At 39.9% G+C, this 246,998-nt stretch overlaps 10 protein-coding genes and 2 long non-coding RNA genes across 34 annotated transcripts; 6 read left to right on the plus strand and 6 right to left on the minus strand.

Annotated features, from left to right (window-relative positions):
* Positions 1-10,481: 10,481 nt before the first annotated feature.
* Clec2m (C-type lectin domain family 2, member m) lies at positions 10,482-20,124 on the minus strand. 4 transcript variants are annotated; one of them, XM_006506353.4, is made up of 5 exons: positions 19,812-20,124; positions 19,265-19,351; positions 14,973-15,160; positions 13,925-14,034; positions 10,482-11,602 (listed from the first exon to the last, which is right to left on the minus strand). In XM_006506353.4, the coding sequence occupies exons 1-5, from the start codon at positions 19,879-19,881 to the stop codon at positions 11,524-11,526; spliced, it is 534 nt and encodes a 177-aa protein (XP_006506416.1). In that variant the 5' UTR covers positions 19,882-20,124; the 3' UTR covers positions 10,482-11,523. The 4 variants fall into 4 exon arrangements, with proteins under 4 accessions (XP_006506416.1, XP_006506417.1, XP_006506418.1 ...); XM_006506354.4 differs by having other exon boundaries at positions 10,482-11,375; positions 13,941-14,034; positions 19,812-20,123; XM_006506355.4 differs by having other exon boundaries at positions 13,941-14,034; positions 19,812-20,123.
* A 17,975-nt stretch (positions 20,125-38,099) lies between these two features.
* On the plus strand, positions 38,100-53,620 carry Clec12a (C-type lectin domain family 12, member a). 2 transcript variants are annotated; one of them, XM_011241323.3, is made up of 7 exons: positions 38,100-38,175; positions 38,704-38,828; positions 41,669-41,767; positions 41,964-42,152; positions 42,794-42,945; positions 47,725-47,828; positions 52,211-52,733. In XM_011241323.3, exons 2-7 carry the CDS (start codon positions 38,738-38,740, stop codon positions 52,377-52,379), a joined length of 804 nt encoding a protein of 267 aa, XP_011239625.1. In that variant the 5' UTR covers positions 38,100-38,175; positions 38,704-38,737; the 3' UTR covers positions 52,380-52,733. The 2 variants fall into 2 exon arrangements, with proteins under 2 accessions (XP_011239625.1, NP_808354.1); NM_177686.4 differs by lacking the exon at positions 38,100-38,175 and having other exon boundaries at positions 38,561-38,828; positions 52,211-53,620.
* A 10,209-nt stretch (positions 53,621-63,829) lies between these two features.
* On the minus strand, positions 63,830-115,951 carry Clec12b (C-type lectin domain family 12, member B). Of its 4 annotated transcripts, none has more exons than XM_011241466.1 (8): positions 115,865-115,951; positions 103,772-103,911; positions 73,717-73,808; positions 70,697-70,795; positions 68,805-69,020; positions 68,230-68,384; positions 67,840-67,955; positions 64,240-64,662 (listed from the first exon to the last, which is right to left on the minus strand). In XM_011241466.1, the coding sequence occupies exons 2-8, from the start codon at positions 103,777-103,779 to the stop codon at positions 64,512-64,514; spliced, it is 837 nt and encodes a 278-aa protein (XP_011239768.1). In that variant the 5' UTR covers positions 103,780-103,911; positions 115,865-115,951; the 3' UTR covers positions 64,240-64,511. The 4 variants fall into 4 exon arrangements, with proteins under 4 accessions (NP_001191152.1, NP_081985.1, XP_011239768.1 ...); XM_006506612.2 differs by lacking the exons at positions 103,772-103,911; positions 115,865-115,951 and adding exons at positions 100,365-100,392; positions 103,450-103,553; NM_001204223.1 differs by lacking the exons at positions 103,772-103,911; positions 115,865-115,951 and adding an exon at positions 74,094-74,191 and having other exon boundaries at positions 63,830-64,662.
* On the plus strand, positions 85,614-93,730 carry Clec1b (C-type lectin domain family 1, member b). Of its 3 annotated transcripts, NM_019985.3 has the most exons (6): positions 85,614-85,995; positions 88,377-88,472; positions 89,789-89,914; positions 90,059-90,210; positions 91,878-91,984; positions 93,424-93,730. In NM_019985.3, exons 1-6 carry the CDS (start codon positions 85,932-85,934, stop codon positions 93,566-93,568), a joined length of 690 nt encoding a protein of 229 aa, NP_064369.1. In that variant the 5' UTR covers positions 85,614-85,931; the 3' UTR covers positions 93,569-93,730. The 3 variants fall into 3 exon arrangements, with proteins under 3 accessions (NP_064369.1, NP_001191168.1, NP_001191182.1); NM_001204239.1 differs by lacking the exon at positions 88,377-88,472; NM_001204253.1 differs by lacking the exons at positions 88,377-88,472; positions 90,059-90,210.
* On the plus strand, positions 97,179-113,081 carry Clec9a (C-type lectin domain family 9, member a). Of its 4 annotated transcripts, NM_001205363.1 has the most exons (7): positions 97,179-97,362; positions 98,592-98,672; positions 103,538-103,678; positions 104,645-104,722; positions 107,799-107,950; positions 109,361-109,479; positions 110,543-113,081. In NM_001205363.1, the coding sequence occupies exons 1-7, from the start codon at positions 97,272-97,274 to the stop codon at positions 110,673-110,675; spliced, it is 795 nt and encodes a 264-aa protein (NP_001192292.1). In that variant the 5' UTR covers positions 97,179-97,271; the 3' UTR covers positions 110,676-113,081. The 4 variants fall into 4 exon arrangements, with proteins under 4 accessions (NP_001192292.1, NP_766320.2, NP_001192293.1 ...); NM_172732.3 differs by lacking the exon at positions 104,645-104,722; NM_001205364.1 differs by lacking the exon at positions 98,592-98,672.
* Positions 115,001-140,317, minus strand: Clec1a (C-type lectin domain family 1, member a). 2 transcript variants are annotated; one of them, NM_001347475.1, is made up of 6 exons: positions 139,921-140,317; positions 125,231-125,329; positions 123,434-123,610; positions 120,439-120,590; positions 118,209-118,275; positions 115,001-117,324 (listed from the first exon to the last, which is right to left on the minus strand). In NM_001347475.1, the coding sequence occupies exons 1-6, from the start codon at positions 140,030-140,032 to the stop codon at positions 117,311-117,313; spliced, it is 621 nt and encodes a 206-aa protein (NP_001334404.1). In that variant the 5' UTR covers positions 140,033-140,317; the 3' UTR covers positions 115,001-117,310. The 2 variants fall into 2 exon arrangements, with proteins under 2 accessions (NP_001334404.1, NP_780735.2); NM_175526.3 differs by having other exon boundaries at positions 118,209-118,327.
* A 7,787-nt stretch (positions 140,318-148,104) lies between these two features.
* Gm45969 lies at positions 148,105-190,018 on the plus strand. 3 transcript variants are annotated; one of them, XR_001785379.2, is made up of 4 exons: positions 148,105-148,450; positions 149,380-149,545; positions 165,609-165,711; positions 189,548-190,018. It is a non-coding gene; the product is annotated as a predicted gene, 45969 (long non-coding RNA). The 3 variants fall into 3 exon arrangements; XR_001785380.1 differs by lacking the exons at positions 148,105-148,450; positions 189,548-190,018 and adding an exon at positions 171,063-171,102 and having other exon boundaries at positions 148,669-149,545; XR_001785378.2 differs by lacking the exon at positions 148,105-148,450 and having other exon boundaries at positions 148,671-149,545.
* On the minus strand, positions 149,908-161,102 carry Clec7a (C-type lectin domain family 7, member a). 2 transcript variants are annotated; one of them, NR_132130.1, is made up of 6 exons: positions 160,900-161,096; positions 159,216-159,314; positions 157,186-157,320; positions 155,834-155,985; positions 153,772-153,890; positions 149,908-151,484 (listed from the first exon to the last, which is right to left on the minus strand). NR_132130.1 is itself a non-coding variant. In NM_001309637.2 (5 exons), the coding sequence occupies exons 1-5, from the start codon at positions 161,000-161,002 to the stop codon at positions 151,358-151,360; spliced, it is 600 nt and encodes a 199-aa protein (NP_001296566.1). In that variant the 5' UTR covers positions 161,003-161,102; the 3' UTR covers positions 149,908-151,357. The 2 variants fall into 2 exon arrangements, 1 of the variants encoding a protein (NP_001296566.1); NM_001309637.2 differs by lacking the exon at positions 157,186-157,320 and having other exon boundaries at positions 160,900-161,102.
* Positions 167,467-195,667, minus strand: Olr1 (oxidized low density lipoprotein (lectin-like) receptor 1). 6 transcript variants are annotated; one of them, XR_001785081.2, is made up of 9 exons: positions 195,352-195,666; positions 190,396-190,497; positions 188,197-188,442; positions 185,129-185,266; positions 181,823-181,960; positions 177,149-177,285; positions 176,401-176,516; positions 175,129-176,124; positions 167,467-167,698 (listed from the first exon to the last, which is right to left on the minus strand). XR_001785081.2 is itself a non-coding variant. In NM_138648.2 (8 exons), the coding sequence occupies exons 1-8, from the start codon at positions 195,422-195,424 to the stop codon at positions 175,983-175,985; spliced, it is 1,092 nt and encodes a 363-aa protein (NP_619589.2). In that variant the 5' UTR covers positions 195,425-195,482; the 3' UTR covers positions 173,564-175,982. The 6 variants fall into 6 exon arrangements, 5 of the variants coding, with proteins under 5 accessions (XP_017176788.1, XP_017176789.1, NP_619589.2 ...); NM_138648.2 differs by lacking the exon at positions 167,467-167,698 and having other exon boundaries at positions 173,564-176,124; positions 195,352-195,482; XM_017321299.2 differs by lacking the exons at positions 167,467-167,698; positions 185,129-185,266 and having other exon boundaries at positions 173,559-176,124; positions 195,352-195,667.
* A 5,198-nt stretch (positions 195,668-200,865) lies between these two features.
* Positions 200,866-207,544, plus strand: Tmem52b (transmembrane protein 52B). 2 transcript variants are annotated; one of them, XM_006506325.4, is made up of 5 exons: positions 200,866-201,385; positions 202,531-202,574; positions 204,361-204,399; positions 204,892-205,058; positions 205,468-207,013. In XM_006506325.4, exons 1-5 carry the CDS (start codon positions 201,356-201,358, stop codon positions 205,710-205,712), a joined length of 525 nt encoding a protein of 174 aa, XP_006506388.1. In that variant the 5' UTR covers positions 200,866-201,355; the 3' UTR covers positions 205,713-207,013. The 2 variants fall into 2 exon arrangements, with proteins under 2 accessions (XP_006506388.1, NP_001074655.1); NM_001081186.1 differs by having other exon boundaries at positions 200,874-201,421; positions 205,468-207,544.
* Positions 207,545-220,263: 12,719 nt separating this feature from the next.
* On the minus strand, positions 220,264-221,601 carry 1700101I11Rik (RIKEN cDNA 1700101I11 gene). Its single transcript, NR_045270.2, has 2 exons — positions 221,555-221,601; positions 220,264-221,259 (listed from the first exon to the last, which is right to left on the minus strand). It is a non-coding gene; the product is annotated as an RIKEN cDNA 1700101I11 gene (long non-coding RNA).
* Positions 221,509-230,648, plus strand: Gabarapl1 (gamma-aminobutyric acid (GABA) A receptor-associated protein-like 1). Its single transcript, NM_020590.4, has 4 exons — positions 221,509-221,853; positions 225,808-225,886; positions 226,887-227,005; positions 229,419-230,648. The coding sequence occupies exons 1-4, from the start codon at positions 221,764-221,766 to the stop codon at positions 229,482-229,484; spliced, it is 354 nt and encodes a 117-aa protein (NP_065615.1). The 5' UTR covers positions 221,509-221,763; the 3' UTR covers positions 229,485-230,648.
* The last annotated feature ends 16,350 nt before the right edge of the window (positions 230,649-246,998 follow it).

A 246,998-nucleotide genomic window follows, 5' to 3' on the forward strand; every position in this document is an offset into this window, starting at 1 on the left:
CTACATGATAACCGCCAGTTGTGCCAGCACCATTTGTTGAAAATGCTGTCTTTTTTCCACTGGATGGTTTTAGCTCCCTTGTCAAAGATCAAGTGACCATAGGTGTGTGGGTTCATCTCTGGGTCTTCAATTCTGTTCCATTGGTCTACTTGTCTGTCACTATACCAGTACCATGCAGCTTTGATCACAATTGCTCTGTAGTACAGTTTTAGGTCCGGCATGGTGATTCCACCAGAGGTTCTTTTATCCTTGAGAAGAGTTTTTGCTATCCTAGGTTTTTTGTTATTCCAGATGAATTTGCAAATTGCTCCTTCTAATTCGTTGAAGAATTGTGTTGGAATTTTGATGGGGATTGCATTGAATCTGTAGATTGCTTTTGGCAAGATAGCCATTTTTACAATGTTGATCCTGCCAATCCATGAGCATGGGAGATCTTTCCATCTTCTGAGATCTTCTTTAATTTCTTTCTTTAGAGACTTGAAGTTCTTATCATACAGATCTTTCACTTCCTTAGTTAGAGTCACGCCAAGGTATTATATATTATTTGTGACTATTGAGAAGGGTATTGTTTCCCTAATTTCTTTCTCAGCCTGTTTATCCTTTGTGTACAAAAAGGCCATTGACTTGTTTGAGTTAATTTTATATCCAGCTACTTCATTGAAGCTGTTTATCAGGCTTAGGAGTTCTCTGGTGGAATTTTTAGGGTCATTTATATATACTATCATATTATCTGCAAAAAGTGATATTAAGGCTATTCACTCTCGCCCTACCTATTCAACATTGTACTTGAAGTCCTAGCCAGAGCAATTAGACAACAAAAGGAGATCAAGGGGATACAAGTTGGAAAGGAAGAAGTCAAAATATCACAGGAAGCTTTGAGAGCTGCACTTAAGCCATATCCAGCCACAGCATCACTTAAGGAAGCTACAGTGTCCAACAGCTGGCACTGTTTTTGACAGATGTCCCTAGGGGTAAAGGCTGTTTGTACCGCAGCTCAGATGAGTAAAGTCATACCCTACAGGTGGGAATTTCTAGGGGGATTCCAAACAGTCCAAATGAACATATTCTCAGAATAGTCTTTTGAAGTCTTACCTCCTTCTGTCCCCTTATATGCCCACTAGGCTGCTATTTTCCACAAGCACTCTAGTTGTAAGATGTTTTGTTTTTGAAGCTAGAGTGAAGCTGAGGTGAGGCGGGATGGGAACGAGTCACAGTCTCACTAAGCCCATTGTAAAATCCTGCTGTGGGTCAAGTTCCTCAGGAAAATGACTCTGACTTAGAAGTTTGTGCACAGGAGGTAATTTAGGAAGGAGTCTCAATTCAGCAGCAGTGGGTGAGAAAGACAGGGCTGGGGATGGTGATGGTGATGGAGTGTGGCTTAGATTTTGATGGGAAAAAGTGATTCTATAGGACAAACAGAGAAGAATTTACCTTTATCTCAGCACGGCATTATGTAAAAAGTAATATTTAAGCCAAGAAGTAGGCAATTGATAAAACTCTGTTGCATGAATATGTCATGAAAACATTAAAATTTTAAGCTACACTTATTCATTTTAAAGACTTATTAATTTTTGTATTTTATGTATATGAGTGCTCTGTCTTTACGCATACCAGAAAAAGGCAGCATGTTTCATTATAGAAGACTGTGAGCCACCATATAGTTTCTAGGAATTGAACTCAGAGCCATTGGAAAAGCAGTCAAGTGCCTTTAACCATTAAGCCATCTCTCCAGCCCTCATTTTAAATTTGATTTTGTGTTGAGGCTGTGCCAGAAGACAATTTCCAAAGAATCTGTCCCCTCCTGCTATCATATGGGTACTGGGGATTAAACTCAGGTTGTATGTTTTGGCAGCAGGCTCCTTTACCCACTGAGTCATCTTGTGGCCTAGCAATAAAAAAACAAACCGAAACAGTACAAGTCTCAGAAATAATAAAAATAAATTGTTCATTGGAGGAACTGGAAGAAGTTTCATAGAGTGGGATTACATCTGAGGAATGAGACAGGAGACAGAAACATAACAAAGCCTTTTTTTTTTTTAACAGCCATTCAAAATAAGGCAAGAAAATAGTTCCAGTGTTGCAAAACTAGTGGTTAACTGTGATCAGAATCTTAGTTTTGGAAGCATCATCCAGGCTGATTGACATAGGATATCTAAAGCAATTTGTCCTCTTTCTCAGTTGAAACAGGGATTCCTGACTTGGTTACAGAAAAGAATTTTAAAGGAACAACTATGAAGCTGAGCTAAAATTTATTAGAATAAAATCTTAAGATTGATTAAAGCACAGACATTAATAGAGAGGTGCCCAGAGAAAGGATAAGATGCACTCAAGTGTCAATGTGAACATTCTCAGGGCTTACTACCCTTAGGTACCATAGCAGCAGACTCACATATGCTTTTGGTGGCTCAAGGTGTATCTCAAAAATGTGTTAAGTAACTTTTTCCACTGGTAAATGAGAGTGTAGGCTGGCTCTGGAGGTGCATTGGATAGGATCACACTAAGATAAAACTAAAGGTCACAAAGTCTCTTAAAGGACTGCTATACAACTGAAGTTTCAGATCTGGGAAAGGGATTAGGCTGTATTTGATAGTCATACTCAACTAAGTGTTGAGCCTAACTCATTACCATTTTGACATTATTTGAAACGCCCGTGTATAAGAAGGATACTGTCTATATGATATGAAAAAAACCTTCACAGAGAATGTTAACTGTGCTGGAAATTCTTGACCCTGCAAACAATTCCGCAGCTGCTCAGAGCCTTCAACCAGATTCTTGCAAGGGGCCCCTTTCCCTTCCCACATCTCCTTCATTTTCCTTGCCTTTCTATCCTGTCTCAAAATGCTTGGTACATATGGAATTCTGGAAGACAAGATGTTTATGTTTTATAGAGATAAGTTGAATGATACTCACCGTCTCATCCTCCAATGGTGTTAAGTAGCAAGTAGAGATGTTGGACATCTCTATTTGCCTGCAACTGTCTCTCTCGGCCTTGCGTGTTGGTATTAGGAACCCATTTTAAATTGTCATCCTGTATCAAATCTCCACATGTGACTTTTTTTTTTTTTTTCTGGAGAACTTGACCTGCAGTGAGGAGAAATATTGAGGAACAGCCTAACAAACAGTGAGCTGTTACCTGTGAAAGGCTCATTTTTGCATGATGATGTCATCTTTACTCCCTGATAGCAATTACCAAAGGCTGCCACAGAGGAGTGCTGAACTTTCCTCAACCTAAAAACCTCAATAACAGTTACTTCTTCCATCCTGTGAACCTAGAACTTGGAGATAATTGCCCTAAATGTTTTCATTCTTCAACATACAAATGATAGTGAACATTTTCTGTGAATCCTATCACATTTATAGAAATCACCAATGTCTCAGGCAAACGAAAAACAAGAAATGCTATTTAACATGATGAGCACACATGGATTTTAATTTATCTCATCAGCAACATCACCTGTCTATTTTAAGGTAAAAAACCTTGAACTGAGGAAGGGCATGATCTCATCGGCAGCCTCTACTGGCTCTAATGTATGCATCATAATTTTTGTCTTAAAGAGAAATAGCAAAAAAGATACTAAAAGGGGAAATTTTCTTAATCTGACTATGATAGCTAAAGTGGTGTGTGTGTGTTTATTGACTTGACTGATGGTTGTACTGAGCAGAGTGTGTGATTCAGTGATTGAATAAGTGAGCATTTCACACCCAAGACTACAATAGAGTGTACTAATATTAAATTAATGCCAACATAGGAACTTTTTTGTTTGTCTGGGTTAAATATAAAAAATCATTATTGTCTTATGTTTCACAAAAAATATTTAAGAGCCAACTCTGAGAGATGAGCCTCCCACAGTGTGTGCCTGCTATGTGTTCCTGTAGACTGATTTTTAAATACAAACATCTCATATACCTTATCCTATCTACAAAGTTCTTGCAAAATGATGGAACTATACAAGGCTATATTAAGGTTGTAGGCATTAACTTAGCAAATAACAAAGTTTGCTAAGCCATTATATAATAAACCATATTTTAACTAATATATGTAAAATCTTTGAAAATTGGAATAACTTTTTTTTCTATGCTGGCTTTAGGAAAATTCACCTTTTACTTTTCATTAAGATTTCAGAACTCATTTATGGTTGAATGAGGATGTAAGCCCTGCCCTATGTGGCTGTTTCCTCTTCAGTCTCTTTTCATTTCACCACAAACGCTATGTCATTTATCAGAAGTTCAGTTAAGTTCTTTTCTTAGAAACAAGAAGTCACAAAACTGAAGGGTACTTTTGGAGGTCTTATGCATTTACATTAAAAAAATTCATTAAAAATTTAAACATATCTGAAGGAGACTATATGTAAGTCTAACCAGATAATACCCTAATACAAAATATATACAAATTCAGCCAATAATTGAATTAATTTAAGACAGTGTTGTGTTTTATAAAAAAGAAAGAAAGAGTCAGGATATGTTTAGTAGAAATGTGGTGAGGTGGAAGGGGAGGGAGGAGAGGGGGAGAGAGAGGGGGGAGGGAGAGGGAGAAGGAAAGGGAGAGGGGGAAGGAGAGGGAGAGGGAAAGGGAGAGGGAGAGGGAGGAAGGAAGGAGGAGGAAGAGGAAGAAGAAGAGGGAGAGAGAGAGAAGGAGGGGGAAGGGGAGGGAGAGGGAGGTTGTCCAGGAACATGTGGAGAGAGGGGGAAGGAGATGAGAGAGGGAGAAAGGGCAGGAAGAGAAGGAGCAGAGAGTAAGAGAATAAGAGTAGTAAGAGGGTAAGAGAGTGAGGAGGGGGCAAACAGCCCCTTTCATAGTAAGCCAGACATACTTGGCTGTTACAATTTTCAAACTGTGGGGTGGAGCCTAGAAGGAATGCTGACAGAATGAGAAAGTTTACAAGGAGTATAGTACAGGTATTAGCGACTGCTGACTGTAATCCTAGGATTACAGATGGGTTATGTAGTTCCAAACCATCTTTGACTGTATAATGAAACTCTGTTTCAACAGAAAACAAACCAAAACCAAAACCAAGTCACAAATGGTATGAGGATGGTTGGGCTTCAGAGATGGCTCAGTTACTAAAAGAACTTAACTTCCCAACACCCATGTTGCTTAGCTCATAATTACCTGCAGCTCCAGCTCCAGGGGGATTTGATGCCTTTGTCCTCTGTGGGCGCCCACACCTGTATGTGCATACTCACAAATGGTCTATATACATATACATAATCTAAAATAATAAAAATAAATCTTAGAAAATAGATTTATTCTATGTGTACCTTTCCTCTTCATGCAGGAATGTTGAATGTCGCCAAAATATTTATTGTGGTGTAAAAATGTGGCCAATGGTTTAATTTCTAACAGAATCTTCATTTCCACCTAGAACCTCCTCATAGTCACAGTTATTCCCATTTCCTTCATCATTCTTGTCTTGTGAGGACTCAAATAAGCAATTATTAGGCTCTGCTTTGCTGCACTGTGAGTTTTCTCCACCAAATTATTCCAGACTTCTGCCAATTGGCTCAAAAATTTGATCCATATTGTCAGGTATAATCATAGCAACCACTCCACTTCAAAGGAAGCTCAAGTTACATAACAGACATTGTGTGGAAAGAAGGAAGAAAAAAAGAAAATAGATGATAAAAGATAGAAAAGTAGATACATAGATAGCTGATAGATAGATAGATAGATAGATAGACAGACAGACAGACAGACAGATACATATGAAAAAACATGTAGAGGTTATCTAGCATTTTAAATAAATGCCTCAACAGACTTTGGAGGGAATGCATAATTTTGGGGATGTAGATAAGTGGTAGATCACGTGTGTAGCGTCTTCCAGATCCTGGATTCAGTCCCCAGTGCTATACCCAAAATGGGGATAAAACAATCCAGCTTCTTGGATACTTCTTTCTGAAGACTGAGAGCTCAGTCAAAGCTACAGAGAAACTAAGAATTACAGATGTAGTTATACTTTGAGTGACAATTTAGCAACTGTTTCACAAGGCAAAGGTTGTTGAGCAAAAATCGCCAGCAGTAACCATAACTGCTTTGTTTAGATGTTGACCTTGAAGGAGGCTTCCTTTAGGAATTCACAGGAAAGAAAGAAAACATCGTGCAGAGGAGGTTCCAGGTAGAGCTTAGCAGCACTTAATTGGGCAAAGTACTTAATGGTCATTATTCAGAGGCTGGCCAAGACACATGGTTTTAATCCCAGCACTAGTGAGGCAGAGTCAGGCAAGTTTTTGTGAGTTCAAGACCAACCTGATCTATACAATGAATTCCAGTGCTACAGAGTGAGACCCTGTCTCAAAGAAGCCAATAAAACTAAATACACCTAAGGACAATTAGCTTTGATACCACAAGGTTAGTATGTAACTCATTTTCTGGTCATAAATTTGATATATTTGTTTGCCTAACAGCATTTACTAATAAGGAAAAACAAATTTAAAATTTTTAGATATTTAAAATTCGCGTGTGCGAGTGTGTGTGTATGTAGACTAGAAGACAGCTTGCAGGAGTTGGCTCTTTGCTTCTACTATGTGGGTCCTAAGGACTCCTCTGGTAAGGCTTGGAGGTGAGCACCTTTAGCAGTAGAGCTAGCTCAATGGCCTCCTCAAATCTAAAATGTCTTAGTAATTTTTGGAATGGAAGATACTCTGCCAACATTTAAAAGATGAAACTTTTTGTTTCAGAGACTTTTAGTAGTTAGTAAGTGGCAATCCTGAGGTGATGACTAGATCAATGATAATTCCTAATCAATATGATAGAAATAGACATGAGTCCATAATTTTCTTTATACTTCAAGGAAACAATTAGCCTAATTACTAAAACCCTCAAGTCAAGTGAGTTAGGAACCACCACTTGTTATTGTTGTGTTCCAGGCAGTTCTACAATCCAGGTGAGGGGTTTGTAGAATTGAAGGCTTTCTGGCCTGCTGGTGCCTCCTGCTGGTTGTGTAAAGCCTGAAAGAGGGCTCTTACTTGATCCCAGATGAACATCCTGTGGGGAATGGTGAACAGGAGTCCTGCAGCACGCCCTGACACCCTTCTCATTTCCCATCAGGACACATGCATGGAATTCTATCTTCCAGCCATTGTTAACCAAGTGTATGGGAGCTGAGGAATGCCAAGAAGATGAGAACAAGACTTACAACCTGCTATTCCATACTTCATAATCTATTTTGCTACACGCATAAAAGAGATTTACTAAAATCAAACTCTGTAACATCCATTTCTTACAGTTATGTTGCTTTTAGCCATAACTTCCAATGTGTAAAAACTTTAGGTGATAACTGGGTAGATCAATACATGAATGTGTATATAGTAGTGGATCTCTCAGGAAATATGGTCTGCAGTGGTCCAATATCAGCAAGAGTGAAGCTGACCTTCTCTATCTACTCAGTGCTGATGACCATGAGAATGGTTTATATCACAGAGTGGAGGAGAGATCTCTATGATTTAGTTGTGAAAGTTACCCCACTTAGTCAGATGTGGTACCGTATGCCTAGAATCCTAGCATTTGGCAGGCTGAAGCAAGAGATTTTGTATGAGTGTTGGGGCAGCCACAGTAGGCGACCCTGTCTCAACAAAACAAAACAAAACAAAACAAACAAACAAAACAAAACAGGGCCATATATCTATATCTAACTATATATGTATTATATCTATACTTGTGATATGAATTCTTTCACAAACTATTATACATTGCACTTTAAAAAATTATACGTTACTCATACACACATAAAATACAATGTCCTTTAGTTCATAAGCCCTGTTTGCATAGAGCGCAAACAACTTAGTTAAGAGAAATTTAGTTTACTTTTCTTTATATGTGTGCATGTGCACCTGTGTGCCAGTGGGTCTCAAAGGTCAGAAAGCATCAGATCCCCTGGAGGTGGAGTTAGAGATAGCAATGGGCCACCGAATGTGAGTTCTGGGAACTAAACTCAAGTGATTTTATAGCTGAGATAACTCTCCAGCCCCCAAAGGACTTAATCTAACCAGGTATTTACATGATTTATACAGCTTTTACGTCTACAGCATTTGAACAAAGCTGGCTATTCTCCACAGAATGCAGTCTCATTTGAGGAGTTGAAGTCGGCAACAGGAAAAGTACTGAAGGAAGGCAGGTTGTGTCCTTAGGCTGTTAGTTTTGAGCCGCAGCATGATTCCTTTCAGTTTGAGAAAAGTTCAGGCAGCAGACAACAGGCCAATTATGATTTTGCCATTTTAATGTCTCTGGTTAATACTCCATGGAAAATTGTAAGATGGTAAATAATTCTGAGCTAGCTAGCAGGGTGATCTGATATGCACTTAAGAGGTCTACTCTGTGTGTTGGACTAAGCTGGGAGCGGGTGAAAATCACCCTGAAGAGAAGCATGATTTTCATCATGAAGTTCACCCCCTTCTCCCTTCTTTGCTCTGTCCCTTCATAATCTTTCCTAGCCATCATAGGCCAGTCTGATTCTTTCTAATAAGTATTTTTCTGCTTCACTGCATTTTGGTGGCAAGTTCATCACACACTGACATAAGGCATTGCTCTTGCAGTGAGTTCCAGAAAGCTCCAGTGTACAAGAAATTTGAGTATTTGAGTCCCATTGAGTCTGAAACCTTAGAGTATGCATCATTCTTGTACAGCATGTAATTTATACTCTAACAAGACCTTTATTTACCATGTTCACACATTTTATGCATCACTACACTCTACTGTCTACAGTGAATGAAAACGTGCTGGTAAAATGTGCTTTTTGTAATGAGAACAAGATTTCCATTTCTCTATTGATTGAACTTCTATACAGTGCATTAGAAGGAACATGATTTAAACTGTGGCTCTACCACTTAATGTAATGTCCGGAAAATAATGTAAACTTTAATCTGCTCAAAGAGTTAGCTAAAATACTAAGGGGTATAATAATAATTTAGTTTGTGGAAAATGTTAATATTCAAAAGAGAACTCTTTATTAGGGAACACAAACATAAAGCTAAGGTAAATATTAAACAATTGAATTTCATTTTATTTTGGCCATATCTTTGTGTGTGTGTGTGTGTGTGTGTGTGTGTGTGTGTGTGCACAAATGAATACGAACATGTCTTCATGCCTTGTAGGCCAGCAAAGGATGTCAGATACACTGGAGCTGGAGTTACAGGTAGACATGGGTCCTTGAGAAAGAGTTCTAGGAACAGAACTGTGGTCCTGTGCAAGAACACTAAGTACACTGATTTATCTCCCCTGTCCCAAGCCTTACCATTTGAGAGAATCTCTCACTGGAACAGGACCTTACTCTTTCAAGACTGGCTAGCATGCGAGTCCCAGGAACTCTGTCTCTGACTTTCCAGGGCTGGGACTATGGACTGGGGTTGCTAGGCTTGGTTTTGGTTTTGGTTTTGGTTTTTTGGTTTTTGGTTTTGGTTTTTTTTGAGACAGGGTTTCTCTGTGTAGTCCTGACTGTCCTGGAACTCCCTTTGATCAGGCTGGCCTCGAACTCAGAAATTCGCCTGCCTCTGCCTCCCAAGTGCTGGGATTAAAGGCGTGCGCCACCACGCCCAGCAGGCTTGGGGTTTTGATGTGGGTGATGGAGAATTAAACTCAGGTTCCTGTGTTTGCACGGCAAGCACTAAACTGACAGAACTATCTCTCCAGAACCTTAGTTTGGGTTTTACATAGGATTCTACTATCTAGGCTGACCTGGACCTCACCGTTTTTTTCTGCCTTAGACTCTGAAGTGTTGGGAATACAGGCATGTAACATCACTCCTTGAGATGCTTTAATTTTAAAACATAATGGGTTTATCACATTTTTCACACATGCTTCATTCTTTTACTTGAAGTAAACAATCAGTTATGCTCTGTGCATTCTAATTAGTATCTACTGGACACCGAATAATTAATGGGCACATATTTTTGGTGTTAAGATGACTTTGGAGATGATAATAGCTAACACGAAGCACCATATTTGAAGCCCTGAGCTAAGGCTGCTGTAAGCATACATCTATTAATACAGCCACCAACCCTCCCATTATAATTATTAATAGATGATAGCACACTAGGATTAAGGAAATTGAGCAACTGTCACAGAGGAATTCCTGACTGAGAATGAATGGAGGAGACAAGAATCCCCAGAGGAAACTGCTCTAGTAGAGTTTCCCACCTTGACCTCAACCAGCTTCTGTGTTTCCCAGGTTTGTTTCTATTTCAACTTCCACAATACAAACCCAGGGCATCACAACTCTTTAAGCCACTAAGTTGTCTAAATGCTGCGAGATCCTTCCCTCCCTTTGAAGATGAACAGTAGCAAGTTATCTTGGAATACCTAGAGCAACATAGGTTTTAGGGTCTCCTGGTTTTAAGTCACATGGAGTCTATTACGTTTTCTTCTTCCTTCAGAACTCTTCATCTCCTCTCCCCATAGCCCACTTTCTTGTTTACAGCCTGTACCCCTCCATGCTTGCACACACATATAAAATGTAAATGCTAAGATCACATAAGACAAAAGACCTGTGGTAGTTGAAGAGATTTTTATTTTAATGATGACCAGCGTTAATGTCTATACCTCCCTTTCTTCAAGATCATTTTGGTGTTATCCAGAATCTGAGTGAAACAGCTTTTGGAATTTAGGCTAACCTCCATGGATTCTTCAAGGTCACAAAGCTTCTTTTCTTCATGTTCCTCTCTACTTCCGGGTGCTCACGTTCTGTTCATACCGACTCATCACGAAATTTGTGTCCTTTACTCTTTCAGCAACTATGGCAACAGCAAATCCAGGTTACCTCAAGTCTTTCAGTTTGGCAGAGACCTGTGGCGAGTTGCCTGGCCCTCACTGGTGACACTGGGACTTCAGTCACAATAGTTTCTCCCCTTTTGCCTTCCTTCACAGTTCAACGTGAATCATGTATTATTTGAGGGCAAACAAAGCATTTTTTGTGCTCACCCTGTCCTGCAGCTCTTGTTTTTCTTCTGGAAGATGTCACTGAATTTTGGACAAGCAGAGGGATTTTCCTCTTTATTCTTTATGCCCTCTCGTGTGCTCCACTGAGATGGATCACTTCTGAGCAAGGCCCTTCATGGCCATAGCTTCAAATGCACCAACCTCGATGATGCAGCAGTACCACGCCAAGCTTGGTTTAATTGTTAGGCTTTGTAGTCACTATTTCAATGAAGATAACATTCATGTACATGTTTGTCAGTCAAATTAGACTTAAAGTGATGTCGATGGAAAGGAATACACATCACAGACAAAACGAGACACTGCTCTTCGTGTTCCTTTGGATGGAAGAAATCTTCAAGGGCACTGGCCTTCTCTGGTACAAATAAATTCTTTTTGATCCTCACAACTGGTACTGTCTATGCCCTTTTGATGCACGAAGGCACACTGACCATGATCTTGGATCTCATGCCTGGAAGAAAACAAAGGGATGACTTTTATGAGACCCAGCGCAGCCTTGTATAGTGAATGAATCTAAACTTTGGTGATCACGATTCAAATGTGCTCTGTGGAGAGGAACCCATGCAAACTCTTGCTGTTCTTTTGCTAGCCATCAACATTTAACCTCCAGACACAGATAGGGAGGTGCTGTGTGACTCCACTCCTCTAAAAAGCAGCATGGCCTGGGACTCTATGCTCCTAGAAAGGAAGAAAGAAAACACCATAACCATTCACAGAGGGATGAAATTCCTCTGTGTATGTTGGTAATGAAAATCAGTAAGTCAATGATTAAAACATTTAGAGGAGGTACAGGGGAGAGTATAACTGGCGTTTCCTGGAACATATTTTCATGCTTTTCAATACAGGTCTGTCATAACTTTCACGTATGAATTCAGTTGGTCACTCTGTAACCAACTCTAGTGTGAGATAGGTTTTATTTCCTTGGCAGAGTGTCAGGGTGTACACAAAGCACTATGCAGAGTTGACAGCAAAAATTTTCTAAGTTCCTACCATAGGTCACATATACAAACATGGAATGCTGCGAGTCTTGGTGAAGTTCTGAGTATAGTGTTATCAAAATGCCTTCAGTCCCTTACTTGTGGGGGCAGGGAGGGGAGGAAGGTTACCACTGGTGTACCCTTTGCTGATTTCTAAGAGACCCTCAAATTTTAGTCTTATTCTTTCCTAAAATATGCGTGTATAGTCAACTCTTCAGTGTCCTTAAGGAAGTAGTTGGAGGGACTACCAGCCACAGATACTCAGGTACACAGAAAGCAAGGCAGTGCTTGCATAGCTCCTGTCACACACTTCAGATTATCTCTTAAGTAGTTTATGTAGAATCATGTCCATGTTAGATAAATAGCAGTGATGCCGTATTGTCAGGCTACAATAAAAAGAACATAAGCCAGACATGTTCAATAGAGGCACAATCAGTTTACTCTCTGAAAGGCTTTCACTTGGGCATGGTTGAGTCCACACGTGGAACATGTAGATGGAGAGGTGTTGCACTTCTATGCCAACACATGCCCAGTGTGCCTGTGTTTCCACTAACTGCTATAGGAGTTCCATATGAGGAAGCCCTACTCCTTGATGGTGCAGAAAGTAATTGGATTTAAAAATAAAGTTTTAGAAGGACCTACTAAATAAGATGACTTTTTAAAAAAATTTTAATGCTTTGAATTTAGATTTCCTATCTGGCTTAAAATAATGTCGATTGGGTGAACACTAATCTCATATAATCTGACTGCTTTTCCTTTGCCATGTTGGGAGTAAAGCCAGGGCCCTTTGTATCCCTAGGTAAGGCCCTCACCCCAGGAACCATTGATGCTCTTTTAAGAAGAAACAACTGAGGCACTAGTATGTACACAGGCTGAGCCATAGGAAGTTGAAGTGAGATGGCAGGAACCTACATGACAAGGAGAGAGGTCAGAGGAAATAGACCCCAATGTCACCTTGGCTATGGACTTTCAGACACCCGATCTGTTGTTTATGCTGCTTGGTCTGTGTCATTTATTGGGGTGACCCTAGCAAACTAACATAGCAACTTTCACCAGGTCATAGCTTTACCTTCCAGTTTTTCTTCTTCTTCTTCTTTCCTAGTGGGATGCATAACATCTTAAGCTGTCAATATTTTCTTTCAAGAGACACCATAGGTATTATGTTTTGTATTCAAAGTTTATCTTGTGTCATATATTTTCAAAGTGGAATACTACAATTATTGGTAATATTGGGTAAGGAATATATATGTATATATGTATATGTATATATATTCCTTACCCAAAAGTGGACTAGCAATATGGGTGAGAATAAATTGGGAAGAGAGAGGTTTGATTTCTTTTTACTTAAAATTTCAGAACTTCTCTGCTTTCCCAAGCGTAAAGAATTAATTGTATCCTTAGATGTTCTGGAAATATTTAAAATCCATGCCCCCAACTTCAGAGTGATTTGAAGACTTAGGAGATTGTGTTTTTCACAGAGGAACCACAAACTTCCACATACTGAATGTCTTCTCTGTGGCAGGTGCTCACTCCATGGTATTAATATATCATACCTCTGCAGAAGAAGTTTCTCAACTGAAAGGAGATTCCATGATTATTGTATTTACATCAAATTTAGGTTGAAAAAACACAATGACTTGCAAGATATATATCTTCAGATCCTCACTCCTTACCAATAAGAAATGAAAGGAAACACACACACACACACACACACACATACACACACACACCATGTACACAGACAGTTTTACTCAGGCAAGAGCTAAACAGTAAACTGCCTAGACTTAGATCAAGTCTAGAATAAAAGGAAGACAGTGTGCAACCCACTTAAACACATAGAAACAAACACTGGAGCTCGAGGGCATACTGTCTCTAGACACCAGTTTGTCAGTATCTTCTTTTCAGCTTCTGTTGGAGGGTCTATTTAAGAAATGTACTTAAAGAAACAATAGATATATCTGTTTATAGAGGTAGAATTTTGACCACAATTTATGACTAACATTAAATAAATATGAAGGCTTACAAATTGTTGTATTTACTTCCATTTGTCCAAACCCAGATTCCTAATAAATTTTGTCTGTGCAGTCCAATCCAATATGTTTTCATCTCCTGTATTTGATTCATCAAAATTTCCTGTGACAAAACAGAATGCTATTAGGGACATCACCTGGTGGTCTTATTCTCAGTCCATGAAAAGTGACTGCCCTTGTCTGACTCTATCATGCTCTTACCACAGTTCCTATAGGGTGGGCTGAGTACCCAACTCCCTGTCTTTATATTTGCTACAGCAAAGAAAATGATTTTGTAAAAACTCAGAGAAAGAGCAGAGGGTGTCTCTGGCTACATTGCCTGACTTTGGGACCCTTTCTTTCCTTCTACTGGGCTGCCCTTGTTTAGCCTCAAGAGGAGAAGATGCTTCTAGTCTTACTGCAACTTGTTATGGCAAGGCTGGTTGATACCCATTGGCGGCCTCCCCTTTTTGGAGAAGAAAGGGAGGAAGATAGGAGAGGAAATGGGGAGGTGAGAAGAAGGAACTGGGAGGAGAAGAGAGGAGGGGAAGCTGCAATCAGGATAGTAAATAATTTCTTTTTAAAACTGACTGATGTTAGAACATAGCACTTTTGTCCTTAATGCTGAAACAGCTCCCTCTTCTGCCTGAAGCAGAAAACTCAGGTTTCTGTAATGGCTTGCCAGACCCTTGTGGTTACACTCTTTCTCACTTCTCAGCTTTAAGCAGAGTGATTGGCTATATTTTTGGTTCCTTGACTGTTCCAAGAATTTACCCACCCTAAACCTCTTTTCTAGCTGATTTATTTCCCCAAAACTCTTCATCCCTTAGGTGTTCCCTAGACTGCCTGCCTTACCTGCTTTATTTCTTTGCTCAAATGCCATCATTTCAGGGACATGTGAGCTTGTCTCCAATCTACCTTGGAGAAGTGAGAAAATGCTATGATTTGTATGAATTTTCTATCACTACTTCTACATTTCTGTCTTCCCCTCTGAGCTCCAAGTTCGCCAAAGGCAAAAGACTTGAGCTTTAACTATTCAGCATGCTAAGTAGGAAATCTAACCACTTCAGTTTTGTCGATGAACACAGCCAGAGTTGCATCATGGAGTTCGCAGGTGTCGTTGGCAGTAAGCCACGAGTTTTTATGTTGGATACGAGAGAAGCAGTTCTGACGTAGTTTGTTCCAGTCTTTAGGGCACAGCTTTACCTCGTCGTCACATGTCTTGTTTCTGGCTGTTCTTGTAACTGTAACTAAAATAAACATAAAGCATGAAGACACTGCGAGAGAAACGAGTCTGACTTTTACTGTGAAAGATTCCTCTGTATGTCACACTGATAAAAATGCATTTTACATTCACATCACGTTTCAGTCATTGGACTTTAGCCATCAAGTCCATGATGAAAGGCCAACGAATGTGGACAGCAAGAGTGAAAGAAGCACTGGAGAATTAAGATCTATGTGGAATTTAAAACTGTAGTGACCAATTTCTAGAAACATAACACTCTCTGACTATTTCTCTCATACTGTTAGAATAGTGGAATTTATTTCCTTATTCTTTTACTTCTCTTATAATTGTATATGCCACTTGAGACGTTTTCCTCCAAATGAATCCTCTATAGCTGTAATATCAAAAAATTGCTCTCTCCCAGTGACCTAACCAATATTCAATTGTTTCTCAGAAACAGCATTTCCTCAAAAGTTGAAGCTATTTCTTTGTCCTTTGTTAAAAAAGGGGAAAGCACTAAAATTTTAACATTTCCTATTAAGCTCACAGCCCTAGATAGATGAAGTTATTTATGAATAACCCCAAAAGAAACAGTGTTTAAGGCACTTTCTCCCATTCCTGGAAAAACAAATAGACAGACATATAGACAGACTTACAAGGTCTTGCTCCTGCTTAAGCTTATGAAGGGGAGACTGTTCAATTGGAAGCATTAACTAGCAATAAGGTTCTATATACCCCCCAAATATTCATGTCACTGAAATTGCTTGACAAATACCATGTCCCTAATTACCCCAAATATTAGGTTCAAATAAACGACTATCAAAGTCAAATAGTTGGTCAAAATCCAGGCTATCAGAAATCCAATTTTATCATTCATCTACTAGTTTATTTCTTCTTTCATTTATACATCCAACCACTCCCAAGTTAACCAATTACCCTGTGGCAGAGATTTGTGCTTTGGTAGCTCTTGAGATAGAAAAATAAATATAATGTGGAAAGACTTGCTTTTATGAAAGTTGCATGCCTGAAACTATACAGTTTCTCAAGAAGTGCACTCAGGTCAAGGGATAGGATGACTGCTGGATAGCAGGACAACATTCAGGGTAAAGTTAGACAAAGGCGATGCCTCGTAAAGACTTGAAGAAAGGCAGACTACGGAGGTACGTCTGCCTCCAAGGTAAGAATTTTTTTTTCCTGCCAAACAGATGATGCAGAGGCCTTGATTGCTCACCAGACAATGAAGATGCACATGTTCTACACACCAAGTGAAGGACCGAGTGGCACAGGTCATCAGAAGTCCAGGGTGACTGGGTGCAATAAGGACAGGCTAACTATTCATTACATATTGCTCTAGGTGAGTACAAAACTATATGACATTTCCATCAGATCTGATAATTCTTCTGACTTGTTAAAAATAAACTCTGTCCATACATAAAGGTGCCATTAGCCATATGTGATGATTGAACCTTGAAATGTGGCCAATTCAAATTCAATTCACTTTTATTATGTAGAAATAATGCAAAACTCTCATTAATAAAACCACTGGCGACTGCTTTAAGAGATCAAGGGTAGAAGAGAGACATCAGAGAATAAAAGGTGATCCAGTCCTGTTAACTGGAGGGAGAATGGAAAGAGTTCACATCTGCCTCAGGGCAAGAATGGGCATAATTTACTAATTATATTTGGAAAGTCAAAAGGAGGTAAAAGAAAGTAAGTTTTTGACTTTGAAGTTGGAAGAATATACTCACTGTTCCCTGAGACAAGGAAGATCCCGGATGAAGGATGTGAGAGAAGAGAGACCATTGAGCAGTTCAGACACTGAGGCTGCAGCTCAGTTAATACACTATTTGCAATTAAAGTGTGGCAACCTAAGCTAAATCTCTAGAATTCACAGAAAAAGTTGGATATGGTGAAACTCTCTTATAATTCCAGCAGTGGAAACGCAGGTCCCTGGCAGGCACTGGAACACAGGAACTACTGAGGGTCCTTTTCTCAAAAAATAAAACAAAAAACAAGGTGGATGAGTCCTGACTCCTGAAGAAGAAAGACATCCAAGGTTGACTTCTGGATTCTACTGTGATACATTCTCTCTCTCTCTCTCTCTCTCTCTCTCTCTCTCTCTCTCTCTCTCTCTCTCTCTCTATAACACACACACACACACACACACACACACACACACACACACACACACACAGATTTCACAGAATGACCATGATTTAGTTTGAAATATTTATTAGTTAATAAAAGTGGCTAGATTGGTTTAAAATGATTAAATTCAAGGAAGTGTCCAAGATTGGAGACATATTTATGTGATAAAGGTCCAAGACTAGTTCAGAAGACTGAGTGTCCAACAATGCTTCAAAGATTGGATACATGAAGAGACATGTTCAAACACTGAGGCCAGCAAGAGTGGAGGGAAAAGAAGAAATGAACAAAGGAAATAAAGCCAGTGGTGATGTAGGCAGGAGACAAACAGTTGGAGTGTATGGGCTTGAAGGCCAAAATGGAATTACTTTTCAGGAGGAGGTATAAAATGAGATTGAAGATCTGCAGTTGCAGGGAGTTGATGTAGCCACCTGTTCTACTGAGGTCACCAGCTCACAGCTCTCTTTCTCATGCATCAGGGTCACATAGTTTCTACTCTTCCTTGATGTTCTCTGAATTTGGATGGGGAAGGATAGTACAGATGACTCATTCAAAGCTGAGGGCTCACAGTTATTTATACTTGCTAGATTGGCCAGTGATCTGTGGCTAGATCCACCACTACCTGCCTTGAAGAGACTTTTATCAATAGCAAACCAGTAGAAATTTCAGCATGAATGGGGAGGCCCTCCCTTGCAAGCCCCATCCTTGTTGGACTGACAGCAGATCCTTGCAGAGGGAGGAAATGACTCTCCTTTGTAGACATGGTTACAAATGCTAGAGGGTTAACAACAGCAGAATGAAGGGTGAGAACTTGGGAGGGAGCCATTGCGGATGGTACAGGGGAGATGGAAACGATCTAAATATATTGTATAATAGTATGAGATTTTTAAAGAGAAAAATATTTTTTTAAAAAATGAATGTGGTTCATCAAATAAGATGAAGGGAGTGATGGCAACGCTGGAGAATTTGCTAAATTTGACTACAGGTTTCATGAGAAAAGCTGAAGCAGAAACCTGATCAGAGTGGATTCAATATTAGAGAGGCCAGGTCCTGGGGTGTTGCTTCAAGGTAGAGCTTAGCATACACAAGGCCCTGGGTCCAGCTCCAAACACCAATTGTCCTCATGGAAAACTAAACCAAACCCAATAAAAACCAAGTACTTTGAGCTGGAGATGTAATCTAATGGCAGGCCATATGCTTAGACTACATGACAGCCCAGAAAGAAAAGGAAGGATGGATGGAGAGGAGGAAGGCAGACTGGCAGGGAGGGGAGAGAGAAGATAAGCAAAGAACACATTTCAAGGTTTCTGAATTAAGCAGTAACCATAAACACTATGCAAAGGAAGAGTAGGGGCTAATGAACTAAGTTATGATCTACTGTGCTGCTGATGAAGATGCTGCAGTGGAGTGTGAACAGCAATGGCCTATGAGAGAGGAGAGCCTGATGACAGAGTAAGAGGATATAGGATCTTCAGTAGAACCTGAACACTTCACTGTCTGGAGAGTCCGTGTGGTGGTAACGGTGGGTGGGCTCGTCTCCCACCCATTGCTTCTATTAGAGTAAAGCTGGAATCAGGGTTCCATGCACCTGTGGCCCTGAGTTAACAAATGCAGCTTAGCATACCCCACTTTGCTTGCCCCTCCCCACCACCACTATAGCTGACACAATTTTGACACAAATATGGTGCCTTACAAGATCTTACCGTTGACCACATACACCCAGCTCTTCATAAAGCTTTATTTGATCACCCTGACTCAGAACCCTCCTTCCTCCTGCTTCAAATAGAATGAATTTATGCATAGCAAGTCCTCTAGAAACAAATCTAATCTATTTTTTTTTTCAGGAAAATATCCCAGCTGGTACTCTGTTTAAATGTAATACATATTTATCAATAGACTAATCTAGGAGGTAAAGCAGGTGGAGGGGTCAGGCTGAATAGCCAATACCACTATCAAGTGTTTTTAGTAGAAATTGATCACTTACATTTTCTAGGAAAACTGAAAAACCCCCAAAGAAGAACAGCAACAGCACCTCCTAGCAGGGTCCAAAGGGTCAGCACTTTCTTCGCATCTGTACATAAAGCAAGCAGACAGGTCACTACCAGAGAAAAATAACAAGCAAACAAAACCTCCATTAAAAAAGCCATAATCTCTGTATCCTATACACAACTCAGCCATTGATCTATTAGGAAAAGGGAAAAGGCACTCAGGTGTGACTTTGGCTTTTGTCTGTACAGTACTTTGTCACTTCCAAGAGCTGGGCAAAACACTCTCCAGCAAAGCTTGAAGAACAAAAACACAGTCCCCCACCTTTTGTGGCTTTGGGGGGGGGGCGCGGGTGGGTGGGTTTGGTTTGGTTTGGTTTTAATAAAATGTCTTCTGTTGTGAGGAGGGTGGAGCGGGAGTGTATCATCTTCACTTTTAGTCTTGAGCCTTTGTTGATGATGGCCACTTTTTCTTAAAGTTCACCTCTGCCTCACAGGCAGAGGCTACCAGTCTTAGCTTTCAATGAAACCCAGTCATCTCCTTACCGAACATTAACCTGTGATGCCTGCGTTCATGGCTTGTCTGAGGTAGTCTGGGTGAAGTGTCGGTCTGCATAGAAATGGTGCTCCAGTGACTACAGAGATTGAGAAAATTCTTAAGCGGAAAGGAGAACTGATAGTTGTATCCGTTGTCTTCAAAGCTCTAGACTCGGAGGGCTGAGTTTCTTTGGAATCAAGACTAGAGCAAGATTGATAGATGGGAGAGATAGCACCACTCCAGCGTGATGGTTCTGCATGATGGGCCACAAGACATCTCACTGGCCCTGTCCTCTAACGGTAGCACGCTCCAACGGGTGTCTCGCTAGCTGCCCTGATTGGCTGCTGGTCGCCATGGGGAAGCCTGATTAGCATCCTCTCCCTTCAGCTATCCAGTCAAGACTTCCCCTTCCCTGGTCTTTGTATAGTGTCTCCCGTGTAAACTATCTGATAAAGCCCGTGTAACTTTAGAGTTGTTTGAACTAACTGTAAATCACACTTATCCTTTCTTGATCTTTGAGCCCCACATCCAGTTTTACTTTGCTTTTAATCGCTTTCTCTTTACTTCCAACGGTCCGGTGAATTGTATTGTGAAACTTGGCAAAGTAAACTCATGGTAAATTAAGGTTTGTTTCCTACACAGGTACTATCCTCTTTGCAGAAGCTCAGAATGATGTATTCCTACAGAAGCTGGAATCATGCCTACAGATTCCCGTAATTGAAGAAGGAATTATACTTTTTTGTTATCTTTAATTTCCCCCAAACACTGAAACCATTCTTCATCTTGTATTGGGGAATTGAAAGATCGGATTAAGGAATATTTAAATTCCATTGTAATTCAAACATAAGAAACATCAGCATGCCCATATTTTATATGTGGTGCCACACATCTGTAAAATCTGATATAAGAAGATTGTTAACTGTCTAAGTTTGCTTTTCTGTTGCTGTGATAAAACCTTCTCACCAAAAGCTACTCAGGGGAGAAAGGGAGAAACCCATCAGAGTGGCTGCTTCTGCTCTGTTTCCAGCAGGGAACTGAGCCAAAGGCAGGGTTTATGCAGTGTTTCTTGTGGAGCAGAGTTTTTTCCAAGGTCAAGATTTTGGTGGGATTTCAAGTCCTGAGATTGGGGAGTGGGGTGGAGGGAGCAGGGATTGATTTTTTTTTTTTATTATCACCAATTGGTGAGTTTCTGTGGCAAGCTGAGAATTGGTGGGATTCTGTGTTTTTTGCCTTGGTCTTGGGGTCTGGTCAGGATCAGGGTCTTTCTTTAGCCCCTTTACCACACAGAGATGGTTGCTGGAAAACCCTCAGAAGCACAAGGGTAAGCAGAAGGGCCCCTGCACAGTGCAGGTACATGCCTTTGGTGAAATGCTCACCTCTGAAACATGAGGGCCAGAGTTTGATCCTCAGAACCCAAGTAAATAAAGCTAGGTGTGGTATCATGATGCTTTCATAATGTCAATACTAGGGAGGTGCAGGTCTTTGGGGGTAAGCGTTTCTACTCGGATGGGAGGGTATCCTGGGACTCAGAAGCCCAGGAACCAATAAAGCTCTAAAGGGAGAAGGTGTCCCAGTGAAAGGGCATCGGGAGTCATGAGGGCTCAGGAATGACAAAGGTCTGAGGTGGGACAGTGTCCTAATGGAAGGGCATCTTGAGTCAAGGGAACTCAAGAACCTGACAGCTCAGGGTCCTTCATGCTGTGGCTGGCCTATCCAGGGCTTGTAATGCCAAGTCCTTTGTGAGCACGACTGAGAGTTACTGCTAGTGAGTCTTCCTTCACCGCAATCTCACAACTGTCATTTTCTGTTGGAAAAGTGAAAATAGGAGAGAATTAAAAATATATATTAACCTTATAAATAACTTTCAAAAGTAAAATGATGTCTTCTAAACGGTTTTGCTCTTTTATCTAATAAGGAAATGTTCCATGATTACTCTAAACATATTATTTTAAGTCTTTATGTCACTCATCTTTTGTGCCATACTCCTTTCATCTGGCTCGTGTTTTCCTACAGTCAGATTTTGAAATGAATTATTTCAGAATGAATATTTCAATGTTTTACACACCAATTAGAGACAGCTTGTTTTTGATAGTTAAGAGTGTGTGATATTTAGATTCCAGTTCCTTGGAGGTGAATTAATTAAAAGTACATGATGTTATATAATGCTTGAACAGGGTCTGCAATGGCTTGTGGCAATATTGGAACTTGGTCTGGAGTAAAGTCTGTTGCCTGGCAACGTCCCCTTTACTGTCCTGGCATCAGAGGCAATTTCACAGTTGGTGCATTTTTCCCCATCACATCTCTAGGGGCTTCGGGGGCGTTGGCGTGGGGCAGAGACGATTACAGCTGGACCGAGTGTTCTGTTGTATAAAGGATGCACGTGCTTTTCCTTTGCTCTGAGGTTTCTTTTAATAGCAATCGTACTTGGCAGAAACATGGCTACTGGGGTTGTTACTTCCTTCAACACTGTGGTTTAGACCTCAAACGCCTGTGTTGACGCCTCAGGTCCACATGGTGGCACTCGTGGGAGGCAGTGGAATACATCAGAGGCAGAGGAAGGAGCTGGTGGTGTCCTTGGACTACAGACTTCTGTCTTTTCCTCTTTCCCTTTTCTGCTTGGCCTTTGCAGTGGGTGACTCTGCTTTACCGTAACACTATTGTGAATAAAGCAGTGCCTAATCCTCACATCCGAACTATGCTGCTGCCATCCAGCCATGATCTGAAACCCCCAACGCCCACGAGGGCCCGCCTCGAGCAAAAAGAAATGCTTTTTCTTTTGTTCTGGATCAGGTCCCTTTGTTCATGCTGAATCAAGAGGGGTCAAGAAACAGCTTCTCCTGTGTTGCTCATTCTGGGATTCTAGGTATCAAAGGTTTGCAGGCTGGACTGATGGACTCAGAGGCTTAGGTAGCTCCAAGCCCTGTGAAGATGCTCCAGGGCTTAGGATCCAGAGGCATGCAGTCTTATTGTCTGGCACATCTGTTGTCCATAGTTGGGCACTCAACAGCTAGTGAACTCTTTGACTCTAAGCAGCAGTAGGTGATGGCTACAGGTGGCAGCATGTAGCAGCTGCTAGTTTCATAGCTCAGGCCACAGGTGTTGAGCCCTTCCATAGCTAGTGTTATAGTTTCTGGACCTAAGGTATCAGGGCCTTTGACCTGTAAGGAGTGGCAGCATTGGCAGTGATTGAAGAGAGGTTGGAGTGTTGCAGGTCCAGAGGCAAATCATCTTGGAATATGTTAGCCCCTTAAATAGCCACTTATTATACACTACTGCATATACCCTGACATCACATGACTATCACATAAAGCCTTTGGGAGTGTACTAAATGATCACTAACTTGTATTGACTCCAAACTGAGAAAGTCTTTAGCCATCATCTGAGGTCTTTAGAGAGTTCTCTGCCTTGCTGCAACCCATCTACCTAATATTCCCACCAATGTATTAGAAAAGTTTGTTGTTGTTGTTCTGTTACTTATAAAAAATTCACGAGATCATTGCAACATTGAAATACAGAATTTGAGAGCAAGCACAGAAAATAGAGTTTAGGTCCATTTTCAATAGTAAAGGTCCCTCCAACTCTGCTAGGAGAAACTGCACTGTATGGCAGATTCATGTTTTGGAAATTTGCCTTTGCTGAGGACCTGCCTGAGACTTGCTAGAGACCAGGTTAAGCTCCAAGTCTCCTTACTTCTTTAAGATGTAGACCTACCACCTTATTCTGGAGAAAGTCAAACCTTTGAAAACACAGATCTGAGATTATTGATTACTGGATACCATGAATGAAAAAAAAATTAAATCAACAGTCTACCTCACAAGTGGTAGGTCTAAATGAAAGCTAAAGAACTCTGGTGTTAAAAATTGGTCTTTAAGCACTCGGGAGGCAGAGGCAGGCGGATTTCTGAGTTTGAGGCCAGCCTGGTCTACAGAGTGAGTTCCAGAACAGCCAGGGCTACACAGAGAAACCCTATCTCAAAAAACCAAAACTATATATATATATATATATATATATGTATATGTGTGTGTGTGTATATATATATATATATATATATATATATATATATATATATATATATATATATAGACTTTATGCATGTCTATGTCATACAAAGAGCATGTATGTGCTGTCAGTACTTATGCTTCTTGTGATTGGCTTGGCATGACACTGGCTTGCAGGTGAGTGCTAACATGAACTGAGTTGTTCCATTAGTCCACATTCGTTTAGTTCATAGTAAAACTAGAATTTTAAAAGAATAATAGAAGCAGAAGGAGAGAAAACAAAATGGCTCAAACAGCCCCAAACAGTTAGACTTGGCTACCCATATGAGAACATCAAATGAAAGAGTAGATAGAGTAGTGGTACGGGACAGTAAGAGGGTTTTTGATCAATACTGATATGCTGGTGAGTAAACAGAAGCATCTGAGAAGTTTTGGGGAGGGCAGAGTGGATCCTGGAAGAGTTAGGGGCAAGAGCAGGTGGTGAATAAGACCAAAATACATTGTGTGCATGTATGAAACTCTCAAAGAGTTGATAAAAATATTACAATAAAAAGGAACCACCAAGGAAGAGTGAGATCTAAAAGTTAGAATATAAATGTAATTTTGCTAAAGAAGGCTGGAGGAAGAAGAAATATTCGTAAATGAGAAAGAATTTCATACAACAAATCGATTTTTTTTGGTTTGTTTTGGTTTTTTTTCGAGACAGGGTTTTTCTGTGTAGCCCTGGCTGTCCTGGAACCCACTTGTAGATCATGCTGGCCTCGAACTCAGAAATACCCCTGCCTCTGCCTCCCGAGTGCTGGGATTAAAGGCGTGCACCACCACGCCTGGCTTAATAAATTGAATTCTTTATTCAACACTAAAGATTGTTTCAACCCCTCATGCCTCTGCACCTGCCACAAGTGGGAGAGCTGGTCCTGGGGTCATGAGCATGGGAGAACTGGTCCTGCCCCTCATCTGCTGCAGCACTTGGGAGAGCAGGGTCCTGACTCTTATCTGGATAGCACAGTAGAGCTGTCCTTGGTTGTTGGGGTTGCAGGTGAGCTGACCACGAGGGTGTGAGTGCAGGACAGCTGGTTCTGCCACTTGTCTGCTGAGCAGTAGCATGGGTAAGGGCAAGATGCCCCTCCTGGTTTTGCCCCTTATCACCTGAAGCAGTGGGAAGATCTGGCCCTGAGGTTATGAGAACAGGAGGGTTGGTCCTGCCTCTCATAGGCTACTCAGGAGAGCGGGACCTTTACCTGACCTGGGCAGCACAATAGAGCTGAGCCTGCTGGAATGGGAGCAGATAAGCTGGCCCAGAGAGCATAAGAGCAGGATACCTGACTCTGGATCTTGCAGGCTGCAGCATTGGAAGAGCTAGCCAAGGCAGTGCTGGAGAGCTTGCCCTAGTGGTGTGGGTGCAGCAGAGCTGGTGGGCTGATCAAATCAGGTACCACCCAGGCCCAGACCCAGGGCTTTGAGTTTGCCCATCCCAACATCTACCCCACTGATGAACTGCTGGAGTTCACGAAGGGGCTAGTCCTGCAGATTCGAAACTGCAGGACCTCCATGACACAAGGAAACAACGTGATATCAGAGAGGAGTCCTGGTGAGGAGCCAGTATTGATAGTGTAGCAGAAGCCAGGGGCCTCGAACCAGACCAATGACTCATTGCAATGAACATATGCAAGCAAAGAAATGTGGACAAAAGGTATACGTGGCACTCACTGTGACACACTGCAGCTTCCACAAGATATTTTTTCTTTTTGAGGTGATGTTGCAAGGGTAGAGGGTGGGTACAAAGGGACAGGGAGATGAATGGGGTTGGGGTGCATGGTGTGAACGTCACAAAGCAATAAAACGTTAAACTAAAAAAAAGATTGTTTAAAAATATAGACAAAGGGGAACAAAATTAAAAGGTTAAAATATATTGTAAAAGGTTATGAGAATTAAAACTTACAGAAAGATAATATGGATATAACTAAATTAATAATAATTAGAGATCATTAAAATTATTATGGTCAAAATCCAACATCCTGAAATAAAATTGGTGCTATCTCTGTTTATATTATGGAAGTTCTGAATTGTTGCTCTGGTCTTAAAAGTGTTTACCAAAAACTTGGCTTAGAGAAATGAGGGCTTATCTTTTATCCTTTTAATGAACAGAACATTGAAGCCTGTGGCTAGATTTTTATCCAAATGCTATTTTTTTAAACGTTTTCCCACTGGTTAGAACCTTTATTTGGACCGTTGGTAAATAGGCACGAGGCCTGTCTATTGAAGAATGATGCATATTATTACAACAAACATAAATATGATAACTTAAAATTTGAAATATTTTATACTTACTGCAGTCAACACTTGAGAAATACAGAATGCTAGTTGATTTTTTTCAATTTTAAAGGAACACCACAGCCAGAACACCCTTCAATCTAGGGGTGAGAACTCTTGAGTAATCGACCTAGGGGTGAGGACTCTTGAGTAATTCTAAACAGCTCTTGTGCTGCAAACCCTTAGGTTTCCTCTTAGGTTCACAGGCCCACCTTAAACTTGTGCAAACTTGGGAGATGCTGGCAGGGGCTCACCATCAACTGCATCAGCAAATTGAGTACTTCAAGAAGATCAGCATTTTTAAATTGATTTAGATGCTTTAAAAGTGTCCAAGATATTTGGAATTTTGTTTGGTAAATTCCCAAATGATGAAAACAATACTAATTTTAATTTTAGTAAAGCTACAGATGAGGATCATTTATCACATCTTGTCTTGGCTATTTACTTTCTACCTTACTAGAACTAAAATTTCATGTTTAAGAAGGTTCAAATAAGCCGGGCAGTGGTGGCGTGTGCCTTTAATCCCAGCACTTGGGAGGCAGAGGCAGGTGGATTTCTGAGTTCAAGGCCAGCCTGGTCTACAAAGTGAGTTCCAGAAGAGCCAGGGCCAAACAGAGAAACCCTGTCTCGAAAAAACAAAAACAAAAACAACAACAACAACAAAAACAGAAGGTTCAGATATTTTTCACTATCTTGTAATTTTTCCTGTTATAATTTTGTGATTATTGAATATAATTTGAGTTAAAAGTCTAGCTTTTAAATTTGCAAAACTTATTGTAAATTAAAAAAAATACATTTTAGGGGTACTTACGTTCGAAATCCGTACTTATAGAGTTTAAATCAAACATTTCAGTGCTAAGGAAAAGAAAATAATATTAACTGCTTCAACTAATAGAATTGTTACATTTCTACTGATTTTTAAAATATTGAGATGTAGCAAATTAAAAACTCTTAAGTCCCCTCTAACATAGTGGGATTTCTAGTTACCTTAAAGTAACTTTTCATTCCATTTACTCTTGTTAAAAATACTCCAAGGTCTGGGTTAGCCATTCTCATCCAAATTATATGAAAGAAGTTTCTAACAGTAAAAACATTAATGGTGGTTTGGAAACAATGTTTCTTGGTTAAATGGATGCTTCAGGATGCACAGTTAGCTGGGATTAAGTTAATTAAACAATATTTATATTTTGTTAGTAGGGCAGGAAAGGATCATATTTTAATGATTTTTACTTCAGTCCCATTTTCTTTTCTGAATATAAAAACTTAATTTGAAGAATCAGTCTGGAAGGCTGGAGAGATGGTTTAGTAGTTAATAACACTTGTTGCTCTTCCAGAGGACCCAGGTTCAATTCCCAGCATCTACATGGCAGCTCACAACTGTCTGTAACTCTTGTACCAGGGGATACTACACACTCATATAGACATACATGCAGGAAAATAAATTTGTGTAACTCCTTTGTAAATATATAATATTTGGCCCATCTTTTATGATTTCTATGATATATATGGTGGTGGATTTAATGTCTGTTTACATTTTCCAGTTTGCTATAGATATTTTCACTGTATTTTGTTTTGCTGCAGTCGAATTTGTTCATCTTTAATGACTTTTTTTTTCCATTTTTTTATTAGGTATTTCGCTCATTTACATTTGCAATGCTATACCAAAAGTCCCCCATAGCCACCCACCCCCTCTCCCCTACCCACCCACTCCCCTTTTATGGCCCTGGCGTTCCCCTGTACTGGGGCATATAAAGTTTGCGTGTCCAATGGACCTCTCTTTCGAGTGATGGCCGACTAGGCCATCTTTTGATGCATATGCAGCTAGAGTCAAGAGCTCCGGGGTACTGGTTAGTTCATAATGTTGTTCCACCTATAGGGTTGCAGATCCCTTTAGCTTCTTTGGTACTTTCTCTAGCTCCTTCATTGGGGGCCATGTGATCCATCCAATAGCCGACTGTGAGCATCCACTTCTATGTTTGCTAGGCCCAGGCATACTCTGACAAGAGACAGCTATATCAGGGTCCTTTCAGCATAATCTTGCTAGTGTATGCAATGGTGTCAGCATTTGGAAGCTGATTATGGGATGAATCCCCGGATATGCTAGTGTCTACATGGTCCATCCTTTTATCTCAGCTCCAAACTTTGTCTCTGTAACTCCTTCCAAGGGTGTTTTGTTCCCACTTCTAAGGAGGGGCATAGTGTTCACACTTCAGTCTTCATTTTTCTTGAGTTTCATGTGTTTAGGAAATTGTATCTTATATCTTGGGTATCTTAGGTTTTGGGCTAATATCCACTTATCAGTGAGTACATATTGTGTGAGTTCCTTTGTGAATGTGTTACCTCACTCAGGATGATGCCCTCCAGGTCCATCCATTTGGCTAGGAATTTCATAAATTCATTCTTTTTAATAGCTGAGTAGTACTCCATTGTGTAGATGTACCACATTTTCTGTATCCATTCCTCTGTTGAGGGGCATCTGGGTTCCTTCCAGCTTCTGGCTATTATAAATAAGGCTGCTATGAACATAGTGGAGCATGTGTCCTTCTTACCAGTTGGGGCATCTTCTGGATATATGCCCAGGAGAGGTATTGCTGGATCCTCCGGTAGTACTATATCCAGTTTTCTGAGGAACCGCCAGACTGATTTCCAGAGTGGTTGTACAAGCCTGCAATCCCACCAACAATGGAGGAGTGTTCCTCTTTCTCCACATCCACGCCAGCATCTGCTGTCACCTGAATTTTTGATCTTAGCCATTCTGACTGGTGTGAGGTGGAATCTCAGGGTTGTTTTGATTTGCATTTCCCTGATGATTAAGGATGTTGAGCATTTTTTCAGGTGCTTCTCTGCCATTCGGTATTCCTCAGGTGAGAATTCTTTGTTCAGTTCTGAGCCCCATTTTTTAATGGGGTTATTTGATTTTCTGAAGTCCACCTTCTTGAGTTCTTTATATATGTTGGATATTAGTCCCCTATCTGATTTAGGATAGGTAAAGATCCTTTCCCAATCTGTTGGTGGTCTTTTTGTCTTATTGACGGTGTCTTTAATGACTTTTATATTTGTCTGAGAAAACTTTCTTTAATCAGAGATTATGAGTCCACACTCATGAATTCTACTGTAAAGGGGATGCTTCTATTCTTTCTATAGAAATACTTGATCCTCTCCAGGAAGAAGGAAAGGCTAACATTTTCCCCTCATGAGAGGATACGTGCCTGAATAAAGCAGCTGGGCTCTGCTCACATCTCAGCTCTTCATCTGCCATGACATCTGCATGACATTGATTGAGGACTTATCCGGTTGTAACTCACTTACAGGCCTATAAATCAATGTGATAATAAGAACACCTGCCTTTAAGGCTTGTATACAGGAAACCAGCACTTACAAAGTAGTTAGAAGGAAATAAACCATAAATATTTAACACTTTTGGTATGTGTGTGCATACATTCATGTATGTGGAGATAATTGTGCACTTTCATATACACACATACAGGGGTGTGTGTAAACATGCAACTGGAATTACCTTGTTTTACGAGACAGCATCTCTTACTGTGATCTGGTGCTTGGTGGTCACTAAGCTGGCTGAACAATGAGGCCCAGGGATCCTTTCACCTTTCTTTCCCCAATTTTATGATTGCATGTTTGACTTCCATGCCTTGTTTCTGATGTGGGTGAAGGGGATTTAACTCAGGTCCTCATGCTTACACAACAAACATTTTGTGTATGAGCCATTTCCTTGGGTACTGGGTCCTTTAAATTTTGCTTGTGACCTTTTTATGTTTATATTTCATACAGATTTTGATAGTCCTTTTAGCATTTTTTTTAAAATTTAAAGCTAGTCATTGTACATCCTTGTGGGGTGCATTGTGATGCTTCAGTCCAGTACCGCAAGGGTGAGCTCAAGATATTAGGCTACTCCTGATGGCAAACATGTTATTTCTTTGTGATGGTAATATTCAAAATCTTTCCCTGTAATTATTTTGAATTATAGTTTATAATAGTCTTTTTTTAAGCACCAAGAAAGTATCCATTATTGTTTTAATCCAACTAATATTTATTAAAACTCTTACAAGTGATTTTATACTGTTAATACTTCTAATGTTAAAACATGTTTTTTCCAATTTTTTAATTATTATTAATTTACTTTACATCCTGATTGCTGCAGCGTCCTCTTCCTCCTCTCCTCCTAGTCCCTTCCTCTCACCTCATTTCCATCCTTCCCTCCTCCCTTTCACCTCAGAAGAGAGGAGGTCTCCCATGGATATCAAAAAGCCTTGACATATCAAGGTGCAATGAGACTAGGAGCATCTTCTCCTATTAGGGCTAGACAAGGCAGCTCAGTTAGGGGAAAGGGATCCAAAGGTAGGCAACTGAGTCAGAGACGGCCCTTGATCCCACTGTTAGGAGTCCCACCTGAAGACAAAGTTGCACAACTGTTACAGAGGGCCTAGGTTTGTCCCCTTCATGCTCCCTGGTTGGCAGTTCAGTCTCTGTGAGTCCTGATAGGCCCAGGATAGTTGATTCTGTAGATTTTCTTGCTGTGTCCTTGGACCCTCTGGCTCCTTCAGTCCTTCCTCCACCTCTTGTTTGTCTTTCTGGATCTGTGCTAAGTCACTCAGAACAAATTATCTTTTTAGATCCACGTGCCTACAATTCCCTGTGTGACCTCTGGGGTTTGGGTGCTGTACTGGCTAGTTTTGTGTCAACTTGACACAGCTGGAGTTATCACAGAGAAAGGAGCTTCAGTTGAGGAAATGCCTCCATGAGATCCAACTGTAAGGCATTTTCTCAATTAGTGATCAAGGGGGGAGGTCCCCTTGTGGGTGGGGCCATCGCTGGGCTGGTAGTCTTCGGTTCTATAAGAGAGCAGGCTGAGCAAGCCAGGGTAGGCAAGCCAGTAAGCAACATCCCTCCATGGCCTCTGCGTCAGCTCCTGCTTTCTGACCTGCTTGAGGTTCCAGTCCTGACTTCCTTTGGTGATGAACAGCAGTATGGAAGTGTAAGCTGAATAAACCCTTTCCTCCCCCAACTGCTTCTTGGTCATGATGTTTGTGCAGGAATAGAAACCCTGACTAAGACAGGTGCTAATGTTGCTCTGGAGTTCCTGTGGCATGACCTGGAGTCCCTGGTGCTCTTATGGACTCTGGGAAAGCAGGCAGAGTTGTGAACTGGAAAATGGAGTCCAGGGGACGGGGGTGCAGTTTACAGCCACTGTGTGTGCTTTAAGGGGAGTTGTCAGGCATAGGGATTAAGGCAGGGTCTCTAGTGTCATCAGGCCTCTAAGAAATCAGGCAGAGTTGTGGATCAGAAAATGGAGCCCAGAGGATTGGGTGCAGCTTATAAATCTCCATTTTCTAGTCTTCAACTTGGTTTATATCTTCAATTAGTTGATATCTAATTAATTTGTACTTGGAACTCTTGTTTACTCTCTTTCTTACGTACTTTTTAGTAGGGGTTTTAGAAAGACCCTCTTCTATTTGCTGTTTTTTAGAATTAAAATATAATGACATCATCCCCTTCCTAGTCTTTCCCTCCCTCCAACCTCTTCCATGCTGTCCGTTACTTCCTTTCAAATTCATGGCCTCCTTTTCTGTGATGATGATGATGATGACGACTATGATGATGATGATTGTTACCCATACATAAACCCAGAAATAAGTACATCCAACTCACTGAGTCTATTGAGTGTTGCTTGTCTGAACATTATTTTGTCCTACTAGTTTTTATTGAATTAAAAACATTCTCTTCTATAGTTTTCTCTAAACAATGCCAACCTTGTTAACATTATTTATATGTGTCAGAGTGTCAGTAAGAATTTCAAAAAGATATTAGGAGAAGATATTTACAAAGTAGCACTGCACACTGAAGAGACACCCAGGCTTAAAGTCATAGTCCCCAAACCATGGAAACACCTAGTTTCTCTGAACAACAAACAACTATTCATGAACCCGGTGTACTGAACCACACTGTGAGTGTGCATGCTTAGAGCAGTAACTTGTGTTTGAGAGCTCCATTTATAGCTCTGCAGGCCAGGTTTCCCAAAACCAGCCTTGTCTTTTTGCACAAAGCCTCGATCCACATGAGGTGCTTCAATAAGCCAACAAAAAAGGCAAGGAAGCTAATACCAGCATGATCCAGGTTATGTCTTACATCTTTGACACTCTCATTTATTTATCAGTTACACACCTGGTGGTGGTAATGTCTCATGTTTTATTCATTTACTTACTTATTTACTTGGGGGCATGAATTGAGATGATGATTTTCTACGTAGTTTTAGCTGTCCTGGAACTCACTATGTACATGATGCTAGCCTGGAACTCACAGACATCCACTTGCTTATGCTTCTCTGGTGCTGGGATCCACTTGCTTCTGATGGGAGCAAAGCTCTTGTTAATCCACCCAGAACCTTTGCAGCAGAAAGAAAGCATGGTCTTTCATTTCACACTCTTTGTGTGTCTTCCCTGTGAATGTTCAGTCCTAAGTCAGTCTTTCCATGAGGACCTTGACCATTCTGTGCTCAAGGTACCTGTGGCAGTCCACTATGGTGTGTAGCTGTCCAGAGGCCATGGAGAACTGAGTTAACCTAAAAGGGGGGGCCAGAAATGAACAAGGATGACAGGGTGTGAGAAAAGGATAAAGCCAAGACAAAGGTTCTGATCAAGGCTCAAAGTTTAATTCGGCAGCTCCTGCTTATAAAGGAAAGACCACAAAACCCATCGTTTGTTTCAGCTGGATTATGTTGCAAAGCAAGCTGAGCAGGCAGTTGTTAAACCCACTGTGGCAAGCACTCAAGGTCTGTTTAGCCTGCTCAAGACTGGGGGAAGGGCACAATTTCCCCTTTTTTGTTTTTAAAAAATGAGCAGTATTAGTAGCTGGATGGGGGACAGGAGGAGGCACAATATTTGCTTGTTTTGCATAATTCCATCTAGGTTATAGAGTGGCCAGGTGACCGACTGTGCTTGTCTTAGGTTGATGTCTATATTGTTCCTTCTTACCTACATCAGGGAAAACAAACATAGCATTGATGTATGTCTCTGTCTTAGGTCGACAGGAGCTCAAGAACACTCTCACCCATCCCTGACTACCTGTCTCCTATAGCACACTCTTTCCCATGTAGACCAAAGCCATTTCTTCATAGTGATGGATAACTGCCATGGTGAATAGCAGAGCTTGCTGAAAGTGATCTTGTGTGAAGGCAACCAATCTGTTTAAAATACAAGTTCCAAAAGTTAAAAGGAACAAAATTATAATTAATGGTCCAAGCAGTGTAGAAATTAAAGTTGTAAGCCATGGGAAAGCAGAAAATCAGGATTCAAACCATCCCTGATTCTGTTCTTTTTCTCTTTTCCTTCTGGCTAGTCCTTCTCAATCTTTAGCCATAGACTTAATAATTTTGTGGTGTATGGGGATATAATTTCCCCCTTTTGTTTTTTGTGAAGATATTGTTTTAAAGTTCCATGGGCCTTTAAATACCATGGTGCACAATACCTTGTCCTTTAGGATAATAAGAAAATATGGGTAACATCCCTTTGCCATAATTGTTTAGGTATGAGTCCTCAAGGACTAAAACCATTATGTGGTACATGAAGACATTGAGGACACTGACAACAATTCTTTACAATTTGATGTGCATATTTTCTAGAAATACCAAATTGTTGTCTCAAACTGTTATTATTTTGATGATGTGAATAATGAGATTGTTTGGTTAATTGTTCCTGTAAGGCCTATAATCTGCCTGGTATACAATCAGCTGTGGCATTGCCCAGGGGTCCAAGCAATCCAGCATGAGCCCTTAAATGTCCTATAAAGAAAGGAATAATACATGTTTCTTAAATTAAGTTGTATTTGTATAAACAACTGTAAAATTTGAGAATTAGCAGTATTTGAAAAAGGAACAATTTCAAACAATTGTAAACCATGAGCTATATATTGGCTATCAGTATACAAATTAAAATCTTGATTGTTTTCAACATTTTAAAAACAGTGGCTACAGCACATAATTCAATTATTTGTGAAGCAGGGGAAAGTTGAGAGAATAAAGATATGATCCAATCACATGTTTCTCTCCCATTAGATGAACTGTTTATAAATACAGCAAATGCAGTCTTTATTGACTGCATGCATAAATTTATAGGGAATACAGAAGTATTTATAGAGGCAAATCCTAACAACTTGTCTTTTGGATAATGATTATCAAATTTTCCTAAAATGTTTGCCATGAAATAGGTCAAATATAAGTATTCTGAAATAACCAATTAATTGCTGTAAGGAATAAATATTTCATCAGGTTATAAAACATTCTTTCCAAAATACTTTCATGATTCTATTCTACAATTCTGTATTAATACAGCAACAGCTTCATAATAGGGCATTAAAACGTATTGGAGATAAAGAAAGGTGAATCCATATTAATGGTCCTTTTTGCCACCAAAGAACTGCTGTGGATGTATGAATAGCAATAATGCAAACAACCAACAATTGGTCATAGTCTATATAATGTATCTGTTGTTGACTAATAGCTTCTTCTACTTTCTGCAAAGCTATTTGTTCCTCATCAGTTAATTGTCCGGGGAATTGGGATTTTCATCCCCCCTGGGAATATCAAACAGAGGTTTAGGTTCTCCTGTGGTAAGCTTAAGGTGAAGTCTTAGCCAATTAATATTTCCTAACAACTTTTGAAAATAATTTGAAGTAAGTAAATTATCTTTTCTTACTTGAATTTTCTGTTCTACAATTTTTTAGGATATAACTGAGGCTCCAAATATTGAAATTTATATTGCCTTTGAATATTTTCTGGAGCAACAACTACTCCAAACTTTTAAAACTCATTGTACAAGAGCAAAAGCTTGTAGTAAAACTCCATCCAAGAATCAGTTAATAAAATACCATCCATATAATGAGTAATATACACTGAAAGATTCAAAGTCCTAATCTCTTGTATTGAAGCAGAAACATTTTTTTTTAAGTAGCCTTAATAATATAAGGCTATTAGCCATTCCTGGAGGCAAAACTTTCCAATGATATCACTTCATGGCCTCTTCAAAATTGCAAGCAATCTCACTAAATGTAAACCTCCCAGTCACCAGGATGCAAAGGGAAAAGTATAAAAACAATCCTATAAATCCATAATAATTCTATGTGCATTTCCTGGAATGGCAGCTAAAGTAGGCAAGCCGGGCTATAATGCCCCCATAAGTTTCATATTCCATAGCCTCAGCAACCCTTTGCAAACCCTGCAACAATCTCCACCTGCTTGATTTTTTTGTCTTAATTACAAATATGTGTGAGTTAGAATCCTGAGCCTGTAATCAAACTGCAAACTGCAGCCAATGGAACACTGGCAATTTAATTATAATTTTTATTTATTTTTTACAATATTAGAGCACAATCATAATTTTGGAAAGCAAAACCCAATTGTTAACAGTGTAAACAATCCATTCTCTTTAAAAATCAATACCAAGAGCATTACTTTCCCGTTTCAAAGTTTGGCTGCCAGTTCTTATATGTGAATGCTTGACTGTACAACTTTTAATAACTCATTAAAAAGACATTGTTTTAAATCCTATCCTTTATCAGTCTAGTTTCAAGGATAAGAATTACATAAAATATTATCCCAATTTAGAAGTATCTTTAGAGACCTTTTTTACTGGGTTTGCTCATGCCACGTGTTGTTGTTTAGAATGACTCCAACCCTGAGTTACCAGTTTTAAGCTAACTTTCTGTTACCAATGTTACAAATATCTAATCATACCCAATAACTTACAAGCCAATACTCTATAACCAATACATGCAGGATATATTTATACCTTTAAAGCCAGTTGAAAACAAAAATGAAGTGGCTACACACATCTTATATATTTAGACTGTAAGGTAGAAAATTTAAGTTTGACCCCCTAGACCAAGTTGGAGCCAAGAAAGAAAAATAGTTGGTCCCTAAAGCAGCCTGTTCCAAGAACTGTCTGACCACAGAACAGGTAATTACACAAGCCGGTTCAGTGACCTCGTTCCAGGACCTGTCTGACCACATGATTAAATTCTTGAGAACAATCTTGAGAAGCAGGGAGTTTCCACTTGTGATTTTTAGTACCCCCCTTGTGATTTTTTCCACTGGTATTCTCGGTATTTTCCAATAATGCCCTCCCTACCCCTTGGGTTGTGTCTTTTTTCTTTAAGTACACCCTTTTCCAGCTACTGGGTGTCGAACTCCTCTACCCCTGTGTGGGATATGAGCTGAACTCAGCGTGCTGGTTCCTGTCAATAAACCTCCTGTGATTTGCAGCTGAAAGAAAGAAAATTAAATTCAAGACTTCAAAGCCCTAGCCAGAAAGTTTATTCAAGGTCCATGACTCATGCAGCTTGCTAGTTAGGAGGGCTTTTTGGGCTTAGAGCAAAGAACAAAGGCTGTAAAGTCATCCCAGGAACCAACTAGCCATAAAGAGAGGGAAGACATACAAGAATGTCTGGACTGGCCCAGCGCCTCCCTATCTCCCGCCCTTCTGATCTAAGTTAAATGTTAACCAGATGCTCTGCTGTTACCTCGATCTGCATGTACAGTCTGCTGATGTTTAAATGAGCCAATCATGTGAAACCACGCCAATTCCTCCCCCAGTCCCAGACCCTTTTCTATAAAAACCTCTAGCTTTTAAGCCTCGTGGTCGAATCCACTGTCTCCTGTGTGAGATGACCCGGAGCTCCACCATTAAACTACCTTGTGCATTTACATCAAGTCGGTCTTTTCGTGATTCTTTGGGTGCACGCCAAATTGGGAATTGAGTGGGGGGTTCCTCACTAGGTTCTTTCACAGCAAGGACGGTCTCTCATGAGTTCTTGGGGGGTCTCGTCATCCTGAGACTTGAATGAGAGTCTCCCCTCTTCGGGAGTCTTTCAAAACCAAACAAAATTTTCGTATCCTTTCTAGCTATAATTTCAAGAGAAAAAGCACCTTATTACTTGCTGAACCCAATAATCACAATCAGAGATTTTTCTAGGAGGAACAACTGTCAGCTTCTTTACCATAGAACTTGAGAAGCTGCTGGGCCCTTTAAAAGCAGCATGGCAGGTAATCAGCCCCTAGCAGGGCTTCTCCAGCTGTGATTGACTCCTAACTATAGGTGCAGGGCTCCAAAGGACAATTAAGACTGCCTTTAAACAAGCTAAATTAAATCAGGGGGTGGGCAGCCAGCACATAAAGTTTTAGCCATTTTTTTCTTTTCAACACTAAACACGAACAACAATCATTCAAACAACGAAACAAAAACAGGTGTAAATTGACACACATGGACAGATTGGTGCACCAAGGACAGACAATAGACAGAGAGGGAAGAGAACTTGATGTCCTAAAGGGACCTAGAACCAGGACTAAGGATATCTCCAGTAGGAGCCAGAGAGGAAGCAGGATGTCTTCTGATTTCCTCCTGTCCCAAGGAGAGCTCTGAAATAGCTTATCTCTTTTGCTAACATGTCCTGGACAGGGGATACCTGCTTTTCTGAAACCTATTCTCTCTCTCTCTCTCTCTCTCTCTCTCTCTCTCTTTCTCATGTCATTTGAATACCATTTCTACTTCTGGGCACCATGGACAGCATAAATCTACTTGTGCTAAGAATTTTTCTAACATCTGTTTTTAAACCCTGCTCCTCTCACCTGATGCAACTCTTGGCTGTGGAGAAATGGCTATATAGAATTCCCCTGTCCCGTTGAGCTGTTACCCCTAGGTGAAGTTGGCTTCGGGTCAACACCTCTTCAGCCCAGCTGTATGCCCTTAATACACCTCCTGCAACAACAGCCTCCCTAAAATAAACTAACTAGTGTTAGCATTAATGTTGTTCATTACTGGGCAGGATACCATTACTTCTTCTGTTTTCTGTGGAGCTCCACTCAAGCCAGTGTTTCTCAGTGCTTCCTCCCACTTCCCCATTTTCAGGCCTCAAGCTATGCACCACCTGTAGCCATCCAGTAGCCACTGAGAACTGGGTTAACCTGAAAGGGGGGCTGGGAATGAAAAGGACTATGGGCTGCAAGAAAAGGATGAAGCCAAGATCAAGGCAAAGTTTAATTCTGCAGCTCCAGGTAAAAAGGGAAGACCACAAAACCCAACCTTTGTTTAGGCTGTATTATGTTGCAAAGCAAGCTCAGTGAGCTTATTTCAGGAACTTGCAGGTGCAGCAAGGCGATAACTCCACTTGAGCCTGCTCAAGGTTGGGGGAAGGGCATGGTGGTGCACCAGGGAGCATTTGAGATTTGAATCACTCCGATTATTTCCCTGTTTCAGAGTTTAATCATATGCTGTTTCTGCACTGTGTGGTAGGAGCAAATTGCGCAACTCGTATGAAGCTAATATTATCCAAGCACAGTTTAAAAAATTACCTTATGTAAAGAAAAAGGAAGAAATATGAGGAAGAAAAGTGTTCCTCTTTCAATCTTATTTATTCTTGTCTGAGGCAATAAACTGACTGTGGCTCATAGACACATATTTGAGAGTCTGGCATAGTGGTTTTTCAAAAGGAAATTTGAGCTTGTGAGGTTAGCCACAGTTTACAGAGGGTTGAAAGTCTAGGTAGGCTTACTTAACTGTCAGCCCTCTCACCTTTTTCGAAGGACATTTTCTGGAGCCTTCTTTGAATATTCATCAATGTCTGAAGAAATTGTTTATGCAAATCTCAAAATCCAGGACCCTGATAAAAAAGAAGAAACCCAGAAGTCTGACAAATGTGGGGGAAAAGGTAAGATTTTGAGCCATGGATGAGATGGCAGTGACCACAGATTCATGCAATGTGAATTTTTAATTTTTATTTCTTTAAATTTTAATATGCCATATGAATTTTTGTTCAGCCTTTCATTTAAACCCCAAATAACAAAGTGATTAAAAATAATTTTTTTCTTTAAAGCATAAGGTATTTCTTTAAGCCATTGTAATACAACATTGTATTTTACATTTTTAATATTAAATTAAATTGAGGTATGTGGAAAGAGATTGTATTTTCAAATGACAGTGTTTTATTGTGAAGGTTTTGTTTTGTTTTGGTGTGTGTGTGTGTGTGTGTGTGTGTGTGTGTGTGTGTGTGTGTGTGTGAAGCCATGGAATTAGGACTATACCTTATTCAGGAAAGTCATGGGCTTATATGTTCTTGCTAGATTTTTGAACGCAAACTGCTTGAAGTGTAGGAGAAAGACAAAGAAGGGGAGAACATTTTTTATTTTTAAATCTGGCTTCTCTCCTCATTGTTCATGGAGCTTGCTCTGATCCAGATCTTCAGGAGTTTCCATATTTTATCCTAGCATTCAAATCTCTACTCTTTGTCTTAAATTTAGGTTAAATTTAATCTGTGTATGTGTGTGCATATGTGTATGAACATGTATGAGTGTGTGTGTGTGTGTGTGTGTGTGTGTGTGTGTGTGCACGCGCATATGTGTACGTGTGTGTATATGTGTGCTTGTGCCACAGTGCTTGTGTGGCAGCCTGAGGACAGTTTGAGGAGACAGTCCTCTCCTTGCATCATGTGAACCACCAGGAATTTCCCTTAGGTTATAAGGCTTGCAAAGCAAGTACAGTTAGGCCCTGAGCTACTTCTGAGTCATGTCTCTACCTCATTGCTGTGCCTTTCTGCTGTTTTTATATTGCTGAGCATTCCATTTTAAGATTGCTCTTTTGGTAGATCTAAGGGAGTGGTTCTCTAATCTCAGATATCCAGTAAGATTGGAAGTTCAAGGCCTACTTGGGCTATGAGAGAGTTCAGAGTCAACCTGTGCAGTCAGTTAAGTGAGATCCTGTCTCAAAATAAGAGGTAAGAAGAGAGCTGAGGATACAGCTGAGTGCTAAAGCACTCATTTAGCATATTCAAGGCTCTACTCTCAATACAATATAACACAACATGACATACTCAGCACAACACCCAAAACATATCAAAACCTACAGGAAATTCCTTCACACTGTGCATTCTCTGTGACACATCCCCCTGGTTTTCACTATCCCTGTGGCTGAGCTGGTTTTGTTCTTCTGCTTGTCCTGGCTTGATTGTGTTCTTTGATGGAGCACTGGAGGGCTCTTCCTAGGTCTCTTGCTCTAGTGTCACTCTACATGCATTTCTAAGTTATCTCGTGGCTTTCACTCTCAAGTTCCTATCTATCTATCTATCTATCTATCTATCTATCTATCTATCTATCTATCTATCTATCATCTACCTATCTCTATCATCTCTATATATCTATTACCTATGTATCTATCATTTCTCTATTAATCAGTCATTTTGCACTTTGTTTCCTGTCCTTTAAAATGCGTCTAGATGACAACAAAAACACACACACCTTACTACTCTGTTTTATTAGTAGCCACAGTAGTGTCTAGTACCTAAATGGCACAGATCTGATAACTTTTAAATAACTGAATATATATATATATATATATATATATATATATATATATATATGTTATATATAAATGAGAAAATAATTATAACAAAAGATAGACTATGAGTTTGTATTTCAAACCTCAGATAATGACTGGAACATTTATAGTATTTTCACTAACAATAATTTTCCAAAATATTAAGAAATTAAATTTTATATTTTATATGTCACTTTGTGAGACTTCACAACATTGTTATGCTATCATCTGTTGATATAAACCACATTTCAGGAGCAGAGTAAGAGCATTAGGTTAGTCTTGAGTTACTTTCTTGAAACAATCTTTTTATGTATTCGTACACGGGGATAATTTAAATCATGTAATTTCTTAACACTAATTCATAATGTAAGTTTTTTTTAACTTTTTAGGGAAATGATATAGTTTGTGATTCGTCATCTATAAAATAATAAAAGCAATTCTATGAGAATGGTTTTCTTAAAAAAATGGCAAATATTGGAAAAATTTTAATGAGAAATTCAGGTCCAGACTAGGGGTAGCACAGAGCTGGGGGGGGGGGGCGGGTGACAGTGGGATACAGACAGTGACAACCTGCTTTGCTGAACTGCAGTCGCATTCTTAGCTTTAGAGGGGAGCACCCAAACAAGTGGAATTGCTTCCTCTGTTAAACACAACCTCCACATTCCAAAAGACCCCTCAGAAAGCTTCCTTCAGTCTCCTGAAACACACTTTCCACAAACATATCCGAGGACACATTCTACCAGTACCCCCATTTTCCCTTCTCTCTATTTTATGAGGTTTTCTTTACTTTTTTTGTGTGTCTTTTGTCAATCTAAGGGTTAATGTCTTTGCCTATGAGACTCATTTCTCATTCAGAAGAACTTAGTGAATATTTCTTCTTCTTTTTTTTAAAGTTATTGCCTTGATCTTATTGGTAAGATATTTGAGACATTTCATAAACAAAAAAATTCTGTGGGGTAAGACATAGCATAGTCAAAAAACTGAAGCGAATCCTGATGTCTTAGGATTTCCTATCTGATTACTCTTGAAAAAAGTCTGTGAATTTCTAGCAAAATACATAGATGAAATAATTGAGGGGAGGATGGATGGATGGATGGATGGATGGATGGATGGATGGATGGATGGATCAAGTTAAGGTATGATCTGCTTCTAGAATGCTGTGCTTTTTTATTTTCACAGTATCCGCCGATGCTTCCCATTCACAGCAAAAAACAGTCTTGATTCTGATTCTTCTATGCCTTCTGCTGTTCATTGGAATGGGGGTCTTAGGAGGCATCTGTATGTATTACCCATTCTTTAAAAAGAAATTTTACATTTAATTAAAGTATAGTTGCATCATCCCCACTTCCCAATAATCCCTCTCATTCTCCTGCCTTCTCCCTCTCAAATTATGTTACTGAGAATTTATAAGTCTTAAAATCATCTACTCTTTTCTTTTTTTCTTTTGTCTTTAAAAAAAAAAAAAAACCTGGAGTTTATACAACTTTGGCAACAGAAATGATAAAATCGAATCAATTGCAAAGGGCCAAGGAAGAACTTCAGGAAAATGTTTCCCTACAGCTGAAGCACAATCTCAACAGCTCCAAGAAAATCAAGAACCTTTCTGCCATGCTGCAAAGCACAGCCACCCAGCTGTGCCGAGAGCTGTATAGCAAAGAACCAGGTAGCCCTCAAACTCCATCTCTCAAAACTGTTTCCTGGGCAGCAAAAAACAAACAAACAAACAAAAAAAAAAAAACAAAAAACGAAAACCAACATGTAAACCTTAGAGTCCTTTAAGAACCACTTTCTTACAGAGTCAATATTAAATGTGAAACTAAATGAGTTTGGTAAATTAGTCATTGAAATTTCCCTAGTTAGAGACAAACAAGGAAAGCAGTTAAAACAACAAGCTGCCAACTTACAAGGTTCTGACAGCTCCATAATGAAGCACCACTTAGTATACACAGTTTTCCTAATCTGCAGTTTATTACCATTGCCCTGAGCACAGATCTCAAGAGATGATGGCATGGGAGGGAAGCCTCTTTGTACTCGATGGCATATTTGCTGCCATTCATTTTTAGAGTCATTAGTGAGTTCCCCAGTGATGGGCAATATTTTTGAATCGGGCCTGGTCCTAGAACATTTTTTGTTTGTCCAAGTTTTGTATCAGGTTTCTAGGGTGATAGATAGCGATGTGGAGGATTTGTTTTCTTTCTTGACTTAAAGAGAGGGAACACAGTAAATCAGGTCACTGTTACCCAGACAGGAAAGGATTAATTGTCAAGCGTGTTGAAACCAACCTGTAAAACTCTATCCTTCTAGAGCACAAATGTAAACCATGTCCAAAGGGTTCAGAATGGTACAAGGACAGCTGTTATTCTCAACTCAATCAGTATGGAACATGGCAAGAGAGTGTCATGGCCTGCTCTGCTCGGAATGCCAGCCTCCTGAAGGTTAAGAACAAGGATGTGCTGGTAAGGTTTTGTGTCTCTGTTCCCTCCAAAAAGGAATCAGCTTCATATCATGAAATAGGGAGTAAAGAGGGATACATTGGGAAGACATGTGGTGTCTTGACTCAGGATTGTTTTCCTGGCAAGCCCATTGGACTTGGTCTTGTACTTCATTGGACTGGGTCTTGTACTTTTGTCTTAGGGAAATCACAGTCAAGCTGAAACACACCAAATTTTAGCTTAAGTAGAATTTTAGAACCTTCAAGATAGATGAATAGATCAGGGACCCCCAGGATGCTCAGGTCTGTGTATTTCCAAGTTGGATGTGTAGAAGCAGGTTTCTGTGTATGTCTTCTGAATAGTTTTCCAAAGACAGAGTGGATGTTGATCATGGCGCAGGCTCACCACTTCCATAAAAACCACATGGTGCGTATTCTCTATTGTCATTATATTAGATCTTTTGTTATATCTTTTGTTGAGTAGGCAAAAAAAAAAAAATGCCAGCTTAACCCAGATAGGTTGATATATATGTAGATAAGCAGACTGCGTTGATGGAGAAGAAACAAATGCTAAACATATATTTCACAGAACTATTAGGATCAATGAAAAGTGAGTTCTCCTGCTAATTTATTTGTTGATGTTTAAGTGAGTGGTTCTCAACCTTCCTAATGTTGTAACCCTTTAATACAGTTTCTCAAGTTGTGGTGACTCTCAACCATAAAATTATTTTTGTTGCTACTTTATAACTGTAATTTTGCTATTGTTATGAATTATAAATATCTAATATTTCTGATGGTCTCAGGCAAGGCCTGTGAAGGGTTCACTCAACCCCCAGTGGAGTAGTGACCCACAGGATGAGAACCACTGGTCTAAATAATGTCTTTGTATTTCACGTATTAGTCAGTAGTTCTGATCTTTCACGTAGTAATCCTTTATTATTTTTCTTTGAGATGAGTCTCACTCAGTATCCCCAGCTAAACTCCAATTCACAGCAATCCTCCTGCCTCAGCCTTCCAAGGGCTAGAATTATCAGTGTGATCTGCTGATCCTAGACTGTAGCCATTTATTGTGGAGTAAAAATATCACCTTAATGGCTCGTCTTCTCTACCATGAGAAACATGTCATCTTTTATAGGAGAAAGGAATTCTCCTATAAAATAGATTATTCTGTCTCACTGACTTTTCTCAAGTGATTATTCACAATTATTTACTTAAAAAAATAACTGACTTAACCTCCCCTACCCCTATGTTACTTTGGCCAAAAATTCTGGGTGGTCTCTGGGCTCTGTAGTCACTATTTTTCTCTGACACTATGGCACTGTGTTCATCTTTTTCTGTTAAGTCTGGTTTGCAACCACTAACCACTTCCTTTGCCCCAGAGTGAATATTCAGTTGCCAAATATTTAAACCAGAAAATTAAGTTTTCACTGACTCTATACTAATGTTATTCAATGAATCAGTAAATTCTCTTCGTCATCAGCGGTGAAGGCTGAAGAGATCTCAGAGACTTCAACCCATTGTTGCAAAGTTCTTTGCAAAGAATTCAGACACAGAATGCAAAAAGTTGAAAGATTTTATTAGAAAGCAAAAGTAGAGCTGGAGAGATCACTAAGAAGTTAAGAACAATGGCTGCTCTTCCAGAAGTCCCGAGTTCAATTCTCAGCAACTACATGGTGGCTCACGATCATCCACACTGAGACCCAATTCCTTTTTCTGGTGTGTGTGTGTGAAGACAGAGTACTTATATATATTAAAATAAATAATTGCCTTGTGAGAATTTTACTGAAAAAAGATTCTGGAATGAACTAGGATTTGACCAGGATCTACCCTTTCTGTTTGTTCTGACCCAGACAGGTTGGGTGTGTTATGGTGTCAGATGCAAGGAAGAACTGTAGTTTTTGCAAGGCTGATCAGAACATAACAATGAAATAAATGACTATTTGAAATGACCAGGGTCAGCCATGGTTCTGACCAGCTCAGGTGGTGGTTTTTATTGCTTGAACTGTTACAGGATATCCTGCTGTAACACAGCTCTTTGATTGCATTAGCCTCTGGGCACTGAAGCTTCTGTATCATTCTTCCTGCCTCTACACAGCAGGCCCTTCTTTCTTTCTGCTAGGCAGGGAAATATGCTGTGAAACACTGTGGAACATCTTTTTATTATTAACTTGTTCTCTCATATGTTACACCCCCACCCTAATTTTCTCTCCTCTCCACTCAGCCCATCCCTCTAACCCTCCTCTGTTACCCTTCACAATAAGGCATGGCTCCCAGGGATATAAACCTAACACGCAATATGAAGTTGCCATAAAACTAGACCCCTCTCCTCATACTAAGGCTGGTTGAGGCAACCGGTAGGAGGAAAAGTAGGAGTAGGAGGAAAAGAGTCCCCAGAGCAGGCAACAGAGTCAGAGACAGCCCCACTTCTTATTAGGAATCCTACAAAACCACAAAACTACACAATTATAACATAGGCAGAGGACCGAGGTTAAACCCATGCAGGCTCTTTGATTGTTGATCCAGTCTCAGTGAGCCTCTGTGAGTCCAGGTTTGTTGATTCTGTGGGTTTCCTTGTGGTGTCCTTGATACCTCTGGCTCTTACAATCCTTTCTCCCTTCTTACTCAGGATTCCCTGAATTACACCTAGTGTTTGACTGTAGCTCTCTGCATCTCCTTTCTTCAGTTACTTGGATAGAGCCTCTCTAACGTTGATTATACCAGAAGCCAGGCTCCTATCTATGAGTATAGGAGAGCATCATTAGGGATAGTTTTACTTTTTTTTTTCTTCTGTGCATGTTTGGTTCTATCCTAAGTCTCTGAGCCATCTGTCCTCTGGTTTATGGTCCTACAGACTGTGACAGGGGTAGGCTTCCTGTCGGGGTATGGGTCTCAAGCTGGACCAGTCATTGGATGGACACTCCCATAATTTCTGGGCTACCTTTACCCCCAACACATCATGCTGGCAGGATTAATTGTAGGTCAAAGGTTTTGTGGCTGGGTTGGTGTCCCAATCCATCCACTAGAAGTCAAGCCTGGTTAAAGGAGATTGCCATTTCAGGCTTTGTATCTCTGTTTCATAAAAGTCTTAGCTGGAGTCATCCTAATAGATTCCTGGGAGTTTCCACTACACTAGGTGTCTACCTTGCCCCCAAATTGCCTCCCTAACCCCAAGCTACACTTGTCTCTTCTAATACCCTTTCTTTTCATCCTCTACCAACCTGATTCCTCCTGTGAGCGTCCACATCTGCCCCTAGGACACACACAATATCTATTCTATTTCCACTTCTTAGGGAGATTCATGCATCCCCCTTAATCCTTTCTTGTAACATAGCCTGCTTGGGTCTGTGGATTGCAGAATAATTACCCTTTACTTTATAGTTAATATCCACTTACTAGTTAGTACATACCATATTTGTCTTTCTAGTTCTGAGTTACCTCACTCAAGATGATCTTTTTTCCTAGTTGCATCCATTTGCCTGCAAATTCCATGTTATTTTTTTTAACAGCTGATTAATACTCCATTGTGTAAATGTACCACATTTTCTTTACCCAGTGTTTGGTTGAGTCACATCTAAGTCGTTTCTAGTTTTTGGCTATTATGAATAAAGCGGCTATGGACATAGTTGAACAAGTATCTTTGTGGTATGGTGGAACATCCTGAGAGTATTTGTCTAACAGTGGGTGGTATACCTGGGTCTTGGCAAATCTATTCCCAGTTTTCTGAGAAACTACCACATTGATTCCCAAAGTAGCTGTACCAGTTTGTGTTCCCATCAGCAATGGAGTAGTCTGATTCTGTTTCATATCTTACCAGCATGAGCCGTCACACATGCTTACGTTTTTTTACCTTAGTCATTCTGCCAGGTGTAAGATGGAATCTCAGAGTCATTTTGATTTGCATTTCTCTGGTGGCTAAAGATGTTGAACATCTCTTCAAGTGTTTCTCAGCCATTTGGGATTCATCTGTTGAGAATTCTCTATTTAGATCTGTACCCCATTTTTAATTGGATTATTTGGTTAGTTGACATCTAGTTTCTTGAGTTCTTTATATATTTTAAGACTAAGTCCTAAGTCAGAAGCAGAGTTTCTGAAAATCATTTCCCATTCTGTAGACTGCCATTTTGTCCTATTGATGGTGATCTTTGTCTTACAGAAGTTTTCAATTTCACAAGGCCTCTTTTATTAATTGTTAATTGTAGTGCCTGAGCCATTGGTGTTCTGTTCACGAAGTTGTCTCCTGGAACACTGATATCTTAAGAAACACTATCTATCTGTCTATCTGTCTATCTGTCTATCTGTCTGTCTATCTATCTATCTATCTATCTATCTATCTATCTATCTATCTATCATCTATCAATCAACCATGATCTATATATCATATCTATTATCTATTTATCTATCCCTTTTATTTTGAATATATGTATATATATGTATATATATCATATATCATCCTGTATATATATATATATATATATATATATATATATATATATATATATATATCATCCTGAGTGCAGCTTCCCCTCCCTTTCCTCTCCCCAGTCTCTCCCTCTACATCTCCCCTTTCCCCCAGAGCCACCTCATCTCCACCTCCCCTCAGAGAAGAGCAGGACTCTCAGAGTCACTAACCAAATACAGAATAAGAAGCTATAATCTATAAATCCAGGCACATAGTCTCACATCAAGGCTGGACAGGGCAACCCTTCTAAATGACATTGAAAAGTGGTAATGCTACTCCAAAGCTCTCATATAGTGTACAGATGTAAGAGACAACTTGTTAAAAAGGCTATTTCTGTTTCTGTAGGAATTTATAAAGTACAAGAAGCTACGCTATTTTTGGCTTGCATTGTTGCCCAGAAAAGATCGCACACAATATCCACTAAGTGAGAAGATGTTCCTCTCTGAAGAGTAAGTCTTTGGTCTTGTTGAATTTTTATGGTTAATCTTGAATGGAGACAATTTCTTCAGGAGCTTGGTAGATTGCCATTAACAGCAGCTTCAGTAGACACCACTTTTTTAAAGGCAACTGCCCCATCAGACTTCTGGGAAACCTACATTTGATTATGTAGAGAGTTGCCACACAAACCCTGCCATTATTTTGGCAAATCTCCAACAACCTACAGTAACCAAATTACAGGAACTTTTTTTTTTTTTTTTAATTACTGCTTACGGTTAAGAAGAGTGGAGCAAAAACCATTCACTAGATACCTTTAAGTACTTAATATTGCACGATATTCTGGAATTCAAAAGTGAATAAAAGATTGACAACTTTAAATTAGTCATCTTTGAGCTATATGTATAAGTTTGTGTTGAGAGTGCATGCATGTATGTTTGTGTGTGTGTAGTACATGTATGAATGGTGCACTTATATGTGATGCACATGTGGTATGTGGGTATGCGTATGTTATGATCTATCTATCTATCTATCTATCTATCTATCTATCTATCATCTATCTATATCTATCTATCATCTATCTATATCTATCTATCTATCTATCTATCTATCTATCTATCTATCATCTATCATCTATCATCTATCTATCTATCTATCTATCTATCTATCTATCTATCTCTAGTGCTTCTGGTGGAAATCAGAGGACAAATTCTGGTGTTATTTTTTAGATGTTCTCTACTCTCTCTTTCTTGAGGCAGAATCTGTCACTTGCCTGGAACTCTCCAACAGTGTAGGTTTCAGGGAGCGCCGGTGATCTGCGTGTCTGTGTCTTCCTAACACTAGGATTATCAGTGTGTGTTACCAAGATCAGATTTTATTCATGGGTTCTGGGGATTGAACTCAAGTCCTGTGCTTGCTAGGGAAGGACTTGGCTGATTGAACCATCTCCACAGTCCTGAAGTGGAGACTGTTGAGTCTAGTGATCGAAGACTCAATGGACAGACATTATAGCATCAAGAATTATATGAACTTAGTACACATAGGCTGCACCCATGGCTATATATGATTTTATAAGCATATTTAAGAAGGTATTTATAAATATACTGCTACAACTGGAATTGCACATTGTATTTGTTCAGCTTTCTTTTTTAAAGATTTCTTTCTTTAGTTATTTATTTATTTTATGTATGTGAGTACACTGTAGCTGTACAGATGGTTGTGAGCCTTCATGTTGTTGTTGGGAATTGAATTTTTAGGACCTCTGCTCACTTCCGTCAACTCCACTCACTCAGTCCCTGCTCGCTCCTGCCCAAAGATTTATTTATTATTATACATAAGTACACTGTAGCTGACTTCAGACACACCAAAAGAGAGCGTCAGATCTCATTACGGGTGGTTGTGAGCCACCATGTGGTTGCTGGGATTTGAACTCAGGACCTTCAAAAGAGCAGTCAGTGCCCTTACCCACTGAGCCATCTTGCCAGCTCTGTTAAGCTTTTTAAATGAGAATAAATGACGGTTTTATTTGCAGATAAAATCCCACTATATTTATTTTCTTTGAAATTTGGGAAACCCAATATGAGACTGGAAAAAGAAATTCTCAGTCTGCCAGATATTGATTCAGGCCCCACTTTTGTCATGAGGTGCAGAAGAGTCAGTGCTCACAGAAGCTGTAACAGGGTGTCTGAGACCTTGCACAGGACTTGTAGGTAGTTATGGGCTGTGAGCTAGGAACTAAACTTGACTTCTGTGCAAGAGCAGTGTGCACTTTAACCACTGAGTCATCTCCCTAGATCTTATATTGGCTAGGCAAGAACACTACTATCATGTTGCATTTCAAGCTTGTTAGTTCTGTTAGATCAGGATGCATCAAATAGGAAGTCATCCAAGGCCACCCTGCTGAAATTCTACCATGCGGAGGCTAAGCACAGTGACTTCTGCATGCTCACCACTGTAGGTCATGCCACAAACACTAGCTTCTGTTTCATGTTGTTCTTCCACTCAGCTAGAAATAAGTGTAGGAGTGTGGGTCAGAAAGGCAATGCAATGACAGGAATGGGGATAATTCCACATCGAGGAGAGATGGATGGAAGTCTCAAAGGTCCCATTTGCAGGGAAGCAGTACAGCCAGCATCAAGATGTGAATTAGGAGGGAAGACTAGGGGAGTCTTAATCTTTATAAAGAAGAATAAACATACATTAGAAATCACAACAAAAGAGAAGATAAGGCATTAAGAGCAGTAGATGTTTGACATTGTCAAACAATCCTTAAATAATAAGTGTAAGATCGTCATTCATGTGACACATGGGTGTGTGTGTGTGGGGTTGCATGTGTGTGTGTTTATGTGTATGTGTGGGGTGGTTTGTTTTGCGTGTGTGTGGGAGGGGGTGTATGTGTGATGCATGTGATGTGTGGTGTTATGTGTGTGTATGTGATTGATATGTGTGGTATGTGGTATTTTGTGTGTGTGATATGCCTGTGATGTGTGGGTTTTGTGTATATATATATATATACACACACACACACACACATATATATGGTATGGTGTGTGTTTTTTTGTGTGTGTATGTGTGAATGGTATGTTGTATAGTGCTCTGTGTGTATATAATTTTGTTGTTATTATTAGTGTTATTTGGTTTTTTCTGGAAGAGGGTGATGTTTACTTTGACATAATGGAAAAATCTCATTTTTTTCAACATTTACTTTAATTCTAATTATGTGTCTGTGTGTATGTTTCTTTATATGAGTATTCACACATGATTTTAGGTATCTATGGAGGCCAGAAGCATTGTATAGCCTAGAGCTGGATTTATAAGTGATTGTGAGCCACCTAATATAAACTAGGAGCTAAACTCAGATCCTCTGGAATTTCCATCTTAACCATAGAGCCATTTCTCCAGCTCCCTGGAAATCTCATTTTTGAAAATTTAGCTTGGTACACTCTTGCACAGTCTTAGGGGTAGACCTGACTAGGATTGCAAGAGAAGGAAGAAAAGATAAGCACCTAGATAGATAGAAAGTCTAGGCTGTCAGATGGAAAAGCTGAGGCCCCTCAGAAATTCACTCTGTTTATTATATACTGTTGGATGAGGTGGTGGGGTGTTTCAGGTAGATAAACAAGGAGCCAGGGATTATTGTATGCAGCTAAACAAGGAGGCAGTTTCAGTAGGAGCAGCCTCTGAAGGGGAGTGATCTTCAGGCCACAAATATCCAGGGGGAGGATGTCATGGTGAAAATTTTCTGCATATGTCATCAACATCAGCACACAGACCAGAGGAAGGCTTTGTCTGAGGGTCTGAGGCAGTGGTCCTTAACATGGCCAGCTCATGGCAACAACATACCCACTCAAACCTTCCCACACTCCAGGCTTCTTCTGCTCCTCATATGAACTGATGAACTTATTTGATGACTTTTATCAGTCTAAGAGTCAATGTCATGTTTATCAGAACGACAATATGTTCAACTTATAGATATGCATTTATCATCACTTACCCCATATTTCAGGCTACTAGTTAGTAGGGCTGCCTGAGATATTGCTATTGGGAACTATCACATGAGAGACAGTGCAGACTTGAGGTTTTCTTTCTTCTTCTTCTTTTTTTTTTCACACACATGCACACACACACACACACACACACGACTTAGGTTAGAGAGAAACATTTAAAATGTAAATAAAATAAAAACGAAAAAGATAAACACACAGAGAAAGAAAAGAAAAGCTAAGGTATGACTTTTATGAGGAAAGAAACTTTTAAAGATGCCATTAAGTTCACTTCTGTTGATCATCTACTGATGGGCATGCAGCCTACCCTTCAAAGAATAGATTCCCCAGTGAGACTTCCTTAGGAAAAAACTGTAATTTTCATTTGCAAGTGATCATCAATTGGAGATAGCTTCTGAGTCAGGGATGGTGGCATGTGTCCACTTCTCTTTTTAGTTCACTCATTGGTAAGTGGATATTTGCCCAGAAACTTAGAATACCCAATTTGCAAAACACATGCAACTCAAGAAGAAGGAAGACCAAAGTGTGGAAACTTTGCCCCTTCTTAGAATGGGGAACAAAATACCCATGGAAGGAGTTACAGAGACAAAGTTCAGAGCTGAGACAGAAGGAAGGACCATCCAGAGAGTTGAAGTTTTCTAAACTGGGTTTATGACATTATTCTAATTCCTATCAGCCACAGGAAGAGAGGCTACGTCTGGAATCAAATGACAGAAAATATTCCAGAGGTGGGAAATCAAAAAAATAGTTTTTCCCATCACATATTCTTACCCATCATCAACTGAAATTTAACTTAGACAGTAGATCACACAACCAATGTTATTTTGAAAATTCTCTTCTGTGGGTATAATCAAAATACAACTTTCCAAGTGTACTTATTTTTTCTCTTATAGGTCTGAAAGAAGCACAGATGACATAGATAAGAAGTACTGCGGATATATAGACAGGGTCAATGTTTATTATACATACTGCACTGATGAGAACAATATCATATGTGAAGAGACAGCCAGCAAGGTGCAGTTGGAAAGTGTGTTGAATGGCCTCCCAGAGGATAGCAGGTAGCTACTCTGAGTTGCTTGTCCCTAGCTGCTCTCCTGCTGTGATGGTTTGAATGAGAATGGCCCCCAAGGGCTCATTTGAATACTTGGTCCTCTGCTGGTGGAACTGTTTCAGAGACACCAGAAGGTGTGACCTTGTTAGAGGAGGTTGTGTCATTGAGAGTGGGCTTTGCGTTTTCAAAAGCCCATGCCATTCCCAGTTAGTTCTCTATCTTGTGCTTGTGGATTGAGCTGTGAGCTCACAGCTACTGCTTAGGACCTTGTCTGCCTGCATGCTGCTATCCTCCTCACCACAATGGTCATGGACTCTAACCCTCCCAAACCAGGAGCCAAATTAAATGCTTCTTTTTATAAGTAACCTTGGTCAAGGTGTTTTTGTCACAGCAATTGAAAGGTTGCTAAGACATCTGTCACTCAGAAGAACTGTAGGCAGTGTGCGTCTCCTCTCACACAAACACAGTAGCAGCAGTACAACTACAGTCCTGCCTCTCTGTAGTGTTTATGTCTAGATTTCTTTGTCTCATTTGCTGACTGCCACGATACTAAGTCATAGCTTTTCACCATGTATTTTCAGCATACAATGCGCTGAACACAAGACCATGCAGCCTATTTCTTCTCTTTTTTTTTTCCCCAAAGATAAACCAGGCAAATTTCAACCTCAAAGAAAATAAAGTCTGGAAAAATATAGAAAGCATAGTACGATAAGAACAATTTGTATTAAAGATGTATAAATACTTTAAAAAGATGTGAGGGAAAATAAACTTTGCAATTGACATAGCGAAGCATTTGATGAGTACTTTATACCCTGTCGTAATAAAGCTTAATAAACTAGGAGTAGATTTCCCAAATACAATCAAGCTTTGACATGAAATAAACAGCAAGCAAATGAACAAAACTCTGAAGTTTGAATTAACATCATAGTTCTAGCAAGAGAAAACATATTCCTAGTTTTAGAATAAGATAAGAATGAACGTTATTAAATCACTTCATTCGTCATTATTAATACGAAGAGCAGAACACCAATGGATGTTAAAAAATGAAGCTGGGCAAAGATCAGAATTAGACCAAAGCTGGGAGGACAATAGATGGGAGTATCTATTGCTAACCCACCCTGGTTAGTGAGGCCAAGTGGACTGAAGAAAATACCAGAGATCCATGTGGGGACACCAGGGGATGCCACACATTTGGGTTCAGGAGTAGAGCGATCAAAGCACTTCTCATTTGTATTATTAAAGCAATCAAGACACAAGGTGGCTTTTCGTCTCCAATTTGTGAGGGGGACCTGAAGGTTAGAGGTCAGTCTTCTTGGAAGTACCTGGTGTTGAGTAGGTTTTACAATCACAGCAAAAGAATATACTTGGTGTTATGTCTTATCATCTTTGGTCATGTGAAAAGAGACAAGAATATTCTTCCTAGGCCTTTGCCTTTCCCACAGAAATGATTTGGACACACCATCCATGGTGTTGCCTTCATGTCCTTCCTTCCAAGTGCATCCACTTACCAGTTCCTGCAATTTGGTCCAGACCGCAAACATATGGAAAAAACATTGTGTACTCTGTACCATCCACAGGTCATGGTAAGTTCATAGCTTTCTTCCACAGGCTCCCTCAATCTTTCATCTTTTCTTAATGACCTTCAACATCATGATCCGCAGAATGTTCTGAGTTTCCAAAGAATTCAGAAGAGAATTATTCCCTTATACTACTAGATAAGATGCTCTTTGCTGAAATCTATGAGACTATTGACACTTGGTTCCAGGTGAAAATAATGTATAAACATTTGTCACTGTGTATAGTGTTAATGCATTGAAACTGAATCTTAACACTTTCAAATCTAGACTTTTGAATTTGTTCGCTAAAACAATTGTTAGTGCTAGCTGCTGCACAATTATGGTAGTAATAAATAGTTTGGTAGAAGATCTGTAGTGAAATAGACTCCGGACACACAGAATACTGACCAAGAAAAGCTTCAAGAGGCTAAGAGGAACCAGTTTTTTCCCTGGAAGCATACTGCCCTCTAGTGGTGGCACAGAAGAACTTTCCCCTGGCGTCTTAATAAAGGGAGCCTTTAGTTGAAATAAAACCACCACAGGTCTAACTCTGATGGAAATAGACCTGGTCTCCACCGGCAGCGCCCCTGCACCGTGTCCATCCAATCCTATTTACTGTGGAAGGCATTGAAAGATACTCAACCAAGCGGGGTAGTGCACAACTGTAATCTTAGAACTCAGGAGGAGGCTGAGTGCAGGGGAACAGCTGGGTTCTGGGCCAGCCTCAGCTACACAATGATTTACTATTACACCCCAGTTGGTTTCACAGACATCTACACGGTCTTTCTTGTTGAATTTAGTAACTCTGGAGAGATTTACAACCCACACACTTTTGGGTCATAATTAATCAGTTGTATGGATTTGACTTACTTCTTTAAATGAAACTACCTTTGGGTATGCAAAGAGAAAACATATTTTAAGCACAGCAGCATCTCTTTCCCAGGCCATAGTGTTTGGTCACCGTGTTTATCACAGCAACAGAGAATAAACTAGGACAGCCTGTGGTCCCAGAATTATGGAAGTGGAGGCATGAAGGTCAGAGTTCAAGGTGATCTTCAGCCCAGTGACTTCAAGTCCAGCCTGAGATCAGCCTGTGTCAAAAAAAAAAAAAAAAAAAAAAACCAACCAAAAAACAAGCAAACAAACAAACAAACCAAAAACAACAACAACAAAAAAAAACCCAAAAGCAAACTAAAAAGAAAAGTGTAGAACTTCACTATTTAAATGACCTTCCACTCAAATAAAAGTCTCAATATGCTTTGTGGTCTTTGAACAACATAAATCGTAGAAAAGTAAAAGTTTCAAATGAATACAATCCAATGGACACCATGTCTATTTAAAGGCTATGGGCATTTCTGAGGCAGGATCAGGATTTAATAAGAGAAAATCCCAAAGACTCTCAGAATATTAAATATGGAGATAGAGAATTACAAAGTGAAATATCAAAACTCCCTTCATTTATCTTTCTTTAAATTTTGTGTATTGTTCATGAGGAGAGCAGAAGAAGACATCTGAGCTCCACGCATTTTCAGCACACTTGTGCAGGAGGCCTGCCTTGATAATTGCGTGCTGGAATCTCTTTGTGGTCCTCGATATTCTACAGGAAGCTCTCTTAATCTTTAGTCATTTTTCCATACCTGTCTTTGATCTCATTAATGAAGCTTTAATGGCAGAACCTTATGTATGAGGATTTAATAAACTGATAGAAATATTTAATTTACTAAATTAAAACCCTGATGCTGCCTCATCCAAACCTCGCTGAAAGCAAGGGAAGCGACCTAAGTGTTGTAGCTGATGCTCAACAATCAGTTGATCTCGGAGCAAAATCCCAAATAAAATAAGATCAGACCCAAAGCTTGTTTAATAACATATATCATGATGAAGAGCGACATTCCTAATGACCTTTAACTGAATATCTTATGAGTGGAAAAGCAGTTGGGAATATGTTAGAGGGCCTGTCATCCTGGAATTTTCTGAAATGCAAATTATGCATTGAAGGAAAAAAAATGGAACTTCACAGAGTCTACTACTGATGGAAAATATACTGGATGCATCAATGAAAGAAAAAGTTGAGCAGAGGAAGAGAAAGGAACTGAGTGTTGGTAGAAAAACTAAAAGCCCCACTGCTTAAGAGAACAATGAAGTAAATTCTCTATCTGTGAAAGAAAGAAGTTGCTGCTCATTATGGAGAGTTCTTTCTAACATTTACCATCTACTAATTTTAGATGATACCCTCCCCACAGTGGACAGGCAGTGCTCTGTTTCTCCATCTCCAGAGAGCACCACATCCAATGAGCCTGGCTAGGTAGGATTAGCTGTCTTCTAAAACTCCTTTCTGGCAGAAATGAGAAACAAGCTGTTTATTTCCAGGGTGATCTGATTTCATTTCTGCTGTCCACCATTGTTTTTGTCTTAAGAACCCAGTTCATACCACAGTGAGGCTGGCTGTGTTCTTAAAAACCTTCACAGGGAGGGAGGGACCTGGGTGAGAAAGGGGAGGGGAATGGAGGGGAAAATGGGGCAGGGTAAGGTGGGTGGGCATCGTAGGAGAGAAGCCCAGAGTGCCAAGAAAATGAATGGAAATATGTGGCTGCCAGGGATTGGGGGAAGGATTAGAATGTCCCAGAGACTTGGGATGTGAGAGACTCCCAGGACTGATTGGGAGTGACCTTAGTTGAAGTATCCAACAGTGGGAAGATGGAACATGAAGAGACCTTCTCCAGTAGTTAGACAGGGACCCCAGTGGAGAGATAGGGACACCACCCCACCTTCCAAATTTTTCACCCAGAATTATTCCTGTCTGAAAGAAATGAGGGGACAAAAACAGCAGAGATTGAAGGAAAGGCCATCCAGTGACTGGCTGGCCCAACTTGGGATTCATGAAAGAGTTAGGGGAAGGACTGAAGGAGCTAAAAGGGATGGCAACCCCACAGGAAGACCAACCGTGTCAACTAACTCGGACCTCTGGAAGTTCCCAGAGACTAAGCCACCAACCAGAGAGTATACTCGGGCTGGGATGTTCTCTGAGGCCTGTCGCACATATGTAGCAAAGGACTGCCTTGTCTGGCTTGAATATAAGGTGGTGGGGTTGGGATGGGGAAAGCACCCTTTCAGAGGCAAAGAGGATGGGGTAAGGAACTCTGGGAGGAGAGACCAGGTCGAGGGCAACATTTGGGATGTAAATAAATAAATAAATAATAAATAAATAAATAATAAATAAATAAATAAATAAATAATAATAAATAAATTAATTAAAAAGACTTTTACGTTGTATCAGACTTTTTTCTTGTATGATACAATGATATATCCTAGTAAAACCTGTTATTTGTTTTCAGACAGGATTTTGCCATATAATTCAGGTGAGGCTCAGTCTTGTGTTTGTTCCCATTCATTGGCTTGAACTCATGGTCCTCGTGGGTTTTTTGCTTATTTGTTTGTTTGTTTTTTAAGCCTAAAATAAAGCTTTTCCTGAAGACAAGTTACTATCAAATCATCACAGCAAAGACATGCCTAAGAGCAGGAGACAAAGACAAGATGAAGAGGCACAGAGTGATTTTCGATTTTCTGAAGAAATTCTCTCCTCTCTCTCTCTCTCTCTCTCTCTCTCTCTCTCTCTCTCTCTCTCTCTCTTACACACACACACACACACACACACACACACACGCACACACACACACACACATTATCTCTCTCCCTACCCCCCAGCCCCCATTTTTAGAAATAAATAAGCAGACAGAAATATTACATCAAACCTAAGAGGTAGAGGATTCCCACAGGAGTTTACTCATGGGGGTAATGTTCTCAGAAACACAGTTGCTTAATTGGAAATAATGGCCTTTTTTAAATCAGTTCCTCCCGAGTTTGTTTTGTTTCTGCAGAGCTTTCAATTCCAACTGATAAAGAATGAGAAACATGAACAGGCATGGATGCTATCTTTGTCTGCCTCATTTCTGGGCAACATCTCACAGGGGACACAGGAAAAATAAAAATAACCCACATACAGCAGCCCCAGATCTGGGAATTCCCTGGGCTGCCCTCCACCTGCCGCTGACCCCTTAGCCCCTGCTCCCTCATCCTGGATACCTGGTGCATGGCTGCATGAAGAATGTCTTTGTCCACACTCTGATGATTTTCCTAGAATAAGCGGGAGATAGAGAAGAAAAGATTTGTCCCAATTTGCTCCCTATTTCTGGAATAAATTAGATGCTATGACCAAAAGGTCATGGTTTATTTCCCTTATAGATTACAAAACCCAAAACAGGAACTTGAAAGTAAGAGCTGAAGCAGAGCCATGGAGAGTGCAGCTAACTTGATTTCATTCCCAGGCTTGCTCAGCTTGTTTTTAATACAACCCAAGAGCAGGAGCAGCACCTCCCCGGTGAGATGGGCTCTTCCACATCAACCGCACACAAGAAAACACCTCACAGACTTTCCTATACAGGCCAATCTTACGAAGGCATTTTCTCAGCTAAGGTTTCCTTCCCAGACGACACAGACTTGTGCCCAGGTGACAAAGAAAACAAACCAAACCTAACCAAACAGAACAAAACAAAACAAAACAAAACAAGTACAGTGTTGAACATCTCCTTGCAAGAAAAGCATCAGTGGTGAGAACCACTCAGAGCACTCTGTGGGTCGGGGCACAGACTAGAAGGACTGAGGGGTTCTATCGTTCAAGGACCCACAGGGAATGGTCCTAGAAATAACAGCTATATTTATATTTAATTGGTATTCACTCGACACCTCCTTTGTATATCTCATTTGTTTCTTACACACTCACACACACAAAATGCTGGGGAAAAGAGGATCTTTAAAATCATATATGTATATATACATATATATGATATATATGTATTAAGTATATATTATATATAGTGTTTTATTTACTATTTTTATAGATTTATTTATATACTATATAAATGTATGGTATTATTTACATGTACATGTATATATAAACATATATATGCATATGAACATATAGATACTTTTTGCTGTTGACTCAAAGGCTGCGGGGCTGCACACATCTGTGGGGGACAGTGTGACATTTCTGTTTAATGACCTGACAAACAGTTGTCACATTCATCACTTCATATCTATCACTGATTTATGTTAAGAACATCCAAAATCTCTACTAGATTTTTGTTTTGTTTTGTTTTGTTTTCGGTTTTTCAAGACAGGCTTTCTCTGTGTAGACCCGGCTCTCCTGGAACTCACTTTGTAGACCAGGCTGGCCTCAAACTCAGAAATCCACCTGCCTCTGCCTCCCGAGTGCTGGGATTAAAGGAGTGCACCACCACACCCGGCTCTACTAGATGTTTTAATTATAGAATTCGTTGCCAACCATAGTTATGTCATGTGCTATTGAGTATTAGCAGTTATGTTTTCCACTAAACTGCACTAAGTACCTAAGTTCATCTCTATTCTTCTACTGCCATCCCAGGCTCTGGAAATCAGTTCTCTTCTCTCTACTTATATCAGATGATGTTTTAGCTTTCACATGTAAATGAGAACACATGGCACTTGTGACATCTATACCTGATTAATTTAACATAACAAATTTCATTTAACATGATACTCTGGTTTCATTCATGTTAACATAATACTCATGTTTCACTCATTACAAATGTCAAAATTCCATTCATTTTTATGGTTGAATAATATTTCATTCTGTGTATATATTTTCTCATTTATTCATTTATTAGTTGTAAGATAGGGCTTCACTATGTTGCTAAGAATTGCTTTAGATTTTCTATATAGCCCAGGCTAGGCTGGTCTCAAACTCTTAGTGACCCTCCTATCCCAGTCTTCTCTTTTTTAAACATGATATTTTCATTAATTTTTTGTCTAACACTATTTGAACATATTCACCCCTGCCACAACTCTTCTCATAGCCCACTTCTTCACTCTCTTTTCCCTTCCCACACAGCTTTGAATTCTCTTCATTCCTCACCCTCATATCACATTTTCTTCATCTATTTACATCTGAGATGATTATTATAATCAAATTATTGGCTTTATTTTGTTATTGAGTTGTTTGAGTTCTTTGTATACTCTTGGTCATACAGATGAGTGGTTTGTGGGTTTCCCCATCCTAAAGGCTTTCTCTTCATTCAGTGGGCCGTTTCCCCTGACAATCAGTCTTAAAACTCAACAGCATTCCACCTGTCCATTTAGCCCTTCTTAGCTGTGCTTTTGGAAATAGATTCAAAGATCCTTTGCCATAGACAGTGTCCTGAGCCATTTCTGCTATGTTTTATTTCATTAATTTTAGTTCCTTAGTCTTGTATTTGTTTGCTTAATTCACTTGTAGTTAGTTTGACCTAAGGAAGAGAGAGAGAGAGAGAGAGAGAGAGAGAGAGAGAGAGAGAGAGAGAGAGAGAGAGAGAGTTCAGCTTTACCATCTGCAGATAGAGACCTGGTTTTCCTATCATTCCGTAAAAGAGAACAAAATCTCTTACTGGAACTAAACTGTCCATATACTTGCACATTTCCTCCAGGTTCTCCATCCTGGGTGATTGCTTTATGTGACTGTTTTATGTGTCATGCTCTTTTTATTATAGTGGCAGATTTCCCGAAGTTACCATTATTTCTGTCTCTCTTATAACCTTCCATGATCTTGCTTGGATGTACAATTATTTTTAGGAAAACTCAGTGTATGAGAACTAACTGGTAAAGGTGAGAGATGCCAAGAAACTGAAAAAGTATATCTGGGCTTGCACAGAGCAGAACAACACATCAGGGCACAAGGATAGAAGCATGCTTTTGGCAGCAGCAGCGTGGAGGATCCCCACATCCAAGGAGAGAAGAAGGGATTGATATGTTAAGCTACAGAAAGATGGGTCTGGGCCAAGTAGCTTGTGCCTGGGCTTCCTGTTAAAAAGGTCAGCAATCTGCTGTTGCCAGGGAACAACAGTCTGTGCATCAATGGTCATCAAAAAATAGTTGGCTGTTTTAATGACTATTGTTATTTTATAGTGCTTATCAAACAGGCCTGGGTATCCTGGTTGCTCCTTTAACACAATAATTATTTTTTTTAAAAAAATACCAATATAACTTACTATTATTTATATATTCTTTTAGACAACAGTATTATTTATTATTGGCTTCATGGTATTTTTTTTATATCTATTACTTGACTTCAATAATTCAAGTTAACTACTCAGCCAAATTTCATGTCATTCTTTCTGTCTTTGCCTTAAAGTCTTAATAAGCATAAACTTTATTTGCTCTATTTTTCATAACAGCATAAAAATAATTAGGGAAAACAAAAACTATCACAAAGAAAAGAGCTCCAAGGGAATGCACAAGAATCAAAGACACACTCAAGTGTGCACACACTCAGGAGTTCCATAAAAAGACTGAACTGAAAACTGTAATGTGTCCGCAGAGGACCCGGTGCGGACTCACGTAGCTCAAGTCCCATGTTGGCCGCTTCGGTCTCTGTGAGTTCATACGAGCTTTGTTCAGCTGATTTAGAGGGCTGTGTTCTGGTGTCCTTCACCCTATCTGGCTCCCACACTCCTTCTGCCTCCTCTTGCTCAGGGTTCCCTGAACAAGAAGTATTTTTGCTACTACTGCAGAGAGAGCTATCTACTCTGACACTGGCATCAGCATTTTTGTCTGTGTTGAGATCAGGATGAGGCTGTTCCCCATAAACTCAAGCATTTGAACATTTGTCCCCGAGGTAGTGACATTCCTTGGGGGAAGTTTATGAGGTGTCACCTTGCTGGAGAAAGTATGTCAGTGGGGGGTTGGCTTTGCAAGCACAGAGCCTCACTGTAGTCCAGTTCATTCTGCCTTGTGGTACTTTCAGATAAAGATACAATCTCTCAGCTTTCTGCACTGGCACTATGCCTTCTGTTGCTGTCCACATCACTCTGGAGCCACAAGCCCAAGCAGACCCTTCCTTCTACAAGTTACCTTGATCATGGAGTTTTAATCCTAGCGACAGAAAAGTAATGTGTACTACCAGCCTGCTCAGGAAATTTGTACTGAGGTCATTTATTCAGGGTGAGATCCTATAAAACATTACAAAGCTTATCACATTTAAAATTTTCCAGTTCTACCTCCCCAAGGACCATATCTGATCCTGTAGATCTGAGATATAGTCCCCAAAGATCTATCCATCACTCATTCACCTATCTATCATACATCTGTCTTTCTATCATCTGTCAGGGGCAGAGAAAAGAGAAATTCCTGGGAGGGATTCCCACCTCAGAGGCCAGCTATCAGAATGCTGTAAAGGATAATGGTGCACTCTGATACACAAAGGGCAGCCAGTCTCCAGGAATAGATACATCTGAATCTCCTCTGCAGAGGCTAGTGAGGATAGTGTGGTGACAGCAAGATGCAGGGAGGAAGGGACAGATGATCTGACCTTATCAGAATCCAGAGCCTCTGGGAAACTAAACAAAGTTTCTTTTCAAACAGGCATAAAAGTCAGAGTGACCATGAGCTAGGCAGGAGAAGATACAAGATGCCAGGCAAAAACTATAATAACTCCTTTATGGGAGCAAAATAACCAGCAAAGACAATCAGGGTCTACAAAGCAGATTCTTTGGTTAGAGATAGAGGGAAAGCAGGAGCAATCAGCTTTTCCAAGGGAAGAAAGAGATACCGAAAGCTGTGGGAGATAAGTGCAGACTTTTGACGTTTAATGAGTAGTTCCACTCTGTGAGAGAACCTACAGATGAGAAATGGAGGAGTAGAGCTGCAGTTTAGATCCACGTGTGGGCGGTAGATGCTGTGCACTGACACTGTGTTGAAAGTAATGAAAGTATTTTAATGTGTACTTAACATTTCAGTGTTAAGTCTTATTAAATATTAACTCTGAACCTTACTCTCTACTTCTAGAATTTTCTTGGATATCTATATCTATCTATCTATCTATCTATCTATCTATCTATCTATCTATCTATCTATCTATCCCTGTATATAATATATATAAAAATACTTTTAAATTTAAAATATATTATATATGTACATATAATATATATTGTATATAATATATAGTAATACATAAAATATATGTGTATATAATATATAATACAACCAATTATAAGAAATAATATGTATGTATATATATATTATACTATTATATAATGTATATATTATAATGATGTCGTAATTTTAACATTTTAAAGACAATAAGATATTGGGTAGTATTGTGAAGTTGTTTCAAAGAACTGTTACAATGTTCAGAATGCAGTCCATTTTCCAGAGAAATTTGGGCTACTGTTCAAAATTGGTACCACAAGTTAATTTAACATCCTTTTTAGATGATACCTATACAGTTAGTTCATAACTAAATAATGAGGAATTAAATACATTTCATTCATGAATTTCCTGAAATCAGTATTTTGTATCAGAAAGATTTCTGAAGCCTAGAGTCACAGCATTTAGCTCCTATCAGGATCTGTTTCAGGAAACAGAGACTATTCCAGTAAAGCTTAAAAAAATTGTTCTGAGAGCATGTCTTCAAATAATATTTTAGTATTTCTCAGAAGAAAATAAAATATGTAGTAACAGAGAGCTGACTCAGCATTTCTGAACACTTGCAGAGCAAACATTTGGACAGGAGTTCAGATATCAACTCTGCTGTAAAAGCCAGGTGTGGTCAGGCACCTGCCTGTAACTCCACACCCAGTGAGCAGAAACAGGAAGATGACTGGCGATTGCTGGCTTCCGGTCTAACAGAAGAAAAAAAATTCACAAGATCCTCTTTCAGGGAGAGAATCTGTACTCAAAGAGATGCAGTGGGGAGTGTTGGAGGACAGCATTCAGTGCTCTCCTCTAGCCTCTTCATGTATGCACAGGTACAGGTATCTACACATGTGCACATACACACAGATAAATACATGATGTTGCTATGTATGTATACACAAAATAAAGTTATATAACATTAATAGTAATAGAATAAAAATCTTTATTATTCTGATAATACCCAGATTGCCAAATCAATAACCTGGATGTTATTAGTTTAAATAAATGATAAAATATGAAGACCAGTGTTCATTCTATTGTATGTAGGCTATAAGTTATAAGAGTTTATAGTACATAGTTTCATAGGTAGACAGAGAAAATTTACTCTGTACATGGAGGCTGATACCTAGGGGTTTAGACAGATGATCTCTAAAACACTAAAATATTTTCAATTCAACAACACAGCACTGTTGTTTTACCTTGGGCTCCCTCAGACCTGTACATGATTGAGCAGGTTTTATAGCAGGGGTCTCCTAGAACTTGCTCCCAAACTGTGGCCTGTGTTGGTCTCGTGGTAAATATTTAAATATCACCCAGTATCCATGTAGACATGTAAGAATAAAGCAAGAAACAATGTTTATTGACAGACAGACTGAGAAGACACGTACTTTCCTGGGCACTTGACATCATTTTAAGATCTAAGTAATCAGAACAGGTCAGAGGGAATCAGACGTGAAGAGGAGAACGTTCTGAGAAGCAGGTTTGTCCGTGCAATAGTTTTAAGTACACAGTCAATTTTTAGTTGACTCAAATATTGTAGCTTTCTTCTTTCTTGCATGGGTTTGCAATAGGTCTTTACTTCTGGATAGATCTGGAAGAGTCAGATTAATCCAAATCTTCAATCTTCACCAGGGAGGCTCTCTTCTCACAAATCCAAGGGATTTCAGCACGACAGCGAGAAGTGTAAATATTCCCTCTTTCAAAATAAGCACACTCTCTGGATCCATTGAAACTCGCAAGCTCCTTGTCACTAAGCCTGAAAAGTAATCGATTTAAAATTAGTTAAAACTATTATATATGAAATTTAACTAGGATCTAGTCTTCTCAGTCACCTTTAGAGGGAAAAATCCGACTCTCATGCATCCTCTACAAAGCAGCAGGAGCCGTAGTGCCAGCACCTGTGTTCTTTGTCTCAGGCTAAAACATTCCCTTAAGAAGAGTTCATTTAACCCTGCATGACATGCTGATGCAATAGTGGCACAGAAGTTGTGGGAGTAACCAACCACTATTTGAATGGATTTACAGCTGACTCCATGAGAGGGAGCCTAGGCCTGACACAGCTCACATTTTTTTATTGGCCTGTTTGCATTCTAAAGAGAGAGAAAGAAAGGATAGAATTGGATGGTTGGGGGGGGATCTGGTAGGAGATGGGGGATTGGAAGCTATGATAAGATAAATCCAATTAAATAAAAAGAATATTTAAGTTATGTCTTGGGAATTATTATTCCCACCAGTAATATGGAATTCAATTTACCCAGTGCAAATTACATTAGAACTTATAGATTATTTTTATATTTCCTATTTTAATAAAACAAGAAAAATAAAGTCAAACTATGTAAAAAAGTTGTGGAATTTTACTATGTAATGTGTAATTATGCTTGCTTTCATACATTCTTGAGACAAGATAAGTGTCTGAGACAGGAAATGAATGATTTACTGATGTGATCAGGTAGTTGGGAAATTGTGTCCAGGTTTTTGGCTCAACTTTAATGATCCTTAAATGATGTCTTTGAAAATTATGCAAGCTCAGTTTAAATCTTTGTTACAAGTACAGCTTTTTTTCAAGTGATGCACATGGTGATGCCATGTTACTTTATTCACCAGAGATGAGCCTATTAAACATCACTATTTGAATATATCTTGGAAATAGAGACCTTATTCAGGACCCACAGAAGTGGCTGCATAAACCTGATGTAGTCTCTCTAAGCTGAGTATAGAGAGCTGGGTTATGTGAAAGCTGCGTGATGACCTAGGGTCATTTTCCACAGGTGCTGCATCCCCACTATAGGTCATTTCCTTCACATGTTCATGGGAGCCAGTAGATGAGTCAAGAATGAACAGTATTCATATCGGAGAGGAGAAATGTATGTTCTAACCCAAGAACTGTGCTGTTTTTACATGGTGCTGTGGTCCCACTCCTGGAAGGTCTCTGTCTAATGGCCTCCTCTCCTCCAGTCAATTGTGAGTACTACCCAGCCAGTTATTCTGCTTTTAAAAGAACAACTCTCCTTTACATCCATATTGTTTTGAGTGAGGCTTCTGCCATTATTACTAGTGTGAAACTAGACTAAACACTAACCAAACATGTGAAGCAATGGTGATAAGAGCCTGGGAGATACATATTTGAACAGGAAAAGTCTCAGAAAAATCTCTGGGAAATGGATTTTTAGGGAGAAAAGAATAGACATATCATTATTTGGTACACCAAAGCTGAATACCAGCAGCTTTGAGCAGACATAAAGTGATTATAGTTTAATTTAGATAATGTTGACAACTAACATTAAAGAGTAAAACAGAGTTGGATGGCTTGAACACTTGGAGGAGAGGGGAAGAAGAGGAGGAGGAGGAGGAGGAGCAGGAAGAAGAGGAGGAGGGAGAGGAGAGATACCAGTGGTACCAATTCTCATTTAGTTTAAATGTTAATAACTTTAAAAACTATAAATACACTTATTCTGTTTCACTAAAGTTCTGATGTGGAATGTTTGTTTAAAAATCTTTCAAAGAATTTTTGAACTATGTCTTCTTTTAAACTTTTATTTTTAAAAGGATTAACTTTATTTTTATATATGTGTATGTCTGTATGTCTGTACATACATGTGTGCGTGTGTCCACAGAAGTCAGCCGAGGGGGCTAAATCTCCTGGACCTGGAGCTATAAGTGGTTGTAAGTCACTTGTGGTGATGGGATCTGAAATCAGGTCCTCTTGTTAGCTAGTGCTCTTAACCACTGAGCAATCTTTCCAGTCTTTAGTTTTATAATAAAACAAAAATGCTCCTGATATGATTCAGTAGGTAAGGTTTTTTGCAGCCAAGCCTGGTGACCTGAGTTCAGTTCTCTGAACCCTCATGCTGAAGGTAGAGAACTTATTCCTGCAGGTTGTTCTCTGACTTCCCCATGTGTGCTTTGGCACCATATAACCCTGACCTCATCCCAACAAATAAACAAATAAAAAAATTTAAACATGACAGTTAAAACAAATCTTGTTCTTGAGAAAATAAGGACTTAGACCATGGTACCATCTTGTAGATGAAATAAACACTAGTTTTCAACTCCCAACCCACACCACATATCCACTGGCTTCCTCTTTGAGCCCAGCCTGACTCCGAGAGGCACTGGGGCTTCTGGTTCCCAGTGAGTCTGGACCTCTCCCTAAGGAGTCTTTTGAAAAGTGCAGAAGATGGGATGGGGGAAGGCTTTGAAAGACACATTTTTTTTTGTGTTGATTTCTATTTTGTTAAAAACTTTAAGTAGCTGCAAAGCTTTGACTTCCCAAATCATACAGATTTCAACACTGTTATCAAGACTCTGCAGCAGTAGATTTGCTTATGGTATTTACCATGTAATGTAATTGGTGGGTCTGCATCATGAAGCTAATCTGTAATCTAATTAGGCAGCTCAGCCTTACGTTCTGTGGGAAAACAGTCAACATTACTTAATATGAGTAAATATGTCGACATCTGAATGTATGTTCTTATGACATCCTTGAAGGTTGGAAAGGCTGGAAAATGAAATGGCAGAGTGTCTGAATAAGTGACCTAAAGTGTTCAGTCTTGATTTGATTACATTTGAGCTGGACAATCTTAGACAAGTCACTGAAGCTCTCTGATAATATTTTTATTATGTAGTGGGGATAGAAAAGTACATCCTTCAAGGATTTATATTTACGAAGTACTTTGAACATACTGTTACAGGTACATGCTTAATAAGAAAAACAACCAAGAGACACATGAGGTTTAGTGCATTGCTCTGCATTTGACAATATAGATGGAATTAGTCACCAGCCCTCAATGTATTCCTTACGGAAACTCTCTCTTTTGTTATACAATATGGTTCTTTTGTTCGTATCTAGGTTTATAATGATTTCAATTTTCATCAATTTTCTCAGAATTCTATGGGAATCCTGATCTTCCACGCCCAACAGTTAGATACTCACAGGGTTGGAGGGGGGAATGAACCATCCTCCCACAGCCAGTTTCTGCCAGATGAGTTCCAGGACAATCCCAGCCAAAAGAAAGAAAATGTGAGGGACAGCTGTGACTGAAGGAGATCCTGGGGATGGGAGAAAGCACAAGTGAGAGGCCCATCTTCCAGGTTACAGTGGGGAGATTAACTCATTAAGTTCATTTGATGGCTGGTGATTTAGCTCAGTGGTAGAACACTTTCTTAACATGTGCTGGGTCCTGAGGTCCACGCCCAGTGCTGCAAATCCCTTATTAGTTATCACTCAAAATCCACTAATGTCCTATTACAAACAGGAACACCTCACATTCGTTTCTCATTGTATGGGCAATTTCTATAGCTGGGGGAGGAGAATCAACCATACCCTTTCTTCGGTGCTGTCAATCTTCACCAGAGTGGCATTCTTGTCTATACAGTCCTTTCTGCTATCACTCCAGGATTTCTCTTCATTGATTGAGAAATAGTAGCAACTGTTTCCATACCATTGCCATGTCTTGGGACAAGGGTTGCATTTATGGTCTGAAAAGGACATTATACTCGAAAGTACAAGCTCTGTGGCGTGATTGCAGAAGCCTTTGGAAACTAAGTCATGCACATACATGGACAACAGATCTGAGCATAAGCACCCTGAAACATACCATGCCTGGACGCAATAGAAGCAGAGTAACCTTGGTTGGGAGTTGGACAATTTGGGGGATTCTTTTTGCAGGGGCAGATTTTGAATGTTATGGTAATCAGAGCGCCGAGAAGTAACTGATAAGTTGAGAGGTTAAAGTTTCCAGGCGAGTAGCATTTGGAAATGACTATTACGTTTTCTAAAATACTAAAGGAATACCTATAATTCTTTGCCCATTGTACATTTAGGTTGCCATTCATGTGGGGACTTTGCTCAGGGTGATGGGTTTGACCTGGCCCTTTTGCAGATCTAAGTCAAATTACCAGAAGCGTGGATGAGGAATTCCTTGCAGAGTTTGGTAGCCATCTGCTCCTGCCTCTCCAGTAGGGCAGAGATCTGGGACTGGAGAGACTCCTCCGTCAGACTCTTTCTGGAGCTGTTCAGTGATTCAGACAGATTGTCCTGCTGTGGATGGATGCTTTTCTGAAGCTGACTCAACTTCTCTGAATCAGAGTTAATGTCATTAGACACCTGCAAAACTGCAAGACACAATGAGGCAAGCATATGGGAGCCGCTGCTCTTACAAGGCTGCCAGGCTGACTCAAGAGTGTAGTCCCCCGGCCACCAGGGATTCTCCTCCTCCCCTTCCCCCTCCTCCCCCTCCCCCTCCCCTCCCCCTCCTCCTCCTCTATTTTCTTCTCCTACCTCCACTCTCTCCCTCCTTTCTTTCCTCTCCACTTACTTCTTTCTTTTTCTCATTCTTCCTTCTACCCTCCCTTTCTCTTTCCCTCCTCCCCTTTTCTCTCTCTCTCTTGTTGACTTCATGTTGCTTTCCTACTCACACTTCTGCCTCATTTCTTTCATCCTTGATAATAATCCCAGACTTGTCTTGGACCATTCTAACCATTCCTAGTTCTGGATCCATGCATCTATTTTAAAAAACTCTAATTTTTATTAAGCTTTCCAATGTCCAAATCATAGCTAACAATATATCAATATATCAATCATAGCTTTTATATAAGAAATAAATGAATAGAGCAGAGAAGACATTAGTGTCTGTGATGATTGATCATGTTGATGAGTATTGCTCACCTAGCCGAAAAACCTCTGGATGTGCCTGTGTGGGCATTTCCAGAGAGGTTTCTCTGAAATATGAAGACCCACCCTGAGTGTGGGCAGCACCATCCCCTAGGCTATGGACCTAGGCTGAGTATAAAGGAGGAAGCAAGCAGATCATTGCATTCATTTCTCTTTGCTATCTGACTTCTGATGCAATATGATCAACCGCTCTACAAGTCTGTCTTCATGACTTCCCATCATGAGGGACTATATTCCTTCTTAATTAAACCATGGACCAAAATAAAACCTTCCTACTTTAATCTCTGCTTTGGGTTTTTTGTTTTGATTTTTTTCTTTTTTGCTGTTGTTTGTTTTTTGTTTGGTTTAGTCACATCAACAAGAAATGCTGATTCATACAGTGTCTTCTAATATTTTAATAAATTTTTATTACAAGTCTCCAGAGAGTGAGTACTGATCAAATTAATACTCTATTTCACATACTTAACATTTTATAACATACATATCCTTAGGCTTTCCACTACCATAATATAAAATGCCCTACCCAGAATGAAGAGAATATTCTCTTAGGGTCTTCTAGGGAGTGGCTTCCACTGTAAGACACGTGAATAGTTTCACTCTGTCAGCCAGGTGTGACATAACTCCCACCTCTTCTTTTTCTTATCTATGTGACTTTCCTCATTCACAAAAGTCAGGTTGTTGCTGCCACTCAAATATTTTCTTTACCCTAGCAAGGTCATTGGTGAACAGATTGAGTTAATCTTCTACTAAGTTTCAAGATAAACAAATTGCCATGCCTCTCTGCAAATCCATCTCCCCCTTGTTCTCATGTTTTTCACTAAGAATAACAAATATGTTTGTGGTCAGAAGAGAGCCTGTTCATTCCAACCAATAACTAACACAAGAAGAATTCTCATAGTATGATAAGTTTCATCAAAAAGGAAGAATGGCTGTGGGGTAGAATTCACATAGCAGTGAAATAGGCCCATGGTTAGTTTGCTTTGAAAGTGTGCTGTAGAATGATCTGGAGTAGCAGAAGTGATTTGAGGATTCTGTGTGTTGGTACCTTATCCTTCCTGAATTAGCACACTAAGTGTTTTCTAAATGACGTTCTTTTGTCTAATACACATATACTTACACATAGTTGCCAAGGTCACCAGTCCTGTTACCAGCACCAAACAGAGGGTCATCAAACTCAAGGCAGCGCCTCGCCAAAGTGAGGATTGAGCTGGGTGTCCTGGCAACCAACAGGGCAGAAACACAGCATGCTGTTACTTTGGGGCTTGTTTCTCCCACCCAGAAAGCTTCTAGCTATTAAACTTTCCCCTTGGTTTGTTAATGTCACTGTTAAACATTTCTAATATGAAGTGTGATAAGGTCCCTCCCTCAGCTCTCAATTTCATCACCTTACTTTTAAGAGTGAATGTCCCTTAATTTGTTTTTTGTTTGTTTGTTTTACATTTATCCCCATCTTTTTCTTTCTTCTTCAAGTCCTCCGATCTCATGAATGATATGTGGAGGTAAGTTCTCTGGACTGATGCTGAGAACAGAAGAGACCCTGAGTTTTAAAGCACAAATCTCCAAAAGGATTATACTTTTAAAATTATTGTTAACCAGATAAAATAATTTTATGTCATTTCTTGTCATGTTTTCTATGCCATAAAGAATAAATCAATCCTGGATGAAAATGTATAGTCTAACCTGCAGACTAGCCCATAGAATCAGCAGGCAACTCTTGGACCATGGCTGTCATGAAAATATCTGCCAGCTTAATCTTCCCCAATTTACACAATGTTTTTGTTAGGTGAGTATACTAGCACTCATATGAAAGCCACAGGACCCCTTTGCACAAAGGTTAGGTTTGAATGAGAATTAGAAGACAGAAAAAGTACACATAATCACCTCACCTTTAGTAAACACTGCTAACTATGCTCATTGTTGTATTGTGTATCTTCCCCCAACACCACACACACACACACACACACACACACACACACACACACAAAGCAAATCCGTGGAGCAGAAGAAAGCAGTGTATATGATTCAGGATAACAACTTGTACTGTAACACAACTTTTGGAAGTGAAGGAGAGAATCTTATACATGGAACTGGCCCTAGACACTTGACATTTCTGCCAGGTGCGCATAAAGGAATGGGCTGTCATTGGAAGACTAGCTCTACCACACACCTGCATAAAAGTGGAGAAACTACCTAGCTTCCTTGAGTCTTAGTGTTCTCATTCATAACTGCAAAAATAGTGATATTATTTACTTTAAAGTACACTTCAATAAAGATATGTATAGATAGATTTTATTATTATTAAATACTCTGAATTATACTTAGGGTTCTGGTACAGCTATATCTAATGGGAGCAGCAAAAGTCATAAAGCCAGCACAGCTGCTTGGCAAAGATCCAGGAACGCCGAGTCACATGATGTGTCTGCTGTCCTGCTGTCTTCCACTTATGGTCTTGATCTCCAGGTGTTGCATGCTTGGGGGTATTGGATTGATGGGAAATTTCTTATGAATCATTTATGCCTTCTCCCAGCTGTACTGCTTCTAAGCTTCTCCAGGAAATTCCTGAGCATATTACCCCTTCTCGCTTTTAGGGAGATAGCCTTATCCAGCCTTACTTGAAGGTCTACCTTGTTTCCTGAAGGATGTAACTCAAATAAAGATGCCAGAGATCGCTTTATGAGGCTCCAGCTCCGACTAACTCCTGGAACATCTGCCCCTGTACTTACTCAGGAAAAAGATAATCACAGCAAAGTAAACCGGATAACTTAAACAAGATTCAGTGGGCAAGAGAAGTTGTCAGAAGAACAGATTAAAAGCCTCTTCTTACTTAATACTCGGGCAATTACATGGCACGTAAGATTGGGGGCCACATATAGTATGCCTCTTCAAGAAAAGATATGGCAACCAAGTTAGATAGGTTAGAGTTATCTTTACCCTATGCAAGGACTTATAGACAAAGAATGGTGTGGGAAAATGATAAAAGAGTGAAGTATTAAGATCCCCCTTTCTTAGAAAGTTAACTGGTGTAAGGCCACTGCAGTGTGGTATGACCAAGGAACAAAAGAATTCCAAGATTAGACATCTAAATGAAAAATTTCACAAGTATATAAAATATAAACACTGTATTATGCCAGAAGTTGAATAATAAATGCAGCAGCTTTGGCCTCAAAATTCTTTTGGGGGCTAATGATAATTAACACTCTGACTATGAAAAGGTTATAATACACTTCTTGGGACGTGGCAATGTGCCCAGGCTGGCGTGGAGATTTCCTTTCTGTCTCTTACCCTTGGAACTGCAAGAGCTACCAGCCTGAGAACAGACAATTGCGCTTTGGTAAAATGTGCCTCTTGATTCTTAAAAGTTGGGCTATGGAGTTGATGAGGGGAAATGATTGTAAAAGATAAATCTGTTCTGTCCCAGTTTATCAGTGATGATTAAACTATGACCAACAGGCAGTTAAAACACATGTCCAGCGATGAAAAATGATATGATCGATGTTTTGGAAAAACATGAATCTATCCTTGCCTATTGAGTTCTGTATGAAGATAGAAACACCCTGACTGCTAGTCAGTCAGACTGCAAGGTTGACCCAGTGGCTGTGCCTGACTTACTTCTTCACCAACTCCTTATCCTTATCCCTCAATAGGACCTGGCCATTGCCACAGCTGGCCCCCGCAGGGTTCTAGCAACAGTAAGTTAAAAAACAGCCTAAGAGCAAAAGCTAGCTCATGATCATTTCTGATTTAACTCTACTCAACTCCTTCCCTTCATTTAGTTATGCCACACACCAGCAAGGTTTCCTTTTACATAGTTTCGAATCATTTTTGGCTTCTAGAAGAACATCTCCCTGGCATTGCTAATGAGGCGTAAGAATCTAAGGACAGTTATAAATAGAAATCTTCACTGCCAGACCCAAACTCTGACATACCCATTAACTTTTCCCCTACCATGATTCCATTCAATTCACACAGTCTTGAAAGCCCCATCAATTCTCTTAAGGAGATTCACTCTGCTAGTTTGTCTCTATTTTGGGAACGATGTCACATATTCCTCCCTGCCCCTAAGGTCAAAGCCTACATCTCCAAGCACTTAACACCTGCCATTTCCAAGGTCACGGTATGCTTTCTCTAAGCTCTTACCTTCTTTTCTTAGGTTATTTCCATCCCGATTCCCCCTCACTCTTGCAGAGTCCTGAAGCATCAGTGTCGCATAGGTCACTTCATCAGACATCCTAGGAGAAAGTGATTTTGTAAATTAATGTTGCAATCTCTTCAGGCCCAGTTCAGGCCATTCCTTTTCAAGGACAGGCGCTTTTACACAGACACAAGACACTCCCTATTGTTCCTTTGTGAGGACAGAATGAAAGTCAATTTCTCTCTAGTGAAAGTGAGAGAAAGCAGAAACTCTCCTTAGGAATTAGAACGTTGACAGCTTTCATCTGTACTGCACTGTTCTTTACTGTGCTTGTAGGCAAGCAAACATTAAGGCTTCATGTTGGAATCCCCATGATCGTTACTGAACTCTGAATGATTGAAGAATGAACAGAAAATCCAGTTTTCTTCTTTGCTGGTGTGTAAAGCTACTTAATCCTGTATTGGATCTAGTGTGTCCTCAATCATACCAGATACCAAGCAGAGAGAGGATAGGAAGGGCTGTGTCACATATGCATGGGTAGTTCGATAAGAAAAGTGTGTGCGTGTGTGTGTGTGTGTGTGTGTGTGTGTGTGTGTGTGTGATGGAAAGAGACATAGAGAGACAGAGAAAGACATAGAACTAGTAATGGGGAGTTGTTGAGGCATGGGAAAGAAGTTGCAGGATGCTTAAATTGAGTAAGGGAAAGAGTCCCCTCCCTGTTGGTGTGGCTCTGTGAAAAATCCAGCACAAACTCTTTAAACAATGCCTTGCTGTATTGAGAGAGTGATAAAAAAGCAGGCAGAATGAGGCAAAGACACACTGATATCTTTAATTCATTTGTGTTTTTTTCCCCCGAGATTAAGGGCAGCTCACAGTCATTGTCCCACAGGACAGCCAGAACTCTTATAGAAAATGCACTATCTTTTTGGTATGAAAAATCAGAGGGTGAAGTCTGGGTTGTCTACAGCCATAAACAGTACAGAAATAATCAGGTGTTTGCATGGACACTGGTTACAAGGATGTCTAAATAGTCCCAGGAAAGGAAGCAAAGATAGGATTAATTTATATTTCTTTTAAAAAGCTTGATAACATAAATTATCTACTTTCCCTAGCTTAGACATATAATAACTGGATTTTATTTTCAACAAATTTGGCATAGAGCCACTGTATATTTAAATTGCAGCAGTAAATATTTTGACAAGGGAACATGGATCCAGTGGTATAGATGGTATTTTAGCAATTGTGTGGAATTAAAAAAATAGCATACGGACACACACACACACACACACACACACACACACACACACACACACACACACAGAGTCATTTATTTACAACAGCCATCATTATAGTCTGCTTTCTATTTCCATAATAAAACACTGAGACTAAAAGGGACTTGGGGAGGAAATGGTTATTTCAACTGAAGGCTTGTTGTCTATTATGATGGCATGAAGTGAAGTGAGGCCAGGAACTCAGTCAGAAACTGGGAATTAGAAACTGAAGCAGAGGTCATGGAGGAGTGTGGCTTACTGACTTGCTCCCCATCACTTTCTTAGTCTGCTTTCTTATATACATCAGGACCAGCAGCCTAGGGATGGTACTTTCCATAGGGTCCTGGGCTCTCCTACACCAATCATTGATCAAGGAAATGCCTCATAGACTTCTCTACAGGCACTCTGATGGAGGCATTATCTCAAATGAGGTTCCCTCTTTCCAGATGAACTAAATAGCTTAGCCATAGAACTCACAGGGTTCTTAAAAGCTGTGTCCATTTCTAATTATTGCATACTTTTAAAAATGTAAAACATACTACACTATATAAGGGATTAAATTGTTATTAGGAATTTGTGGTGGGTAGAATATCATGTAAGGATATCCTTCTGAATGTGACAATTTACAAGGAAAGTGAAGGAAGTTATGTTGGGTTACCTAAATCTATTCAATGAAGTCACAGATACTTAAGGATCTCAAACACATAAGAACTTCTAGTGGATGATCGGTGAGTTTTGTGACTATTAAATAAGGCAAAAGAGGCGAGCAATCAGAACCCAATGAACATGTGCCAGAAGGAAGATATAAAAGCAGATTTTCCTCAGAGATTTTCAAAAGAAGTACACTTCTACCAATCTCCAACTTCCTAGTAATTCCTTCCAGAAAGACAATGGATCCTGCCTCCTTCATGTGCTCTATTTTCATGATCTTGTAAGCCCATATAATTTGTTTTTAGTTTGTCATTTTATTAATTTAGAAGTTACATACTTTCCTATCCCACAAATTTCCACCATCTGTATTGATATCTTTAGAGGCTGCATTTTCAAAACATGTGCAGTTATTTATCAAGTGCTAGAATAACCTTCCTTACTCCTTTGTTAATTAGTGTGATTATTTATTTTGAGGTTTTGTAACCCAGGGCCTTGAGCATTATCGGGGAGCAACTATTCCACTGAACTACAGTATCTACTGCCCTCCCTATTACCTTATCAGATGCCCTAAATCTCCAGTTGGCTTCTCCTGCTCTACTGATACTCAGTCATTTCAATATATACAGAGTTGATAAGTCAACATCCTGGGTCTTATCTCTAGTAACGTTATCCATAACCACAAATCAGCTGCCCACCAAAAAGTTATCCTTTAAATCTGTGTGAGCCGATGTTGTCTGGCCCCCAAACTCTCCAGCCCACCCCAGTAGCAGTTTTATGGCCATAGAATTTGATGTCTGTTGGGATATGAAGTTCAAGCTCCTACTACATTTTTATTGTTGTCAGAGTTTATTCTCACTTTCTACTAAGCTTTGCTTAGACCGTGTACCAGGATTGACAACAGTAACCATTTTCTCACAACAGCCACAACTTTCTTGCTTATTTCCTCCATCATCAGCACTCAGACATACGACATGGCTTCAATGTCCTCTCCTTGTGCTCCTCTTGCTTAATGGTGGCTGAACGTGACTACATTAACTGCTGACTTTAGAATTATAATTGGCCAGTGTTATAGTTGCTAAGAAGATCATTCACTACTTCTGCTTCTCAATTACCAAACCTGCTTTATTTCCCCTTAAATTTCGCTGATATTCTACTTCAATATTATCTTAGAAATACAAAAAAGACAGTTTCTCTGCTGTGTCAAATACACCAAAACACTACTCCTTCCTGTACAGAGAAGCCGGGTTCTCTCCAACAGAGGTTAAGTCATACCAGCTCTTAGCTATGCCAGCTCTCCATCTGTATTTTAAATTCTATCTCATCTACAAAGCTACTCAAGGATTTTGAATGTGTGATTCTTTTCTTTAAGTCATCATTAATATTTCTAAGTTTTATTTTAAGTCATACCTACTTGTTCATGCACCCTATTCTATACACACGACATACCTTTCATCTCCCAAACAACAACAAATCTTATCCATACCTTCCACATACGAACACATCATTTCTCTAATGCTGTTAACCACAGAAGGGCTCAAGAAGCTGTCTCTGCCTTCCTTCTCTTCTCAGGGCTCCTGAATTTCTTATAACATATAAATCAAAAACTCTGACATGAATATATTTTCTTTAAACTTAACATAAATATGTTCAGGGAGTATTTCCTGGGACAAATCTTTCTGGTTACATAGGTAGCATGTGGAATAATTATTTTCTTTATTTAAGTCTTCTTTAAACATATTATTGCCCAGACACCATTCTCTTGATTTTCTTCTTATGTCATCCACTCCCAACATCCCCCATTGATTTAACCAGTTCTTCCTATTGTGGTTTCAAAGTAAAATGTCCTCCACAGGCTCATTTATCTGAACATTTAGTTCCCAGCGGATGGCAATGTTTGGAAGGATTATGGAAGGATTTTTTTCAATCAATTAATCAATATCCTAAATGCTGCCCCCTCCTGGTTACTCCTTACAGAGTCCCTCCCACAACCACCTCCCCTTCACCTCTGGCCTAACAAGTCTCTACAGGATTAGGCTCATCTTCTTCCACTTAGGTAGGACCAGGCAACCCTCTGCTACACGTGAGCTAGGGCCCTTGGTCTAAGTCCCTGTATCCTCTTTGGTTGGTGGCTGAGTCTTGGAAAGCTCCCAGGGATCCAGGTTAGTTGACACTGTTGGTCTTCCTGTGTAGTTTCTATTCCCTTCAGGGCCTTCAATCTTTCCCCTAACTCTTCCATAAGGGTCCCAGACTTAAAGCCAATGTTTGGCTGTGGTATCTGTGTCTGTTTCAGTCAACTGCTGGGTAGAGACTCTCAGAGGACAATTATTCTAGGCTCCTGTCTGTAAACATAATGGAATATCATTAATAGTGTCAGGAATTGGTGCTTGTCCATGGGATGGGTCTCAAGTTTGGCTGGTTATTGGTTGGCCATTCCTTCAGTCTCTGCTCCCTCTTTGTCCCTGCATTTGTTTTAGACCAGACAAATTTTTAGTCAAAAGTTTTGTGGGTGGGTTGGTGTTCTTATCCCTCCACTCAGGGTTCTGCCTGGCTACAGGAGGTAGACTCTTAAGGTCACCTGCATTGACTTTTGGGAGCTGCCCCCATCCCAGGTCCCAGGGACTGCCTAGAGATTCCTCCCACTTCTAACCTTGTCCCACATTACTTTTCTGGTCCACTAGGCCTCTCTCCTCCCTCTTTGCACATCTGATCCTGCTCTACTACCCCCTTCCCTTCTCCTACCAAGGTCTCTCCTTCCCCCTGCCACCCATGACTATTTTGTTCCCCCTTCTAAGTGATATTCAAGGAATCTCACTTGGGGTTTCCTTCTTATATAAGTTCTTTGGGTCTGTGAGGTATATCGTGGACATTCTGTACTTTATGGCTAACATCTACTAAACAGTGAGTACATACCATGCATGTCCTTTTGGGTCTGGGTTACCTCACTCAGGATGATATTTTCTAGTTCCATCTATTTGCCTGCAACATTCCTGATGTCTTTGTTTTTAATAGCTGAATAGTATTCCATTGTGTAAATGAACCACATTTTCTTTATCCATTCTTCAGTTGAGGGACATTTAGGTTGTTTCCAGTTCCTGGCTATTATGAATAAGGCTGCTGTAAACATAGTGGAGCAGGTGTCCTTGTGGTATAATAAAGCATCTTTTGGGTACATTCCCAGAAGAAGCATCACTGTGTCTTCAGGTAGAACTATTTCCAACTATCTGGGAAAACACCAGATTGATTTCCAGAGTGATTGTATAAGTTTGCAATCCCACCAGCAGTTAAGGCGTGTTTCCCTTGATCTACATCTATTGCTGGAAGTTTTAAGAGGTAGAGTTTTGCTGGAGGAAGCACGCTACTGCTGGAGGGCTTTGAGCTGTAAACTCAGCCCCCACTTTCTGTTTGTTCTTTGTTTCCTTCATACAAATGAAACGTGCCCAGCCTGATTTCTCCTCCTCTTGCGGGATCTTCATTGCATTTCCTATGCCTTCCCTGCCATAAATGATTCTTACCCTCTGGAATTGTAATCCAAAATGAAGCTTTTATGATTTAAGTTTCTTTTCTTCAGACTATTTTATCACAGCAACAAGAAATGAAACTAAGAAAAGCCCTTGGTTGAGTTTGATATGGGCCAGCATTCAGCTCCTGGCCCTCTTTGTCTCTCACACTCAGCCTTAGATGAGCTAGGTCTTCCAAACCAATGATAAGGGGTGGAACATACAGTCATTGACCGTGTCTTGGTTTCTATCTACACCCAACTAGCCACTGACCATATCTTGATGCCTATTTACAAGTTGGTTAGCTATGAGTTCAAACTTAAAATCTCAAAAATGAATGATGCTCCCCAGTGTCTTTCTTCATCTCATTAAACAAAAACTCTATGTTTACAAATCTTCAGCAAAAATTCCCACGGTCATATGCTGGTCCTGGTTGAAATAAGTGGGTCCTGGGCATATATCCAGAAGATGTTCCAACCGGTAAGAAGGACACATGCTCCACTATGTTCATAACAGCCTTATTTATAATAGCCAGAAGCTGGAAAGAACCCAGATGCCCCTCAACAGAGGAATGGATACAGAAAATGTGGTACATTTACACGATGGAGCTATTAAAAAGAATGAATTTATGAAATTCCTAAGCAAATGGATGGACCTGGAGGGCATCATCCTGAGTGAGGTAACCCAATCACAAAAGAACTCACACAATATGTACTCACTGATAAGTAGATATTAGCCCAGAAACTTAAAATACCCAAGATATAAGATACAATTTGCTAAACACAGGAAACTCAAGAAGAACAAAGACCAAAGTGTGGACACTTTGCCCCTTCTTAGAATTGGGAACAAAACACCCATGGAAGGAGTTACAGAGACACAGTTTGGAGCTGAGAGGAAAGGATGGACCATCTAGAGACTGCCATATCTGGGGCTCCATCCCATAATCAGCTTCCAAACGCTGACACCATTGCATACACTAGCAAGATTTTGCTGAAAGGACCCAGATATAGCTATCTCTTGTGAGACTATGATGGGTCCTAGCAAACACAGAAGTGGATGCTCACAGTCAGCTATTCGATGGATCACTGGGCACCCCAATGGAGGAGCTAGAGAAAGTAACCAAGGAGCTAAAGGGATCTGCAACCCTATAGGTGGAACAACAATATGAACTAACCAGTACTCCCCAGAGCTCGTGTGTCTAGCTGCATATGTATCAGAAGATGGCCTAGTCGGCCGTCAGTGGAAAGAGAGGCCCATTGGTCGTGCAAACTTTATCTGCCTCAGTACAGGAGAACGCCAGGGCCAAGAAGTTGGAGTGGGTGGGTGGGGGAGTGTGTGGGGGACTTTTGGTATAGCATTGGAAATGTAAATGAAATAAATACCTAATTTAAAAAAGAAATTAAAAAAAAATAAGTGGGTCATGAAGTGAAGCAAAGAGACATGAATTTGGGAAGGGTCATCTGTAAGGGGGATTTCGAAGTTGACAGGCATGAGAAAGAGATAATAAAATGTAAGAGTTTGGGTGATTAGAATATATTATGTATGTATATTAAATGTCAAGGCAGTGGTGGCACACACCTTTAATCCCTGTACTCAGGAGGCAGAGGCAGGCAGTTCTCTGTGAGTTTGAGGCCAGCCTGCTCTTTAGAGCAGGTTACAGATTAGCTAGGGCTACACAAAGAAACCTTGTCTCAAAAACAAACAAACGAATGAATAAATACTTATATAATTAATTAATTGGTCATAGAACAAATTTAATTAAAAATAGTTCTGTCACAGGGCCAGAAAAGAGTGCTCAGTGGTTAAGAGCACTTGCTGCTCTTTCAGAGGACCTGAGTTTGGTTCCCAAAATCCATATTGTGTGGCTCACAACTACCTGTAATTTCAGTCCTAGGAGATCTGACACCCTCTTATAGACTCCATAGATACCTGAACACACACACACACACACACACACACACACACACACACACACACACACACACACAGAGAGAGAGAGAGAGAGAGAGAGAGAGAGAGAGAGAGAGAAAGAGAGAGAGAGAGAGAAACACATTAAAACTGCCACAAACCCTCAAACAAACAACTTGGAATTACCTTAGACTGTCTTGCGTGCACACACACACACACACACACACACACACACACACGTATTAAAATTTAATCAATCATAAAGTGCTACTCAATGTATGAAACAGCATAACTTAGTGTAACTGTAGAAGTTTATTTGCATTAAAAAAATAAATGCTGAGCTTATGTGATAAGAAGTGAACCCTTGTGTTCTTCAGAACTCTCTGTGTACTTCAGCAATCATTCTGCCCCCACAGACTGAGTTTGCAGTAGAGAACACTGCGGGGCAACAGACTAAACTAGCTAGAATCCACTCCACAATAATTCAGATTTATATAAGAAAAACTAAAGATCAAAGACAGAGGTACCAAAGACCCAAAAGAAAGCACAGACAAAATAAAATCAGAAAGAATTAAAAATGGCCACAAGGAGGAGACAGAGGATAAATAGAGGATGGCATTTAGTTAGAAACCTGATTCTGTCTTTTTTTAAAATAAAGAATTGTCGAGGTATACTCATGAATCCTGACTCAAAGCTACTAATGCTGTAATCTTTTGTGTGAAAATTAACCTTTCAACTCTGTGCATGTTTTGTTTTGTTTTGAACAAGATCTCAGTATGAAGTCCAGATAGCCCTCACACTCCTTACACTCTTCCTCCTGTCTCAGTCTCCACAGCAATAACATCACAGGCATTTACTACTAAGCCTGCCTAATTTTCTCATTAGTAAAAACTGCATACATAGAAAATAATTAGAATAAATTCAGCAACTTTTAAATAAAACACATTTCTTAAAAACTCACATGTTTAAGATTCCTGAAAGTGAAGGAATGAACATTAATTATGCTTTGTTTCCCACACAGGAAATCCTGTCATTTTCCAAAGATAATCAACATTTCATGTGCGTGCACACGAGGTTAAAAAAGCCAAAGGTAAACCAACAATTTTAGTGCTGGAAGCTGAGAGGTAAGGATTAGGGATGAGGGCTAGGGTGAGAGGAAGGGCCGGGCTGGGTGAGGGGCAAGGGGCAGGACAAGAGTGGGGATGGGGTGAGGAGTATGTGGTTGGGGCTGTGGTGGTGTGAGGGGTAAGGGTAAGGGATGGGGTGAAGGGTAGAGAGTGGGTGGGGGTGGGGATGGACTGAGTGAGGGGTAGGCGGTGGGGTAGGGGAGGTGGGGGTGAGGGGCAGAGAGTGGAGCGATGGTGGGGGTGGTGAACCGGAACTATTGGTAAAAGGACATTGACTTTGGAGTGAAACTACTGATCATCAGCTACAAAACACTCATTTCGTTTTCGTTTGTAGACAATGTAGCAAGGTCCACAGTGGCCCATGCCTCCTAATGAATGTCTTTTTCTTTCCCACAGTCTCATGCTGCTATGTATCTTGGTGAATCTTATCCACAAGGTTCTGGACTACCTTCCTTTCTAGTCCTTGTCACTCAGATCTGGGGATCTGTTACCCATTCTTTTTCCATAAGTACAGGTGATGCTTCTGGACAACGCCGAAACTTGAAAGACATCTTAATGAGCCAAAAGAATTTGAAACCTATAGAAATGTTGCCACTTTTTAAATGAAATGTGACCATAGTCTTAAATCCCCAGTCTTAAAGAGGTTTCCATGTGTACAATCATCTACTTAGTCAACACATATTGAGTGAGTGGTAACTGTATGTCAATCGCTAGAACGCATCATTCTGGGGGTAAGCAGGAACGATTTAAATATGTGATCAGGACGGGTGGTACAGTGGTTAGAGTGCTGGTCTGACACTCACGAGGCTCTGGAGTTGAATCCCAAACACCAAAACAAGGGAAAATAAATTAAATTAAAAATATATAACTATGCATGAATAAGGTACAAGAGTGTGAACTGTTGTGTAGTAGGTTTGGGGACAACATAATCAATGTCAAAAATCAAGATTATCTAGTCAAATTGCAAGTTTGTGCTCCCTAGGTCCAGTGCCACATTGTCTCCATGAATACTAAGCACTGATGTCAGTGTCTTATAGATAATCAGTATATGACTGAAAAGACATAAACACAATTCACACGACAGTGTTTCTTAAATTCTGAATATAGACTTTCAACAGGAAATATTGAAGGAAGAATTTTGACTTGCTTTACTTTTGTTACAATTTTTTTTTGAATGAAGAAGAGATAGATATTTAAGTAGGAATAAGAAATGTCAAGGTGGGTTTTGTTTTGGATAAGAAATATCTAACCAGACTCTGAACTATGTAAAAGAAAGAAGAAAAGCATGGCTTATCTTTTCTTCTTTGCATTTCTTGGTTTTATTTTTTTTATTACATAACTTAGCTTACATTCATAGTATATGTAAATAGAGTGAATACTATTGGAGGCTTTCTGACCCTGCAGTTCTCCCGTATCTGTGTGTATGATCATAACACTAAATGCTGTGCTTGGAGAATAGGATGCACATAAAGGCAGATAAATATTTAGTGGACTAGAGATCTAGGGAGAAGAAGATTGTGGTTAGAGTAACTGAGGAACCAAACAGTAGTGACAAATTACAATGAGAAAGAAGAAAAGAATCAGCAGAAACAGCTTAACCATGGTTGTAGGAAGGAGTATCATTCCTTTGCTCTGAGGCTCCAGTTTATCCATCTTAGATGTATCTTCTTTTGGTGCTAAAAGGACAGTTCCATGAACTAATAGACCTGTAAAGTAAAGTAAGCCCGGTCCCCTTGTGGTTCTCAAGAATAAACAGGACTCCTTAATAATTAACCCTGTTTTGCAAGCCTCAGAAAATCTGGAAACTTAAAAGCAAAGTAACTATTATATTTAATTACTTCTTAAGGTTTACATAAATTAAAAAGAAAATGTGTACCATAATTCCCCATGTCCTTGGAGCTCAGAGTTACATATTTAATTTAGTTTACTGATTACATTTTTAATGGGATTAATTTCATTTCTAAGAGAATGGAGTGAAACTTTCCTGGAAAAGATGTCTTTAGAATTATAAGCTCGATACCCCCTTTCTCTTCATTAAGCTGAAATTACTCATTCAATTTCATTGTATTATTCTGTACATAATTAAGGAAAGACATTGAAATAAGACAGTAGGGGAAGAAAGCATGTTTGAACTCAGCTTGTGAGTAAAGGAAGCAAGGAAGGAAGAGGTCATCCCAGACTTTGCTGGAAGGCTGTTAGTTAGCATATCCCCCCTCTGCCAGGAAGATGGAGAATCTTTGGCTGAAGTGGAAGCTATGCAAATAGTAGCAGCAATTGGTGAATAGTCTGTTGGCTTCCTGAAATCATTGGAGGTGTGAGTGAAAGGCATTTCAAAATGCAGAATCCTTGTAGTGAGTTGACAAAATTCTGAGAGTGAAGTAAAGAGCACGGAGGAAAAGAAAGAAAGCCATGTAGAAGATACCAAAAAGAGCCGGGCAGTGGTGGCGAATGTGTTTAATCTCAGCACTTGGGAGGCAGAGGCAATCGGATTTCTGAGTTCGAGGCCAGCCTGGTCTACAGAGTGAGTTCCAGGACAGCCAGGGTTACACAGAGAAACCCTGTCTCAAAAAACCAAAAGAACAAGGGCAAGTAAACTCCTGGCAATAGGTCCTGGATGGTCTTCATGGTGAAATATGGAGACTGGATTCTCTTAACAAGGCAGAAGGGCTCTAGCCATAGAGATTTAGCAGAATTACATACTACAAAATTAAATAAATTCTAGGCTAATGACAAGACAGGCAGCAGTCAATATTCCTGCAATAACCACCCTGGCAAGCTCCATATGGTGCTCCTGTAGCTGCTGTCACGGTAAGCCAGTGTAATTATTTAAAGCCCATTTCTATAGAGCTAAATGATGGAGTATTTATGACACTGTGATTAAAAGGAAACCAGCATCCCCCCTCCTGCAAACAGTTCTGTCACTGCGCAAAACTGCACTCAAACTTAAAAGGTGCCGTTGCAATCTAGTTTTATTTAATCCAAGAACTCATTTTAAATATTATCTAAGAAACATATATTGTGATGAGTTTTGTATTTACTTGACTCTTTTTTCCTTCAGTGTCTAGGACTAAGCAATCTGAGGTCTGCTTCACTTGCAGCTCAATTTTTTTTTCTTCTTCTTCTTCTTCTTTTTTTTTTTTTTTTAAATAAAATGACTTATATTGGATGCAAGAATTTAAGTGAACTTTAGGTCATAAAAAGGAGAAGTGCGTTCTATTGTAGGGTTGTAGATGTGTAATTTCACACCGGATAATATAAATGATAAGATTAGACATTATTATATCGTTCTTTTCAAATGATATTAGATTTGAAGTCACAGTAGATGCTGTATTCCTACTGGTACCTTTATCCATGAGTTTTTTTTATAAGGCATCAGTTCAATTACGTGATGTATTTTGAGCTTTCCTAGGGTTAAGATGAAGCGTGAACTTTGTCATTTGACAGGATACTCCCTCAGGACGGAACATCCCTTCACTCAGAGCTGAAGATAAGAGAGCAGGAAACGAGCCCCGCATCTACTCTTTCACCACAAGTTATTATTATTTTTGTTTTTAGGTTCAAGCCCACGTATCTCTGAACATCCAAGAAAGGGCTTCCTGGAAAACAAGACAAAGCAAAACAAACCCCAAGTGTCCTGGTGCATATGGCCCCACACCACCGGGAGAGAAGGAGCCCACACTGGCAGGCACTGAGACTCTAAGGGTGGACATTGGGTGAGTTCTGCAGAGTCACTGAGCTCTGAGCTCTTTGCTGTTCAAGGGGAGCCATGCAGGATGAAGATGGGTATATCACTTTAAACATCAAGCCCCGGAAACAAGCTCTCAGCTCAGGTAAGAAGGCTCATTCAGCAATTTGGGCATTAGTGAAATAGGTCACTCCTATTCTCTGTCTCTCTCCCAGTGACAGGGTGCTTAAACTTATTTGTGTTTTCCTGAATGATATTCTTTTTCTGAAGCATGCAAGTGGGGCCTACAGAAGCTGCTGCAGACATAGTTAGAATACAGGCAGAAAATACAGAAGAGGGAACATTGTACTAAGGCTATTAGAATGCAATACTGGGGTGCTTAGAAGCTGGTAGAACAAAGCGAAGGACAGTTTGAAAACTCAAATGTCTTCACATTTTAAAGGAATACATTTGTTGCATGACTTAATTAGAAAACATGAGAGTTTTTTCTTTTAATGTTCTGGAGGGAAGCGTTTTATAATCTGAAGTCTTTCCTTTCTTTTCTGTTTAAAATGATATAAAGTCTTTGGTTCATAGTGTTGTTCAATATGTAAACATTTCATAAGTTAACATTTATGTAACATAAAAATAATTTTTTTGTCCTTTTAAAAACAACATCAAATTTCTGAACACCAGAAGACCCAGTTCTCCACCAGTTGCCTATGAAAGTAATTGTGGAGGAGAACAGGGGTGCTGAGGGCCATGTAAGAGGAATGACAAATGGCTTTAGAAGTCTTGGAATGTGGTCCAGCAGTTAGCACAGCCTCAATGGGTATGACCCAGAGAGGACTCCATGTCCTGAGGACTTCATGCTGTTATGGAGTTCTGCTCTGCTTGTTGCCCTTCACATCCCTATAAAAACTCTAAGGAGTCCAGCCCCTCACTGGACAGTATCTCTGGCTCTTATAAAATATGCTTGATCTCTTTCAGGTATTTCTGCTCCAGCAGATTAATGATTCAAACACCACCCTAGAAAAGAACTTAAGAGATGTAGATTATCAGCAATGACCACCATCCTTAGAAAACATTTGGAAAAATAAAATTGTTAGTGAATCTAGGTTAAGATGTTTCTGCTACTGCTTCTGATGTAAGAAACCTAAGGGAACAATTTGATGTTCAGAAAAGCACACTTTCATTAGCTAAGCTAAGGGCTTTTTAAGGTCAGGGAACAAGAACAATGGTAGCACTGAGTCTTACTAGTAATAATTGATTTCTTACACCCATTTTTGCCCTCAGCTTCCTAAGATGATTTTATTAAGTAGGTATGTATTCTGAGGGTTTAAAGTAGATATGACTGATTTTTTATATAAAAGTTTAATTTGTGATTCTTTTAAGATTCTTATAAGATTACTTGTAAAGATAAACAATAAAATAAAATAATTAATCTTATTTTTGTAACTGCAAACTGCTGCCTGCTAGTGAGAGAAACTACCTTGCTTGCTCACACTTTGTTAATCTATAACAAGTTGCTTGGTTACAAATGTACATGGGTTCTTGGGAACAATTTGTTTTCTTTGCCTATAATTAGCTACATAATGTTATTTCTTGTAAAGGTACAGGAGAACATATGTTTTTTCATAGTCATTCTCCAGAAGAAAACTAGAATGTCTGTCTGTCTGTCTGTCTGTCTTTGCATGTATGAAGTTACTGAAGTCTGTTTTTTATTTCATCCTCTCAGTGTACATGTATGTGTACATGTATGTATGCTTTTTCTTTCTTTTCCTTTCTTTCTCTCTGGCCCCAGGGATTAAAAGAGTTTAGAGTTTTTTGCTGGCCATGGGGAGAGCCAACCCCTTCTCTCTGTTCCCTCAGAGAGAAGTCTGCTGAGGAATTTCTCTAATCACTGGATGCCTTATATAGAAGTCTCTATCACTATCTGGACTGATCCCTGTCAGCAGCTTCCTGCCTCAGTTTACTCACCCATAGATGCCAAAGCTACTAATTGGCACAGGGATGCAAAAACAAAAACAAAACAAAACAAATCAAAAAACCCAAAACCAAAAAACCAAAACCAACAACAAAACAAAAAAACAGATACACGTGGCCTTGGTAGCCAGTTATATGTTAGAATGGACAGAGAATAAGTCATAGAGAGTGGCAATGGATGGGTGGTATAAATTAAGCCATTCTTATTGAGGATGGTCACTAATGGAATGCAGGTAAGATCAGAGTAGGTTCTTTCCTTCCACCCTGTATTCCAGGACTCAAATCCAGTTTATCAGGCTTATGTAGTTAGTGCTTTACCTGCTAAGCCATCTTAATAGCCAAAGTCTTACTGAGTTTTGATACAGTAACTCATAGAGCCTAGACTGGTACTGATTTTGCTACGTTGCCAAGGCTGCCCTTGAACTCTTGATTTTTCTGCCTCCATGTCCCAAGCTTTCTCACACATAGCTTACAATGCTGTTTATGATAGACTTAGGCAATCCTGAGAAGCCCAGGGTAGCCTGAAAGTCTTCTGTTTGCATCTTTTCTGTGCTCCCACAGCGGAACCTGCCTCTTCTTGGTGGCGTGTGATGGCTTTAGTTCTGCTGATCTCATCCATGGGGCTGGTTGTTGGACTCGTGGCTCTGGGGATCATGTGTAAGTACTGGCTCCTTGCCAGGGTTTTGACCTGAGGGAAGCAACAGCCACGAGGCGTATTATACTAAGCTTCCTAACTGTCTTTGCTCCTCTCTTTGTCACCTACTCTGATTGTCCTGAATACTGCTGCGGATATAACCTCATCAGAGGAAGAAAACTCAGAAGGGAGAGACCCCCTCCTCTTCTGATTCAAATCACTTTTAATTTTTTCCATAGTTAAAATTACTTTCAGAATGTGTTTCTGACATTTAAGATCCTCCTCGCTGTGAATCCGAGCTATCTTTCTTTCTGCCTCTCTGCCTTGCTTAATCTGAGGCCTGAGCAATCTAGAACTTTTCCAGCTTCAGAAATAAAGCCCGTGCCTTCCTATGTGAAATCTTGCTTACTCTAGTCTCTATACAGAAAAGCTACCCCACCCCATTTTATTTACTGACACGTCAGTTTTCTGTTCATGACGATCTAATAATAAGACTTTATAAGGTCATGTCATAATTTGTGCTGCTAGTTTGTTTATTTTCCTGCTCTTAATATATTTTAGAATCCTTTATTCCTTATATTGTTTACATGGATATAAAGGCATTTTAAACACCATAAAATATAATATGCATTCTCTTTTCATGTGTTAGTCAATATATTATTATTCTTAATTTAAAATGTTTCATAAAGATATTGAAAATAAGAAACAGTGTAGCAAAATTAACCAGACTGAAAAGTCTATGTATTTCCCTGAATTTCTATACAGGTGGTTCTCAGCCTTCCTAGTGTTGGGATCCTTTAACACAGTTCCTTGTGTTATGGTAACCCTCATAATAAAATTATGCTCATTGCTACGTCCCAACTCTAATTTTGCTAGTTATGAATGATACTGTAAATGTCTGATATGCAGTATAGCCCCTGTAAAAGGGATGTTTGGCTCAACAGGTCATGACCTACAGGTTAAGAACTGCTTTTCTATATGGTTAGAACAGCCATCTGAACATACATTTTTAGAAGGATTAATTCAATATTATATGTAGAACAGAATACAAAACCCAAGGCTTCTCATCTCTATAAAGCCCGCTTAGAAACCTGTCCAGGAAATATCGGAACAGCTGCCTTAGTCACGTGTTTTTATCTCGGGACTCTCTCATAGTCGATTCACACGCTCTTTTACGCAGTCCTTTATATTTCGCTTTTCAGTGTTGATTGGCTTTTGTGTACCTGGTGAACTCTTTAGCTACCGGCAGGTTTATATAAATGAAAGTTCACTCAAGAGTCGTGCCATCATCTTTCTGACCTTGAGACCCAGATGTAATTTATCTCATTTCTACATCTAGCGGTCACACAGCAAAAGTATCTACTGGCGGAGAAGGAAAATCTCTCAGCGACTCTGCAACAATTGGCCAAGAAATTCTGCCAAGAGTTGATTAGACAATCAGAAATTAAGACAAAGAGCACTTTTGGTAAGTCTGACTTAGAAACCTCATTTCTCCAAGCAATGCACATCTGTCGTGGTAACTGGAGAGAGGTCCACCCAAGCAGGAATGCTGCGGGTGGGAAAAGCTTTGGCTAGGTTTTGTCAGCCCCATACTCGGTCTCACCTTCAGAGCACAAGTGCAGCCCCTGCGCCACGAAGTGGAGATACCATGGAGATAGTTGCTACGGGTTCTTCAGGCGTAACCTAACATGGGAAGAGAGCAAGCAGTATTGCACTGAGCAGAATGCAACACTTGTGAAGACTGCCAGCCAGAGCACCCTGGTAAGGAGGGTCCCATGTCAAGCATTTTGGAATGCTGAGGGGAAACATTGAAATGCTGTTTTTCCTTTTCATGTGTTTCTTAATGGTTTGCACTGTGTGCTCCTCTGAGAAGTTTAGGAAACGTAAAAACTACAGAGCTCAAATATTCAACTCAGTCCTATTACAGAACATCGCTAAAGTGTTTCAGTAAGATTGGATTGTTGTGGACCTCCCTAATAGTGAAAGTGGACACTGGATCAGACATTGGATGAGTCTGCTAGGGATGCTCCCAGCACACTTATTCCAGTTTGCATGACTTTCTGCCCCATGCTGTAAGCCCAGGCTTACAGAGAAGTTTAGAAATTAAATTAACTAAATAAATTGACTCAGTCAAAACAGGGGAGTGCCCTAGCACATCAATTCTAGCACATCAACTCCATTATAAAGAGAGCAACTGGAGAAATGAAGCATGCCCTGCCATCTTGTTACTCCAGGCTACCCCACTTGAAAATCTGTAATATAGCAAAGAAGTAATATCATTTTTAAGAAGAGATTAAAGTTAAGAAGCAATAACTTTTTGAGAAGACATTAAAGTTAAATATCGGTTGGATTTTTCCATCAAGTCTCACAGAGAGGCATCTTGAGCAGTGTACATACATATACGTCTGTGTAGATATGTTTTAAAGAAAAGATCAGCAGTTGATGGGTGAGTGGCTCACACATTAGGGAAGTGAGATTCACACAGCACCTCCAGTGGCATGCTATTCTGAGTGTCACATGTCTGTCTACTAGCACAAACCAATTGTTATTGTTGTTGCTGCTGCTGCTTTCCAAGAGTGGATTCTTACTTGCTATTCTGGGATGCTTAAAGGCATAATGAACACATGACTTTCCTTTGCTTTTCTTTCTAAGAGATTGTCCATTCATGTAATATCAACCTATATATACCAGGACCACTCCAGGACCTGAATATATGTACTCTAGAAAACTGGAATTCCCTAACTTAAACAAACAAACAAACAAACAAACAAACAGTAAATTATAACTAGGCAGGAAAAAGTAAATCAGAGCCAGATGTGGAGGCGTGTTTATGTAGTTATAGCTGAGGTTAGGGTCACACGTTTGAGGCCAGCCTGGGCTACACAGTGAGAATCTACCTAAAAGTCGAAAGCATAGAAACATATAAATCGGGAATGGTAGATGCATGCTATTTACTAATTTCGCTGAGAAAGACACCCATAGTTCTTTATATCCATCCAACTAAAACAAATTAACATTTGCATGGATAAGAAAATCAATACAATCCAAGAACTTAATTTTAGGGACCGCAAAGCTCATTGACAACGTAATTCTTGCTGTCTGTAGGTGATGTCTTTCCCCCACTTGAATCATATTTATAAGTCTCCCTGGGACTCAAATCTTCAATAGTTAGGGAATATAAACATACATTATAAATACCCTAGGAAGACTAGCATTTTACCTGCTTAATATAATTTCTCATGTCCTCCCCATACTTTTGAATACCTCAAAACCACTCAAATTAGCAAAATTGTAGACATGAGACACAATCCACTATACCAACCCAGATGCATAATTCTAGTTGTTTGTGAAAGGCTTTATTGTGAAATTCTACCATCGCACAGCGCTGTGGAGGGACTTAACATGTCATGGATTTATGGTTGCAACAGGACTACATTGCAGAAAGGATTACTTCAGTCCGTTGGATTGGATTATCACGCCAGAACTCTAAGAAAGACTGGATGTGGGAGGATAGCTCAGTTCTTCGCAAGAACGGGTAAGTATCTAGAAGCTCAGCTTGAAGGCATTATTCAAAACTTTGACTCCCAGATCTTTCTTGTTGAACATAAGTTGCCTGAAAGTTGAGATGTCTCTACTCTACTGTGAGTTGTAGATGCTAGTCATGCAGTTTTACTCTCTCCTCCCTCTCCTCCTTTTATGCAAATAGTGAATCATTTTTATATTGCCCCTATTCATTTCTCTCTCTCTCTCTCTCTCTCTCTCTCTCTCTCTCTCTCTCTCTCTGTTCATGCAGGCATTTGTGTGTGTGTGTGTGTGTGTGTGTGTGTGTGTGTGTAACTTGATCTGATTCTTTTGTGCTTTGATAATGAGCTTATCCCTTAGGCCTCTTTCAGCACACACCTGCTCTGTTTTCTCTTCACTGTTTTTATTTCTTCACAGTTCTTACTACTTTCTGCTTGTCTGTGAACGTCTTACCAATTTCTCCTCCCTGGAATTTGGGTTTTAAAAAACAGAACAGACCTCAATTATTTGCTAACTAGTTGGCATCTATAGGTGTCTGCCAAGTATATTTAGCATATTTCCTTGTCAGTCTTTGTAAACAGTGATTCAGAGAATAGAGGCAAACTCTTGGACAACAACCATGCAATAGTCTAGTGTAAACCTATTACCTGATGCTGTTACATCTCAGCTCTGCAGTATTTAGCCACCTTAGAGTTCCTAGCTGCTGACTCTATGAGAACTTGCATTTCCTCTCTGCTTATATTATTTTATTTTCATTAGATATTTTCTTTATTTACATTTCAAATGTTATCCCCTTTCCTGGTTTCCCCTCCAAAATCCCCTATCCCATGCCCCCTCACCCTGCTCACCAACCCACCCTTTCCTACTTCCCTGCCTTAGCATTTCCCTACACTGGGGCATCCAGCCTTCTCAGGGTCTATTTATATTTATTAATTTAATTTTTTTTTTTTTTTTGGTTTTTCGAGACAGGGTTTCTCTGTATAGTCCTGGCTGTCCTGCAACTCACTCTGTAGACCAGGCTGGCCTCAAACTCAGAAATCTGCCTGCCTCTGCCTCCCAAGTGCTGGGATTAAAGGCGTGCGCCACCGCCACCGCCACCGCCACCACCACCAGGCTTCCATTGCCTGTTTTAAACCCACTCTTCTTCCAACACTGGCACAAAGTGAATTGTAGATAAGTATTTGGCTGGCATGTGAGATCATTATGTGTCTTCTCCTCTGGACCCCCAGGAACTTAGCATGACTTGCTCCTTGACTTAAACACTGTATTAAATTGTTACTAGGCTTTTTATGTGTCATACTGTACTAAGAAGCAGACAGAGAGTTTCTTAAAGGCGAGAATGCTGTTTCCTTATCCCAAGCCTCTAGTTTTATCAACAAAACACTCATGTCCTTTGCTTCCTTGTCTATTTGTATTTCTAAAAATCATGCAATCTGCCTTTTTTATTTGTAGGATTAATCTTTCTGGGAATACAGAAGAAAACATGAATTGTGCTTATCTTCATAATGGAAAAATCCATCCAGCTTCCTGTAAAGAGAGACATTACTTAATATGTGAGAGAAATGCTGGCATGACAAGAGTGGACCAACTGCTTTAATGCAGAAGGATGGACAGGATGTCAGATAAGTGCTTGATCATGCAATAAAAGATCTGGACAAAAGAACTCCGCATTCATAAAACTGCTTATTTTGTATTTTTATATCATCCTTATATCACAGGTCTGATCCTTTCTCTGTATATTAAAAAAACAGCATGTCAGTAGATCTCTAGCTTTTCCAATAACTTTCTTTTTATCATCCATTCCTCATTTTCTTAGCTTGTTGTAATCCATTGAGTCTTCAAATATACACACATAAAACTAAAATTAAATTCGGACCCAAGTGAGTTAACACTGTGCAAAATATCTAAGTTAAGAAAGACACCATGGGATAGCAGAAATAACATAGATTGGAATCTGTAAAATAGTTTAAATGTTATGACCTCTTAACTGAAAGGCAACCATTAAGCAATTCTATCTATCTATCTATCTATCTATCTATCTATCTATCTATCTATCTATCTACCTACCTACCTACCTATCTATCTACCTATCTATTTATTTTTGAGAGAGGAGCTCTATCTGTCCCCAAACTCACTATATTGACAAGGTACTTTCTTCTGTATTCCAAATGCTGGGATTAAAGACATGTGACTGGCTAATAAGAACAGTTTTATATTTTGTTTAATTTCCATTTTCTCACACTTAAAATAGGATGGTTTGGGGCTGAGGATAAACCAAAGTGTGTGTATTCACATATTTATGAATATGAAAATACTAAATACATATGAATTATATGAATAAATATGAAAATATATGAAATATTTCCTATATATAAAATATTGCCTATCTTATGTAATAGGTATATAAGATAGAAGAAGAAGAAGCAGACTTTTTTTAATCTGGTTCTTTTTTTGATGGTTCTATGTTTGGTGTTTGCTGAATAACCCAGAAGTTATTTATAGGGCCTGTGGGGAGGCACCTCTAACAGGATAAGAGGCAAAAGTCACACTTTCTACCAGAGTCATTCCCCACAACTTCCTTTGTTTAACTAGTGAGAAAACAGGGTCATGAACATAGTTTATCTCAGCTGAGGACTTTGTGGAAACTAAACATGCTCAATCAGGAATATAGATGGAACTCAGAAGGCTGAGGAGATATAGAAATCTGTTTTTAATACACACTCCCTGTGACCCTGTTGTAAGCAGTCCACTCTTAAGACTTTTCAATAAACATTGATTTAGCACTTATTCCCTATGTGTTTTGGAGCAAATGGTTTAGTCTCTAACACTATTTCCTTGCATATACAGTGAGCTGATTACCCTATCCAGACGAGAATTGTGATGATCTCTGATGTAATAATATAAAATATTGGTGAGAACATCAACCGCATGATACTAAAAAATGTTAGTTTTACAGCTCTGTGCATGACAAATCTGCTCTTTAGTTTATTTTGGACTCTTCTTAAGGGAATAGATTTCTGGGTTACAGGAAAACAACAAAATTTATTTGGCATTTTTATTTTAAAAAACAAGATATTGGCCTTGTGAGATGAGAAGTCTTGGCTCCCCCACCCCCTTTGGAGATGGGGATTCAAGGCTGAACTTCTGGTATGAAACTGTCCATTTGCACAAAACAACTGGGGGCTAATTATTCAGAACCTATCCAAACATCAACCCTATGTCTGAATGTTAGTGTTTTTCCTCTCTTCAGCATATTTATATATTACTACAACACACAGCCTTAGAGGAAACATATTTAATGCCCAGCTAAACATATACAGAAGGTGAGACCAGCCTGTACCTACAAAAATCAAACTGTACCTACAAAGTCTCTCTTTTCCCTTATACTCGTGCCTGAAGCATATAGTGAAACAAAAACAACCCAGATTCTATGATCAGAGCACTTCATTTCAAACACTCAGCATGAAACCAGCTAAACGGACTTCTCTGTGCCTGACTTAGAGCCAACTTACCCTTCTGCTTCACAGAACTGTAGTAAGGAAGCAATACTGTGATCTGGCTTTAAAATAGTTTTTAAGAACACATTGAATAATAAACAGTAAATATTTAAAACAAACAAGAGCAGAACACTACATGTAGCACATGGGTTTTTTTGTTGGGAGAAACCAATGGCTCCCTTGCAGACATTTCCCTGAGAGTGGATTGTCCTGGGAAAACACTATTCAAGCTTTGGTTTCAGTGCTGCTAAAATGAGAAGAGAAACTGGAAAATGAGTAGTAGCTCATGAAGTCTGGCTCCTGAGGTTAGTTACAATATTATTTGTTGGTGTGGTTTCTTCCTCTTTTCTCCATCTGGTAGAGCTTAGAATATGCAGAGGGTTATCTGGAGTTCAGTTACTCTGTTTTCAGGCCAGGAACACCACAGGAAATGTTGGCAGAATGTGCTAGTCCGTTTCCATTTGTCCCTAATGACCCCACCAGCTACTCCTTATGTCTCAGGAAGCTAAACACAAATGAATACATTTTCCGGGCAAACTGAGCCTCTGAGACACATGGGTTATGGTCAGAAGTATAATTCAGATCCCTTATGTGTCTTAGATTGATAAAACTTGATGATCTGTATACCAGCCCTTCGCTGTAGTGAGGCAGACCACGAAGTCCCAGTGAACATTCTCCTTACTGTTTTAGGCCATAGGGTGACAGCAGCCCTGTAGTACATATGTCAACATTGATCCCCTTCTTTCTTTCCTATTAACCTTTTCCAAAACTGTAGTCCTATTAGTAAGTTCCCTTATATCACCTCCTGAATGTGCCATTTGTGATGAAGAACGATTGATCCAGTGAGACTCTAAAAATAAATAAATAAATAAATAAAAGAACACAATTGAGAAATGACCTTTGGACATAAGGACAAGTAGCCTAGAAATAAATGGTGTCTAAGAGATCAGAGTTCTCAGTACAAATGCTGTAGTCACAGGATGTGCTGAAACTGGTCATCCATCCATTAAATAATTGATTCCTCCTGCAAGAGCAAAGTTACCTCTGGACAATGCTGCCAGGAAAACCCAACCTTCATGTCCAATATGGAAATGCAATGGATAGAGATGGCTGTGATTCCCAACACTCCCAGATTATGGCTTTCAAGAAGCAAGTGTGGGTTCTTCACCTTCTCTTTCCCTTTCCCATCATGGCTCCAATATTCCAGAAGATGAAAGAAACCCAGGCCCCTTTTGGGAGAACTAGTATCTCTGGGTACAAACTATGAGGGAGATCTAAATGTTGCCAGTGTTGACTGGTATTTTGAAGTTTACTTATAATAACAGTCAGTATTACCCTAATCAGCAGACTGATTGGAAATAAATTTAGGGATGAAATCTCTCCTAAGCTTTCTTGTTTGGAAATCCAAAAGCTATGTACAAGTTGATTTGTCTAGATTTAATGGCCTTTATCTTTATTCGCTGCATCATCTTTTTGCTTCATAGTTTATAGCAAATAGAAGTCCATACTGTGCAGCTTACCTCCAGCATCTGATACTATGTGGAAAGCAGAGCAACAGTTTAATTTGGTAGTAGCTATTTTGAGCTCAATAATTCTCATTTCTTCATTATTGAGTTATGTTTCAGTATAAGCTTCAAAAGTTCCACTTTCTGGATGATGAACATCCTTTAATCCCTGTTGCATTTTACCACTGTGAAAAAGTAGCCAGTTCCATTTCTTGTACCAACCTACTCCTAACTACAACCGAAGTTCTTTGTGCCAGGCTCCTATGTAGACTGCTTCACCACTCCAAGCACCTTCAGCATGCATGCGGAAGAAATATATACCTCTCTTCAGTGGGACATTCCTACCTCAGAGGCCTCTCAGAAGTGCCAATCCCCTAGCAAATGTTCAGGTAATAAATTTAGAATGCTTAGTTGAAAACTATAATTTTTTTCTGTTTGTATACTGTGATAAAACCAAGTGTTTCTCCTAATCTGAGATAACCTCTTTAGCATATTCTAGTGTGCCTGACACATTCGTCAGCATGGAGGAGTAAGTGAAGGGCACTCAGATCAGGAAATGAGATATATTCTCTCAATTTGCAAAAAGTAAAAGAAATCATACCACTTAAATTATTTTAGCTTTTACTTAAAACAGGCAGCAAATTATCTGAAAAATAGTAAGAAATGTTGAAAAACTAGGAAAAAATGTCTTCAGCTGATGCAGTTATGTTTTTAGTATTTGATAATTGTTTCTACATCTTATGCTACCTTTTATTTTTACAACTCTACAGTGCAAAAAGATTTGCAAATATATGTTTTTGTGTATTTTTATTGTCACTTCTTTAATTCATCAACTAGGTGTCATACATAACCTCATACAACAAATAATTAGGTGGGCTTAAAAAGCATTTTATTATATTTTCCCAAGTAGTTTCATTAATTAGTCTTTAGTATCGACTTGTTACAAATTAACTAAGTGAAGCTAACTTTCCTAAATCAGATCTCTAATATAGTATTAGCTTCAGAATATCTTTTGTCACATAAAACACCATTTCAAGGTTTCAGGGATGACCCAGAGTCATCTCAGGCAAGACATTATCAGGCCTATTAAAATATGTAAGGACAATTTTTTATTAGTATGAATAATGTAATAAGCCAAATAACTCACTTTTCTTCCTGGACGAATTGTATAATTAGCCGGAAATGTTTGTTCATTTTTCTAAATTACTCATTAAAATTAAAAATACTTCAATGAATCATGTTCAAGAGATGCTGAAAACAGGTAAGAGAGTCTTCATGTTAAGAATAGAAGGTTTTCTGGTTGGTATGAATGAGATTATTGAAAAATACTAGATAGGTAGACAGACAGATAGACAGATGGAATTAATTTTTAAAATCACAATAGTGTACATTAGGATTGAAGAGAGGTGTTATTAAGTCTATTGTATTTGGTATTTTCCAAGTCAGATATAGCCCATGCTATAAGGTTCATCTGAGAGAATTTAAGCAAAGATTTTCTTAGAGTTTCAAATCTTTGCATTTCTCCAGTAGGAAGGCCCAATCCTTCCACTTATCCTGACATTATTACACCTTGAAAATACTTTCTCTAACTCATGTCATTGCCTGATTTCACATTCAGGAGCATGGTGTGTTGTGACGATGATTTCCTGTGTGGTCTGTATGGGCTTGTTAGCAACGTCCATTTTCTTGGGCATCAAGTGTAAGTACAAAAGCATATCTTCAGTGTTACCTGTTAACAACACGGGTTATGAATTGTTGTATTATTATTTTAAAAGTTCACATGTATAAATGTATGAATAAATAAATTAAGATCTATGTAAGCACACGTAAATGGTATACAGTCAGTTAGACTTATATTAAGAAGGAGTTCACATGGCGAGATAAAAGAGTCTGGTAAAAAGAATGCAATTAATTTTTCTAGAACCACTGTATCACTGTAGAGTGATGTATTTATGTGGTGTTTCCCATGAAAGCAGAAGGTTAACAATCTATTTATAGATTGTAAACTATTTATAGTTTTTGAAAGATAATCTACAAATTATATTCATATATGTACAGGCACACTGCACATGTGGACACAGGATTTTAACAAGTACAAGCTAGATGTTAGCCAGCAAAGCTTGAGTAGCCATTTCCAAAGTGTGTGCAGACTTGTCTCTTTCCCTCATCCTCTTGTGTTTCTGGGTTTTCTTTAACACCATATGCCAATTAAGTATTAATTTGAAAACATTATAGTATAAACATATTTCCAAAGAGATCAGTTTTCTTTGTGCCCTTTCCATATATTTTCATTTTTCCAACTCATCCTTTAGCTACAGTGTGTAGCATAATATACCCAGTAATTTTGTTTGGGAGATTTAGAAGTATTTGGTTCCAGTTTCCAAGGAGACAACATTTTTCAGTCATTATTCCTAACTTGTTGAAAATTAATTACAATTCAAACACCAATAAAGGTAAAATGTTTGCTTCTTATCTAGAGTAAAACTCCAAGCACAAGTCTTCCATTCTCATGTCTATTACCATATGATGCACTTAATGCCATGTTCTCTGTCCATTACCATCTGATGCACCCCATGCCATCCAGAGTATAATAGCAAAGCAGATACGACTTAAAATAGAGCTCATCCAGTAAAGTTCATCAAAATATGAAAAGGATGTCTCAGGTTTCTAAAAAGATTATTACATTTCAATTGCTATCTCTACCAGGTTATTAATATTATAAAGTAAAGGATACTAGTTCTTCACTCCTAACTCTAGGTAATGTCCAAGTCAAAGTAGAAACAACAACAAAAAAGGGAAGAAATTCATTCTCCAAGTATATACAGAGTTCTTAGATTTAAGATTTAACAAGTAATTAATAAAAGTAAATGCTGATGAGACACACCTACCTTAACATAAAAGTGGCTGAACATACAAGACAGGAGAAGGAAGTACTTGCAAACCACATACCCAATAATATACTTGAACCTAAAGTTGATAAAACTCTGTAAGAACTCAACAAGCAACCAAGCCATTCCGTTGTCAGATGGAAAAATAACATGACAACACATTTCTCCAAACAACATAAGGAAGTGCCAGGCAAGGATGAAAAACAAGGTTTAAGATCTTTAGCTATTAGGACAAAACCATCTAAAACCCTAGTGAGGCATAATACATGCACCAAAGAGCTGATAGTCAAAACCAGTGACATGACGTGTTTGATGGGTCTGTGAAGCCAAATCCCAGGTAGGGCTGTAAAGTCATTCCTGGTAGGACTGACAGTGATACAGTCCCTGGAAGAACAGGGCAGTGATTTTTATTAAAACCTGACCTTTTTACCACCCAACAATTGAACCCCCAAACACTCACCTCAGAAAAATAGAAGCTTTTGTTCACTAAAACCCGAACATACCTGTATATAGCAGTGTGATTTGTGATACCTAAACAACAAAACAACCAAGGTATCCTTTGGTGAATGGTTAAATAACTGTGGTAATTACGGTCAAAGAAATATTTTCAGTAATAAAAATACAATTAGTTTATTAATTTATCTAGCTATCCAGACACATCTCCTGAGAGGAGAAAAAAGACCTTAAAATATAATATCATATTTCTATAATATCATTGTAATGACAAAACCACTGAACTAGTGCCTGTAAAGGCAGGAGGGGAATGGACCACATTCATAAAAGAGTAGTATGCTGGATCTACAAGGTAATGGAGAAGTGCCATGCTATAGCATCACCAATGTTGATATCCTAGTTGTGACACTGAACTCCAGTTTTAAAGATGGTTCCATGTGGTGGAAATAGGGCTAAGAGATAATGGAATTTATTTTTTCTTATAGCCACATATGAAACTTCAACTGCCTCAGAATCAAATTCTAGTTAAAAACCAAAACCAGGAAGCTTCTGTGGTGGATACAGCCATTGTCTCCATTGTAAAGATGCGTACTACATGAATGTATGCATGCAGATGCATCTGGTTCTACCATTCAAATCCTAGAGATGTGTGGCTGCTATTCTTGTGTATACGTTTTAACAACCTTTAACAGTCACTTGGCCTCCCCACACTGAAGAGTTTAATATATCAACCTAGCAGAGAAATAGGTGAAAGCGTGGGGCTTTAGCTCAGTGTACAGCTCTTGCCTGGTGAGCACAGAGTTCTGGGTTTTGTATCTAGCAATGAAAACCACCACCAACAAAAATCCAGTGAACTAGAAGATAAAGTAGAAGAAATACATATATTTTACAAATGTGAAAGAGAATATATCAAAATACAGAAACACAAGTAAAAGACAGTTATAGAAAGAAGACTAGGCTATGTGCTGTGATGTTTAATCGTGTCCACTTAGCTAGACTGAGACCAGTGAAGTGTTTCTGAAGAGAATTAACTGTGTTGGAGCTCTTTATGTGGAAGCAACATCACCTAGGATGAAGCACGGACAGAGAAGGAGAGAGCTGTTCAGTGTTAGCACTCTTTCCTTCTTCCTGACTGCTTAGATGGAATCCATTCTGTCCCTCCATGCCTTTCCCTTTGTCAGTTCATTAGAAGTTCACTGTGAGTTAATTTTGCTGTGTCACTTTTAAATGGTAACTAAGAGAGTGTGAGTGGAAGCTACTCATTACATGACAACAGAACACTACATAAACATCTGGGAAAACATTGACATAATTCCTTATAGGTACAATGGCAATAATTCCAAGTAAGTCAAAGTGTAAATGCACCACTATAGACATGAGATTATAGTTTCACATGCAAAACTGAAATTGCAAGGAATCTAAGCATAATAATACTTCCTTATAATTTTTAAATTGATAGTACTGGCTAATACTAGACCTACACTAATATTGTTGCTAGCAACTCCATTGTTTCTTCCATCCTAACTCCTACACCACAACATAAATCCTTTCTAGTCTTTTATGTAGAACATGCAACCTAAAATTAAAAAGACGGTATCCTAAGAAAAGATAAACATTTTTCAGCTATGAAAACAAATCACCATAAATCAAGCCAATGTCCAATGAAATTTACATGGTAGCTTACAACTTTACCAAAATCAATCTTTGAAGCAGGTGATATGTCAACAAATATTTCTAGACACAGTGCTGATTGCTAACAGAGACTCATAGGACCTAACCACAGGCCTCAGCATGTTGGTGTATTGAAATTTAAAGAGTTTAGTTTATTACACACTAAGAATGCAATTTAACAGCACTGAAGTAAGGATACTGCCGTAAAAGCCTCACATCAGAAGGATCCTGGATGGAGCCAGGAGTAGTCGTGACCCAGACCTGCATTCCCAGAAACGGGAGTAGGAAGCATGAGGACCGGGAGTGTAAGGCCATTCTTGACTCTGTGCTGAGTTTGAGTCCAGCCTGAGGTACATGAGGGGAAAAGGAGAGGGAGCAGGGATCTGGATGGATAAGGCAGGTACCCTTCCCTGCCTGTTTCCACTATGGCACAGTTTTCTGTTGGTTCAGGAATCACTGATGTTTGCACAGGATTCTGTGGTATTAAGCCCCAGAGTCTTTCTTGGAGGTGTTTTATGTTTTGCTGATCATAAAGACAAAATTTTGCTGACACTAGGCAACCTGCCTCAGCAGAAGTCATCTCTCGGGGTCTCATTAAAACAAAGAGCAAACCATCCAGCAGGCTATCAATAAACAATGCTGACAACTTAGTCACATTCTGATCCCCAAATATTCAGACCCACAGTTACAAGCTGCACCATTAATGAGCTTGCATCATGCCTTGTGTGAATTTCAGATGCACTACTCAGCCTGACTCTGGCACAAGGGAACAAAGGCAAATACTAGAAAGCCAATGGAGAGTGTGGTGTGTTTACAAAGGCTATGATTACACATTTCCCAGACAAGAAAATACATCCAACCTGTTTATGTCTGTGAAGAGAATTTTGATCTCAAACAGAGAGAGAGAGAGAGAGAGAGAGAGAGAGAGAGAGAGAGAGAGAGAGAGAGAGAGAGAGGGAGAGAGAGAGAGCTGTAAGGCAGATAACCTTGAAGCACTGTGTACAATGTCATACATGGAGGGTAACTTAGAGATACTGAGAATAGCTTTTAAATGTGTAAAATGAGGTAAGACCACCACACTTGCTTCCCTGTTATAATGAGTCAACGAGGGAAGGTTTTTGTGTACTTACAGGAATGAAGAGTAAAATACACTTAAGTAATAAAATCAAATGTTTGCCATAATATAGACAGGCTCCTACCCTTTGCATAAAAAGGCTGAACAGAAGTTTTATATTGATTGATTTTTTTAAAATAAAAATATCTCTGGGGAAAAATCTGTTAAAAGAACTTGATACATTTCCCTACTCTTGGGAAGTAAGACTGGTTGAGTCATGGGAAGGGATGGTCAAGACCACTTTTTTTGTTTTGTTTTGTTTTTTACTTTGTGGAATTTGTAGCACTTGATTCTTGAATAATGTAAATTTTAAATAATAAAAAAAAAAAAAAAAGCCAGGTAAATTATACCTTCATTCTCATGGATGCTTCCTTTTATCTGTGCTGGGAGATTGCTTTTTATTATATATTTAATGAAGAATGCTCGCCCTTCTTATAGTCTTCCAGGTATCCTCTCTTGTCTTGGAGCAGCAGGAAAGACTCATCCAACAGGACACAGCATTGGTGAACCTTACACAGTGGCAGAGGAAATACACACTGGAATACTGCCAAGCCTTACTGCAGAGATCTCTCCATTCAGGTAACTGGCAAATGGTTGGTTTGCTTTGTTTGTCATATAGCCTCAGCTGGCTAGAACTCACTATGGCTGCTTTCTTATGTGTGACTCTCTTACCTCAGCATCCTGGGATGGACAGTCAGGAGACATCATGCTCAGCTAAGAATACATGACTTCAGTAGAGATCCAGATGTGTGCAGCAGCTGTAGTCTGTCCTCTATGGATTAATAAGGTTTAGAGTGGGTACCAAGAGAAGTCTGGAAGACAGACAATAATGAGATGAAAAGGGAGAAGAGGTCCTTATGCAGGGATCTGGTAATAAACCCTCACTCGACCTCAGGGAAACAGTATTCCAGGGACATTAACTACTGCTATTCTCCCTTCAGCTGTAAACCTGCAGTTTTCTAGGAACCTGACCAGAAATCTTATTTACAGGGAAAGAACTTGTACTGAACCCCGTGTGCAACCCTAGTGGCTCCTGCTTTGACTTTATAAGATTGTAATTCTACCTGAGGCATCTTCAGAGCCTCCTGGTAGTCTCATTTATCAAAATGTGAAGATTTCTTAAAAATGTTATGGGCTATAATTCCAAAGAGCCAGCAGGATGGCATACAGAGCCAGTGTGAAGACAGTTGCTTGTGGCTCTCTTTGAGAAACCTGTACCCACACTTGGATAGGTCTTATTTTGGCAGCTCAGCCTTAGGGACGCTTTCAAGTGACTTGTCTCTCAGGGCCTCTCTTATTTATAGCTCTCATGCTTATTAAAGTCTATATTAAAGAATCTTTTATAATCTCCTGCTCTGTTTAAAATTGTCTTCAAATCATTATCTGTGACAAGACTAAAAAATCCATCCATCCATCCATCCATCCATCCATCCATCCATCCATCCATCCATCCCAATTTGGTCAGAGTTCAGGTCTCTAAAAGATTAGTTGAATGCTTCCTGTTGCTGAGGGCTATTGCCCAGATGCTCCAATCTTCTCTCACAGGCACAGATGCTTCTACTGGACCAGTTCTTCTGACCTCTCCACAGATGGTTCCACAGACCCTGGACAGCAAGGAAACAGGCAACTCTCCTAAGACTGGACCAACATCCCCATCCCCATTTTCCTAGGTTTCCTAGAGACATGGCATCCCAAAGTCAGCAGGAAGTAGCTAAAGATCATGATAACCCTGTTCCTGCTTCACCATCATCACTTTCTAATTTTTTTCTTTTTTAATTAAACCAAAAGGGGGGGGGGATGTTAGCATTTCGTCTAGGCCCTGCCCTACAGTTACCTGGCAATAGCCAAGTATGTTTGACTCACTATAAAAGGGGTTCTTTGACCCTTCTGCTTTCTCTTGTCTTCTTGTTTCTGCTCTGTCCTCTTGTCTCTTCCCCACTCTCTCCCCAATCCCCTCCCCTCTCTCCCCAAAGGCTCATGGCCAGCTTGGCCACTTTCTTCTCTTCTCTTCTCTTCTCTTCTCTTCTCTTCTCTTCTCTTCTCTTCTCTTCTCTTCTCTTCTCTTCTCTTCTCTCCTCTCCTCTCCTCTCCTCTCCTCTCCTCTCCTCTCCTCTCCTCTCCTCTCCTCTCCTCTCCTCTCCTCTCCTCTCCTCTCCTCTCCTCTCCTCTCCTCTCCTCTCCTCTCCTCTTCTCTTCTCTCCTGCTTTTGCTCTCTGCCTTTCTCTGTCTCTACTACCTTCTCAACTTCCCTTCCTATGGCCTGAATAAACTCTATTCTATACTGTATCATTGTGTGTTGTGTGTCCTGTGTCTGGTACCTCATGGGTAAGGGATGCATCAGCATGGGACCTCGGAGCCACCCTCTTCCCCATACCTGACTGTATATACAGCAAACAGATTCTGTCTCTCTATTTTTATACAACACAACAGCTATATCACTGAGCTCTCTCTGGCCCTTCACAGCTGATAAATGTGACAAACTGGTTGCTCTGTAGTTCAGTGTTTTGTACACCTTCCTGGGAATTGTTGAAACAACTGACTTCCCTCTTATGTTCAGCTAAGCTAAGCTTAAATCAAGATCAAATGGGATATGTGTGATTCCTAGGCTAGGCTTTCAAGAATCAATAATATACTTCATCCTGTCACTCAAACCTAGGCCTGTTTTCAACTCTAAATCCGAACTATGCAATTCACTTAATTTGGCTCTTGCTTTAGACTCTTTCTGTAGATAACTAAGCATAGAAACTGATCTTGGAAATAAGACTATTTATCATAACATGTAAAACTCACTTTCTTCTAACAATATTATAGAATTAATTCAGTTTTACCTTTTATGAATATTTTTAAACCTAAAAGTGCATTATTACCTGTTTTGCAGTTTGTTTAATGGTGACTTAAAACTTATTTAGAATGTTAAATTTTCTCTAGAATACCCCATTTGAGTTTTGAGCTGTGTGAAAAGAAAAATCTACTATTTTTCTTTCTTTCTTTCTTTCTTTCTTTCTTTCTTTCTTTCTTTCTTTCTTTCTTCCTTCCTTCCTTCCTTCCTTCCTTCCTTCCTTTCTTTCTTTCTTTTTTTTTAAAATAAGGTTTATTTAAGTGTGTGTATGTGTGAGAGGGTATGTGTGTGGGAGTTTGGGCATGTGAATGCAAGTGCCAGATGAGGCCAAACATCAGATCCTCCTTTCCCGTAGCTGGACTTCCAGGTAGCCATAAGCTACCCAACTTAGATGCTAGGACCATTGCTTGGATCAAGAGCAATATGTGCTTTTAGTTTCTGAGTCATCACTATAGTCCACATAGTTCATTCTAATTGAACATTTAAGTAGAAACAACAATATAACGTTTGCTGAGTCATTGTCTACAGTGATCTCATACATAACAAGTTGTTATAAGCATGATTCAGGTCCTCTTCTGAGCCATCCACACCGAATACAGCTAATAATGTGTGTTTTGGAGATCTGCTAATCCATCCTGTTCACTAACCTTCCAAACACTATTTCAGCATTAACCCTGCTGCGACTTTCACAATGCTCAGCATGCTGATTAGCACTGATTCCAAACACTATTGAAAAATCTTAAGGACTTAGTATTCATCCTGGAAAACCACTTATGAAGTGTTTCTTACCCCACATGGAATGGTGCTCTTTAGTAACCAATGTTCTATGAGTTTCTCTGTCTTCCTCCTTAAGAGTATGCTAGAACCCCTCGGTTGAACCTGTGCTGTTTTGAATATATTCTTTCTTAAGACATGTTCCTTAAAAAGTGTTAATATTAAGGCTTGATTCTTAGTTATCATGAAGTACTAAAATGCTGTTTCTTTGTATGCTCAGTTCTCACCTATTTGTTTTCAAGCCATCCTTTTTGTGCATTAACTGTTCTCTCCTTTATACATGAAATATTTACTTGCTTAAGCCTCAGAATTAAAACTTCAATTCAAAGCTTACTTCTCAGCCAATTCCATGCCTCAGTGGAAGAAAAAAAAATAAATGAATTTTGATATAGAAAAGATTTGGGTAAAGACATCTCCACATTGAATTTAACTGAAACTAATTATTAAAGAGCTATTTTGGGTGGAAATTATATAATCTTGTTATGCCAGATGATGTTACTTCACCAGCAAATTGAGCCAATTCAAGCCAAATCAAAAATATAAATGCAGGTTTTTGGGGAAGCTACTCTCTGGCGAGTTCACTGGCCAGGAAAGTCAACACTGGGAAGGAGAGAGGGGAGGAGAGAAAGTGATCAGAGAGGAGAAGGGAGAAAGAGGAGGAGGTGGAAGAAGAGGAGGAGAAGAGAGAGAATGAGAGTGGCAGAGACTGATAGAGACAGAGAGGAACAGAGACAGAGACAGAGACAGAGAGACACAGAAAGAGCCAGAGACAGATAAAGACAGAGACAGACAGAGACAGACAGAGATAGAGATCCTACAGGAGAAGGGCAGCCCATCCTCTGGGCTGGAAAATTCACAGTTGGGAAAGGGGTATGACAGGTAGGTACTGAGGAATGTTAAAAGAATCTGAAAGCCAGGTCTGCTTTGGAACTCAGGGCCTTATCCCTGGTCTGGAACCCAACATTCAGCCTCAGAGAAGCTAGATGGTTAGGTTCTGTTTCCTGGGTACCATTTGGTAACTTTGAGGGAGCTAGGATGCCAATTTTGTGCATTGACGACAATTAAGAAAATGTTTATATTTTGAAGGTAGTGACTGCAGCCCTTGTCCACACAACTGGATTCAGAATGGAAAAAGTTGTTACTATGTCTTTGAACGCTGGGAAATGTGGAACATCAGTAAGAAGAGCTGTTTAAAAGAGGGCGCTAGTCTCTTTCAAATAGACAGCAAAGAAGAAATGGTAAAGACTGTTACGTGAATTCATGTCATTTTGAAAATACTATGTTACTCATTAAAATGCAGTACAGATTCTCATACGATAGAATTCCTTCATTTACCATAGAAGTGGTATATTTTTAGTATAAAAAATGTAAAGAGACAATGTAGAGGTTCACATATTTTTTTCCCCATTTAATTGGAGAAGTGAAAATGAAGTTGGTTTTCTAGAAACTGAGGAGCACAGATTGTTTATGCCTCAGTTAATCCAGAAGGGAGAAGGAAGAGGCTTACTGAGCTGTGATCCCGTGTACATCCCAACTGTGGATGTTCTTAAATGCTGCAGGAAATAAAATAATCTATAATGCACAGGGAGAAATAGAAGTATGAAAACTGAAGTCTCAATCTGCATGTATTGACACATGCATGTAAAGTACAGGAAAGACCGAGGCAGGGGGATTTTGAATTTGAGGCCTGTGTATAAAGACCCTGTCTCAAAAACAAACAAAAGTTACAAAGATTTAAACCTGAACTAATATCCTGAAGTGTATCAGCTTAGTAAGAGTGAGCATTTGGTAAATGAAGTGTTAAGCTTACTAACCTAGCTTACCAGGATCTTGATTAAATAAACAGTACAATGTCTCTTGAAGGCATTTTACAGTTAAACAGAATCTCTGACATGGAATTCATAATTAGCTGTTTCTCACTCTAACAAAATGGTCACTAACTGAAGTTTGGTTTTATAAGAACAATGGGGAATACTAAGAATATGCAGTGAACCAGGAAGCTTTAAACTACATTGTTAGAATTGTTTACAAACTTAATTTTTTCAAAAATTGGATGACAAAATAAAACATGTTTCATCTAACAAAATGTCCTCATAGTGAGCAATGGCTGGAGTCTCCAAAACTTCCTATATTAAAATATCATGGGGGGAATGATCCACATGGTGAATGAAGAAGGCTAAGCTTTGCTATTGATGGTGAAGGGCCAATATAAAACTTAATTTGCTTTAACATACTATCTGATAGACTCTAAATCCATTAAAGCTTTAATTTTAGATGCATATATTTTCCATAAAATTTAACACAGCATACTGACTACACAATAAAAGAATCGTGTGCATGTGTGTGTGGTATGCTGTGGTGTGGGTGTGCATGTGTGGTGTGTGTGGTGTGGTGTGATAGGGTGTGTGGTGTATGTGGTGTGGTATGCCTGTGTGCTGTGTGGGTGTCTGTGTGCATGGTGTGCATTTGTGGTGGATATGTGCATGTGACGTGTGGATGGTGTGGTGTGTGTGTCCACTTTAATATCTCTTCTCTTATTTTAACACTCAAGTTATTATTTATTTCTGACAAGACAAAATTTAGACCTTTATATTGTACAGGTATTCACTTTTCTTCATTTACAGTTTGCGTCTTTTTTTTTTATGTAGGAGTTCATCAGCAGTATAGGGAAACTCAAAGGAGGAAATAAATATTGGGTGGGAGTGTTTCAAGATGGAATCAGTGGATCTTGGTTCTGGGAAGATGGCTCTTCTCCTCTCTCTGACTTGTAAGTCTATGAAAGAGACATTACAAGGAAAAGCTAGGAATGTGAAGAAAACTTAAAAGTTACTTTGTATCTTATGTTTTCTCCAGCAGACAAAGAAGCCTGATACTTTTACAGGCTCCTGATTGGAATTGTGACTCGTATACTTAAGACTTGGTTTTATTGCTTCCCTATTAGTTAGGTTTTCTATTGCTGTGATAAAACACTGTGACCAAAAAGCAAGTTGGGGAGGAGTGGGTTTATTTTGTTTACAAGTCCGCATTGCTGTTCATCACCGAGGGAAGTAAGGACAGGAACTCAAGCAGGGCTTAAACCTGGAGGCAGGAACTGATACTGAGGCCATAGAGGGATACGGCTTACCGGCTTATTCCTCATGACTTTCTCAGCCTGCTTTCTTATGAACCCAGACTTGCCAGCCAAGGAATGATAACACCACAGTGAGCTGAGCTCTCACCCACCAATCACTAACTGAGAAAAGGCCTTACAGACCTGCCTGTAGTTTCTTAATTGAGGTTCCTCCTCATAGATGACTTCAGGCTTTGCGTCAAGTTAACATAAAACTACCCTGAACATCTTCTGAATCTTCCTACCAGCCCTCCTACCATATCCTTTATAAAGTTGTTTTCATAATCCAAATGCCTAAATGGCCAATAAACTGTTAGTCCTTTGTATCACTTAATGCTGAGAAAACTTTCTGGTAAAAAGACTGTGATAACTATTGATCGATTTCTATATTGAGCTTTCCAGATGAGAATGGCATTTCATGGGTACAACCAAGTGCCTTAGTATGTTGAGAACAGAGCCGAGAGAAACGCATTGGCTCTCACCTACCTTTATGCAAACATGGCTTGGTTTTCTTTAGAAACTATTTGTTCAAATTATATCAACATATCCTTTGTAAAACTTAATAGATGCTATTTGAAGGAGGACAAAACCACCACAGAAGGCTACCACATTAAAGCAAACTAAAATAAATCCAACAGCATCTCTGGAGAGTTTCCCTTTCAAATACCACTGTCATCTTCACATCTAACCTCTAACCTGAGAAGTTACCTTACTTTTTCAGGTTGCCAGCAGAAAGACAGCGATCAGCCGGCCAGATCTGTGGATACCTCAAAGATTCTACTCTCATCTCAGATAAGTGCGATAGCTGGAAATATTTTATCTGTGAGAAGAAGGCATTTGGATCCTGCATCTGAAAGATACAACTCAAAGCTACCTGTTACACAAGTGTTTGAAAGAGGCCAAAGAGCAAACACAGGAGGAGATTGATGTGAGACTATGAAGGCAAGCTTGATTTTTTATTTACACTTGGCAATAGTCTGTAACGCTTTGCAGATTTCAGTTGACCTTGTCCATTGTGCCAAGGAAAAAATTGATTTAGAGCTACAGAAGATCTGACTCAGTGAGAACAAAGAAGAGAAAATAATTTCCTGTGTGTTTGAAAGTCCAAAGTGACGATCCATACCACACCGAGATCTAGCTGTCCTTGTGGGAGTTTTTATGCAATCCTTGGTTTGTACTTTTAGTAAACAATTCTATCTACTATACTTACAACTGACAAAATTTTCTTCAGGTCACCTTCCAGTAATTATAGATCATAAGATCACACACTGAGAGGAGAGAGATGGATTTCTAAACTGTAGTATTACCACCAATCATACGCCAGGGGTCCTTTGGCTCTAGGTAAAAATGAGCAGAATGGGGACCTCCAGTGTTTTTAATCTTCTTCTGAGGCCCAGGGCCTGGGGGATGACCTCACAGATATAGAGATTTACAGTTTCTAACCCTTGGAGCTAGGGGGCTATTGCTCCGGGATCTGAGTGCTCAGGTTGAAGGCTTATAGCTTTTCGTTTTAATCACTACTGGCTCTGGGTCTTGGCAGCTTTTACAATCCCTAACCTTTAGCAGCAATACCAGACAGCAGTCAGTAGCAGCAAGCAGCTCCCACTAGTGTTATAGCTCTTGGATGGCTTTAGGGTGGTGGGGCATTAACTCTGCAGTGACTACTATTACAGTCCTCTGGTCTAGAATGCAGGAATCTCCCATCAGCCCTTGTTGGCTGTTAGTGTTACAGCTCTCAGCATAGGTTTTCTGTGATCCTTGGTTCCAAAGACTGCAGCTGCTTGGCACTCTTCCAGGTCTCCAAGCCCGTGTTTCTCCTTCCTGGTTGGCCACAGTCTTCTGTCTTTACTCAGCCTTGCTTTTCTGCCTTCTCTCATTTCTCTAACTCTACCATTCCTCAGTCTCTCTGTTTCTGCTGCCCATCCTTTCTGCCATGACCCATCTCTGGAATTTTTCAGGTGTTCTCTTGTCTGTCGACTGCCACGGTAACTGCTGTCACCACTAGAGCTGCTTGCTCTGCTTGGTTGCCTTTGCTCCCATCTTGTGCTTCTGCATCTTCTCTTTGTGTTAGCAGCTCAGGCTACTCTTCTAATGCAGGGCAAAGGAGGAGAAAAAGGACCATTCGGGAAGTCTTTTATTGGTGTTAATGTTACAGCATCAGGAGTGTCAGAGGAGGGGGTGTCCTGGCTGACTCTAAAACTGAACTAAACAGCCCATTTAATAGATAAGAAGTGGGTGTAGTGCGGGTGTCTGCACCTTCACAGTAGCTCTTCAAGGACTGTGTTTGCACCAATCACAGCACAGACTCTTGTTTACAGTCACAGATCTTCCCTAGGTTCATGGTTGGAAGTGCTCCCTCTCTGGCCCAAATGAGAACTGCAGGACAGGCTGGGCCTTGGGCAATTTGCCAAAAGGCTTCCCTTGCTTAGTTAGAGTGCTGTTTTCCATAGGCTATTCCAGTTGTGGGAGCAGTCACAACTGGAGCATGTCTTCAGCCATGGGGTGGTGGTATTCTTCAGTAGCTAGAGGGGCTTCAGAGTAAAGTGCCCAAACTGCTGGCTGGACTGTCATGAGGGCAGTCTGGCCAGATGTTAGTAAAAAGGCTGCTTGGCTGATAGCTTGAATTCACGTTCACAGACAATAAAAGTGTGTTTACAATAAATACTTAATAAAACCCCAGTACATGACAATTCGAATAGCACTTAGCAGTACTTCATAAAAATGAACATTTAACAGGGTTTAACTTCTGCCCCAAAGCTGTAGAGTCATTGAGTCCCTCTGATCTGCCTCAGAAGGAACCAGGGCTTTTTCTGTCTATGGTGCTTTTCAGACTGCAGAGTTCTGCTGGGAAAGGTACTCTTTGAATTTCATGTAGGGGAAGGATTAGCATGGACATCAGCATGTCCCATTGTGTAGGTGGAGCCTTCCATCCTATTGCTCACAGATCAAACGGCTCAGTCTGCGCTGACAAGATGAACAAGATGAACAACCTAGTTCCTCTAACTGCCTGTGTCTCAACCTTCCTGCTATAAAACTGTAATACAATTCACTTCAAAATACTGCTTAAGAACACCATCCAAATATTACATGCAAACTATAAAAAATGATACTTTAGATAAGAAAGGGTAAATGAAAATGAGTGCTATCTACCAGAAGAAAAATTAGCTAATTATAGTTATCATGTTCCGTACTTATAATGTGTCATCTCTAAATCATACTACATACATAACATGCTCTTAATAAATATTTGATAAATTCAGTATGATTGTATCTAATCTTTTATTCTGACAAAAAGAAGCCTAGAGGTACAATATTTCCATCTTTCCCTTTACATTAAAAAGGCATAACTTAGATAAATGACAATAATGAAAATGATGGTAGTAATGATAATAAAACCTAATTAACTGAAGTAGCAGAAATTATTTAAAGGAAACTAGGTTTCCTTTGACTTGAAGTCATTTTTTCAGTGGCTTGGTCCTGTAGCATTGAGATGATCATGTCTTTGTCTTACTTTTATTTATTTACACTGATGAGGTGGTTTAAAAGGTGGAAGCAACACACACACACACACACACACACACACACACACACACACACACTCAAAAAAGGGAAAAGAAATTTCTTTCATTTTATGCTGATCCTGGGAGAGTCAAGAGCCCACAGACTGTCAAGGTTGTAGGCTGTTTGGTTTTCACAGCTGGCAGCTGGTAGCTAAATATACTATCCTGGAAAACAGAGGAACAATGGTGATTTTTAACAGTGAAGACTGTTTGTCTCTGAGCTTCTTCAAAGGCTTGTCATCTGGCTATGTTTAGAAAAAGGATGGGAAGCATTGACAATTCTTCCCAAAAAAAGTACAAGGAAACTGAATGCAAACATCCTGCGGCTGATGTTATCCACCCTGTATATATACGGGGCTGTATTTACAAGCCAGAGATTTGTGGACAGTGCCGCTAGCTCAGTTGCCTACACGATCGCAGGCAACCATGCTGCACTTACCCAGGTGGAGCAGTAGGGAGAGTTCTCACTGCAAACTGCCAGTGATCCAGGATATCTGTCCAGTAATTAGCCACAAGAGGACCAGTTTAATGCCCTAATCCTACCAATGATGAATTAGGTGCTTTTAATCCATCTCAACGAGTGAACTTTTTAAAAAGAGAAAAATAATAATTCTGTGATTGACAACAGATAAATAGTACTGAGCACTAAATGCACCAATAAAATACTAAGGTAATAATATTGATAGAATAATAAGCTTGGGGTTAGGCTCTAAAGATCTATTTATAGAGTAGATTTTGTCTATCTTAAATCCCATGGCATTTTTATTTTATTTTATATATATTTTTTGTATCTTTCAAAAACTGCACTTGACTCCCAAACATTAAGGCTAGCCCCAGGACAACCACCCAACAATTGTACCAAGTTTGTAATCTGTTTGTATTCCCCACGCAAAAGCTGCCCATTACCCTTCACAAACTTCCTGCTGTCACCCGACTCCTGACCTGTTTCCTGCTGATAAGTCCTGAGAGTGCTCAATATCCTCAGGAAAAGAAATAGCTCATTGTGTACCCGAGGGAGCTCATTCTATGGGAAAGGCCATGTTCTCTGTGTGACTTTTCCTGCAGTTTATTCACAATTACCTACACAGCAGAGACTATAAAAACGTCTTCGCATCCCTTCTCATCCTAGGAGAGCCAGCTCATGTAGTTTTATTACCAGAAAGCCTTTCCTCAAATTCATTTTATGATCACTTCTTATGTTTTTAAGTGTTTCTAAAGGCAATGTTGGACCACACCCCCTTTTCTCATCTTTTGAAATGTTTTCCTATGATGTGATCAATATTATGAGGTTTGGATACAGAAAGGGGGATCACAGATAATGATGAAGAATAATCTCAAGAAAAGAAAATATATCAAACAAACACTATTTTTCTCTTTTACTACCTGAAATGGTACTTTGCTGAGGTTTCAGATTGCAAATGAGAATGTTCTTTACCCACTAGATAGCTAGACTCTTCCATCAGTGGTAGCTAGAGAGACACATGTGACCCTCCTGGAGCCCAGAATGCCAGGAGTCAAAGCGTAAATGAGAGCCATGGCCCTCGTTTATAAGTACAAAACGTTACTAGGTTTCTCTTGTTGTCTACTATTTCCTTCTGCAGTAGGCTTATATAACAATTGCTTAATGATGGACTTGATCTTTATTCCATATTTTGAAATATTATATTAGACAATTTAACCAAACAGAAGAAACAGTTATAATTTTGTTAGTTATGGAAAATATTTGAGAATACCTTTCTTCTTTAATGACTACAGATGCTGCCCTTGTGTTCTGCTACATTAAAATGATCATTAAACTCTTTAGAATATTTTCTTAATTTTCAACACATTTTATATTACAACCTACATTATGAGACTAACTTCACACTTTTTAAAAGTAACATCATAGGGAAATTATAAATATTCCCACTTTTTAATAAGCTACATGATGTGAGGTGATTGGCTCAATAAACAAACCAAAACAAGAAAGATGTAAGTCCCTCAAGTTTTAAAAACACAAATACACTTCTATCTGCTTGTCCCAGTAAACCTGCATAGAATTCAATATTGAAGAACTCCCCAAACGAACATGAAGGAAATCTCAAAGAAAACTCAAGTGGTCTCACAGCAATGCTTAGATAAATGACAGTCATAAAATTAAGTCTTATGAAAATAAATAGAGAATTGTTTTTCATAACAAAGTGCTAATTTAATTGTAATTTCACCATGATATGGATGTTTTCCAATTTTTACTACTGAAAATTTAGAGTGTGAAATCTATTGCTGGTGCCACCAACCCCTAATGCTGATTTATCTCTAACCAATGAAACCACTTGGCATGGTACTATTCACAAAGACCCTGTTGTGGCTTGGAATGTCACCACCGAGAGAAGCTCATGTCTAGTCAAGAGTCTGGCTGTGCAGATGTCACAGCTTCTCCATTTCCTCCCACGCCTGTTTAGAAACCATGCTTCTCCCACACCCCAGTTAGTCAACATACCAACCTCAACGTCATGATTTCGCCTCAGACATTTCACTTTAGGAATATTATAAAGCCATCCTCTTGAAGACTTTCTTATACTCATGTAATCTCATAAACAATATCTTTATAGTGGTCTCACCACCTGTCAATGCACAAGGAGTTAAGGAGTGATGGTTTCCATTTTGTGAAAAGGATTCCTTTGCTGGTCTCCTACACCAAATCACAAATCCATTCTAGAACGTCACCCATTTCACATTATTTACACTTATTATTATTAAACATTCAGTACCTGAAAGGTATAAACATTGTTCAAAAATGATGGAAGAAGAAATCAACCTATTATCTGTACAGAGGTTGTTCTGGATTTTGTTGTTGTTTTGTTTGTTTTGTTATTGTTTTTTCTAGGCTTCAGTCTCTTAAGGTGTACAGGGACATTAATTCTAGCTTAGAATTGAGACGGTCTCTTTCCTAGGAGACATAATTAGGGGAAAGACACAATTGATGGAGTGGTGGTTGACATAATGAGAACTGTATCAGCTGGAAAGCTGGCCACAGGCACAGTAGGTGAAGTCACTTTTGCGAGCCTAGGAAAGTGTGAGCTGGACGCAAAAAGAATTGTCTGTGTGTAGAGCAGCACAGGGTTGGGGTCTTCTGCTAGTTTTTCTTGGATTGCCTGTTAGGATAAAGGACACCATGTTTTCTTCTTCTTTTCTCTCTTTTCACTTTGATTTTCACATTTCTTCTTCCATTCTTCCTTTCTTTTTTCTCTTGTTCTTTTGTTCCTTCTTTCTGTCACTTGAAAGGTGTACTCATGTAGCCTAGGATGGCCTGCAAATATGTACCTGAGGCTGGCCTTGAACTTCTCATGTCTTCCTTCTCCTTCCAAGTGCTGTGACTCTAAAGGACCAATAGTTATGTGGACACTAGCTCATCTAGTTTGTGGCTTTGTATCAACTCTTCTATCTTCTTATGTTTCTCACTTTTCCAAGAGTAAGGGAGACATGAGACAGAGGCTGATAACGTCTAGACCCTGAGAAGGGAGAAAACTGAAAGTCTTTTGTAAATCAAGGAGGACAACTCTATGACTTCCTGGGGCTAGTCGGAGGTTCATCAATAAGACCCTTTGTGTCTAGAACATGTGCACAAGAACTAAAGCCCAGGCCTGGATGATGCTGAGCTAGAACCAGGAAAACCTCTCACATACCAGCCCCAGCAGCTGCCCATCTGTTTCCCAAAGCTTTGAATGTCCTTCACATTGGCCTCACTTGGCAGTCCTTTTGCTGGTGGTTGAAGCTGACCTGTTGACCCCTCAATCCAATGCTTCATGTCACCTACTGGAGCTCTCCAGGTACCACTCTCCCTGCTATCCTCTCACAGGCACACCTCCTCAGCTCTTTGCAGTCCTTAGAGTAAGCCTTTCCATTGAAGATGGTCATACAGTCCCTGTTTCTTAGGTTGGTGGGATCTATTATAATCTCAAACCTTAAGGAAGAGAAAGAAAAGAGTTTAGTTTAGTTGCAGTTTATTTCTAAAATGGCAGATTAAGAGATAACAACAAAAATACCATAATCTATGTCCCCAGTGTGTCTTTGCTGATGAGATGAGGCCAATGAATTCTAATTTTTGCCCCTCAGTCTCCATCTCATTCTTAGAAGTAAGCAACCATTCAAAACAATAAAAATTGCTCTTAAAGCAAACACAAACTCTGATTTTACTGTCAATGTAAAGTTACCTACCTTTTCTAGCCTTCAGTTTGGTTTACTTAATTAAAAATACAAATGGTTATGTTACTATGTCCTGTTCTTTTGTAGACAGACAATAGAATCTGTTCGAACAGACCTTTAGATGTAATAAACTTTCATAAAGAAATTACATTGCCTCTGTCCTAAAATTTCATGCACAGTTGATCTGAAAGCTTCTGTAATAAATAATTTTAAATATACATTATAGAGTTTGGAGAACCAAGACCTCTCTGAGGCCATAGCCTACCCCTGGATATTGACAGACTGGATGACCTTGGATGACCTCTGTTAGTGTTACATCTAAGTCTCTTAGGTTTCTATTTAATTATTAGTCCAAAAGAGATATTCTCTCCCATTTTCTCTCTCTCCTTGTTCCTTTGTCTCCCAGAAAAATGACCCATAGATATACACTGCTGAAATCAGTGAAGAAACTACCCACTGATTATTTGAGAACCCCCTGTGTTTCTCTCCCCCACCTTTTCTAATCTATTTTGATACAAGTACCTCTAGGCATCTTCCTGCAAGCACACTTTCCAGATACAAAACAGATGCTCTATAATTACTGCCAAACTGCTAATCTGTCTTCATCATATATCTCTCCCACAGAATGTTCTGAAGGCTTACAGTTCAAAGGAGTAAGGTGTCCCATCTGTCCACAGCCAGGCTTTGCCACTGCCATTGCGGGAGAGCCCTGTCCAATAAGAGTAGAAAAACTCAGAGTAGCTCTGGGGCATGGCAAAATCCTGTGAAAGGCACACAAGAAAAACTTTAGCTTTGAGATGCTTCAATCAGGAGCACAGGGACATGTGGGATCAGTAGGACTTCTAGAAGGATAGCATGGAAATCTCATAGGTCACACACACACACACACACACACACACACACACACACACACACACACGCCAGCAGACTCAAAAAGGAAAGACACCTGCCATGAAGTCCTTTAGAAATTTGTTCAGTAAGTGTGGGACACAGATATAACATACTTTGTCTTAATAAGTATGGAATTATAAAACAAATGTTGTATTCATACCTGACCCTTTATTCTTGTGGTATAAGATTAAAGTAAAAATTGATATAAAATATGAGAGGAACTGAATGTAGTGTGCATGCCACTGATTTCAGAATTCAGGAAGCAGAGGCAGGTGGATCTCTTGAGTTTTCAGGTAGCTTGTTCTACATAGCTCACTCCAAGGTAGCCAGGAGTACATCTGTCTCAAAATACAGATGAGAGAGGAAGAGAGAGAGATATAGATAGATAGATAGATAGATAGATAGATAGATAGATAGATAGATATAGATATAGAGAGAGACAGAGAGAGATAGAGAGAGGCAGAGACAGAGAGAAAGACAGAGAGAGATAGAGACAGAGAAATAGATAAAAATAATGGGTAGCTTGAGATATGGCTCAGTTAGGAGAGTGCTGGCCTTGCTTGTGTTGAACTTTTGTGTTCAATCCTTGTATCCCAAAAGTAATTTATTTTAATTAATTACACAGTAAAGGTTATTACCATTCCTCTTGATTAATAAATTAAAACAAAACAAAACCAAGTAGAAGGTTTTACAGAAAAAGTAAAATTATTCCAAGCAATGGAAAAATTTGGAAATACAAAAAATAGAGACATAAGTGCTATAAGTATCAGGAAAAGAAACTATGAATAAGAACACATTTATGGAGTAAAGAATAAAAGAAGAGGATTTAGAAGGATAACATGAATCATACTAGGTAGAAGAGAAAAACATACATTTCCATGTGTGTATGTGTGTGTATGTATGTTTTATCTACACATATAGCCATATACTAACATATGGAAACTCTTTTTCTATATGCAGCTATTAACAAAAGCATTGCATGCTTTCTTTCATATTTGACTTCCAGCTTTGTTTCTTTATATATGTATGTTTAAATTGAGGTACTCATAGAAAGCCAGAGACTAGTAAGAGGCCACAAGGAGATTTCAAGAGAAAGGAAGTAGAATGCAGGTGGTATGAAGGCAAGGAATGGAATAGGAAGGGAGAAATGGGGTGCAGATGGGAGAGCATGGTTGATGAGGGAGTATGGGATAGATAACTAACACTAAAGACTGTGGAAAATGCTATGTACAATCCTATTCTATAATCTTGCTAAACTATATACATGTATATACATATGTGTGTTTAAATGGAGTTATCCTATAACGGGGCAGTGCCTCCCAGACAGCATAGGCTATCAAACAAAAAGCCCAGTATCAAAAAGTCTTGGACAGTAGCCTAGTGGTAGATTGCCTGACTTATATTCATGAAGCCTTGAATTCAAACCCCATCACTGCAAAGAAAATCTCAGTGCCAGGTCTATGTCACCTCTTTTTAAGCTGTTGGTTAGTGAGTCCCATACACACATGTGTCAATTTAGAGCTTTATTCTTATATTTGTCAGTCTTCTGGAATGTGATATACACACAATATACATAAAATTCATATATATGTATGTGTGTATATTTGCAGTTTATTATGATTATTTGACTATTTTTCAATTAAAATCTTTTTAACATTTACAACAGAAAGGCAGGCAGTACTATCATTGCTTTTCTAAGATTGCACCAATATTATTCCCTTTCTACCCCCTCACAAACAGGTAAATTAGGGCATTTTCTACCAGCCCATTGACTGAAGGGGCAGTAGTATCTGGGGGAGAACACAGCTTATATCCACTTCAGGAATCACTTGTAGCTGTAGGAGTAAAACTCGGCCTTTGTTGTGAGTGTGTGTGGAAATCTTTGGGTCAGAACCTTGGCTCCTTACAATGTTCTTGCCCTGTTTTTGGGGGGAGAGGGGGGGGGAGGGACTCCTTCAAATGCTGAGGCTTAGGAACTTACCAGCTCTTCCTGTGTGCTTATCTTCAGCATGGTGGCATTGTCAGCCAGGCAGAAGTATTCACAACTCTGCCAGTTCTTACTTTCTTTATAGAACTGGTAACATTTGTCTCCATACCACTTCCATTTTTCTGGGCAAGGACTGCATCTATGTCCTTGGAAGAAAAAAAGAACACCACAGTTTGGTTAGTTATCTCTGCATGGACCTTTTTTTTTTTTTAAGATTTATTTATTATTATATCTTAAGTACACTGTAGCTGTCTTTAGACACACCAGAAGAGGGCATCAGATCTCATTACGGGTGGTTGTGAGCCACCATGTGGTTGCTGGGATTTGAACTTAGGACCCTTGAAAGAGCACTCAGTGCTCTTAACTGCTGAGCCATCTTTCCAACCCCTTCTGCATGGATCTGATGTTTCCACTTTTGGAAATAAACAGTGTTTAACATTCCAAGAAGTAACTTATATGTCTCAGATATTTGAGTGAGCAACTGTGCTACTCACTCCACACCAAGAATGACCTATGATCGAAGCAGAACATTCAGTAAAAATTGAAACAGATAGTATTTACATGCAGTGTTGGATCTGATGATGAATGACTAAAACCTCCTTGCCTATGCTATGCAGAATGTGGACAGAATATCCCTTCATGAGGTGGTTCATAGGACTATGCTATGATTCGGATATGAAATTCTCCCTGTGGGTTCATAAGCATTGGGGACATAATTTTGAGCTGGTGAGCTTTGAGCATATGATTGATCTAGATGTCTTTGATACCATTGATGGACTGATTCCTTGATTGGTTCTGAATCTGAAGGCTTTAATGTCAAGTGATGAAATAGCGGCTAAGTGAGAAGTTGGTCACTGGGGCTGCATCACACATAGCACTTTTTGTGCATACTCTTTTCTTAGCCTCAAGGATGGCCTGGTGGAAGCTGCCCCACAGTGGCCTTCACCACCATTGTAAGCTGACATGTCTGAAGCTGGAACCTAAGTTAATCTTCCCCCTCTTGAAGCTGTCTGTCAGGTGTTTTCAGATGTAAGTCCCTTGTACCCATGCTGTATAAGTTATGTGTGTGTTGAGAGACAGTGGGCACTTCCAAACCAAACAAAAAAGTACAAAGGGCTGAGAGTAAGATGAAACACATATGTACATTTGTACATTTTACATGGATGAGTAGTAGTGTCATGAATATGATGGTATGGGTGTCTGGACTTTGGCCTGAGAGTCAGGAACCTACATCTAAGTCTGTGTGTGTGTGTGTGTGTGTGTGTATGTGTGTGTGTATGTGTGTGTGTGTGTATGTGTGTGTATGTGTGTGTGTGTGTGTGTGTGTGCTTGCACCACTATTTTATTCTGGAGGGGATGGAGATTTGAACACAGTTTACTCTAGGCTACAGATTGAGCCACATAGATCATGCTTTCTGTTAACTTTTGCTTTGAGACAGGAATTTACTAAATGACCCTGTGATAAAAATAAAATTTCCCCAGGACACAGCACATCCATGAATGGTATAAGTACATGCATGTAAATGTGGACGATGTGGATGTGTTTCAGGGGAGATGTATACTTTTGATCAGCGAGATGAAAATGTGCCAGGAAAAAGTATTGCTTCCAGATATTTTTCTTTTGACATGTAGAGCTAGTGAAACACTGGCCGTAGAGTTCCCAAGCTGAACATGGCTGATTTCCTGTGAGCTCCTCCTATAAAGTCTCTGTCGGTGTGGGAAGCTTCATGTGACAATAGCTACAACATGGTCAATGCAGCAAAAAGGTTCAGCAAGGCAACACACTAAGGCAGATCAATTATTTTAATGATGCAGGAAAACTTCATCATCCAAAAATACATGGTCATTTTTTATTAGTTTTTTTCAATAGATTATGGGTATATAGAATATTTGTTTATATTTGTGACCCAGACTTTCTTACATATTGAACTCACAGATTAGATCACTCATTCCTAGTTTCTACCTTTTTATATCTCTTTATATTTAAATTGTTTATAGTTTATTTGCATACATTTTTTCTCACTTGCCTTTTGTTTTTGTTTTTGTTTTTATTTTGTTTTGTTTTGTTTTGAGCCACCTAGATGAGAATTATTTCTTTGATGATTTAGAATCCGACAAAGAGAAAGAAAAGTCCACTGGGTTGTCAGGGAAACAAGAAAAGAGAGAATTAGAGTAAATGAAGTCTCTAGTCATGTGGAAAACAATCACTTAGAGAAGTAAGCCTTGAGACACTGTTTACTGAGAAAATCACTCACTCATCTGCTAATGGGGAAGTGGTGTGGGAGGAGATGATGAAATTGTGGTACTTCAGTTTCCAAAAGAGAAACCAGTTAGGACTGCGAACTGCAGGTTGTTTCCTATGCTTGTGTGGTGGAGGGGGACGAAGAGAGGGCTGACGTGAATGTAGTATACTGTGATGCGACTTTCAAGAGGGGAATAGAAAGATGGTGGCTGTTTAAGGGGACACTGAAGTGAGTTTACAGTTATCATCAGTGATAGCTTTGGTTTGCCCATTGTCATTCTCATTACCCTTGATCCTTTGTAAGATACATATTTTTGAGAAACACGCCATGAGTGAACTAAAACAACTGTAATTTATTTTAGGTTTTCTAAATTTTGAAATAATTCCTGAGTGAGTCTAAAAGTTTGAAAATTGTAGTTATAACTTTTTCCCTGTGCTGGATTACTCTGTGTCAAGGTAACTGAGGCATAGTCCTGTGTTTAGTTGCTGATGGTGCTATTCTGGTTACTCTAAATGGACTACTATGCTTTAAGTGCTCACATTTGAAGAATCCCTTCCTGCACCATGATAAAGATGCATATAAGCAATTATAACCCAATGTCTGACCATGATTATGCAGCTCAAACTGTTTATTGAGATGTCAGGAAAAGTACTTCTAAAGAAATACACGATTCTAGTTACCCTGATGGGAAATTCGGGTTTAGATAGAACAATTTCTAGAGGCCAGAGTGACAGGGACATGCTCACCTCCACTTTTGTTGTAAAGTTCACGGCACAGTTTTACGGCTACCTGCTGTAGAGTTTCAATGAGTTTTCTGTTCTGGGCCTGGAGAGACTGTAGCTGTCGGGACATGTTCCCCAGCTTTTCATCCTTTTCAGTGATGCTGTCTTGCTGGATATTAGACAGCTGGTAGAACTGAAAAACTAAATCATGTCACCAAGTCAGTCTAGACAGCTCATATGCCTGTTTCTACCTTCCACACATGGGGGAGACAATAAAGCATATAGTTTAACAGCTTAGCATAGAGAGCTCCGATTGCCATATTCAATGGCATAGTCAATTGCATCCTCCTTGGCAAATCTGTATGTCCACCGCTGTTGGAAAATGTGAAGCTGTATTAGTGGCTTTTTTTAAAGGCATTTTTTTGTTAGCTATTTTCTTCGTTTACATTTCAAATGGTATCCCCAAAGCCCCCTATGCCCTCCCCCCACCCTGCTCCCCAACCTACACACTCCTGCTTCCTGGCCCTGGCCCTGGTACTGGGGCATATGATCTTCGAAAGACCAAGGGCCTCTCCTCCCATTGATGGCAAACTAGGCCATCCTCTGCTACATAGGCAACTAGAGACACAGCTCTGCAGCGGGGGTTACTGGTTAGTTCATATTGTTATTTCTCCTATAGGGTTGCAGACCCCTTTAGCTGCTTGGGTACTTTCTCTAGCTCCTTCACTAGGGGCCCTGTGTTCCATCCAAAACATGACTGTGAGCATCCACTTCTGTACTTTCAGGGATCATTTCTATAGTTCATATTAGTGATTTTAACTTTGCATGTTAAGAACTCAATACCAATCTGTATCCTTGCTCAACAAATATTTTATGCACCTAAAATAAAAAACAAACAAACAAAACAAAACCAAAAAAAAAAAAACCATAAAACTACAAATCTACCCATCTACTGAGCATTTACTATGTTGAATATATTGGAAAGATGCCACATCCTTTTGTTCATTCCATTAGTAAAATGTTCTGATCTCAGTTTTATATATTTGTGGAACCTTTCAGTTAGGTTCCATGAGGACAAGTCACTGCTCTGACGTCGCTCAACTAAAAACATTTCAACACAGGCTTCAAGTTTGGTTTCCTAAATCTCAAGAAATGTGTCATAAGTCATGGGAGTTACTTTACATTCCTAAAAGAAAAAGTGATTATAAGGAAGTGCTATACCAAGATTATGTAAATTTGGGTGTAGAGAGAGCTAACCGGATTTCTTTTTAACTTTTAAATTGAAGTCCACAGATTTAACTTTTACTTTAGCAGAATCAGCTTGTGACCTGATTTGATTTGCTGTGTGGCTTTTGCCCAGAGTCACCTTCAGCAGTTCAGGAAGGGGCCATATGTTTCTTAGTCTAATGAAGGTAATTTACCAGAGTCTATCAAGAAATTGACCTTTACAGCTTTGAAATGGAAAGGGATTATACATGCAATCTTCCTTGTTTGATTTTAAAGCATTTCCCCCACCAAAATAGCTATATTATTTGCAAGCCTTTTTGACAACAGTGATTGAGCACTTTGATGCTCCTTTTGTAGAAGATGGATGTGTGCAGAAACTGGCATGTAAACACATACAATACTTATCTCAAGCAATGAGTTCTAACCAGAAGATGCTTGCTGTGTTTCAATACTTCAACTTCTAGTCAATTAAATAATTGCCTTTAGAAAGATGATGAGACTCCAGAGTTAAGGTTTTAAGAAACTCATAGCAAGCATAGGTCCTGCATAAACTGAGAAATTAGGAACCTTCCCCAGAATAGAATGCAGACTTACACACAAGGCCCAGGGCTGCCAGGCCAACGAGCAGCACCAAACACAAGGTCAGCAGGGTCAGGGCCACTGGGCGCCAAACTGAAGAGGGTGTCCCATTCTCTGTGGGGAACAAGGAGAAAGTATGGGTGGCCCTTTCTTCTCTTGGATTTATGTCAGTTGCCATCAGGTACAGAGGTTGGAACACCTTCTAGATGCAAAATAAAGGTGGTAAGGACTTTGTCCTCTGTCCTCAGAGTCTTGGCCACAAAATCCTTTAAGCCTTACTTTGTATATCTAGTTCATTCACAGGTTCTCTCTTCAAGGTCTACATTATGCTTTACCATGACTTTTTTTGGTTTTCCCAGACAGGGTTTCTCTTTATTACCCTGGCTGTCCTGGAACTCACTTTGTAGACCAGGCTGGCCTCAAACTCAGAAATCTGCCTGCCTCTGCCTCCTAAATGCTGGGATTAAAGGCATGTGCCACCACACCCAGCTCTAACCATGACTTTTAAATGGTTATTTTTAGAGCCTTATGCTTGTCAAGATTCTGACTATGGAGGCCAAGTGTTTCACCTTTAGTCCCAGCACTCAGGAGGCAGAGGCAGGAAGTTCTCTATGGGTTAGAGGCCAGACTGGAAAGTTCCAGGTCAGTTAGAGTTGCATTGTGAGAGACCCTGTCTCACACACACACAAGAAGCCAAAAACCCAACAATGACAAAAATGTTGACTGAACAATTGTTACAAATGCCTGCTATGAAGCTAGGTGTGAAGTTCCTATAATCCCAGTAGTATAGGGAAAGATAGGTATCAGAAGGTCAAGGTCATCTTTAACTGCATTAGAGGCCAACCAGTGTTGACACAAACAAACAAACAAACAAACAAACAAACCAAAACCCCAAGAATCTCAAACCTTACCAAGCAGCAACTTTATACATCATCAATTCATTTGTTCTTAACTTTGCATAATATGCCCAGTGTTCCATCTAAAGTATGTGTCTTTAGGAAAACAAATGATATGTTTATCATCAGAAATGATGGCTTTACTGCTTCTTTTTGGAGTCTCCTGCATGAAAGTCATTATTTGTAAGCGTGTTACATATTCATTTACTAGATTTATGTCTTCTCCAAACTAAATTATATATATATATACATGACTGTCAATTTCTCAGAGCTGGGTGTAAAAATATAAAGCTTCATACCAGTCAAAAATTAATTTAAAACATAGAAACACTATAGACAGTATCTTCTTCTTGACTTTGTTACCATGGTTTGACCTGTCACATCGGAGTAGCAGCTGTGTCACAAGGACACCCATTCTTGGTGAGATCATCTACTTGTGTTATGACTAAAGGCAGCTGTCAGAGTTTAATTCTCTTTGCAGATACTATCTGGAGTTTGTGATAGAACAAAAGCAGAGTAGAACCCATATATTCTATTCTCTCTAGGCTCCATTTAATCGAGAAGGCAAGTCAGGTTCTAAAACAGAAAGAATCTATACAAATTCACTTCCAACTCACTGAAAATACACAAAGGTTTTAGGGAATTAGGCAGGCCATCATCACTCTCTCTTCTGTCCTCAAAGTCCAACCACCAATCCTATCCCCAGCTCAGTAGCAGACCACCAATTGTAGCTGCTCCTTCTTTGGCCTCTAACATATTGACCTTCATACACTGATAATGGGAGACTTCAAAACCTCATTCTCATCAATAGACAAGTCATCCAGACAAAACCAAATAGAGAAATGCTGGTGCTAACTGATGTCATAAACAAAATGGACCTAACAGATAATTGCTGAACATTCCACCCAAACACAGAAGGATATAGCTTCTTCTCAGTAGCCCATGAAACTTTCTCCAAAATTGACCACATATTCGGGCCCAAAGCAAGTCTCAATAGATACAAGAAAATTGAAATAGCACTCGGCATCCTTTCTGAGCACTGTGGACTAAAGCTAGATATCAATGACAACAGAAACAACAGAAAGCTTACAAACTTGTGGAACCTGAACAACTCACTACTGAGTGAAAAATATATCAAGACAAAAATTAAAATCATTTTAGAATTGAATGAAAATGAAAATACAATATATGCAAACTTATGGGAAGTAATGCAGGTGGTTCTAACAGGCAAGCCATAGTACTAATTGCCCACATTAAAAAAAAAGAAGAAGTTACCTCATATCAGTAAATTAGAAACACATCTGAGAGCTCAAGAACAAAAAGAAGGAATAACACACTCAAAGGAGTAGATGACAAGAAATAATTAAACACGGGATGAAATCAACAAAATAGGAATGAAAAATATTTAAAAATTCAATGAAACAAATAGTTGGTACCTTGAGAAAAACAATAAAATTGACAGATTCTTACCTAAATTAATTAAACATTAAGGACAAAAGGCATAATTAACAAAGTTAAAAACAAACTGGGGAGATGACAGTAGATACCAAGAAAATCCAGAGAATCATAGGGATATACTTTAACAACATATACTTTATCACATTAGAAAATCTAAAGAAATTAACAATTTTCTTGATGTGTGTGTGGTGTACCAAATTAAATAAAGACCAGATAAGCAATGGAAGTAGACCTACAACTTCTAGTGAAATGGAAGCATTCACTAAAACTTCTCTACATACTAAGGCCAAACTAGATGACATGGAATTTTACCAACTTTCAAAGGAGATTTCACTCCAGTATTTCTCAAATTATTCCACAAAATAGAAATACAAGGAATGCTGTCAAATTTTTTTCATAGAGTTATAGTTGCTCTGATATGTAGACAACATACATTCTCAACAAAGAAAGAGAATTACAGACCAATTACCATGATGAACATAGCTGCAAAAGTTATCAGTAAAATATTTGCAAACCAAATCCAAGAACTCATTAAAAAGATCATCCACCATGACCAAGTACATTTCATCCCAGAGATTCAGGAACAGTTCAAAATATAAATTCAATAAATGTAATCTACCATATTAAAGACAAAACCTACAATATCAGCTCATTAGATGCCTTTGGTGAAATTCAACACCCTTTCATGATAATAGTCCTGGAAAGATTAGGGAAGGCATAAAATAAACATGCCTCAAATTAATAGAGGCAAGTTCTAGCAACTCCTCTGCCCATATCAACCCAAATGGAGAGAAAAATCAAGGAATTCCCACTAAAACAAGAAAGACAAAGTTGTCCACTGCCCATATCTATTTAACACAGCACTTAAAGTGTTAGCTACAGCAATAAGACAACTGAAAGTTATCAACAGATCACAAATAGGAAGGACACAAGGCAATGCATCTTTATTTGCAGATAATAAGATAGTATTCATAAGTGACCTTAAAAATTCCACCAGCAAACTCCTACAACTGATAAACACTTTTATCTATGTAGCAGGATATAAAATTGATACACAAATCTAGTAGCTTTTCTATATACAAGAGAAAAACAGAAAAAGAAATGAGGGAAACAGTACCTTTCACAATAGCTTTAAAAAACAAACTATATTATAGCAACTCTAATCAGGAAAATTAAAGAATTGTATAATAAAAACTTTAAGTCACTGAAGAAAAAAACGAGTAAGGCATCACAAGATAGAAAGATCTCCAATGACCAGTAAGATTATTATTGTAGAAATGACAATCTTAGCAAAAGCAAGCTATAGATTCAATTCAATTCCCATCACAATTCCAACACAATTCTTCACAGAATTTGGAAGGACAATTTTCAGTTTCATATGGAAACACAAAGAGCTAGAAAGAGCTCTCAAACTCTAGTACAGAGCTATAGGAGTAAAAACTATGTTACATTGTCATAGAACAAACACACTTATCAATGGAATCTAGTCAAGGCCACAGACATAAATTGACATCCCCATGAATACCTAATTTTTGATGAAGAAGCCAGAAATACACCCTAAACAAAAGACAGCATCTTCAACAAATGATGTGAGTCAAATTGGACAGTGGCATGTATAAGAATCCAAATAGGTCCATACTTGTCACTGTTCACAAAAAAACAAATTCACTCCAAATGGATCAAAGATCTCAACATAAGGTTAGTTACACTCTGCTAGAAGAGAAAGTAGGAAATAATCTTGAGCTTATTGCCACAAGAAAAGACTTTCTGAACAGAACACCTTTATCACAATTAATAAGATGAACAATTAATAATTGGTACCTCATAAAGCTGAAAAGCTTCTGAATGGCAAAGGACACTGTCACTTTACCAACAACACACCCAATAGAGGGATAATATTCAAATATATAAAGAACTCAAAACTCAATCATCAAGAAAACAAATTATTCAACCCCACAGGGAGAACAACATCAACCAACCAGACCCCCCAAGAACTCCCAGGTACTAAGCCATCAACAAAGGAGTACACATAGCTCCAGCTGCATATGTAGCAAGGGATGGCCTTGTCAGGCATCAATGGAAGGAGAGACTCTTGGTCCTATGAACGCTGGATAGATGCCCCAGTGTAGGGGAACACCCTCACAGAAGCAGAGGGAGAGAAGATGTGATAGGGTGAAAACCAGGAAAGGGGATAACATTTGAAATGTAAATAAAGAAAATATCCAATAAAAATTTCAGATCTTGCAGGAATTCTATCTTAAAGGAACTCATTATTTACCCAAGCAAATAAATATTTACCTTCTTCACTTGTCAATTTGTGATCTTGGCAGCATTTTGTTTAAGAGCCAGCCACATGAGCCAAGCCTTCGGGTCTGACTACCCTGCAGCTTCTATCTATTTAATTGGGCAAGTAGCTGATACAGTCTCTGTTCCTTGGTTATTGACTCCTCTCATTTCCACCCCTGAATGCATCACTGCTGTCTTACTTGATTATCTTGTTGCCAATCTTTCCTTCTTCCTCTAATCCTTCCCACAAAAAAATATTTTCAAAAATACTTCTCTATTCTTTCCCAAAAATATCCTCCCTAAGAGGGAAGCTCAAATTTTCTGTTGCTCTGTACAAATACTTTTGTGACAATTAGATTCAAATTAAGGACCACCTTTAGTCTTACATGAAAGGGTCTCTACAGCAATTCCCTTGGTTGTTTGATCTTCTAAAATCCTACAGCATCACTGTTCCCCAAGGTAGTTCACTGATTTGTGAGGGATCTTAACGGTATCCCAGCAGACCACAAACTAATAAAAAATCCACCTCTTTTCTCAAGTCTCAAGAGTTAATTATGAGGAGTGTCACTGAACTCTTTAACTGTGAATTCTCTCTATAGATGAAAGGATTCCGGTGGGTAGCTTTCAGGTGAAATTAACACTGTAGGGTGATTTTTCTAGGTATTCTAACTGGGCATCTCACAGAACAACTTGGCTCAAATACAGTGTCAAAGAGCTACTACATATATTCTGCATGGGAATAAGTAAAATTCCTACAAACCAACTTGGGGCAATGAATGGATTATAAGATCACTTGAATAAGTAGTTCCCAATTTAAAGACAAAAGTGTGATACTATTCTAGTAATGGTCTAAATTTGTCAATCTACTAAAATTTTCTATTCTCTGAATAAACATGTTTTCCCATAAAAAATGGGGTACGGAGCTAAATGTAAAATTCTCAAAAGAAGATACACAAATGGCTGAGAAACACTCAAAGAAATATTCAACTTCTTTAGTTATTAGGGAATTGCAAATCAAAACTACCTTGAGATTTCTTTCTACACCAGTTGGAATGCCCAAGATTAATAAAACAAAGAAGAATGAGAAACACCAATAGTCCAGATACAAGCTCTTTGATCTGCAATGTTGACCTTCATGCAAGACTCACTAATGAATGAAGTTGTGGTAGTAACTATCCAATATCTAATTAGATTTAAGGCTTACTTCATGAAATGGAATCCATTGCCAACAATTCTCAGATGGTTAGAACCTGAGACTAGATTGATCAGAGCTCTAGGGGAAAACTAAACACTACTGTTCTGCTAAAGGAACATAGCAATAAAATGACTTCTAATGATGTTGCTCTGCTATACTCATAGATGTGTGCCTTCATCAACCATTATCAGAGATGTTTCCTCCTGTAACAGTTGGGAGCAGAGACCCACAGCCAATGTGCAGAGAGTGAAACCTTAGGAATCAAAGTCATACCTCAAGCTGTATGTACTACAGAGCAATTGTGATAAAAACTGTCTGGTACTAGTACAGTGACAGACAAGTAGATCAATGGAATAGAACTGAAAGCCCAGAAATGAACCCACACACCTATGGTCACTTGATCTTTGACAAAGGAGCTAAAACCATCCAGTGGAAAAAAGACAGCATTTTCAACAAATGCTGCTGGCTCAACCGGTGGTTTGCTTGTAGAAGAATGCGAATCCATCCATTCTTATCCCCTTATACAAAGCTCAAGTCTAAGTGGATCAAGGACCTTCACATAAAACCGGAGACACTGAAACTTGTAGAGGAGAACGTGGGGAAGAGCATCAAACATACGGGCACAGAGGAAAAATTCCTGAACAGAACACCAATGGCTTGTTCTGTAAGATCAAGAATTGACAAATGGGAACCGCGTAAAATTGCAAAGTTTCTATAAGGCAAAGGACACTGTCAATAAGACAAAAAGGCAACCAACAGATTGGGAAAAGATCTTTACCAATCCTACTTCCAATAGAGGACTAATATCCAATATATACAAAGAACTCAAGAAGTTAGACTCCAGAGAACCAAATAACCCTATTAAAAAATTGGGTACAGAGCTAAACAAAGAATTCTAAACTGAGGAATACCAAATGGCTGAGAAGCATCTAAAAAAAAATGTTCAACATCATTAGTCATCAGGGAAATGCAAATTAAAACAACCCTGAGATTCCACCTCATGCCAATCAGAATGGCTAAAATCAAAAACTCAGGTGACAGTAGATGCTGGAAAGGATGTGGAGAAAGAGGAACTCTCCTCCACTGCAGGTGGGATTGCAAGCTGGTACAATCACTCTGGAAATCATTTTGGCGGTCCCTCAGAAAATTGGACATACAACTACTGGAGGATCCAGCAGTATCACTCCTAGGCATATACCCAGAAGATGTACCAATATGTAATAAGGACACATGTTCCACTATGATCATAGCAGCCTTATTTATAATAACCAGAAGCTGGAAAGAATCCAGATGTCCCCCAATGGAGGAATGGATACAGAAAATGTGGTACATTTACACAATGGAGTACTATGCAAGTATTAAAAACAATGAATTTATGAAATTCTTAGGCAAATGGATGGATCTGGAGGATATTATCTTGAGTTAGGTAACCCAATCACAAAAGAACACACGTGATATGCACTCACTGATAAGTGGATATTAGCCCAGAAGCTCAGAATACCCAATATACAATTCACAAAACACATGAAACTCAAGAAGAAGGAAGACCAAATTGTGGATATTTCGATCCTATTTAAAAGGGATAACAAAATACCCTTTGTTTGGGGAAAGAGTTACAGAGATAAAATGTGAAGCAGAGACTGAAGGAATAACCATCCAGAGACTGCCCCACCTGGGGATCCATCCTATATACAACCACCAAATCCAGACACTACTGTGGATGCTAACAAGAACTTGCTGACAGAAGCCTGATATAGCTGCCTCCTGAGAGGCTCTGCCAGTGCTTGACAAATACAGAAGTAGACGTTCACAGCCATCCGTTGGGCAGAGTATACGGTCCCTAATGAAGGAGCTAAAGAAAGGATCCAAGGAGCTGAAGGGGTTTGCAGCCCCATAGGAGGAACAGCAATATGAACTAGCCAGTACCCCCAAAGCTCCCTGAGACTAAACCACCAACCAAAGAAAACACATGGTTGGACTCATGGCTCTAACTGCATATGTAGCTAAGGATGGTCTACTCTGCCATCAATGGGAGGAGGGGGGGCTTGGTCCTATAAAGGACCAAGGCTTCAGTATAGGGAATGCCAGGGCCAGGAAGAGGGATTGGATGGGATAGTGAGCAGGGCGAGGAGGGAAGGGATAGGGGATTTTGGGGGGGGGGGACAGGAAAGAGGATAACGTTTGAAATGTAAATAAAGAAAATTTCTAATAAAAATAAAAAGTCAAGAAAGAAAGAAAGAAAGAAAGAGAAAGAGAGAAAGAAAGAAAAGAAAGAAATCTCAGTCATAAATGGGATTCCTCCATCAAATTCTTCCCCTGTGGTCAAGGACTCTTCCAGAAGAGGAGTCAGAGAAAGTGAAGAGCCAGAGGAAATGGAGATCATTGAGAGAACATGGACTTGTAAACACAGGTGGACCAATGCATATATGAACTCACAGACTGTGGCAACAGGCACAGGCCTTGCGTAGGTCTGCATCCACTGGGATTCCAGCTCTGAGATAGGAAGTGAATACAAGCTATTATCCCTAACCCAGAAGCTGCCTCCAACTAACAACCAGTTGCAAATAAAAGATGAGTTTTCTCTAATGGAATCTTACTGGGGCAATAAACCACTTTTAAGAGCAGGCCCCATGTCCAGCAGTAGAAAACCAACACAGAATAAACTCAACAGCAACTTTGGGGTTTCTTTGTCTCATAATGTTTAGTCAGGGCATTAAATTTATTTATTTTAATTTTACTGTAATTCTTATTTAGCTTACAAGTTCTTTGCACATAGATTACAGCTTTCAGTTCTGTGTTTTTGTGGGATTCTTGTGTGTGCTAATGTGTGTCTCTTGTGTTAGATATGATTCTTGTGCTTTTTGTCTGGCTCTTTTGCTTATGTTTGTTTTGTTCTATTCCAATTTGTCTGATTTTAGTTTTTCTTATTTTATTTTATCATTATTATTCAGATTCATTATTCAGATTCCTGCTTGGTTTCTCATTAAAGATAGAGAAGGTATAGATTTAAATGGGACAGAAGAGATGGATGATCTTGGGAGAGCTGAGGGACAGGAAATTGTCATCAGGAATAGTATATGTGAAAAATCTACTTTTAATAAAGTCAAAGTAGAAAAAAAAACCCAGTTTCTTCCAGAGAGATCCTCTATATTATATATTCTAAGCACAATGATGTAAGTTAGCTATTATTGCCACAGTGAAGCAGGAAAGTTTGCATGGACATAAGAGATATGATGCCTATCTTCCTGAACTTACACCGAGTAAGGAAAATATGCCAAAATTCATAGAGGAGACATATGAGTATATTTTATTTTATATTTTAAAATGTGACTCACGTTTCTTAACAATCATCTCTACAGACAGCTCATATTCTATTTAGAAGAAATGTCAAAGCACATTTCATCAATGATAATAATTTCATTACGACCTTTTCTGATTTAATGACTTTACTGAATTTGGGATGAAAGTCCCAGGACATACTCTTCATTAGCCAGACCCTATCCATTCTTTTCTTGTTTTCCTAAGTATGCGCCTGCTGCTCTAATGATGTCCTCACAGAACCCTTCTGTTATGCCTTGCAGTCCTCAAAGTTATTTCTCCCTTAGTTCCCAGCGTTCTTCCTGCCTCTGCTTCTGCAACCAAGCTCCCAGGATAGAATGGCACTGAACTTAAAAGTTTCCCTTTTTCCTGGATGCTGTTTTCCCCTCTGAATGCTTTTCTTCTTGCTGTGAGCCTAAAGTTTCTTAATTCTGCCCCAAATGTTCCCCACAAGATTGAACTTTCTCTCTGGGGACCACCCCCACCTTAAAAATTTATTTCACAAAAATAAGCTGCCTGGGAGGTACTTAATTTTGGCTTGGCTTTCTTGTAGTTTTTGGGTTTTAAAAAAGAATCCCTATGCTGTCTCCTGGGGCATGTTTAGAAAGGGGTGTAGATAGGCCAAAGAATGATATAAACATCTCCAGGAATGCTGAGATATATATAGAAGAGAACACCATCTTCCTGTGTTCTCCAAATACTGCTATGCTATAAAATGCTAGAGCGCCAGAGTCAAGTTTTGAATACAAACCCTTTTGTTGTTACAGGAAACTTGGCAGATAAAGAGTATTGTCATACTTGATTAGTTATTCTTCATCAGCAGCAGAGGAAAACTCTACACTCCCCCAAACCAAGAAATAAACCAGACATCATTAAACAAGGGCTGTGAAGATAGCTCTGGAAGCTAAGGGGTCTTAGAAGCTAGAACAGAAACAGAGTTTAACTTAAGCAATTTGTGCAAGGCCACGCTGGATACTTGTGACAGAGCCTGGATGCATTCATTGTGCTTAGCCCTGTACTTTGTGCATTCCATTTCTTCCTATGAAGACTTCCCATCTTCAGCTGAGTAGTTCCCCGTGACCCTTTGTGATGAGTTCTGTTGTGATTCTCAAAGTCAGTTTATAGTGATCTCAATTCTAGTCCAAATCACTATCTCATTTTCCACCTCCAAACTGTTATTTGGCTTGATTTTACCTCGTGATACATTCTATTTCTGGCATTATGCACCAGGCTAATTGTTCTTTTCTGATGTCCTCTCCAAACTGTCATTCACACAGTGGAAAAGCCACCTGGTGTTCCATCTTGCTTTTCTGGCAAATCCAGGCTGACCCTTGTAGACCTGTGACAATTGACACCTCTTGGGATGTACAAAGCAAACTGTTGGTTTAGATTATTCTGTGCTTGCCAATGCCTCAAAAAGTAGCACCTCTCCAATGCCCACGATGGTGTTTAATATTTAGCCTGAAAGATTTATGAGATCACAGGAATGTGACATGTACCTTGCTGCTGCAATGACAGATGTGTAGAAATGAAACTAAAAAGCTGGGAGAAAAAAACTGCCACAGCATCATATTAATAAGAATAGGACAAAACTGAAACAGAATTGATTTTTCAATATGTTTTTCAAATTATTACTAATGAGCGTGTATTTTTTTTGTATCCGTTCAGTAAGATAGCATTTCCACTGCGGCAGGAATCTTGTTCATTCTGTGACATCATTGCCCTATTCTTGATGTTGTTCGGGTGAGCTGGCCATCCTGGCTTCTTTGTAATCTACAGTGTGGTTAGACTGTTTCCCATCTTAAAAAAATAAATAAATTTAAAATGTCGTCACCCCATCTTGTGGCACCTCTGCAAAAACATATTATATTTTCTACAAAGAAGATGAAGAGACAAGATGATAAAAATCATAAATAGTTTTCCATCATCAGCAGCACCTTTTTGAGATCTTGCTATAAAATAACCAATAACTTGACCTGAGGTGCTGGTCCACAGCAGTGACCCTAACTCTTGGGACACTGAGATAGGAAGAGTTTTTGAGCTGAGGAGCACTCTGAGCCATGTAGGGAGATGATTATGAGGATAAATAAACTTCTGTTTTCCTCCTTGTTGTTGAAATAATGAGCTGTGTTTAGTCTACTTTTAAATGTTCTGCAGTATGTTATTTTTAACATTCCACTCTTGCCTTGCATTGTGTCTCCCACTATTTCCAGTTTACTCTGCAAGTGTTCCAGGTGCTTATTCCTACCCGAGCCCTACCTCCACTCTCTCTGCTGCTCCATTCTAGCAGCTTCTGGCTGGGTCTTTATGTCCGCCAGGCTACGGCGGGCATTCCCTGAATTGTTTCCTTGTCAGTTGATTTGTGTTTTATAGATTTCTGGTTTTATATTTCCTCCCTCAGTGATATAATTCACTCATGTGAATTTTAATTTCTATTCCTATTATTTAAATGATTAATTCATTTATATGATTGTTACATAGGCATTCAGCCCAAAATTCTTACCCTGAACCCAGTTTCTTACCATGTCTTTATTTAGCCCCAACCTCTTACCTTGAACTCAGATTCTTCAAATATATGTGTCTTTAGACAGTTCCAAGTGTGTCTCACCTTCCAGACCCTTGGACTCAGGCTGAATTCATCACCCTATGATTCTTCCTACAGGTCATGACAACACCTTCTACACAACCCCTGATAACAGCACCTAGAGCATGTCTGAGTACTCAGTCAACCTTGAACTCACATAGCCTGCCTCCTCACTGATAACCTGAAGCAATCCTTGAAGCTCCTTCCCTTCAATATCTATCACTCTCCCCTCTTCCTTCTTACTCCTCTTCCTCAGTCGAGGAAGTACCTGGACTAGAGATAAAATAGGACATTGACTCATTCAGGTCTGTGGATTCTCCTTCAGCCCATCATCATCATAGCCTAGAGATACTTCTAATGATAGATCATTTGTCTCCCTGTATCTTTCTTCTCTTCATTAATCTCATTTAGAACAGACCTAAAACACTTCAGGGAGCCTAAAAGGCCCTCCTTAGCTCCCCAGACCTACTCCTCATGGCTGCCCCTAAGATCTGTGACACAGCTATCTATACTTACTGCAAAGAATTCTCTGAAAAGACAGAGCTTCTTACAATCCTCTTCACATTCCTCTCATAAATCTTTCTGTAGAGCATCCTCAGCCTGGGCATTCCCAATCCTGGCTCTTTATAATTTTAAAATCAATTCAATACAATGAATACTCTCACCAGACCTTCTTGGGTCTCCTTTAGCCCCTAGACACAGATGGCCAGGTTTTCTTGTGCTTGTACGTGCTTCGTGGTAGTATGATATTATATGTAAAGCTGAGTTGGGAACCTGTTTCTCTCATAGCTCATAGCGGATAGTCTGCCGTGTTTAGCACTCTGTGCCCAGTCCTTGGCATACTTGATCTGAATTTGTGGAAATTTGGTGTACAGTTATTTCTTTTATTTTTGACTTTCTGTCTTCATAACTGTTTTGTATTTTTAGATAAGCACAATTGTTATATGGATAACATTAAAAATCTCAAAAACACCTGTGGTATTTATTTCAAACAGTTCAAAAAAATACAGTTAAAAAAAAAGTCCACTTATATTTTGTCACAGCATCATATTGAATCTGAAATTTCCCCAAATTCTGATTTCTACTGCTATTTCTATAGCCGAGGTATGTAAAAACTGTTTTCTTACAAAAAGTTTTTATGACATTCATCTAAATGTTTGAGCATCACAAGACAAAACCGAGATATCACACAGGGAGGCTGAGGAAACCTTTTCCAGATGTTGACCTCTGAGTCACTTCCTTGTAACCTTCCCTCCCACTGTTCCAGCTTCCATTTCTTACAAGGAGGCTGCCAAGTGTTGTACCAAGTGTTTCATCTTGCCCCACCTCTGTCTCCACCCTTCGATCTTGAGGTACTTATTTGTGCACACTGTTCCTGCTTATGCAGATCATTAACCCTTCTCTAGGCAAAGGCGAAAAAATGAAATTGCACGTTTTCCTCTTGAAACTATGGCCCTGGGCGCTGATTGTTCATGATGTTTGCGGGAAGAAGGCCTTTCCAACTGTTTCACCCACTTCCCGCCCCATCCATCCTTCTTCCTGCAGCCGCTGAGCTCCAGGTGAAAGAAGCTGGAAATCCCCTACATCCTATAAACAGCTCTCTGGATAGCTTAGTGGGAAAACAAGAAACCATATCAGTAAGCCTCAGATGGGCACTCAGTGATAAAAAGAAAGTGTATGGAATGGCTTTACGGAGAAAAGGGGTTTCTGTTACTTCTGTCTACTGTTAACTAAAGCTAATATGAACAAACTTGCATCTGGCACTTAAAGCAATGCCAGGCACAGCATGGGCATTAATGCCTACCTCCCATCTTTAATGCTTTATAAGCAATGTCACTGAATCCCAGGACACTAAGGTCACAAAGTGGTAAGAGGCGCACTTGGTATCAGAACATGAACATACAGGATGCAATCTGCACTACTGAGTGGGGTCTTAGCTCTAGAACCAAGTGGACTGTCTGCTGTAGACCAACCAGATAAATCCTTATGTGTGTGGATTATGAAAATGAGTAGAACTGGAAAATTCCACCCTATTGTAAAATAAATAACGGTAACAAAAATAGTAAGACATAAGCCAAATTAAATGTCTTCTAAGTATGATTTAATAATTTCAATATTTTTAAATAAAAGAGCAAAGGGGGACAGAATATGCTGGTGCCTGCTTATAACCCAGCTACTGAGGAAACAGTGATAGGAAGGTCACAGGTTTGAGGCCAGTAGACAACTTAGGAAGATACTGTCTCCCACTGAATTAAACCAAGTCTACAGAGTAGCTCAGTTTTATGCTGTTCCTTCCAGAGGAAAACCCTAGGTTTAATCTCAGTCACAAATCCCAGAATTTCATACCTAAGGGGAAACGAAACATTAGGATTTACTTCCGATGTCCTTGATAAAACAAAGGGTGAAACCAATACCTGACTCTGACATGCCTCCTCCAAGATCTTGCAGATTCAAGATGCAGAGATTCGAACAAATACCCGAGTTAATTTGCCTCCTTGGAAATCTTTCCTTTAAAGTTAAGACTTCAAAACGGACAAAAAACGAAATGGTCATTTTTATTACCCTAAATTTCCAAATCCCATCGCAGGTGACAGTCCACATGGACAACAACAAGCTGGCCTGATTTGGCCTTTCTGAGAAAGGAAAAGGAAACAATGTTGCTTTAAGGTATTCACCATCTCTTCTTTCCATGCTGTCTCTAATTGGAAGGCTCACATTCTCTCCTTGCAAAATGCTAAGCCAGCAATACAGTGTTAGAGAATCAGACCCCCGTGTGTATGCTGGTTCCATTTTTCAAATGTTACATTCGTGTAGACAAGTTGTGCAAAGTGCAGTTACCTCTCACTGTAAGCTATGGGAAGATTCCCTCCCTTCACTCAGCCTTGCTCATGCCTAGGAAAAGTGCCTCATCTCACGATTTTCTCCAGAGCTCTGCTCTGCTTGGATTCGGGGAGACAGAAGCAAGTACCTGAGTGCCTGGGCTCTGCACGTCTGGTGACAGTGGAGGTTCCAGAATACAGGCTTATGGTGGTATCATCATCATCGAGCATGTCCCTTGTGCTGCTGTATTTGGCCTGCATCCTGATTCCTGCAGAGATGCCGGTGAGATGTGCTCAGATTGCTCGAGAGGCCGCCTGTCTACCCTCAGATACCTCAGGAAACCAGGCACTGAGAGGCATTCTTAATAGTCTTTCCCTGCAAGCAGCAAGGGAAGCCTCTGACTCCAGTTCCTGCATGGAGAGACCCGGCCCCTCCCCTCTGAGCCTGTATTCAGAATGCCAAGTTAGTCTGGCTGAGGGGAAATCGCGTGTTTCTGGCTGGGCGGTCTGTGAACAGTTATTAAAATATCCGCCTTTTACAGACCCTGTGTGTATCTGCTTACAAATCTTTCAGAGTTGCAAGGTGGGGATGTGATGACCCCTCCTAGTAGCACTGAAGGTCCTCTGAGTCTAAAGCATAATCAGAACTGGAATTTTTTTTTCCCCAGTATGCATCACAATCTGATTACTCACCTGTACCTTTGGGGAAGGAGGAGAGACTCTTCCTGTCTCCAAAGGCAGAGAGCAACGCATTATTCACTGGGTGTCCCGAAGCAGACCCCCTGAGAGCATCCCAATCGATTTTAGTTTTTTATTTTACTCAAAAAGAAAGTGAAAGCTATTTAGGTGAAGTGATTTCTTTGGAGGTCACATAGCTGGCTAGGGTACGATTAGCTCTGAAAGGTCACCCCTGTTGTCCACTTCATATCCTTTCTTCTTACAGTATTCGGACTTGGTTTAACATTTTATAGCGCACCAGGCACACTGTGATCACAAGCAATCCCATGCTTTATTAGCAGTCCCGATTTACAGCGCTGTTATTAACTACTATGCTGGGAAGACAACTAGCTGTGTGTTCCTATAGTTGTAAGATAAGAAATGAGAAAATTGTCTCGGTCTATGTCCAGCCTTACTCCTGAAGCAGAACAGTATAATCTATTATTTGTCATGTTTATGTGAGTGCGTTGGAATAACTGAATACCTGAGACCAGATCATTCATACAAAATGAAAAAAATGTTTCTCATATTTCTGACTCAAGATCAAAGTGTTGACAAATTCATTGTTGAGGGGAGGGATGCATTCTCTAAGAGAGATACTGTACCATCATATAGTGGAAAGTGTGCGGTCAGGCCAGTAAATCAATCTATCTATCTATCATCTATCTATCTATCTATCTATCTATCTATCTATCTATCTATCTATCTATCTATCTATCACATACATATCTAGTTTACACAACTTACACACAGACACATACATATACATGTATACACACATATATGTATATATGTATGTATATATATAGGTATATATGTATATATATGTACATATGTATATATATATACATACACATATATATATATGTACACACACACACACACACACACACACACACGAGTTATTGTACTCTCATCACTCTACCAAAGCTGTTCTATATAGGTAATGCCTGGATAAAATAAGCACACTAAATACCACCTAGGGTAGAAACAGAGTTAGAGCAGCCAGAGCCTATAAAAGACCACCAGAAACTACAGACTGTGAATTTTCTTTGTTTCAAGCTGAAAGTTATTCATCTAATTATTATAATTTTAAGATGAGGAATAACAAAAACCATTTATTGAATAATGACTGGTTGAAAAGTTGGAGATAAAAATGTTTCTTTTTGCTTTGGGTTAGGCATTGAAGGTCAAGGTATGTAAGGCACAGAGTGTAATGACATATTAAGAAGATATAAATGTTAAAACTTATAGAGTAGCTGTGGTAGTACACATTTGGAACTCCAGCATTCACAGGACTGACCAGGTGGATCTCAAGTTCTTCTTTTTTTTAAATTATTTTTTTAATTAGGTATTTTCCTCAATTACATTTCCAATGCTAGCCCAAAAGTCCCCCATGCCCTCCCCCCATTCCCCTACCAACCCATTCCCACTTTTTGGCCCTGGCATTCCCCTGTACTGGGACATATAAAGTTTGCAATTCCAATGGGCCTCTCTTTCCAGTGATGGCTGACTAGGCCATCTTTTGATACATATGCAACTAGAGTCAAGAGCTCCGGGGTACTGGTTAGTTCATATTGTTGTTCCACCTATAGGGTTGCAGATCCCTTTAGCTCCTTGGGTACTTTCTCTATCTCCTCCATTGGGGGCCCTGTGATCCATCGAATAGCTGACTGTGAACATCCACTTCTGTGTTTGCTAGGCCCCGGCCTAGTCTCACAAGAGACAGCTATATTAGGGTCCTTTCAGCAAACACTTGCTAGTGTATGCAATGGTGTCATAGTTTGGAAACTAATTATGGGATGGATCCCTGGATATGGCAGTCTCTAGATGGTCCATCCTTTTGTCTCAGCTCCAAACTTTGTATCTGTAACTCCTTCCATGAGTGATTGTTTCCAATTTTAAGAAGTGGCAAAGTGTCAACACTTTGGTTGTCGTTCTTCTTCAGTTTCATGTGTTTTTCAAATTGTATCTTATATCTCGGGTATACTAAGTTTCTGGGCTAATATCCACTTATCAATGAGTACATATCATTTGAGTTCTTTTGTGATTGTGTTAACTCACTCAGGATGATGCTCTTCAGGTCCAACCATTTGCCTAGGAATTTCATAAATTCATTCCTTTTAATAGCTGAGTAGTACTCCATTGTGTAAATGTACCACATTTTTTGTATCCATTCTTCTGTTCAGGGGCATCTGGGTTCTTTCCAGCTTCTGGCTATTATATATAAGGCTGCTATGAACATAGTGGAGCAGGTGGCCTTCTTACCAGTTGGGACATCTTCTGGATATATGCCCAGGAGAGGTATTGCGGGATCCTCCAGTAGTACTATGTCCAATTTTCTGAGGAACCGCCAGACTGATTTCCAGAGTGATTGTACGAGCTTGCAACCCCACCAACAATTGAGGAGTGTTCCTCTTTCTCCACATCCTTGCCAGCATCTGCTGTCACCTGAATTTTTGATCTTAGCCATTCTGACTGGTGTGAGATGGAATCTCAGGGTTGTTTTGATTTGCATTTCTCTGATGATTAAGGATGCTGAACATTTTTTCAGGTGCTTCTCAGCCATTCGGTATTCCTCAGGTAAGAATTCTTTGTTTAGTTGAGCCCCATTTTTAATGGGATTATTTGATTTTCTGGAGTCCACCTTCTTGAGTTCTTTATATATATTGGATATTAGTCTCCTCTCTGATTTAGGATAGGTAAAGATCCTTTCCCAATCTGTTGGTGGCCTTTTTGTCTTATTGACGGTGTCTTTTGCCTTGCAGAAGCTTTGCAGTTTTATGAGGTCCCATTTGTCAATTCTTGATCTTACAGCACAAGCTATTGCTGTGCTATTCAGGAATTTTTCCCCTGTGCCCATCTCTTCGAGGCTTTTCCCCACTTTCTCCTCCATGAGTTTCAGTGTCTCTGGTTTTATGTGGAGTTCCTTGATCCACGTAGATTTGACCTTAGTACAAGGAGATAGAAATGGATCAATTCACATTCTTCTACATGACAACCACTAGTTGTGCCAGCACCATTTGTTGAAAATGCTGTCTTTCTTCCACTGGATGGTTTTAGCTCCCTTGTCGAAGATCAAGTGACCATAGGTGTGTGGGTTCATTTGTGGGTCTTCAATTCTATTCCATTGGTCTACTTGTCTGTCACTATACCAGTGCCATGCAGTTTTTATCACAATTGCTCTGTAGTAAAGCTTTAGGTCAGGCATGGTGATTCCACCAGAGGTTCTTTTATCCTTGAGAAGAGTTTTTGCTATCCTAGGTTTTTTGTTATTCCAGATGAATCTGCCGATTACCCTTTCTAATTCGTTGAAGAATTGAGTTGGAATTTTGAATCTGTAGATTGCTTTTGGCAAGATAGCCATTTTTACTATATTGTTCCTGCCAATCCATAAGCATGGGAGATCTTTCCATCTTCTGAGATCTTCTTTAATTTCTTTCTTCAGAGACTTGAAGTTCTTATCATACAGATCTTTCACTTCCTTAGAGTCACACCAAGGTATTTTATATTATTTGTGACTATTAAGAAGGGTGTTGTTTCCCTAATTTCTTTCTCAGCCTGTTTATCCTTTGTGTAGAAAAAGGCCATTGACTTGTTTAAGTTAATTTTATATCCAGCTCCTTCATTGAAGCTATTTATCAGGCTTAGGAGTTCTCTGGTGGAATTTTTAGGGTCACCTATATATACTATCATATCATCTGCAAAAAGTGATATTTTGACTTCATTTTTTTTCCAATTTGTATCCCCTTGATCTCCTTTTGTTGTCAAATTGCTCTGGCTAGGACTTCAAGTACTATGTTGAAGAGGTAGGGAGAAAGTGGGCAGCCTTGTCTAGTCCCTGATTTTAGTGGGATTGCTTCCAGCTTCTCACCATTTACTTTGATGTTGGTTACTGGTTTGCTGTAGACTGCTTTTATCATGTTTAGGTATGGGCCTTGAATTCCTGATCTTTCCAAGACTTTTATCATGAATGGGTGTTGGATCTTGTCAAATGCTTTCTCCGCATCTAACTAGATGATCATGTGGTTTTTGTCTTTGAGTTTGTTTATATAATGGATTACATTGATGGATTTCCATATATTAAACCATCCCTGCATCCCTGGAATAAAACCTACTTGGTCAGGATGGATGATTGCTTTAATGTGTTCTTGGATTCGGTTATCGAGAATTTTATTGAGGATTTTTGCATCAATATTCATAAGGGAAATTGGTCTGAAGTTCTCTATCTTTGTTGGATCTTTCTGTGGTTTAGGTATTAGAGTAATTGTGGCTTCATAGAATGAGTTGGGTAGAGTACCTTCTACTTCTATTTTGTGGAATAGTTTGTGCAGGACTGGAATTAGATCTTCTTTGAAGGTCTGATAGAACTCTGCACTAAACCCATCTGGTCCTGGGCTTTTTTTGGCTGGGAGACTATTAATGACTGCTTCTATTTCATTAGGGATATGAGACTGTTTAGATTCTTAACTTGATCCTGATTTAACTTTGGTACCTGGTATCTGTCTAGAAATTTGTCCATTTCATCCAGGTTTTCCAGTTTTGTTGAGTATAGCCTTTTGTAGAAGGATCTGATGGTGTTTGGGATTTCTTCAGGATCTGTTGTTATGTCTCCCTTTTCAGTTCTGATTTTGTTAATTAGGATGCTGTCCCTGTGCCCTCTAGTGAGTCTAGCTAAGGGTTTATCTATCTTATTGATTTTCTCAAAGAACCAACTCCTCATTTGGTTAATTCTTTGAATAGTTCTTCTTGTTTCCACTTGATTGATTTCACCCCTGAGTTTGATTATTTCCTGCCGTCTAATTGTTCTTGGGTAAATTTTCTTCCTTTTTTTTTTTCTAGAGCTTTTAGATGTGTTGTCAAGCTGCTAGTGTGTGCTCTCTCTTTTTGGAGGCACTCAGAGCTATGAGTTTCCGTCTTAGAAATGCTTTCATTGTGTCCCATAGGTTTGGGTATGTTGTGGCTTCATTTTCATTAAACTCTAAAAAGTCTTTAATTTCTTTCTTTATTCCTTCCTTGACCAAGGTATCACTGAGAAGAGTGTTGTTCAGTTTCCATGTGAATGTTGGCTTTCCATTATTTATGTTGTTGTTGAAGATCAGCCTTAGTCCATGGTGGTCTGATAGGATGCATGGAACAATTTCAATATTTTTGCATCTGTTGAGGCCTATTTTGTGACCAATTATATGGTCAGTTTTAGAGGAGGTACCATGAGGTGCTGAGAAGAAGGTATATCCTTTTGTTTTAGGATAAAATGTTCTGTAAATATCTGTTAAGTCCATTTGTTTCATAACTTCTGTTAGTTTCACTGTGTCCCTGTTTAGTTTCTGTTTCCATGATCTGTCCATTGATGAAAGTGGTGTGTTGAAGTCTCCCACTATTATTGTGTGAGGTGCAATGTGTGCTTTTCGCTTTACTAAAGTTTCTTTAATGAATGTGGCTGCCCTTGCATTTGGAGCATAGATATTCAGAATTGAGTGTTCCTCATGGAGGATTTTACCTTTGATAAGTATGAAGTGTCCCTCCTTGTCTTTTTTGATAACTTTGGGTTAGAAGTCGATTTTATTCGATATTAGAATGGCTACTCCAGCTTGTTTCTTCAGACCATATGCTTGGAAAATTGTTTTCCAGCCTTGCACTCTGATGTAGTGTCTGTCTTTTTCCCTGAGATGGGTTTCTTGTAAGCAGCAGAATGTTGTGTCCTGTTTGTGTAGCCAGTCAGTTAGTCTATGTCTTCTTATTGGGGAATTGAGTCCATTAATATTAAGAGATATTAAGGAAAAGTAATGGATGCTTCCTATTATTTTTGTTGTTAAAGATGGCATTCTGTTCTTGTGGCTGTCTTCTTTTTGGTTTGTTGAGGGATTGCTTTCTTGCTTTTTCTAGGGCGTGATTTCCATCCTTGTATTGGTTTTTTTCTGTTATTATCCTTTGAAGGTCTGGATTCGTGGAAAAATAATGTGTGAATTTGGTTTTGTCGTGGAATACTTTGGTGTCTCCATCTCTGGTAATTGAGAGTTTGGCCGGGTATAGTAGCCTGGGCTGGCATTTGTGTTCTCTTAGTGTCTGTATAACGTCTGTCCAGGCTCTTCTGGCTTTCATAGTCTGTGGTGAAAACTCTGGTGTAATTCTGATAGGCCTGCCTTTGTATGTTACTTGACCTTTCTCCCTTACTGCTTTTAATATTCTCTCTTTATTTAGTCCTCTTGTTGTTCTGATTATTATGTGTTAGGAGGAATTTCTTTTCTGGTCCAGTCTATTTGGAGTTCTGTAGGCTTCTTGTATGTTCATGTGCATGTCATTCTTTAGGTTTGGGAAGTTTTCTTCTATAATTTTGTTGAAGATATTTGCTGGCCCTTTAAGTTGAAAATCTTCATTCTCATCAACTCCTATTATCCATAGATTTGGTCTTCTCATTGTGTCCTGGATTTCCTGGATGTTTTGTATTTTCTTTGATTGTTGTGCCGATGTTCTCTATGGAATCTTCTGCACCTGAGATTCTCTCTTCCATCTCTTGTATTCTGTTGCTGATGCTCACATCTATGGTTCCAGATTTCTTTCCTCGTGTTTCTATCTCCAGCATTGCCTCACTTTGGGTTTTCTTTATTGTGTCTACTTCCCTTTTTATGTTTTGGATGGTTTTATTCAATTCCATCACCTGTTTGGTCGTGTTTTCCTGCAATTCTTTAAGGAATTTTTGTGTTTCCTCTTTAAGGTCTTCTACCTATTTAGCTGTGTTCTCCTGTATTTCTTTAAGTGAGGTATTAAAGTCCTTCTTGATGTCCTCTACCATCATCATGAGATATGCTTTTAAATCCAGGTCTAGCTTTTCGGGTGTGTTGGGATGCCCAGGACTAGGTGGGGTGGGAGTGCTGAGTTCTGATGATGGTGAGTGGTCTTAATTTCTGTTAGTTGGATTCTTATGTTTGCCTTTCGCCATCTGGTAATCTCTGAAGCTAGCTGTTATAGTTGTCTCTGGTTAGAGCTTGTTCCTCAGGTGATTAAGTTAGCCTCTATCAGCAGACCTGGGAGACTAGTTCTCTCCTTAGTTTCAGTGGTCAGAGTACCCTCTCCAGGCAAGTCTCCTCTTGCAGGGAAGGTACCCAGATATCTGGTGTTTGAACCTGCCTCCTGGCAGAAGTTGTGTTCCACTCACCTGAGGTCTTAGGATCCCGTGGGGGATCCTGTGTGGGTCCTTGCGAGTGTCTGGAGACTCTGAGGGCAAGGAACCCCAGTGCTGGAGTGGACCGGAAGGGACTTGTGCCCCTGATCAGGCCGGGTTTTCTGCTTCCCTAATTGATGCAGTCTCAGATCCAGTGCAATTGGATTGAAGCAGACACTGTGTTCCACTCACCAGAGGTCTTAAGATCCCCATGGGGGATCTTGTGTGGGCCCTTGTGGGTGTCCAGAGACTCCGCAGGCAAGTCACCCTGGTTCTGGAGTCGGATCTCAAGTTCAAAGTCAGCCTGGACTATGTAGATATATACTCTGGAAAAAAAAAGGAAGGAAGGAAGATAGAAAAAGATCAGAAGGAATGAAGAAAGGAATAAAGGAGGAGAGAGAGAGAGAGACAGAGAGAGAGAAAGAGAGGAAGAAACAGGTGGGAAGAGAGGAAAATGTGAGGAGTGTGTGAGGGGAGGGGAGAAATTACATATAAGGCAGGAAAATAGAGGGGATTCTAAGTTTATCAAAAACCCAGTAAAATGGTAACCAGAAGTATTTGCCCAGCTTCAGCTATTCAAGTAAATCCTCTCTATTTTTTTGACCACGTATATTGACATCTGTACTATGCTCCTTAACCATTTACTTCAACAACAGCGAAACATTTTCTTAAGCATGCTATGCTGTGGGGACATGCTTTGAACACAGATGCTCCTGGTCTTTTAAACCCTATATCCTATGGAGAAAATTTGACTGCTATAAATTTTGAAGCTACCAAGAAGCCCAAGGAAGGTAATGGAGGTAGGTTGGTGATTTGAAATAGAGTACCCAGAGGACTCTTCATTCACTTAAGAGGTGATATGTGTGCAGACTCGGTGAGCAAGACAGAAGGCTCAGCAGCCGTCTCAGACAGGATCATTTAAAGAGGGAAACCACAAAGACTTTGAGTTGAAAAGTCAAAGATAGATGAGGCTGAAATACCATAGTGAGGCTAGCATCCATCCTTGCTGGAGAAGTAGAGGGCAGTGGTACCTCAAAGAACAAAGGAACTTAAAGCACATGAGGTCTTAAAGGCAATTATAAGTGCTTTTTTTGTTGTTATTTTGTTTTGCTTTTATTCTGAAACATGTTAAGAAGTCAATGAGAGATTTTAGTAGAGACCTGACATGACTGTATTTGAATTTAACAGAGCTGAGACTGAATCACATTGTAGAGGGACTGAGATAAAAATTAGGGACAACTCCCAAAATTAGTGCTGTGCCCAGATCAATGGATTACAGAAGTCCCTCAGCATGTTTCCTCAAATGTAACCATCTGCAATTTATCTTGAGTTCAGCAGCTGGTATCCCATCTCAGTCCCTAGGACAAATGTATGTGTCTCTGATTACATGTACATTTCCATGTAAGTTGTCAGCATGCCATGAAATAGAACACCCTGGACCACCCTTACTATAGTCACTCTGGGTCTCCTTGCTTCTTAACCCACACACACTATGATTTCTCAGCTTCCTGATCTTGTAAAGAACTCTTGGTTTCAGCATCCAGATTTATTTTCTTTGATGATAATGATGGTTTCTTGAACTTATCTGTTCAATTCTGGGAACCCAATTAAAATGTTCACACTTTGGGCTCGAGAGGTGACTCAGTAGCTGCTGTGGAAGCATGAGGATAATCCAATGTAGGATTATCATATCCACTTGGAAGCCATTTACAGTGTCCTCATCTCCCAGGGTTGGATGAAAGGGAGAGGCCGGTGGATATGGGACAGCTGGCCAGACAGCATAAGGAAACAGTGAAATCTAGTTCAGAGGAAGACCCAGTTTCAACAAAGAAGATGGCAAGTGGTAATGGATGACACTGGATGTGGACCTTTAGTCTCCAGATGTGCCCAGGGAAGTAAGTACACTCCTACACACATATGCACATGAGCTCACACATGCACATGCACAACATTCATGTCTTTTGAAATCCCATCGTATGCTTTAACTACTTGAGTCAATCAATCATACTTCTTTCATATTGATCACTATAGTCTCTATAGTTTTTTTTCAGATGTTGCCAATTCAGAGTTGAATATTAAAAGATGAGAGCCAAACCTCACAAAATGTATGTTTTTCTCAGAGATGTTTTGAAATCTTTAAGAACCCAAGTTTATGCTTCAATGAAAAACTGTCTAGCATACATATTCCCTACCAGTATCCAAGTCATCAACCTTTTGGAGGAGAAGGCAAATTAGATCGTTACATATAGGCAGGTTATTCAGAGGCCAAAGATACTTTAATAAGCAGTTTTTCAATTGAGATGAAAGTGACATAAACCCAATCATTTTCAAGAGAACAATTCAGTGGACTCAGCACAATTTCTGCCCACATATTGATTAGTCTGAGAAAGCTATAAACAGATCCCCAGCAATTTGGAAGTCCACACTGGAAATAAGGGTGGTATTAATGGACAATCTTAGAAGTTAACAAGACAGATCACACTAGGAAACAGTCATATTCCAGTCATATGTTTGTAAAGAAATGACTTAAGAATTGGTTGTTAATTGCAAGATAGTGTATCATAAAAAGATGAAATATGTTCTGTGTTCCAAAACACTTATCCTGACTGGGCGCTTTTTAAATATTCACTATCAGATATGATTTATCTTTCCAACTACAGCATTTAAGGAGACTGCTTCCTGAAAGGGCAGCACCTTTGTCATACTGCTGGCCAGACAGCATAAGGAAACAGTGAAATCTAGATACCAGATTTGCTATCAGAAAAGGTGGGCAGACTCTTTGAGTTATCTAGTTGAGGAAGTAGCTTGGGTCACGACGTTTGGGTGATGGCCATCTTAATAATGATCATGTGGGTGAAAATAGAATCCCTATTTGTGGTGAAGATTCTCTTCCCTCATTTTTTTCACTTCTCAATTTAGAAGTTCATTTTGCCTTCTCCCTGTGTCTGGTGTACTGTAGATACTGAGAAAATCATGCAAACACAGTGTGTACTCTGGTACCAATATTTGATTAACATATATGTATATGTCTTACTAGTTCATTTAATGATACTGATCTGTACATATGTTCAGTGCTGACTTCTTGGGGTTCAGTAGGCTTGATCCTAGAAAAAGCTTTCCCCCTATTTAACTGTCTGTAGTTCTTCATAGGGCCTTGTGAAACTTCTACACCCATACCATACCATAACATACCATACCAACTGAGGTTGTCATTATGCAGATTTTGTTTGCTGAATTGTATTGTTTTTATTTCCTAGATATACTTTCCCTGTCCTGTCTAGAAAACACCACAGTAAGTAGGCTGATTCTCTGGCTTTTAAAGTCTTCAGTCTCACTCCTCTACAGTGTTTCCTGATAGTGTAGGGGTTTCATTGTGGTTGTGAAATTTGAGTCAGGGTACCTCAGGTTCACATATTCTCTGTATTGTTGAGCTGCCCTCACTCCATGTCTAGTGACTTCCTAACTGGAAGATAGTGCCACCATCTTTGTGAAGATGACAAGTACAAAAGTCTCAGCTTCTTCATCCAAGTTCTCAAATGAGGTTAAAGTCTCTTAGCATCCCAGCATTTTTTCTGTTTTTTAATATTAATCTGTTCTGTTCTGTTCTGTTCTGTTCTGTTGTTGGTAGTGGTGGTGGTGGTGGTGTGTGTGCATGTACACACACACACACACACACACACACACCATCTTTATATTCTCACATACATTTACAGTTCCTTCTCACAGATACTGTATGAAGAAGTATTGCAGATTTGGTTGTAGACCTCTGATCCATGAATCCATACACAATTGTGCAGTAAGCTTTCCTGGGGAGCTGTATTTCTGACTTGAAACCTGTTAGAAAAAAGTACAGTGAGGTAATTAAAACAAACAGAGACCACATAGGTCTTTCATGGAGCTAGAAAGTTTAAGAACATTGGTTAAAATAGTTTGAGGCATTTGAATTATTTAAAGAGGAATCTTTAACTTAGAGTGTATTAATCTTCAAGTGGTAATAGACTTGTCTTTATAATTAAGGTAAGAAAATGATGGTTTTTTTTCCCCTCAGAAAGGCTAGTATTATGAGTTGAATGAAATAAAGAGCCATGCCAATTAGTCACATTCAAGGATTATCATTGGGTCATAGTGCAAAAGTCACCACCTACTGAACTCTACCTTGAACGACTGCTTCTTCTTGACCCTGTGGTTGGTAGACTGAAAAAATCTGCTCTTGAATTGGCAGGGGTAAGATGAACTGCTTCGACCCAGACCTCTGGGAGAATATTTACCAGTAATTTCTGAAAATTTCTCTGACATTCAAGTGGTTTTGGGGGCAGAGATTAAGTTACTGCCACCCTGGAACATTTTAAAATGTTAAGCCCATTTTATGAAGTTACAAAGAACCATCTCGTTTCATTGTTACAATGGGAAAACAAATCAAGGTGAATAAATGCCACAGAAGAGGAAGGAGTATGTTCTGTGGGTTGTTAGTGAATGCATTTGGAGTGAATTAGTAGAGGAGAGGTAGCTGAGCACTGATGATGTAACACTGGGTGAGGGTGGGGGAGTGGGCTTTTCATTGCCACCACTATCCTCAGGAAGCAAATGAGGCGTTACTCTATGAACTTCAAGTTGACCCCAAAAGCCCTAAACAGTTCACAATGCAATGCTGATAATCAGCTTTCAAACACAATTAGGCATTTAAGAAAACAAACCAACTTGAGTGATGCACAGGAGAAAAAACAGAATGCACACAGAGTTAGCAGGTACAGACTTAAAAACAACTGTCCTGAGTGGCCTCTAGAAGTTAATAGATAGTATTGAGAATACTGTAAGCAAAGTGAGCTGCAAGTGACAAAAACAAAACAAAACAAAACAGGCAAACCAGAGGAATTATGAGAAATAAACAAAAATCAAAACAGAAATCAGTAAATTACAAAGGAAGGGAGGGAGGGAGGGAGGGAGGGAGGGAGGGAGGGAGGGAGGGAGGGAGGAGAGGGGGGAAGAAGGAAGGAAAGTGACATCAAACAGGACGATGCAACAATTCTAAATCCACATGAATATTTTAATATGGCTTTAAAGTATCAAGTGAAACTCTTAAAGAAATATAGGAGGACCCGTGTAGACATTTTCAATACAAATTAAGAGGGAATTACCACCAGATGAAGTATGTTCTCTGATCACAGAGGAGCTAAGCCTGAAATCTAAAAGATAAATAGGAATGTGAGAAGCATGGGTATGTGTGAAAAGTGAGAAATTTATTTCTATGTCTTGGATCAAAGAGCAACTCACCATGGAAGTCAGAAAGCATGTGAACCAAATGACTCCAAAGCCAAAAAAAGACTAGAGATGATGAGTTAAACATCCAACATAAGAATTTAGAGAAAGAATTCAGCTTAACACAGAGAAATTAGGTGAAAGGTAATAATATATATGAGAATCAACACTAGCCAAAGTGATAAAAGAGGATAGAGAAACATTAGCAAAATTTAAAAAAAGTAAAATTTAATTAAATTGGACTATATATATTAACATTAATGGGAGATTCAGGGATGCAGGAATATACATTGAAAGGGGGATAAAATTTTATATTTACAAATATTAGTGAACAGATGAATAGACATTTCAAAGACTTCAGCACACAATTAGGAAGAAATTCTAAGTTCACAAATGTAAGATAAAGTTGAAATAATGACATAAGATGTCATTTTTCATCGGTTCTGTAAAAAAATTATGCTAATGATTTTACCTTTATGCCCTTTACTTTACTATTGTAAAGAATAGCCACTCTATTCTCAGTTTTGGATAAAGAATGCAGCTATAAAAGAAGTACAGAGATTTGTCCAATATCTCACGTACATAGATTGGGTTAATCGTTACCTCAGACTTAGGTAAGTCCAAGGCTGCACTGAACAGCATCTCTCCTCACTGGGCCAGAAGGACCAGATGCCATGGGAATCCCTTAGTCAGCACCAGGAGAGCATCCTTTACAGCCTCCCTGAGAGCTGTTCTCTTCATCTCTATGTCTCTTTCTCCCTCTCCCTCCGCCACCATGACTCCGTTTTCTCATAAGTGACCAGAGAAGTAGATTTTGTAACTGCATGGTAGGATTCCACCTCTCCATGTCTGTACCGGAACTTACGAGTTGGGGAAGAATGCTGATCCATCCTCCCAGAACCATGGCCCTTCACTCTGATTGCGGGAAAGGCCTATCCAAAATGCATTAATACGGTGAGACGATGTTTGGCTTTCAATGAACTCCTGTAGTAAAACAAAAATACAAACATACATCAGGGGGATCCTAAAACAATGCTATAGGCATCCAGGGCGGAATGAATCCTTTTACAGAAGGACGTTCACATAAGGTGACAATCTAGAGAGGACTGTCAATCACTGAATATCGTTGAATGTCTAGAGAGGTGTTTTAGAGTTATTTTTAATTTTTCCATCAAGAATAGATTCATTAATAAAGATGTGAGCTAGGGAGATGGCTCAGTGGGTAAGAATGCTTGCTGCAAACACATGAGGACCTCGATTTGAGTTCCCAATATCCATGTTAAAATGTCAGGTGCATCCATACATGCCTTTAACTCCTGTATGGTAGGGATTGAAGACAGGAGAGTCCTGGAGTTGGGTGGTTGTAAGCCTATCTCTCTAGGTTCAGTGTGCAAACATACATGCATGCATACATACATACATATACTCTCTCTCTCTCTCTCTCTCTCTCTCTCTCTCTCTCCCTCTCTCTCTCTCTCTCTCTCTCTCTCTCTCACACACACACACACACACACACACACACAGAAGCTCTCACACAAACTAAAGGGGGAAAATAGGCTTAAATTATCAATATTCTACCTCAATTAACAAACTACACAAAATCCAGCAGTGCCCAGCTCCCAAGCAGCTTCGTGGGAAATGGGCCATTTGTTTTTTGTACAAGTAGCAAACATAAACTCATAATAGCTTTACCAAGGAAAATAATGCTGTAGAAGAGACCCAGAGCCTGGCAGGTGTCAGGTAAACTCTCTTCTACAGATCTACATCCTCAGCCCTGCACTGCATGTTTTATGGTTAAAATAATCCAAGACTCTTGAATTGGTCACAAAAATAGGATGATTCTTTGCCAATCACAGGTTGATATCAAAGGCCAGGTGAATTTCTAATGGGATCCTCTTCCTTGTCTGTATTCCTGCTTTCATTAACTTTCACAGGAACTACAGCTATTGGGTACGGAGTCACAGATAGATAAAAACAGAGTAGTGAAGACAGAATAGAGTGTGCAGATTGGAACTGTATTGAGGGATGCTTTCTGTAGTTCTCACCCACTTTTCCTTCAACATGTATTGTAAGTTCTCCTGATTCTGTACAATTTCTTGTTAATAAGGATGCTTATTAAACTTAAACTATCTAAGTTTAAATTATTAAACTTTCAGCTTATTTGTTATTTTATCTGATGTTTGACTTTTCAGAACTGTTGTTTTTCTTTTCAACTATATATAGAAGGGTTACTTTTTAATCCTCTTTGTCACTTAGAAGGAATTTCTTGTCTGGATCTGTCTGAGCTAAGATGGAAAGTACGTATCAAAACTAAACAACAAAAATAACACAAAACAAAATAATCAAATAAAACCAGCTCTTTGCCTTCCTCAGTATTTTAACAAGACCAAACAATTCATAAATGTTGATTGTCATTGCTGATCTTTCTTGATATTAAAGTAACAAATGGGCAGTTTTTCTCCTATACTTCAAATTTGAAAATTGAAGTACACATATACAAGCATGAAGCGCCCTTACCACAACATCCGAACCATCATAAAGTTTGTTTTAACGTATTTACTTTAACATTTTCATTTTCATTTTCATTCTTTTGTGCATGTGTGTTGTGTGGCATGCCACAGTGCTCATGTGGAGGTCAGAGGGCAATTTGTAAGAGTCGGTTTTTCCCCTTCTATTATGTGGGTTCTAGAAACAAATTCAGGTCAAGCTTAGTGCCAAGTGCTACTTGGCAAGCCCCAAAATTGCTTATTTTAAAGTAAAATGTGAATCCTTTTCAAATCAATTAATAAAAAATAAAACCATGCATTATGTAATGTACTGAATAATTTTGCAGTTATACCAAATGATGATATGAACATTGTTAGTGCAAGAATCTCTCTAGCCCAGATGAATGTAAACCAGAGGTAATTATAGAAGTATGTGCTTACAAATTCTTTTGAGTTGTCTATCTTCAGTAGATGAGCACCTAGCTGGGAGCAGTGTCTCTTACTTCCATACCAGGAATTTCCTGAGAAGCTAAATAGGTAACAGCTCTTCCCATGCATGATCCAATTAGGAAGGCAAGGCTGAGAAAAACCTCCTGGAAAGAAAATTAATATCATGAAATTCATAGTATAACAATAATTCTCTTAGTGCATTTTCATGAGTACCTAATAATAAATTTTCATTAACATATTTCTTTAACACATCTTTAATTTTTGACACAAATTAGATGATAACTTTACAGAATATATTAAAAATCTCTTTGCTTGTTTAAAAAATTTAAAGTAAAGGGACTAAAGACGTGGTTTAGTGTTTGAGACCACTGATTGCTCCTCCAGAGTACATAGGTTTGTTTCCCAGAACCTATATGGCACTTCACAAACATCTATAACTGCAGTTTCTGGGCACTGGTACCCTCTTCTGGCCTCTGAGGGTGCCAGGTATGCAAGTGGTACACACAGGCAAACATGCAAGCAAAACACATATAAAATTTAAAATCAGTTGAGTTTGTGTAGTGTTTTAAATAGACAACTAGACTTATCTCTTCCACTACTTCAAGCTTAGGCCTAGATTCCCTTTCTTTTCTGATTCTCTGTAAAACAAATACCACTCAAAATCAATGGCTACAAACAGAAGTTCTACTTGGTTTAATTTATCCTATGAAGAGGCATAAAGCTAATTATTTATATTTCAAAGGCTCTTTTGCATTTTGTTAGCTGAAGACAGTGGGGAGGTAAGTCCAGAGGTGGACTGCTGAAGGGAAAGCATTGTCAGTCAGCTATGATTCAATCAGAAACACAGGCTGGATATAGAAAAAAAGTTATGAAATCATTTGAATGCTATGATTAAGCAGCGTTTTCAGTGAGTTATTAGGTCCATTTCTTCTGTATATTATTAGCATTTACAGTCTTCAGTGTCCCTTCCTCATTTCTCCCTTATATTTCCTTTCCCTCACATCTATCTTATTCTAACATCACTGTAAAAATATCAGTTCCATAAGGACACTGAACACTACCCCTTCGTTTGCATCAAATTCTATCATGTCTCATAGATTTCAGCACACAGCCAGAGATAAGAGCTGTTACTGCTCCTTTTAGTAAGTGAAAGAGCTGTGGATTTGTGATGCCACTTTACCAGCTGTCTGGCAGGGTATGTTATGCTAAGGGAATTCTGTTAGGTCTGCTTGCCTTGAATTCACTGTTAGTAGATGTAAACATATTCCCCACCCCAGGCCTCAGCACCAGGAAATGAACCTCTGGAATCCGGGATCCCATTGCTCCTTTCGTGCTGCCCTTGCCTGTAGTTTGGGATGCCTTGGAGGGAGCCACCTTCTCATCTAAAGATGATTCTGTGGGCTTGTGGTTCTCTTTATTTCTTGATAGGAAGTTGTCTTTCTCCTCTGGATTTCTCCCTGAATTGTGTCACCAAAATGCTTCATACGTCACGAACAGCAATAGTGACAGAAAAAGAAAGTCATTCTGCTGTGTTTAAAAATGGAAATGCCAGCACTCATATTTTATGGACATATATAGGGGATGCCTATGGTTATTGATAAATAAACTGTATGTTGCTGATAAAAAGACAGAGTAAGATGGGTCACAGATAGAGGATATATTAAACATATGGAAAGGACTATGAAGCAGGTCGCAAATAGAAAATGGCATGGATCTAACTGCAATTGTAAACCATTTTAAATACTAATAATTTATGAAATAATAGTTTTTGCTTTCCACTATTATTTAAAAATGCCAGCTAGCTCTTTGAAAATTACACAGCATGTAATACATAAAATGTTTCTGTAATCAGTAAAAATGTGACTAATTTTGAGTGATGAAAACTCTTTGAAGTTTACAATTCTATTGACACAGAATTCATGAAATACAGAAACCTAAAGAGAAATATTCAGTCTTCACAAAGCATCTGTTTAGCAATTTTTCAATGCCCCAGGCAGTACCTGGCAGAGTCAAGATAATTTTTTACTAAAGATCATGTGTAAGAAGAAGCTGGTAAGAACCCAGATGCCCCTCAACAGAGGAATGGATAGAGAAAATGTGGTACATTTACACAATGGAGTACTACTCAGCTATTAAAAAGAATGAATTTATGAAATTCCTAGGCAAATGGATGGACCTGGAGGGCATCATCTTGAGTGAGGTAACCCAATCACAAAAGAACTCACACAATATGTACTCACTGATAAGTGGATATTAGCATAGAAACTTAGAATACCCAAGATATAAGATACAATTTGCAAAACACGTGAAACTCAAGAAGAACGAAGACCAAAGTGTGGGCACTTTGCCCCTTCTTAGATTTGGGAACAAAACACCCATGGAAGGAGTTACAGAGACACAGTTTGGAGCTGAGATGAAAGGATGGACCATCTAGAGACTGCCATATCCGGGGATCCATCCCATAACCAGCTTCCAAACACTGACACCATTGCATACACTAGCTAGATTTTGCTGAAAGAACCCAGATATAGCTGTCTCTTGTGAGACTATGTTGGGGCCTAGCAAACACAGAAGTGGATGCTCACAGTCAGCTATTCGATGGATCACAGGGCCCCCAATGGAGGAGCTAGAGAAAGTAACCAAGGAGCTAAAGGGATCTGCAACCCTATAGGTGGAACAACAATATGAACTAACCAGTACTCCCCAGAGCTCGTGTCTCTAGCTGCATATGAATCAGAAGATGGCTTAGTCAGCCATCAGTGGAAAGAGAGGCCCATTTGTCGTGCAAACTTTATATGCCTCAGTACAGGGGAACGCCAGGGCCAAGAAGTGGGAGTGGGAGGGTGGGGGAGTGGGTGGGGGAGCGTGTGGGGGACTTTTGGGATAGCATTGGAAATGTAACTGAAATAAATACCTAAATAAAAAAAAGATAATTCCCATGTATCATGTCATGAGATGTTCAAAAATTACACAAAACTCATTTAATACATCTGTCTCCTAGGAAAGATTAGGCTTCTTTTGACTCTGCAAGTTTCCCTCCACTAACTTTTACTTTCAGTTTTACTTTAAAAAGAAAATCACCTATCTATAGTAGAGTAATATACTCATGAATATATGTTTTACTAAGCAGATTTTCTATAATCCACCATTTCTTATAATCTCACCAATAACTAGGTTATAACTATGGAAGAGTTAATCTTCCACTCTCTCAATTCTCCTATAACTAAAACAGAAATTAATAGCACAAACTTAATGGAATTAATATACAGATTAAATGAGGTTATGCATGCCAAGCCCTTGAGAGAGTTCTTGGCATCAATTAATTGCATAATCACTGTTTACGACTGCATCAACCTCCCTCACCCATACTCACCTAGGGCACCCAGCACTGCAGCAACCACTACTACCACAAAGCACAGGATTCCTAAACCCACTGCAATGGGCCTCCAAGGTGAAGATGGAGCCTGGCTTCCTGGAAAGTAAGAGAGATGAGAAAGAAAATGAGGGAAGATGATGGAACTCTTTAACAGCTTAGTTCCCTGAAATTTGGGTGGTTCTAAAGGGATCAGCAGACACTAGGCTCTAGCGACTTGAGAATCTAACATTGTAGTGTAAATCTCCATTTTCCTCCAACTTCAGGATGCCTCTTCCTCCATTGCTTCAGCCATGGCATCATGGCCATACCATCTGTAACTCCTCCATTGTAGGCTCACAGGCTAGTCTATAGATCTGGACACTATCCATTCCCTGAAGTCCTACTTGGTCACAGAGCAAATAGCTTTCTGTAGGAGAAACAGCACCAATGACTAAGGATAGCTTTTTCTTGTCATTTATATGGTGCATGATTTAAACAAGTTATTTTCTCTATGCCTTTGTTTTTATTTATTTTTTTTATTTCCAAGTTTTGAAATTAGATCAATAGTACCTTCAAATACTGTTGCTGGGACTGAGCACTTTAGTTTACGCAGCATACGCATATAAGCCATGCCCCTTCCCTCAATCAATTTTTAGACTATTTTCCAAGCAAATTTCACAAGAGAGTGATTGTGTAAGTGGTTATAAATAATTGCATAATGTGAACATCAAAAAGCGGAAGAAAACAAACTGACATTAGAACCCGTCAGTCATCTCTTCCTTTAAGTTAACAGCGAACTGATTTTTGTTTTAAGCTGATGATACCAACAACAGAAAGCCAAGTCATAGAGCTGCCCAATAGGTGACCCTGAAAGAGACTAAAACACTCACTCCGTGTTAGGACTTTAATGTCCTTTATTCTTGTCTTGTTTCCGTTTTAATATCTATCTCCTGATAATGAGACATTTTAATGTAGCTTGTGTTTTCCATAGCTGACATACTAACATCTCGTTTTATAAAATCCAAATTAATCTCTTACCAAAAGAGCATAGCGGATTTGGGATTTACACCCCATGACTCCTGGCTTCTCTTTGGGTTTAACCAAAGATGCATTCATTTTTATTTCCCACACACTCCTCTATGGTTGCATAGAGGACCATGACTTTAGCATACTGTGTTGTATGATTGTACAGGTTGTTCGTTTATCTGTTTCCTGGCCCCCTCACAAGTTGCTAAAAAACAAGGAAAAAGCAACTCTACTAAAATTCTTTCATCTTTCTCTTTTACTCATGTTACCAGTGCTACCTCTGACTGTAGAGTAGAGTAGTCCTGTTTTCTGCCATAAACCAAAAGCAATTTGTGGAAGTCGTTGATGACTTCCAGCAGTCTTTAAAACTATACACACACACACACACACACACACACGTGTGTGTATACATGTATATATATATATATATACATATATATATATATATATATACATATATATACATACATACATATATATGTGTGTATACATGTATATATATATATATACATATCATATACATACCACATATACCAAATATATATCATACACACACGCATATATGAAAATATATTTTTGTAGGCAGTTCTACAAATCAAGAATCTCTCCAGGTCTCTACTTCTGTTATTTCAGTTAATGAGAACAAAGGTGCTGTTAGCAGAAAGAAAATGGATACCTTTCTCTGATCCCCTGGGCCTTTTATGGATGTCTTGAGTGCTGAAGTCTAATTGAGTATATCCATCTTCATCCAGATTCTCTATATGAGAGTGATATTTCATTGCTTCACAGGGCCCTAGGTAGGCAGAGCACTTGAATGTTCTTTACTATAAAATAACTGCCAGGATGAGGCTCACTAACCCAAACCCTGAAACAGCCCTTTGCGAGGTTCATGGAGCACAGCTTAAGTAGTCAAGCCAGTGCCCAAAGCAGGAAATGAAAACGCGTTGGAGTAATTTCCCTTTTTTCCTCTAGATCCTGTTTCTGAGGCTGTAACTTCTGAAGAAAACTGAAATGCTGTATGATGCATGACTGTCGTTTTAGATCAACTGTATGACTGATCCATTGACTACAGTCTTAAAAGACATTGGTTACACTCCCCATTGAAACTGACACGATTAATTGGTATGGCCTACATAAACTTTTAAGCAGTTTGAGTGTCTTGAATTCGACACTGGCTTGTTAGAACTCTGATTGCATCCCCACATCCTTTCATGTGTTCATGCCATCCATTGTAGTAAATACTCTATAACTGCCTGGAGTCGGCAGCATTGGCGGAAGGCTCTCCACAAGGAAATTTATTGCCTGATGGAGGAATCACAGCTGAGCATCCAAAGTACATCACTCCAGCGACACAAAGCGAATGATTCTCTTGGAGGTTTATCATGGAGTAGAAATAGATAGGCGCAAACATTTACTGGGAATGATTCTGCCTTAGTTACTTCACAGCACACCCGCATTCTCATTCTGTCGCCCTCTCTAAGAATTACGCTTTAGCACATATTAGCATTACTATTTTCAAATAAGGAGAAGAAGACATGGATACTCGAAGATGGAAATTTCAAAACTAGAACAAGGGACTAGAACAAAGTCTACTAAGTTTTTAAGACTTGGAATTACTTACTGTTGCACTGGCTTCATTCTTCTGGACTCTTATGATACATATAATAGCCTGAAACATAAAAATAAATTCTCATTCTCTCTCTCTCTCTCTCTCTCTCTCTCTCTCTCTCTCTCCTCTCTTGCAATTCTCAGATTAACAAAAAATGATCAAATAAGTACAGTTTTGAAACAACCATCACTTGATTACTGCTGTAAGTCAACAAGGAGAACATCAAAGAAATGAGAATAGACTTAGTTTAAGGATATGATTGAATTGGAGAAGAAGGTTTTCCATGAATGGAAGTCAGAGTCCACAAAACAAAATTTGAAGACTTTTTCAAGGCTAGAGTGTGCTAATAAAAAAAAAGCTGCAATACTAAAGGGATAGCTAGAGTGAGTCTTCATCAGGACTTGTCAATTGGCACTTATTAAACTAAGAAACTCCTCATCTTTATGACTTGAGGCAGTGGCACACCTGGAAACAATGCACTCTCCTCCAATTCCCAGAGACTGTGAGGAAGAGCAAGGACAATCATCCTCGAATGTTTGCCCTTGAGGAGACTGTTCAGGGTGGTGGACTTCTCATGCCAGAGAAAAGATACTATATTGCAAATCCCAAACATATCTGCTGTAAGAGTGGATTTACCTACCACCTGCTGTCAAGATGTTTTTGTTTTGTTCTGTTTTGTTTTGTTTTTTGAGACAAGATCTCAAAAACTCAGTATTCTCCCTGATCATGGGATACAAACTCAGCTCTGACTTAAGAAACTGGTAGCACTACGAGCATACTTGTATAGGTACCTCAGGCTTTTGGACCCATCAGTCCTTAGGAACAAAGCCCTTATTTACTTGGAAGCCATTATGGGCCTGCCAGGTGTACTGGTGAAGATGGGAGCAGTTGTTATCTGAAAATGAGTATGTACCTCTCAAAGTCTAATATGGATAGAGACAATAGAGCACTCAGCAGCGAGTGAGAGCCTTCATCTTACATAGTCTGCCACACAAGTCTTACTGAGTATTCCTGGATATGTCATAGAGGGGTTGTGTCTGCCTATCTCAATATCCACATTCAATCCAATAATGCAATCTTTGCAACGCAGCATGGTGAGATGTAGGAATCCTCCCACCAAATAAGGTATGCTGACATCTGAGAAAATGACACAAAGAGGAAGATGACCCTGGCCCATGCCATGAGATCTTCACATGAGAGGGAGAGGGAGTGAGAAATCCTCTTTCAGTGTCTAGAGGAAAAGGACATCCGTATTTCATAAGAAGACGCAGACAAGAGAATGCAAGCCAACAGTCCCTGCCAAATTCCCCTCAGTCATTGCTAATTAACTAAATTCTGGGTCACCCTTGGGGTAGAGACTTAAAAGTCTGAGGGGGTTGTTGATATGATAGCCTCCTGTGGGGGAAGGTAGTGGGTGACAGAGGAGTATGGGACATGGAAAGAATTAAATTTCATCACATAAACATATAAAAGTGTCATAAAAAATGAAAAACTGCTTCTAAGAGTTAAGAATCTTATGTATAGTCGTCATACTTACACTTCCTAAGAAATTAATCTTCTTACTCAACATGAATTTTTTCTTTTATTTATTTATTTATTTATTTATTTGATATTTTCTTTATATACATTTCAAATGTTATCCCGAAAATTCCCTATACCCTCCCTGCGCCCTGTTCCCCTACCCACCCACGCCCAATGAATATATATTGATAAACATACTTGCACATTTGTGTCTATAAGTATCAAATAAAAGATATTTTAAAAATCAATAACAATTATCATTCTTCAGTTGATAATTCTCCTTTTCCTTGTTTTTAGGCTAGCGTACAAACCAATGGAATTTCCAGGGACATTTCTATCCACATATGTCATTATACTTTATTCTCACTTGTTCTCCTTCCTACTTATTTCTGGTTAGGATCCTGGGCCTAGTGTAACTTCAGCCGGAGAGACGCTGAAGTAAGATGATTTCAAGGCCAGCCTGAGCTACATGAGACACTGTCTTAAAGAAATCATCTGTCTCTTCCTGATATAAAGATTAAGTGATGATGCTGTATCAGAAGATGGCCTAGTCGACCATCATTGGAAAGAGAGGCCCATTGGTCTTGCAAACTTTATATGCCTCAGTACAGGGGAACACCAGGGCCAAGAAGTGGGAGTGGGAGGGAGGGGAGTGGGGGGTGGTTTGGGGGACTTTTGGGGTTGCATTGGAAATGTAAATGAAGAAAATACCTAATTAAAAATTTTTTTAAAGAGATAAGTGATAATGCTTCAAATATCACATATATAATCTACGCTACAGTCAATGCCATTGTGTGATTCAGTTTATAACCCTGAAGAAGAGCATTCTCTTTCCAGCTGAGTTCAATGTCCAGCACAGTGCCTGGAGCCAGACAGGGAAACAACCACACTCTTCATGGAAGTCACCATGCGGACCTATTAGCAAGTCCAACTTCTAGTCCCATATTACAGTAGGATTGTTTCTAAATTGCCCTGGGAAGATAGGAGGAATTGAAGAAAGAATGCCGAATGCTCTTTTCAAGGAGGGAACGTTTTATTCATTCATTTTTGTTTTTGTTGTTTTTTTAAAAGTGGGAATATATATGTAATTCATTTAATTTTAAAATTGTGTCCTACATTTAACTGAAAGGCATACCTGGTACATTTGTCAAGTATGATGCAATGTTTGGATATCTGTGTGGGGAATGCTTTTCTTGGCTGTTTATTTGTGTGCCTTGGGTGACCCATGCTTTCTCCTTCATTCCTCTCGTGGTGGCTCCTCCTTTTTCCATTTCATACACTTTTAATACATTGCTAGCCACCCGTTGACCAGTCAGATGTATTGACTTTTACTTCTTCTGCTCTTAATTTCAGAATCATACTTAACAGAGAGAGTTTAAACAGGGTGTAGTGTCGATATCCCTGAGGAAGGTCTCAAGATTGCCCTAATTGCCAACACCAGGAGCACCTCAGTTGACTTTTGTTCTGCATGTGGGGATTTTATTTAGAACAAAGTAACTGAGCTTAACACCTGGGCAGCAGTTCACCCGGTGTTCTTTACAGAGAGGAGCAGGCATCAGATCACAGTGTAAATAAATCACCAGTGTAGCGTCTAAATTCAGGATCCAGAGACTCAGCAGGTGGCTGTGTCCTTTCTCCCATGCCTGCTGAGGAGCGACTGAGTGATTTTAAACGTGTTTCGATTTCTGAGTTGGCTTCTTCCTGTGAAAATGTCTATTGAGATTCTTGTACGTCGAAAAGAGAGGGTAAACTGATGAGTGTCAATAATTCTCCTATGGTGTGTGATCTAAGCCAGGCTGGTGGGAATAACTCAAAATGTTTAGGAAAAACCACACAGTAAATAATCAAAGTGATAGCGCCACCTACAGTCTTGACTTAGGTATTTCAAGGCAAATTAGACAGTAAATCCTGTCTATCAGCGTGGGAGTCAAGTTGCAGAATTTAAGCAGGCAGGACCTGAATGAGGGTGGAAACGCTGCTAAAGGTTGCTGTTACGTCTTTGACAGCCGTGGTTTTTAGAAGTTGGTTACCCCCACTCCTTTCAGGCTTGTGTGGCTTAGTCATAGCCATATATGCCCATTTTGTTTCTAATTCTTAAAGTCAACTACCAATGTACAACTTTCCACATTGATAGAAACATATCTATAGTTGTCTTATTATCAATTCCAAGTATCTAAAGTAACGCCTTCCCTGTGTTAAATTAATACAATTATGTAGATGTGCTTGTTTTAAATTCTTTTTCCTTCTAAATGCAGACTCTGAGCATCATGGGAACGGTATCTGCGTGTTTTCTCTGCTGTCCATGCTGTCCCTGCTACAGAAAAATTCTCTTTAGAATGAACTCCCATTAAGCAATCGGTGAGTGAATGGATGTATAGATGAACAAAAAAAATTTTTTTTGAAAGAATATAATCCACATCACTTCGTCAAGGCTAGTTAAAATAATGGAAGAGCAAAAATACTTAATGCAATTACTTTGTTATCTAAGTTACTGAAGTATGTTGTTTGTTGGTTCATTTTAGTTTTAGTTTGTTTCCTGCAGACATGTTCTCACTATGTTGCCTTAGCTGGCTTAGAAGTCACTGTGTAGACAAGGACAGACTGAAACTCCTGCCTCTGCATCCCAAAGGCTATTTCCATTGTTGTGGCCGAAACGGGGTCTTACACAGTAGCCCGGTATTGTAGTTTTAGTTTTGTTGCTGTTAGGGTGACGTAGTTTCATGCTGCTGGCCATCACTGAGTGGGAGCTAAGGTGGGAACATGGGCAGCTGGTCACATCACAGCCATAGTCAAAGGCAGAGAGAAACAAATGCATCTTGCTGCCAGCTTGTTTACTTACAAGCTTTCTTGTGCAGTCAGGAACCCCTGCCTAGGGTTGGTACTGCCTACTGCGGACTGGGGTCTCCTACATCAATTACCAAGGCTCTTTGTGAGGGCAATCTGACCTAGCAATTCCTCAGTAAAGATTTTCTTCCCAAATAGTTTTGGGTTCTGTCAAGTTGACAGTTAAAGCTATCCAGGACACTCAGACTGGCCTAAAAACAGGCTGACCTTGAACACACAGCAATTCTGTGCTTCATCCTCCTGAATTTAGACATTGCAGGTATGTCCCTCTGCTCTAGATGGGGTTTTAAATCACAAGATAGGCATTCTGTATCATTTCTAAAAGATTATTTATTAGGTGGGATTACACTCATAAAAAATTACTTAACTTTGAAATTGATACCAGGTGACATAGTGCCTTACAAGCGATCTTAGCTTTTACAAACAGCTTAGCAAAACCAGATGATTTGACATTCATTTATGAATATATTGAGCTGGATCTCTCTTGCCAGTGCTATGAGATGTTTTATTGGGCTTAAATTATTCATAGTGCAATTGATTTGCTTATTCTGTAAAAGTTAAATTATAAATGAACTGCCGGGTGTGCTCATAATGAAGTTAGGCAACTAAAGAATCGCTGAGGCATGTGGCTGTTGGCTGAACCATAACACAGACCATTAAGTTTCAATATGTTGTAACCAAAGGCCAGTTTAATAACCGTAAAAGCCCAGATTGCTCTAAGTCCACACACAACTCAAGTGATAACACAACCACATCATTCCTTTCAAGTCAAACCCTCATTCCTATTTTCTCGCAGGAAACTGGGGCTCTGTCAGCTTTCTGGTTGACGACATCATCTACAGATTAATGCTTTACCCTTCATGAAAGAAGCTGATGTGGAGGGATAGGGTTTGAGATGATTTACAAAGTAGGTTCAGGTACAAAGATAGTGACTTTGAGGAGTGGCTCCATGGCTCAGCTGTAGTCTGATGACCTGAGTTTGATCCCAGGGTGGAAGAAGAGTACTAATTCCAATAATTTGTCCTCAGATCACCATGCATGCCACAACACATGTGCCCAGACATAAGTAAAAACATACACAAAAGAAATATAAATTTAAAATAATTTAGAGTAGCTTTGACATTAAAATATAAATATTAGATACATTATTTTCATGTATCTTTGTTGAGACAGAGTCTGATTCTGTAATCCAGGTTGGCCTAGAATTCACTAGGTTGCCTAGGCTGTCCTGAAACTCATAGCAATCATTCGGTCTCAATCTCTCAAGGATAGCTTCAAAATGAGATATTTTTAATCTATTCAATCTACTTTATAAGTTATGAAAATACATTAGCATTAGGTTCAGGAAATTATCTGCTTGGTTCACGTTACCAGCCAGAGTCACACTGGATGAAGTTCTCTGAGGAAAACCAGTCTTTGAAAATGTGTGCAGTTGTAGATTGTCTGTTCCTCTATTGAGCCAAATGTCTTGTGGAGCCTTACGATATTCCACCATAAACTTCTATGATGAAAAATAAAAGAGATGCCACTCATTTTTTATGTGCGAGATAGTACATTTCAGAGTGCAGTGTTTCGACACAAGACTCCTAAATAACACACATAGAGTTGAGCCCAGTTGGCATCTTTAGGCTATTCATTTACTATGCATAAAAGTCTTAGAATCTGCTAAGAAAGCAAGAACATCTCTGTAGGACAATAAATAAATAATTAAATAAATACTATAAAGAATTGAGCTTTTTTTTCCCCCCCGACCTCATCAAATTCTAAGCACTAAAAATATTCCATAAACATGATAGATTCTCAGATAGCTATGAGGTAGCAAGTGATGTTATTCTTGTGTTTCATCTGAAAAAATGAAAAAAAAAAAAAAAACACAATCGGTGGCCAGTAACTTGCCCTTGATAACTCAGAAAGTCAGCAGTTGAATTTGAACTCAGTCTGACTTCAGAGCCATATATGAAACCAGCATGCTCATTTCACATTCAAGGAATGCATATGTAAACAACTGCAAATTTATACCCGAAGTCAGAAAACTGTCTCTGGAGGGAAAAAAAAAATAAACGAACAACACCAAAACAAAACAAAATGAAAAAAACCTCACCTCCTCACACTGAGATAAATGTTTAAAAATTCACAAGCCATTTACACTTCACTGCATATGTATTTTTAGTTCCACTTTAATAATGTAAAAGAATAGTCTCAGCACACAGGGCATAAATGAGCCACAGGAAAGAGCTGTATCTAGTTAAGACCTGATTTAAATAATACCAAGAGCAGGAGCATAGCCAAGGGTTGGGATCAGTATTCAGTGTATGAACTAACAGATGCAGCCAGGAGAGGCCAGATCAGGGAATTTGCTTCAGAACAGAGGCTCAGGCAATGATGCACCAGGCTCTCTGAGAGCTGCAGGGGAGAGGAGTGAGGATCCATATGCCGTCAGCAAGGGTCTAAAAGACAGCTCTGCCATCAGCTTTCAGATAGCTACTGCAGCAGACAGCTAAGAAATTCACCCTTCAGTCTTAGACTCCAGTTTATTTTTTATATTTTGCAGTTTATTTATGTTTTCAGCCGGATACATCGTCCTTCAATGCTAATGCCCCAGCTTCAAAAGAAAAAAAAAAAAAACTTACTTTGGACTGTTGCCTAAAGCCTGGATGGAGCAGTGGGGACTGTGCATGCTTTCCACCCAAAACTAAAAGTAGTCATGATGCTCAAAGCAATCATTTTCCAAACAGTGGATAACAAGCTGTGAGCAAACAATAAAAACATAAAATAAAAAAGACAGAAAGGAAAGAAAATAAGCTCTGTGCTTGTCCAAGCTTAGCCTGTTTAGAATGTGGCCAAGCCATCCAGAGAACAGAAGCTACGGTAAGAGGATGCTGGAGAATTCCGTAAGCTGAGCCATCTGGAAAGACAAAGATACTAAGAATTCACAGGCAGAGACCGAGAGATCTGTGCAGAGCCGGTAGCGAATCAGCAGTACAGAGCAAAGTCCAGCAGGTAGGGAAGGAAAAGAGAAAGGAAAGGGAGATAAAGGGAAGGAAGAAAGGAGAGGGTAGGGAGAAAGGGAGGGGGTAACAGGGAGCTTCTAGTCCAGTAGTTTCACAGTGAGTGGAAAATGGAGGTACCACCATCAGGGGAACACTTGGAAATCCTATGGACATTGCTGCCACTCTTCCTCTTGGCTTGAACTCCCTCTGCTCCCCTTCCTTGGTGCACAGTGGCATCTCCCTAAAAACTGTGACCACGGTCTGGATGGGCTTGAGTCCAAACTGACTTTTTATTTCTAGCACCCTGTTTTTGTTGTTTGTTTGTTTGTTTGTTTTGATTTTTGGTTTTATGTATGTTTGTTTGTTTGTTTGTCATCTCCCCAATAAAAGAAGTAGTCTCAAGGGGGTGGGTGGGAATAGTAAATTATATGTCACATAAACTGAAGCTCTGAAGGCTGGGAGGTGGCTTTGAGAGTAGACTGTTGGTTACAGAAGCCTGAGAACCTGAGTCTGGGCCCCAGCAGATGTCACAGGCCTGTAAGCCCAGTTTAAGACTGTGGCAACAAGATGATTCTTGGAGCTTTCTGGCCACACAGTCTAGCCCAAGCCAAAGTTCCAGGCTCAGTGGGAGAAACTGTGTGCAAGAACAAGGTAGGGAAGTGAGTGAAGATACCCAACATCAGCCTCAGGTCTTCATCCATGTGCACCTGCATGGGTGAGCAACTCCTACCCCCGACACACACATGCTAGCAATGAGAGAACTGAGAACAAAATACTTAAAGTTCAGAAAGCCAAAGCTGTTTATCTAGGTGCCTGTAGTCATGGAAAAGACTTTCACAAATGGTTGTGGAATAATAGTATCAAACATGAAAGAGTAATAAATATTCATCCCCAGCAGACTTACACTAGAGAAAAAGGACGATTCGGGTCTAGCGAGATGGCGTAGCAGATCAGGGCACTTGTCACCAAGCCAGATGATCTGAGTCCCATCCCTGGGAGCATTCAATGGGAATGGAAAACCAGCTCCCTGGAGTTGTCCTCTGGCTGTGCATGCTGTGGTGCACACACATACTCACCAATGTCATGCACACAATAAATAATGCATGTTAAAGAAAGAACAAAGATCTTTAGAAAAAATATCCCATGATGAAAATGTTTATCTAGAGATAAAAATTGAGAGAACAGGAAATAACTTCCAGAGTTCAGACCAACAGCACTCAGGTAATGGCTGGGCATGCTACCACACAACATGTGTATACTCATAGAGACAAATGTTAACACGCACATACGTACACAGATACACACACAGATACACACACACAATCACTCATGCATGTTAGTGCACATATGCAGAAAGACACATTAATATAAAAGAGTTTAAGAAGTAAGTTCTTTTTGTAAAGGAAGGCCACTGATTTGTTTGAGTTAATTTTACATCCAGCTACTTCACTGAAGCTGTTTATCAGGTTTAGGAGTTCCCTGGTGGAATTTTTAGGGTCACTTATGTACACTATTATATCATCTGCAAACAGTGATATTTTGACTTCTTCCTTTCCAATTTGTATCCCCTTGAGGTCCTTTTGTTGTCTAATTGCTCTAGCTAGGACTTCAAGTACTATATTAAATAGGTAGGGAGGAAGTGGGCATCCTTGTCTAGTCCCTGATTTTAGTGGAATTGCTTCAAGTTTCTCTCCATTTAGTTTGATATTGGCTACTGGTTTGCAGTATATTGCTTTTATTATGTTTAGGTATGGGACTTGAATTCCTGATCTTTTCAACACTTTTATCATGAATTGGTGTTGGAGTTTGTCAAATGCTTTCTCAGCATCTAACGAGGTGATCATGTGGTTTTTGTCTTTATGTTTGTTTATATAGTGGATTATGTTGATGGATTTCCTTATATTAAACCATCCCTGCATCCCTGGAATGAAGCCTACTTAATCATTATGGATGATCGTTTTGATGTGTTCTTGGATTCGGTTAGTGAGAATTTTATTGAGTGTTTTTGCATCGATATTCATAAGGGAAACTGGTTTGAAGTTCTCTTTCTGTGTTGGGTCTTTATGTGGTTTAGGTATCAGAGTAATTGTGGCTTCATAGAATGAATTGGGTAGAGAATAGAGTACCTTTTGTTTCTAGTTTGTGGAATAGTTTGAGAAGAATTGGAGTTAGGTCTTCTTTGAAGGTCTGATAGAACTCTGCACAAAAAACAATCTGGTCCTGGGCTTTTTTTTTTTTTTTTTTTTTTTTTGGTTGGGAGACTATTAATGACTGCTTCTATTTCTTTAGGGGATATGGGACTGTATAGATCATTGACCTGATCCTGATTTAATTTTGGTACCTGGATACTTCGTTCCTTCCTAGAATGGGGAACAAAATACCCATGGAAGGAGTTACAAAGACTGTTTGGAGCTGAGATGGAAGAAAGAACTATCCAGAGACTGCCCCACCCAGGGATCCATCCCATATACAACCACCAAACCCAGACACTAATGCATATGCCAACAAGATTTTGCTGACCGGACCCTGATATAGCTGTCTCTTGTGAGGCTATGCCAGTGCCTGGCAAATACAGAAGTGGACGCTCACAGTCATCTATTGGATAGAACACACAGCCCCTAAAGAAGGAGCTAGAGAAAGTATCCAAGGAGCTAAAGGGGTCGGCAACCCTATAGGAGGATCAACAATATGAACTAACCTGTACCCCCCAGAACTGTGTCTCTAGTTGCATATGTAGCAGAGGATGGCCTAGGCAGCCATCAATAGGAGGCGAGGCCCTTAGTCTTGTGAAGATCATATTCCCCAGTACAGGGGAATGCCAGGGCCAGGAAGCAGGAGTGGGTGGGTTGGGGAGCAGGGCAGGGGGAGGGCATAGGAGACTTTTGGGATAGCATTTGAAAGGTAAATGAAGAAAATATCTAGTAAAAAATAAAGGCAAAAAAGAAGTAACTTCTCTTTTTTTGGGGGGGGTTGTTTATTTTGTTTTGTTTTTGGGTTTTTTTGTTTGTTTGTTTGTGTTTTTTTTTTTTTTTTGGTTTTTGTTTTTTCAAGACAGGGTTTGTCTGTTTAGCCCTGGCTGTCCTGTAACTCACTTTGTAAACCAGGCTGGCCTCGAACTCAGAAATCCACCTGCCTCTGCCTTCCGAGTGCTGGGACTAAGGGCATGCGCCACCATGCCCGGCAAAGAAGTAACTTTTTAAATTGACAAAAATCATTTATGAAAAATGTATAGTTGACATCACGCTTAAGGTTTAATAATCTAAGGTAAGGTCAAAATATAGACATTCATGAAAGCATGAAGCATTTTTATTTAAATATGTTTAGGTTGCTTGTGCTGAAAAATCCAACAGCTTATGGAAGAAAAGTTGCAAAAATAATGGAATGATGTTACCAAGGTCTCACATTACAAGACTAGTATGAAATCCATTGATTTTTTAGTACATTAACAAAAACTACTTATAAATCAAAGCTGTAGGTGATAATTCCCTCTATAGTAACTTGGGAAGTATGAAACATGTAATGACAGTCTATAATGTCACAGAAAAATACAAAACATTGTCCAACAAGTTCAAAGAATGCATGAGTAATTGTACTTTGTGTGGGAATCAGTATTCTTTTCTTTTATTTTGAGATAGGATCTCACTACGTAGTCCTGGCTGGCTTTGAACTCATAGATATCTATTTGCCTCTGCTTCCTGAGTGCAGGGATAAAGATGTGAGCCACCATGAGTGTCTATGAATTAGCATTTTAAAGGTTTTAACTCTCTCAAAACTTTTCTATAGATTCAATATGATTAAAACCAAAATTCTAAAAGGGGTTTTATGGAGTTGATGAGCCGGCTCAAAACTGAACACAGCACAAATCAACTGAAATAGCTTTGGATAAGAATATGCTTCAAGCATCACCACTGCCTGATTTCAATGTTTATTATTAAACTATAGCATCCAAAATAGTTCAGTGGTCATGGTAGGAAAATAGACAGAGAAGCCAATGGGACAGAGCATGTGGAAACTATAAAGGGCTTCTAAGGGCAACAGTAGCCCGTGAGGTTGTTGAAACAATAGGAAGGCCACATGCAAAACCAGGAGCTTCAATGCATAACCTGCAAAGTGTCTGAAATAGTCTTAGACCTCACGGTAAAACCCGAAGCTGTAACCTCTCAGGATCAAACGGTGTAAGAAAAGTTTTATAGTGTTGAATTAGGCAGTGAGTTCTTAGAAATAATGGCTGAAATATGAAAATGGACTTCATCAAAATTTAAAAACATCTGTTTTGTGAATGTTCTGTTCAAAAACCAACAGAAAAAAACCAACCACAAAAAAAAGATGAGCTGTAATCCAAAACAAACAAAGAAACAAACAAACACTCACTCTTGTTTCATATCTGGCTGGTTTTTATTCTCAAATATGTAAATCCTTCAGATTTAAAATTTAAGAAAACCAAATTCTCAAAATATATGCTCAGTTATTTCATCACAGAAATTGTACAGACAGTGATAACATGAAAATAAATCCAAGACTATTTGACACTTAAGAACTTTGAGCTAAAAGTGCAATTATACACAGTTATATATTAATAAAAATTGCTAAAAGGCCAGAAGAAATGGCTCAGGGGTTAAGAGCACTGCTTGCCTTTCCAGAGGACCTGGGTTCAGTTCCCAGAGTCTATAGGATTGTTCAAAACCGTCTGTAATTCCAGTCCCAGAAAATACAATGGCCTCTTCTGACTTTCTCTGGTACCATTCATGTACATGGTACCAATACATATGTGCAAGCAAAGTACTGCATATATAATAGATAAATCTAAAAATTAAGATTTTCACAAGAGAAGACAAACCTATTCTTACTGTAACTTGAGATGCTGAGGCTGGTTGGCATCCATGGGAGGCCTCCCCTCTTCTGGAGAGAAAGGGAGGAGGGGTGGATGGGGTCAGGGAGAGAAGGTGGGAGAAGGTTGAGAGGAGAGGAGGAAGAGAAACTGGGGTTGAGATGTAAAATAGACTAATTTTTTAAAAAATTGATTTCAAAAATAAAAAAATTAATGTTTTCAAACAGGAATGGTTAAAATAGCCAACCATATATTCCCACACTGAATGACCCAAGCATCTTACTCGTAGGTGCTTACCTAAGATATTAGCCTTGTCCATGGACATCCATAGCAGCTTTATTTGTAGGTGACCCCAAATAAAAACAACCCAAATCGCATCAACAAATACACAGATAACAAATGACACTATAGATCCACAGGGGAAGGCTCAACATTTGAAAAGAATGATGAACTGATACAAACACTGTGGTGGAGATGTATGAACACAAAAATTAAAAATTGTACCAAGTGGAAGAAGCTGGACTGAAAAAACCTGGACATCTTATGCTATTCCATTCACATTAAGGTGTTTGAGTCACACATGGCAGGGCACTCCTTCAGTCTTAAGGTTTGGGAGTCTGGCAGGAGGAGCTCTAGAAGGTGGAGGCCAGCCTGCTCTGTGTAGTGAGTTCCAGGCCAGCCAGAACTATATAATGAGATTCTGTCTTAAAAACAAAATGATAAGCTCTATAAAATGCGAACTGAAAGCAGATTGGTGTTTGTTTTAGGGGGGAGGCTTTGGAAAGGGGCAGAAGTGACAGGTATGTTCATCATCTTAGCTGTGGTAATATGACCACTACAGGTAATCATCGAATTTATTTTTAAATTTGGATTATTACAAACTCATTTCACACAAAACTGTCTCATCTTCTCAAGGATGTATCTAGCATAGAAACACACACACACACACACACACACACACACACACACTCTATATCTATATCTATATCTATATCTATATCTATATCTATATCTATATCTATATCTATATCTATATCTATATCTATATCTATATCATCTATATCTATATCTATATATCTGCTATAATACCCCTAGAATAATGAAAATACTTACTGTTTTAAAGTTATAACACTGTTCTTTGGTAGAGCAAAAATGGAGACATAACTGATACAAGAATTGATCACAGGAGCTTGAGAGATAGCTCATGGCAAAGAGTACTGGCTGTTCTTCCAGGGGACACGAATTCAATTCTTCACATCTACATAGCAGCTTACAACCATCTGCAATTCCAGATCCAGAGAATCTGATGTCCTCTTCTGATCTTCAGTGGCACCAGGCACTCATGTGGTACACAGAATTCAAGTAGGCAAACTATCCATAAACTTACAATAAAAGGAAAATAAAAAATATGTGTGTAAAAGTGCAGTCTGGAGATGGACTCCTGTCATAAAGATCAAGCCATGGCTTTTTAGAGATCATGAGTTCCTGTTTGCAGTGTAGTTTTTCCAGTTCTGTTTCTTTGCATGTTATTTCTCGGACGAGCTTTGCCTTTGAGCCCTCTGCCTGCACTTGAGGAGGATTTCTACATCCTGTCTTTCATGCGGCAACAGGAGGCATACTGAGGTAGAGGAGACTGAGTACAAAGCATGGCCAGGTCAGGCAGGAAGCATCATTTAAAACACGAAGGGGAAGAAGGATTGCAGGTTGGTTGGGAGACTTTGGAGGGGCAAGGCCAGTGTATATGGATAAACAATTGAACTCACACGTTTTGATACAAAGATTTCAAACATCTGGATCCACCAGTATTTGCTTCTGGTCCTTGTCTTTGTTGAGGTGAACTGTAGCTATCAGGTAACTGACAGATGTCAAGGCCAACATGCTTTACATGCAGGTAATAAAGAATAGCTTAAATTTCAGAGCGACAGTCAAAAGTCTTCTCATGGTCTTCTCCAGAATCTTTAGATTCACTAAATTTGCAAATGATTTGTCTTCTTCTGACATATGCTGAATGCAATTAGAATGCAGTTTTCAGCGAACACAGCTCCGTCTTGAAGGTATGCACAGTTGCCTGATGAATATAGCTGTAAAGAAACGCCCCTGGTCTTAAAGCTGCAGGTAGATAGAAAAAAATAAAACAGGACATATATCATCTTTATGTTAGAAATCAACCCTGTCTCAAAGCTTTAAATCAGCAGAACTGTGAAAGAAAATGCCAGCAAGGTATGAAGAAGGGGCAGATGACAAACCCTCTTGTCATTTTAGTGTATTTCCCACTCTTCATTCTGACAAGAAGAGGACATAGGTGGACTATGACAGGGACTTCCAAGCAGGTCCAGACAGGAATAGAACACTCAAAATGGCCACCAAGAGGAGTAGTAGACTTACAATTGAAAATTCAAAGGAGTTCCATTCTCCCATAGCCATGGTTGGCCAGGCTTCTTCCGATGCAATCCAATCCAGAACGGGGAGGTGGTATGGGAAATTGCTTGTAAGATGAATGTCTGTGGAAAGACAGCACTCTTGAGTTTCAGATCATCAAACTAAATAGCAAAAAGATTTTCAACATGCCTTGGTGCTTTAATGAAAATGATTACAAAGGTCTATAGAGACTTCACATCCTATATTCCCAAGACCAAGTAAGGAATCCGCTTATAAAACAGCTATTTTCTCTCTCAAACAAGTGTTCCTCCCTGTGGTGGTTTGAATGAAAGTAGCCCTCTTAGTCTCATAGGGAGTGGCATAATTGAATATGTGCCCTGTTGGAGGAAGTGTGTCACTGGGGGTGGGCTTTGAGGTTTGAGAAGCTCAAGCCAAGTCCAGTGTCACTCTCTTCCTGCTGTCTGTATATCCAGACATAGAATTCTCAATTCCTCTCCAGAATCATGTCTGTTTGCGTACTGCCATACTTTCCACACACTGACAAAGGACTAGTCCTCTGAACTGTTAGGTAGCCCAAAATAAATGATTTCCTTTATAAGAGTTGCCATAGTCATGACATTTATTCACAGAAAACAAAACAAAACAACAGCACCACCAACAACAACAAAACCTGAATAAGATACTCCCCCAAATTCCTAAGCCTCCATTTTCTTTTACCAACCATAATCCATTGCTGTCACCCCAAATGACTCACCAGATCATCTGCACCATTAATTTGTAGTAACTGGCCACCCAAAGATTGGCAGGTCTGCCGGTTTTTTTCCCAGCTAAAGGGCCCATGGAAGAGGTAACAGTTTTCTTTATGCCAGAGCCAGTCTTGTGGACAAGGACCTAGGAAATGTTAACATAGAATGGATGAGTTCTGAGTAAAAACATTTCTTCAATGCTTCCTTAGGAAAAATCCCAGATTCTATAGACACCAGAATGGCCAGAGTCTTTACTTCCCATATAGATGTATGTGTATCTGTACCTGTATCTAAGCTATATCTATATGCACCTTATGCACACAGTGCTCTCAGAGACCAGAAGCTAACGTCAGATCTATTGGAAGTGGATTGTTGACACAATGAGCTGCTGTGTAGCTGCCCTACCTAAGTTCTCTGGAAGAGCAGACAGTACTCTTAATCACTGAGTCATTTTTCCAACTCTTATTTCCCTTTATATATTTTCTTTTTTTATTGAAAATAGAGGGTTTTCATACATTATATTTTCACTCCTCACAGTTCCTCTTCCTTCCCTTTATGTGTGTGTGTGTTTGTGTATTCTTCAACTATATATACTTTCGAATAAAAAGAGATAAGGCATTCTGATTTTAATAATCTAAGCTGACTGTCCATTTAGCATTTCATCTACCATTTTTGAAGACATAGATTAGTATATGAGTTTAGAATTTGATTTTTTAAAAGTTATATTAGAAATGTTGAAAAGGAGAGTTAAAGAAAGGTATATTCACTGGCAATTCTATTATTACAAAGTCAGATATACATTTAAAAGCTCCATTTCTCTGAGTAACTTAGTTTTCACTACTTTATCTCATTCTCTTATCCCTATGCTATCTGATATAGTCCCCAGTGTAGTTTGTGAAACCTTTGCAGACACTGTGCTTGCATTTAAAGCACACATGTGACTTTGAGAGCTAGACAGAGCCATGCAGAGTAGCCCATTGAGAACATCACACTGGTTTATGTTAAATTAATATTTCAGATGCTTTGGTTAAGAAACCTATGTCATTACAGTTAATTTTATCTGCTTCTTTTTCCTTCCTCAAGTATGTATGCTAGAAAATTTACCTCTGCACAGTGGCTCCCATTCTTTTGGACAAGTTTATTTTAGGGAGAATGTTGTATTGATAGAAAATGAAGACTCTTAATTTCAGTGAGATTTTTGGAACTAAGAAGTTCCTAGCAGAAAAATTGCATAAGGAACCCAGCAAATCTAATCTGGGAGAAGGCAGTAGGTAAAAGTATCCATATCTATGTGCTGAGAACTCCCAGACCATCAGCACAGTCATCACCAACCCAGTTGTGATGGTGGCACACAAGGAATTGCCTTTTGCCCTACAGTGTGGCAAAAGCAGGGAGAAAGTCCTTAAGGAGAGTTACATTGTAATGTAAATTTTGGTTGTGGAACAAAATCATCTGATAATTTTATACATGTGAAGTTCATCAGAAAGGCAAATGGAGGCCTAATGTGGTGGCTCTTGCCTGAAATCCCAGCACTCAGAAGACTAAGTCAAGAGGCTTTCCATGAGTTCAAGGCCAATCTGATCTAAATAATGAGTCCTAGGCCAACCTGGGCTATGGAGTGGGAATCTATCTAAAATGAACAATAAAAAATAAACAAAACTATAAGGACAAAAGTATGTACATAAATGATAAAGTAGAAATATGTTGGAATAATGAAAGCAGAAAGAAACGTTTAAGGGACACATGAGTCTAAAGCAGGGTGTGCAAATTTCTTCATGATTAGTCTAGCCCATTGCAGTTGCAAGTGTAAACAAATCAGGTTTTTTGGACTAACGAAATGGTCTAGACACTTTGTCTACATGATGCCAAAATGAGAAAGGCATGCCTCTATATGTGATTTTAAAGCCAACTGTGTGTGTGTGTGTCTGTGTAAAACATTATATAGCATAAAACAATATCTAGTATTACATACAAATTAATGTATACAAATATTATTTACAAAGCACAGAAGGTTGGAGGTACTTTGCGTATGTGAACCCATTTAATCATTGTAAAACTCAAGAGGCAGACTCCACTAATCATCTTCATATGACAGATCAAGAAGTTAGGAATTTGCACCTAATGTTGCATATGTATTTAATGTCTGTTGATAAACCTTGGTTGCCAACTTATCTGGATCTGGAAAGGACTAAATTACAGGCTGCTGGACATGCCCCTGAAGGATTTTCTTAATCAGATTATTTGAAATCAGGAGAGCTAAATGTGGGCATCTCCTTCCTGTGTCAACACAGAGTCAAGGAGGGAGAAAAGAATTTTGCTTTGTGCTAGTGAACAACTACTCTGCAGGCAACTTTATCAATCCCATGGTGGCGTTCCTTCCATGATCAACTTCTTCTGGCTTCCAAAATTGACTGAAGATCAGTAGCTCTTTGAGGATATTCCAGAACCTCAGTGCTAGTCAATGGCAAGTGAGACAACTAAGCTCTCTAGTCATCAACTGCCAAATTTTCCACCCATATAGTATAAGATAACCATTGTTGAATTCTCCAGACATTATGTAAACCAACTTATTAAGTGCCCTTTAAATATGTAGTCATTTCATTGCTTCTGTTTCTCTTCAGAACCTGATACACCCACTGTAGGACACTTCCTCTCAAATGTCTTTGTGCATGAACTAATTGAGGAAATACTCCTCTTTGGGCTCTAGACATGCTCTTTCAGGGTTTAAGAGCCTACAGGAAACTGGCCATTTACATCAAGCGATTTTCATAGATACAGATTAGGAAGAACCACCAAATCTAATGCTAGATGGAAAAAAATCTATTCCTTTGAAGACCCTATATCTCCTTTCCTTCTGTGTAAATCATACCAGATCTGTTAGTAGGACAGGTAAAACCTTCCGCAAATTTGAGAACATCAGCCTCATTTTCCATCTGGGATTTCAGTATTATGATATTTTTATGTGTTTTTTTCTTGAGGCCACATGATCAAAGCATGCATCTGGGATTGCTACTAATTGGATATATCTAACATTTAAAGGAATGGAAAACCAGACCTATGTATCTGCCAGAAAGGGAAATATATACTCTGTGTCTGATCTGTTGTTCATTTCTGGCATCTCTGAGAGAGAGCTTTTCATGAACCTGACACAGATGAATCCCAAAAAATTTTCAGGTGATAAATGTAAACTGTTTTACTACTACAAACCACTGGTTGGGATTTTGGCTGTCTGCATAAGAAAACACTCCCATCGTTGATATTTAAGAATCCATTTCTTAAAAATTGGTTTGAAGTGTTGGATTCCTTTAACTTATTGAAAAGTTCCTCTGTAGAGAAATTAAATATATATTCCACACTAGTTGAAGGTCTATTTGTCTAAAACTCAATGTTTAGTTTTGCAAATTTGAATTAGCACATTTATACAAAAATAACATTTATTTATTTATTTATTTATTTATTTATTTATTTATTTATTTATACAATGAATCTCTTCCTGCAGCTATGCCTGAAACTTGCTATGTAGACCAGGTTGGCCTTGCACTCAGAGACCTACCTGCTATTACCACATTTATACAAAAATACATTTATTTATTTATTTATTTATTTATTTATTTATTTATTTATACATACATACATGCAATGAATCTCTTCCTGCAGCTATGCCTGAAACTTGCTATGTAGACCAGGTTGGCCTTGCACTCAGGGACCTACCTGCCTGCCTGAAAAGACTTATAAACTAAGTAACTTAATATCTAACCACTCATCATTATTACTGTTAAACTCTATCCTGCTGTTAATATTTTTACCTATACAGTGAAGGAATGGCCACCTATATTGTTACTATATATGTATTAAAAGAAACTGCACATTTAAACTGTTAGCCACATAAGCAAGACATTGGACAAATTTGCTTTTTACTGGCATTTACTTGCTAATCCTGAAAATGGTGCCCTTATTTGAGCATTTTCTGTGAATAGACATGGTAGTAAAATAGACTCCATCACACCTAACTCTGTACTTAGAAACACATATCTCATTGTTTTCACTGCAGAAAAGATCGATATTGCAGAAATGTAGTAGCAATCTCTAATAGAACAAAGGTGGTCAGCACAATCTATTCTTTCTCTGCTCCCTAGATTCTTAATACCTTTAGACAGATGAAACTATCTCAACTCCTATATAAAACTACTTTCCAGACCTTGTGTTTTTGTTCGGTCTGTAGTATCCACCTAAGTCTTCAGTGGGCTGACCTCCACTGTTGTACTTAGACAGATGTAGTGCCCATTTAAGAAACAGGGTCAGAATGAAGCTAACACGGAGCTGGGCTAAAGAGCTGCATTCACATGAAGACCACCCCCCTGCCAAGGAAAGGGAGGCTAGTGACTAAGTTGCTTTTGGAAGGATACAACAACATATCTGTGGCAAGAAGTGACAATGGGACAGGACAGTGCTTCAGCCCAAACCTCAAAGCCAGAATTTGAAAGAAGGAAGAAACCCTTGTGCCCATGAAAAGGGAGCTTGAACAATTCTGATGGTTACTACGCTTCCCATGGGCTAGAAGCGCAATGGCACTAACAGAGAGCCTGTGTAGGGCACTCTGAATATTTGGCATATGTGGAGTGTGCTGGTTTTGTTAAACCTAATTAAGACTGGGCTGAACACCCACCAGTCCTCCCCTGTACCTGAAAAGTTTGCAGCTCTTTGCAGGGCTTCTTGGAGGTTCTGATTCTTCTGTAGAAGCTCCTCCTGCTCTTTGGATTTCTCGTTCAGCTTCAAGGTGAGGGTGTCTATCTTTCCCTTGAGTTCTCTCTGGGACTCCTCTACAGTGTGAGCAAAGTGGGAAAAAGTACTTAAGAATATATGCAAAGTACTTCCAACAGTTTGTGCAATTGGCAAATAAAATTTGTGTTCATTAAATTTTATAAGTACTTAATTAATATTTTAGTTTTCACTGTAGCACAAATATACCTGATAAATTTTAGAGAAGCAAGCTTCATCAGGAAGACAAATGTAAGCCTAAGATGGTAGCTCTTACCTATAATCTCAAAACCAAAAAGACTAAGGACAGAAGATTTCCATGAGTTCGAGACCAATCTGATCTAAATGATGACTCCCAGGTTAACCTGGGCTACAGAATGAGACTCTGTTTAAAACAAACAAACAAAGAAACAAAGCAAAACACGCACAAAAAAGTCAAACAAACCTAAAGAAAATGAAGTCATGTACATCAATGATAAAGTAGGAAGATTCTGGAATAATGAAAGCAGAAACTAAAGTAGAAAGGGTATACGGAAATCTAAAGCAGAATGTGAACTTCCCTCATAATTTGTCTGAATCCATTATAGTATATAAAGATAAACAAATCAGGTTTTTTGACCAAAGAATTGGTCTAGACATCTTGCTTATATTATGGCAAAGTGAGAAAGGCATGCCTCTATGTACTATATTAAAATCAACTACATTTCTCTCTCTCTCTCTCTCTCTCTCTCTCTCTCTCTCTCTCTCTCTCTCTCTCTGTCTGTGTGTGTGTGTGTGTGTGTGTGTGTGTGAAGTATAATATAGCTTACATCAATACCTACTAGTACGTATAAAATTTAATGAACACAAATTTTATTTGCCAATTGCACAAACTGTTGGAAGTACTTTGCATATCTGAGCTCATTTAATCATTTCAAAACTCAGAGAGATAAACTCCCATCAATCATCTTCTTCACTTGACAGATCAAGAAGTCAGGAGTTTGAACCTAATGTTGAGTGGTTGAGTGAGTATGTAATGTCTTTTGATAAACTTTTGATGTCTACTTATTTGGATCTGGAATGGGCTAAAAGCCAGGCTGCTGGTCATGCCTGTGAGACAGTTTCACAGTGAGATTATCTGACATGAGAAACCCTCCTCTAAATATGGACATTCCCTTCCTGTGTCAACACAAAGACAAGAAATATGGGAATTTTGCTCTGTGCTAATAAATATTCACTGTGCAGGCAAGTTTATCAACCCCATGGCTGCAGTCCTTTATTGATATTAGAATCGGTTTCTTCTGACCTCTAAAATAGACTGAAGATAAGTAGTTCTTCTGAGATATTTCAGATTTTCAGTGCCAGGTAATGACAGGTGAGACTCCCAGTCTTAACAACTATTCAACTGCCAAATTCTCCACCCATCCAGTGTGAGATATCCCTTGTTGGGTGTTCCAGACATATTACGTAAACCACTAAAGTAAAACCCCTTTTAATACATAGTCTTTCTGCTGCTTCTGTTCCTCTTTAGATTCTATTACGTTCACTACAGCACACTTCCTCTCAAATGGCTTTGAGGGCGAACTAATTGAGGAAATACCCCTCTGTGGGATCTAGACACGCAGATTCAGAACATGCTTGACACTCATGATTTGGGGACCTATAGGGAACCTGGCATTATCATCAGACTATTTTCATAGGAAAAGTTTAGAAGCAGCACCAGTTCTGATGCTGAGTATAAACACTGTTCTTCTGATGACCTCGAATCTTCTTAATTTCTAAGTAAATTATACCAGATCTGTTAGTAGGACAGCTAAAACTCCCTCAAATTTGAGAAAACTAGCTGCATTTTTTTCTACATGGGATTTCAGTATTATGATATTTTTATTAGACTTTTTCTGAAGCCATGTGATCAAAGAATGCATCTGGTGTCTCTACTAATTGGCTACATCTAGCATTAGAAGGAATGGAACACAAAACCTAGAATATCTGCCAGAATGAATCATGTGAGTTCTGTGTCTGATCTACAGTTCATCTCTGGCATCTCTAAGGGAGGGTTCTCCATGGTCCTGACACAGATTGACTCCCACACAATCTACAGCTGATAAATGTAAACTGTTTCACTGCTGCATCTGGGAAACAAACCATTGGTTGAGATTTTGGTTGTCTCAGCATGTAAACACCCCCATCCTTGATATTTAAGCCTCCTTCCCTTAAAAACTGGTTTGAAGAGTTGAGTCCCCTTGATTTATTGAAAAGTTTCTCTCTAGAGAAATTAAATATATGTTTGACACTATTCAAAGGTCAATTTGTCTAAAACCTTCTGTTTAGTTTTCTAAATCTAAATTACACCTTTCATTATGAAAGTCTCCTCCCTCCCTCCCTCCCTCCCTCCTTCCCTCTCTCCCTCCTTCCCTCTCTCCCGCCCTCCCTCCCTCTTCCCCTCCTTCTCTCTCTCCCGTCTCTCTGTTCTTTTTCTCCTTGTAGCATTGGATAGAACTTGCTGTGTAAACAAGGCTGGCCTTGCACTCAGACATCTGCCTGCTTCTGTCTCTCCTCTTAGGATTAAAGGTGTGTTCAACCATGCTTAGCCCAAAAAGATTTATGAACTGAGAAATTTTACATCAGACCACTCATCTTCATTATTGATAACTCTATCCTACTCTCAATACAATTATTATATAATCTGTATTCAAGGATACTGTACATTAAACTGTTAGCAACATAAACAAGACATTGAAGAAATTTGCTTTTGACCGACACTTAACTGTCAATCCTGAGAATGGAGCCTTCATTTAAGCACTTCTTACAAAGGCAGCTGACCTCCACTGTTGTACTTAGACAGATGTAGTACCCACTTAGGAAACAGGGTCAGAATGAAGCTAACACAGGAGCTGAGTTAAAGAACTGCAATGACACGAAGGCCCCAAGGAAAGGGAGGCAAGTGACCAAGATGCTTTTGGAAGGATACAATAACGTATCTGTGGCAAGAGGTGACAATAGAACAAGATAGTACTTCAGTCCAAACCTCAAAGCTAGAATTTGAAAGAAAGGAGGGAGAAAACTTTATGCCCACGAGAAGCAGAGCCCCAACAATTCCGATGATTAGCAGGCCTCCCATGGGCTAGGGTGGAAAAGGCACTCAAGAGAGACTGTGTATGGCACTCTGAATGCTTGGCATATGTGTGGGGCAGTGGATTTGTTAAACCTAATTGAGCCTGGGCTGAACACCCACCAGTCCTCCCCTGTACCTGAAGAGTTTGCAGCTCTCTGCAGGGCTTCTTGGAGGTTCTGAATCATCTGCAGAAGCTCCTCCTGCTCTTTGGATTTCTCGTCCAGCTTCCGGGTGATGGTGTCTATCTTTCCCTTGAGTTCTCTCTGGGACTCCTCTACAGTGTGAGCAAAGTGGGGAAACGTGCTTAAGAAGAGTTACATTACAATGTTCAATTTTCATTGTAGCAATTTTAGAGAAGCAAGCTTCTCCAGAAACAGAAATGTAAGCCTAATATTTTAGCTCTTGCCTGCAATCTCAGAACTCAAGAGACGAAGGCAGGAGGATTTCCATGAGTTCAAGGCCAATCTGGTGTAAATAATGATTTCCAGGCCAACCTGAGGTACAGAGTGAAAGTCTATCTAAAATAAATGAAAGAATATCATACAAAACTACAGAAAATGGAAACTTGTACCTAAGCGTTAAGGTAGGAAGTTTCTAGAATAATGAAAGCAGAAACTAAATGTGAACTTTCCTTCTAATTTGCTTACCCCCATCCTAGTATGTATATGTAAACAAATCAGGGTTTTTGTTTTTTGGTTTTTTTGTTTTGTTTTGTTTTTTGACTAAAGAAATGGTCTAGACACTTTGCCTATTTTATGGCAACGTGAGAAAGGCATGCCTGTATATACTGTGTTAAAATCAACTACATTTCTTTGTGTGTGTGTGTGTGTGTGTGTGTGTGTGTGTGTGTGTAAAGTATAATATAGCTTATAGCAATACCTACTACTACATACAAAAGTTAATGAGTACAAATATTATTTGTCAATTGCACAACTGTTACTCTGCAGATGTGAACTCATTTAATCATTGTAAACCTCAGAGATAAACTTCACCAATCTTATTCATTTGACAGATCAAGAAGTCAGGAAAATGAACCTAATGTTGAGTGTGTATTTGATGTCTTTGATAAACATAGGTTGTCAACTTATTTAGATCTGGAACGGAATAAAGGCCAGGGTGCGGGACATGCCTGTGATGGCTGAAGTGCCAGAAGACATTGATGTTGCTAAGACAACCAAGCTCTCTAGTTGATCAACTGCCAAATAGATCTCCACTCATCCAGTGCAAGATAAACATTGTGGGACACTCCAAACATACTATGTAAACCAGCCCAATAAATGCCCTTTAAATATATAGTCATCCTGTTGCTTCTGTCCCTCTTCAGAACCTAATACAGTCACTGAGCACACTTCCTCTCAAATGTCTTTGTGGATGAACTAATTGAGGAAGTAGTCTATGGGCTCTAGACTTGCTAGAGGTTCAGGATCTGGCAGCCTACAACCATTTTCATCAAGCTATTTGTAGAGATAATGATTGAGAAGAATCACTAATTTAAATGCTAATTATGAAAATCTATTCCTTTGGAAGTCCTACATCACCTCAGCTTCCAAGTAAATCATACGAGATGTGTTAGTAGGATAGATAAAACCTTCCTCAAATTTGAGAAAATTAGCTTCATATTTACACATGCTATTTCAGTATTATGATATTTTTATGAGACTGTTTTGAAGCCATGTGAACAAAGCTTTCACCTGTGGTGTCTAGTAATTGGCTATATCTAGAATCAGAAGGAATGAAAAACAAGACCTACTATATCTGCCAGAAAGAGACATGTGCATTCCATGTCTGATCTACAGTTCATCTCTGGCATCTCTGAGAGAGGGTTCCTCATGGCCCTAACACAGATTGAATCTCACACAATCTACAGATGATAAATGTAAACTGTTTCACTACTACATCTGTGAAACAAACCACTAGTTTGTATTTTGGCTGCCTGTGTATATGAACATACCCATCTTTGATATTTAAGCTTCCTTCCCTTAACAATTGATTTGAAGTGTTGGGTCCTTTTAATTTATTGAAAACTTCCTCCCTAGCGAATTTAAATATATGTTTAATACTAGTCAAAGTCAATTTTTTCTGAAAAATTCTGTTTACTTTTGCAAATTGAAATTACCCTATTCATACAGAAAATATTATTTATTTATTTATTTATTTATTTATTTATTTATTTATTTATGTTCTTTATGTAGCCCTGACTAGATGTCTCCATGTAGACCACACTGGCTTTGAACTCAGAGATCTGCCTGCTTCTGTCTCCTCAGTTATGATTAAAGGCTTGCATCACCATTCAGGACCTGTCAAGACTTGAAAACTGAGTAACTGTACATCAAATTATCATTATTGATAACTATCCTGCTCTTAATATTTTTGCCTATAAAATGAAGGAATGGCCACCTATATTATTATTATATATGTATTAAAAGAAACTGCACATTTAAACTGTTAGCCACACAAGCAAGAAATTGGACAAATTTGCTTTTGACTGGCACTTAATAGCTAATGCTGAGAATAGAGCCCTCATTTGAGCACTTAGTGGGAATGGACATGGTAGTAAAAGAGACTCTGTCATACCTAACTCTGTACTTAGAAGCACATAACTCATTGATTCCACTACAGAAAAGATCAATATTGCAGAAATGTAGTAACAATCTCTAATAGAACAAAGGTGGTCAGCACAATCTAGTCTTTCTCTGCTCCCTACATTCTTAATCCCTTTAGACAAATGAAACCATTCCTATATGCACCCACTTTCCAGACCTCTTATTTTTGTTCAACCTAAAGTATCTACCTAAGTCTTCAGTCAGCTGACCTCCACTGCTTGTACTTAGACAGATGTAGTGCCCATTTAGGAAACAGGGTCAGAATGAAGCTAACTGCATCCCCAAGGGGATGGAGGCTAGTGACTAAGTTGCATTTGGAAGGATACAATAACATATCTGTGGCAAGAAGTGACAATGGGACAGGACAGTGCTTCAGCCCAAACCTCAAAGCCAGAATTTGAAAGAAGGAAGAAACCTTACGCCCATGAGAAGGGAGCTTGAGCAATTCTGATGGTTACTATGCTTCCCCTGGGCTAGAAGAGCAATGGCACTAACAGAGAGCCTGTGTAGGGCACTCTGAATATTTGGCATATGTGCAGTGTGCTGGTTTTGTTAAACCTAATTAAGACTGGGCTGAACACCCACCAGTCCTCCCCTGTACCTGAAGAGTTTGCAGCTCTTTGCAGGGCTTCTTGGAGGTTCTGATTCTTCTGTAGAAGCTCCTCCTGCTCTTTGGATTTCTCGTTCAGCTTCTGGGTGAGGGTGTCTATCTTTCCTTTCAGTTCCTTCTTTGATTCCTGTGAAGTGTTTTCTGCCTTCTGCTGGGCTAACATCTGCCCTTCCAGGATACGATCCTGCTGAGTAAGGTTCGCTTGGTATTGTTTTAAGAGGTCAGATACCTGGCGTACTAAACCAGAGAGAATTAAGAGTCATTCTAGCCTGCTGCCCCTGGATGCCCAGAAAATAAAGACACCAACTCAAACAATCTATCTTGACCACAGATCAGTGTTGACAGAAAATGTCTTCTGAACTTTAATAATGATGGAGGACTAAATGCACTTCATTGACTTCCGGGAAATGGCCCTCGTTTATTCACAATTTATGGGCTAATATGTTATTCAACTGTATTTTTCAAAATTGCAATTTTACCAGTGATCATGCAGATGTTTCTGAATAAAAAGTGCCATGCTTCTGTGTTTTTTTGAGAGATGATAGTATAGCCTAGAGGCAGAGTGGTGAGGGATAGAGATGTAGCTTAGTGGCATGGGGGGAGGGGTGGAGATGTAGCCCTGGCAGAGGGATGAGGAGTTGTGATGTCCCTCTGTGGCAGAAGATTTGGTCAGCGTGCAGAGTGCACAAGCTATATTTAGCTTGAAAATAATAAGGTAAAGACAATGGATGAGCATGCAGTCATCAAATCTCACCTCTAGTTGAGGAGCTATTGGCAATTGATGGATCCTGGAAAAGGAGAGTCAGTTTTCTTTATGGATGTGTCCCTTGTGAGATTACCTATGCTCCAGCAGAGGGCCCTATACCAGATACATACAGCCAGCATTGAGTAGTCAATGGGCTTAAAAAGAAAAACCAGAGCACATGAAATTCAGAGGAAAGGGTTATGGGTGGGTGGGGAGGAAATGAAATGAAGAAAATGGGGATGAGTTTGATCAAAATGCATTATGTACGTGCTTGAAATTCCTCAAAACATAAAATTGTAAAATAAAAGAATTAAAGTAATGATAAGATAAGAAATACTATAATAGAATAAATAAAATATTGGCAGTCTATAATAGTCACCTTTTCCCTAGACTCTAACTCATAGAAGAAATTGCTATTAGCGAGTTAGTCAGTTTAATTTCTCTATAGCTCCTCCCACTGTCTACACTGCCAGACTTCCTAATTTTATTTAGGAACTTTGACATTTGCCTTCATTTTTGAGACAACCACCCATGAAATATTTGTACATTTCTGTATGTTGGCAGTGAAAGTAATTTTTTCTTCTTGTTGTTTTTTAGGAGGGTGGAGACAAAACGAATGTTGTGCAATTGAATGGATTTGAAGAAACTGTTCTAGGATCTCAGCTCTCTTCCAGTACAAGCAAGGGGCTGCTGATTCTTTGCCTTTAGGCCAAATCTGAGCCTGCTGGATAGTGATGGATACCTCAAAGGAAGATTCTTCTGACTGCTGCCATCGAGTGGGCTATTTGCCCTGAACAATCAGTTGGAGAGGTCTCAAGTCCCCACGTACCACTTCCCCCAATTACAAGGAGTTAGATAACTAGACATATGGGAAGCAAATGGTACTTTTGAGTCCTTATATCTTGGACCATGGCTGGTGGAACTACTCAGACTGGCAACCTGCTCATGCTAGTTGATGCAGAGAAAATATTATCTTTCCTTCTTAGCCATTCTTGCCCCCATTCTAACTTCTTTTTCCTTCTCAGCATCTCTACTTTCCTACGTGTTATAAACTCAACATACATCTTGCTCTCTGTGTTTTACATATCTTTTAAGGGGCCATTATAATTCTTAAAAATGTACCAGATCTATCAAAACAAAAGTAAATGGGATTTCTTTTCCTCTTGGGTTGCTCAGATAGCCCTATGTATTAGAAACTTCAAGTTATTACCAAATTATTCTAAGATATAACTAAGCTCCTCCATGAAACATGAAGCAAAACAAAAGCATTCTGCTGTTAGTAGTCTCCATCCCATTCCCCTCTCTAATGGAGGAATGAGCACAGTATACTCATTAATACTCAAAGATTTAGCCTAAAATGAATGTAAAGCTAGGCTGATCTGAGTTGTTGTGTGCTGTGTTCATAACCCTCATTGCCCACTCCAGTTCCCTATTTCAGCACTTACATTGTGTCCACTGTACAATAAGGGTCACTGACAACACCAGGCAGAGGATGACCAGAGTCATAGCAGCAGGGAACCACCATGGGGAAGAAAGCAAATGCAGACCTGCAGAGGAGAATCAGAAAATTGGAAAAGACTGAATCCTGTCTGTGCCTGTGCTTGCTTTGTGGTCCGCATCCCTTGGGGCCTCAATCCCACTGTGCTGATGGAACAGTGGATGATTATATGGAACTGAAGTAAATTACTTATGGTCTCACATGGGAAAAAGTAACAGCTGGTATTCATGAGGTATAGATATTAAATGCTTCATCCTGATGCTTGTACTTCACCTATTCTAAGGTGTAAGGTGTAGTTAGACTCCTACATGGAATTATGAAGCAAAACAAAAACATCTTACTGTGAATAATCTCTTGTACTTCAACTATTCTATGCACAGTGTCCTTCTAAGACCTCTCAACACAGCCTAACCACTTCATCTACTGTGCAGAAAGAGTGATGGTTATACGTCAGGAGCCATAATGGGACAAGCTACTAACTAGCAGGGGATCTTCCTGAGATGGTCAGCTTCATATTATTATATAATCTACGCCAGATTCACTATTGTTAGGCAAGACCATAAGAGAATTCATTTTAGGAAAGATTCCTGCTATTAATATGCTTTTCCTATTATTATTAAACATATATAACAATAACTAGGTACTAGCCCAGCCCTTTGGAGCAGATCTCTGCAGACCTATGAAAACGTACTGTCTACTAGTGATGCTATATAGACAAAGAGATGACTTTTAAGTCTTAATGATGATCCTATAAGAATTCGTAAAATTATACCAGTGATTTTTAAGCTCTTTTATAGTGGAACTGCTATTAGGTCCTTTTCTGATAGTCAAATGCAATGAGAACTCTGCCAGTCTCCCAAGTGTCACCAGTTAACTGCTCTTAGATGGTAACCGGACATTCTCCTACTCAGAGCACATTCCAAGAGGTTGAAAAACAATTAACCAAAGGTCATAAAAAGGGAACTAATGATTTATTATAGGTGCTAGGACAGAAGATAAAATATTGACTGGGTTATCTATATAAAACTTCACTAATAACTTAGCTATGATTTTAAACCTTCAGTGAACCTGTGGAGTTGAGACAGGTGATGGATGTTTAGCCAGATAATTACTACTAATTAATATGCATGTAAACATTCACTGTTGTAAACATATATTTCAATTTATGTTTTGATTTTTTTGTGTGAACTTGTGATGAACATTGTAACATGTGATCATGTGTTCTGAAAGAAGTATAAGTACTGAGGACAAAGAGAAGAGAAGCAGATAGAGAAGATAGAGGAGAATTTTTTTCCCTTAGAAGAATTTTTTCCCCTTACTAGAACTTTTTGCCTTTTCCCACTTAGAAAAAATTTCCCTTTCCCCTCTTAGGATCTTTCCGCTTTCCCCCTTAGATAGCTTTCATAGGAAACTTTTTACAACTTAGTAATAGACTCTGTAATCACTTTTCTAAGTGTCCCCTTTTCTTCCTGTGACTTCTGACTAGCAGGCTGAAAGATAGAGCTGAGCAGTTCCTGCTGAGATAGAGCAAAGGCCACATTGCATAATCCTCCTCTGTAAACTGCAGATGTTAATCTCCTAAACCAGCAGCTTTCTACCCTCAGAAAGACCAAGGAAGTTTTTAGGATTTTTTTTTTTTTAGAAGTTATCATTAGTATTTCAGTACAGTTAGAGAACTAGAACTGTCCCGAGACCCTCAGACTTTAAAGTCATCACCAGAGTCTTATTCTGTTCCCTGGCATTTAAAAATACATATACACAGGGGTTGGGGTTAGCCTTGTGCACCTTGTATTCAGAGGCTGAGCTCTGTGCACCAATATCAGGTTGCAGTCAGGACATGGGGATTGTATTGACCAATGTGTGGCAAAGAATGCTACTGGATAATCTCTGATTTGATAATAAAAGCCTGGGGCCTGTGATTTGGCAGGAGAGAGAGAGAAAGGTTGGACTAGAGATCAAGTAGGGGTGGTCTCAGGTAGGGGTGTTGAGAAGAAGGAAGAAGGGGAGGGAGGAGAAGGAGGTAGCCATTAAGTGGGATGGGCCAGGAGCACATGGCCAAGAGAAGTTTGCTCTGAGATTAGGCAACTACAGCAGAAGATTCTCAGGAGACTTTAATTTGGCAAGTCATGGGGCATTCATGTGGCTTTTAACAGCATGGAAGGATTAGTATTGCTCAGAATCATAGCACCTACAGTTAATTAAAAAATTTACCGTGTTTTTGTGTCATTTTCTTGGGTGTAAAACAGGCGTAAGTGAGGTAGAAACCTCCAAAAGATATTAAGAAGCAAAAGGAGGATAACAACCCCCCCATAAATAATTTTAGCTTTATACACGTACTCATAAGTAACATTATATAGACAATTGCCAGATGTTAAGCAAAATATTTTAGTCAGTGACCTGAGATTTCCTCAAGAAATGCCATGCCTAATATTATACCATTCAGTTCTTATTGTCTCTTAGAACTGGAGTTATTGACCAAAGGAAATTAGGAATAAAACCTTGATGAGCACTTGGCTTCTAGCAATAACTGCCTCACACTATGTTAGGTGTGGCCTATTATCCCAAGAGGAAAAGCCGCCTTATTTATGAAAACAAGTCATGCAACTCTCAGACATGTGATTGTCCAGTTACGTGTCCCAACATTGAATAACCGTAGCCATTACAGATCCAAGAGGAAAACATCACACACAATGTATTTGGTTTCTTCTCCTGTAAGATAAGCAGAACACTGGTGTGATTCTCTCTACATAAAGAAGAGACTGAAAGCAGCAGTTTCGCTTACTTGATAACACATTTATAATGAAAACTTAAAACGTAGGTCTTTGGGTTTTATGTTGTTCTTGCTCAAGATAATATTTACTTTGTAATCCAGGCTTCCCTGGAATTCAGTAGGTAGCCCAGGCTGGCCTTAGATTGGGGGTCCTCTTGACTCAGCCTCCCCAGTGTTGGGATATCAGGCATGTGGTACCACCTTTGGCCCTAAACGTTGTTCTTTAATCCAATGCTCATAAGCCAAAGTGCTTGGAGTATTATATCATTGAGCTTTCGGTGTGAATGTGATAAAGGTCCAAGTTAACAAGTGGTCAAATACGTTCAGAGTTCTCTTCTGTTAGTTTGTGTTAGAATCCACAGATGATATCAAAAAGGAATTCTGACAGGTAGAAATAGAACTCATTCTCTGGCTGCAGGATTTCTCTCTCCGAATGTGTGGTTAGCTGGCAGATAATAGAAGACAGTAATATCTCTTACAAGCAGTTGCCTTATCCTGGCACCTAACATCAGGTAAAAATCCTTCCCGAACCCCAGTATTCATCACACATTGTATGCCTACAACTGAATGAAAACACCGATTGCATGAGTTGCCATGGGAAAGGAAGATACAAGCTCCCATTACTTAAACGGCACCTTCATCCCACCTCAGCAGTAGGAGGAGACTATTGGCTTTCTAGTCAGAAAACAACCTTTAGTCAATCAATAAAGATTTGTATACTAATTTCAGTGTATAATTTATACCATTCACAGCAAGGACCTAATTTAACAAGGACTCTTATAGAAGAAATAATCATATTTATGGTAAAAGTCAAGTAAAAACAATATTTATTGCACAAATAATGAGTGACCGGTTGAGTAAATTAACAACTGGCATTAGCTCCTACATCTACTACTAAACACCAGCACTTCCTCACACTAAGCTAGTTCAACAGCTGCTGGCTCTACTACCAAGCCCCAGCACTCTTGACTCTGAGCTAGTTCAGCCACTCAGATATTAAATCACACTACACTCACCCTTATCCTACCCATTGAAAGATTTCAGGCTTACTTACAGACACAGTCTGTCTTCCCTCCTCTTCTTATACTTTGTTCCTTTTTTTCCTGAGTCTGGGTTTCTCTGTGTTTCCCTGGCTGTCCTAAAGCTCACTCTGTAGAGAAGGCTGACCTGCCTCTGCCTCCCAAGTGTTAAGATTAAAGGTGTGCACCACCACCACCTGGCCTTTTCCTCTTAATTTTATAAAATAAAAGACATTTTATCTGTAGTTGTCTACAAAAATGAGTTATCAATTAAACCTAAATAATTCAATTTACTGTAGTAGCCAAATACAAATTACAATTTTTCTTTTTTCTTTCTTTCTTTCTTTCCTTCTTTCTTTCTTTCTTTCTTTCTTTCTTTCTTTCTTTCTTTCTTTTTTTTTATTAGATATTTTCTTCATTTACATTTCTTTTTTTTGGATTTTTTATTAGATATTTTCTTCATTTACATTTCAAATGGTATTCCCTTTCCTAGTTTTCTCTCTGAAAGTCCCCTATACCCTCCCCCCAACCCTGCTCCCCAACCCACCCACTCCTGCTTCCTGGTCAAAGCAATGATGGACAAGAAAGTCTAACGTATATTCAGTCATACTGAATATACCAAATTTGCTTTAGATAATTCACAAAGCACTTCAGATTTTTGCAGTACTTCAGCAACACACATAAAAACAATTAGTGTGTGCTCTAAATGGATGCATTTTCGCCCATTTTTTTTTTTTTATGGATTGGATTCTTCATACATGGGAATCTGGTATGATTTTGGCTCTACTCTGATTAATTCAAGGAAACTGAGTGACTTTATTACTCCTCCTGAGTTAACTTTATATGGAAGGCAGATAATATAAGTACTACAATTAGTAGAAAGCATTAATTTAAAGCCGTAGCATGGAGAACAGCTTATACTAAAGATGTAGTATCAGCTAGTTGTTATCTTGAATCCTACTTGCTTTCCTTCTAAATAAATGGTCTTGGTCTCTTGTATTTTCTTATATTTGAATGGCTTTACCCTCTAACCTCATTCCTCAGTACATTTAATTTATATTTCTGAGCTAAGCCTGGCATTCTGTCTCTATAAGCATCTACCCACCCCTGTTACCTTTAGGCTTCTTGCCACATGACTTCTGATCAGGCTCGTCATTCGCAGGCTTCATCTTGTCATCAAAAGTCATCTCCAAATTCCTGCTAAGAGTGAAAAACTGAAACAGTCGAGGACCTCAGCCAACTGCCAGTGTGCGGAGCTTCTGTTGCAGTTTAAATAGCCGCTCTTATCTAGCAGAGGATGACTCAACCGTCGCGGGAGGAAAGGAAGCTTTGCTTCATATTGGAAAGTTGGCTAACACAAATTCTTAGGTTGTGTCTCTTGTGGGTGGGGAGAATTATATCCAGTCATGCTTCATGACCTTTCACTAAGAAACAGACAGCAGGGGAAAGAGGGCTGACCACGACAATTATAGGAAAGATACTGCAGACAAATCAGATAAGGGTTTGGAAGTCAAAGAAGCACATTCTTCAAGTTAGGTGATTGGACTGGATGGTTCGACTTGTTTGTTCACATTTTTCTGTTTGCTGATTCACCAAAGCAGATTGTCGCTATATGGTGTCTGTTTTATAAGCACCATGTTTTACTTTTAATAGTTTTAATGAGCAATCAGAAATATGACTTAAGTCACATAGGATTTCCATTCCTGGCCCTGAGTGCTGGAGTTTAGGGGAAGTCTTGAGTACAGAGACTTTAAACAGCAGCAGCAGCCCAGTAGAAATAGCTAGAGTAAGTCTTAGATCTTTCCCTGGGTCTGTCATCTCAGGAAATATTTATATTGAATCTACATATTTGTCTGGAGTTTGAGGATAATGTATGTTTGATAACGTTCCAATGGCCAGGTATAGTGGCATTAACCTGTAACCAAACACTTGGCTCAGGTAATGTTTCAATAGGAGCTTAGATGTAAAAATGACAGGTTTTTGTAGTTGGAACATAAAAGTCAGAAATAATAGTTAAAACTGCTACTAATTGTAGTATCCAGGATACTTAAATTGATTAGAAAAGAGTATGTTTTACTCTGACCTATGCCTTGGCTTTTTATACCTATATACACCATGAAAAGATATGTCTCTGAAATTACTTATACTTTTTAACATGTGTGTGTGTGTGTGTGTGTGTGTGTGTGTGTGTGTGTGCACTTGAGCTTGCTTGTATGTGTGCAAAACACAGATACAAGTGGAGGTCAGAGGGCAAATCAGGTATTGGTAGGCCCTGGTCTCTCACTGATTAAGGAAAGGTCTCTTATTGCCTGATACATGCTCCAGGCTAGCTGATCTGAAAGATTCCAGATTCCCTCCTATCTCTGCCCTCCATCTCACAGTAGGAGTGCTAAGATTATGGACAGGACAGGTGTTTGACCAACTCTCGAGTTCCTAACTCAGGTTCAGCCCTTGCATGTGTTTTTGTGAAAGTAAAGTAACCCTCTTATAGACTAAACAATTTTTTTTGAGTTTGAGTATACAAGACTCTAACAGAGAGGAAAAAGTGATGGGGGGAAAGGGGATAGATTGATTGTTGTTAGGGTTTTGTTTGTTTGTTTTGGTTTGTTTTGGTTTTTTTCTTTTGAGACAGTGTTTCACTGGGTAATCGTGGCTTGGGAACTCACTATGTAGTTAAGACTGGCTCAAACTCACAGAGATCTTCTTGTCTCTTCTTCCCAAGTCCTAGAATTAAAGGCAATACCATACTACCACACCTGGACTTTTCTCTTGTGCTTAAATCTCTACAGAGATGTTTCCAGAAAATGATAAAGACTTGAAAAAATTCAGAATGCTCCATGACACCTGATGTCACACCCCAGTGGAATTTCATGTCTTTAAGCCTATGTTCTCGGAGGTACAACCTAAAGTGTAGCAAAGGTCACAGAACACATGTGACTGTACACAAGGAATTACTTCAGGAACTTGAGGAGTGTGCTGAAGCCTCTCTCTTCCTGTATCTGCCTCTGTGCTCATCATTTAAGATTTAAAGAAGCACTCCCTGGCTGCCTGTAGCTCTTAGTTAGGAGTGGGGTCCTATGAGACTTCCCATTTCCATATTAGCATGTTTACTGGTGTTGTCCTTGTTCAGGTATAGTTTAGGCATTGTATTTCTGAGGTACAATGAGTGTCGTTAATGGAGAGAGAGAGAGAGAGAGAGAGAGAGAGAGAGAGAGAGAGAGACAGAGAGACAGAGAGAGAGAGACACAGAGAGAGGGAGAGAGGAGAAGTAATCTCCAGGAATAAGCTCCCTCACCAGTGATCTAACACTTTGTGTTGGTCAGTCCTTATATATATATATATCCATTAAAGAGAAAGAGGACATGGATTTAAGAGGGAGCAAGAGTGAGTACATGGGAAGGGTTGGAGGGAGGTCAGAGGAGGGGGAATTATGTAATTATATTTTAATTAGAATATGTAAAGAAACATGACTAAACTAATCCTACAGCCAACTAAGAAATACATTCTGCCCAAGAGGGCTTGCAAATGGTTCATGGCCATGACAGCTTTCAGACAAGTGTTACTATGCAGACACTTTGATCTCATTTTTGTATAATCCCAAGCACTGGAACAAACTAAGCTTTATCTACTTCTGGCCCTGCTGTGAATGCTGATTGTGTGTGTGTGTGTGTGTGTGTGTGTGTGTGTGTGTGTGTGTGTTGCCTTAAACTGTTGCTCACACAATTTGTAGTAATGAGCTACCTGGCATATAAACCATACTTTTTTTTGATAAACTGAATCCCTCTGTCTTGTTTACATTCCATGAGTTTAGCATAAAGCTCTGAGTGATCAACAACACTTCACAAAAGGTGGGAGTGGCGGCATGTGCTTGTAATCCCAGCAGTGTGATGGCAAGGCAAGATCAGTAGTCAAAGCCAGTCTTCGCTACATAAAAAGTTTGAGGTCAGACATGAAACCCTTTCTCAAGGGAGGAACAAAGCCCCCTGTTTAATGCTCTTGCTAAGTTTCCATGTCTCTGAGGTTGGAATTAAATATCTATGCTATGATCTTGGATCTTAAAACAGAGATGCTTCTTAGTGAAATACCCAAAGGTTTTAGAATGAAACTGACTTCTGCCACTGTCTCCATTCTTGACCATTGGAGATGGCCCAACCCACTGTTCAGACATGTACAGCTTGATGTTGGTACCTCAGAGTACCAGTATTCCTGGTTTCTATTCATTGAGATACAGAATGGAAGGGGAGCAGGAGGGGGTGCACCTGGCAACCAAGGTCAAAGGAGAATAATCAAAGGAACCCCAAGTTAGCAATTCTTTGGCTACACTTGTTAGAGTGGTTGTATAACAATGCCCTGAAGCACAGGTGAAGAGGGCAGTGTATGTGTACCTTTTGTTGGCCGAAGTCCTAGTCCTTCACAACATAGTATAAGCTAATGATTGACAAGCTTAATGGAATGGGATTATGTAGGCTGGTAATGAGAATGTCCTCCATGTCTCCAGCTCCGTGCCCTCTGTCCTTATGCCATGTGGACCTTTTCTTCTTAGGAATGATCTTCCCTCTATCATCATTTCCTACTTAAAAGCTGTGACGGGAGCCATCACAGGACACTGACACATTAGAATCAACAAAGGAAGTTCTTTCCTGCTTATGGGATAAGAAAGAAATGGTACGGGTAATTCTGAAAAAGAAAACAACAAGGGAGTCATTAACCAAAGCCTGTGGTGTTCAGGCCTGCTGGGAAGCTCCAGGGCAAGAAAGACGATTGCAATCATGTGGCCAGAAACTGCCAGGGGGGAAAGCCAAAGTAATTGGAAAACCTGTTCATGCAGGTGAAGGCTGGTGCGGGTGGGAAAAGAAATGGCCTGGTTAGCATGGGAACTGTTCAAGGAAAAAAAGACTATTAGAAAGATATATTGCCATCTAGAAAGGACTGGTAGAAAGACAGAAGAGTCATAGTGGACATTAATGATCCTGTATATTGGAAGGAACCATCACATGTAAGATAGAGATAAATTAAAAGTATCTTAACTAATATCAAATGCTTGCTATCAGGACTGTAATATACATCATAAAGATTCCTTTATTTTGTTATTTATTTGTATAAGTACTTTGCTTTTGTGTATATATGCTCACTACCCACATGCCTGATTCCCATGGAGGACAGAAGTTGGCCTGAGATTCCTCTGGGACTGGAGCTACAATTCATGAGTCACTATGTGGATATTGAGAACCAGAGTGCTTTCCATATCAAATTGAACTGAGCTGACAGAGACATAAAATGCCTTGTCCAAGATCCCATAACAAACAGGGGGTCAAGCAAGTGACTGGATCAAGACCCTGAGCTATGGTCTTAACCCATGCTGGTTTACTGTCTTTCCCACAAGAAAAGAAAACAGGGTGTGTGTGTGGGGGGGGTATTCATGAAGTTTTTCTATTATGTGGTGTTTGAATAAAAATATTCCACACAAGATGCCTCCTTGACCCCGATTTCCTTTCGCTGAAGCAACAGCTGATGCTAGTTCAGGAGTTATTTATTATGCTCTCTGAAGAAGGAGGTGCAGTAAGGTCCAGGCCTAGTGAAAGGCTGTAACTTAAGTCCTGCTCTCCACTCCTCCAGAATGCCTTCTGTCTCACAGAGTTTTCTATTGAAGTTTGGAAAGTACATTTCACTCAAGAGCCTATGTTATAAAAAGAAATGGACAACTTGGAGAGAGCAACATTGTACCAGAGAGTTCTCTCACTGTTTGCTCTCCTTAGCTGAGAACAGGAAATTGTTTGCATTCATAATTCTCACATCATATCATCACGGTCTGATCACATGGTGTGTGGGGCCTTGAGTGTGATGGAACCCACTCCACAAACTCCCTCATCAGGACCCACCCTGCAGCCTCTCCTCATCAATTAGAAAGCAGCTGAAATCTAATTTTGTTCAGTCTTGTGAAACAGACATGTCACTGTGAACCAACACTGAGTGTTCTTACTTAGTACTTTGGGATCTGGGTAAAAGATTCCTCCTTAAATATCAGTCGTTTATATGGCATTCACTGGCTCTGGACAATATTTTCCTGTATAGCCATTTTATATCCTTTCCGTGTGGTGTGCTTATTTTAAAATATGACTTGTAAGTCTTATTTTATTGTTGATAATATGTGGGTTTAGATGGAGGTCTTGCTGTTCCCTAGGGTAGTCTTACTTTCCTGAACTAGACCCATATGATCCTCGTGTCTCAGCCTCCTCAGTAGATGGAACCGTGATTGTATGCTCTGAGCCTGGTTCTCTAGTGACAACATCACAACACTGCTTTAAGAGGAGCAGAGGGAGAGAGAGAGAGAGAGAGAGAGAGAGAGAGAGAGAGAGAGAGAGAGAGAGAGAGAGAGAGTGTGTTAACTTGGAAAATGGTTTTTAAAACTATGCCTGTGTTTCTGAAACTGAAGCAGGAGGCTGAGACCATTGTTAGCACCTGGCACTTCTAGTTTTGAAACCCACTACCTACTCTAAAGTAGGGATAACTTTCTAGCTCCTTTAAAATCTCTTAGTCCTGCTGAATGGCTGCAATAAATGACCCAGAACCTGCAGGGTTGATTATCAACACGGTAAGGGGAGAGTTTTAAGGAGTAAGAAGGCAGATGCCAATCACATGGAGAGAGGGTGGAGAGAGATTGGCAGTGACTTTCAGACTTCAGCGGTCATCCAGGAGCCGAGAGTGTGTAACTAGTTTCCTGATGAACACAAGAACACATCTGGTCACTCACAATCTGCCTTTGACCTATTACAGGTCCAAGTCTCTCATTATAGACTGAGGAAAAAAAAATCTAACTCAGAGGACAAATGTGCTCTTCTTGAATGCAGACGAAGAAAAATTAAATACACAGAAAAGTTTGATTGAAGAAAGGAAGTGGAGAGGAAGCCAATGTGGAGACCCCGTGAAGAGAACTCAGGAGGAGGAAACTAAAAGGGAAAAGGAAACCGTAAAATATAAAGCCAGCGGGAACAAGGAGAGGAGATTGATCTATTGCCGAGAAAAAATTCTCTTTAGGAATCCTTCACCACCAAGTTCCACGTGGCACGGAGCATGGGAAGGATACAGCAGATGCAGCCGGCGTGACCTTTCTGGACCAGATGTTCAGCCTAATGACAGCCTGGGCCCAGGTGCTGATGGCCTCTGGCCTGTTTTATTTCATCCAGGTGTGTTCAATTGTGAAACAGCAGGAAGAAACTTTCCTTTGCGTATTGCTTTAGCTATGCTGTCTCTAGGAGGAAATGGATGGAGCAAAAACTGATATAGAACCCAAAAGGGAGTGAGAAAAGAGTACTATGGTGTTTGTTTAATAATAGGGGGTTTCAGAGATGTGTGTATGTGTATGTGTGTGTGTGTGTGTGTGTGTGTGTGTGTGTGTGTGTGTGTGTGTGTGTGTGTAGATGTATGTATGTGTGACTGATGCTCATGGAAAGAGGGAGAAAAATTAGAACAATCAGAGATAGTATATGTTATACTCAGCTTGAACAGGGGTGCAGGGATTACCCAGTGAGTTCCCAGTACCAAAGGTCTCTTTAATAATATTTTAAACAATTTATTTTACTCCTCTGTGAAAGAAAAGCCTGTGAGTCACCATTTAGTTGAAAAAAGGGTCAGTATAGTGAGAGATTCTGGACAAATGCCAAGGCCAAGTTTACATAGCTAGGAAGTCTAGCTGAGCAAGACACTGCAGAAACTAGACTGCATCTCATTCCTGTGCTGGTAGCAGCTGTCTGCTTTGCTTCCCACGCAAGTTAACCAATATATAAAAGTACATTTTCTTATATGTTCTCTTGGTTTCTGCATTTCCTTTTCTTCTTTATTCTTCTTTCTTTGTAACATCTCCCCCATTGCTCTTCTTGTGTAGTGAGATACTGATGTGGTGAAGGCTGAAAATGAATAGCACTGGGGCTAGATTTCAATTTTCAGCAGTGCAGGGATAAGGAAGACAACCACAATGTCCCAGGGGATGAGTCAGGAGACTTCTAGGGTGACAAACTGACACAGAGGGCTATTCATAATTCCCTAAGGAAGGATGCTCAGCCATGGCCCGAGCCACATAGAAGATCCCTGCTCTTTCAGGAACTTCTGCCTCACAAGATGTAGTCACCAGTCAAAGGAATGACCAATGTCTCAGGCCAGTACAGACCAATCCTATGATCCTGTCCTCATCTTTACAAATAGGTCTGACAGGGTTCAGCCATGATGGGTAGTTGATAGGCTGCTGAGAACTGCAGGTGTGACCATTTCCATGTCTGAGATTATTTCCTTCCCACAGCTTCCTGGGGCCAGGAGTGAGGAGAACTGTGTCAACACTGAACAGTAAGTATCTGAGAGTTCAAGCTAGGAGTAGAGACAGACAAAGTGACAACACCCAAACATAGGCTAAAATGTCAGCAGATAGTGCCGACTTCCCTTTTAACTTAAATGGACACCACCTACCATCATAGACATGTGTGTCATTCCAACTGCTCAGAATCACCCTACTGAGAGTGCTTTTTTTTTTTTTTTTTTTTTTCAAATCAGTCTTCTCGTCAACACAGCACAATTAATTTAAATACATATAGTCAGGGAGACCTGCAAAAGGCTTCCTTAGCTGTGGTTTCCAGTGACTCATTAGGGCAGACTGGGTTCAGCAGCCAGTCATTGGCTTATCTATTTGGATGATTTCCACAGCAGCATGCCCACTTCAAATCCAAAAGCAATTTTTGGTTTCAAGTAAGGACAGACAATAACAATCCTGTTCACAGGAAAGGAAAACACACATTCTGCCATAGAATCATTTCCCTGAAACCAGCTCTATCAGATGTGAGGGGAATTAAGTAAGTAGGCTCGTCTTGATTACTTGGCATGAGTATATCTGATACTGGCTAGATGACATCGTGAATTCAGATGTCTGTTGCCATTTGGAGTCTAAGGTAGAAGTGAAAGCATGTGAACCAATGACAAAATGTGAGAAGTAAAATGATACATTGTTTCAGGAAAAAAAAAAACTTCATTTTCTCTAGAAGAGTGACCAAATATGGAATGCAGAAATGATACATTGTTTCAGGGAAAATACAAACAAACTGCATTTTCTGTGGAACAGTGACCAAGGATGAAATGCAGAAATGGGTCTCAATATATATTTAATGGAGAACATTTATTTTATTATTTTAGTGAAAAACTGGTCCATCTTTAAAGAAACACGCATTCCTCTGCCTATCCCCGACTTGCGGTTTTAGTGTCTTCCACACAGTCTTCCTTGTGAAGCCAGCCAGCCTCTCCCTTTTCTCCCTTCCTGTTTGGTCTCAGCAGATGTACCCATCAGTTTTGAGTTTAGCTGTGAAAGTGTAGGCCCTTTTTAGGGGGAGGATGTTGCAAGAACTTGTGAAATATAAATTACAAATATGACTCCTTTCATGCCTTCAACTGAAACTTTCCTGATGTGTACAGTTACTGACCTCACATGCATTTGAGTTCAAGGCTCTTGTCTGTTTTCAAAGCCACTCTTTATACCCTTCTATGCTTAATCCTTGAGAATCTCTATCTCAGCAGCTCATAAATAGCCATGGGGACATCTTCTTTTCCTTTTCTATCTTATCAACTTGAAAATAGTTAAGTTTCATCACGTAGTTTTTTCAAACAAAAGTCGTTGTAGCTGTTTCTCTTCTTCTCCTCTCCATTCTCAGACCCCCTTCCCTTAATTTTTCTCATGGCCATTCTTCTTAATGAAATTTTTAGTGACTATAATAATGCTTTGCACAGCAATGCCACCTGCATTATAAAACTCGATTCAGCCTGTTACATTGGACTTTTTCAAAAGTAATTCTTAGCAGAACATAGTAGTACACGCCTTTAATCCCAGCACTAGGGAGGCAGAGGCAGGTAGAACTCTGTGAGTTCAAGACCAGTCTGGTGTAAATAGTAAAGTTCCAGGCCAGCAAGGTTACAACATGAGACCTTTCTCAATAAATAAATAAATAAATAAATAAAATAAAAATTAAAATATTAAAAAGAGTAGGTCTTGATGTTTTTAAATTATAGTGTGGTATTAAGTATAACAACATGATTATTGCAGCTTGCACTATTTTTTTTAAATATAATAAACTTCATTCTTTGTCCACAGTTGCCTGACTACTGACTGGGTGCATCTCTGGTATATATGGTAAGTTTGAGATACATAACACCCTCAAAGAGACTTCATTTATTATGTGATTTTCTTTTTTAAAAAAAAGTTTTTCATATGCTGGCTCTTAGTGTGAATAAGAAACATAGATACATTTCACAGTAAAGTTTCCTTAGTTCACCTCTAGCCTATGTGACAATACGCTACGGTTTCCTATTTCAATACAGTCCCTTCAGCCAACAACAAAAGATTTTAGTGCCTCTCCCCAGAATGTGCTTAAGAAACACTTCTTTACAGTGAAGTAAGAATCAGCCCCTTCAAACTATCTTCAGTGTTGTTTGCTCTCCTGACCGGCATAGTCTTGCTGAAAAATCAATAACTGATATATGCAAAATGAAACCCTCACGGTTGAAGCCTTATTAGTGTTCTCTAAAAGAAGAACAACGATCGTGATTGGAGATTAAAGTATGGTTAGGTCAGAGCTGGGAAACCAGTTGACCACAGGTTGGATTTGTGTGTGGGCTCTTGCAGGTTGCTGGTGGTGGTTGGCGCACTGCTTCTCCTGTGTGGCCTGACTTCAGTATGCTTCCGCTGCTGCCTGAGCCGTCCAGAAAACGGGGAAGATGGGGCCCCGCCGCCTTATGAAGTGACTGTCATTGCTTTTGACCATGACAGCACTCTCCAGAGCACCATTACATGTGAGTGGACTCAGAACACTAAGATAGGGGGTCAGGTTTGAAGATGTACTAAAAGGTTTGGCGGTGCATGTAGGGCAACCTGCCGACTAGCATTGCGTTTGGGAACTCGGTGTGGTTTTCATTTCCAGAATGTGGTGACCTAGGCTGTCACTGATGCCTGAATTCTCAAGGTTTCGTTTGTTGTTGTTTGTTTGTGTTTTTTTTGGCTGATGATAAATTGACCAACAAAGTAAAATATTGGAACAAAAGTTCTTTGAAGGATTTTTGTGAAGTTCGTCAAAGGTCACGGCAACGTGTTTGAACACAGGTGAAAGACAAAGAGACTCTCGGTGTGATGTAGATCTCTCGAATCTGAGGATATCACCTTTGGGTGTGATCATCTCTACACCAACTCTGTCTTCCTTCACAGCTCTGCAGTCCGTGTTTGGCCCTGCAGCTCGGAGAATCCTGGCAGTGGCTCATGCACACAGCTCCTTGGGCCAGCTGCCTTCCTCTGTGGACACACTCCCAGGCTACGAGGAAGCTCTTCGCATGAGCCGCTTCACAGTCGCAAGGTGTGGGCAGAAAGTTCCTGATTTACCCTCCGTTCCAGAGGAAAAGCAGCTGCCTCCCACGGGGAAGGAATCTCCTGGGACAGAACCCCCATCACACTGATGGGGGTACTGACGGGATTCCTGATAGTCAAAGCATCATCAGACCTGGAACGATCCCAAGATACATGAGATGTTTTCTTTTATACCACCCAGCAAGGTTCAGGATGCCACCTAGACATGTTCTGTGAACAAGGTGGGTTCTCACTCTTCATTCACAACAACGTGCTTTTTCTGATACACACATTGCTAATTGAGTTCTAACTCGTTATTCAAAGTTCAAAGCTTGCAACTCACCTTTAGCTATATTGACTACTACCAAAGCATGGAACATTAAGGTGTCTTGAATTCCTTCAACTACAGCATGCATATAAAGTTTCTTTAACCCTATAATCCTGCAAATTGCTCTTCCCTCTACTTGACTGTGGTAATCTTGAAGGGAGACATACTTTGTGCACAGCCACTACCATCAGTGCACCAAATCCATGCATCTTTCCTTTTAGGGAACAACCACCATTATGCTGAACAACCTGGTACACCATAGAATCCCCACCTGGACTTGCAGATTGCACAGCCAGGGGTTCTGATATGAGTGGAGAGACTATACTACAGTATGTGGCACATGTCAAAACCGTTCTATCAGTTTAGTCTTACCCACAAGAGTGAAACATTGTATAGAGTACAGAAGTGGTCCTAGCAACTTTTCAGTGCTTTGTCCTGCAAACACACACACACACACTCACACACACACACACACACACACTTTTTAGGCTCTGAAAGAAAGCATTCCTCTGCTTCTTTCCTTCTTGTTCTCAGGATGGAAAGCCTTCACCATGTAGTCTAGAGTGACCTATCCTGGCTCTTGAGGTGGGTCTTGCTGCCACCTAGTGGAACAATAATTAAAAATTCACTCCGTTGAGGTCTGTGCACCTTTCCAATTCTCAGTGCTACCCTAACTAAGCCTGGATCTTCTTCTGATGGCATATACAATCAAAAGAGGGTGCCAAGCTATCCTGGTGGTGCCACCTTCCACACTGCTGTCATTACCATCAAAGCAGTGAGATGTATTCTGGGGGAAAAAAAAACTGCTTAGAGAAGTTACTCAAATCCTGGAATAATCATTTTCTCATCTGTAAGTTAGACATCATTGTGCACATTCAAGAACACATATACCCCAAGGCACTATTTGTAAAACATCCCGTGTATCACGTGTTATTCTTCCTGTTGTCCTCTGCTCTTCAGTGGCCTGTGGTAACTTCACTGAGAATTATTTTCTGGTTTGTCCTTTTGCCTGTCTGTCTGCTGTGTTATTGTAAAACCATAGGTAAAGTACCTTTATTTTATCAATAAAAATGTCTTGATTGAGATAAACAGAAAACAACAACAACAACAACAACAACAACAACAACAAAACACCTAAGGATTCCTCTGAACACACTTTGCAGACAAAACTGTTTTGTATGTGACTAGCTGGGGTACCCTGGGGGGATGATTCGATGGGGGAGGGGGCTGATGAGTGCTGCACCTCATTAAATACATTCTTGCAATGTTCACCGAAGCCCTGAGGGAAAAGCACTGCAAGTGAGTGCAATCTGCTAGTGATTGGAACTCCTGAATCACAGATCAGAGTGCCTGGGCAAGCTGATGAGCATAAGTTGTTAGCAGCAGCTAAAACGGTTTTACTTTACCCCCACCAAGAAAGTCATCCACAAAATCGGCTTCACTTTCTCTTCACCTTCAATTATTCATCTTTTCTTTTGAGATGGTACTTTGATGCATAGACTAGGGCAGTCTCCCAGTTTCTATGACACCAAGACTTGCCTTCACCTGCCAATTTCCTGCCTAACTCTGTCTCTTTTATTATTATTATTAAATTATTTTATTTATTTATATTCCAAATGTTGCCCCCTTTCAGAGTTCTTTGCCCCATCTCCCTCCCCTTTGGTTCTGAGAGGGTCCTTCCCCACCCGCCCATCTCGACCTCATCCTCCCACTTCATCCTTCCTGGGATAGCAAGTCTCTATAGGATTAGATTCATACATCCTTTCTCACTGAGGCCAGGCAAGGGAGTCCGCTGTTACGTATGTGCCTGGGGGCAATGGACCAGCCTATGTATGCTCTTTGGTTGGTGGATTAGTCTCTGGGAGCTCTAAGGGGTCCAGGTTAGTTAATGCTGTTTTCTTTCTATGCAGTTGCCATCCCCTTCAACTCCTTCAATCCTTCCCCTCTTTGATAGGGGTCCTGATCTCAGTCCAATGGTTGGCTGTAAGTATCTGTATCTGTCTCAGTCAGCTACTGGTAGAGCCTCTTGGAGGGCAGCCATGCTAGGCTCCCATCTGCAAGCACAACATGGCATCAGTAATACTGTCAGAATTTTGTGCCTGCCCATGGGATGGATCCCAATTTGGGCAGGTCACTGGATGGCCTTTCCTCCAGTCTCTGTTTCATTTTTGTCCTTGCATTTCTTTTAGACAGAAACAATTCTGTGTCAAAAATTTTTAAGATAGATGGGTGGCCCCATCCCTCCACTGCAGGTCCTGTGTATTTTTTTGGAGGTGATGTCTTCAGGTTATATCTCCCACCGCTGAACATTTTAGCTAAGAGTTCTGAAAGCTTCTCACATCTCAGGTCTCTCGGACTTTTTAGACATTGAAGACTTCCCCCTGTCCCCCTATCCCCCTGCAGATGCATATTTCTATTCATTCTCCTGGCCCTCTGGGCTTCTCTTCTGCCTCCCCCTATACCTGTTCCCGCTCCCCATACCCTTCCTCTCCCCTCTCCCATCCAGGTCTCTACTTCCCTCTGCCTCCAGTGATTAATTTGTTCCCCTTTCTAAGTGGGATTGAAGTATCCTCACTTGGGCCTTTCTTCTTGTTAAACTTCATATGATCTTTGAGTTGTATCATGGGTATTCTGTACTTTGCTGGAAACAACCCAGATGGACCTCAACTGAAGAATGGATACAGAAAATTACACAATGGAATACTCTTCAGCTATTAAAGATGAGGACACCATGAATTTTGCAGGCAAATGAATGGAACTAGAAAATACTCTGAGCAAGGTAACCCAGACCCAAAAAGGACACACATCCATTGATAAGTGGCTACTAATTTTCTCGAGATCAAGGATTAAGAGCTGGCATAACAGATGTGCGACACTATGCTCCATCCAGTATATTGGCTTTTCATTGTTCAAGAGGATACTGGCTTGAAAAAGTTAGCTGGTGGATGGATATTAAAAATCCTGTAACTTCTTTCTCTGCTCAACCTAAGACATGTTAGAATCCTCAGTCACGTTCATTACTGTTTTCAAGTTCTTACTCCCTTCTTAAATGGCTTCATCCTTATTTTTTAAATCTCAAGTCTTGGTTCAGTGAAATAACATGATTTCATCCCAATGCCTATGCTTTGAATGATGCTGGAGAAAGATCTCACAGCTCCACTCACCCAGAGTAGGTTCACAGTCTTCAATCTCTCTTGGGAATCTAGCATTAACTCCATATTTACTGTGCTTACTGCTGTACTCCTTCAAATTACCATATTTGAACATATTCAAATTACCATCTCTCTTCTTAACGCATACCCCACTGTCAATCTACTAAGTCTAGGCAGGATCTAGCCCTGGTAAGGAGAAGGAATGAAAGTCATATGTAACCTTCTATCCACCACCCCAAACATCTGATCTTATTCCCTTTTCTGCTTATTGCCATTGAAAGCAGTGTACTTTCTCCTCCCGAGTAACACTACCACTAGTGGTTAATGGTGCTTTATGTGGCATTAGTTCAGCAGGATCTTTTAAAGCAAGAAGGATCATTTAAGGAATACCATGCCAAGAATAGCAAAGAGCCAGCCAGAGAAGAAGCAGCAAGATGGATAGTTTGATTTTCATCTCTCACTTTAAAAAAAAAAATTGAGGACCGGTCTCAGCAAGTTGACTAAGTTAACCTTAAATTTACTCTGTAGGTCAGGCCGGCCTTAAACATACAATCTCTAGCTTCATCCTCTCAAAAAGCTGGGATTATAGTTCTGTACTATTTTGCATCTTTAAGGAAATTGGTGATTTATATTTTTCTTCAGGTCTTTGATGATTACAATGTGACTTTCCTGAAGGGCCAGACACAATAAGAGCCCATGTTTAAAGTCTTAAGATGCTGGAGTCTAAATGGCATCAGGTGATGTCAGCCATATTTAGACACTCAGAAATGGAAGGGGCCTGTTCACTCTGCTGCCTTTCTTGATTTTTTCCATCCCAGCCACCAGCACAGTGGAAGTGCTGCCCACATTCAGAGAGGTTTCCTCCACCTTGTAGCCACTGTCCTACTTGTCAGACCTTTGAGGAATTTCCAACCCCCATTCACACAGTCCTAGACATCTCTTAATCCAGTCAAACTGGCAACTAAGACCAGCCATAATAGTCTATAAAATTGTTTTGTTAGAAATTAAAATCAGTAAATCTTCAAAAGGAAGAGTATGGACTAAAACTGCCCTCTACAATGACAATGGAATGCAGAGATAGGCAGGGATTTGAGTGCCACACTGGGGACAGGAGCATCACAACAAGCTGATGAGTTGGATAAAGAATTGTGCACCTGGAAAAGCACATTCTTAGCCTTTTGTTTGGTAGAACCATGGTTTATTAAATTAATACATTTTTAAAAGCTTTTATCTGGTGGCAAGATGTTAGATCCGGCTTTATCTTGTTAGTAATAAGATTTTAGATCAACATAGGGTGGCGAAGGCAAAGAGAGATGATTTGGGGGGGCTAAGTCTAGTACAAGATAAATTGTACTCAGGCTCTGGATCTACATCTACCTTTGCAGACACATGCTTTTCCCAGGAACTCTTATATATGGAAAAAAAATTTGCTGGTGAAATGTAAAAAACTTTAATCTCAACCAAGAGTGACCTCATTAAATAGTGAGTCAAACAAAGAGAATCAATTTAATAAATCAGTGTTGTTGCAACTGAGTGAGAAAAGACTCAATACAGCATTCCTTCTGGACTCTTGAGACAGGAGGATATACATTTGAAAGCCAACCTCAGAAACTTTTTTTTTTTTGAGATAGAGTCTTACTGCATAGACCAGGTTGGCCTTGGACTCACATAGATCCACCTCCTTCTGCCTTCTGTGTGCTGGAATTTGAGGTGTTCCCCCATGAGCCTGCCCAAGCCCTGATTCTCCCTGGATAGAATAGCAGCCATGGGGAAGCATTGGTGGGGGTGGGGTGGGGGCAAAACTTGGTTTTGTGAAAGTAAAGGCTGCTTTCTATAATAACACTTAGTTGTCTTGACTCTGAATTACTCTGAGGCCAGATGCTGCAGGCCTATGGCAATTAACACTCAATTGTTAAAAGTAGAGGGATTAAGTAAAGGATTTATCCTTTCTTAGGTCAAGCTGCCAGGAGTTCTCACAGACTAGGCTGGTTAACTCTTTGTGAACCAGAAAAGAAAGAAGAAGTCACTCATACAGAAAACATCACACTAGATCAGGCAGAAAATGGCTACATCATCTTTATTTATTGCTTTCAGTCTTTTATATCCTTAATACAATGGATTCTCTGTGTAAGAAAGATTTACCTCATAGATAAAATGTTACATAAAGGTGAGTCACAGAAAAATGTTGATATTAAGTTTAAAGCAGTGTTTTGTTCTTTAAGCTCATTTTAAGTTCAAAGCAACAGTTTCTCATAGCCTTGTCTTATCATAGGCACACCTGTGGCTTCATCCTTGGACCTGAATGCTTTTCCTTGAACACAAATTTGTCCCAATTCTATATCTCTTTTTGATGTAATTATGAAAACTCATTGTATTTCTTACTAATGCAGCCTTTACTTACTATTATGAGGAGTGGCACATTATAGTCTTGATTTTATCTTTATTACATCTTTCTAGCAAAACGACTAAAACCATTTGTTAAAATTTTCTCCCTAAGATCAAATCAGGGATTAGCAATTCATCTAAACAGCATTAATTCATGAAAGTTCATCTGTATATTGACCTGCAGAAAAATTTGCCTAATAATGTAGGCTAATACTTAGTAATTGTATTATTTTAATAATGACAGGAAAGACATATCAATAGCAAGAAGCAATCCTGGGATGAAGGATTTCATGTCAGGGCCTTGGTTCCCAGAGTCCATCCATCGCAGATCATGTAAAAATGGTGGACCATCTCAGGCTAGCCATAGAATCATCATCCACTAGCCATAGGATCTCCTAGATGGCTTCTGACACACCATAGATGAGGTGATCATTCCCCATCCTCCTTTTAGTGTCTTTCTTCCTTTTGCTTCTGCTTTCTTCATAGCTTCTTCCATGTAGAGTATTTACATTACTATGAAAAGAAGGCAGGAAGCATAGCATTATAGAAGAAAAGGGATACATTGTTAGGCTTAGTTTTAAGTGATTTAATGTAGACATTGAAGTCAAAGTCAATGAAGAATTGGTTAATATCTTATTGGCAGTGAATGCCGTGGTGTGATCAATGTTTTAGAAAGAGCTGTAAAGGAGATTTGAATCCCTTGATGACATTCAATGAAAAAGACTTATCTTCTATGGAGAAGCCGAAGATCTCGGATAAAAAAAAACAATGAGGGGATAAAGATTATGGGGTGTGTGTAAAATGATGGCAACTGGCTCTCTTTTTAAACAACATACTTAGCTGTGCCCAAGTTGAAATCTGTCAGAAAACAAAGAGGTTAGCTGTTTGTTCTCAGTGTCTCCCCTCTAATTTGAATCAATGGAGATTCAGCAGCTTTTCTTTCTCAGCCCGCACAAACACAACACAGATTTATTCCATATCCACTAGTGCTTACTCTGAAGTGTCTCAGGGTGACTACAGTTCATTTTTTCACTTCACATTGATCAAAATTATAACTCCTGCAAACACTCAGAACTCAGTCTAGTATGATGCTTGTATATGAAGGAGTGTCCCTATCTACACCATAGGATAAAGTGACCTGGACAGCCCCAGGCTCCACACGTCTCTGGAATCATCAGGAGATGAGAACCTAGGCTCTGAAGGCTATAACAGCCTAGGTTCTACATCTGTCCTTCATAGGCCAATTAAACAAGTATGTAATAGTGAAAGGCAAGGGAGGGAGGTTTGTTCAGTGTGAACACACTGGGAATAGGATAAGAAGGTTCCCCTCCTTCCACCTAAAGTCTATCTTTCATGTTGTAACATGAATTTAGATTTAAATAAAGGACCAGAGGTACATGTGGCTAAGCAGTAGGAATCTACCCATCATCAGTGGACTCCTATCTTTCTTATGGGGTAGTCTGATAAGTTTTCAGAACTGGAGACCAGTTCCTCTTCAGGTAGGCACTAGGCTTCCTTGGCCTTTTGCTCTCCTATCATGAGGTTCTAGGAAAAGTTCCAATTTCTTGGGATACATCATTGCTACGCCCATTCCAGTGAAGTCTGCTTGACAGGCCGAAAGGCCTGGAAGCACTCACGAGGCAAAGAGTTTCAAGGAAATTATGCCTCCTGGAACCTTGGCAATCCTTTGTGCTTCCTTTCAGTATTGTTTTGTTATAGGTGTCACCAAGCAATGACTTGCCAAATACCTAAGCAAAATTGAACTTTGCTTCCTGGCCTTCACCAATGCCCTAGGTAGTCCTTGAGCCGACACTGGGCTTGGAATTCAGTAAGAATGTTGCCTATTCAGTGACATTCAGAATTGCCTCTAGTATTGTAAGAGAGATAGTGAAAGAAATCACGTTTTACTATCTACTACATAGAGTTAGAAATCTCAGGGCAAGCTAAGCAATGTAAGTTTAGAATTCTTATTATAGTTATGTATGGCAGACTATATTACTTATTAGTAGAAAGTCCCCCCACACTATCACTTAGAATAAAAAGCCAAGTTGCTCCCATATACAGGAATTTTCAATGGTTTAGGAAGTAGATCGGGCTGTGATTTTAGAGTATTGCATTATTCATGAGAAGGTTAGCTAGAGCAGAACTCCTTAATTAGAACCATGGCTTGGGCATGAAAGCCCTTGGCCCAGGAATGTAAAGACCTCACACCTGGCTTCTAAGAATATAGATGACCTTAGATAAAGCTGACTTTGTCTCAGTTGTTTTATTGCCCAGTTCTTTCCAGTCTTTGTGTTTGCATTCCTCTGTTTTGTGTTAGAGTCATTAAGTATCCGGTAACCTCATTGTACCTTGCTGATGTGTCACCTAACTTCCCTATTTTCTTCTGTATAAAACGTGTGATGCTCAATTTGACATTATATTCAGATTCACCACACTCCCTTGTGTCGTGTTTGCTTGTCACCTCATTCTCTGTCAACTCCATGTCCACCTGATGGAACCCCTGATTCTCACGGATTGAGGGGGGCCAATTGAGTCCAGTCTGTGGCACATCATGTCAATAGTTTGGTTCTAAAGGGAACTATACAGTGTCTGTTTAGAATAGCTTAATTCCTATAAGGAGGTTTACACTTAGGTATGGGAGAATCCTGAAACAGGCATATACCCATTCATAAGAGGACAGCACAGACTGCTTTGTGGGGAGCTGAGAGGAGGTGAATCGGGCTGTGGTGGGCAGCTCTCTATGGAGGATGAGCAAGCAGACACACAGATGCTCTGTTGTGGTCTGTCTCTGGTCCAGGTCTAGGCTAGGAACTGTACCAGAGATTCTTGCTAAGTTAATTATATGCATGAAGCTCTACCATTCTTAGTAGAGGGTCAACTTAGTAGATATAGCAGGTGTAGATCAGAGTTTAGAAAGGAAGCAAACAGTGCATTGTTTACCAGAGTCTGGAGATCATGAGTTTTGCTTTCCCACTCCTTGGTCAAAATGCATCAGCTAGAAGGTAATAAAAAAGTCAGAATGGAAAACATGCCCTTGACCAAGCAAAGTAGGAAAATAACTTCATTGATTTATGGGTTGTTCCAGAAGCATCAAGTGTTAACTGTGGAAAATATTTGACTTGCTCTGCTGAGTAATGTTGGCTCTCATCCTTCTATTGGCACACATACCTTGACACCATTTACCACCCCAGAATTCCTTACAATTTTAATGTTTGAAAAGGGTACCAGGAAACAACTGTCCAAACTTCAAGATGAGAAATAATAAACATTTAACTATCAAATGAGCAATAGATGATAGTTTCTGTGGCAGATATAAACTTAAAAATTAATAACAATAGTAAATAAATAAGAAAATAATAGAAATTCTAAGTGTGACCTAGGTGGAATGAATCCCAGAAAAGAAGTTGGAATTGGTTTCTATAAAGATAATAAACGTGACCAATAAGCACTTTGGACTTTGCTCTGCATTGGACGACAGCAAATATTTGAAGAAGGAGAAAGTATAATATTACTTTTTGGGATGTGTTTCTCATGAAAAGATGAGTAGCAGGAAGGAAATATAGAAGTGGCATGGACTCTGGGCTATTGGAACACCCCAAAGCAGCACTACTTTAGTTTATATGATGAAAGCTCAAAGTTTGAGAAAGCAAATTAAAAGTTCTCCGAGTTTCAGCTTCTAGATGAAATGCTCACACTGTCCTTATTCCTGCTTAAGTATGGTCCTGGGGCTCCAAGAATATTGATTGCTCAGGAGTTCCACTTTACATATAAAAAGTGTCTCTACCCAGCAGCCTGGGGTGGACATTGGTGATGTAGGTTTTGGTGAGGGTAGGGACATATAGGGTGGGAGAATGGGAGGTAGAGCAGTTGAGGGTGACAAACTGTTCCTTACACTTGGCGACTGGCCCTCTCTTCTCTGTAGTATTAATCATGATGACCATGTAAAGGTAAAGTTGAGCTATTTTCTCCTCCAGGCAGCAGAAAATACAAAAAAAAAAAAAAGATAAATATGGGTTTAATTGGAAGGAGACAAATTGTATCAAGAGACAAATAATTTTGATTAGATCAACATAGTGGGGAGCAGGAAAAAATATAATGGTTAAAATTCTAAAACTGGGCTCTCAGTGTTAAAATTCTGGCTCTGTCTTACAATCTCTGTCCCACTGTTGGGAGAATCACTTGTTCATTCTGGGTTCTAATGTCTTCACTGGTGATTAAATATCGACACTGTGTGTATGCCTCCATTTCATTGCCACAGATACATAACATACATCCAACCTATAATGCTGCATGAGTGTTAGCACATCTATATAATACTAGTCTAGCCATTTGCATTACTGTGTGGATGCCAACCCCCCTCTATTACTCTAACTTCTGTTTCTTTTATCCTTGTCTTTTCCTTCCTTGGCTGGCTTCTGTACCCTGGGACTGTTTCCTGAAAATGTGTGTGAGAAGGAAACACTTGGATGACCTCCATGTCACCAGTGTCCTGACCGACCTCCACACTTAAAGACTAGTTTGGCTTGGTATGAAATTCTAGGAAAAAGGCTATTTCCCTTAGTTTAAAGGCACCGTTGGATTTAGAAGAACTCTATCATTTTCTCTGCTCTTTCTGTGACTTATCACACATGAGTCACCTTTGATGAGGATCCCCTGCCTCCCTTCCCCACTCTGTCCTATTGCTATACTCTGGAGGCTGTTTTCCCATCTTTCCTCTAACACTTCTGGCTTTCCCCCTTCGTATACATTAATGTTTGGCAGATATTTTTTCCCTCTGCATTTTCTGTGGTTGTAATCAATTATCTTCATTTTCTGGAGGTGGTATTTTCTGTTTCTTTGAGGTTCTGTCTATTTCTTGAGGTTATCAACCGTATTTTTAATTTTTTATTTATTTTGGACGTTTTTAATCTCCTTGAATGCCCTTTTAAAAAAAATCCTTCAAGTTGTTTTTCACTCATTGTATAACAGTTTGTTGATTGTTAGTTTTGGCATAGGGGCAGGTGGGATTCAATAGAAGCCTGAGACAGGATACTAGGGAACAAGGAGCAAAGTTTATCAGAAGCAAGTTAGTACCATAGACAGAGAGGCAACAGTAGAGTGGTAGGGTCCATAAGAAGAGAAATCAGAGCCCATGGGGCAGACCTGGGAACTGGTGCTTAAGGCTTTCAGAGAATCAGGGAGGTTTCATAGATTAAGGCCTTGGCTAAATCCTCTGATTCCCAGATAAGAGGCAAGAAAGGGGTAGTAGAACAGGAAGTAAGATCCTGACACCGATTCGGCAGTGTCTGTTAGAGAGGGACCCATGGACAGTATCTCAGTAGAATACCTGTCTTTTTCTGTGCAAGGGGGAAGGATGCTGCCTTAGCCACCATCACTGTGTCAACAATACTCTGGTACATTTCAACAGAAGAATACCTAAAGATAGAGCCAATCACCAGATGGCAATCCCCTAAAGAACCCTAAACTGCTCAGAAGAGTCCAAAGGCAAACAGGAAGGAAAAGCCCAAAGTTCACTGATCAGGAGGATACTTACCAAGGGTCAGATTTTCTTGAAAATCCTAAACAGGGTCTGAAGTAGATTCTCGGTTTCACTAAGTGGAGATAAAAGCAACCTGGGTTGAAGTGGGAAGAGGAAAATGTCCCTGGAGGAAATTACCTCAGTGACTACAGGCAATGCCCATTCCTCCTCTTTGGGGCCAGCTGTGAGTGACCAGCACCCTGAAGTGTGTCTTTGTTCCTCCACGGATGCCATTTTATTATCAAACTTGGGGTCACAACTTTTGTCTCAAGTCAGGTCTGGCAGCCCATCCTCAACAGCCAATTAAAAGAGCTAAGTCAATAGTGGAAAGAAGAGAAAAGAGATTTATTCAAAGTGGCTACTTTGGGAAAGAGGGACTAAGAGCTCCAGCAAACCCCTCAAATTGGGTCTTCAGAGTCCTGAAGTAAGATCAAAGTTTAAATTGAGGGCCAAGATATGTACATCTCCTGAGACTCAGTTGATGTGTGGCCCTCCACACCACCGTCATTATCTTGGTTTCAGTCTCATGGGAGGAAGGTCATGAAACAAGTTGTTGGAACTGTTTGAAATCTATCTTACAAATTCTAGTCAGTGCCTCTTCTTTCTCTCAGCATGAAATTCCTAGGGAAATTTTCATTTGGGGGAATAATTGTTTCAATAGTCTGATAGATAGAGAGACTAAAACCAGCTTCATTTCTGCCAGGCTGTTTCCAGTCTATTCTCACTGCTGAGGTGGTTTGTGGTTGCTCTGGGGCAATTAAGGCAAAGGTGTGCTGTTCCCTGGGGTATCCATGCCATTGGAGAGTAAAGGTTCCACTAGTCTGAGGATCGATCAGTCTGGTCTGACTGAGGCTTTTTCTATGGGCAGAGATCATTTTGGCCTGTGAAGGACAGCTTCTCCAGTAGGGGTGCTACTTGAAATCAAGATCCCCAGTACCATCAAGACTCTCTTAAAAATCTCTCTTTATCCATGTCTTCATTATTGTTTTAGGTGGTGTCTGTCTTCCTCATCTAGTGTCTACCTGAGACTAAAACAACATTGCTATTTGCTCTGGTCCTTCCAAATCTATTTACTGATTAACTCCCTAGCCCCTGCTGCCATTCACCAAGATCATGGTATCGAGAGGTGAATCCTTTGGGAATTGACCAAGTCCTGAGGGCAAAGTCTTTTTAAGATAAGGGATAAGGGATAAGTACCCTTATGAAAAAGAGGCTGCATAGATCCTTCCCCTGGGCCCCCTCTCCTAACTTTCAGGATCCTCTCCAGCATCCCAAGACAGCAATACCAGCTGTGAGCAAAGTGCTCCTGAGCATGTGAGAATATGTCATCTAAACTGTAATAGTTAGCTTGGAGCAAAATCTGAAACCCGTCTATGGAAGAGAAGAGAATTAAACTATGGTCACTGTTTAATAATTCAACTTCATTCCTAAGGAATTGGACTTTCTTCCAAAGACTACAACAGGCTGACAGCTGGACAGAAGTGAAGGGATATGACATTGTGACACTGTGAAAACTCATGTTAATACATTTATTTTGGCACTTATAACCCTCTTTGCTCTACCCATAGTGATAAAAACAAGACTGAACACCATTAGGAGTGGGTGAGAATAAAAATGGTGGCTTTAAAGCACATTCATGAGTCTTTAACAACTCTCCTGTACTGAGATACTGTCCTGAATCTAAGCAGAACTGTGTTTAAAACAATGAAGCTGAAGCTGTCACCTCCTGGTGCTTAACTTGTTAGCTGGAGAGAGCTCAATTCACTGTACCCAGGAAGGAGACTTTAGGGTCATGAAAGGTTCCTGGCACAGGAATCAACCAGTCTCAGTCAGATGATCTTTGGTATTTGTTTTGTAGGTAGCCATTTACTTAAAAATTAACCAAACAATACAAAACAAAAAACTTCTTTTTAAAAGTTCAAGCTGAACAAGTTAAGTTTTCTGATGTTTGTTAGTAAATTATGTCTAGTTACAACCAGGTCAATACTCTAATTCTGGCTTTTATTCATTGACTTATATATAATAGTAGAAATTATAAATAGAAGAAACAGCCGGGCGGTGGTGGCGCACGCCTTTAATCCCAGCACTCGGGAGGCAGAGGCAGGTGGATTTCCGAGTTCGAGGCCAGCCTGGTCTACAAAGTGAGTTCCAGGACAGCCAGGACTACACAGAGAAACCCTGTCTCAAAAAAAAAAAAAAAAAAAAAAAAAAAAAAAAAAATAAATAAATAAATAAATAGAAGAAACAAAACAACTTCATATTCAGTTCCAAATCCTAATGACTGGGGAAAATGATGAGCTGTGTTTTAAGAGGCATAGAACACTGGGTATAAACTCTAGGAAGAATTACCTAATTGGGGAGGTACTGATAATTTTAAGATGCATTGTGGTGGTTGACATGACGGCAGAGGTAAAGTGCAGTTTACTTCCCAGAAGGAAGAAGACACCTGGAGCAGGGGCATATTGCTTGTCTTGTACTACTCTGAAATCTTCTCCATTACTGATATGCATAAAAAAACCAAAGAGATCCAATCTTAAAAATTACAACAGTACAAGAAACATTTGATGTGGCTATATGAGAAAATGTGGTCCTTTTAAAACTGCCCTTTGTATGGTTGAAGAAAGCAACTTAAAAGGTTTTTTTTTTTATCTGATTGTTAGTTTATAAATGTACCTGTGTACAACATTTTAAAGAACCTTCTGAGAATCAATAGTAAAATTGTGAAAATAGATACATTTTGTATTTTAATATGACTTATTTTTATTTTATTTGTGTGGGGGTTCTGCCTATATGTATGTATGTGCACCACGGACATGCAGTAACGTAGTAGAGGTCAGAGAGGGTATTAGGTCCCCTGAAACTGGAGTTACAGATACTCCTGAGCTGTCATGTGGGAGTTGGAAATCAAACCCTGGTCCTCTAGTAGAGCAGTCAGTGTTCTTAACCACTGAACCATTCTCCAGCTCCCAATACATTTTGCATTCTAATGTAAACGACTAGCATTTTAAAAATCCTAAGAGCTGATTAACCAACATTTCATCTTTAAATTTTCATGTACTGCATACATTTTCAGTGGACTGAAGAACTGCCCTTCAACTAGCTGAGACTGTACATCTATAAAAAAAAAAAACAAAACAACAACAACAAAAAAACAAACCTGAAGGTTACTCAGAAAACAACACTATTACCATTTTCATCCCAGATCTGTCTCAACTGGTTGTAAAATTTCTTCTGAAAGACTTAATTGTATTTGGGTCAAGGGTAAAATGAGTAGCTGGGTATTAAACTATTTTTAATTTGAAAATAAAAACAACAATAAATAAATACAACAATATTATATACCAATTCATTTGTCTTCATATGTAAGAAAGATTACCAGGAGAAAACCAAGAAGTGGGCTATGTATTTCATGTTCTTGTTTTGCCAGTTAAATTCAGTTCACTTTATTTTGCCCATATTTTATAACCATATCACTAAGTCATGTACATAAAATCAGGCAACAGGGCTGCTTGCCTGGTACCACTTAGTAGTCATTTTATTTTCACAGCACAAAGCATCCTTGAACTTTATCTCCGATGTTCCCAAGATATAGGTCTGGAGTTACTGCCAGTAGAATCAGAAGGGTGACCCCGCATCCAAAGAGTCTTAAGATGGAAACCCGGTATGTCAGAGGGGCCTGGGCTGACTCTCTCTATACTATTGAGGGTCTTCCACCAGCATGCCAGTCAGAGCTTTTGGTGCCCAATAAGGCCTTTTCATCAGGACAACTACCCTACAGGTGATACCCACCCCAGAGCAAAGTATTGTTGGGGAAACATAGACACCTAAATGATTTGACCTCTGTATTTTCAAGAACTCAACAACCATGCTTCTGGGTGAACCTTATAAAATGAATGGATTCATCTCTCCTTGAACGTGAGTGAAGCCTGGTGTTCATCGCTGGCATCGCTTCTTCTAACCTTGATGACTTCATGTTCTTCACCCTTACACTTCTTCAAATCCATGAGTCATGCTCTGTTTATGTTGTCTCAGAACCAATTCTAGCACAGATCCAAACATAAGGACACCAGTCAGAAGGAGGAGTTGGGGCAGAGAAGGCAGGCCAGTCGTGGGTGCCAGGCAAAGGTCAAAATGCAAGCACAGGACATTTCAGCCCGGGCTACAAATCTCGTGACGCCTGGCACTTTTCCAACTCCAGACTCCTGATTCCATTGCTCTGGAAACAGCTGGATTTTCTTCCTCTGTGTTTGTTTTGGGCATCAAACAAGAAACTTGAAGGGGAGGGAAGACGACATTTGTTAGAGCATTCTTTGAATTAACAAATTACCTTTAATATCAATCCTCAAAAATAAAAACCCGACTACATGATTTTTGCGTTTCGATGGAGTGGTTTAGGAAAAGCTTGGGTGAAAAGAAGATACACAAATAAACAAAGCTTCTGTCCACCCGGATCCAGCAGGTCCTTAGCGCCGGGGGCGGAGCGGGGGTGGGGCGTCGTGATGTCACAGCACCGCCCTGGTGTTTTTGTGTTTCCAGCTCTTGGGAAAAGCCACCCTATTTCTTTACCTGGTGGTCCTTTACCTTCAGGCCGCGAGATCTCCAGGTCCTTCTCTGGACGTTTAGCCACGTAGTGCGGCGACTGGCGCGTGGGAGCTGACGCGGGTGGAGCGATTGTGATAAGGCTGACATTGACTGGGGGTGGCCAGACGCGAGACGCAGTCATCAGCGCGCGCAGCAGGCCCCGTCCGGGGAGCCCCTACATCCTGAGGTCCATCATGAAGTTCCAGTATAAGGAGGACCACCCCTTCGAGTATCGGAAAAAGGAAGGTGAAAAGATTAGGAAGAAATACCCGGACCGGGTGCCGGTGAGTGGGGGCGGGGAGGGAGAAGGCAAGCTTGAGGAGTTTGGGAGCTGGTTGCCCTGGAGCTACCGAGGTAGCCTGGCGATGGCGGGTGGCCCTGGCACAGGAGGGTCATCGGAATCAAGTATTCTTGACCGGCTTTGACAAGCTTGTATCCCCAGGGCCTGTAGCCACTTTTGGCATCTCGAAAGCGCAGCGTGCGCGTGGTGGGTGAGTCAGCAGGATTCAGCACCCATGGAGGTTGGGATGTGCGCGTGGCGAGGCCTGTGTGTGCGGGGGCGACTGGTTGGGGGCCGCAGATAGGATATGCTATAGAAAAACGCGTCCCAACCCTGTAGCAGCAGGTGAGATGAGCCTTGTGCCCATCCATGTCTGCTCAATTGGTTCTCCATGAAAACGAGTCTCCTTCCCATTTCCTTGAGCGTAGGAGGAAAAACTCGAGAAGCCCCTAGATTCTGACCTGCGTTTTTTTTTTTTTTTTTTTTTTAGAATTGGGGGTGGGGTGGGGTGAGGGGCTTCACCAGGCGGGCCCTCAAACAAGGTCATGCCTGCCTCCACCTCATTATTGTCTCCTGGGCCATGTGTGGAAAAAGAAGGTCCGTGCTCTGCACTGTGATAGGTGGGTGGGCTCTTGGATCTCAAGAACCAGTACTGAGAACCGTTTCCTCCATTAATTATACCCCGATTTAAGCAGCTAATACCTAGTTCATGCAGTGGGGAGAAAAATACTAAGGGAGTCTTCAGCATCCGGGTGTTTTCCACTTTACCCCCTCCCCCGCCCACTTGCCTTTTTTTTTTTCCTCCTCTTTTGAAGGCTGCGCAGCAGAATTGGAAGCAAAGGATGACATCGCTTTTAAATATGGTGGATAGAGGACCAGGGACTTTAAAAAATCGTTCTCTTTATTTGTACAGGCAATGATGTTATATTAGGTTGGCGTTCCTCTAACTTTGAAGGGTAAAAGAGCTGTGCTAACCTGATAATTTTTTTTTTTGATGCATAAGTAATAGGGGGGAGGGACTTCTTCCTTATTCTTTATCTCAGCCAGGGCTACCAGAAGAAACGGAGGTCCAGCAAGAGAAAGCCCTCAGCCCCATTTTCTACCCTCAGCCCCATTTTCTACCCTCAGCCCCATTTTCTATGAGGAAGAAGAGAGCTAACTATTCCACCATTCTCCAGAAATTACATATACATGGCTCTTCCAGAACGGCTGGGCACACTCCAGTCATGCCTTCCTACTACACAGTCCTTCACATGTTATTTCCTTGAGCTCAGGACTGTGGAGGATTGCTTTCAAAATTTCTCTCAGTTTGTCAGCCCCACTTAATATTTTAAAATTACACATGGACCACACAGCTGGCAGCACTCTGAATGCCTTGTCTGTGTACTCACCGACTCTCGTCACAGCATTAAAATCCCTGTGCTAGAGACATGCTCTGAAGCACAGGGCAGTGAAGTCACCACCCACAGGTTTGACATTGCTGACTGGTGGAGGAGAATTCCAGCCCTGGCTGTCATGCTTCAGGGCTTCCAGAGCCCTTGGGCTTCCAGAGTTTTGTTTTTGTTTTTGTTTTCCAGTTTGTAGTACAGTTAGATGAACGCCTTGTAAGGTTGAGCCCTAGAAGTAGGTTAACACCTGCTGCCATCTGGAGTTCAGGTGGTAGTTGGTGCCAGCCAGGAAACTTAAGTGAACACCTACCCCCATTATTCAGAACTTTAACAGAAATCCGAGCTGTGACCTGCAACTGTTTCCAAATTCAGCTAAAACCTCCGTCCTTCCTCAAGACAGAGCCCCCTCGCATTCAGTTGTGTACAGCACTCACCCACAATATTGCAGTTTCTCTGTATTCTCCTGTTTGTGACTTGATGCTGAATGTTTTACTTCAGTGATGATTTGTAAGCCAAGACACCTTCGCTTAGATCTCATGGATCCCTGGATTTCACACCCAGATGGTACCTCCCAATCTGAGAGGTTCTCAACCTCTCATCTGGTTGTGACATAGAACCCTGCTGAGATTTGTGTGGGGGTGGGAGTGGGGGCAACACTAAAATTGGAACCCTTTGCCTGGTGTCTTCTCCATGACTGGATTATAACAGGAGTTCTCCTGCCTTGGTCACAGGGCCGAATCTTCCTATGTTCAGGTATTTACAGGAAAGCCGCTAAGTTTCTAAGGCAGTCTGACTCACAACTTAAGCTTGGCCTCTTAAGAGGTGTGCGTGGGCCTTGGGAGAAGGGATCATGGGATCTTGAGATAACCGTGTGTTGGAGACCTGTAACAGCAGGAACTGTAGGACATACTATTTTTAAACATTTGTAAACATCCCTATGGTGTATGAGCCACTGCGACAGATGCAGAAAACAAGTCCCCTCTCCTTTTGGTTGGAGTTCCAGGACTCAAGAGTTCCTGTGGTGAATACCAGGGCTCCCTGTTTCCTGTGCTCTGTTTGTAACCTGCCTCTTTCCTTCCTCTTTTTTGGTCTATTTCTTTTCAAGTTCTTTTCTATTTCCCTTGAAGCTTTGGATTCACGTCTGTCTACCCAAGCATTTTCTTGTACTTGTTTGTATGGTATCTGGGGGTGGACAGGTATGTGGCTTGATGAAGAAGCTCGAAAAGGTCGGAAACACACTGACAGACACTCAGCTTCTAGGGATACTTGTCCAGTGTTGTTTCTGCTTCTTTGCTTTTGTGTATTTCCCATTTCTTATCTCTAAGATGAGATTTTCAAAACAAAGAATCTAATGTTAATATTCTTGTCAGATATTTTCTGTTCTCTGAGCCACTCTGTAAACATCACCGAAGATTTTGTGTCTTTTTCTTTGTTACAAAATGCAGAATCTTTAAAAGTGTTATGAAAAAACTTAATGTCGACATTGAAAGTCCCTTAAAATTCTAACACGGTTACTAATGCTGAATAACTTAGTGTGTGACTCTCAAAAAGTGTCCCTCATTATAAAAATTCAAAATAGCTTTCACTCAGCAATGAACACTTTTCTGCAAAGATTGAAATCTGAACCACATTACGTGCGTGTGTATGTGTATGTGTGTGTGTGTGTGTTAGTCATCACTGTAGCAGTGTCTGAGAAGGTCAAATTCTATAGGGAAAGAAAGCTACTGACTTCAGAAGTCTTTGTCCATGCTCTTAGATGGCCCCAGTCTTTGGCCTGGTGGTGCGTCAAACTATCGTGTTAGAAGCATAGAGGCACAGATGAGGGAGGATTAGTCTCTGGCTCAAACACCTAAAACCTCCATGATGCCCCACCCCTTAAAGTTTCTACCACTTGCTCATAGCACCAAGGCAGGAGCACTTTTTTTTTTTTTTTTTAACACAACGGCCTTTGAAAGGCAGTGAAGTTCTAAATTATAATGTTGTGCTTGTAACAAATGGCATTTCCCCCTCTGTGTAAGTGTGTACACAGGCGAGGGAGCATGTGTGTGATTGCGTGTATGTATGTGGAGGCCAGATGTTGGTATCTCACACAATTCTTGCTTACTCTTCACATTACTCAGTGTGAATCCAGAGCTTGCCCCTTTAGTTACTCCAGCCAGCCAGCTTGACCCAGGGATCTCCAGTTTCTGCCTTCCCAGCATGGGGACTGCACATCCAGTGGGCACTCACATGGAGTTTGGGGATCAGAACTCAGTCTTCACACTTTGACAGAGAGCGCTTTTGTGACTGCTTCTTCTCCTGGGTCTGTAAATGGTATTTTAGAGGAAAAATAAATAGGTCATCAGACACATCTTAGAAACACAGAACATCTCTTCAATTCTCTAATAAAATACCGTAGGGTGAATGACTTTTATAGCCCTTTATAGGTAATTTGTAGTTGTTTAAACTCAAGGAGTATTGGAAATGGGGACTGAAAAATGAGACTGGACAGCATGGGCAAATTTCAGGTATGTAAGGAAAAAGACAATGCTAGGCTGTCTGGTTTTCATCCCAGTCTCCTGTTCTTCTAGGTCATCGTGGAGAAGGCTCCTAAAGCCAGGGTCCCTGATCTGGATAAGAGGAAGTACCTTGTGCCCTCCGACCTCACTGGTAACCATCTTTCTCTCTTCTGACCTTTCATTCCAGGCAAAGCATTCTTGATCTTTAAGTCTAAGTTGGTGACTATATGGGTTGTCACTGCATGTAGGTGGTGACCTTGCATGGTTTCCTTCAGTGAGCTGGCCAGTACAGATAGGCATACTCTGCCCTCCTGTTTCTAGTTCTGTTTGATATTTCCCAATGCCATACTCATGTACCCTAGTCATGGAGACACAGGAAAGCAGTACTCTGGGAGTAAAGAACAAAAGTTTGTCATTTATACCACTTTAAAAATCAGCCATGCTATCCTGAGGTGGATCGATTTATATCAGCTCCAGCCGTGTCTTGGGTATTGTCACCAAGGAGGATCACATTTCAGAGATTTATATCCAAATACTTTATCTTTAAATGTGCTTCTGTCTGGGAGATGAAAACTGCAAAACCTAGCCTACTTTCTGTTTTGAATTATATGTATTTAGAGTTTACCTTGTTCTTAAAGAAGTACCAGGTGCCTTCAGGATGCCCTGGAAAGATTCTTTTAGATGCAGTGTTCACGCATTTGCCTGTCAGCCTCCCAGAGCTTCATTGTTTGCAGGAAGAAGTTGCGTGGGCTCATTGTCCCAACATTTGCCCCCATGGTACTGGGAGGGCCAGAGTGCAGTGGATCTCTTCCTATTGTTAGCTCTTAGAGTGCAAATGGGACCCCAAAGGAATCAGGAGTCCATTTAGATGGGAATGCTTGGATCTACATTGTACTCCCCCACAATAGTCGTGCTGGATAGATTTGCTAATATTGAGTCTGAAGATGGATGAGGAAGAAGGGAGGGGACAGTCCCAGTGTGGTGGGTCAGACACTGTACATGCCTCCTTTTCTATTTTCCCACTAAGGCTCTCGGACAGCTTTTGGGTCTGAAAAGCTTGTACTTACACAATAGATTTTATTTTGTTTTCTGAGGTTTCTCCTACTAATCCTTTTTCATTTCTCACCCTGCTCTCTGTTTCCTTCCTGTAGTTGGCCAGTTCTACTTCTTAATCCGGAAGAGGATCCACCTGAGACCTGAGGACGCCTTATTCTTCTTTGTCAACAACACCATCCCTCCCACCAGTGCTACCATGGGCCAGCTGTATGAGGTAATGGTCTTGATCACAATACCCAGCAGCCTGGTGTCCCTTCGCTCTGGTTCCAGGGTTTGTTAAACACCTGGGAAGTAGGGCAGGAGGTGTTATTTATGGGGATCCTCTTACACACAGCACTGTGACGCTGGGAGATTAGATACCCTTTGTCCTTTAGGGACTGAGCACCTACTCGATTTAATCTTTTGAAATCTCTCTCTAGTCTTTCCTGACTGTAGTACTTTATTGCCGGTTCCAGTGGTTCTTGGTAGCAAAGCATCACCATGCTCACCCTTCTGTTACTGTCTCTGGAAGCACAGTTTGTTAGTGAACTGTGCACTCCATTTCCTGCCTGTCAGCCATCCACATCTAGCAATAGATGGAGAAAAGAGACACCAGCAACCCTTGGCTCCTTTTCCGTCTGAACCTGGAGCCCTGTCTTCCCAGTTAGCTCCCACATAAACGGCCAAGATTCGGCTTAGGACAGGCACATCTGGAAGCTCTCTTTCTAGAGCAAACCGGAGGCCACGTAAGAGTTTCCATTATCTGAGTACAGGGAATGAGTTAAAGTGTCAAGTTAGGATCTGATTTGGGAAAAACTGTAGTGAGGACTTCATATACAAATAATGTGACCTAAGATTGTGACTGTACTACTCCTTGTACGATGTCACACATGATACTGCCTTCCCATTGTGCTCCAATAGTCAGATGCACATCTAGTAACCCCTGGTCTAGCCCTTATTATTCCATAGCATATATTCCCGTGAGTATGTATGCCAGTAGATGCTTTGTGGTTTCTGTGCTCTCCTTGCTAGAGTGAGGAGTTTTTTTTTTTCCTTTTTTTAAATGTGTGTGTGTGTGTGTGTGTGTGTGTGTGTGCTTGCAAGTGTACATGGATGTGCGCACACAGGTGGACATCGAAGGACAGTTTCAGGGTGTTTCATCAAGAACACTGTGTGCCTCTCTTGAGACAAGGTTTCATTATTGGCTTAGAACACACAGATAGGCTGGCCTGACAGGCCGGTGAGCCCCAGGGATCCTCCTGACCTCCCCAGAGCTGGAGTTACAAGCACACAACATCACACATGCCATTTTTATCTGGGTTCTGGGAATTGAACTCGGGGCCTCTGTACGGCAAGGCAAGCCTTTACTCACTGACCCATGTCTCCCAGCCCCCGGCCTAAGAGTAATTTTTTTTTCAAGGTAAGAATTATTTTCGCAATGTTTTGTTTGTGAAAGCTCTGAAATCATGCCAAAAACTTGCAAGAATTTTACTGATGGTACTGGGTGGCTTACCAGGCAGGGCTCGACAGCTCACACGGTGTGCTGTATTATGTTTTGACATTTAATTCATTTATCCATTCCTGTTCATCTTTGGAGATCTTTTTTGTTTTGTTTTACTTTGGGTCTCTGAGATAGAGTCTTGACAAGAAGCTCAGGCTGGCTTGGGATTTGCCAGGTAGCCCAGGCTGACCTCAAGCTTTAATGTTCCTACCTCAGCCTCTCACATGCTAAGATTACAGGTGTACATCATTGCACCCAGCCTTTTTTTTCCCAGTGTCTTTTATTAGCATATATTCATTATATAAATGGGTCTTATTTTTTTTTGTTCTCATACTTGTACATAACATATTTCAGTCAGATTTACCCCCACATCTTACCCTGTCGCTTTCCCCTCTCAGTCTTGCTTTGTTAACCCAGTTATTTAAAGGAGAGCACTCAGCTTGTTTACGGAAGCATGGATGGACACTTTTCTACAATAGAAGATGACTCCTTGTCCCCCTCAACTATCAATCAAGTATAGATTCTCAGAAAGGGGTGAGGCCTGAGAAACCCGCTCCCTGTCATGATGGGATGTTGTTGATAGGCCCAATTTTGCGGAGGGCCGGTGCATTGCAAATCAACCAAAGCTGCCTATGAGTTCAGGATTACAACAGCCATCTCATGCCCAGAAGCCAGCATTCCACACCTCTCCGCGCCCTTCCTCAGAGTCTGACATTCATTCTTCTTCCTTGAGTGTTGGTGGGGGCAATTTAGATGACTCATGTGTGGCCAGGCACTAAGTAATCCTGACCAATTAGGTTCTGTAGCCACTGCAGACCACTGTGGCTAAAGTTGACTGGAGAATGGTTGTTTCTAGGAGTAAGGCTTACTCTGGTTATTTTTCTGCTGTTGGTGAGATACATTCTTTATTCCTTTTGTTGTTCTTTGTTTTCCTTTTTCCTGATGCTAAAAATGTAAACCCAGGGCTTCACACATTTGAGGCAAGGTTCTACCACTGGGCTGCACCCCAAGTCCTGTTCCATATTTTAAATGAGAATAATGCTGACTTCCACGCCTCCTTTATAAGATTGTTCGAGGCTCAGAATCAGAGATTATAAACATGAATGTTTAGTATTTTCTGAATTGTCGTCTTGTCTCCTCTTCTTAGGACAACCACGAGGAAGACTATTTTCTGTATGTGGCCTACAGTGATGAAAGTGTCTATGGAAAATGAGGCAGAAGCCCAGCAGATGGGAGCACCTGGACTTGGGGGTAGGGGAGGGGTGCGCGTGGGACTTGGGGAACCAGAGGGAGGGCTCCCAACCATGGAGGAGACGCAAGGTGAAGACATCGGGAAACATCACACCGCACACGCTGTCGTCTTTTTTTCACAAGCTCAATTGTTACTTTTCTCTGCTTCCTCAGCCCAGGAAGAACTTGTGTTGCATTGGCTGTGAGAGCGGGATGGGGACGACATGAATCACAGCTTTGCTGTGAGCTTTCTCTCGTGCAGTTTCATCAGAGGTTTGGGAGGAGGGCAAGTGGCCGCTAGAGAAGAATACAATTTAGCAGCAACTGCCGGCTCTTTGGGCAGAGGTTTGATTTTTGGCATTTGTACAAGCCGCACGGGCAAAGGGGGAAAAGAATGCCGTAGGGGACCACACCTAAGGGACCAAAAGATACCCACTGTCACTGAAGCATTGTACCCCTAACCTCTGTCTCCATACCTTCCTCTCCTAGTCCTTTTCTTCCACCCAGGCTTCATAGCTCCGCCCCAGTTGTGGCAGGAGACATTCGAACAGACGTTTAGACGTTTAGAGTCCTCTTGGAAAATAGGGCCGTGCGGGAACGGTTATGATTGCCAGCGTTTTGGATGGCATTAAACTGGAGTTCAGGGTTGAACATGTCCTGCTCCTCATCCCATAAGTACCTTGGACTTTCAGGAGCCTCAGGATCAGTCCTCTAGCATTTCCTTCACCTTTCTCATGTACAGGGGCAGCGTGTCTGTGTGTGGAGGGTCCGGGTTACAAGGTAAGCTAGGTTGCCCACTTGCCCACTCGTCCTCTCCCTGCTGCAGTCTCTTGGGTCTCACACGCACTGCAAATGCTAAGCGATGGCCAGCTGTCTCCCTCCGTGGCATCTGCTATTCAAAGAAGATGGAGTGAGAGGGGCGCCAGAGTTTCATGGGGGCTTTACTCATTCATTTCATTTAGGGACTCTGTGGGGGGAGGGGCAGGCATTGCATTCTCACATGACATTTCAATTCATCTCTACCAATGAAGAGCGTCCTCCCTGTTGGGAGCAATCTGTACGTCTGTTTTGTCAGCTTCAGGTTCTGGTACTTTGAAGTCAATGCTGTCAGGCCAGGGAAATAAAATAATTGCTTACCTTAAAAGTCTACCTGGACTCAGAATTGTGGCCTCTTTCTTTTTCTTTTCCTTTTTCTTTTTCTTTCTCTTTTTCTTTTTCTTTTTTTTTCTTTTCCTTTTCCTTTTTCTTTCTTTCTTTTTTTTTTTTTTTGGTTTGGTTTGGTTTTCATTTAGGTGAAGGTTATGTGGACACCTGCATTTTTAAGGAACTTGAAATGGGTATGGAATTGGCAGTTTCGTGCTTACATGGGTCGGATGTATACATGCTTATTTCCCTGTTGCCCGTGGGTGGATGCTCCAGTGTATTGTTCCTGGTGTGTTTCAGTGTGCACAGTTTTTTTACCTGGTTTGTAAGTGCCAGTGACTGCTTCATCTGTTTCTCAAAGCTAAAGTCCACCTGCCACCTGTGCTAATTAGGAATGCAAATGTCTGGGTCTGGTCCCAGATTTGACTGGCAGCCATGTAGGCAGTTCACCATGAGTAGGTGCCTCAGAAGATCCTGCTGAGCCTTCAAGTCTGCTGTTGAGGGCTTTGCTGATGAGCCCTAAACACAACTTATTCTCTCTATTAATGCTTCATGAGATGTTAACACCTTCCAAAGCAGGAGATGGTACATGTCTTGTAGCTGGGTATGGGTCTTTGAGTCGGGAATCTTGTGTGGCTAAGCTGGGGAGTTGGAAATCAGAGAAAACAAACAGCCAGGACATGAGTGAACCCTCAGTCCCATTTCTAACCCTCTGATCTCTTGGCAACTCCACACCTAGGTGGTGGCTTCCTCTTTATTTTTAAGGAATATGATTGAGTCACTAGAAAGGAATTAGGAAGTCATAGATCTATGCCAGGATTCTACCAACAGTCAAATTGCCCACTGAAGTGATGGAATAAATTCAGTGAGGATTGAGAAGAGGGGAAGACAACCTGAAAATAGCCCTGAAAACAAAAAACATTTTTTTTTTTAAAATCATGGAAATGCTTTCAAGAGTTTCCCACTGGTGCAGTGAACACGGATGCCTGTGGTTACCAAAATGGGAGTGTGTTATTACCTGACGGAGCCAAGCGGAGGCTGGTGCCTGGAATGTAGAGATGAAAACTATTGTGAAATTATTACCTAGGAATAAGACTGAATGTTCACAAAGACACACACAGCAGAGCCTCCGTCCTCTGGGCTCATCAGAAACACTGCAGGCCTTTGCCAAACTGGACCTTTGCATTCAGGGTCTGTCTCCCAGAGGGCCCTGGCTTATTCTAGTCCCACTTTCTGTTGGATATTTCAGAATGAGAAAAAAAAAAAAAAACCTTTTGGATAGGACGTTACTATTTCAGACCAGTACCAGCAAACAGCTGCATAATTTTAACTAGCTATGTTTAGCCACAGTGCCCCTGCTTAGAACTTGGTGCCAGTTCTTGAACACAGTGTCTTAGCACCTCATAGTTGCCTGAGTCTTGGAAAGCGACTTAACATCCTCAGGCCTCTGTGAACTGAGGCTTCCTGTGAACAGAAAGTAGCATGGGAAATGTCCTGGCAACTGGAGCTCTGTGTTCCATGTCACTCTAATTGGCTAACCCCAGATCTGCTCTGCCAGGATGGAGTTTAAAGGATACATCAGACAAATTCATTCTTTCCCTTAGAGGCCATGCCACTTCAGCCTCAGAGACAAGTCTAGTTCTGTATTTGCTGGGAAGGTCTTCAGTATGCAGGGGTAAGTTTGGAGGCTTGCCAAGGGTCATCTTTTCTTATGACTGGTTCTTTCTCTCACTGCTGGCAGGTTCCCCAAAGAACAAAACAGCTGGTCAGTTTCCTTATCCTTAGAGTACAAATCTCCATCATTAGACATACAATGATGGTGCGTCCCGGCTGCGTATTCCAGTATGGCCCTTAGCCCTGTGTGAGTGGAGGCTGAAAAATTTCATTTCTGAGTACCATGCTGTAGTTTATTTTTCTTCTAGTGCTAAATTTCTTGCTTACCTCAAAGCATACTGAACTTATTTACGAGCTATACTATATTGTATGTATATTCAGAGGCTAAGATTACAAGGTAACAAAACACTACCTTAAGTAATGTAAGCAGTGCCTAGCCTAATGAACATGCTGCCTGTCATACTAACAGCAGCCACTAGGTGACTCTCCAGAGTCATGTGCTGTTTCCTGAGCACTGCACTTATCCCTGGGACATGACCTTTTGGGAATATTAGCATTAAGATTATAATTCCATATATAATGGCTATGAGATGATTTTAAAGCGGTGTGGCAGAAGAGTGTGGAGATACATGCCCAGGGAGACAGTATCAACTCAGCTTTAACAATGGAAACATCCAAGCATTCTGGAAAATAACCTGGCTGATAATTCCTTTGATCTAGCTTTCACTTTGTAATTTCTTTCCTCAATGCTGAGCATCAACTCATGGTCTCACATGTGCTACGTAAGCATCCTCTCACTGGGCTGTATCCCCAGCCCTTTATGTAAACCATTACTCCATTATCTCTGTATTTTTTACTTAGTAGATTTAAACAAGTACCAAGTGCATATTTATTTTTGAGATGTGTGAACCCACTCAATATTTTTTAGGGGCAGGCTGGCAGTCCCTTTCACTGGTTCTAAGGTGAGCTGTTTCCTCAGTGCACCCTGAGTAATTTATTTTCTTCCTAGGTGTACCTGTTGCCCACCTGCACACCACTTCTTTTCCCATATGTTATTTCAGTGCAAAGTCTACAATCAATTTCAGACCGTAGCTTGTTCTCTTGGGAACAGCTGGAAAGTGGTTTTTCTCAGCTAGCAGAACAATAGGGCCAACTAGCTAATTAATGAAAGATGATACAAATACCAGAGCCTTTATCCCCAAGCCAGTAGACTTTTAATATAAACTTGAATGCCCCATTACGTGATAGATCCTACTTCTAACACTTCTTATATTTCTGGGAACTTTGGTTCTTGGTAAACACACATGACCAGAGCAGTTCCCGTGAGTGAATGAAGTAGCAGGAAGTGGTCACCCTGAAAAGGGACTGTATGATGCATTTTACCATATCCTTGACAGGCATGTAGTTTCACCTGTGACTGGTGACCTATGGCATTGTGCATGTTCAGCATCATGGGCCTTATAAACCGCAGTCCAGTTTATAACTGCAGCTTATTTAAGGCCCTGTAGGACTGTCCTTTAAAGTTAAATAGCTCCATGGCCTGCGGGATGGTTCAGTGGGTAGAGGCACTTCCTGCCAAGCATGGCCTTCTGAGTTCCATCTCCAGGTCCCACATTGTCGAAGGAGAGAACTGACACCTGTTAAATTGTCTTCTGATCTCAGGATCACAAATGATCACACACACACACACACACACACACACACACACACACAGAGAGAGAGAGAGAGAGAGAGAGAGAGAGAGAGAGTTACTTAGCTCCTAAAATCCTCATGAAGAATTGAAACACATTTTTCCTTCTTGGAATCCATTAATTGTACCAGATTTCTTTATGACACTTTCCCACTTAAATGCTTATTCTTTGGTCTCATTTACTACCTCTACTGCTCTTATCACTGCATCCTCTCCCTTTCCCCTTACATTCTTCTAGCTCCTTTCACTTTCATACCCTGAATTCTAGCATTCATATTAAACATATTTTTACAAACAGAAACAAAGTTTACCTAAAAAAAGTGTCAACAATTTAGCTGTCAGGAATCTTCTCCCAAGCCATTTTTTTTTTTTAATAATCACTGCTAATAGAAAATGCAGGATGTGGCAAGATCTGGGTGACTGAGGCAGAGTTTGTTGAAGTGGAAAAACCTGACGTGAAACTCAGCAATGCACACTTTCTTAGACCGCAGTTTACAGCTTATTATCTGCATTGGTAGTAGCAATTTATCAATGAGAAGTCACTTTTCCACAGCCATGTGTGTGGCTAGCTCTGGGATGCACTAAACAGGTAGCATTTCACCCTCACTAGGATAGAATATATCATTTAGACCTTTTAATAACTTCATAATATTCTGATAATATAAAAATGTTCAGACAAATACACTGTATGCTCATGAACAAATACCATCAATTTCCATCCACCAGTGTTCAGGATGGAACGCTGACAGTAATCCACTGCTTTCCTAAGAGGAAAGTGCAGGTCTCAGAACTGCTTGCTTGGCAGTTCTTTCTCTCCTCCGCACTCAGGTTAACTCTGGAAAAGCCAATGACAAATGGCACATGATATGTCTTTTCACCTTTTAAAAATAGATTTTATTACTTATGTAGACATGTGTTGGGGTATCCATGGAGGCCTGCTGACATCAGATCCCTGCATCTGGAGTTGCAGGTGGTTGTGTCTTTCCTGTCCTGGATGCTGAGAACTGAACTCCATGAGAGCCATCTTTCCAACCTCATTTTTGCCTTCTTGAAATCCCTAACTAGCAAGTCTTTGGGGGACCCACATTTCCTAATTACCCCTGGGTAAGCAAGAAATGGACTACAGAGGGTTGGTGCAGTTGAGGAATTAGGAAGACAGAACAAACCCTTGGTCAACTAGATTTCCAACTCCCTTTGCAGTGCCATGCAAAGTCTTGGCTTTTGTAGGAGCATATATAGAAATTGTGCTAGCGAACAATAAACTCATCTTTAGCAATAAGTCATGGGGTAAATAATGTACTGACTATAGTACTAGGGGGATGGCCAGTATTTTCAAAGTACTTGTGTTGAATCCACGGGGTTGAGTATAAACCCAAGCCTCCCTGCACAGTGCATGATGGATCCTCACGATGGTCAAGGCATATTTGGATGTTTCAGTTAGTGTGTGTGAGTTTTAAAAGGGGAAAAGGTTGACCCCACTAAATGTTTCAATTTCCTTTTGTGATGTCCCTTTCCCCTGGAATGGTTGTGTTTGATGTCATAAATACCTCAGGTTATTTTATATCAACAGCCAGCCCTCTTCTACTGTTCCATGTATGGACTGTCTGTCTTTGTCCCATGTGCCCAATGAGTTCTACAGGAGGATCTCTGCACGAGGATTTTGGACAACCTCAAATGATATAGTAGTTATAGTTATTCTACCTTAGTATAAAAACCCAGGCTTGGATTAGGGGCTGCCTCCTCAGACCCAGGCTGCTCCTGTCTCCACTCCTCATCAACTGGCCACAGTCCTCATTCAAGACAGCTTCCTTGGTCATGTGATCATAGACAGGAAGTGATCAAGGACTTGGTCATGTGATCATAGAGAGGAAGTGATCAAGGACTTGGTCATGTGATCATAGAGAGGAAGTGATCAAGGACTGATGAACTTTTTCTTAATGGTCTCTGAAGATTCTAAGGAATTCCCTTGCGTCTTCTGTATAGAACTTATCAACACTGCATATAATGTAAACATGTATTACTTATATAATACATATGTACACATGTATAATATGTTATATAAAATATATAATACAGATATATATATCTAATACATATTAAATATAGAGATAGATCTATATATTTCCTTATTTCCTCCAATAATCTCTTGGAAATTGTACAAATTACATTTTAGTTAAGCCGCTGCAGCCTGTCTCATACTTCAGTCAAAGCTTTCTTGTAGTTTTTTCACATTTTTCATTTTTTTTTAACCCAAATTATATCTTAGTTTTGCAAGGCCTGGGACAGTGTGTTCTTTGCCTCTGCGGTTCTGGCAACTGGAGATGTGTAGGAGCCAATGACTCTCAGAGAAAAGCAGGAGTAAATGAGCAGGTGAATTCACTTGCTTTCTGAGCACAGCTGCTTTAGTTTTTCACGTTGCTGTGTACTCTCCATTAAATATTAAGCTCTAGTTGTTCTATCAGAGAATACTTACTTCTTCAAAACAATTTTGAAATGTGTTAATTTTTCATCATTGTAACAAAACACTGGAGCTGCATCAACTACAACCACGAAGCTGACTGAAAGAGGAAGCAGCCAAGGGCCCAATAACTCTTTCAAAAGTGTACTGCCACTGACTTAATACCTCACTTTTGAACATTGGAAAACTTCCCAATAGTGCCTCAGGCTGGGTCGAAGGCATGTTTATTTCATGGGCAGTTAAGATCTAAGTGCTAACATTCTGTTCCTGTCCCTAAAGGCTCATGTCTGGGTCACAATACATATATATGACATGTGGTCCATCCTTGAGTTTCCCCAAATCTTAACAGTTCCTCCACAGATCAAAAGCCCTTGTTCTACTCCCCTGAGTCTCAAGGAGAACTCAGCTGTGACTCTTCATAAAGAAGAAAAAAAGGGAATTTATATCCTTACAAGATAAAATTGACAGTGTTTGTTCTCAAAGGAAGAAAAATGGGGAAATAATGAAAAGCTAACCCAAAGCAAGATTTAAATCCAATAGGGCAAACATTGAGCCCTATATCTCCATGCCCAGCATATGGGATTCATGGTGCTTTAATGTGGGCTCCAAAGGCATGGACAGTTTACCCCTATAATTCTACAGGATGCCTCCCTCAGAGATGGCATTCTTGGCCTGGCTCTGTTCACTGCCCATGCTTTTCCTGGTGGGCATTTCAAGTTCCTGTCACCTCTAACTCCCAGAGGTGTCCACTGTACCTTTGACCTCATTTACTGAGCTTTATAAGTCTTCATAAAGACCTCAGTGGACACATGGAAGAGTGCACATTGCCCTCCCAGGCTTTCCTTTGAGTTCCCAGTGGAACCCTGACTCATTTTTTTTTTTGCCATTGTGATACAATATTAAATAAATGAATTAAATTTATTCATTAATTACATGGCAATAAATTGAAGTTTTAAAATTCACATGGTCAGTTTATTGTAGGGCCACTAGAAGTCCCAGCTACTTTTTACGAATTACAATACTAATTTGTAGGAGGCATGCATTTGCTTGTGGTCACAGGCAGCACAGGTGCACAAAGAGCATCAGGAACGTTCAACAAAAGGGCTTGTCTCTTCAAAGAGAGATGTATAACCCCTTTTCCTTTCAGAAGGCTGGGAACCAGACAAGTAATAGCCTGCTGTCCTCTGCACTGTCTGTATGGCCAGGGCACACTGGCTCCCCAGACCTTATCTTGGCCCTGTTAATCTCAATCTGTAGTTATCTCCTTTTCCAGACTCTCATCATATACTTTGTTTACATTGAATCTCTTTTCTTAGTTCATCTATAGAACCCACGTTTATGGCAAATATCACTTGTACTTTACAAGGGTTTTTGATGCAGGGAAGCCTAAAGCTTTGCTGTGTACACAAGACTGAGTTAAATATCACCAGGAAAATGTTGTCCAACCCATTCATTGCTTAAATGTGCCTAAAATAAACCACCAAGTGTCATACCCTCAAAGTTTGAACCAGCACTGAATTCTGAGTCTTGTTGAACTGATTTTCTTTCTTGCCTCACCTAAAGAAACACTCTGCTGGCTGTGGTGTTTACAGGAACACCCCCGCCACCACCACCACCACACACACACACACACACACCACACACACACACACAAAACTGGTGTCCACAAAGAGCTTGATACTCAGAGGAGGGGATCAGAGAGGTTTCTCAGTGGTTAGAGCACTAGCTGTTTTTCCAGAGGACCCTGGGGTTCAATTCCCAGCACTCACATGGCAGCTCACAACTGTCTGTAACTCCAGTTCCAGAGGATCTGACACCTTCACAGTGACAAAACACCAATGAACATGAAATAAAAATAAATTTAAAGAAATGAAAAAAAAATTAAATAGAAAGAGTAGGTAGGAGATTGGGTCTCTCACTCAGAGGGTTGAAGCTGTGAGAGTATAATATAAACTTGGGTTCTTTGTCCTCTGACACAAAACATTTTATTCAATTCTTGAGACAGTAAAATCTACAGAAGCAAATTATTCAGAACAATTTTGTACAAGTAACTGTAGAATTTAAATCTTGATTTCTTGAACAAGAAGCCATAGATGTGGATAACTAGATGAGCATAGGAACTACTGTAAAAGAGTCTAGGAAAAGGGAGAAAAAAATCCCTGCAATGTATTTTGCCATCTGGAATTCAATAATGTATTCACTCAACCTAACAAGAAGATAGAAGATGAGAGAGAGAGAGAGAGAGAGAGAGAGAGAGAGAGAGAGAAAGAGAGAGAGAGAACACACTCTTCATGGTACATATCTTGGCAGGTTTGGCAGGGTGGAACAAGTGGAATCTGGGACCTTCCTGGCTTACCGGTGCCCACTGAGCCAAGAGTATTTAGAACTCTCCCTCACATGTGGGCTGATGGAAACTCAGTGTCCTTATGCAGTGCACTGCCAGGCAGCCCTTCCTGCTACCCAGGTCCAAGCATGAAGAGGTGTTTGACTCAATGCATGAGTTCCAAGGAATGTCACGTAGGGCTTTGCCTCTGCTTGAGTGTTAGGGCTCCACTGTCCAGAGCTTAGATTTTTGTTTTTCCTCTTAGGAGGCATGACTAGGTTTAGACAAATCAATGACCCCTGTATGGGTAAATTTAAAACAAGCCCAACTACAAGTACAGGAACAACTGCAATTAGGACATATAGAACCTTCAATTAGTCCATGAAACTTCCATATGTTTGTAATCCATAACAAGACAGACCTAAAATTTGACTGTTACATGATCTTAGGGACATAAAATGCAATTATGAAAACAATTGGCTCTCCCTATCCAAGGGTCCTTGCTCCTCCTCTAATTAATCAAGAACATTATATATTATTCATGAACTAAAAGGCTTTTTTTCTCTATTCCTTTTATCCCGATAAGAAAGGCTCTGCATTCTTTGTTTCTATTTAAACAATCAATAGCCAGCTGCCTGATATCAGTGGGAAGTTTTACCACAGGGGATGGAAAAATCGCCCCACTATTTGTCAATATTATGAAGGTAACACACTTAAGCTGGTGCTGCTTACATTTCCTGAGGTACTGGTCATTCATTATATGGATGGCATTCTCCTCTCCCGCTTATCTAATCAATACTTAAATGAGTGCTTAACTTTCATGTTAAATTACCTAAGAAGAGCAAAATTTAAACATAGTTCCAGATAAAATACAAAATCAATCACCTTATAATTACTTGGGTTATATTATTACCTGTAAATTTACCGTTATTTTCTCAGGTAAAAACTTCCTGAACAATGTGCTCTCAGTTACTTATAAAAGAATCATCATGTCAGTTGGATACATTCTTATTTGCCTATCACTACCGAGGATTTGGTTTTGCCCTTGAAGTTGTTTTCTGGAGAAATTCGGTTAAACTCTCTATGAACCATAACACCTGAAGCAGAGCAAGTTATTAGTTTATTAAGTAACACTGCTACTAAACGCCCAGTGTTAATCCTGATCTTTGAGGTAGTAATACACCTTTAATCCTAATCTTTTGAGCTGGAGGTGAAAAAATCCACCTCTAATCTGGGCGATAACCTTTTGCTGGCAGCTTGTATAAAGAATACAGAAGAAGGAGGCTTATGCACTCTTTGCCAACTCTGTTCTCTCACTGTCAAGTTCATTCCTTCACTGCCATTAGAGTGTACTTCCTTGGCATTCTGATGTATACTGAACACCAGCTGAGACATCCAGCCTCATGGAGTGAACTACTGTATTCTTGGACTTTCCATTAGGTGGATGGCAGCTTGCAAGCCATTCTAATAATTCCCACATACATGGGATCTACATTTATCTATATGTTCATTCTACCTACATCTATAAGTATATATAGACACATAGATATTCTTTCGATCAGTTTTATTCCACTAGGGAACCCAGACTAATAAATCAGACATCATTTTCTTTATAGAGACTGAAAAGCTTTCAAATTCTGCTAGCTATTTTGGGCTTGAGCTACTAAGGCACAGTGTATCTATCAATAAGGAATATTTTTCTTTCATTTTTAAAATAATAATCAAGTTGAGATTCCAGATGGAATCTACGATATATGTGAACAGACTTGGGCTTCTAGTATCTAGTTCTCCTTGGACTATAATGAGAATGCTCCTTATTCTACAGGAGATGCACTCTGCAGTCGGTCAAGGCACCTTGTCTCATGAGAAAATCTTGCTTGTCATTCCCACTACTGATTCCGACCACATAACACTTCCACTCTTCACCCAGAGCATCAGGAGCTACTTCTGTGCCCATTTGCTCCTCATAGAAAGTTCATCATCCAGTTCTATGAGTTTCTGACAGCTGGAAAGGAGATATTTATCTTCATCTTGACACAGCCGTCTACCTAGGAAGCATCATGGAAAGGAAGCCAAATTAACATTCTTAACAGCAGTTAGGAACTCTGAGCCAAATACCCTTAGGGAACGTTCTCTGTGTGGCCATCTCAGACTGACCTAGATATTGACAAGTTATATGCAAAGTAACAAAGGAAGAGATGTGGTTATGCTGTTTCTACTCATTGCTTGGTGTGAGTTCATAGTCATGTTTTCCATTGAAAGCAAAATCCTACCAGGTAGCACCAATAAGAACAATGCATGGTGTTAAAAAAGGGCTCAAAGAGATGAGATGAACACAGAACACAAAGAACATGAAATGGTCACAGATACCTTCTCCACCTGGGCCAGAATTAAAACTCCCAGAGATAGAAATAAAGTGATGGAAAGGTGACTGATGAGAAGGGAGAAGGGCTGCACCAGATGAATTCTCATGACTTTCTCTGGAACATCTACCTACAGCAAGGAAACACATCTCTTGAAGAGTCTAAGGAAAGCTGGGTCCATTTTCCTGGGTGATCTGTACCAGTCATCTCCATCTCACAGCCACTCTCTCTAAGGGTCTTTCAGTTCTCTCTTCCCATCACTCCTGCCCTTTACATCCCTGGAGATCTGCTATCTTCCTCCCTCCTTTCCCATATTCCTTAGTCAGCCACACACCCTGCTGCAGACCATAGACATGCAGAATAAAGTAGTAATGGTGAGCTCTGTTCCCTGACTCAGGGCCTGTTGGGAGGGACTGAAGGAACTGATTGGAGCCCTATCTAGAGAGGGACCAGGATCCAGATTTTCCATGCTTTGAGTAGAGTTGCAGATATCTTCTCTTCTTTCTCAGCCTCTCAGCCTCTGAGAATGGCAAGCACAGTTGTGAGTATGACTGCCTCTGCTTCTCTTTCTTTATTCTGGGCAGCTCAGATGGGAGCAGTAAACTCTAATAGCAGCAGCACAGACTCACCTGCCTCTAGTGGGAACACTGCTCCAGACAGTGGTGGCTGCTTCTGCTGCTGCTTCTTAATCCATTTTTATGTTATATACATAAGTGTTGCCCACATGTCTGTAAGTGAACTATATGAATGCCTGGTGCATCTGGAGAATAAGGAGATGGGTACCCTGAAACTGCAGATGTAGATGGTTAAGAGCTGTTTTATGTGTGCTGGGAATGGAACCTCGGTCAGATGCAAGAGCAGAAAGTAGTCTTGCCACTTGGCCATGTCTTTATTTTTATCTTCTTTATCCTTCTCTGTGAGATGGAATCCTCTCTCCTCTATAAATAAATTGCAACTCTCATGATGTTCTTCTTTTGTGTTCCTGCTGTCCCCACATCATGCACCATGAGCCTTCCTAGTCAGGAACCTGCTCTGATCAGGGATCTGTGGTGTTCTCTTTCCAATTTCCACAAGTCTGTGACAAGATTTCTCTCCTATAAAGGCTGAGCATGTACATGGTATTTCTAGCAGGTGACACAAACGTGAAACTTACCTTAGATTGCATGATTCTCATGCTTTGTGTGAAGCAGTTGCTTTTTGAACAGGTCACCTCCATCTTTCAGTCAACCTGTTTTTTCTAGATCTTTGTGGGATTCAGTCTGTTCCCCAGAAGAACAAAGACATTCATTGCATTTGTTGTTGCTACTGTCCGAGTAAAGACAAATACTTTTGTTTAGTTAGCCTTGGGCTTTGTATGGCTAGGGTCCAGATTCCAAAAGTAAACTCAGCAAAGAGAATCATTATCTGGGAAGGCATTGTGCAGATGTAGCTGATTTTAACAATTAAAGATAAAATGATCAGGAGGCTGAAAGCTGCTGTCCCATGAAAACACAAGGCTCCTGAGCCCATTGTGTGATACTGAACCACTTGGGCTAGGGAAGTGGCACAGTAGTTAAGGGCACTTACTGCTCTTGCAGAGGATCTGGGTTTGATTCTCAGCAACTACAACCAAACATGGTGGCTCACCTTTGCCTGTAACTCCAGTTCTAGGGGATACAATGTTCTCTCTTGGCCTTCAAGGACACCAGGAAAATTTATGGTGCACATCCGTAATGCAGTCAAATCATTTGTACACATACAATAAAACACATCCAAAAAGGCGTTAAAAGTAAGCCACCTCAAAGACAGACCCAGATCACCTTCCTAGGAGGACAGATCAGGCCCCAAGAAATTCCACAGCAAGTGCAGTCATTTTTTGATCATTTCATTACTTCTCTGTCACTCAAATTAGAGTGGTAGCTTGAAAGAGACATCAAGATATTTGAGTAATTGGTCCCCAGTTGGTGGCAGCTATTTGGATAGGTTTAGGTGGCATACTCGATGAAGTAAGCATGCCACTAGCGATATGTGTAGCTTTGTGACAGGAGCCATCTAGGAGAGGCAGATGATCTTCCTGAGATGGTTTCACTGTGAACGTTAAAGCATGATGAACGAGCCCTTTTCAGGCAAGATTAAAAGGGACTACATTTTAGGAAAGATTCCTGTTGTTAATATGCCTTTTCTACTCTCTATCTCTCTCTCTCTCTCTATCTATCTATCTATTACTAGTTATTAGTCTACCCACCCTACTGGGCAGATAATTTCTTAATTCTTAATGATCATCCTATAAGAATTCCTAAAATTACACTAGTAATTATTAAGACCTTTATAATAGAACTGCCGTTAAAGCCCTCTTTGTTATGAAAACTGCATTTAGGACTCTTCCAGTCTTCACATGTCACCAGTTAATTACTTATGAAATAGAAAGCAGGCATTTACAACTTAGAACACATTCCATGAGGTTGTAAAACAATTAACCAAAGATCATTAAATGAAACTAATGATTTATTGTAGGTGCAAAGACAGAAAATTAAATGTTGACTGGGTTTATCTTTATAAACCTTCAATGCTAACTTAGTCACAAGAATGATGATTGTTAATTTTCAATGAACCTGTGACAAATAATGAACTTCTAGTTAGATAACAAGTCTTAAAGAAGACACATGTAAATATCTCTGTTATAAACTTCTTATTCAATTTATAATTTGAATTTATGTTTGAAATTTTAGTGAACTTTTATAAAAAATAATAAAAAATATGCTCATAAATCTATTTCTCTAGAAAAGGTACAAAACAATCCCCTAGGAATGATTACATTGTATTTCATTATATTACAGCAGAAGGAATCAGAAGGAGAGAGCAAGATGGGGAAGAGAAAGGAACAGAGTAGAGCAACCTAGAAATTAAGAGAGCATATAGAAAGAACAAGATGATCATGTGGTTTTTGTCTTTGAGTTTGTTTATAAAGTGGATTACGTTGATGGATTTCTGTATATTATAGCATCCCTACATTCCTGGGATGAAGTCTACTTGATCATGATGGGTGATAATTTTGATGTGTTCTTCGATTCAGTTTTCAAGAATTTTATTGAGTATTTTTGCATCGATATTCATAAGGGAAATTGGTCTAAAGTTCTCTTTCTTTGTTGGGTCTTTATGTGGTTTAGGTATCAGAGTAATTGTGGCTTCATAGAATGAATTGGGTAGAGTACCTTCTGTTTCTATTTTGTGGAATAGTTTGAGGAGAACTGGAATTAGATCTTCTTTGAAGGTCTTATAGAACTCTGCACTAAACCCATTTGGTCCTGGGCTTTTTTTTTTTTTGGTTGGGAGACTATTAATGACTACTTCTATTTCTTTAGGGGATAATAGACAGCTTATGTGATGGTTTGTATATTCTTGGACCAGGGAGTGGCACCATCTGGAGGTGTGGCCTTGATGGAATAGGTGTGACCTGGTTGGAATAGGTGTGTCACTGTGGGTGTGGGCTTAAGACTCTCACCCCAGTTGCCTGGAAGTCAGTCTTCCACTAGCAGCCTTTGGATGAAGATGTAGAACTCTCAGCTCTGCCAGTGCCATGCCTGCCTGGATACTGCCAAGCTTCCACCTTGATGATAATGGACTGAACCTCTGGACTTGTAAGCCAGCCCCAATTAAATGTTGTTTTTTTATAAGACTTGCCTTGGTCATGGTGTCTGTTCACAGCAGTAAAACCCTAACTAAGACAGCTTAGATCATTAATCTGATTCTGATTTAACTTTGGTACCCGAGACTGCCCCACCCAGGGATCCATCCCATAAACAACCACCAAACCCAGACACTATTGCATATGCCAGCAAGATTTTGCTGACAGGATCCTGATACAGCTGTCTCTTGTGAGGCCATGCCAGTGCCTGGAAAATACAGAAGTTGATGCTCATAGTTATCTATTGGATGGAACACAGGGCCCCCAATGAAGGAGCTAGAGAAAGTACCCAAGGAGCTAAAGGGATCTGCAACCCTATAGGAGGAACAACAATATGAACTAACCAGTACCCCCCCCCCCCCCAGAGCTTGTTTCTCTAGTTGCATATGTAGCAGAGGATGGTCTAGTAGGCCATCAATCAGAGGAGAGGCCCTTGGTCTTGCGAAGATCATATGCCCTAGTACAGGGGAATGCTAGGGCCAGGAAGTGGGAGTGGGTGGGTTGGGGAGCAGGGTGGGGGGAGGGTATAGGGGACTTTGGGGATAGCATTTGAAATGTAAATGAAAAAAATATCTAATAAAAAAGGAGAGCGCATATGAAGTCTGACATATTTTCCCCTTTACTTTCCCTTAAGAATAAAGATGACATTAGGACAGGAGCAGAAGAGAGCAATACACAGAATGCAGAGAGAAAGAGAAACAAAGAAGAAGCTGTAGAAAGCGGAGCAGGCAGGCTTCTCCTTGCCATGGGACAGAACAGGTCTTTTTCTTAACAGCAAGGCAGGCTTAGGCTTACTAAAGAGGACAAAGCTTTTTTTCTTTTTTCCTTCCCTACAGACTTGGATTTAATTCATTTAGCAATAAAAGGGTAGAAGTTTCTTCTTTCTATGTGCAATAAAGATTGGAGCTCATTTTTCATCCAGAATGAATGAGTCCTTTCTGTTGTGTTTTATAAAAATAAAGAGAGAAGGGATATGTTTGGTGAATGCATAGTCAAGTGTCAGGGAAGAGGATGCCTCTGTGGGCCCATGTGGAGGCATCCCTTTGCTCTGAGGGACCAGGCACAGGACAGTATACTAAAGAATAGAGTTTATTCAGGGTATGGGGAGGGGAGAGGTAGAGGGTAGGAGGAGAGAGAGAGAGAGAGAGAGAGAGAGAGAGAGAGAGAGAGAGAGAGAGAGAGAGAGAGAGAAAACAGGTGAAGAAGCAGCCCATGAGCATGTGGAGAGAGAGAGGGGGAACAGGAAAGAGAGATGGAGGGGAGACCAGGGAGAGGACAGAGAGGGAGCAAAAAGGCAAGAGAGCAAGAGAGAGGGGAGGGGAAAGCAATCCCTTTTATAGTGAGTCATGCATAACTGGCTGTTGCCAGGTAACTGTGGGGGCTGAGTCTAGATAAAATGCTAGCACTTTCTGCACTGGCACTTAATCTTTTGTTCCATATGCATGTGTAAGTATGGATGTAGTGTGTAAGTATGTAATTATCAGATAAGTAAGTAGTTGGGCCCAACAGGAGTGCATGAAGCTGTATGAGTATGTGTTCATGGATGTGTGTGTATATAAATGTATGTGAGTTTATGCATATTTGCTTGTGTACAAGATTTCCTTCTTAAAGAGACTCTCCTATTCCTACTCAATAAAAGTTTATTGCTCCAAACCTCCCTCCTGTCTGACAAGTGAGAGACAAGTCTCCTGGGCAAGAGAGAACAAAGAGAGAACAAAAGCCCTAGCAATTAATCCTTTACTTAGTTTCCCATTGTTAAACAATAGTGTAAATCATCCAGGCCAGTGTTTATTAACCTCAGAATAAAAAAGAAATTTTTAGATTTTTTTTATAGAAGCCAGCAGCTTCAGCATTCAGTGTAATTAGAGAGATTCAAGGCCAGAGACCATTGGCATTTAAAGCTACCTCTATGTTCACCCTGTGTCCCGCTTCAGCCCATTCCAGGCTGGGCAAACTCCTGGCAGCTTGGAAATCCTATCCCCAGTTCTTAGTCTCTGCATCTTGCTTGAGGTTTAGGATATGGGCTCTCAACCTGGCTGGGTGGTGCATGCCTGTAATTCCAGCAGGGAGGAGGTAGAGACAGGCAGATCTCTATACTCAGGGAAAATGCACTGGAAAAAGAGGATCCTGGCATGGTACTAAGCCCTGGGAGACTGCAGCCTCTGGTCCTGGGCTATCAGAAGGCCCATCAGGCCTCAAGGAGACAGCTACTCTCTCACTAGGTTGTGAACTGGACAGGCCA

Source organism: Mus musculus, chromosome 6 (assembly GCF_000001635.26).
Source record: "Mus musculus strain C57BL/6J chromosome 6, GRCm38.p6 C57BL/6J".
Classification (NCBI taxonomy): domain Eukaryota; kingdom Metazoa; phylum Chordata; class Mammalia; order Rodentia; family Muridae; genus Mus; species Mus musculus.

What these genes read in the sequence shown, in the direction of transcription:
- Olr1 (NM_138648.2), bottom strand. Translation starts at nt 195,424, where the DNA reads ATGACTTTTGATGACAAGATGAAGCCTGCGAATGACGAGCCTGATCAG. An exon ending in AAGAGCTGCAAACTCTTCAG is followed by an intron (nt 185,267 to 188,196) that starts GTACAGGGGAGG and finishes CTCACACTGTAG; the next exon opens with AGGAGTCCCAGAGAGAACTC. An exon ending in ACTCCTTTGAATTTTCAATT is followed by an intron (nt 176,125 to 176,400) that starts GTAAGTCTACTA and finishes ATCTACCTGCAG; the next exon opens with CTTTAAGACCAGGGGCGTTT.
- Clec9a (NM_001205363.1), top strand. Translation starts at nt 97,272, where the DNA reads ATGCATGCGGAAGAAATATATACCTCTCTTCAGTGGGACATTCCTACC. An exon ending in TAGACAGCAAAGAAGAAATG is followed by an intron (nt 107,951 to 109,360) that starts GTAAAGACTGTT and finishes TTTTTTATGTAG; the next exon opens with GAGTTCATCAGCAGTATAGG. An exon ending in TCTTCTCCTCTCTCTGACTT is followed by an intron (nt 109,480 to 110,542) that starts GTAAGTCTATGA and finishes TTACTTTTTCAG; the next exon opens with GTTGCCAGCAGAAAGACAGC.
- Clec1b (NM_019985.3), top strand. Translation starts at nt 85,932, where the DNA reads ATGCAGGATGAAGATGGGTATATCACTTTAAACATCAAGCCCCGGAAA. An exon ending in CGTGGCTCTGGGGATCATGT is followed by an intron (nt 88,473 to 89,788) that starts GTAAGTACTGGC and finishes TTCTACATCTAG; the next exon opens with CGGTCACACAGCAAAAGTAT. An exon ending in TAAGACAAAGAGCACTTTTG is followed by an intron (nt 89,915 to 90,058) that starts GTAAGTCTGACT and finishes TCTCACCTTCAG; the next exon opens with AGCACAAGTGCAGCCCCTGC.
- Gabarapl1 (NM_020590.4), top strand. Translation starts at nt 221,764, where the DNA reads ATGAAGTTCCAGTATAAGGAGGACCACCCCTTCGAGTATCGGAAAAAG. An exon ending in TGTGCCCTCCGACCTCACTG is followed by an intron (nt 225,887 to 226,886) that starts GTAACCATCTTT and finishes TCCTTCCTGTAG; the next exon opens with TTGGCCAGTTCTACTTCTTA. An exon ending in CCATGGGCCAGCTGTATGAG is followed by an intron (nt 227,006 to 229,418) that starts GTAATGGTCTTG and finishes TCCTCTTCTTAG; the next exon opens with GACAACCACGAGGAAGACTA.
- Clec2m (NM_199034.4), bottom strand. Translation starts at nt 19,881, where the DNA reads ATGCAGACCGACACTTCACCCAGACTACCTCAGACAAGCCATGAACGC. An exon ending in GCATCACAGGTTAATGTTCG is followed by an intron (nt 19,352 to 19,811) that starts GTAAGGAGATGA and finishes CTTTATGTACAG; the next exon opens with ATGCGAAGAAAGTGCTGACC. An exon ending in TCATCGACAAAACTGAAGTG is followed by an intron (nt 14,035 to 14,972) that starts GTTAGATTTCCT and finishes GTTTTGTCACAG; the next exon opens with GAAATTTTGATGAATCAAAT.
- Clec1a (NM_175526.3), bottom strand. Translation starts at nt 140,032, where the DNA reads ATGCAGGCCAAATACAGCAGCACAAGGGACATGCTCGATGATGATGAT. An exon ending in TGCAGAGCCCAGGCACTCAG is followed by an intron (nt 125,330 to 139,920) that starts GTACTTGCTTCT and finishes TGTTCCCCACAG; the next exon opens with AGAATGGGACACCCTCTTCA. An exon ending in TAAGCACACAGGAAGAGCTG is followed by an intron (nt 118,328 to 120,438) that starts GTAAGTTCCTAA and finishes TGCCTTTCACAG; the next exon opens with GATTTTGCCATGCCCCAGAG.
- Clec12b (XM_011241466.1), bottom strand. An exon ending in GGTGACCTTGGCAACTATGT is followed by an intron (nt 69,021 to 70,696) that starts GTAAGTATATGT and finishes TGTGTCTTGCAG; the next exon opens with TTTTGCAGGTGTCTAATGAC. An exon ending in ATTCCTCATCCACGCTTCTG is followed by an intron (nt 68,385 to 68,804) that starts GTAATTTGACTT and finishes TGTCCTTTTCAG; the next exon opens with ACCATAAATGCAACCCTTGT.
- Tmem52b (NM_001081186.1), top strand. Translation starts at nt 201,356, where the DNA reads ATGTTCAGCCTAATGACAGCCTGGGCCCAGGTGCTGATGGCCTCTGGC. An exon ending in GCCTGTTTTATTTCATCCAG is followed by an intron (nt 201,422 to 202,530) that starts GTGTGTTCAATT and finishes TCCTTCCCACAG; the next exon opens with CTTCCTGGGGCCAGGAGTGA. An exon ending in GTGCATCTCTGGTATATATG is followed by an intron (nt 204,400 to 204,891) that starts GTAAGTTTGAGA and finishes GGGCTCTTGCAG; the next exon opens with GTTGCTGGTGGTGGTTGGCG.
- Clec12a (XM_011241323.3), top strand. Translation starts at nt 38,738, where the DNA reads ATGTCTGAAGAAATTGTTTATGCAAATCTCAAAATCCAGGACCCTGAT. An exon ending in TGACAAATGTGGGGGAAAAG is followed by an intron (nt 38,829 to 41,668) that starts GTAAGATTTTGA and finishes TTATTTTCACAG; the next exon opens with TATCCGCCGATGCTTCCCAT. An exon ending in GGGGGTCTTAGGAGGCATCT is followed by an intron (nt 41,768 to 41,963) that starts GTATGTATTACC and finishes AAAAACCTGGAG; the next exon opens with TTTATACAACTTTGGCAACA.
- Clec7a (NM_001309637.2), bottom strand. Translation starts at nt 161,002, where the DNA reads ATGAAATATCACTCTCATATAGAGAATCTGGATGAAGATGGATATACT. An exon ending in TAGACAACTCAAAAGAATTT is followed by an intron (nt 153,891 to 155,833) that starts GTAAGCACATAC and finishes GTTTTACTACAG; the next exon opens with GAGTTCATTGAAAGCCAAAC. An exon ending in TCAGCATTCTTCCCCAACTC is followed by an intron (nt 151,485 to 153,771) that starts GTAAGTTCCGGT and finishes TTTTTCTAACAG; the next exon opens with GTTTCAAGTCAGAAATACAG.